The sequence below is a fragment of the Meleagris gallopavo genome, chromosome 4 (assembly GCF_905368555.1).
Source record: "Meleagris gallopavo chromosome 4, MGAL_WU_HG_1.1, whole genome shotgun sequence".
Classification (NCBI taxonomy): Eukaryota; Metazoa; Chordata; class Aves; order Galliformes; family Phasianidae; genus Meleagris; species Meleagris gallopavo.
Genome location: NC_139407.1, coordinates 68,060,790 through 68,343,231, shown reverse-complemented (window position 1 = coordinate 68,343,231; position 282,442 = coordinate 68,060,790). Strand labels below are relative to the sequence as shown.

At 48.3% G+C, this 282,442-nt stretch overlaps 11 protein-coding genes and 1 long non-coding RNA gene across 20 annotated transcripts; 9 read left to right on the top strand and 3 right to left on the bottom strand.

The window, feature by feature from the left end:
* Positions 1–455: 455 nt before the first annotated feature.
* On the top strand, positions 456–30,333 carry DDRGK1 (DDRGK domain containing 1). The gene is made up of 9 exons (XM_031553225.2): positions 456–613; positions 5,936–6,094; positions 12,867–12,973; positions 14,003–14,104; positions 21,607–21,729; positions 23,764–23,802; positions 26,573–26,629; positions 27,639–27,687; positions 28,974–30,333. Exons 1-9 carry the CDS (start codon positions 526–528, stop codon positions 29,144–29,146), a joined length of 897 nt encoding a protein of 298 aa, XP_031409085.2. The 5' UTR covers positions 456–525; the 3' UTR covers positions 29,147–30,333.
* Positions 30,334–32,844: 2,511 nt separating this feature from the next.
* On the top strand, positions 32,845–39,300 carry LOC116216599 (uncharacterized). Of its 2 annotated transcripts, XR_014883269.1 has the most exons (4): positions 32,845–33,678; positions 33,818–33,899; positions 34,110–34,309; positions 35,897–39,300. It is a non-coding gene; the product is annotated as an uncharacterized LOC116216599 (long non-coding RNA). The 2 variants fall into 2 exon arrangements; XR_004159710.2 differs by having other exon boundaries at positions 32,853–33,899.
* Positions 39,301–54,953: 15,653 nt separating this feature from the next.
* Positions 54,954–96,769, top strand: LZTS3 (leucine zipper tumor suppressor family member 3). 4 transcript variants are annotated; one of them, XM_085223747.1, is made up of 4 exons: positions 54,954–55,160; positions 82,954–83,442; positions 85,099–85,860; positions 88,596–96,769. In XM_085223747.1, the coding sequence occupies exons 2-4, from the start codon at positions 82,993–82,995 to the stop codon at positions 89,307–89,309; spliced, it is 1,926 nt and encodes a 641-aa protein (XP_085079873.1). In that variant the 5' UTR covers positions 54,954–55,160; positions 82,954–82,992; the 3' UTR covers positions 89,310–96,769. The 4 variants fall into 4 exon arrangements, with proteins under 4 accessions (XP_085079873.1, XP_010708875.2, XP_085079872.1 ...); XM_010710573.4 differs by having other exon boundaries at positions 54,955–55,160; positions 85,030–85,860; XM_085223746.1 differs by having other exon boundaries at positions 54,955–55,196; positions 85,030–85,860.
* Positions 96,770–98,728: 1,959 nt separating this feature from the next.
* On the top strand, positions 98,729–105,337 carry FASTKD5 (FAST kinase domains 5). 2 transcript variants are annotated; one of them, XM_085223740.1, is made up of 2 exons: positions 98,729–98,829; positions 102,650–105,337. In XM_085223740.1, the coding sequence occupies exon 2, from the start codon at positions 102,688–102,690 to the stop codon at positions 105,121–105,123; it is 2,436 nt and encodes an 811-aa protein (XP_085079866.1). In that variant the 5' UTR covers positions 98,729–98,829; positions 102,650–102,687; the 3' UTR covers positions 105,124–105,337. The 2 variants fall into 2 exon arrangements, with proteins under 2 accessions (XP_085079866.1, XP_085079867.1); XM_085223741.1 differs by having other exon boundaries at positions 98,770–98,907.
* Positions 98,740–113,800, top strand: UBOX5 (U-box domain containing 5). Of its 2 annotated transcripts, none has more exons than XM_085223742.1 (5): positions 98,740–98,829; positions 107,494–107,590; positions 108,506–109,685; positions 111,602–111,754; positions 112,959–113,800. In XM_085223742.1, the coding sequence occupies exons 2-5, from the start codon at positions 107,537–107,539 to the stop codon at positions 113,165–113,167; spliced, it is 1,596 nt and encodes a 531-aa protein (XP_085079868.1). In that variant the 5' UTR covers positions 98,740–98,829; positions 107,494–107,536; the 3' UTR covers positions 113,168–113,800. The 2 variants fall into 2 exon arrangements, with proteins under 2 accessions (XP_085079868.1, XP_085079870.1); XM_085223744.1 differs by lacking the exon at positions 98,740–98,829 and adding an exon at positions 98,871–98,907.
* A 2,554-nt stretch (positions 113,801–116,354) lies between these two features.
* LOC100541145 (vasotocin-neurophysin VT) lies at positions 116,355–119,109 on the top strand. Its single transcript, XM_003206051.5, has 3 exons — positions 116,355–117,740; positions 118,094–118,295; positions 118,896–119,109. The coding sequence occupies exons 1-3, from the start codon at positions 117,621–117,623 to the stop codon at positions 119,057–119,059; spliced, it is 486 nt and encodes a 161-aa protein (XP_003206099.1). The 5' UTR covers positions 116,355–117,620; the 3' UTR covers positions 119,060–119,109.
* A 2,279-nt stretch (positions 119,110–121,388) lies between these two features.
* LOC100539603 (neurophysin 1) lies at positions 121,389–122,901 on the top strand. Its single transcript, XM_010710576.4, has 3 exons — positions 121,389–121,525; positions 122,311–122,515; positions 122,727–122,901. Exons 1-3 carry the CDS (start codon positions 121,406–121,408, stop codon positions 122,774–122,776), a joined length of 375 nt encoding a protein of 124 aa, XP_010708878.1. The 5' UTR covers positions 121,389–121,405; the 3' UTR covers positions 122,777–122,901.
* A 460-nt stretch (positions 122,902–123,361) lies between these two features.
* Positions 123,362–127,677, bottom strand: MRPS26 (mitochondrial ribosomal protein S26). Its single transcript, XM_031553226.2, has 5 exons — positions 127,623–127,677; positions 126,266–126,725; positions 125,349–125,486; positions 124,633–124,756; positions 123,362–124,269 (listed from the first exon to the last, which is right to left on the bottom strand). Exons 1-5 carry the CDS (start codon positions 127,660–127,662, stop codon positions 124,138–124,140), a joined length of 894 nt encoding a protein of 297 aa, XP_031409086.2. The 5' UTR covers positions 127,663–127,677; the 3' UTR covers positions 123,362–124,137.
* Positions 127,678–129,737: 2,060 nt separating this feature from the next.
* On the bottom strand, positions 129,738–226,129 carry PTPRA (protein tyrosine phosphatase receptor type A). Its single transcript, XM_085223739.1, has 24 exons — positions 225,806–226,129; positions 207,325–207,461; positions 183,173–183,243; positions 151,506–151,584; positions 150,741–151,109; positions 148,313–148,330; positions 145,347–145,431; positions 144,382–144,455; positions 142,551–142,687; positions 140,596–140,686; positions 140,184–140,260; positions 139,141–139,177; positions 137,767–137,864; positions 137,494–137,613; positions 136,348–136,514; positions 135,484–135,619; positions 135,024–135,173; positions 134,807–134,900; positions 134,216–134,292; positions 132,269–132,403; positions 132,014–132,139; positions 131,625–131,776; positions 131,316–131,451; positions 129,738–130,311 (listed from the first exon to the last, which is right to left on the bottom strand). The coding sequence occupies exons 3-24, from the start codon at positions 183,203–183,205 to the stop codon at positions 130,237–130,239; spliced, it is 2,466 nt and encodes an 821-aa protein (XP_085079865.1). The 5' UTR covers positions 183,206–183,243; positions 207,325–207,461; positions 225,806–226,129; the 3' UTR covers positions 129,738–130,236.
* Positions 226,130–228,447: 2,318 nt separating this feature from the next.
* MAVS (mitochondrial antiviral signaling protein) lies at positions 228,448–236,573 on the top strand. The gene is made up of 7 exons (XM_085223734.1): positions 228,448–228,522; positions 228,915–229,150; positions 230,038–230,212; positions 230,599–230,855; positions 231,310–231,859; positions 232,507–232,661; positions 233,288–236,573. Exons 2-7 carry the CDS (start codon positions 229,034–229,036, stop codon positions 233,954–233,956), a joined length of 1,923 nt encoding a protein of 640 aa, XP_085079860.1. The 5' UTR covers positions 228,448–228,522; positions 228,915–229,033; the 3' UTR covers positions 233,957–236,573.
* A 451-nt stretch (positions 236,574–237,024) lies between these two features.
* On the top strand, positions 237,025–246,065 carry PANK2 (pantothenate kinase 2). 2 transcript variants are annotated; one of them, XM_085223736.1, is made up of 8 exons: positions 237,025–237,361; positions 241,693–242,045; positions 242,754–242,858; positions 242,978–243,231; positions 243,965–244,141; positions 244,330–244,453; positions 245,237–245,362; positions 245,475–246,065. In XM_085223736.1, exons 1-8 carry the CDS (start codon positions 237,172–237,174, stop codon positions 245,523–245,525), a joined length of 1,380 nt encoding a protein of 459 aa, XP_085079862.1. In that variant the 5' UTR covers positions 237,025–237,171; the 3' UTR covers positions 245,526–246,065. The 2 variants fall into 2 exon arrangements, with proteins under 2 accessions (XP_085079862.1, XP_085079863.1); XM_085223737.1 differs by lacking the exon at positions 242,754–242,858 and having other exon boundaries at positions 237,026–237,361.
* Positions 246,066–246,320: 255 nt separating this feature from the next.
* On the bottom strand, positions 246,321–268,840 carry RNF24 (ring finger protein 24). 2 transcript variants are annotated; one of them, XM_085223738.1, is made up of 6 exons: positions 268,728–268,840; positions 254,874–255,023; positions 250,612–250,654; positions 248,974–249,015; positions 248,463–248,542; positions 246,321–247,597 (listed from the first exon to the last, which is right to left on the bottom strand). In XM_085223738.1, exons 2-6 carry the CDS (start codon positions 255,014–255,016, stop codon positions 247,459–247,461), a joined length of 447 nt encoding a protein of 148 aa, XP_085079864.1. In that variant the 5' UTR covers positions 255,017–255,023; positions 268,728–268,840; the 3' UTR covers positions 246,321–247,458. The 2 variants fall into 2 exon arrangements, with proteins under 2 accessions (XP_085079864.1, XP_010708884.1); XM_010710582.4 differs by lacking the exon at positions 268,728–268,840 and adding an exon at positions 264,520–265,004.
* Positions 268,841–282,442: the final 13,602 nt, after the last annotated feature.

Genomic DNA, 282,442 nt, shown 5'->3' with positions numbered 1-282,442 from the left:
TATCTTTGTGGCTCTCCTCTGGACCCTCTCCAACAGCTCTCTGTCTGATAAAGGGTAGATAGAGATAAGACAAGGGGGGAATGATTTTCAGCTCAAGGAGGGAAGGTTTAGATTGGATATCAGGGGAAAAATTCTTCACGGAGAGTGGTGAGGCGCTGGAACACCCGCCCTGAGAGGCTGTGGGTGCTCCATCCCATTGAGATGTTCAATAACCAGGTCGGATGGAGCCCTAGGCAGCCTGGACGAGTGTCAGATGTAGAGATTGGTGGCCCTGACTGTGGCAGAGGGTTAGAACTTGATGATCCTTGGGGTCGCTTCCAACCCAAGGCACGGTTAGGTTGGATCAGAGCAACGACCAACTCACACAGCCTCACTACCACGCACCCGCCCTCCGCCTGTGGCGCCTCCACCCCGCACGGGGCGGAGCGGAACGTACCAAATGCCGCCCCCCCCCCTTCCACTTCTCCGTCCCCCCTCTCATCGGGCGCTGTGGTTGCGGCGGGGCGGGCCGTGCCGGCGCTCAGGATGGACGCAGTGCTTCTTGCCGTTGTGGCCGTGTTCCTCGCCGTCCTTCTTTTCTTCGCCACCCGTTTCAGCCGCTCGGCTCCGGCAGGTGGGTTGAGGCGGTACGGTCGGGTTCGCAGCCCCGAGCTCTGGTTCTCCTCTCCGCTATGGGCGGGGGGGCATCTCTATGGTAACTGTGTGTGTGTATGGGGGGGGGAGTGAGGCCTCGCCTCGGGCCTTCCCCTGCAATAGGCACGGCTCGCCCGTTCCTCTCCCGGCCATCCCAGTGCTGAGCACGCAGCTCCGTTTGGGGATGGGATGATGCAGCATTTCCACCTCTGCATGGCTGGAGATCCCCTCAGTCCAACCCCCCCGCTTTCCTGCAGCACTTCCCTATAGCAGGGCGCACAGGGAAGCATCCAGGTGGCTGTGGATACTTCCCCACCTCCCCTTCACAGCAAGGAAGCTCTTCCTTATGCTTCTATAGAACTTCCTGGGCTCTGCTTTGTGCCCGCTGCCCCTCGTCCTGATGCTGGGAACCACTGAAAACAGCCTGGCCTCATCTGCTTGACACCCCCTCATTTCATTATCGATAAGCACTGATCAGATCCCTCCCAGCCTTCTCTTCTCCAGGTGAACACCCCCAGGGCTCTGAGCCGTTTCCCATCACAAGATGCTCCAGCTGCCTGTAGTTAGCACTCTGCTGGGCTCTCTTGAGCACTTTTCTGCCTGCCTGGAACTGTGGAGCCCAGCACTGGGGGTTGGTTTTGGCACTGGTTATTTCTCTTTCTGCTGTGGGGAGTAAGGTAGCTTTAATAGTGTTGCTTGTTTCTTCCGTGGGGAGAAAATACCTTTAGTGCAAGCACTGAGTCATAAGAGTCTATACTGATCAATTAAAAGCAGGGTCACCAACCAGCAGACCAGGCTGCCCAGAGCCACATCCAGCCTGGCCCTGAATGCCTGCAGGGATGGGGCATCCACAACCTCCTTGGGCAACCTGTTCCAGTGAATCACCACCCTCTGGGTGAAAAACTTCCTCCTAATATCCAACCTAAACCTCCCCTGTCTTACTTTAAAACCATTCCCCTTTGTCCTATCACTATCCGCTCTTTTAAACAGCTGTTCCCTCTCCTGTTTATATGTTCCCTTCAAGTACTGGAAGGCCACAGTGAGGTCTCCCCAGAGCCTTCTCCTAGCTAAACAAGCCCAGTTTCCTGAACCTTTCTTCATAGGAGAGGTGGTCAGCCCTCTGATCATCTTGATTCCTCGTTGCTTAGAGCTAATCTTCTGGGAAAATTGTGTGATTCCTGCCCCAGAGAAATGAAGCTGCTGGAGATGAATTATTTCTTGAGCTTGACTTGTGTTATAACTTACACAAATCATAAGCTGTGAGGTTGGGGAGGATTTCTCATTCTCTCCCTCTCAAGCCTATAAAATCCTAACTAAATTGAAGCCCAAACTGTTGTTTTAAATTATCTGACTCCTCAGGAAGCTTCCATGCTATTTTTGAGCAGTCTGGTTACAATTAGTTTATATTGAGAATAATGTAATTGTTTTGAAGTTGCTTCTTCAGCGTCATCTCTGTGACACTTCCTAATTGGTCTCTCCTTATTTTAGTGTCTGCTTGAAGAAAATGGACAGCCTGTTTTCTATCAGTAAAAACTCCTCTATGGAATTTCAGTGTGTGGGGATGATTTCATTCTCCTTGCACAACAGAAATTATTTTTCCCAACAACTGAGGTTACAGTGTATTTGGATTTCTGCAAGGTTAAGTCTTCAAGGGGAATTTGTTTTCCTTTGTCTTAGATAAAAAAGGAAGCTGCTGCAGTCCTGCTACTAAATGTATCCTATTGCATGGAAAGAACTTGAAACAAGGGAAACTTGACCTGAGGGACCTCCTTTCTTAGACTGTTTGAGACTTGGGGAATGATGACTCTTTATGCTCTCACTTGCGGAATTACCCTTTAACATCTTCAAAAATAGGCTGCTCATCATTTCAGGGGCCAGTGATCAGGTAACTGCTGTGACTTTGTATTTCCTGAGAAAGGTCACTTCAAGTAGCAAGGTCGTTCCAGCAAGCTCATGCCTGGGCTTGTTCTGCTGAGGGTAGAAAAAAGGCAGCCTTGCTGGGTTTGACACACATCTGGCTTATCTGTTTGGAAACAGGCTCTTGTAGGATAAGCAGCACTGTGCAGAAGTGCTTCTTCAGGAGCACCGAGTAAACTTCCACCTGTTGCATTTTGAGTCACTTTCTCATTGAATTTCACAGGATGGGTTTGCAGGAAGGTGAAGGATGCTGTAAATGCTGAGGAAAGCATAGCTGGTGCTTAAGGGTGCAGCAGGTGGAGCTCTGCTCTCCCTGCTGTCTTGAGGACTGCCTCGAAACTTGCCAGCCCAGGTGTTACACTGATGGACTTGCTTATCTGATAGAACTGAATATAATGTGCTGTCATAGGCAAAAGATTGCTTATCAGGGAAAAATGTATTTGCTCTGAGCAAGTGGAAATTTGCATAGTTTCAGAAAGGAGCAGGTTTCTACTTGGAGGTTGTAAAATTAGGTCCTAGAAAGCTGAGGTGCTGAAAGATTTCACAGTATTCATTGTAGTGATATGACACTTCACATCCAGATTAGGAAAGAGTTCTGTTTTCTGAGCAAAGTCCTGCTCTGTTTCTCTAAGAACTCTGCTAGCCTAAGTGCAGACTCGCAGCAACTGTGTGAAATAATGCAGTACCCTCTGCACTGTGCTGATGTCTCTGAAAATGCAGAGCTCTCAGTGTGGCAGCAAACCTGTCCCCTGAAATGAAGTTTTTGCTCCTTTTGGAAAGCTGAGAGCAGAGATCTTAAAGCTTAGAATAAAAGCTAAACCAAGCTTTGAAGCTGCATCCATTTTCCAGACGTCTCTTTAATTTTTTTGTTTGTATTGCCTGTTAATTGAAGGCTTTATCTAATTAATTTCTTCTGGCCTGCCATTCTGCAAACCGTCAAACAACTCCCGGATCAATTTGTCTGACCTATATAATGTTGGTCATTGAGTTTCACTTGGATGGCTCTGTATCAAGCCTAATTAGTTCTTGTGTGACTAATCTGTGCATGAACTGGCTAGCCTGGGGTGCCGCTCAGTCTGAGACCTCTGCAGCTACAGGAAAATGAACTGAGATATATCCAGATAATCACAGCAGCTGAACCACACCCTGTGCTACAGAAGGGGGTGAGAAACACCAGGGCCTGACCTGATAGAAAATCATGCTTGACCCCAAACCTGACAGTCAATCCGATTCTGAGAATATGAGTAAGGTGGTTTTTAAGTGTATTCTCTGTGCTGTTTGCAACCACCAGTCATACCCCTGCTCAGTCTGTTATTTCCAGAGCAGGGGGGAGTGAAAAGAGAAGGAGAGCACATTAAATTCCTAGATATTGGAAGGAGCAGGTGAGTCCTGAGCTGCACAGACACATCTTTGACCCCTGACAAATTGCAGGTATAGGCACGTTGCACATAGATGAGGTGATTCTTTTCTCCTCCCTCTCATGAAGGATGGATGGATATGCAAGGAATAAACATCACGTTTCCCAGCTGATTTCCAGCTGGATGCTTTTCAAAGCAAAGCTGAGGGCAGTGGGGAAGAAAGAGATGCAGTAAAGTGTATCTTTTTCTGCTAAATTACAACCTATTATGTCTAGGTGTCCTCTATTGCTTGTCTGAATACTTTGGAGATCTGAAAAGATAAGTATTGTCCTACAGCTGCCTCATGGATATGACCATTGTATAGGTCAGGTTTTGGGTTGTTTTTTTTTTACTACTTTCTGAGCCCCATTAAAAGTGATCAGCTTTGAGATACTGCCGTGTCACTCGGAGAGAACTAATCTGAGGAAACAGGATAGCTTCATTCACACGTGCTTCTCTGTGAAGGGTTAAAAATTGTCAGCTTGAAATGAATACGTGGCTCATAAATAGATTCCTCTTTCATAAAATGCAAAGCAGTCTCTGTTTCACAGGACGATAGAAACCAAAACCAAGCCTCAGAATGAATGGACGTTAGAGCTTCACAGGTGATACGCTGTGCAGAACCACCTTTGGAAAATAGTGAGGTAGACACATCGAAGCTTTCAGCTGGAGGGATGCCAAGGTTTGAATTGCAGGGTATCTCAATAATTTATGGAGAGAGATATTGCATCTGTATGAAAAGTCTTTTTGCAGACTAAGAATATTTCTGGCACTTTAGTAACGTTCTCAGTAAGTGAACTGCTATTGTGCAGTACAATGCTTCCCTCTCTGCTGAATAGCCTTCAGAATAAGCATCATCACGCTACAAATAAGCTTGAGCAAGTCCTGAAGCAGTTATCTGATTGCTACAGCCTAAGTGCTGTCATCTATTACAGCTCTGGTTTGGTTCCCAGACAGAAGGAGTGGATGAGAACAGGAGGGTGACAGCAGTGACTCAATTCAAAATGTCACGGTGTGTGTTTGTGCTCAGAGCTTCCTGGGGGTCTGCTAACAGCATTGTTGCAGCAGGCCTGAACTGCAAATAGCTTTGCTGGCCTAATACTTCCCCTGCTCACTCTGAGCTCGGTGCTGCTGCAGCTATGTTGTTATTAGCACTGAAGTTGGCTGCTTTGAAGCTAATTGAGGTATAGTGGGATGAGCTGCAAGCACACCTTTGATCGTCATGTGGATGTAGTCATAATGAATGTTATTTTCTGATGACAGATATGCTAATGGTAGTTTTATTTAGGAAGGCATTGTTTGGATCAGAGGCTGCTAGAGATTTGGCAGAGTGTAGAGAACACTTCATACTCCTGCTGGGACACCACATAATCCAGCAAAGCCCAAAAATGTGTCCTCTGTTTAAATAAATGAGGAGTTCTGTGGTTTTCTGAGACATTTTGAATACTGAGCTGTATGAGGGTCAGAGTGTTTAATACTTTGCAGGATTGAGCAAGTAACAACATACACAAATACAGGCTTCTCTTATCAACAGAATGTGCAGTTATCAACAGAATATGCAAAGCAGCTATCGAGGATAATCTGGGATTATCATCACTGTTCTGGCATTGCTGCTGTAGTTGATAACAGTGGGATCATGGAGATCACGAGGAGAAACTGGGGGGAAGGGGTTCTGAGGAGAACTTCTGAACCAAGCTCACAGTCCATTGCTTCCTCCTGTAACTGTTCCAGTTATATTGCTCCAATCTTAATTAACAGCAAGTATATGCAGAGAGTTTGGCTGTGAGTGACCTTTGAAGATGTAGACAGACTTCTGCTCTCTTTCTATGCAGATTTATTGGCAGACCTGTACTCTGAATCAATGTGGTAAAACAGAGTTGGTTGTATGTATCATGTCATTAGTACTATGCTGCTGGTTGCAAAAACTGACTGGACAACTGTAGCAAGCAAGGATAACAGCTCTCATTGGTTTTATTTCCCTTTTGCAGCTGATGAGGAGCAGCAGCAGCAGCAAGATGTGGCTGCAGCAGTCAGACCTCAGCCCTATGTTGAAGAGCGGGGCGATGGGATGCCGAGGCGCCGGAGGAACCTGGGAAACAGGATGATGGCCCAGAGGAGAGCACAACAGGCAGAGGAATGGGTGGAAGGTAATCACAGAATCACAGAATTGTAGGGGTTGGAAGGGAGCTCTAGAGATCATCGAGACCAACCCCCCTGCCAAAGCAGGTTCCCTACACCAGGTCAATGCTTGCTGCAGTTCAGCTTCCAGGCATTAAACTGGGCCTCAGCAGCAGATGCTGGGGCAAGATTGGCTCCTGAAGAAAAGTGTTCATTTTAATAGATTGGGAACCATATGCAGCTTGACTGTGTTCTGTTTGTCTTTACAACTTCTCTTCTTGCTTCATAGAAGCTGCCTTTTGTATTTCCTCTTAGACGTGCAGGTTAAATTGAGGTAAATAGAATCATCACCTTGCTCTACAGTTTTTACTGTGAATTGGTGGGAAGCATTAATTCCCTAATGTAACCTTTGCAAAATCCAGAGTTTGCTTTCTGAGAAGCCATCTGGTTGGTGATCGGGATCAAGCCCAATTAGCTGAGATCGCTGCTGATTGCAGCATTTTTTTCTGCCTGCTAGCAGATTGTTGGCAATGAGTCCATTGGTCCTGTGCAGGATCTGCAGTTAATAGCTATACTTCTTTAGTGTGGTTATAGGCAAGAAAATGGTGATAAATAACACTTTTCTATACCACGCACATCCCACTCAGTCTTCTGGTGAAACTTCACACATCTCTGTTACTCCACAAAGATGGTATCACCATGATTCTAACTGAATTCCTTTTGCTCTCAGATAGTAGGTTAAATTTTTAAGGTTTCTACTTAAGTATTAATGGAAGTGGACCTTGCTTCACTTGAGTTTGCAGAGAGAATCCAGGTATTGGCTTTGTCCTAGACTAGTGAGAAGTGGTGAGCACTCATCTGAGCGATGCCATAATTAGGGGATAATTGCACTTTCTCTTGGCTTTCTTGTCGTGCAGTTTGTAGGAAGCATTTTCCACTTATGTTGGCAGGTAAACATGCTCTCCAAGTTAATTATGTCCAACAGTTGTGCAAATGGAAAACTGACAGGCCTGAACTCTTCAACTTTGGTTCTTTCTTTCCATGTGATAACATCCTGCAAAGAAAATGAAATCGAAAAAGCTTTTTCCTTAAACTCCAGACATCAAAAGTTTTTATGCCAAAGGCTGAAAGTGAGCTGTCAAAGCAAATGACTTCTCTTATTTTGTTGCTGTGAGGCTGTGTCATTGGGCTTTATAAATAATTCTTTTGCAACCTTCTGTATATCAGATGCAAGTGTTGCAGCTCTTGCATGAAGCTTCCTTTGAAATGACATTTCTTCTATTTTTAATCTTTTTCATATTGAAGCAACTTCTTGCTCTTTCCTTCTGTTTTGTACTTCCACATATTTTTGGTTTGTTTTCCATTCATATGCTGGGATGGCTTTTCCAAGTGCCTGAGCACTGCTATGCAGCAGTAACACAGCCTTTGGAGACTGCATGTAAGCATTAATAGTATAGCTGTGGAAAGAAGCATCTGTCTCTAGTTTCCCCCCAGTTGCTTCTTCCCTTGAAGAAGGATGAATGACATGTTTTGAAACCCACTCTGTGGCCATGTGGCATAATCCTGGAAAATCCTCTAGGATTTGTCTCCTCTGGGCAGAGGCCACGTGCATTTTAGCTGTGTCACTGCTCTCCCTTTAACCTATTGAAATAGCAGGTTGTCCCAACAACCACAGCTCAGTTTTGTGTTACAAAAATGAGTTGACTCGCATGAGAAAAGTGGCCAGAATGCATGCAGAGCTGTGCAGTGCAGGACCAGTTGGGGCACTCATGGCTGAAGAGTAAAGTTATTTGGTGGTGTAGAGAGACATACTGAGAACAAACCAGTCTGGTTTCTTCAGTCTTGACTTGTAAGTGTTCTTGTTGCTTTAGAAGGCTTCTAGATATCTACAGCTGAAGAGGATTTTTTTCACTGCCAGTGTTACTGCCACAGACATAGAAATGGTGTCAGGTGGGAACTGCTGTTACCACTGAAGTACTCTGCCTGCCAGGAGCCAGTTCTGCTGACGTTAAGAAATGGGCTCAAAGCAACCCTTGCAGGCTTTGGAGTTGTGGTTAGCATGAAGGTTTTCTGTTTTCCATCTAACCTGAGTTTCAAGGGTAAAATAGTAGCCCACAATTTGTGCTGCCTGTGCTGAGCTGTCATCTTGTGCCAGTATCGAAATCTCTTACAGAGTAATGGGGGGGAGAAAGGGAGAGGCAAAAACTGTGGCATTAGGATCAGAACCTTGGTAGCCTTTAATTATTCCTTTCTAGTTGTTAGGGTTAGCTTTATTTCCTTGCATGCCCAAGTAGGGAGGAGTCATTTAATACAGACAAGGATAGTAACTGATTGAATATTCAAATCTCCACCTATTGCAAGTGGATCTAAGTCAGACTAATTTCTTCCTATAGCTTGGGTGGGGTAAGGCACCTAAATTACTAAATTACTTGCAGGTTGGTACAGACAGAAAGTAAAGAGGAAAGCAATAAATGCCTTGACTTTCCTACCAGAATTGCAGCCCACGCTGTGTATGTAGGTCCCTTATTCATGGGTTCCATGTGGGCTGCACTGCACCGTGGGGACAGAGCTGCTAGCCAGCTGCCTACGCTGGCTCGGTTTGGCTGAGTAATGATTCTCAGTGGTTAGTGGAATACTCAAAAGAGGTCATCTCCTTTGAGAAAGTCAACATCTATTAATATTTTCTGATGACCAAAGATTGCTGGGGAGATACTTCTCATGAGTTACAAAGTAATTCTCCAAATGACTGAAGCCCCTGAACTGTGTTCCTTCGATGTGACTTAGAAACAAAAGAGTTTGGCTTGTGTTGCACAACTTCAAACTAGTCGTAATGCTGCTGTCTTGCAGCCCACTGCAATGGAGACAGCTGTCATTCAAACCTGTGTGCCTCAAAGTATATCTGTACTGCATGCTTGTGGCACAGTGCATGTGCCTTTCCCAATGGAAAATGAGTCTGGAAGGATAGTTCTATGTTTGTGTGGTTAGCTTGCTCCTGATAGCCCAGTTTGATAGTAGATTTGATTGCCTCTGTTGCATCTTAATTTAAACTAAACCCAAACAGAGGTGGCTTTGTGAGGCTAGCTATGGCAAAGACAACAATTTACTGCAAGGGATGAAGGTGTAGATTTCCAATATTAATAATTGGAGCAGGAGAGGCCAAGCAGTGGAAGGAAAAGGGATGAATTGGAGTCAGGTTGTAGATTATTTGTGGCATGGAGTAATGAGAATAAGTAGTGTTAATTTCAGATCCCATTTGTTTGTTGTCAGAGGACAACGGTGGGGCATCCACAGCCTCTTTAGACAGGTTATTCCTTGCCTTTCTCAGTTGTTAGTCCAATATTCTTTGCCTTTCTCTCAGTAGTACATCTGAGAACAGATATTGGAATATGCATGCAGTGAAAGCTGTGTTAAATGTAAATGACCTCTACACAAATGATGATGATAAAGCCAAGAGCTTTTAATAATCCTGTCGTAGCTTCTAGCTTGTAAGTTAAAATATAAGGTAAAGCTAATGGTTACAACATAAATTAAATCATAGATTCCTCTCTTCTTTTGCTTGGCAAGACATTGGGGGGGTTCGGATTGCATGTTTTCCTCTACAAGTATTAATCACAACTGAGAAACAAAGCACAAAATAAATAATAAAGTCTATGTATGTTTATAATCTGTAGTAATTGCCCATGTTAAAATGCCCATTATTACTTTTTAAATCCAGCATTCAAATCTTACATGAAACAATCTTACATGAAAAGGTCTTGCAAGAATATTTGAGGGGGAGGAATAATACCTAAAATGAATTGCAGTCGTTATCTCCACTTGGTGCATAAATGCTGATGTGATCCCATGGTGTTCTTGTGAAACAGTTGGAAACAGAGCAATATTAATGCACGTAATTGGAATAATTTTAGTGCTTAATCAGTAGGAAAATCTTTTTAGTACAGTTAAATTTTGACTACTAATATCCTAACTAGTGAATCAAAAGTGACTTTTGACTTGCTACTCTTCATATAGAGCCTTAGTGATATCAAAGTATCCTCGTTGTTCTTCCTGCCCTTGAGACAAGTGCAGATGGTGTGTAGAAGAGGTAGGTGTGTGGTTTCTCAGTTATGCCATATGGCTTGGTTCAAGAAAGAGCTTGAGGTTGTTTGACTTTTGCTCAAAGGGGCTCATCTCCTTTGTCTGCTGTCCTTTTTCTGTCCATAGCGGAGGCTGATCTTGTGGCTACAGATTAATAAGCATAATGTCTCATTTGTTTCCTGGTCTGGGTACCTACCAGACTTCAAAAATAATTTAAAAAAAAAAAAAGTCATTATTATGCCACTGCAGTGCTGTGTTGCTCATGAATGCCCACACCTTTCCATATGGTGGACTGATAGCTGGTGTCATACTCAGTCTCAATAGCATGCATATGTCTGGTGTCTTCAGGATTAATGTTGTTTTGCCTGGCACCTTCCCTTCTTTTTCCTACCCTTTTTGTAAGGTGTTGTGTAAATAGTAAATCAAGCAGCAGTGTGAGCAGCCATATCTCCTGCTTGCACTCTTTTGGGGGATGGGAATAAATGAATCTCTGTTGGGTGCTCAGAGCCCTTTCCAGCCTGACCTTGATATTTCACCTTGAAGTTCATTTGCTTCACTTCCAAAACTAAAGAGGAAGCAAGACCTTCTGACATTGATGTCAAAGGTATCCGAAGTCATGATGTGGGATGTTTCAACTTGCTGTTTTTACTTACTCTGTACACTACTGTGCAAATCCCTGTCCTTACAGAGAACATCAGTATACGAATGGTTATTTAGTGGTATTGGAAGATATCTTCAAAAGGAACTGTTTAAATTTCAAGAGGTTCAAACATCTGCATGACCACTAAATGCTGTTTTGCCTCTAAAATACTAAGGGAAAGCTGAGATTCTCTGAAAGCCATATTTGTGTAAACCAGATTGTCACATCACACTTGAAGCACACCAGCAGTTATGGTGCGTGGTACAGTGGACTGTTGTCAGCTACATATGAGTATGTGAAAAGCACTTTCATGTGGCTGAAATTATAGCTTCCAGTAGCTTCTTTCTGTTGAAGAAAACAAAACAATCCGGTTTTGTGCAACATCCTCTCTGCTTTTGGTGCAGCTATTCTTGCACTGTAATAACTGATCGATTCAGCAAACTCTCATCCCAAGTGCTCATCCTCTTGTCAGCGTATTCAGGTTTATTTAGCAGATGTTAATTGCACCCAGGTTGAGTGCATTGTTAACATTTAATGCTCTGCTGAATCACGGGTTGCATCTGCATCACTGTCTCCTGGCTTTTGTTAGATGTAAGTCCATGCACTAGAAGAAGCTTGGAAGGAAGCAGGACTTAAGGGATCGCATCAGATGCTTTAAATTGAAGGAAAGCAGACACTACTGAACATAGGCATGCTTGATGCAGGACTGGAAAAATGCTTTAAAAGCTTCTGCCTGACCTCTGGTTCAGTTATCTTCAATGTAGATGAAATCTGGGAAGCACTCAGAGCTTTGAGTTGAATTGTGTTGGAGGCGGTGTTTTATGTTTGTTGTGTTTTCCCAGAAATAATTTTCTAGGGGATAATACCAGCATTAGAATCATAGAATGGCCTGGGTTGAAAATGACCACAATGATCATCTGGTTCCAACCCCCTGCTATGTGCAGGGTTTCCAACCAGCAGCCCAGGCTGCCCAGAGCCACATCCAGCCTGGCCTTGAATGCCTCCAGGGATGGGGCATCCACAGCCTCCTTGGTTAAACTGGGAGTAGTCACTGCTAATGCTGTGCTGCACACCTATTGCATTTGGACCTCCTCTTGGCCTAGGGTTAAAAATTAATACTTTTTAAGGTTCAGCAAAATTATAGAAGCAACTGTGTGTTGGGGACACTCAGATTAGACAATGTTTCTTTGAGATGGAAGAAGGGGGAACGCTTCTGATTGTATCAGTGATCAGACGCCAGTGTTTCTGAAGCCCAAACTAGCAAGCCTGCTTCATCTTAACTTCCATATCCTGAAAACAGCTAAATTGCTTGAGAGCCACCTACACAGATCTCAATTACATTTGGTTCTGTTGATGTGTCTCAGTGGCTTAACCATAGTACCATACTGTGTATTGAAATTAGTAAAACAAAAGTGTTTCAGAGGTAGGTCTGCATATGAAAGAAGTGTGAGCACTGTTCATCCACATGCTGCTTAAGCAGCAATTTCCTTGGATTCCTTTTAAAGCAATAGAAAGGAATCACTTTCTCTGGAGAGAGTTCTCTATGGGGGAATATCCTGCTGCCAGCCCTGCCAAACTAACTTTAGCAACTGCCACACTACAATCATTTCCAGGTGAGGTTTGATGGAGTGAGCTGATGACCTCTCTTTGAAGGTCTGTGTTAAGATGGAGGACTAATTTTGTTTAGGAAATAAAGTGGCCAAGTACTTGTGAAATATGTGAGGGAGGAGGAAGGAAGGAAATGGCCATCTTTAAAAGCTCTTCTTTCATATTCCACATTTACAGAGATCATCTTTATAAACAACCATTTGTCATACAACAGTGAACTATTTACGTGTGGTTTTGTTGCAATTCAACTCAGGATTTAAATATCAACTACATTTTCACCTCTGAGTTGAGTTTGTTGCCTCTTACTCCTACTTTGTGGAGGTTTTTTTTTGCCTTTTTCCATCTGTCTTGTTTGAAATACATGTGTGTATCCTTTTCATGTGCTGCTGCTTTCCTAGGAAGCAGTCATGTTTCCTGAATGGACTTCTCACATACGATTTACAACTTGTTGTTTGCCCTTTAATACAATCTTGCAGAGGAAGATGATGCTGAGGAGGTGCCAGAACCTCAGGTGACGGGGAAAATTGGAGCAAAAAAGCAGAGGAAATTAGAAGAGAAACAAGCCAGAAAAGCTCAGAGAGAGGTAAGCATTCCTGCCACGTACAAAGCTCAGAGCAAAACCTGAACAGTGATACTCAGCAAAAACTGGTGGTGACAGACACCCAGGAGAATTTTGAGGTACCTGAGGTATGCATGCAGTTCCTGCTTTACACTATGTTGGTTTGTCCTATAGAAAGGATGGCAGGTTAGCAACAAACCTGATTAGTCCTGTATAAATTTACCATCCTTTTCTCACTCGCTCCTTTGAAGCGTTTTATCATTGCTTTCCATAGTCATTCTGTTTAATTAGCTTTTTTTTTTTTTTTTGTGGAAAATGTGAGCAAAGTTGAATGATAAGCATCACTTGGTTGAGCGAGGAATCATTCTGTTTCATTTTAAAACATGCTGATTTTTATTTTCCCATGTAGACAAATAAATTTTTCGGTTAAGTTGCCTTTGCTGAAACATTCAAAACCACAAATCCATTAAAACACAACTTAAGAAACAAAAGATTTCTAAACAATACACAAAATATCTTTATTTTTACTGTTCTGGGACAATCTCCCTTTGCTGAGTTTGGTTAGAAATAGTAGGAATTTGTAGATTTGAAGAGACAAGTACAACATTCTCTTTAAGAGAGAGATCTCCCCATGTTAAAATTCATCTATTTGCTTTTAGAGAATTTTTCTCCTTTTTTTTTTTCCTTTTCTCCCTTTACCTCGGAGTAATTATGATATTCCATAATATCACTCTAATTATAAGGTACATGCACGTGCAAAGCTTGCCTTGTCTGCTTCTCAATAAGCATTTTCAAGTCAGAAGAGTAATTTTTAAACTTAGCACAATGTTAAGCATTCTGAAGGTCTGGAGAGGAGGAGGGGGGGTAGAAGTTGAATCATTATGACTTGTATTAGGTTATTATTTCTGAACATGCATACAGAAAGATAGTAAGGATCATCCCCCTTAGTCTTTACAATATGAAGGTAAAAGATGTATACTGAGAGAGTTTGAAGCCTGTTTTGCATTTCTTTTGCTGGTTGTTTAAAGGGTTTTTTTGTTGTTTGTGTTTAAGGCTGAGGAAGCAGAGCGAGAAGAACGGAGAAAACTTGAGTCAAAGAGAGAGGAGGAAAGGAGGAAAGAAGAGGAGAGAATCCGCCTTGAGGAAGAACGAGAGGTGGGATTGGTTGCATTTATAGATGGAAATTTTGAACCAAGTTTATCTTGGTGCTTTTCTGCAAGTTCTGTGATAGCAAAACTATTTGGTATTCAATGCTATTACATACATCTTTTGTTTGTTTTGTTGCTCCATTTTTATATGAATTACAGTGATACTTGGTGATTTCAACTGCAGGGCTCAGGTTTGTTTCTCCAAGTACTTGGTAGAAGTGAAAGCTCTTGCTCCAAACATCAGCACGTGTCTTAGCAGCAAGGACCAACCCACAATCGAGGCCAGGGCTAAATGAAACCTCTCCTGCAGTGGATCCAGTAGCCTCCTATTCCATAGTGACAGATTGTTTGGTCAGTTTATGTTGACAAACGTAGCTTTTAAAATTGGCCCTTAGTCTGATGGAGTCTATTTCAGTGCACGTTTATGAAGGAGTTGTACTCAACTGCAGGAGAAGTTGGCTTGATGTCTGTTACAAGTTTAGTTCTCAGAACCACAGAATGGCATAGGTTAGAAAGGATCTCTGGAGGTTGCTCAGAACCTTGTCCAGATAAGCTTCCAGTGTCTCTAGGGGTAGCAGATGGCTCAGTCGTGCTGAGCCCCAGTTCCAATAGCTGATCATTTCTCATGTTGCAACTTGTGTCTTTTGCTGACGCTCATTAGGTCTGCCTGCCTGACAGCTGTAACCAGCAGGGCAGAAAGCGAAAGACATTATCAAGCACTTCTGCAACTGTCATGTAAAATTATACTACTTTGTTCTAATTACACAAATTTACATGTGCTTTATAATTAAAGATTTTCAACCTGTAGATATGAAGGTGCACGTTAAGAGTGACCCAGAAAAACAGATTTCTATGCAACTGAAGTGTCTTTGTGAAAAACCTTTCATCAGTGGGGGTGGCAAACTGATTTCAAAGCTGCTTTGTGTGTTCCAGGAGTCAGTGCTACTGGCTAAGAACAGGAGCTTCGTGCTCTTTGGTGCTTGAGTCAGTTGTGTGGTAGCTTTGCAGCGTGCTTTGGGAGGCGAGGAGCAAGGTGTTCTGTGCAATCCTGTGTTGAGTAATTGCAGTCCCAGGGGAGTGGAGCCCCCAGTGTTCAGCATGAATTTTCCATGATGCTTAAATGTGCAAATCTGTGTTTTGTGGTGAGCTGTGTGAGATTTATTTTAATTCGTTGTAAGCACAGATTGTGCAAGCGAGGTGTTCTGCTGATAACATTCTGAAAGAAAAACAGACATTTTTCCCTTCTTCTGTTGAGGGTATGAAGTCTAATTTTGGCTAGTCAGAGCTGTTTCACAACAGCAAAACTGTCAGACCTGGCTTCCTATGGATCTCTATCTAATACTTTCCCCCTGTCCATGCACTTCAATAGCACCAGCTTCTGCCTTGCAGTTTGCTCCCCTTCTAAACATTTCTCATTTCTCTCCCTATACTTCCAGCTCAGAAAGAGGCCAGATGAACTGTGGCTGCCTTTAAAGCACCCACCTGTTGTCTGTCCTGCTGACTGGGGGACTTTTCCACCCTTCAGGTCAAAGCATGAGGGAGAACACAGATGGCATGTTTTCTTCTAGTGGTGTATTCTTTTAATAAGTGTATTGTCTGCACCCAGCTCCTTGACTTTTCAAATACTTCTTTCTTAAGATTTTAGAAATTTAATATCCTTGAAACCCTAAAGACTTGGTTGAAATGAACTAGAACAGTTCAATACTCTAAGGGAGATTAGGAGGGCACCCTGGCTGGATGCTAGCATTGCTTTGGTATCAGTTCCTTTAGACAAGGCTAAGAGAGGAGTTCAGTTCCAGACTGGCAGTCCATAAGACAGGTGGACTGCTAATCACACAGCAGCTGAGCTGGGCCAGCTTGCTCAAAGTGAGCTATAACCCAGGACAAAGTTGTTGTCCTATTGGTTACCTCCAAGTTTGTCCTGGGGCTTAGCAGTACAGCTGGCTAATCAGAATCACCTGGACACAGTTGAAGAGCTGGGTAGCAAATAAGGGTGTAATTCCACCCAGACAGAGATCTCTTCACGAAGAAAGTGCTTATTAACATATTTAACTTTTTCTTAATCATCACCTTCTTTTCAATTTAGAGCTGAATAATTTATTTTGGTTGGATGAGGGAAATCTCATTTGGTTCGATTTTGATCTTCAGTATACCTAATGAAGACGGTACTACAATGATTTCACCTTCATTTTGCAAGGCCAAATGAAAATGAGGAATGTGAATTAAGGCTTTGATTTACCTCAATTTTGTGCCTGGCAGTCCAAAGGACAGCTAGAAGCTCAAATATTACACAGATGCATAAATCTATCTTGCTATTCATATTTGCTTCAGTCATGCCTGAGCAATAGTAAGGGAAATTTCAGTTGCATGTTTTTTTGGTTGTTTTTTTTTTGTTTGTTTGTTTGTTTTCCTTGCTCTCTCTTCCAAGAAGTGCTCCCAGAATTGCACTGACTTCCATGAATGCTGAGACTGGCTCTGTGTCAAGGAGAGCTGCTTTGCAGCTTTTCAACAGCTGAGTCCTATTAAACAGCTCTGGATGATTCCTGCCCTGTTAAATGCTGTCTGAAAGCCCCTCAAATAATGGGGGAAGCCAAACAGAAGAAGATACAAAATTGTGTTGTGGATCCTGTAGAAATCATAGAATCATAGAATGGCCTGGGTTGAAAATGACCACAATGATCATCTGGTTTCAACCCCCTGCTATGTGCAGGGTCACCAACCAGCAGACCAGGCTGCCCAGAGCCACATCCAGCCTGGCCTTGAATGTCTCCAGGGATGAGGCATCCACAACCTCCTTGGGTAACCTGTTCCTGATCTTTGATAAAGTCACTGGGGCTGCAAGCCTTTCACACGCATTCCCTGCAAGTAGTTTGAGACAGGGAGACTAGTGGAAATGATGAATTCTTGAGTCACATGAAAACCCTCTTTCTTCTATAGGCAAAGATAGCTCTCTGCAGTTATTTTTGGGCAGCTCTATACTGTGATGCAGTATAAATGGGAACTCTCCCTTCCAAGGGGGATTGCAGGGGCTAAAATCTTCTGTATTCTTGAGAAAAACACCTCCCTCTTTCTGTCTAAACATATTTGTAAGCACTTATAAATAAAATGTGATTGCCCCTTGGCTCCTGTGTTGCAAACGAAATAATATATATTTTTAAATTCAAGTTTCCTTTCCAGTGTTCAGATGACCTGATTGGCTACACATGTGAGGAAGCTCCTTTATAACTGGCATTTGCTTCGGCTCTGCTTTACCCTGGGGATTTCCCTTTCACTCTTGGAGTTTTTTAGTGGTGAGATGGTTTACCAACCGACACCTTATCAATGAGAGCGAACTTCCTCTGATGTTGCAAAACAGTGCCTTCATCAAAAAGTCTTGCAGGTTGCTAGCCAGAAAGTTTTTTTTGTTGTTTTTTTTTTCACCCTGCACAGGGATTTTTGTATGTTTTAGCTCCTTAGCCTACCTCTGCTGTGCTAAGGAAACTGCATATGGTTTATGGGTTTATGCAGATGCAGGGCTCACAGTGATTCTATCTCTCTTCTATACTAAAATGCAGCGTTGATCAGGGTGTGTTGCCTGCAAATCCACAGTTTGAGCTGCTCTTGAAACATAGTTTGATGTAGTAGAGAAACTACTGATCTTCAACTGAGCGAGCTTTCAGTGGTTGTGAAATAAAAAGCCACAGTGGGAGTGGGGGCTGGCATTTGTTCACTGCTATATTAGAACAAGGTTTGTATTGCTCAAGGACAGCTGTGCCCAAAGTTTCCAAAGTCAGGAAATGTCAATTAGGCTTTCAGCTTTGCATTTCAGTACCTGAGTAAGAATGGTCTGGATCTTTAAAACTTCAGGAGTGGAGGAGTGGCTCACGGTCCCCAGGGTGTTATTGATGTTGTTGTAAACTGAGACCCTAAAGTTTTGGTTATTTGATATTTAACTGTGGAATACATGCTTTCCCAAAAGTTACTTTTAAGAAATTACAGGTTGAAAAGGTTGCAGAAGACTCATCCTGCTCAGATCTTGGTGAGATGAGAACTGGTAGGAAACACTGCGTCTTCCTAATGGTTTTATTTCTATCTGAACAGTGATGGGGAAGGAATGTCTACTCTAATTCATAATAGAATCATAGAATGGCCTGGCTTGAAAAGGCTCATCTAGTTTCAACCCCCCTGCTATGTGCATGGTCGCCAACCACCAGACCAGGCTGCTCAGAGCCACATCCAGCCTAGATTCAGTCTACTCTGTGATATTAGTTATTTGTGAAGTCCCTATTTGGTTCCTGCAGATGCTGTACTATCAGCACAGAAGCTGGATGTGATATCATAGAATGGTTATGAGGAGGATTTCTTTGGTCTGTGAACCTCAAAGTGTTTGGCATAGGAACTGCCATACTTTTCCTGCAAGCTGCAAGCAAGGAATGATTGCAAGCAGGTGGTGGTTGTAAAGAGCCTGGTCTTTGCTCTCCCTTCCTCTTGCAGTGAGATCTCTTCCACTGCACAGTGCAATAAGCTGCCTATAAATGATTTGTTTGTCAGCAGGTCGGTCCTTTATCTGATTTGGAGGAGAGATGGCAGAGCACACAACTAGCAGTTTGCTCTCTGGGAAAGCTGCTTAGGCAAAGCTCTCACAAGAGCTACTTAGTGTATAGGCCAATACCACTCAGTGTCAGTGTCACCTTAAATGGGTTACTGCATGGAAAGCCAGGAACAGTGGCTTGCTGTCTTCTGGCTAAATGGTGCTGTAAGGGTCCTCATCCTTTGTTAAAAATAGTGATGCATGGTAAACCTTCAGAGGCTGTAATCTCACAGTTACTCAGCAGCATCTCAGGGCTCCAGAAGGCTCTGTGGTTCCAAGAGTCAGGGTCTGCTTCCAGCTATGAATCTGAGAGAGTTTTCAGGTCCCTCTGGGTTTGAGCTGATGAAAGACTGGGATTTTGTGCCGTTGACACGATTAATGTTTTTGATGGCGTGGAAATAATCATTGCAATCAAGGTAAGCAATGAGCAGTGGGAAGGTACGTTCATAGGTACGGCCTGGGTTGAAAAGGACCACAATGATCATCTAGTTTCAACCTCCCTGCCATGGGCAAGGTTGCCAACCAGCAGAGCAAGCTGCCCACATCCACATTCCTCAAGCGTGGTATAGAAAGCTGTTAGAAAACAAATCTATGCTGTAACAAACCCCTGGTTTTGGTAAGGTTGAAGTGGGTGAGGAGAGCAGGGGACCTATTGCAGAGTTTAGGGGAAAAAAAAAAAAAGGCAGTTGAAGGTGAACATCAGCAGTTACCAAATTTCCATAGAGCTGGGATTTCCCCACCACCACACCCATTGCTGAAGGGAGGTGGCCCAACTATTCTCTCTCCTCTAAGCAGACGTGCATTACTACTTAACTCCACAGCAGTTAATGTGAAATGAGAATGGGGATAAGCAAAAAAAAAAAAAAAAAAAAAAAAAAAGCCTGACTGATAAAAATACAGGCTTTATAAAAATCGTGTTTGAGCTGTGTGCCCTCTGTGTGACTCGTAGGCAGCGAGTATTGGGCTTTGTTTAATTAGTAGTCCCTGGGGTGCTGAGAGTGTTTCCATGTGTGGGTTATGCATAACCCACAGGCTGTTTTTCATGGGAACCTGGCTACGTCTGACTCTGCATCTTCCATGCAGCTGCTGCATGACTTGGGCATGTGAAAGAGTGCTGGTGTGGTGGTGGAACACCAGCTGAAAATGAGTGTTAACAAACAACGTGACTTCAGCAGGGCTCCCCCCCTGCCCAGCTTCTACTGCTGTTGCTGGTTCCTTTTACTCTGAATCAGTTTGCAGCTTCCCTAAATCCTTCTTTTTCTGTAGCTTAAATTGTGGTTGAATTTAGGTGGGTGAAGCAAGGAGTGGCTGCATTTTATTTTTTTCTTCTGGGTGGTTGATGAAAAAGCATTCTGGAAATGCTTAGCTAAGTGCCCTACTCTTGTATTTCCAGGATCAAGATGAAATTTAATGTACTTCCAAGCGAAGACCAGTTGAACACTTCTGAATGATCTATGGTTGTGTTGTTCTTGGCACCTGTAACACAAGGACAGAAATTATTGCTGAGCTTTTATTAATAATCGTTACGGTGATGAATGACCTAGAAAATGGTCTCATTTTGTCTCAAGTGCTTCCTCAGATCTGCAGGATTTCTTCGTGAGATAATGGTTAAAAACAGTTTTGACTCTTCACATGCAGTAAGATCTTTCCAGCTCTGGTTTTCTCATCCTTGAATGTCACTGTGGAAAGTGCTTCTTCCTTAGGACTTGCTCAGAGTTTGGCTGAATGCACTTAAGGCTGAATACACTTTTTCTGTGATTTTAATTAAGGACAATGCTGCTGCACCTGTTTCTGGCAGCTCAGCACCTCACATGATGTCTTTACTGAAACCCATTCATATTATACTTAATGACTTGCTCCTGTCTCCCCCTGTTTTAATAGAACAAGTGTTTACTTTCGAGCCATTTAAGGAAGCAATTACCATATTAGTGCTGAAGATGTAGCATGGCAAACACGTAGGAATCAATAGAGTTGTTCTTTAGGAGATCGATTCCTGTGCTAATAGGAAAGGAAAAGGACAGAGGCTGACACTAAAATCCAAAGAACTCATGTTTCTAAGTACTAACCAATCCTTTGTGCTGTAATAGCAAGCAGAGGTTTGTGAAGTTGGAATCTCATTGTACCAGGTGCTATACAAGCATCAGTTTCTCTGCCCTACTGATGTTGGGCTTAGGGTTTTCTGGGTCAGCAATTTTTTTTATTATTGCTTTTTGGCACGTGGTTTTGAAAACCATTTCTTCCAGCAGAGGTAACTGATCCTATTCTTGTTGTGCATAACTAAGAGTGGAACTTTATGTTTGACCATTCATCAAAACCTACCAAATAAACTGCTTTTTATGTAATAATACATTTTCCCTAGGCATGAAGCAGTTGGCACAGGTCTTTACATTCAGTGTGGCCGTATTTTGCTGTATGTCACGAGTGATTTACTTGAAGCTCTTGCAGTCCAACTTACTCATGCACGCAGATGGAGACCAGTGTAATTGCAGTTCTCTTTGTATTCATTCCCATTGGACACTGGTGCATGTCAGAGCAGAATTGGGGCTGGATACAGAAATGTGGGTGTTGCATCAAAGTGCAGTTGGGGGCAGGAACTTCCTGTCGCTCGGTCTTCAGAAGAAACACATTCATGCAAATTACAAAAGCAGCTTGCTATATAAGAGTGGTTTTCTCCCCTTTGTCAGACCTGTTAAGAACCAGCCTAGGTGTCTTGTGCAGGCTTACAACACCATGTCAGGATGACTGCAATCTTAAGAGTGTCAGAGCAGCTTTTGAAATGAATGATACCATCAAGGGAGAACTCAAACGTGTTTTAGAAGCTTTTTATCTGCAGTCTGCCACAGTAGGACCAGACTGCAGATAAAGGAAACGCAACTGTACTTTAAAACTAAACCCCCTTTGGGGAGGAGCATGCTGACCACGTCATCTTTTCTCTCTAGGAAGAGGAGAAAAGGAAGGCAAAGGAAGAAGAGGAGAAGAGAGAGTATGAAGAGTACCTGAAGCTGAAGGAGAGTTTTGTAGTTGAAGAGGAAGGGGTTGAAGAATCAATGACAGAGGAAGAGGTATGTACATTAGTCTGTTGTTGTAGCTTCCTTATCACTGTTAAATTCAGATTGTCCTTACTGCATTCTGTCTCTTGTAAAATGGGCTTCAAAATGGGATCCAGACAAATGGTTTTGCTTTGAAGAGATGTCTATGTAGTATGTATTAACTTGGAGTAATTTCCTGGGGAATGTACAGTTCCTCATTCCAGACTCTCTCACTTAGTTCAGAGTGCTCAGGCAAGTGCACGTCACTGAGAATGAGTTCTGTCTTCCCTTTGTGTAAGGACTGAAATAAAACTAATTTGAGGAGGCAGATTCTCTTATACTGTCCCCAACTCTACCCTACTCTGGTCCCGTGTGGTTGCAAGACAGATGAAAGCAGGTCTAGATTTGGAGTTAGGTGGTGTGAAATCAAATGAAAAATCGAGCTGAGAGAAAGCTTGAGAAATCACAGGACGCAATCTAGGTGCTTGTGGGCTTTCCACTGGAAAACTGTTCAGTGTTGCAAATGACTACAAGTCATTGATAGGGTTTCAAACTCTGTATAATATCCTAGCATGCTCCTCCTGTGGCTGCCTCCAGGCGAGCTGCTGGGGATGGTGGTTGAAATGTGATGCTGACATAATAGCTCAGCAAACTTGAAAAGGTTCTCTTGTGGGAGGTAGAACCCTTAAATGTGTTAAATTAATTTTAATTGCTGTCAAATGTTGAAATGGCTCTGGAGTTTCAGCTGCCAAATTTGGGCTGTCCAGTGGATTTCATGATAGATACTTTTTTGGGGGGGACCGTGTAGATCTGTTCCCCTTTTTTCATCTGCTTAAGTGTCCCCATTGAATGAAATAAATTTGCACTCAGCATCACTGGGCTGAGGGGCTTGCCATTAGTCAGTATATACTGACCTTGGGTACAGATTCTCACCATGGAACCCTTTCTATTAACAGAAATTCCTTTTATTGTGCCAGGGTTAGCACCAATTGAAATTGTATGTGATGATGAGAGACTTCTAAGATGCAGAGAAGAATTAAACAAGTGCTTGCTTTTGAAAACCCATCTTATATTGTGTCTATTCTGTTAGAAGATCATATAGCTAAAACATATTCTCCACTTCAGACTCACTTGAAAGGTAGAGAGTATTTATTGACAGGCAGCTGTGGGAACACAGATGAAGAGAAATTAAATTTTCTGTATGTGGGAACAGGGAAGGGTGTTCCTCACTCAAAAAGAGCCTGGGAGGCAATTGATGATGCATGGATCTCAACACAGATATCTTTGGTAGGGGTGGGGAAGTAAAACTTTAATAGCAGGCAATTTGAAAGTCATGTTCAGGAATGATCACAGGTATGTAGTTATTTGGAGGCATCAGCCTTGCAAAAATGCCAAGCCATCCTTCTGTCTCAGGGTGGGTAATGCACTTGAGGCATTTTGGTATCCTGGTACAAGCTGACTCTGCCATGTGGTGTTGAGAGCAGCGTGCTGAAACTCCTGCTTGAAGTTAAGGGTGCAGAGTTAAGCAGTTAATTAAGGCTGATTGATTTTTTCAGGGTTGCAGAGTAACTCGACCTCCTGTTCACTTCAATGCACGTTTTTTGCACGGCCTTTGAAAACTGAGCTGTTTACATTAAAATGCTGGATTTCAGGTGCATAACTTTGAGAAGGGCTTGAGCTTCCACATGTGTTGTGCAGCTGTGTGCTGCACTTCGCCATCTGCACGAGCTGCCTCCTGAATCACTCTGTTCTTTCCCTCCATACAAAATGTCCTCAGTGAACGTACTTAATACACACAGACTCACCCAGATGTGATTGTTTCAGGGTACGTATGATTTGAAGAAGAAAAGATTCGACCATCTCCTTTCAGAAAACAAATTGTGCTTGGGTCATATTCTGGCTTAGAAAATACCTATTGGAAATTCCTAGTTGAGTTTAAATCTAGATGCCTTTTTTTCCCCCCCTTCAAAGTCTTCTCTATGCATATATATAAATTTCAGATGTAGACAGGCTAAATGCTTATACTGTGCATTATAAATTTAAAATAACAATTCTTTTCCTTTCCAGACTCGCAGCTTTCTGAAGGAATTTATCGAATACATTAAGGTAAGTTATCATTTTATTCTCCTCTTTCCATATTGTTAGAGTAAATGAAATAACTTTGAGTGATAGAAAGAAGGGAAATCTTTACTACTTCGATTTACTTAAATACTCAGCAAGTAATAAACTGAATACCTGAGGTGAAGACCACATTATTTACTTGATTGTGCATGAATATCTTAATCATTGCTGAAGTTATTTGTAGTTACAGCTTTATCTTGGCTACTGGGGGGTGAAATTGTAGCCCACAGCCTAATTCATAAGGATAGACATGTAAAACTCACCGTCAGGGCTTCTGATCAGAAATGTTGGCTGCAGTGTGGGATTTGGGACATTTGAGCTTTTTGTTTGTTGCCTAAATCACAGCTGATATTCACAGTCTCTGCATCTGTGCTCAGCATGAATGAGAAGTGCTGTACCAGCATGTGGCCTACCATGCAGGATGTGTGTGTTTGAAACACGGGCGTTGTAAAGATCAGTCAGACTTTTGTGTGATTTCTTTCTTTTGTGCCATTAACAGCACTGATGTTTTTATAGGGATGTTTAAAGAAAAAAAAAAATCACTTTTTTTGACAGGGGTTGTTTACCTTTCATGATGTTATATGCTTGGTTATCTAAATCCTGTGGCGTGTTCGTGAAGATTTCCACTTGTGACCTGGAACAACAAATGCTTCTTTAACCACTGTTGTTATATCAAAGCTGAAATGTGATTTCTTACCCTTAGCCTAAAACATACTTATGTGATTATCTTTTTGTCCTAATTAATCCCTTTTGGCCTTTATTGGAAACTGGGCTCTGTGAACGTACTGTATGTGTGTGAAAGGCTTCATTAGTAAGCACTTCTCCCACACACTTAGTGACCTTCTAATCATTTTCTTGATTCAGAATGTCAAATTCTGGACTCGTTTTGCATCTCCACCAAGAGCTTAGAGATGCACACACTTCTGGCTCTTTGGTAGCTCTCCATAAGGAATCAATTTGCTAATTGCTATCTAGTTCTGGAAAACAGGAACAGAATTCCAGTGTTACTGCAAAGCTGCACTGCAAGCATCTTTTCTGTGCTCTTCTCTGTCTTGTGTGCCACTGGGACTTGGTGATGCATCCAGTTGCCATTGGGCTGCAGTGAGGCTACATTCACTTTTGTCAAATGCTTTCAGATCATATGGGATCTCTGGAGGTAATTTGGAAATGTATGAGCTGGTAGTAGGCTGCGTATTCTTTGTTGCAGCCCAAGCAAAAATATTTCTCCATCACTGAGTCGTCAGCATAAGGCAATCAACTGGGAGCAGAAACACCACCCAAGGCAGATGAGACAGCTGAGACTAGATTGGAAAAGCAATAGGTAGCATGTTTGAAGAGCTTAAGAAAAGCCATAGAGTGAAAACAAACTATCAGGTGGCACATCTTATTTTGGAGTCATGCAGAGATTTCAATATTCTGCTTTCCATAGAAGTCAGAGAGGGTTTTCTTGGAAGAAGGGAGGACTTTACTGTGACTGTCTGCTAAGACCATCCTCTATTTCGATTGCTAACTGCACATTCCTATCTATAGACTGTCTTGAAAGCCAAGCTCTGGATTCAGGAAAATATGCTGCTCTTTATTAATGAGCATAACTTATGTCAGTGTCCCTTGAGATCTTCCACTAAAATTGGAAGGGTTTCCAAGGGCTGATACAATAGGCTCTGGTTCTGCACGTTGCCCTGGTGGCTGTGATGGACGGAACAGATTAGTCACACAATCTCAGTTCAGTGTTTAAGCACATATATAGTTGTACATTAGTCACTTTGGCTTGACGTCAGAGAAATTAAGCACAGGCTGAAGAACCAAATTCAGAAGTGCTTTGACACCTGGCTTCCTATCTAGAAATAAGAGAGAAGGTTCTGTTTGTCTTAATTCTGGGAGCTCTTGCTCCCTTTCACGCCTTGTTGGAGACAGCTGCAGAAAAAAAGAAAAAAAGTGAAGTGAAATGAATTTGGTAAAGTGTGGATGTATGTATATTGCTCTGTGAGAGTTAAGCCTGTCTTTAAAACATGAAATCTGTGGTGTTTTGCTGTGCTGGGACTTCGCAGTGTTGCTTTATTTCTGAGTGGGTGGAGGCTGGATCCCCATTCCATCCCATCCCATCCTCTGGTCTGCTACCCACAGCAGGAGCTGTATTAGAAAGCTTCCAGTGAGCTCTGTCATTGAGGGCAAACATCTTGAAGCAGAGGTGTAAAGCCTGGTTTTCTCATGTAATGACTTTGCATCCCCTCTCCCTTTAAAAGAAGATGTGACGAATCTTGGCAGTTCCCAGCTCTGAGAACTGAATTCCATGGACTGGTTTCAATTCCATGCGTTCAGTCCATGGTATTCAGTTCTCTAGCTTGGCTGCATCAAACTTCACAACTGCTAAGTCTGTGTGGCTTTGGTTTGATTTTGCTGATGAAAAAAGACTCTTCTATTGCAGCCTCTGTTTAATTCTTCAGTGTACTCTCAAGCTCAGAAACAAATGCATTTATCACTTGTAGTATGACATCCAATAATGTAAATGTGGCCATACATGTAAGGCTCTTGGGGATGTGCTCAAGGATGTTGGCTGATGTATTTGAGCCTTCACTTAAATGGGTCAGAGCATCCAGTCTTTCCACTGAGCAGGTTTAAATAATGTAAGTTCTGTGTTAAAAAAGAATCCTTTAAAAGTGCCTGCTAGGATAACTTGGAAGGACAAGTTCTGTTTTGTATGTTTTGCTAACCCTCTGATTCATCAGCTGCATGTAACTGTTGTTTGTTTCCATAGAAAACAAAGGTAATTCAGCTGGAGGATTTAGCTTCACATATGGGCTTAAGAACTCAGGTAAGTGTTACCTTTTGGGGTACAAGTACAAACAATGATTTTAAAAGGGTAAGAGAGAAAGTGGTTAATTAAGGATACTGTTTGTGTTACTGTTCTGGCATTACTTTGGTGGTGTTCAGTAGATTCAGCCCTAAAAAGTGGATATTTGTCAGAGAGCCACAGAAGATTGCTGGCTCACAGGGATGTTAGTGAAAAGGGCACAGTCTGGCTCTTGAGGGGCTGCTTGTTGGCCAATGGGTTTTGTACAGATTTTTGCAAATCTTTTAATAGAGCAATTCATGATAACTGGGAATCAAGAGCTGTACATCCAGGCTGCACTGCCCCCTGCCTCTCTCTGCTTTCCTAGAACTTAATTTGCATGCAGTGAGCCCAGTTAAAGTTGAAATCCAAGCCCTACCTTGTTTCTGCAGCCCTGTAAATGCTGGTGGGGGAGAGAGAGAGGCAGGACTGCAGAAACCAAAGTTATTGGCACACAGATACCAGTTCTAGATGCAGCAGAGCAGCGTGCTTGGAGTAACCATGGAGTTAACTCAGCAATAAATTCAACAAGCTGCTCTTTGGCTTGGTAAGGAGCTGTTTCCTCTGAAATGGAGCAGGAAAAACTAAAAAGCTCTGCAGTGTGTTGAGTGTAGCCAGATTCTTGGAGAAGTGCATCACAGTATTTCATGGAACTGGTGTGTTGCATTGGCACAGTACAGCCCTTTCCTTGGGAAAATGTGTACAGCTCCCCCTCCACGATACAGTCAGATAATTTAATAATAAAAACTCCTTGCTGGCAAGGAAGTTATTTGAACACCCCAAGCTGCAGAAGCTCACTTTGACTTTTTAAGACCAAACCATTTCTAAAAAGGGCTTACTACATCCATCTCTGTGGAACCACCGATTTCTATCCTTCACTGAAGGGTTTAACAGTGAGGATTTAAATGTAAGCAGCATCCTGTAGTTTGTCTGAGCATGCAGAATGTTTTGTACCTTCCTCTTGATCGGTTTGTATTTCCTTTTTGAACAGGATGCAATTAACAGAATCCAGGACCTGATGGCAGATGGCACTCTAACAGGTGACAGCCACAACACCTATTCTTCAGCTGGTGCAGAAAATCTCTCCTCTGTGGTAGAGAGATATCCAGTGTAATTTCCATTTTAAACTGGAGAGGACCCTTGTAGGATTTGAACAAAAGCTGTATTATTTCTGTTTTGGCAGATGTGAAACTACTGTTGAAAGCAATATGGGAGATAATTGCTTCATTTTACAGAAGTTGGGGAGTAAATGCTCCCAATGGTTCAGGGGCCAGCACAAGGCTTCAGCATGTTATTAACCCTGCTGAAGGGCCCTTGGGTTTACTAGCAGGTTACATCCTCTGAAATCTGAATTTGAAGGAATTGTTTAAGTATCCTGGGGCTTGTTTGCACACCTGTTTTAAAATTGCAGTGGCTAAAGCTAATATGGGGTGTCGTACAGTTCATAGAATATTCTGAGTTAAAAGAGACCCACAAGGATCGAGGTATGGCACACTCTGGGAGAAGCAAACATCCCAGAGCACTCCAAAACTAGGAGCTGTAGTAAGTGAAGTGCTTGTTTCTAACTATGTACCTTGCACTTGAGGTTGGAATGCAAGCAGAGACTGAGCATATAGGTAGCTCCCTGTCTGAACAAGGCTGTTTTATTGCTGGTCAGTCTTTTTCTTCCCAAGGATGAAGTAGGGGAAGGTGCCATTGCAAACATTGCTGACCTGATAGCTGTTTGCCAACTGTGACAGCTGTATCGTAATGGGTACATGTGGATACCCACTTGAATGACCTAAAAGTGATCTGAATCAAAAATGTGCACTGTGCTGGCTAAAAGATGTGCTAGTAAAGTAAGGCTCCCTGCTTTACATTTGATCCTATAAGACATTGAGAACAAAGAGGTCAGATCTCACTCTTGATGGAGCTACCAAAATGTGGAAGCTGAGCTTCATTACCTCCCAGAGGGGCTCCAGATTTCATTGCCTGGGTCCTTCTGCTTTTCGGGTCTCAGTTGGCTGTCTGACCCTGGAATATCAACACTAATGCAACATACCTGAATGCACTGCTGTGATACTCCTAACTAGCTACACACAGTGGGGGAAAAAAATGCATTACTTGCTGAACAAAATTAGTCTTACTCAGGTATTGTCAAAACTCTATTCAAAAGCTCAACAGTAGAGATGTTACCTGACTGCCAGCACATTGTTCTGCCTGCCCTAGATACGAAATGCAGCCTCAGCAGTTCAAACGCCCCTTCCAAAAAGAAGTAACTAATGTCTGTTGGGAAGTGAGAAGAGCCAAAGTGCTGACTTGAAGGTCCTTTCTTTTTCCCCTGTAGGTGTAATTGATGACAGAGGGAAGTTCATCTATATTACGCCGGAGGAGATGGCTGCCGTGGCTCAGTTTATCAAACAGAGAGGACGAGTATCCATTGCAGAGCTGGTCCAAGCAAGCAATTCCCTGATCAACCTCCAGCCTGACAACCAAGCTGTTGCTCCAACTGTGGCATGAAACTGTGGCGTGAGAAAATACAGGAGTTTAACTTTTTAATGAATAAACCACATAACGAAAAGCAAACAAGAACCCTTCCAGTCTCTGTGCAGTGTTTGGAGATAGGAGGCTTTGTTTAAGCATTAACTGCAAGAATTGATCAGAAGTTTTGCTTTTGGTTCTTTTAGGGCTGATAAAAAATTTGCACAAGATAAGCTAGTCAAGAACATGAGGCTTAAGCACTCTGATGCATTTGTACACCAGGGATATCAGTAATTGGCAGCCAGTTACTTTATCTAGGCAGGCACTCTCACGTGACTGTACCCATACTTGTTTTCAAATTCTAATCTGTATCAAATACATTCGGTTCAGACCCCATTCTGAATTTGCCAGGCTTGCTCTGCACTTGCAGAGTATAATGTTGTGGCAGTGATAAATACAGCCTGGAACAGTAGGACTTAGGGAGTAAGGCTTTTGGGTTTTGTCTTCTGCCAAGAGACGCACACACACACCTCCAGGGAAAGGCTAACTTGCTTCATGTATTGTGCAGGACAATTCTACTGATAGCAACCAGGTTGTGATGATTCATCCTGTGAAGTACGAGCTGGCTCAGTGTGTCTGGGGACCCCAAACACCCCCACTTCATGGCCTTTGTTTTTTTGATGTATTAAAAAAGTCTGGCAGTGTGAATCATGTAATTAAAGTTGCAAGTAAATGATTACTAATATCTTAATTCTAGGGGGTCAGTGTGTTTCCTGCATAAGAATATTTATTTTTAATAACCTAATTGATGCTTGCTAATTCTCTTTTCTGAATTCAACTGAATCTGTGTATCCACACAATAATTGGGGAGGACAAGGGGTTGGTTTTGTCTGCGCCAAAGTTAGAGGTAAATTGAGTAGGCTGAAAGCTGTGTTATCAGTGAGATGAGATAGCAATGAAACAATGGAAGGAAGCATATTTCCTGTCTAATCTCTGCACTGCTGCTCAGTGTTTTGCTATGCAAGAGTGCTGGGTTACAGCACAGCGCCATGCATTGGTATGAAAGATCAGCAATTCATTATTACTGGGTTGCACCATGTAGCTCAACGAGGTTACTTGATGGGAGGCTTCTAAAGTCTCTTAATTACTCAAAATTTGGTTTTGCCACGATGTTTTTTGTACTGTCCTAAACTATTTTTGCAGTAAAATAAATTCTGTTGAAAGAATTGGAGAAATGTGCATTTGTGTGTGTGTGTGTGTGTGTGTGTAGAGCCAGCCACCATAGACTTCAGTGTGCTGGTGGAGAGCTGAAGGTATCCCATTAAGCCCACTGGAATCACTCCAAAGTGCACTCAGTTTCTTTGAGTGTAACAGAAGAAATTTTGTAGCTCTTTCTTCACTAAATCTCATGTTATCTGTCACTGGGGGAGATGAGATTGGACTTCTGTGGCCCTTCAAGTACTGTGCTTATGCCTGTTGAGAGTCTGTACTTGAGTGTAGCTGTGATTCCCCAGTGGTGACTACTCTTCCATCACTGTATCTGCATGCTGGACCCTAACCCTTTCCATTTTGTTTCCAAGGTTGTGGAGTTGTGCAGAAACTGGAGCACAGGTCTTGTGATGGTCTGTGAAAGAGCCAGTGCCATTTAGCTTGACTGCATTATCTCAGGTGAATCATCAGGGTAAGATGTCACTCTGTGCCAGCAGCCAATCTGTCTTGCAATCCTTATCCACTATTTCCATTTTGTATTTTTTTTTTGGACCTAAGCGCATCATATCAGCATTCATCTCACTCTTTGTTATTTTTTTTTTATGAGCAATTTGATCTTTACTGCATGTGAATTTAGAGGCCAACCACTTGTGTGAGCCAGGGCAAAGAAATCCAGTTGATGTCAGCATGTCTGGCACCCTCTGTGCTTTCCTCTCCTTCTTTGGCATTCAGAACAAGCCCCGACCTCTGCTGTCCTGCAGGAGAACCCGAGGCTGACTCATCCAGACCATTTCTGACTCACCTGGAGCACTGATCTTGAATCCTGTTCATGTACATGGAAAATTTTATGGGGTCAAGCACAGAACCCGGCCACCGCGCTCATCTGTTTCAAGCTGGTCCTTCTGTCGTGTCTGGCCCAGTAAGCATTAAAATACCATTAACAGGAAAATTCAGGTATCCAAATAATTCATTCTCCAATTTCTTGTTACTGTTAGGAAGTGGTGGAGCATTCCCCTATTTCTTTCTGCACAAAATATTCCTCTTTTCTGTTCAACTTCAGCCATGCATTATGCAACACTTATCACCATGCTCCTCTCTGAATTAGTACAAGAGCTCCAAGGTACTCTGGTTGTACATGGAAGGAATAATAATAATTACTAGCTCATTTGAGCTTGTCCTAATTTTGCCATTCCACCTGAAGGCAAAGGCCAAAAAAAAATTAAATTCAGAACCCTGTTTTCATTTCACATGATGTGAGATCTAATCAAGGAGCTCTTCTTTTTCATGCATCTCAATGTAAGAACAGAGCAGCTGCCCACAATATAGGTTATGTGAAACAGCATAAAAATTTAAAAGCAACAAATGTCACAACTTTCTGTTTAGTTTGTTTGTGATGTGAGTTTTAGAGCCCATCAGCCTCGTGGCTTCCAGCTGTTCTCTTTAACTATGTATATCAGGAGATACTGGGGGATTTTGCCTGATCTCTTTAATTGATACTTTGTGTTGATCCTTTTAGGAAAATGCTAACTATCACAAGCTGGCAGTGAGTCACAATGCTGCAATATTCCCCTCTGCACAGAAGCAGCCATGTTCTGGGCTCTTAGATCTATTATTTTTTTAACCCCAGAAGCAAACTACTGAGCATTACTGCCAATCTTGAACGCAGGGATTCCCACCAGCAGACCAGAAGAGCTGCTATCCAGGCAAGTTTTATGCTTGAGGTACTGTAGAGACTTAATTCTTATCATCTTTTTTGAATTCTCTTAAGATAAGGGGCAAAAACTCCCCTTCCTGCCCCAACACCTTATAACCCCTGTGGATGCATCTGTATCCATAGAAGAGTCTGTGCCCCAACACTTCTCAGCCCTCCCAGTCCATATTTATCTGTGTCATCACAGATAAGCCTTCAAAAGACTTCTCACTACAAAGCAGACTCGTGTGGTGGTGAGACAGAGGAACAAACACAGATCCATGGTTGTGCTCAGGACTGCTCCTAGGATCTGGCCCAGCAACTTGAGCAGATCAACAGCCTCAAATTGCGCCAGGAGAGGTTTAAACTGGATATCAGAAGAACTTGTTCATGGAGGGGGTGGACAAGCATTGGAATGTGCTGCCCAGAGCAGTGGTGGAATCACCATCCCTGTCCTTGCAGGTAGCTAAGAGATGTGTGGACATGGCACTAACGGACATGATTTAGTGGTGGCACTCAGCAGGTCAGGTTGATGGTTGGGTTTGATGATCTTGAAGCTTGGATCTGATGGAGATTCAGGGCTCAGACCTTATTTTTGCTACATGGTTCTGCAGTGTGGGACTCAGACTTTCCCTTGGTCACCCGTGTCATGGCCTGACACTGCCTGCTCAGTGATAAATCAAGACCAGAGCTGCAGGAGGGATTGATGTCTCCTCCCAGTCACCTGGGAGGAGAACCTGGATCCAGGGCCACCACAGATGACAGATTTCTGCTTTGTCCACCAGGAAAACTTCTGCCAGCATCAAATGAAGGTCAGAGAATGTAGCAGAGAGATGGCCTCATTTCAGCCTGACAAGGGAATCTGTAGCCAGGAGCATGGGTGCATGGTGCTGGACATGGGTGCTCTGCTTCTGCTGGTACCTTTGGGCTATCTCCTGTACCAGAAGAACTAGGGAAGGTTTTGCATTACTCTTTTTTTTTTTCCTCTATCTCTTCTTGCTAATGAGATATTCCTCTGGACAATCTGAAAGCTTGTGCTCCATCTCTTTCAAGGCTAGGCTGGATGGGGTGTGGATGGTCTGATCTGGTCAGGGGCAAGCAGCCCACAGCAGGGGCTTGGGACCAAATGGGATTTAAGGTCCCTGCCGACCAAAGGTATTCTATGATCCCACTTTGCATCAGCTCTTTGAGGAAGGCAGAGTGGGAGCAGGACACTGGTGGAGATGGCAGGAAGGCTGTGAGCATAGAGAGCCTGCAGTAAGGCAACCACTGGAGAAAATCCAAGCATTTCTCATCTCTTTCCAGTGACCTGATGCAGTCAGTATATCGTGTTCCTCCATTCAGGCATTTAACATTGCCACCATGACCTTTGGCCATTGGCACGAGCCACGTGAACCCATAAGGTTGGCCTCAGAACACCAACGTTATGAGTTCACATGGTTGGGCTGAAGGCAGGCACACCCAAAGCAGGCTGCCAACGCTCAGATGGCTTTTGGAGGTTCCCAAGACCCCCACAGCCTCTCTTTCTGAGTTTCTATCCCTTTATAAGGAGTAAAGGATGAGTGGTAGCAATGCTTATGGGTTCCATCCAGGAGATGGCAGCAGCATCCCTCATACATTCCTATGGCAACGGGAGCGATGCATCCCTGGGCTGGGGGGGTTGATCATAAGGGTAGGGAAAGGCATCGCCTCCCAGCAAGTAGCCCTTCTCCCTGCTTGTCTTTGCTCTGCTCCTCGCCTGGCAGCACGGTGATGTGATGGAGGTGACAAGCAGGGTGTTTCTGCTGAATCAGTCTCTTTTCTTTTTGCAGGAGGAAAAAGCTGCTGCAGAACTTGCAAGCCGTAGCTTGGATCCCATCGTGCTGCTCACAGACAGCTGATGTGCCGAGCTCGGTAAGCAGGCTGCTTTCTCTGCTCCCTGCTTCCCTGTGAGCTGCCACCCAAACTAAGCTGCTTAGTGCGTATGGCATAATCCATCCTCCAGCTTGTGGCAGGAGCAGCGGTGGGAGCTAATTAGCGAGCACTAATAGGCATGCTAACAACATTTTGCTGCTACAGCATCGTGGCCGTTTGCCGGAGATTTGCACGCTGAATTTTTTGCAGTTAGCACCATGAAATGTTGGCTGTCACCAGGGACCTGTCCTTCAGTGGCTGGGAGCACACGCATCGGGGTGAAGCTCTGGGACCTCAGCCTGCACCAAGAGGCTGCCATGAAATTGTCTTGAGCGTAACCAAGTCACCGTGGGCACGGCCCAAAGAGTTCCTCCAGGAAGGCAAAGGAGCATTGGAAAGAGGTTCTTAAGGTTGGTTGGTCTCTTAACACTTTACGTTTGGCCGCTCAATCTGATGCTTTCTAAAGCCCTTTTCTAATGTTACTTAGCAAATTGCTCTCTGAGCTGTTTGCCAGCTCTAAGCCTGGAACTAATGAGTGACACCGGTTCCGCCCCAGCTCTTCTCTCTGGATCATTCCCTTTGGGATTGCAGCTCCAGCAAGAGGTGCTGACAGTGCTGTGATACCCCAGGACCTGATGCAGCACAACCCTATGTTTCCCTGCTGTTGAGCTGCTCTGGCTGCTGAATTGCTGTGCTTTCATGTCCCAACTATGGCCTAGCACAGCAGATACAGCCCTGTAGGAAAAAAAAAAACAGCACATCATGGGCTATGGGGATCTATAGATACCTGTCAGGTGGCTCTGGCTCTTTATAGATTTGAGTTCCTTCAGTATAAGCATTTTATTCCTTGGAGAGGAAGCATTGGGTAGGTCCCACCTTATTTCCTTTTATAATTACAAAAGGTTTTGTCAGGGGTGACTTGCCGTGGAGAAAGCTGCTCCTCAGCCCCCCGTGGGATCCAATACAAAACTGTGCCAACCTCTGCTCTGGGTGTGGGGAGATGGTGGTGATGGGTTGAGAGTCGGATTTAAATGATCTTAGCACTCTTTTCCTTAATGATTCAATGGGAGCTGGAGCCAGCTTTTCATGCTCACAGCTCTCACCTCTGAGACCTCACAACACGGTGGCCACATGGCCCAACTGACCTCATATCTCCAGGCCTGTTCCTGAGAGATGCTGCATGGCTTTGTGTTTTTGCCTTTCCTCATTCTCCCCGCTGATATTATTTGCCTGACTGGCAGAAAGGACTCATGCTGAGTTTATGCAGTCATCCCAGAGAACTGTCTCTCTCCTGCATACCAAGGCATTTTGGATAAACAGAAAGCTAGAATAAAAAGTAAACTGCTTATGTAGGCAGCAGAAAACAATATTTGCAGAACACAATGGCATCATTGTGGAACATTAAGGTTGGAATAGGCCTCTGAGATCCACGTGTCCAACCCCAACCCATCCAACTGTGTCCACTGACCACATCCCTCAGTGCCACATCCCCACAGTTCTGGAACACCTCCAGGGATGGTGACCCACTACTCCCTGGGCAGCTGTGCCAGTGCCTGATCACTTTTGGAGAAAGAATGTTGCCTAATATCAAACCTGAACATCTTCTGGCTCAACTTAAGGTCGTTACCTCCTATCCTATCACTGTTACGTGGGTGAAGAGGTGAGGAGAAGTAATAGTCCATGCTGCTGTCTGAAGCGACGTAAGAGAGAGCCTGAGTGTCTAAACTGTGACAGGCTGCATCATAGAATCATAGGTCATACGGTCGTATCACAGGTCAGCCCAGCACTCCCAAGAACACGATGCTGTTTCTGAACCCCAGGCACTGCTCCACTCTATCCCTTGTAGGCCACAGAAACAGGGCTTTGCCTCCAAGCTGTGCTCCTCAAACCTTCTGTCAGTCCCTGTGTGGACCCAGCACTGACCCTGGACGCAGCAGAATCTTGTGACCAGGGCAGTAGACCTTCACTTAAGCAAGGACTTTTTTCTTCCTCTCCAGGGCTACTGGGATCCAGATCCTTCTCTCATGTTATGCTGTGTTGAAGCCTCAAGGACAACATTTTGGCCTGGATTCAGGAAGCCTGTTAAGGATTGCAAATCAGAGAGGTTAGAGGCTGGGATGGGCGAGATGGGGAACAGCCCTGTGGGTGATGTTGCAGGAGGCTGCAGGACCTTCCCAGCAGGACAACCGCCGTGTCTGTCCAGTCCTCTATCCAGCCCCGCCGTGTCCCGAGGGCTGCAGGAGACATGAGCTCACTGCTGAGACGTGCCAAACCGAGCCCGCCGGGCGAGGCTGCTCCCAGCTCCATGCTGACATCTGCCAGAGATTTCCAGCACTGCTGTCTCGCTGCTTCTCTGCAGAGCGCAGCCCCTGTGCATCCCAACATCCTGGTCCTTCTCTGGGCCAGAGGCATCCACATCTACATCCCCATCCTCATTGCTCTTCCCATCCCAACCCACATCAGCATCCTGACACCTGAACTTGTTGCCATAGAAACCACAGGTCTGTCTGTCTGCCTGTGCCAGGGGATGATGCTCTGCTCCCCCTGCCACAGCTATTTGTAGTCCACAAGGGAAACAAGGGCAAATTGGAGGATGGTGCGTGCTGGGAGTGGATGGGAAAGTGTAGCTCTGACCGAAGTTATAGCATTTGGGACATCAGCGTGAGCTGGGAATCATTTCATGGCACGACAGAAGGCAAAATGTTCACCTGGAGAACACAATTAGCTCAGCAGGTCTTTTAGTACCATTAAGGGATTATTGTCCTGCTATTACATGCCCCATCATTGAGGGATTATTGTCTCAGTGGTCCCTTGACCTCCTGGGCATGGCTGGATGGTGCCACATCAGACCTCAAAGAAGGTGGGTGGGGTGGTGAGAGTTGTCCTCTCCTCCAGAGACCACCAGCAGCACAGGGAGGCATCTTTAGGAGGCAAACCTTCCTGTCCAGCTCGAGAAGTGGAAACCTTTCCTCATCATCCCTTCTAAACGAGGCTTTTTTGGCTGTGCTTTAATGAGAAGCTGAAACTTCATGCAGCAAACGCCTCCTCCTAACTATCTATTCTTCTTCCCATCCAAGTTGTTTCTGCATATTTTTCAGCATACACGAGGTGTTTCTCTGCCCTATTTCAAAGCAGGGGAAACTGAGGCACACAGCAGCTCTGAGATACTCCCGTGAGACCACTCCTGTGCTGAGATTCCCACACAGAGAAATCAAGTTAAATGATTGGGGATGTGACCAATTGATTTGGTGTTCAAGGCCAAAGTTGGATGGGGGGCCCTAGGAAGCCTCATCTAATGCTTGATCTAGCAGTCTGCAACCCTGCCTGCAGCATGGAGGTTGGAAGTGGACAATCCCTTCCAACACAAGCCATTCTATGATTTCCTGCCCACATGGTCCTGTGGGCACCCTAGTGACCATATATGGCCAACTCCCTGCTCTCTATCTCCTATAAAAGATGCTGGCTACTGGTTTACTTGCTGCCAGCCCTCCTGGAGCGGTGCGTTCTTCATTTCCCTTTTAGGAAGCAAGATTCCTGGACATAGGGCAGTAAAAAGAAAACATCTTTCAGCTCTTATTTATCACCTCTCTTTGTAACTGACCACTCTCCAAATAGAGGGACTACTTGCAGACTGCTTACTGGAGTGCAGCACAATGAAGCCAGAGGTGCCTTTGGCCCCTGCTGTCCTGGATGGATTTCCATGCAGATCTCCCCACCTCACTGCTATTTATGGGGTCAGCTCCAGGCAAGCAACCCAGCTGAAGTCCCGGTGCTTACTGCTCACTGGCCAAGCCAAACAGCGGGGTGATGCAATATTGCACAAACTTTCCAGCCAGGGAAATTAATCTTTGCAATAGGAAAGAAAAAGAAAAAAAAAAAGACAGCTCAGGGTGTCTGTCTTGGAGGGGATGTCTGTTAAATGGGCTCAGCACATGTTGTTCTGGCTGCTTCCGCTGAACTCTGCTGCTGGTGAGGTCAGTGTTGCTGTGGGTTTGCTCAAGTCCTGGTGCTTCTCCCTGTGCTGCTGGAGCTCAGGGAGAGCTGGGACATTGCTCTCAGCCATAGGGTTTGGTGGTGCTGTGTGGAGCCAGGGGTCGGACTCTGATCCTTGTGGGTCCCTTCTAATTTGGGATGTTCTGCAGTTGTGTGCTTCTATCATTCTATGATTCTAAGGTAGAGGTGGGATCTTCAGGTGGAAGAGTCTTTTTTGGACGATCGTGTGTGCTACAGTTTTGGGATCCACGTGAGCTCTTTTTGTACTGCAGCAATGATTCCTCAGTTTAACCTCAGTGCACGTGATGAGGATCCGCTCCCTTTTCAGCCTGGACCTGCCCTACTCTCACCCCATTTGGTGAGGCATTGGGTTCCTAGCTCTGGGTGTCTTGATGGATGGATGGGATACTGAAGAGATGTCCCTGCAAGTTGGATGGGGCCCTGGGCAACCTGATCTGGTGGCTGACAGCCCTGCTTGCAGCAGGAGGTTGGAGCTCAATGATTTTCAAGGTCCCTTCCAACCCAAGCCACTCTACAACTCCCAACCAAACCATTCTATGACTATAATTCCAACCACTCCTGATTTTGCAGCTCCGTTCAAGCCCCGCTCTGTCATCACTCTAACACGAGCTGTCACCTATCTTTAAACCTTCTTTCATCCTTCTCTGCATCTTCCCCTAAATCCTTAATGGGCCAAAAGACCACTCGTGCGTTATCAGCACTTTGGAAAACCCCGGGCAGCGCACGTGGCTGCCGGCTGACGCTTCAGTGCCTCTCTGATCCCTTACGTAACCAGTGACACTGTTTGTTTTTCCTTGCTGACTTTTTTTGTGTGTGACTCCTGCGTTCACTGCTCTTAAAGCTGCTTATAATCAGTCTAAAGCCTCAGCTTAGCCAGGCACCGCTCTGGGTCCTGAGCGACTTGCTGAGCTGCCTCCTTCGCTCCCTTGCATGAAGGTTTCTTTCCCTCTTGCTAGTTCCAGGTCCAGCATTTTTATGGCTTCTCCCCTGCACAGCAGTTCTGATTTGGGATCTGCTGCTCATAAGATGGCCCAAAGCCTCTTGAGTGGGTTGGCCGATGTCTTGCTCATCTCCTGGTGGGGCGACTGACTTATTACGTGATCTGACAGTGATAGGACAAAGGGAAATGGCTTTAAGCTAAAAGAGGAGAGATTTAGATTAGATGTTATGTAGAAATTCTTTACTCAGAAGGCGGTGAGGCTCTGGCACTGCTGATCAGATAGCTGTGGGTACTCCATCCCTGGAGGTGCTCGAGGTCTGGTTAGATGGGGCCCTGGGCAGCCCGAGCTGGTGGGAGGCAATCAGCCCACTCATCTTCATAGTGTTATTTTGATAAAGAATAACCTATGCTGTTCTTGTTTTGTACAACATTGTTCTCTAAAACCTCTGTTGCATTCCGTTTGTACATGCACACCCAACAGATGCACACATCTGCCATCAGATTTCCTGCTGAAATATCCCCAGCTAAAATCCCAGCTATTTCTCAGCCTGATTTCACTCTTGCTAAGCCAGATTAGGAGTTTATGGATCTTGCTGAAACTTCTTCACTTCACGGGATGAATTTTTATTCCTGGCAGAAGACTGCCCTGCTCTCTGTGTTGATTCTGGCGTCTGCACTGGAAAGCAAATAAAGTAAGTCAAGTCGGATATTAGGAGAAATGTCTTCCCTGAATGAGTGATATTGGAACAGGCAGCCCCAGGGCAGTGGTGGAGTCACTGTCCATGGAGGTTTTCTAGAAAAGGGCAGATGGAACTTAGGGATATGGTGGGTATGGTGGTGGTTGCTTGACGGTTGGACTTGATGATCTTAGTGGCCTTTTCCAGCCTTAATGATCCTATGAACTTCCATCAGCCCTGAGGCAAAAGCAGTGCCTGGGCTTTGCATTTTCTCCAGAAGAGCCCAACCTCTTTGTTTCAGGGGCGACACATCTGGGATCCAGCAACAGCCATTGATGGTTCTCTAGTGAGTGAGGACCAACACAGTTTATGGCAGCTGAGGTGTTCTAGCAGTGCCCTGCTGCTCCTAAATATCTCCAACAGCACTGATTGGAGCAGCCATCCAAATTTTCTTTGTTTTCTCATTGATTGGTGATAAGAACGGGCTGGTAAGCCTCTGCGCAGCCTTCAGGTGGTTCAGATTGATGCCTACACCTGGAAACACTGTGCCACAAGCAACCCAAGTCTTTCCCTATATAATTCAACAAAGCACGAGGTGAAACAAGGGAAGCTTTTTTCCCCAGACCGCTCTCACAGCGGTGGCTCCACAGGCTCATCTTGGAGGGCAGCTTTCCCCTTTGTGATGCTAAACAACTAGGAAGGAATAATCAAATTATATCCACACAATTACCTGAATGAGGGCATCAAGCATCCCATAGAGAGTTGTCCCTTGCTGCTTTGCGAAGGCCATCACATTCATTCAGGCTGGCAAAACTCCTCTCTGGGTTTCAGACAAAACCGTATGAAGACTGGTGATGCTTGGGCACAGGTTGCCCAGAGAAGTGATGGATGCCCCATCCCTGGAGACATTCAGGGCAGGCTGGAAGGGGCTCTGAGCAGCTGATGGAGCTGTGGGTGTCCCTGTTCATTGCAAGGAGTGGGACCAGATGGCCTTTAAGGGTCCCTTCCAACCGAATAATTATATGATTCTATGACTTTTGGGACATGGGATGGGGTGCTCCTTCCCCACAGTGCTATCCCGAGGAGCGCATCTCCCCAGTGCCACTGCAGCTGAACACAAATAGAGCAACAAGAAGGAAACAGATGCTTCCCTGCTGGATGAATCAGCAGCACATCTGGGCTCTGATGAGGCTGCACTGTAAGATTTTCCCCTCTATCCCATGCCGGTGGGAAGGCAGCGGGCCAGCCTCGCTGCTTGGCCGGGGAGCAGGAGGGAGAGGAAGCTGGGTTGGCTCTCCTTGCAGGGGAAATATTAAATTCTGCCACTGAAAACTAGGTCATGTCCCTTGCCCTGTTTCTTCTTGATTCGGGGGTGAGAAATCAGGTCTGTTTTCTGCAGCTGGTGTTTTCAGACCCTGCACTGAACTTGGGTATGAAGTGGGAACATAGAGGCTCCGCTTTTTCTCCTCCTGGTTTCTCGTTCACAGCACAGACCTTGGTGTCTCACAGAGCTGGGATGTATGCAGCCAAGTCAAGCTCATGGCAGATGAGCAGAGTGAGGTAGCTAACAGTGAGTCCTTCCCAAACACAAGGTTAACAGAAGAAACCAGGAGGCTGAAGCTCAGGAATAAAAGGCTATGGCTAGAGAAGGAAAGGTCTGGGGATGGAAAAGGGGAGGCTGAGAATGGGGAAATGGAGGATGGAGATGGAGAAGGAGAGGCTGACAATGAAGAAGAGGAGGCTGACAATGAAGAAGAGGAGGCTGAGGATGGAGAAATGGAGGTTGGCAATGGAGAGGGGAAGGCTGGGGATGGAGAAGGCAAGGCTGGGGATGGAGAAGGGAGACTGAGGTTGGAGGAATGGAGGACGGGGATGGAGAAGAGGAGGATGGAATGGAGAATGGATGGTGGGTGTGGATAAAAAGAGGCTGGAGATGGAGGCTGGGTCATCTTTAGCCCTCAGCTGTTGGCTACATCTCCCATAGCCCATCACCCAAATCTGCAAGCCACGTCAGCCCAAGCCTCAGGAGTCCTTCTGCCCTCCAGCACCTGAAAGGATGATCTTCACCAGCAGACACACAGGAGCATTTTCCCAGCCCTACTCCTACCCTCTCTGCTGTGCCCCACATCTTGGGGACCCCACTGGGGGCGGTGGGGTGCCGACCACCACCCCGCCGAGGGGTCAGCTCCCCAGGCAACGTTGGCTGCAGGAGGGGGAGCGTTGGCAGGGGCTGCCCTCTCCCTGCATGGCGCGGTCGAGTGTCACTCCACATCAGCATCACCCTGCACAGCAAAGGGATCGGCCACAAGCAGACACGACCGGAGGCAGGAGAGGCGGCGCGGAGAGCATCCCTTCCCCCACCACCCTGAAATTCAGACCTTTCTCAACAAGCCAGGGGAATGGCAAGCAGGGGGGAGTGAAGGAAAACATTCGCCAGCCGAAACAAAGCCTGGGGGAGTTCCTGACTTAGTAATTCCCATCCTGGGGTATGTCATTTCCTCTTGTTTCCCCTCGAAAAGAACTGGGAGATCAGCTGTAAAATCATGGGATCTTGCCCGAAGGCAGAAAGAAGCGTGTCCATCCTGTGCTACTGCAGCACAGCCGGGCTCTTCTGCCAAAAAACAGGGAGCTGGGGCAGCGTGGAGAGATGTGTCTGGAAATGGTGCTTCCTCCAGGCTGTGCAACCCGATGGTGGGTACCGCATCCTTCCTTCTGCCAAATGGCATCAGCCCAAATGGGGCCCTCTGACCTCCCCAGCAGAATGCAGCCCCATGGCAGCACACAGGCTGCCACTCGCGTCTCCCAGGGCCACCGTAACCACAGATAGTGTGGGGAAAGGAGCACCAGCAGGACCTCACACTCATCCCATTATTAATCCCTATTGCCCCCCTGCAAAACCTGGGCCTGGAGAGGACAGGAGGGTCTCTGTGGCCAGCTGCAGTTGTAAGTGCCCTCATTTTTCCGTGCACAGATGCCTTTTCCAGATTATTATCTTTGAAGTTTGGTGGCAGGCAAAGGGGACAGACCTTATGCACAGAGTGGGGAGCTTGGTGTTAGTCTCATTAACAACCACATCGAGATAAAGCAAGTAATTTTTGTTAGCCTTGTTGCAAGGAGGCCAACGTGTAGCATTCAAATTATCCAATTAGTGTAAATTCCCATTAATAATGCAATTACAGCCGTTATACTCAGGCTTCCTGCCGTCCATCCCTTCCTGCATCACTGTGCTTACCCTTCCTTCGCTGTCACAGCAAGTCACCAGCACCCCAGAATTTTAGGAATTGTCACCCTGGTGCTGGGATCACTGCTGATAACTTCACACCAGAGCTGACACTTCTTTCCAATCAGCCAGTAGACTGGGTTATGATATGATCACTTATTTCTGCTTGACCTTTGCCATCTGGCAGGGTACTTTGGGGGTGAAACCACCCTGTTGCAAAAAGCTTGGCTAAAGCTGCATGCAAGCAAGATGCCAATAGCATGACCGCATTGGCAGCACTCATCTGAGCATTGGGCAATGTGCTGGTGGGGCTGAGAGCACTAAAAGGACTCCGACTTCACAAGACCTTTGGCCTTGTCTTACTAAGCTCAATAAGGCTTCTGACCTGAGGCAATGTCCATGCCTTATTTTCTACACTATGAGGTTCCCCAGACAAGAATCACAGAATCACTGAGGCTGGAAAAGATCTCTAAGCCCAAAAGTCATTCACCATCGTGCCCACTAACCATGACCCTGGAAATGTTCAAGGAGAAGATAGATGTGGCACTGAGGAACATGGTCTAGTGGCATGCTGGGGATGGGTTGGCACTGGACTTCATGATCTCAGAGGTGTTTCCACCTTTAATGACACTTTGATTCATGCAGAGCTTTGGTGTTTAACAGTTCACGGTTGGATTAAAATATGGGTTCAGCTAGCAAAAAATCCTGGAATGTGAAACATGGTAGTGTTTTGTTACCTGCGTTCTTTTGGAGTCAAGAGGAACATAGAGGGCTCAGTCCTCTTAAGGACACTTAAGGACACAGAATCATAGAATCAGTAAGGTTGGAAAGAACCACTCAGACCATCAAGCCCAACCATCAAGCCATCACTAGCATGCCCACTAAGCAACGTCCCCCAGTACAACATTGACCCTTTTCTTGAACACCTCCAAGGATGGGGACTCCACCACCTCCCTGTTCACAAATGCTTTGTGCAGGGTGTCAGTGCCCACCTATCTTCTCACCAGCAGAGCTCAGTGTGCCCTCAGCCAGCCCTGCTGAGGTAGAGGCTACAGGTTCAGAGTATGACCAAGCAAGGATGGCTGGGGAGCAAGGGCAGAAGAGTTTGGTCCCAGAGTTGGGTTGGAGGAGGATAAAACACCATATGCAGTGAGAGCTAATGGCAAGGAGAGATTTTTTTTTTTTTTTTGAGCTTTTCAGTAGGAGGCATATGGCTGCCACTGAGCTCTCAGGCTTATTTAGGATTTAGTGCCTATTTGATCTATTTTAATCCAGATGTTCAGCTCATCACATAATGAGATCCCACCAAAGGAACAACATTAGGATGCCTCCCAGACAGCCAAGGCCTTCAAAATGCATTGAGGAAGAGGAGCAGCTCCATCAAGGCCACGCATAGCTGAGCATCACAGAGGGGGAAGGTCAGGACACTGGGCGAGACCGTAGCTTCCCCAAGGTGAGACCAACACACTGGTGCCCTGTGAGCTTTCCAAGTCCTTCTGGCATCCTACCAAAGCCATCTCAAAGGCAGAGATGCACAGACATCTTGAAGTGTTCCACCACAGTTTGGGTGTTCTTCTCTTTGGTTGCCTTTTCCAAGGGTCCAGGCAGAAGCACTGTTCTCCCTATTTTGTTGAAGGGAGTGACTAAGTCCTCCTCCTGCCTCCTGCCCACAAAGTGGGATATCTCTCTTGTCACTGGCATCAAAAACAGAACAGGACTGTGAATTGAAGAGCTCTGGGAGGGAGGGTGAGAAGCACCAGAAGCTGTGGTGCAATAAGAAAATGTCCCCATTGCTGCACACAACAGAATCCAGCCTCTCCTATCCTCAGGTTCATGCTTGGATCACGGGGCCATATTTGAGGGCTTTGATGGGCAGAGGAGATAACAGAGATGTCATGGAGATCATCTCCCCTGGTTCTGGGCTATGTGCAGATGGATCATAGAAATAGAATCATTAAGGTTGGAAAAGACCTCTAAGATCCCCAAACCCAGCCCCGACCCATCCCTTACCATGCCCCCTGACCACATCCCTCTGTGCCACAACCCCATGGTTCTTCAACTTTTCCAGGGACAGTGACTCCAACACTTCCTCCCACTGCAGCCTAGGGATGGAGAGGAGTTCAGACTGCAGTAAATTTCCTGCTCAAAGGGACCAAGTGCTAGCCAAAAAGCCTCGCTAAAAGTGATTTTCAGGAGGAATTATGATTGTTTTGGAACACTGAATTTCCCTGTCTTCCAACTTGGCTCGTATTTTGGGCTCCCAAGAAGCTGGCAAAAAGGTGTCACATCCCATCAGAGCACCTCCACAATCCCACTGTCATCACTGCAAGATTTATGTCGGGATCAGAAAGTTTATCAAGATTAAAAAGGCTTTTCCCAACCCCAGTGCTGACTGTGGCCAGGTCTGGAGCTGAAGCAAAGAGCTGATGAAGCTGTTCATTTCACAGAAGATCAGAAAGTGGTTTTTGTTGGTCCTTTACATGCAGGTCAGAGGGACTCTCACTGGGAAAGGAGAGGGAAGAAACACAACTTCAGATTTCCATTCCCCATCACTCCCCACCTACACTCTCGGACAGCACAGAAACCTTTTGTGCTCTGCAAAAACCAGATCAAGCTCACAGCTCTGCCACCAAAAGAAGACATGACACAGGCACTGAGAGATTCTTCACTGGGGAAAACCTGGGGCAGAAGTTGCCTGCACGTAGCATTAGCAATGGCCTATGGGAAGATGATGGATGCGTCCTACCTTCAACCCTCCATCCTGCCTGCCTGTCTCCTCTGCCACCTCCAGGTTTCCTTGGGAGAACAAATTGTCCTGAAACGTCCGAACTCCTTTGGGAGTGCCAGCACTTGGCATTCAGCCCTGTGTGAGCTGCAAGAATCTGGCATCTCTCCAAATCAGCCAGTGCATCTTTTATGGCCCAACCTTTATGGGGAGGTAATCAGGATAGAGAGGGGATTTCAGTGGACTTGGCATGGAGAAGATGCAAGGCTGGTGGCATCTACCCACACCTCTAAGGATCATGCATTAGGAAGTACCTCCACATTCCTCAGTTTTCCTGTTCCAGGGGTGGGAAACGCAGCACAGAACTGAACACAGTGAATTTCACTACCCATCAATTCCCCCCTGCCCACCTCCTCCTCGCGCCATAATTGAGCTCTCCATGAATCTTTCTGATCACGGGGCTCTTAAAAGCCCTACATAACTTGACATTTAATTAGAGGCATGTGAGCAGTTCTCTTGGGATACAGAACGCACAGCATGGGGCCAGGAAAGCAGTTAGCCAGGTGCCCTTGAACAAGCTGATGGGCATGGGAGGAGAATGGAAAACCCATTTACATCACACAGTGATAACATCTGGAAGCCCACTGGGTCCTGTGCCCTGCACCAAAGCTTCCCCACTGCTCCCATGCAAACAGATGTGGTTGATCCTACAGCACATCCAGGACCCCAAGAGCTATGAGCATGTTGGCCATCCATCTCCATCCATGTATCCAAACACATGGCACCCCACAACAGCCACACTCATTGGGATTCCCAAGGCTGATTTGTCTGCGTGCTCACCCACCCACAGCAAAGAGATCATAGGATCATAGAATGGTTGGGTTGGAAGGGATCTTAAAACCCATCCAGCCCCTGCCGCGGGCTGGTAGTCCCCCACCAGATCAGGATCCCCCATCCATGGCCTTGAGCACCTCCAGTTGTCCTCACTGAGCTTTTAAAAGGTGTAGGATTGGTGAGGTTATCTCATTTGGCAGAAGTGATGCTACCAGTGAGGTCCTGCTGGACCAGCCCTGGGGCTCTGCAGGAGATGCCATGTGCCTTATATCCTCAGCCTCCTTCCCCCAGCCGCCCCCAAGCATGGCACGTGCAGCTCATCAGCTAAAAGCCTGGTGTGGGCAGGCAGCCCACGGTTGCTTCTCTAAATAAACTTTCCCCTCCCTGGCTGATTCTCCATCTCCCTCTGCAGTGAGATGGATTTATTTCTTAAGTTCATATCAGGGCCTTGGTGTCTCTTGGAGCTCTCTCAGCACCAGCATGCCCTGGGCCTTTGTCAGTGAGATCATACAAGCACAGGATCTTAAAGATCCTTTGGAAAAGACCACTAAGAACACCCAGTCCAACTGCCAACTATATGGTGTATGGCCACTATATGTTGCACGTGAGATAACTCACGTACCAAGGATGTACATTGCTCTGTACCCTTACAACATGTTGTAAGGAAAGAGCCTTTCAGCACAGTGATCTCCGTGCCAGCAGCATTAAAGCAATTTACCGCCTGATCCCAGCTTGAAAATGAAATCTATCATGCTTGACCTGTTGGCCAAATCATCATTATGTGGGGAACAGGTTTTTTGTTTTGTTTTTTTTTTTTTTTTTCCCCTGCCATGTAAAAAGAAAAGAAGGAGGGAGAGGGAGAAAGGGAGAATGAGGCAGAGGGAGGAGAGATTCAGTGCTTGGGAATTCCCTGTTCTCACGTGTCCCTCACCGTGGTCACTCTGCAAAGAGCACATGGGATCTGGTGCACCAGTGAGTGCTCTATGGAAGGCACAGCTGCCAGGGATCCTGATGTCTGTCTGTCTGCCCTTTCTTGTTGTTAGCCAATCTTTGTGCCCCACAGCATCTCTTCTTGCTCCTTCATAGAATCATAAAACCTTTTGAGTTGGAAGGTCTCTCTCAGCTCCAGCTCTCTCAGCCTGTCCTCATAGAAGAGCTGTCACCCATAAACTTGCTGAGGATGCACTCAATCCCACGTCAGTGTCACTGATGAAGATGCTAAAGAGCACTGGTCCCAGTACTGACCCCTGAGGGACACCACACATCACTGATGTCCATCTGGACATTGAGCCATTGACCACCACTCTCTGGGTACAATCTTGAAACCAGTTTCTCATCCATTGAACAGCCCAATTGCTTCCTATTGCTGCACTCTAGCAGAGGCTCTGAATGTGTCTCAGGTGCCCTACATGGACCATGCTATTTTTTCCCCACCTCAGATCCATGTAGGGCTGAGTTTCTTTAAGAAAGCACAGCCCAAGAATGATCCCCTCAGCTTCCCTAGCACACATTTATTACAGTTCTTTTTGCCAAATTCACTCATTTTTGTGACTTTCTTTGCCTTCTGGCCGTGCCATCTGCCCACATACCAGCTCCAGCATCAGTGAGAGAGGGCACAGGACCAGCGCTGGGCTGGACATGAGCAGCGCTGCCCCAAACTAATTAGGCTGATGATGCTCTACCAGAAAGGGCTGGATTAAGGGCTGAGATAACTCAACCTTGCTATGAAAACATCTGCAATAGCATTTAGTGAGTTCCTATCATCTGGCTTGAGCCAAAGCTGTCCCAAGTGTTTTCCAAAGGAAGGGGACAGAGAAATACCAGCAAGAGCTTTCCCAAGAGCCCTTTGTTCAGCCAGAGTTTCTGGCACAGCTGGGGATGTCAGGAGTTATTTATGAGTTGTTTCTTTTTTAGCCTGCTGTGATCAATAGGTGTGACCCATCGCACAATCCAATACTGTATCAGCAATCATAGCAGGAGGGGAAAGATTTTCCTCCCCGTGGTTATAATGCCACGCACAGGGCTGTCTTTCAAGGAGGGGAAGAAGCAGTTATAGCTGCAGAGCAGCACTGGCATCATCCTTATCAAATCGTCATTAGAGTTGGAAAGGATCCTTAAAGGTCACCTAGTCCAACCCCCCTGCACTGAACAGGGGGAGCGTGGCATTGGGAGGAAGCAGGATGATGTCCTGGGACAGGATGTGATGCTGCTGCCCTCAATGGGAAGACAGACACGGCCATGGCATGGTCTGGGTCCTTGCACAGATGGAATTGAGAGGCTCTCTGGCTCTCATCCAGCAATGACGCCTGAAGATTTACAGCCAACAACCCTCTCAGATTGCTTTCCTTAAGTAAATACCACGAGTTATCTTCAGCACCAAGCAATGAAAGGGAAGGTCTCGTCTCCTCTCCAAGGCTAGGCTACCTTGATGCGTTGCTTCAAGAACAGCAGGTGCTGAGGTGGCCTTCTCTAGCAGGGACCTCCACCAACGTTCATCCGGGCAGCTGGGATCAAGCTCATGTGTTTTGCCCTCCATTTTTGCTGTGATTTCTGTGGTTCCTCCATCATAGTTCCCCATTCTCTCCTACTTCCAGGTCAACATTCAGGTTGTTGAAGACCTCCCAGAGCCATCGTTTTGGCAGAGACCAAAGGTGCAGCACTGACTGCTCCAGAGCCTGAAGACCTCACCATAGACCACCCATAAACACCAGGAAGGCAAAGGGCTGGCCGCAAGGAGTTGATGGGTGGCACAAAAGCTCCTTGACGCAGGGATTTGGCCATCTCTAGAAAAAAACTCCAACAATGTGTCGTCAGACTCTACAGGCACAAATACCTACAGCACATCAGAGAGCCCCAGTCACCCCATCCAATGGGAGCACTGCTGTGCACACGTGGGAAGCACAGTCATTATAAGTCATTCTTAAGGAGTTCACTTTTTATGGGTGAAAACTTTCTTTTTTGGGTATATGATTTAAGCCCCACTGGAGACTGTTTGCATTCCAAAGGTGGCTCTCACACATCCAGCTCTTCTTGAGAAACAGCAAAATTAGGAGCAGAGTTGCAACCTCCCTGCACACACAGTATCATCTTACACTCCTGCAATGACAAGGATTGCTTTTCCTCTACTGCAGAGGCAATGTGCAGGATCCCATTCCCCTGTCCCAGATGGCATCCCCAAGAGCAACGGCTCCGGATGGACATGTCACAATAAAATCTCCTTTCTATTTATACAGCGCTTATGACCTTCAGCTGTTGCTACATGATGCGAGGCGTAGCACAAACAGATTTTAAAACATCCTGGAGTTTGTTTCGGAGATGTGCATAGGTTGGATGTTGTTTCTGGGGGGTCGTTACGTGCGTCTCATCTGAACCTTGTCAGAACGCGGCTCACAGCTCAATGTTTTTCCATCCAGATCATAATTTCTGGGGTTAAACTCAGTACTTAAAAACACAGATGGGCTCAGTTTAAAGACTGGGAGAGATTCCAATTGCAAGTTGTCCAGCTGGTGAAACACCCTCACTGTTGAAAAATGGGTGAACTTGGGAATTCAGGCAGCTACAGCTCCTCGCTGCCTTTCTCTGTGCCTTTTCCCAGCTATGCTGATGAGATCTGAACCCCAGAAAAGCCTTCACAGTGCAATGTGTGCAATGTGACCCTCTCACCTTCCACCCCTCTAGCATGAGCCGGACTGAGCTCTGCCATCTCTGGCCATGAACCACATTTCTCAGGGTTTCTTTTTCAGGTTTCTTGGAGCAAGTGATGATTTTAGAGGTCTTTTCCAGCCTTAATTGGTTCTATGGGGGCTTTGTATGGCCCAGATTAGATTAGAGCAGGACCTCCTCAGCCTACCTCTCCCATGTGCTATGAGAGTTGGCATCACATAGGATCTTTTATTATTTGCCCAACTTCCCCATAACAGGATTTCAGCATTCCAGAGGCCAGGAGAAGAGAGGGACAAATGTGATCGGCCAGCATGAACTCAACCCTCCCCTTGTAATGGATCAGGGCTGATCCTCTGCAGGCTGCCTGAATCCAGAACCCTCATTTAGGCACCTTGTTTGCTTTCAGAAGAGAAAAATAACCAAATAGAATGGCTTAGATCAAGCCAAAGTCCTGCCAACTGTTAGAAGCACTCAGCTATTGATTCCTGGGGACTGTGCTTCTCCCTGGAGGCTGGAAGGAGCCCAAGGCGGTTGCCTAGGCTGCCAGCAAACTCTGGCTCTGAGAGCCGCCTTGCCTCACCAGGACCTTTCTTAATGCAATTTGAGTCTAAGGTCATTCCCTGGGGCTGCTCTCAGGCGAGCAGGCAGCGAGGGGATGGAGGATTTGCTAGCCCTGGCTAAGGATGCAGAGCTAAAAATGCAATGGTGATTTCTCCTGAAATGCAGCCATCCAAAGCTAGTATGGATCTGGGCATGAACAGTGCAGGTGTTTCTGGTACAGGTTGCTCGGGAGCACCTCAGTTTCCCACCTCAAGCAGCTGGATGTGAACGGGGGGCTGTGGCACTTGTCACCACAGATGTCAGCCTACATGAGAAAACAGCTTTTGGTCTCCACCAAGGATCTCCACTGAGTTATCCCACAGCGATGCCAACACAGAAGCTATATTTCATCTCTTTGCCTGGAATAGCCTGGGACACCTACAGTGCTTTCAGACACGTGCATGGGCAACTGAAGGGGCCTCCTATCAATACAGCATAGGGCAATGCATCAAGACACCAAGATGTGGCTGAATTACATCCAACTAGTGAAGCACTGGCATAGGTTTTCCAGAGAGGTGATGGATGCCTCTGGACCTGGAGACATTCAAGGTCAAGCTGGACCACAACTTGATCAAGCAATAGATGTCCCCACTCATTTCACAGGAGTTGGAGTAGATGACCTCTAAAAGTCCCATCCATCTCAAACCATTCTATGATTCTGCGATTCTATGATCCAGACACCACCAACAGAGTGCACTCATCCTTCTGGATGCAGATGCCAGCAAAGCCTGCTGTTATTTACTTTCATGCTGTACCAAGGTCCCCGTGCTGTTTTATTCAGTGGAAACCCAATATCTCAGTGATACCTCCCCATGGAGTGACCCAGCTCTTGGGGACAGACCCCATCCATCCTTCCCCTGTAGTGGGCGGTCTGAATACAGCACTTGTTACCCAGGTCTTGGCAATATTTAATGACTGCAAGCCTCCTACTGACTCCAGTGTGAGCCATTTCAAGGACGGCCCTGCAGTTTTGTAGCTTGTGTGCCCCTTGCAACACATTCACAAAAAAGGTCCCTGCTTGTTTTGCACCGAACGTGAACCAAAATGTGTAGAAAACTGCCAAAAGCGAGCTGTGCCTGCGGGTTGGCGTGATGGATGGCAGAGCTCAGCTGAGAGCTGTTTAATTTGGGTGAAAGACACTGTGTGGGAAGCAGCCCTGCCTGAGCTCCCAAGGTGTGTAGGAGTTGCTCCGTTTTATCTCGGCTGATTTCAGAGCATTGCTTTGGAGAAAGCAAAATGCCAGGAGCTGTGGAAGGGACGGAGATCAGGAGAAAGTCATTCTCCATTCACTTCTGTGGGAATGAGAGCAGCAGTGAGGCTTTCAATGGGAGCCTGGGAGTTTCTATGGTAGATCTCGTGTTGTACTTGAAGATGTGTGGATGTATGGAGCATTCCAGCATTTGTCCACTATCCAGGTTTCCACCCTTGGATTCTCACCTGGACAAAGACTTTTTTCACAGCAAAACTGCTCAGCAAGGGCTCTCCATCCTCTCAGTGTTGGCGGGTTAAATTTTCTTGGGTGTGGATAGGGAAGATCTCTGAAGATCCAAAGATCTCCATTTCTGTTCCTTCTCAAAATCCAACCAAGAGCTGATGCCCAGAGAGGCAGTGGATGCCCCATTCTTGGAGACACTGAAGGCCAGGCTGGACAGGGCTCTGAGTACTTGATCAAGCTGTAGGTGCCCCTATTCAGTGCAGGGGAGTTGGACTAGATGAACTCTAAATGTCCTTCTCAACTCAAACAATTCTGATTCTATGATGTCTCCAGGATCTTCTGGCATGTCCCCATGTCCCCACTTCCTTGGAGAGATCTCCTTGGTCTCAAGCACATTCAGCACACCGAGGAGCTGGAGCTGGTGATGAGACAGCCCTTGGCAGTGGTATTTCTGAGCACCCCCAAACCATCTGCTCCAGTTCCAACCCTCTTCTGGGTCCCTGTGAGGAGGAGGAGACTCCAGCTGAGAGAAAGGGACAGGCCGCCCACGAGTGCTGAGTAACCATTGCCAAATTGGATGCCAGCACACACATGCATACACACACAAAAATATTTCCACTGAGGTTGCTATGAACAATGGTCTCTTGATTATTTGCTGCCTCAAACACATATGCCTTTGGCAGTGCTCTGTGCAGAATGGGCCATTCAGAACTGACCCTCTGCTCTTGGACTGACTCATCAATTGCCCACATCCAACCCTACAGCTGCTCAGGGTGTTCCATCAGCAAAGAATGAGGTGTGATTTTTGCTCCAGGGAGCTGAAGGGCATGGAAGCAACAGTAGAGCCACGTCCTGAAGGATGGTGCTGAGAAACCATCTCTGCCTCATCAGACCCAGCAGGCTTCATTGCCTGCTTGGCAAGCTTGGACACAACTCCAAACTCCAAACTGGGTATCATAGAATCATAGAATCCTTAAGGTTGGAAACTCCACTAAGGTCATCTAGTCCAACCATCATCCCATTAAATAACCAACCATGTTCCTGACGGGGACTGATGGTGAAGGCATCTGAACCTAGGAGGTGTGAGGAGCCGAGCAAAGTCCTGCTTGATAGGGAATGTCCTTAAATCATCCCAGAGGAGGTTCAGGTTGGATATTAGGAAGGAATTCTTCTCTGAAAGAGTGGTAATACAGTGGCACAGGCTGCCATGGGAGGTGGTGGAGTCACCGTCCCCAGAGGGATTCAAGAACTGAAAAGATGTGGCACTGAGGGATGAGGTCGGTAGGCATGGTGAGGTTGGACCTGATGGTCTAAGAGGTATTTTTCAACCTTAATGATTCTATGATTCCAAATCCTTGTAGAGAAACCAGTGTTGGCCACTTCCTAAAGCAGAGAGAAGAAAAGGGAAGAGGGACTGAGGTTCCTGGAGGCAGAGATGCATTTTTCTGAGAGCTATTTGCAATATGCATGGAAGTCTTCACTCATCCTTACGCTCTCTTCCCCATTAGATCACCCATGCCTGGGGAGAGACTTCCAGAGAGTCCCTCAGATTGCAGCTATCCAAGATTCTGCACTGTCTACACATAGCTGGTACTTGCTGAAAAGAGCAGATCTGAAACCACAGTTGGCAAATTGCATCAACAAGCATATTCTCAGCGAGGCATTGTTCCAGTTTGTATATGTCTGAAAAGAACTGTTCAGGCATATGTTAAAGTTGGCACCTTCTCCCTGGGACTCGCTGCAATCTGACGGATGGAGCACGATAACCACATCGAGATGCACAAAACATTCAGAGGATGAGGGAAAACAAAGTCCACTCGAGATGCTGTCAGAGCCACGATGGTGACAAACAGCAGAGGAAGAGCGATGTCCCCCCGGACAGAGCACTCACCTTGGGCTGCTGGATGAGCCAACTTCGTCATCAAGCACTTTTGGAAAGAGATCAACAGCTGCAAAACTTGCTGCTCCAATGCTAGCCTGGGGTAATCCTTATATAGAGGCTGTCAGCCCACCCCCACCATGTGAACAAACTGTGCCCCCAAGTGCCACATCTCCATGGTTCTGGATCACCTGCAGGGATGGTGACTCCACCACCACCCTGGACAGCTGTGCCAGTGCCCCATCACTCTTTTGGAGAAGAAATTGTTCCTAATATCCAATCTGGACATCTCACTGAGCCCTGGACCCTGCAAAACCCATCCTTTTGTAACAAAAAAAAAGCGGAGTTGGGAACTGCTGATGCTCCAAACATGGGGTACAGTGAGACCTTCATTCTGCTGGATTGTCTTGGTAGAATGCTCACCCACTGGGAATATCCTAAACTGAAGATGACTGGAGAGTGCTGGGGGGAAATATTGTCCTGGGTTTGCTTTCCTTTGGGTGTCCATCAACAGTTGTACTGCAGATAGGTTGGTGGTGGAGCTGCACTGAGCATCGTCTGAGCATCCTCTGAGCATGTCCCATCACTGGATGGGGGACACCTAGGGTTGCATCTCTTCCCTGTCCACTTGGGGTACCCAGGAGTGCCCCCTTCTAGAGCGGACTTGGAGCCCATCTCACCGTGGTGCAGCTGTCTCAGTGTTTCTGGACAGAGTGAGCAGCCTGGATGTCTGGGTGACATGTGGGCACGGTGGGGATAGGTTGACAATTGGACTTGGTGATCTCAGAGGTCATTTCCCACCTCAGTGATCCTGTGATTCCTCCGTGCTGGGGCCCAGCACCGGACACAGCACTCCAGATGCAGCCCGGCGTAAGGAAGATCTGGGGGAATCAGCTCAGATCTTTGCCAAATTTCTGGGTACCGGAGACGAGCGAGGCACAGCAGGAGGCTACGAGGGGGTCCCCAGGCTGCACCCCAGCGGATTCAGAGAGGGAAGGGTTAAAGGGCCGGCGAGCAGCTCTGCCTCCATCCTTCCTCCCTCCCTCCCTCGCTGTTAGGCTGAAGCTTTGACAGGGGGTGGGGTCGGGGCCGGCCGCCGTTTTGCCGCAAGAAGGGGGGGAACGTGGCTGCGAGAGGCGTGTGTGTGTACGTGTGCGTGGGGTGACACGCGCGACGAAATGAGATGAGAGCTCTCCGACGGGGCCGGAGAGGCCCCCCAGGCTTCAGTCCTACCCCCGCCCCGCAGCTCTGCCCGGCGAGCGTCCCCGCCACCAGTAAGGCAAAGGGTGGGGAGGAACTGGGAGATACTGGTGAGAAGGCTGCGGGAGGACTGGGGGGTGCTGGGGGGAGGCGGGGGTGGGTTCCCCTTATCTCTGCCCGCATCTCCCAAAGTGGCTTTGAGATTAGAGGGGAGATGTGCAGAGAGAAGGGGGGATATCACCTCAAGCACCCACCCATAGGGAATTTGCTGGGGGGGGAGCTCTGCGATGGAAAATGTTTGGGGTTGTTTGGTTTATTAATTAATTTTTTTTGGGGGGGGGGGAGGGGAGAGGGTTGGGGGTTCTGCTTGTTTGTGCCTAAAGTCACAGCTGCTTGGAAATGACAGCACCCAAAAATAGAGTGCGAGGAGGGGAGGGGCGGTGAGGGGTGGGGGATTGCAAACGTGTTTGTACCCCCCCCAAATCCTCATCCCCTCCCCCCCCACACACACTTCCCCAGCTTCCTTCGTTTGTGAGCTTATTTTGGAGGGGAAGGGGCTGGGGTGGGATTCGGCGAAGGGGCCGAGCGATCTCCGTGTGCAGCTGCTGGGAATTATGTCATCTGCCTCGGCGCTGGGTGGCCCAGCGGTGGCAGCAGGGAGGGACGAGGGGGGAAGACTGGGGGGGTCATGGGGGGGACACGGGGCTCCCAGCTTGGGACCTCACCCGGGGGATGTGGGTATGGCTGTGCTGCTCGCTGCAGACCCCCAGGGGTGGGTGCACGCTGGCAGGGATGTGGGTGCTCCCCAACCCCATGGGCTCCATCCGTCCCCATGAGCATCCCCATGGCACAACCCCATGGCAAAGCCAGGGCAAGACCTGGGCTGTGCTGCAGTGCAGCACTGAGCCCCATCTGGGTGTGCCAACCCCTATATATCCTTCCATCCGTCAGTGGGTCCAAACCCAGGGACCCCGTGACAGCATCATGCTATGGGGAGGGGATGCTCAGAAGGATGCTGAGCTCTCAGCACGATCCCATCCTGGGGATGCCTCTGCCCCACGGGATAACCCTTGGTGCCTCCTTTAGCTCTTCTCCCAACACCCCCCAGCACATCCTTCATCTTCAAACCCATATTACACCAGCAGCAGAGCGATGCAGGCGTTAAAACAGGGGCTCGGGACCCTTGCTACGGGGTCTGGGGGCTCCTCCATCAAACGCTGGCTGCTCACCATCCCCTCTCCACAGAGGTATCCGCGCGCTGCCGTTTGTTTATGTGTGGCCCCGCTTGGATGGAGCGGCGATCCGCTGTCGCTATATATAGCATGCAATGCTGTCATCAGAGTTCAGCCCGGCTGGGGAATGGATTTGCTTGCAATGGTTTGGAAGGAGATGGAGAGCGGCGTAGGGACGGCGTGGTTCCCCTGTGTTCCACGCATGGGGATGTGGGAGGGTGGGAGGGATTTGTGTAGGGGATGAAAATCTCCCCATAGCTTTGTGGGGCATTTAAAGAGCAGCACAGGGGTGTGTGTGGCTTCACAGAGGGGATCCCCCATTCCCGAGGCGATATTTGCTGGGTCAGCAGGCTGATGTCCTAAGGAGCATCCCCCAGATCCAAAAGGAGGAGGCTGAAAAGTGCAGGAAAGCCCAAAATCCCCAGAGTCCCCAGCGTCCTCAATGTCCCTAAAGTCTGCGAAACTGCCAGCTTCCCCAACATCTCCAACGTCTCCAACATCCCATAAAGCCTCACAGTGTCCCCAGTGTCCCCAGCATTCCCAGCATTGCCAGCTTCCCCAACATCTCCAGCATCCCCAACACCACCATCTTCCTCAACATCCCCAACATCCTAAATGTCCCCAAAGTCCCCAGCACTGCTAGCTTGCCCAATGTCCCCAACATCCCCAACACTGCTGGCTTCCCCAACATCCTCAACGTCCCCAAAGCCCCCAATTCTGTCAGTTTCCCCAATATCCCCAATGTCCCCAACATCTCCAACACTGCCATCTTCCCCAACCTCCCCGATGTCCCCAAAGTCCCCAACATCCCCAGCATCCCCAACACTGCCATCTTCCCAATGTCCTCAACATCCCCAGCGTCCCCAACAACCCTAAAGTCCCCAGAGTTGCCAGCATTCCCAACATTGCCATCTTCCCCAACATCTCCAATGTCCCCAAAACTGCTGTAGCAGAAATGCTGTCACAGCTTGAAAAAGTGATTGAGCATCTGGTAGGAAGGCAAGGCCAACCCAGGGGAGCTCAGGTGCATTGCACCTGAGTGACTGGAAAGGGTGGAGCCAGGATCCACCCCTTCCCAGACCTGATTTAAGGGTTGGCAGTGGAGGCAAGGGTATCTTGCTGGAGATCCCTGCCTACCTGAGGCCTTCTGAAGGTAAGCAGGGTCTTTCCTTTATTTCTGTGGCTATTGAATTTGAGCAAATCCTCTCTTGCTACAGCCTAGGACCTTGTTGCTCTGCTGTCATTGCTGAGCTTTCCATCACGTTACCTCTGCCATCTCCCCCAATGTCCATAGCATTCCTAATGTTGCCAGCATTCTTCAACCTCTGCAGGTTCTGCAGCATCTCCACAGGGTCCAGGCCATGATTGGTGGGTGGGGAGGGCAACTCTCCATTCCCTTGCAGAAAGGCAGATGAATAGAGTGGTTTCTAAATGTACGGTGAAAATCATGGCATTATAGCTCAGTGTGGAGCAGGAATTTGGATAAATCAGGCTGCAAAAAGTTTATTGAATGGATTCCTGTCCCTTTGAGGAAGCTGACGTGTGACAAGGGTATTGCTGGAGCTATCCTAAGGCTTTTGAAACCCATAGGATTGCACCAGGGAAATCCCAGATGTGCCCAGGGCTGTCAGAGACATCCAGCAAACGAAGGGTGAAAAGAGGAAATCTTTTCTTTTTTTCTTTTTTCTTTTTTCTTTTTTTTTCCCTCTCCCTTCTCGGCAGATCTTTCCCCATTAGTCATTCTTGTCACAGGAGCTGGCAAACACAGTTATTATTATTTGAGGGATCTGAAAGTGAAATGGAGGCACATGCCTGGGAACTCTGGTGCCTCCAGGTCCCCTCAGGGCTGGGGCAATGGGACAGGATCACCTTCCCTCGTGGTCCTATGCCTCCTTAAGCAGCAAAAATATGAGTATTAAAGCAGCCGTTGGGAAGGATGTCCTTATAATCAAGTGAGGTTGAAGCCATGAGCTTGAGGGAGATAGAAGTCCCCTCACATCCCATGTGGGAGCCTCCAAGCCACTGTTTCATCTCAGGAAACCTGGGTGTTGCCCTCTCAATGTGGTCTTGTTAGTGAAACTGTGGGTTTTACTGCTTTTATTGCATGAAGTCTCTTTGTAGTGGCCACAGTTTCCACCCTTCTCATACACCTGCATTAAGCTTTGGGACAGCCCAGAGAGCTGTGACTGGTTTGGATTCTCCTTTGGCAGAAAGCATTCCATCCTCCAGCAGTAGTAGCTCAGGGATTTATTTAATGAGGTGAGCTGGACTTCTTGCTCTATGATTTTTTATTTATTTATTTTTTTCTTCAGTTGCTTTCCAACCCTTGAGCATCTCCTGCATCCTCTGCATCAGCCTGGCTGGTCCCTGCACCACTCTGCGACTGCACAGATGCAATGGGGCCAGGGAGCTCAGGAGAAAGCTGATGGTCTCATTAACACATGCACACAATCTCCCAAATATTTATCAGCTGGAGAAATACTTGGGCTCAGAAGTTGCCAAGTAACATAACAAGAGGCGCTTTTAAATAAATATATGTGCGTCTGTGGGTGACGAATTAACCAAATCCGTTGGTATGTGGCCCAAAGACATGTTTTCCTCTGGAAACACAGCACCAGGAACAATAATAATGATTTGAGCCAGGAAAAATGTGCGATAAGCAATTTCTGACTGCACGTCCACCAGCTGGGGAAAGGCAGGAGGGCATGGGGCCATGCAGGGATGCCCATGTGTGCCATAGGGGGACTGGGATGTGCAAAATAGATGTGCGGGTTGGATATCAGGGAAAACTTATCTGGCACAGCTGCCCAGTGAAGTGGTGGAGTCACCATCCCTGGAGATGTTGAAGAACCATGGAGATGTGGCACTGAGGGACGTGGTCAGTGGGCATGGTGAGGATGGGTTGGGATTGGACTTGGTGATCATAGAGGTCTTTCCCAACTTGTATGATTCTATTCTATGATGTGCATGTGAAGGTCACAGCTTTTATTAGCCCAATTGCTGGAGATGGGGAAAAATAGACCAGCGGTGGGCACAGGAGCTCATCTCCTTGTCCCTGCTTTCTAATTATATCAGCTGATCTAGTACAAGCTCTTTGTGCTCCCTATGGACCTTGCCCTAATTATATCCCCAGCATTGCCCTTCACAAGCACTTGGAGTGTTAACAAAACCATCCCACCCAAGACATAAGGATGGGAGGACTAAGCTATCCCACCACAGACATTACCCTGTCTCTCTTGCTCTTGGGATCGTAGTCCTCTGCTCCCTGTGATGCAAGGAATTGTAAGGGGACAAGGAATGGGAATATGTTTCAGGCTGCCCAGGGATGTGGTAGAGTCTGGAGTTCCAGAACCATGGAGGTGTGGTGCTGAGGGACATGGTCAGTGGCCATGGTGGGGGTGGGCTGGGGTTGGACTTAATGGTCTTAGAGGCCTTTTCCAACCTTGATGATATTCTGTGATTCAGTAGATCAGGTTGATTGTTGGATTTGGTGATACTGAAGGTCTTTTCCAACTCAAATGTCTCTATGATTCTATGTTGGTGGTCCTTCAAGGCAGACAATGCACCTTGCCTTACTGTTGTGGGATGGAAGCCAGGGAGGACTGTCCCTGCAGCAGGGACACTAAGGCAGGAGCAGACCCACCACCCATCTCTGCTTCTCCATAATGCTCTCCAGAACTTCACTTTTGATAGGCATAAGTGGTGTTTTAGGGCCAGGCTGACATGGCAGAGTGATGGTACTCAGGAGGTTGTGCAAGGAGGTGGGTACGTGGGATGTTGGGAAGGATGACTGGGGGTGACATGGCTAGTGGGCATGGTGGGGATGGGCTGACAGTTGGACTGGATGGTCTTGGAGTTTTTTTCCAACCTTAATAATTCCATGATTCTATGTTAATACCCTATTTCAGTTAATTTATGAGCCCCATGTGTTTGGGGGCAGGTGATGTCCTGCAGCTAAAGGACCACTTCTGTTTTCCAGCAGAGCCCAACCAAACTCATCTCATCCATGGCAAACACAGCACCACTGACATTCCTGAAGGACAACCAGAATTTTGTCTTCCCTCCGCGTTCTCAGTGACCTGAAGTAGCTTTTAATAATAATTTTTAAAAATATCAATAAAACAAACCACAACCCTGGGCAAACAAAGCAGGACTGCAAACACTCCTGAAGGGAATGCAGCACAGTGTTTGTACTCAGAACAAGTCTTGCAGGTCACCAAACTGTCCCCTAGCATGACCACGTGTGCCCTGTGCAGCCTTACCAGCATTGCTCCCCGGGGCTACATAGATGTGCAGGTCATTCCTCCTTGCTGGAATTTAATTGCTCCCTCTTTAATGAACTTCTCCATCAATCTGTTGATGGCTTTCCCCCTCTTCCTTAACCCTTCCAGAGGCAGTAGTGCGTTGGTGGCTTGGGGAGAGCCATTGAGTGAATGAATGAGCAGCAGAGGGGAGGATGTGGGGACCATGGCACCAGGTAGGATGGGGACAAAACCTTTTGCTGCAGTTCCCCATCCTTGGCATGGGGATGGAAGCACTGTTACACCCTGAAGGGCTTGCATGGCTCAGCCTTATAGAGACAGGCAGGGATTTGGGCCAGCATCCCTCTCCAACAAGGCAGAGCATGCAAAACATAACCCACTCCCCCCGCATGCCCCCCTGGAGCTGTGTCTCTGTTTCATGCCTGGCCTTGAGAACTCAAATCCTTTCATTTCCTTCGGACACTTATCCTTTAAAGATCTTGATCCCAGGGCACCGACACAAACACCCTTTAAATCTGTCACAGACGGCTTAGGGAAGGATTATCCCATGTCTCTGTGGGCTTTGTGCCTGCCCCTGGCTCTGGTCCCCCATGTCCCACACCCACCAGGCAGGATGGGCTGATGTGCTCAGCCTGGATGACCTCACACCGGGGATCCTTCAGTATGGTTTGTGGTGATTAGGACAAGGGGAAGTGGATTCAAACTAGAAGAGGGGATATTCAGGTTGGATAGAAGGAAAAAGTCTCTTACAATGAGGGTGGTGAGGCACTGGCACAGGTTGCATGGAGAGGTGGTGGATGGCCCATCCCTGGAGACAGGGTCAGGGTGGATGGGGTTCTGAGCACCTGATGGAGCTGTAGATAGCCCTCTTCGTTGTGGGGGAGTTGGACTAAATGCCCCTTAAAGATCCCTTCCAATTGTAAGGATTCTGTGATACAGGCTGCCCAGGGAATGGTGGAGTCACCGTTCCTGGAGGTGTTTGAGAACCACAGAGATGTGGCACTGAGGGACATGGTCAGTGGGTATAGTGGGGGTGGGTTGAGAATCTCAGTCCAACCACCCAGCTCTTCCCACTTCACTTCCAGAATGGCTTTTGGGCCCTGACAGCTTTCACAGCTTTATTCCAGTATGGCAAGCTTTCATAATAGCAGCTGACACCTAACTTCATTTGAATTGATCTTGTGTGATAATTAGCTGATTGCAGCAATTGGCGTAAATTACTGTGCTGATTGGAGGGTCTGCAGTGGACCGTGCCTTGTGCTGCAAGGAGAAGGCTTCTGCTCTGGGGCCATCTTGCAGGGACCCCTGTGACCTGCAGAGATGTTGTGAAAGGGCAATGAGAACATCCCTCCTTGGCAAAATTAGCTGTTAGGGCAAAATGCCGATGGGTTGAGTGAGGAGGGACCAGACAGCATCATTGATACCCCAAGTAGAAAGGGATCCATAAAGGATCATTGAGTCCAACTCCTGGCTCTATGCAGAACTAGCCAAAAATCAGACCACAATCAGACCTCATACAAGTATATTCCCATCTGTGAAGCTACTTGGATCATCTAATGCAGCCTGCCCTAAATGGAGCTGAATGGATCTGCTAAGATTTATTCAGCATGAGCCATCCATTTACACCTACCCATGCTTCATCCCTCCAGTCCCACATCCATTCTGCTGGGCTGAGATGCACCCCTCCAGCTCTTCTTTTCCTCTTTTCTTGAACATTGCTCTGCAATTAGCATCCTTCTCTCTGATTCCAGCAGACTAGAAATCCCAGGACTTCTTAGATAGGATTAGCACAGTCCACAGCACTCCTCACCCTGCTTCTATCGGGCCCTTGGGAGCACATTATGAGAGCTCACTGTTTAAAAATGTCTATCCCTAGGCCATGCCACTGAGTGTTTTCCTGGGATACTAATGGACTGGAAAGCACTTTGTCGCCCCTGTGCAATACGAGATCATCAGCCTGCTTTTTGCAAAGCCAGAAGAGAAATTATTGAGTGCCTCTGCCTTTTCTCCATTGTTACCAGCTATTTCTGATCGCCAGCCAAGTCCTGGGAACGCTGTTGCAGCTCAGTTGTTTTGTGTTCTTGGTTTTGCAGAATAAAAGCAGGGTTCCTTCTGGTTGTCTGTGAACATCTGAGAGAGATCTGATACGGGACTGGGAGAGGGATTCGCTGCAAATTGGATTGCAGAGTGAATGCTGTAACTTTCTCGAGGCAGAATAATGACACGTTCTGCTCTGGCAGTTCTGGCCCCCAGAATGGGGTTGTGGAACTGTTGGAGGAGATCATGAGGATGCTCAGAGGTTGGAGCACCTCTGCTATGGAGATTTACCCCCGCCAGTGGGGGGGATGCCTGGTTTTTCTGTGCTGAACATGCATGGAGTGGGCTGTTGGGCTTAAGGCAGGAGCTGGGTGAGGATGTAGGACCCAGGTGGGGAGCAGTGGGAGAAGCAGACAGGTTTCCTCACTGCAAAGTTGGACACAATGAAAATCCCTCCTTTGCCCAAAAGAGCCCCATGCCGAGAGGCATTCAGTGCTCCATTAGAATCTATTCAAAGCATTTCTTTTTTTAATGAAAGAGAGAAAGAAACTCAGAGACAAAAGGCTTTTCTGGAAGAGAGGAGGGGGAGGGAAGTGGCTTCCAAAATATCAATGATGACCCTTCCTTTAGCTGCAGCTGTGGCTGGGGGTTGGATGTCTCTGTACCAGCAGGACCTCACAGGGCAGAAGATGAGAGCACACACTTCTGCACCTCTGTGTTGGTGGGATATGGCCCCAGTGGTGAAACCGGAGAGTTTGGTGCAGATTGGGTTTAAAAATGTGAAGATGCAGGTGCTGGAGAGGAGACATCTCTTGATGGGCAGAAGGCTGAAAAAGAGCTGAGTGGGAGCGGATGGCAGCAAAGATCACGGAGCTGTCTGCATCTGCTTTATACAGGATTAAACACAACATGAAGCCTCTCTTCTGCCCCTTTTCCTGTGGCCACTGCCCCTCTGGGCAATGGACCCCATGACTGTGGGCTCTCAGGGACACGTGGTGGCTTTTGAAGGCTGTGATCCCAACTGAGGTGGCCACAGTTACAGGGATGCATCTCTAAAATCATTGCGGCAGTGTCTTTCCTAGAGTTGAAGAGGTGTTTTCAAGCCATTCCCATGGGAGGATAAGTGCTAGCATTTGGAAGAGATGGGAGAGGACTGGACAAGGAGAAGGATTGGAATGAGAGACAGCTGAAATCCAGTTTGGTGGGAACAGATATGCATGTGGCCCTGTTATCTGCTGGAGATGGGTGTAAATGATGGGTTGGACTAGATGGATGATCTCAGTGGTCTTTTTCAACCTTAATGATTCCATGATTCTCAGTACTCCATCCCACTGTGGTGAAGAAGGGCATCTTCAGGCATAGAAAACCCCACTGGTAGGGATGAACCCAAAACTGGGCTCCTACCAAAGCTCTGCAGGAGAGAGGAAGGATGCTCACCCCCTCGTAAGGATCCAAGCCCACCTAAGCTGGGATGCTGACACATCTCCTTTGGTCCCTCTTTGCCCCATCTCCTTTCCTCATGCTTGTGGTGTTGGAGCTGTCCCTCACAGAAGGGCACTCTGCAGACAGAGGGTCAGCACAGAGAGGCAATTTCCTCACAGTGACATCTCAGGAATCTGCGGTCTGTGAAGGCTGAGTCAATGTGAGCAGGAAAAGGCTGCCTATTTTTAAGACCGTTGCTATTTGGGGGTGACTGACCTCTCTTCCCTCCTCCCACATCCAGCATCTCAGCCATGCAGAGCTTGTGGTGCACCTGCCTTGCATGGGGAGGTAACTCAAAGGCACTGCTCAACAGCCATCCCCAGTGCCATACTGACATAGACAAAATTTGTCTCCTTGGAGGCAGTGCAAGCCTTGTAGCAGGTAGCAGAGGCCTTTCCCTGGGCAAATAGGTACTGTAGAATGTTGCCTGCTAGGATGAGCAGATGGAGGAGTCAAGGTGACTGGGAAGAGAGGATGAATGATCGTAGAATCATTAAGGTTGGAAGATCATCAAGTCCAATCCCAACCCATCCCCACTGACCACATCCCTCAGTGCCACATCTCCATGGTTCTGAAACACCTCCAGGGATGGTGACCCCACCGCTTCCCTGAGCAGCCTGTGTCAATGCCTGACTGCTCTATAATAGCTTCTCTAGAGTCCAGTTCCTTGACCATGCCAACCTGGCCTGGATGCCCGTGTACCTGCATGACCCACGGAGCTCTGCCCGGTGCCACAGTTTGTGTGCTGGTGAGCTGCCAGCTCCTGCATTTCTTGGCATCCTCTCCCCAGGAGTCAATACAGCTTGGCATAGCTACTTGCTGATGTGGCATCACGGGACTTGTCCAGCTGCCAGGGCTCTGGGACAGCGTCACCCTCAGAGTCAAGCCACCCCTTGTATGCCAGCCGTGGAGCATGGATGGCCTGTGGTCTACTGAGCTGCACGAGATGTGACGTTGAGCCCCAAAAAAGCTTGAAGTCAGGCAGCAAGCTGCACTGAGAATGCAATGAAGGGTGTCCAGTCATCTCTTCATATGGACCCAGCACACCCCCAGTGCTTTGTTTTGTTGTGGCACAATAGCTCCTACTCTGAAGATGTCTCTGGGAGCCACCATTCTGCACAGGATGGCACGCCAAGGTTTCCCCAATAGGGTTTGCATGGAGTCCTGTGTGCAGGATGGTCCTATCAAAAAATTCCTCTCTATTTTTCAGTTTGTAAGCCAGTGCAGCCCTCTGCCCTCTTGCCATATAGTCTGCCCTTGGTCTGGAAAAATTGGTGTTTATTTTACACTTAGCAAAATATTAGGGTTTATTAGTATTATTTTCATACCATGCACAGATGACCCTCGGGATCATGTCCATTTGGGTTTTCCCGGACCTTTTTCCACCCTTTTACCTTCCTGGAGCAGTGGGCACTCCCTTTTTCTCCTGATTTCTTCCCTTCTCTGGCTCCTGATGGCATTTGGCTACGTGCTCCTCCTTCCCACCCTAAAAAGAAGGCGGGGATCGACTCGTGTGCATCATTTGACTGTGGCTGTGGTCCTGTCTGAAGCAGTGCCCTAAAGCATGCTTGTAAACCCTCCCTGAGTGCTTTTCCAGCATGGATTCACTTAAAAACCTACAGAGGAATGATGCTGAAAATACATCTGGTGTTGTAGCAGCAGATCCCGCGGCAGCTGCTGTCAGCAGCACAGGTGAGATGAGCGGCGTGGGATTGCTGTTGTCTGCTCACAGCCCAGGCAAATAAATAAGGATGTTGTGCTGGAAGGAATTCCGCCCCAAAGATAGGAAGTGCAAGCTTTCAACACATGCCAGGCTCCTCTGGAACGTGTTTCACAAGAGCTTCCGAGCTTCCCAGCTTACCTGCAGGTCTGAAGCATCCTGCTGCCCCATGCTGAGAACCAAAGCCTCAGGAGTACTGGGAGCTGGTTGAGGGCTCAGCCCCACACAGTATTTTTCCTTTGCACATCTTGGTTCTCTCCTAGCACAAAGCACTAGGTAAAAAATAAATGGTTCAGGAGGAGGTCTGTGTATGGGGCTCTATGAAATCATCACTGTCAGGAGGAATAATCCTCATAATGTAAGAATAAGATCTCTCAAATAATCATTTAGAGGTTTCTTGCTCTTTACATTTGCCATCAAAGGGATTCAGTGAGAGTGGAGAATGCATTTTGGTGCCTGGTGTTGAGGCAGGAGCAGAGGCATCTGGGACTTGATCCTGGTGCAGCTCAAGGTGGTCACAAAGTGGTACACGGAGGAGATAGGGACAGGAGGACATCATCTGTGATGGGAACGGGACGGGACATTAGGATGGGCGTGGAAGGGGGATGGCTTCTCCATAAGGAACAGGCTGGGACTCTTCCGCTTGGAAAAGCAATGACTAAGGGGGCTAAGGTGGAGCTCTGGGTTCAGTGGGTGTTAGTCCAACAAGGCTGATGGTGAGCAGGGCTGGATGGGTACAGCACAGTCATTCCTGAAAGGAGTGCTGGGGTGGAGACAGTGCCCCAGAAGCTCAGTGTTGTGTTCTCCCAATAGCACAAGTAGTGTTGGCAGCTCGGAGTGCAGCATCCCAAGGAGTGTTTTCTTAGCAGGTTATCTATACAGCTAATTTACTCCTCTTCTTGTAAAACCATTGGAAGCATTTTCTCATGGTTGTAATCTAACACTGCTTTGGCACAAAGCGAAGCAAAAAATAAATAGGAGTGGGGTTAGACCATGAGGGCAATGCAAGCTGGCTTTTCTTCATGTAGGTACGGGAACAAAACAATGTGATGACATGCTGTGAAGTACCTCAAACACCACTGATCCACTGGTTATTTATTCAGTGATGCAGGGCTTTATGTCTCCATTAGATCTGACCCTTACGACAGCTCTGTTGAGCTTGGTAGTCCTTCTCTTCCTTCGTCCCTCATGTAGGGGGTTTGGAGCTTGATGATCCTTGAGGCCCCTTCCAACCCAAGCCTTTCTGTGATTCTCCAGATGGAAGATAGTAAAAAGGAGAAGTGGGGATAAAACCCATCCCAAGAGCCCAGGGTAGAGATGAGTTTTCTGCAGCTGATGATGGTGTTGGGAATACAACTGGCTTAGAGAAATGTGCCATCTTGCTGGAGGAGCCTCTTTGGTGTGGTTTCATAGAATCATAGAATGGCCTGGATTGAAAAGTACCACAATGATCATCTAGTTTGGACAAATCTGTTGCATTTGCAACAGAGCTGATGGTATTTCCCAGTGCTCTCAACCCATTTATTGGCGAATGGAAAGCAAGGAGGAAACCAGAACTGTAGACGAACTGTGTTTCACTGGTCCTCCTTCCTTGGCCCAAAGCTTTCAGCTGTGTCCATCATGCTGCTGGATCCAGAGAGAAGAGAATTGTCATGTGCTATTTCTGTCTCCTTTTCATCCAAATGCTGCACAAGCAAGACAAAGAGAAAGACTACATCAAACCAAGTAATTTGCAAGCCCTGTAGTGATTTCAAAGCCTCGTTTTCCTTTTGCAGAGGATCTGGAGGGAAGGGAGAAGTGTTCAAAGCCCAAATCTTGTTGTGAAGTCCAAAGCTGGGCAAGCAGAAGTGTTTGTTTAATGAGTCTGAGCAGACACTTCAGGAACCCATGAGAGCAACACCTCCCTGCAAATCAGGTCATTTTCTTAGCAAGTGAGAAATGGCTTCCCAAGGTTTGTAGCACAGGGGTAGAAATCAAAGACCATTTGAAGGATTGAAAACCAAGGCCCTGGCTTTGCCTTTCCATCCCACCTGGGTCCCCATCAGCCTAGCTGGCACTGAGGGAGGTGACTAAAATATTTTACCATCCCATTCACGAGGATGCCACTCATCACATCCCTTTCCATGGGAAGCTGGGTCAGCTGCCACATTAAACTCCAAGAACTCTCCTAGCTGGTGAAAAAGATGGAATCCACGTATCTACGTCAAGCTCTATAGTCAACGTATACAAAATAATAAACCCCCTGGCACATATCTTGTGAGGTCTAATTATAGGATATGGAAGCTAACATGATGATATTTTCTTTAGATGTGTGGTGTAGATGTAATTACTTCTCCACAGATGATGCAAGATGCCCTTATGTAATCTGATTTTATTATTATGCAGTTATGGAAATTTTCCCTCTCTGGCCCATCCATGGCTTTCTCCTCAACACCTTTTTTTTTTTTTTTCACTTTAAAATCTCTATGGATTATTCAGAAAGCAATGGGTGAATCAGTCAGGCAAGCAGTATGTAAGCAGAAGGGCAGTATGATGGAAGCTTTGCTTGCTCCAAAGGTTGCATCTCCCTGCTCCTGCTCTCCTTCATGCACAGCAAAGTCTGGGTCAAAACCTGGACTACATTATCTCAGTTTTTTGCAGCTTTAATGATTCTATATTATCCTAGGAATCTTTCTTGCTGTGTTTTTTATCAGTAGTGATAGGAAGGGGAGCAGGGAGTGGAGACAAAACCGCTGGTTTCCAGTTAGAACCATAGAATTATTAAGATTGGAAAAGACCACTGAAATCGAGTCCAACAGTTATCCCATCCCCACCATCCCCTAACCGTGCGTCCCCATATCCAACCTCTCCTGGTGCAACTTAAGGCCATTACTGGAGAGACTGGTTTCCAGTCATGGTTCAGTGCCAGTCACTGCACAGGAATTTGTGTTTAGGGCAGGGAATCCCCACATTTCTGAGTACAAAGAAGCCATCTATGGGGAAGCCAATAGCTGAGGGATGTTTGTTACACTCATGTCATTCATTAACTGTAAACTAACTCCTGCCAGAGCCCAGTGCTGTCAGGCACATCAGTCATGGATGTAGATGGTATTTCAACTCCCCCTCACCTTCAGCCAAATCCCTCTCTGTGATCTATGCCTGGATCCTCAGGGACTAGAAAGAAAGCATACACCTCAGGGCAAGCACACAGGCTTGGGGCCACTGAGATGCTTCAGGCTTCCTGCACTTCTATCAGATCCCACTGTTCCTGCTCCTGCTGAAGCCTAGAGAGGCTTTGCTGAAGATTTAACCTTTTTCCTCCCTTGTGATGCCAAAAAAGTGCCATCCATCCTCATCCGAGGGGGCTGTCTCCAATCCCTGAATCCCAACGTGGATAGAAACAGCCCTTTTAAACAGGATGCATGCTGACCTGCTCATTTCATTGGAAAGCTAGTTCTTCTGGTGGCAATTTGTTTTGCTCCAATTAATTTTTACCGGATTTGACCTCCTGATTTGGGACTATGAATGAGCCTGAGCACTCTCTAGGAGGTTTGCTTCCTTTCTTCCGGATAAGCACTCAGGGCTGGATGCTTAGACAAGCTTCTCCAGCCTAAAAATTAGCTGGGAAAGCTGCTAACCCCAACTTTCTCCAGGCGTATTGACTCCTCTTTTTGGAGACTTTGTCACCATCTCCTGATCCTGGGGTAGCTCCACCAAAGCATGAAGGAAGAGAAGGGAAAAGGGATAGCATTGCTTGCCTACACCATTTCTTCAGCTCAGAAGATGAGGACCTTGTCCAGCTTTTATATGGTTCTAGCTCCCATGAGAGAAACAGGAGCTTTCTTCCCAGGCAAAGGACTTGTGGTATGAAAGGCTGGTGAAAAGAAAACCCTCCAGTTTTCCCTCTCATTAGCTGAAGGAGGGAAGGTGACCATTTAAAGTGCATTTCTTCTTGCCTAAGAGCAGCTACGATTAGCAGGCACGAGTGGGAGTGCCATATGGCCAGGACAAGCATCACATGCTCCCCCACGCAGCTCAGACTGACCTACATAGCATGGCCAAGCCACCATGCTGGAGCATCACAGCACACACACCAGGCTTTCATCATCTGCAGCTGCAGTGATTTACAGGAAGACCTGGGCTATGCACCAGCTCCAGGCTTGCCAGCACTGCCTAAGCTTGTCTGCTCAGTGTGGAGCCAACGCAGCCCTCTCAGGAAGAGACAGCTTAAACCAGCAGGGCTGCTTTGCCAGAATAGGAAACCATCTCTCTGGACGACAGGAACCAGAGTCTTTTGGCTTGTTCTCGTTGCCTCAAGCTGAGCAAGCAGATGCTGTTATGGGTTGGAGACAGAAAGCATCCCCCTTGCAACAAATGGCACCAACCCAGCTCTGCAGTGATCAGGACCACCAGTCCTCCACGGTGACTTGGAGAGGGTCCCCTCCAATTCACACTTCTGGGGCAGTATGGAAATGCCTCAATTTATCCCATTTATTGAGCACAAACAAATTCCCTCAGCATTTTAGCTTTCAGACCGGCGCAGGGATGACATCTCAGGGGTTAGACTTAGTGATTCTTGTAGTTCCCTTCCAGCTCAGGATATTCTGTGATTCTATAGCGGGGAATATCTTCAAACAACAGCCACAGATTCAAGGGCAGCTTACATCAAGGCTTGAAGCTGCGAACACTCAATGAGAGGTAATGGCCTCAAGTTCTGCCATGGGAGGTTCTGGTTAGAACCAGCACTGGCACAGCTGCCCAGGGAGGTGGTGAGTCACCATCCCTGGGGGTGTTCCAGAACCCTGAGGATGCTCACTGGTCAGTGGGCATGGTGAGAATGGGTTGGGGTTGGACTTGGTGATCTCAGAGGTCTTTTCCATCTTTAATCATTCTGTGATCCTATAAAACCCCTCCACAAGCTGTGGCCCTGCTGTAGCTCACCCCAAGGGGTGATTTGGAGTTATAGTATGAGATTGACCTTCTGGATGTAGACTGTTGGATGCCATTCACTTACTTTGTTGGATGCTATCTGCTTACTTTCCCCATTCATTGCAGGGGCGTTGGACTAGATGACCTTTAAGTGTCCCTTCCAACTCAAATGATTCTATGATTCTACAACAAGTGGAGTTGGCTCCCAGCTGAGGGCTGGAACTGAATTTAAGCTGTAGTGATGCTGGCTGGAAAACTCTGGAGATTTACAACCCCGCTCCACAGTCAGGGCTGGGTGCCCATTTGGGAGGTTTGGGGTTTTCATCTCCTCAAGACTTTGAAAATGATTACTCCTGTAAATAAAGGAGTCTGAGGATGGCTCTAGCCTACATCAGGGTGTTTTGACTGAGCATTTCTTTAAGGAAGAAATCCCAGTGCGGGGAGCCAGGCGTCTGCTCCCATTTCCATCTCTCCCCAAGCACATCGATGCTTTCTGCCCACAAACCCCAGGGGAAAATCCCAACCCAGTGACGTTCCTTGCTGCTGACATTTTTGCTCCTGCTCTGATCGGCGCAGAAAACACTTAAGCACTTTTATAACCACAGTCCGGGGACCTCAAAGTGCTTAGAGATCTTGAACCGAAATGGCACCAGCAGGAGTGAGATCACCCCGCCAGGGAGCTGCTCAGAGCCACTGCTGCAAGAGAAAGGAAAAGGGAGACAAAGGATCCAAGGAACAAAGCGTTTGGTTTTGAGTCGAGTTTATTTTTCTTTGCCTCAAGAGGAAGAAGGCATTGAAAAGAAAAAGAGGGGGGAGGGTTGGGGGGTAAAGTGGTATTTTTTTCTTTCTGAAAACTGAATTTTATTTTATTCAAGAGAAGGAGAGGGCATTGGAAAAGAAAACAACACACACCCTATTTCATTGAAGAGGGAAAAAAAAAAGGAGAAAGAGAAAAACACCAGAACATTTCCATAGAAATAATTCTCAAACAAGAGAATTTCCCTGCAGAAGAGAAAAAATGAATAGGAGTCCCTAGGGTCCCATTTGATAGCAGTCAATCCAGGAGATTCATTGAGCGGAGAAAGGAGATCTGCTTCTTTCCTTTTGCCTTTCTTCTTCCTTTCTTTCTGTTTTTGAACAGCTACAGGTGCTCTTTTTGTTGTGGCTCCCACCCCAAATCTGCAAACCCCTCTAATTTTAACCTCTTCTGCACTGCTAGAGGCTTTGCAGCCTTATGCATGGTAGAAATCCATGCTGTTCTTGGCATGGGCATCCTTTGCAGGATGAACTTTGGGGTTTTGGTGGGTGTTCAAAGTATCTTCCCCCAGGCAGGAAGACACAGTCCATCATAGCTGGGTACGCAGGTAGGTAACTCCTAGCCCCTAACACAAGGCTGAAAGTTATCCCTGTTGATGAGCTCTGTAGAATGCTAATTAGAGTTCAAGCTGTGTTGTTAATTAGGGTGCAATCTGTGTTGATAACTGTGATCTGGTTGAATTTAAACAGCATTTAAAAGCGCATTGGCAGACTCATGGTCTGACCCATGGCAGAGAAGGGTGGTCGCTACCTGGAAACTGACCATAGCTGCCCAAAAAGGGCAGTGTAGATTCAGATAAAACCCAAAATCAAAGAGGCTTGGTGGTTATATCCTTTGGGGACTGGGAAACATGATGGTGTAGATGCAACTGGATGTGCAAGAGCCCCTGCAAGATAGAGTACTGTGAGCTGGGGGTCTCTGATGTCTGTCAGGCTGTGGAGAGGCTTTGGTGGAGGTGGTCCTGGTGGGACGGGAGGTTCAACATTCATTGTCCTTGGTTAGAAATGGGAGTTCAGGGTTCAGAAGTTTATGGCTTGTCTGAGAGTGCCGGGAGCATGGATCACGGTGGAGATCCTGGTGTTCTTCAAAGCCTCCTCCACTGTGATTTATTCATCTTCAGGGAGTGCTTAGATATAGCAAAGCTCCCAAAGAAAGAATGAGCGTAACCTCAAACAACGTCAACCTGCACAACCTCAGCAGTTCTCCCTGGGGTGGGAAGGGCTTTCTGTATTTTTCCAGTATTTCTATTTCCAAGGTGCAAGCCATGAATCCTGCTGCTGGGGGTCTTCTAGTAAAGCCCAAAGCAGCCGCTGCCTCTTGGGAATCCCCCACTTCTGAAGTCAAAGGGCAAAATTAAGAGCTTGAGGCTCTGCAGGAATTTATTTCTGCATAATTTACACCTTCTCCATGCACCCCAGCAGTGTGCGTTGCCACAGTTTAAATACACACCCATATTAGGTTATTGTTAGCATTATTGCTATTTTACCACTCTTGCAGCGATTAGTGTGTGGTGGGCTATGCTATGTTTGCAAGGCTGCAACCAGCAGCTCCTTTGATACGCAGCCATCCTGCTGACAGCAAATTCCCTTGAGCAAGTAAGTCCAAATTAATGGCAGCTTTGTGTGGCTGTATAACTACAAATAATCCCACGTGAGTGCTGGGGGCTGGTTGGCCCCCCAGGAGAAGTTTGATTGCTCTTTGGCCACAGCTGAGAGCTTTTTCTGCCTGGGCTTGAGGCCACTTTGTGCAAGTTGATTGGTTGGCAACCAAACCTGGATGCTTAGAGCATCCCACATAGAGAATTGCATATAGAACAACCCACACTGAGCATCCCACATTGAGTATCCCACTTACAGCACCTACCCCATCCGTGTGCACAGGGAAACCTCTCAAACCTTTTTGTCCAAATGGGTTGAAAGGAAGCCAGAATATGCCACAATTATGGACAGATGGGCAGTGTGACCGCTTACTGCTCGCTTCCGCGGGAGACAGCAATGGCCCCTTCCATTTCTTCTGTGCTGAAATGTGAAATGTGCAAATGGGCTGCAGGGATCATATCCCCCATAAGTAAGGGTTTTGGGTTTTGTTTTTGTTTTTTTTTTTCAATTATTGCTTTTAATTGATGTGTGGCTTTATCAGAGATTTTGGGGTTGAGGTAGGGCAGCGTTGGCACTGAGAAAACACAGCCAGAATCTGCCTCCTCCATGCTTGTCAGTGAGATGTAAAATATGAATTAACCCAAATCTTTGCATGCATTGTAAGATATAAAATATGAATTAATCCAAATCTTGAAGAGCTGAGACTGTCTCAAAGCTATTGGGCTAGAACCTCTCTCCCAGGACCAATAGTAGTGGGTCCAGCACCTGAAATGTCCCACATCCCTTTGTGCTGTGAGAACCCCCAGCACCTTTCCATGGCAGATGCGGAGATGCTGGATGGTCTCTGGGTGCCTCCCTCCTCCTCGCACTGTTGGTCTCTGGGTGCAAAGATGCAAAGAAAGAGTTAAGGCACGGCACGGGCTGGCGGAGGCCAATCAGGCAGAGCAAAGTGCGGCGGGTTGTTTACGCCAGGTAGGATTTGGGAGTTTTTCCTGGGGGTGCTGAGCAGGTGGATGATGAACAGAGAGCCCACGGCAGGACGGGGAGTGCGGGAGGACAGAGCACTGGGTCCACCAGGTAAACCCCAAAGAGCTGGGGGAGATTTTTTGGGGGGAGGGGGCTTGTTTCCTTCTCCCTCTTGCAGCAGCTTTTGGGGTCTTTGTTAGAGCTTGGAGTGGCACTGGGGTGGGACATGCTTTGTCCCCAAGCTGTGTATGGTTGGATGTAAGCTGTGGGCTGCTCCGGGGGGAAATGCTATCCCCCCCCATACATGCTCATCTTGGATCTAGCTGGCATCCACCAGCACCTTGCTCCCCTTCATTCTGTGCAGTATCCCCACATCTCAGGGTGTGGTGTACCAGTGGTGGGGGGCTCCCAGTTCAAGATGTGAGCACAACTCCCCCAGCAGCACGAGGCAGCTGCTCCACGCCCTTGAAATTCCTGCGAGTGAGTTAATTATAAATCAGAGCCGGGCCCATGGTGATGGAATCCGGCTGGCACAGGGTTGGTTCACAGCCAACCCTGGCCCAATGGGGCACCCATGGTCCTTCCCCTCTGAATTTTACTTGGATGCCCAGGAAATCCCACTGAGGTCAAGGAGTGGGGATGATCGGGGGATGCTGCAGGTGGAGGAGGGTGCCCCAAAGGCACATGTGTCCCCACTGGGGTCTTCCAAAGACAGGCTGCCCTCATTGGAAGGGAGCTTGAAAACCTCCATGGATGGAGACTACAAAACTTGTAGCAACCCCACAACACGTCTGAATGTGATCCTGGGCAAGCGGCTCCTGAGCAGAGGGTTGGACATAATGTCCCACTGATCCGTTTCAGCACAGGTTTCAGTTTGCATTGCAGTGATTTCCCTCCTGCCACTTCCTGGTGGCAGCAGAGTGTGTACCTTCAGCACAGCGACAAGCTGGGAGGAAAACTGATAGCAAAGCGGGAGGATTAGCTGGAGAAGGTGGAGCAGGCTGCACTATTCAGGCTTTGTGGAGGAAGAACAATAGGGCCTTTATTGGGTAAGGGAGGTGGTGGGGTTGGCATGCTGGGGATAAGTTAGTGTACAGTGTCCCTTAGGCATGTAGAGGTGTGGGATGGAACAAGCTGGTTCCCAAAGTGTCCCTCGGACAACTGGAAGGACAGGGAACTGAGATGTGGGACATGGGATGGGACAGGCTGGTATCCAGTGCTAACCCTTGGCTAGCTTGGGGAAAAAGGACATGACATGGGAACAGGTTGGAACTCAGAGCATCTCTTGGCCAACCAAGGGGACAGGGAACTTGGCCATGGGATGTGGGATGGGACATTTTGGAACCTAATGTCTCCCTTGGCCAGTTGTAGTGACAGGGAATTAAGGCATGGGGCATGGGATCCGATATTTGACAACCCAGCATGTCCCTTGGCTGGCTGAGGGATAAGATACTGGGACATGGGATGGGACGCACTGATATCTAGTGTGTCCCTTGGCTGGCTGGGGCACAAGGAACTGGGGCATGGGATGTGGAAGGGGATATTTTCGTACCTACTATGTCCTTTGGCTAGATGTGGGGAGAGGACATGGGACAGGCTTGTATCCAGTATGTCCTTGGCCAACTGAAGAGATAGAGAAATGTGATATGGGATGGGGCATGTTCCTTGGCCAGCTGGCAAGATGAAGAATCTGGGACATGGGGATGAGAGAGTTTGGTACCCATTGCACCCCCAGTGGTGGGACTCTTAGGACACCCAGGGCCCCTTGCAGCTGAGACCAAAGAGCATCCCATGCTGAGAATGTCCCCCACTGGGCACTGCCACCCACTCCTGACCTCAGCAGAGGGATGGATGGGGATGGAGGAAGCCACCATCTGTGGGCTCCCCCTTGGCAGCAGTGCAGCTCTCCCTGAATTGCTGCCTGGGTCTTTTCATCTCATCTCTTTTGTTTCAGGCTTATTATGTAAATAGCTGATGCGGCCCCTGTAATGAGAAAGTAGTTTCCCAGAATACAAAAGGCTGTAATTATCTCATTAGCAGGCAGAAAGGAAAAGGAAGCGTTTCTGAGCCACTTGCTTTTGTTTCCCACAGAAGCTCAAGAAAGTGCAGCCCCCAACGGTGACCTCAGTGTCCCATCTCCTGCCACCCTGACCCCATGCACAGAGAGGCACAGTGGGTCCTGATGTCTCCCACCCAGTCACATCTTGGGGGCTGATGGCTTCTAACTGAGAGCAGTAACTCCAGGACTGCTGTGGGTCCCCTATTCCCAAAAGCAGTTATTTCCCAGTAGGATTCCCAAGCTGGGATGATAGTGTAGGTATGGTGCAGATGGCAGAGATGAGTGGCCTGGAGAAAGGAGAAGGAGAGCTCCAGGTCCTTGGAATGCACAGGGAGTTCTCCTGACGTCTGGATTCTGGCAGTGGAAAAATTGTGGGAAGGAAGTCAGCAATTTGTACACTCCGCAGACAGGTTCACGTCCAGCAGGGCTGTGCTTCTGTGCCATGTTTCAGTGGTGGAAGAAAACCTGGCAGCCACCAAGTCAGGAGAGGGGAAAAGGAGTTGGGGGAGGTGCAGCAAGAATGATTTGAGGGATGGAAAGAATGCCTGGGAGTGAGCAATTGAAAAACCTCATTCTGTTTTCCTCTTCAAAGTGAGGCAATTTGAGAAGGGTGAAGGAGAAGAGGAGATGCTGACATGCTGGAGCCAGGTCAGAGCAGAGCAGAGTTGTCCCTGCTTCTTGCATCCACTCATGTGGACATGCTGTTGGCATGGTGGTAGAAATGGTGGAGTCACCATCCCTGCAGGTGTTCAGGAAACATGGAGATGTGATACTGAGGGACGTGGTTTAGTGGGCATGATGAGGATGGGTTGACAAATTGGACTAGATGAACTTAGTGGTCTTAATGATTCTATGATTGGCCTGCTTTGGGCTCAGCATGGACATAAGAAAGTAGCACTTGAACAGCAGTAACAAAGAAAACCTTGCTGGAGAAATGAAGCAAGTCCATCCAACCTCTGCAGCAACCCTCCATGCAGGACAGGAGGTGGGCTTCCATCTCATTACTGTTTCTGGGGGTGTTTCCTGGGGATGCAGGGTGTCCATACCAAGCCCAGCAGCAACCTTTGAGGTTGTGGGGCTTTTCTGAGACTCGGGCTCAAACACCAGATTGGATATTAGGAAAAAATTCTTCTCAGAAGGAGTGGTGAGGTATTAGAAAAGGCTGCCCAGGGAGGTGGTGGAATCAGCATTGCTGGAGGTGTTCAAGAAAAGGGTAGATATTGCACTAAGTGACATGACTTGGTGGCTGAAATAGATGATCTTACTGATCTTTCAAACCTTAATGATTCTATGGTCTTCCAAGGAGGTACTTGTCCAGCCTAACTGCAGCTTTTGCATTTCAGTGCTAGTTCTCCTCCAGGGCTTGTTAACCTCCAAACACAGGTGCTTTTGCTCCCTACAGTCTGCTGTCATCCCATAACTAGCCCATTAGTGATCTTCCCTTCTTCATCCATACATCTTTCTGGAAGAAGCTGATATGATCACAGCACTTTCCTTTCATCCTGTGACACTTTTCCTATCCTGCTCCATCACCCTGGACCAAAATGACTCAAGACCAGGTTGGATGGTGCATTGGGCAGCCTGATCTAGTGAAAGGCATCTGCCCATGGCAGCTGGAGCCAGATAGTTTATTAAGATCTCTTCCAACTCAAACCATTCCATTGTTCTAAGAATTGTGTTATTTTGTTCTCCAGACACCTCTCTGGCACCAGTGCCAACAAACTGGAAAACCAACAGAGCCCTAGGCACTGTGCAGGTGTAGGTCCTACAGAAACGAGTTGCTTACACCCTTCCACTAATTGCGTGCTCATTAAAACCCAAGCAAACCAACCTGATGGCTGAAGGTCGTGGGCACACCTGTTATGACGTGTGGGGGGGGGATTTTTGACCTTTGGGTGCCTTTGCAGAAGGAGGAAAGTGGGAACCACATGTGAGCATTCCAACACACTGCACTGCTCTCAGGCTGTTTGCTGTCGCCTGTCCTGCCTGTGAGCAGCATTGATTTCCCTCCCACGTGGCACAGTGCCTAGGTATGTCTCCCAAAGGCCTTTGTTACTAGAGTGTTAACAATTAACCTGCTCAGGCAGAAATGGAGCCAGGCCTTCATAATCTAGGCTTAGTTAACTATTCAGCTGCTTATCGGAGTGCAATTTTTCTTCTGCTTAACTGGAAGGCGTTTTCTAACTCGTTTGAATAAGGCAAAGTGTGAAGGCAGTGGAGCTGTAGCCCAGGAATCTATTAAAACTATGCTAAGAGGCAGCCATGAAGGACTCACCCACCACATCCAAGAGAAAGGAAATCTCACCCCAGGTTTTCTGCATTAGATGCAAAATTGTCACCGTGCACAGGTATGGCTGCTTGGGAAAAGGCTGCATAACCCTGCAGTGAGATGGAACGAGCAACTCATGAAATGTGGAGAAGGTATGGAAGGAGAAGTAACCTGCTTGGACCCATGGTCATGTGCTGTTGGGAAGATGCCTAAAAGCATCGATCCAGGCAGATGAAGAAACCCTTTTCAGCTTTTTTGAAGACGCAAATGCTTGGAAGTGGGAAATTAGATCAGGAATTGTTCTGGAAAGGTTCAGTTCTCCTCCTGCAGAAAGTTTTTTTCTTCGGTTCTGCTGTAGCCAAGGGGCTTTGGGGAGCCAGGGGCAGGGCTGAGGGGTGAGGGCTGGCTCATAGATGGCTGCAGCTGCAAAGGGCATTGGGATGGTGGGATGGAATAGGTGTGCTCTCCAGGGCCCAGTGAGGACAAGAAGGCAGCCCCGCTGCTCCCAAAGTGATTCTTGCAGATCCACTTCCACCCTACTTGCATGGCTTGGGGATCTCTTCACCACCCAACCATGCTAAGTGGGGGCTTTCCTCTCCAAAAGGGTGGTGATGCAGTGGCACAGCTGCCCAGGGAGTGGTGGGGTCACCGACCCTGGAGGTGTTCCAGAACCGTGGCTATGTGGCACTGTATGGTGGGGTGGGTTGGGGTTGGACTTGGTGATCCTAGAGGTCTTCTCCAACTTGCATGATTCTATGCTTCTCGTTCCTTCATTAACTAAAGAAAGGACTTGGGAGCGAAATGCTTCTCAAGGTTTGCTGCTTGGTTTGTGCCAAGGAGATCTGGGTTGTGCAGAGCTAACTGGGTTAAGGTAACCAACCAGTTTTCATGGGCTCCCCAGGGGCAGGTGAAAGTCAAAGCTCTTTGCAGAGAAAGAAAAAAAAATTAAAATAGCTTGGGAGGCCATGCTAGATGGGCTGTAGCCCTGCCAAAAAGCAGATGCCAGCCTGATGCACCATCTTTAATTTGCTAATGCAGTGTAAGAACAGCTGCGTCTCCAGAGAGCCAGCATAGCCCCAGTTCTGCATCAGCGTTACAGGTGCTGGAGGGCAGAGTGGGAATTTTCCAGTCCCGAGGTCCCACCATGGATGGAGCAGCAGGACAGATGTCTGCATTGTTTGCTACCTCATCTCGTCCGCCTCACGCTTTAATTAGGCTGGTTGTGTTTAATGAGGCTTCCTAGGGAGCACAGGACCGTAAATCTAATGAAATCTGGGGGTGTTGGGTTGCGGTTCATAAATGCTGTGGCTGCTGTTGCACAGTGTACTGAGGCCCTTGGGGATGAGCACAGGGTGAAAAGCTCTGCAGGACCACGAAAGAAGAAATCAGACATGGAGGCAGCGAACCCCAGCCCCAGCTCTGCTCTGGCTTGCTTCTTTCATTGGGAATTATCCATAAACCCAATTTTAGTTAGCGTTCCCATGGCACCCATCCCTTACCCCAGCCATGCTCAAAACCTGATTTCACAGTTCAGTTAAGGGGTGAGCAAGGCAAAACCTGGCTAAGAACTGGTGATGGCCAAAAGAAACAAAAATTCCCCCCCCTCCCCCCCCCCAAAAAAAATCCCTTTTTGGCAAAGAAAGCTGTACTGCTGGGGATCTGTTGGCACTTCTGGAATCCCCTTGAAAACATATTTGAAATGCTTGCCCGTATGCTCTGCTTATCAGCTCCTAAGTTTACAGTAAACATAAGCTAATAGCCAGTTTTTTGGTGGTTTTTTTCAGAATATTTTCTTGGATTCTTTCCAGTTAAAAGGGGGGAGGGGGGGGAAAAATCACGCAAAACCAGTTCCATTTACAGAGACTGCCTCTGTGACACAGCTTTGATCCCACACCATGAGACAGCAGTTGAAGCATCTGCCCTTGGGTCGCTGGGGCTGAACGGGAATGTCAGCACAATGTCTCAGTGTTGTAAGGACGTGATCCTAAGCAAAAGCCTCTTGATGTGAAAACCATTCCCTGGGATCCTTGGGGTCCCTGAGGGCTGAGAAAGGCTGTGATGAGGACCACTGATGGTGGAGCTGATAAGTCACCTTCCTCTATGGTGGCCTAGAGGTCACTGTCATCTCTCTGTCCAGACTGAAGCTCCTTCCTGAGAGAACACTTCTCTTTTCTAGCTCACACTGCTTGCTTTTGTGCTGCCTTTTCTGTTTTGTTTTGAAGAATCAGACTTTCCAATGATCTCATCCTGCCATCAGAATCACAGCATGGTTTGGGTTGGAAGGGATTTTAAAGCCCAACCAGTTCCAACCCCTGCCATGAGCAGGGCTACCTCCTACCAGACCAGGAGCCCAAAGCTCCATCCAGCCTGACTTTGAGCCACATCCATGGACAGAGCAGAGATCAGCACAAGTGTGTAAACTTAAATGTGTTCTGTTATAAATAACTGCCTCTCGTAGCAATCTCTCTGATTGCAGTGTTGGATGGAGATACTAAGAATCAATCAGGGGATCACGCAGAAAGCATCAGTGCCAGACCAGTGTTGCAGAGTGGATTTTGGATGTCCTTTCAGGATGGAGAAGGCTACACCACCAGCTGCATCCTATTATGGACAGGTGGACACATCTAGTGTGTCTCAGGTCACAGAGGCTCCTTCAGGTCCACTCAGGACTCGAGCTTGGCTTTCCCTCATCCTACCCACCTGGCACAACTTTTCCTCCCCTCCCTATTTTGGCCCAGAGGAGCTCTGCATCATCTCCCTTCAGCACCATAGTGCCAGCCCCACCATATTCAGATCACATTTCAGACAGGGCAGTTTTCTTCAAGGTCAGGGCTCTGGAGAAACAGAGGAGGCTACAAGCAGTAACCCTGAAGGAAGTCTGTAGAAATGCAATGACAAGCTGCACAGACTCATGTTTTTGGTTTTTTGGGTTTTTTTTTTGGCATGATTTTTTCCATTATTAGTACAAATTTCCCATTATCTGTATAAATACCAATATTACATTGGAGCTGAGCTCTACTGCTAAGCAAGCTCTCCAAAGAAATAAGTTCAGCTCTTCTGCTGGAGCTGGGGAAGGGCTGATTTAACAGCTCCACCTCAAAAAGAAGGAAAGCCCCACTGAAATACCCTCTGATCTTCCTTTCCTGCCAGCCCTGTCTAAGCCTCCCTATCACCAATGTTCCATCCAAAGGGCAATACTTTCTCAGTGTCTTTTTCATCCAAAGGGAAACCTTGCATCCCCCACTGCTCCTCAGTCTTGATTTAGTACCCATCCTGGCAGGATGATTCACATTGGAAATTTTGAAATTGAGAGCTTCTAAGACAAAAAGTAAAAAAGAAATAAAAATAATCATTCAGTCCATGGGGACCTAGTCAATAAGTTCAGTAAGGGTAGGTGAGATGATAAGCTAAGTCTCTACAACTGCCCATGTGCCACTGACTCTGCACCTGCAGGCTTGGTTCAGCTGTGCTCAGTGTGAATTGAAACACCTGAAGGCATCAGAGACCTCTGCATAGGCTGGTAGATAAAAGATGGGATTCCAGATAGACCAAAGCTCTTCTGGAGCAGCACTGGGAAGAGCATGCAGACCCTACAAAGCAAGTTAGAAATGAGAAGTGTACTGATTTTCACAAAATATAGAGACTGTGGGATTCATTACAATCATCCAAACTTAGCAGTGTGTTTTCTCCCTTCCCTTGCAACGTATCAGGTAACAGGATCCTGCATCAAAGGTACAGTGTAATAAGATACAGTGTCAAATTCTTCATTATCTAAAAAGGTAATCAAAAAAGGTTTGTTGTGAGCCTTTATTCCTTGAAATGGGATAAGACCCAATGCAGAGTAGATCCTGAAGGCTGGATGCAAGAGTGCACGGACAGCTTTATTTTCAGAAGGGACTTTCAAGAAGAGGCCTGAATTTTTTAGGAAGTGATAAACTGTACTCCTGTAAGACTTGTCTAGGCATCAGTAGCTCTGGACCTTGACCCCCTCAGTTGTTAGCAAGTTCAACACTAATGTAATCACCACTATTTAGGAAATTTCCCTAAAACACGGATGTTTCAGGTGTTTCCCCAAAACACAGATGCTTGTATGTCTTTGAAGTCAGGGTTGAAATCACAGGACTGGGGTTTCAGGTGGTGATAGAACTCGGGGACAGTATCCAGTCATGTGAAGGCTGGTTCCAATGGAAAAGGAATAGAAATAGGTGTTATGGGGCTGCGACCAGGTCAAAACAACCGCTATAGCCTTTATCAGCATGTTATCTGTTTCCCACGGCCTTGTTTTGGTCAGTCCAAGGCACAGACTGAGCGCTGCTCCTCCTTGGAGGGTTGAAGGTCACAGAGAGGAGGGCAGCCCCATTATCTGCTGCATGCCACGCACTGAGCTGTGACAGCACCTGCCCTTTTGCCACTCAGCCCGTGGATCTGCTCATCTCTGCATGATGCCGATCTATAAAAGGGTGTGGTGGCAAAAAGGCATCTCTTTAAAATTCCTTCACTTTTCCTCCTTCTTCCAGTGCCACTGACCTGTGCCTCCACCTCACCTCTGAGCTGCCATGGCCACGCTAGAGACGCTGCCAGTTCTTAGTGACCCAACGTACCCCAATCCAGAAAACTTCCACGGATTTGCTCCTCGGCCATCCCAAAACACATCCCGGAGCATCATGGGGAGCGTGGGGAGTGGAGTGGCCAACGACCAGGAGTTTGCCATGAAGAGCGTGGGGACCCGAACGCAGAGCAGCGGGCGGCAGATGGAGGGGTCTCGCAATGGGTTCTCCACAAGGGAGATCTCCAACCGCTACTCCGGCGAGGAGAAGACATACAAGTCAGAGAAGGTCTCCAATTCCCTCTACATCAACGGCGACCTGCGTAAGAGTGAGAAGGTGAAGATGGACATCTGTGGGAATGTGACCACCAACAACGAGAAGAACATGCCACCTCCTCCCCAGTACCGCGAGCCCAGTAACCCACCAAAGATATTGCCAATCTCCGGCAAACTAGACCAGGTGAGAACTCCTGCCTCCTGGAGCAGTGTGGTGGTTGTGGCTTGGCTCTAAAAGCACAACCCAGGCAATGGAGTAATCCTGACAAATTGTCTAGTTCTTACTATGTAGATGGTGCAATTTTATTTACAGTTAGTGCTATACTACTTTAATGGGGCTGAGCAAAGGAGAATGCTAGTTCTGGAGGAATCCAAGAGCATGGTAACAACTGTTTCACAGCTAAGCTTCCAGTTCTTTGAATTATTTAACCCACCTCAGTTCCTGTGCCTATCTCTCCTACTGACAGAAGGGAGAGCTGGAGCTGGTTCTCTTTTCAGTCAGCCCAGCATCAGTCAAATTCTTCTTTTGGGGCCATTTACAGGCCATCTTCTACAGCCCACTGCTACAGAAAGGTCTTATTTGAATGAAGCTGTGTATATCTGTTCAAAATCCTAGTGCTCCTGGTGAGGGGCAATCTGATGAGGCTTGTAAACTACCTCTGCAAACATTATTCTCTGTCCAAGCACAGTCCTCATGGCTCATATCAGCTTAGAGGATGCCTAGAGCCCAGATATTTTATGCAGCCTGCTGCTCTGCTTCAGCAGATCCTGTAATTTGTGTCCTGGGGAGGCTGCCAGCAGCAGTGTCGTTTCTGCAGCATTTGGTGGCCTTGTCTCGTGGGCCATTAACCTGATGGCTCCCATAGTCCATCTCAATCCCACGTGACAGATGCCAGATTTTTGGTCTCCAGCCTTCCCTGCTCACCAGGACTCATTTTGTTTCTTCTGCAAGGCATTTTCAAATACAAGGCTGGTTCCTGTGGGCTAATTTTCACCTGAAGCCCAACCCACAGTAGGGGAGACTCAATCCTATTTTGAGGAAAATTTTATTTCTGTAGGTGCACTCATGGGGAGAGGAATGTGCAAGACTTCAGAGGTTCTAAAATCCTCTGTAAATCCTTTGCAGCTGCAGTCCATTTTCCCTCCAGCATTGTGTCTGCTCACAGGAAACAAAAAAATTAAATCAGGAGCAGCTTCAGCATGTTACTTGCCCAGCATCACTGTGATGGGGCCATAGATCCCACCTACTCCTGCCTGGTGCATGAAGGATATGACATCCACATAGAGGAGAGCTGAATGCCCTGTGCTTCTAGAGCAGGACAGCTGCTCATCCATGGGGTTAATTCAGTTTTCAGCAGAAGGGAAATGCACCCTCCAATCTAGGTGTTCTTCAGAATGTAATCTGCCAAAATCGAAATTGTTTTGATCAGGTCTGGTAAGCAGGTGGCAGCCATTCTTTTAGCAAAGAGCAATGGTAAGAGGACCAATGGAGTATTCTGGGAGAAAATCATGCAGATCTGGGACAGGTCAAGCTCTTTTGTCACTTGGGACAAAGGAAGATGAAGTGTTAACTTAGGAGTGGCCGACTCTTCTCAGGTTTCACATGTTAAATTCCAAATGATCCAGGGTGTGTTAAGGCTGAGAAATATGGAACTAGCTAGCTGGAGAGGCCTCAGCTCCACCAGACTCAGCCTGTGTTGATGTATCTCTTGTGTGTGTCATTATCAAACGTCCTGCTGTCTTTGATGCGTGATCCTTTTTCCTTTTGCAGAGCAATGAGCCCTTAGTTAGACCCTCAGCCTTTAAACCAGTAGTTCCTAAAAACTTCCATTCCATGCAGAACCTCTGCCCGCCGCAGAGCAACGGGGTGACAGAGAACAGAAAGAGCTTGAACCACGCCAACAGCAATAGCCCATCCGCACCCAAAAGTGGACTCGACAAGAGCAGCCTTAACAGGACTACAAACCAAGTGGGAGGCCTTTCGGATTCGGGCCGTAACTCGTTAACGAGTCTGCCCACATATGGGACAGGCTACAGCCAGCACGTCGGCCCCATGAGCGCCTCGACGAGCCACATCAACCGCATCGGCACGACCTACACGGACAAGAACATCGTGGGATACAACGGGATATCTACCTCAGACAGCGGCCGGTCTTCGAGCAAGAGCACCTCTTCGTTCAACAGACTGAACCATCTCAATGAAACGATGCCTTTCCACTCTCCTTCCACCGACGACATCATCCAAGACTTGGAAGACAGGCTGTGGGAGAAAGAGCAGGAGGTCCTCCAGATGAGAAGGAACTTGGACAAAAGCGAGGCAGCCATCTTCCAAGTGTTTGAGGAGAAGCAGAAGATCTGGGAGCGGGAAATGGAGGATCTCAGGCAAAACTACGCCAACAAATTGCAGCAGGTCTCCAAAAAGGCGCAGCGGGCACAACAGGCCTTGCAGCTCCAGATATTCAAGCTGCAGCAGGAGAAAAAAAAACTCCAAGATGACATGGGGCAACTCCTCCAGCAGCGAGAGGAGCTGGAGAAGAAATTTGTGGCTTTCAAGAAGGAGCAGGCTGAGTTTCTCCCAAAGATTGAAGAGACCAAATGGGAGGTAAAAGCATTATTGTAAGAAATCTTGAATGAGGTTTTCATTGATAACCAATTTACCTCCATTGGTCCCATGAGCAGCCCAAGACAAGGGCTGTGGGTGAGTGGCCTGTAGATTACAGGAGACACTTTGGCCACCTTTCCGTGTCTGAGCTTCAAACCTACAGTTTTCAATTAAAATAAAATGACTGCAATAATTTTTTGTGTGCACGTCCTGTGCTGGTTAATAATTAGGCTTCACAGTCAGGTCACTGCAATGTGGGACATTTGAATCCAGTTTCAGTCCATAAAGATTTCTCCATACAGGTATTTGTGCCTCCCAAAATTGGGTTTAAGCCTATTTTAATTAAATTCTTCTAACACCTGTGTTTGGGCAAAGCTTGAAATGGCTTTTCAAATATTTGATTTTTGTTCTTGTTGAAGATCTAAAGCAAATGAGCTAAGGATGATACCAATAGCCAAGTCTACCTCATGCTTTCCATTGCAATGCCCTGTTTTCAGTTGCTAATAAGTTGATCTCTTTCAAAAGGCTGAAAGGCAAATTCCTCTTTCCAGGTCTTACATATTTTTCACTTCTGTTTCTATTTTTAGAACATTTTATCAAACCCCATTTGAATAGCCAGTGCTAACACAGTTTTGGTGGGTTTTTTTTTTTCAGCTTGATCATGCAAAGAATTTTAATCCTTCCATGGTCTGGCTAGAAACTTTAAATTTATTAAGGCTGCAGTGGAAAAAAAAAAAAAAAAAAGTAGCTCTAGAATCATGAAGGCCCTATTCTACTAATCCTGATGGAAAGTCAGTGGAAGTGGGATTAATTAGGGCTCTGCAACACTGTTTGGAGATATTCAGCAGAGCTTATTAGAGGCTTGCTCTAAAATCTCTGCAAGTTACACGCAGGACAAGCAAGGCTGCCTTGTCCAACATGATGCCTCCTTTGACCAGGTGCTCTGCCCAGATTTTGTGTGTCTTCCATTAAGTTAGGTCTGGAAAGATTCCTGATTTTGCACTGGTAAAACCACCAAACGGTTTTTGATTATTTACTACTCTAGTTCAGTCTGCAGCAGCTAACCCAATGATAGAGATGCAAAGAGATGGGATTCAGCTGATGGATCTTGACACCTAAAGTTTGTAGTCTATTCTCATTGACTGAGATACACTCCAGACTCCAGAGACTGTATTGCCTAAATTTCCCCAGCACGCTACTAAAGACCAAAATTTAAGTGTTTTAATCTTTTAGTTGATTCTTATCCAAGCTGTTCTTCATCATGTATTTCTCTGCCTTTTGGGAAAAGCTAGCCCACGGAGAGCACTTCCAGTAAACCCACGATTGGGATTGTGCACTTTTTTAGCTGAGCAGTAACTGTGTCACTGTAACTACAGCTAACCCAGTGTGATGTTGTTCTGCATCTGCTGCAGAGAAACACTGGGTGGATGTGAGTACTCAGATTTATGTCTTAGAGCTGCAGAAAAAGCTGGTATCTGTAGGAACTGACTGTGGGTATGTCTCCTAGCTCTTCAGCTGCTGACAATGGGCCATCCGGATTGCTAAGCTTAAAGGTTTTGCACAGTATTATGCACCAGAGTAGTCTTCTACAGCTGAGAAAAACTGAGGTTGCAATGAAGGCAGTGGAGATTTTATTTGAGGAGCATCCTTCCCAACAGGAAGGGTTCTTGCAGATGCTGATAAATGGAGAAAAGGACAAATATGTCATGTGTGACAAGAGACAGGGGGCTTCAGGAAGGCAGGACATTCATGTCTGCAGGTGGCAACCAAGTTTGTTATTAATTATGTTCATCCTCTCTGATCACTGCTAGTCCCTTGGTGCTGCTTCCCTGCCCAGATTCCTGCCAGCACAGACTTTCTCTGCAATCGTCCAGGGATAGATCTGCTAATACAAAGACATGGAAACCCCCAAGTCCACGGGAAAATAAGGGTTTGGTCATTTTTATAGATCCCTTTCAACACTTTTGTTGACATTTGCTGGATTAAGCAGAACCAGAGATGTGTCATATAATAACTGTGCCACCTACACAGCACATACACACACTGCTGCAGGGGTATTTCCACTAGGTGTTTGCATAGGACTTCTGTTCCTAACTACATGGGTGAGACTGGAGGCAGTCAGGATGAAACCTGTGCTTGATAGCCCCAGTTCAGCAAGAGTGAGCTGCATCTCTCACCTTGATCTTTAGCAGAGAGGGCTGTCACCCTTCATGCACTAACACCCAAAGGAATTAAATAGCTACCAGTCCCTGGACTGCCCCCAGTGCAGTGAACACTAAAAGCTTGTCAACTGGATTCTTTAGGAACCTTTGGGAAGGAGAGCATCATACAGCAAATAGGTAATATCCACTGTCTCTGCATCCTGTCCTACATCCTCAGTGTTTGGGGAGAGCCTGGCTGGTCTCTGGGTCTGAGATGTTTCCATCTCAGGCTTGCTCAAGGTCCAGCACCCATTGAGGTCAGCAGGATAACTCCTGCAGAGTGGAGAGAGTTTAAGGTCAGGCACCACAGGCTTGTGGTTATGTGTGGAATGTGAACGGAGGGAAACACTGGTGTCAGCTCACTGTGGACCACAGTGCTTAGCTTAGCTTTTTGGTTAACTCTGGGAACACCATCAAATCCCTGAGAGCCAAATGTCCCCACTGCTATAGAAACAACCTGTAGGTCCTGTAGGACAAGCAAAGGTGGTGCCTTCTTGCTGCCTTCCCCCTGTCTCATGAAAGCTCTCCCCACAGGTGTGCCAGAAGGCGGGTGAGATCTCCCTGCTTAAGCAGCAACTGAAGGATTCCCAAGCGGACGTCTCCCAGAAGCTGAACGAGATTGTGGGGCTGCGGACACAGCTCAAGGAAGGTAAGAACTTCCTCCGGGAGAAGGAGGAACAAATCCTCACCTTGAAGGACTCCTACAGCTCCAAGAGCGTCAACCTGGAGATCTGCGAGAGCGAGCTGCAGCGGAAGATGAGCGAGGTCCAGCTGCTGAGGGAAAAACTGAACCACTGTGAGCTGGAGGTCTCAGGACTGAAGCGGACACTTGCCAGCATGGGACCTCCGGGGCCTTTTGGTGGGGACCTGGCTGAGAAGCTGCAGGACCCGCTGGCCTGTGAAAGCGACGAAGCCAAGATGCAGCGGCAGAGCAGCGAGGACAGCGTCAACGCGCTGCGGAAGGAAGTGGAGAGGCTGCAGACGGAGCTGAAGCTGGAGCGGCAGCAACGGGAGCAGCAGGTGATGGACTTCGAGGAGGAACGGCGCACGTGGCAAGAAGAGAAGGAGAAAGTCATCAAGTACCAGAAGCAGCTGCAGCTGAACTACGTGGAGATGTACCAGAAGAACCAACTGTTGGAGCACAAGGTGAACGAGATGAACACCAAGACCACCAGCCCACCGCACACCGAGGAGAAAAAAACGTGGACTCCTTCCAGGCTGGAGCGAATAGAGTCCACTGAGATCTGAGGTGGGACCAAGACAATACCCATGATTTTTTTTATTGCTGTGCATGTACTACCTACTCAAGCCAGTGGTCTTCTGAAGGATAACACGATACCATAGGAGCGGTGTGAGGTGGCTTGCACTGAGCTCCATCACCCTTACTCTATTCTTCTGTGCTCTGTAGGTAAATAACTGTGGACGTGCGTTGTTTTTCTATCGATAATGCGACATCTCTTCGTTGTTTTTTTTTTCCTAGTACAGCTGGTGAGGGTCAATTGGCTCATTTGTAATCTGCCGTGACTGTTACTTCACTAGAGGCTGCCACCCCTCTCCTACAATTCACCCCTCTTTGGTTGGTTGTTTTGGAGGGTTGTACTTGGTTTCTTTGGTTTTCCAAGCATTTATGTGCAGCAAAACAGTGCAAATTTGGCAGGTGTGTTTTTGTTTGTTTGTTTTTTTCCAGGGCATATTTAGCCACATTGGCTAATGAAGCAAAGCTCTTGGGATCATGAGCAAACTCACTGTTTTGCATCAAGTATCTTGTCTAGACAATGGTCTTAGTGAAGTCAGTGGGAGATCGGCCACTGATTTCAGTGAAACCAGACATATCTCCATCAGATGACTCTCTCTTGCAGCCCATGGCTAGCATGGTTGCAAGAGGTTAGGACCTACTTGTGAAGCAGTGTGAGCTTGTCCTGGTAACATAAGCCAACAAGGAGTGGTTACCCAGTAGGAGCCTTGTTTGAGGCTCAACAGAGCTTGGTACATGCTGTGTTTTTGTTTTGTTATGGTTTCTGTCTTCATTTCCACTTGCCTCCTGGGTTGTGACCCAATCCTGGGAGCATAAATACCCTCCCACCTCTGCCTTGATCCCTCTGTTCTTAAATATATTCATGCTGGATACAGAAAGGAAAAAAAAAATAGATCCAAGCTAGTTCCCTTTCTCCAGAGTCCTCTGATTTCCCACAGTCAATGGAACAAGGTTTGGGGAAGCCTCCAAACTTGTGGGTTGTTTATGCAAACAGAAGCTTTAGCAATTTCCCAATAGTGGACAATTGTACTAACCCATTCCCAAAAGAGAGACAGTCTGGTGCATTCTCTCTGCCTAGGGTCTATTTACAAATGGCATCCACGCCTCACTCAGGAGCTGCAGGGAGCACATATCAGCACTACCACTAGATTGCAGTGAGGGAAGTGAGCATCAGCCTTCAGCACAACCATTTGGAATAGTGCCCATCGTGATCCCACATGGCATCATATATTCCAGGATTAGAGATAATGCAGGGCCAGCTTAAGAAAATTGTCAGCTACTAACTCTGAGTATGAGAGCATTCATAAGAAGACACAGTACTTAAGATCATACAAGTGCTTATGCCCTGGCAGAATAATAACCAAATTCTACATGTGCACTCGCTGAAAATGATTCAGGCATCAAAACACAGCATTTCACTTTAAAAAGTGGGCAAAATTCTCCCTTTCACAAACACTTTTTTTACTATGATCCGCAGCAAAGAGTAAAAAGTGCTGTAAAGTGGGATTTGCACTGGGCAGCGACCAAAGGATCAATGCAAGTAGAAATTTAGGCTCTTTTTTCCCTAAGGAGCTGCTAGAAGAACAAAGGCAGAATTTACATCTTGGGATGCCGGTATGAGGTGACTTCAGGGAGAGTTTGGCCAGATGACACCTGCACAATAAGGAAGAACCTCAGAGTGTTGAGAGGCTGAAGACCTTTCAAACAAAAGTCCAGAAGCCACTTTCCTTCCACATTCCCTTCCGTCTGAGCACTCCCCTCTCTGTCACCAGATCTGACCTTCAAGCTGAGCACACGTGGTGTTGTGGTGAGCTCCAGACTGAGCAAAGAGGCTGAGCAGAGCAGCAGGGACTCCACTGATTTCACCAACTTCCAGCCAAGGTCAACAGACAGTATTACAGGGAGGGACTGCTGGTAGATGGCAGTGATCCCTGGAGCTGTGAAAAATGGAGATGTGCAAGGAGACCAGGGTATTTCAAGACTCCAGTCCTCCAGCAAGGACCTGGCAGAAGGTTATTGGCACAGAACTGCTTCAACCTGCTGGAATCAATGGAGCAGGTCCTTGGTCCCCATGCCAGCCCTCTTCTTTGCTTTGGTGTTTCAGAGGCTGCAGCCTGAGCCAGAGGCTCCAAAGACATCCTACATATGCTGCATACACCCTTAGCAGGTAGATCCTTGGGCTTCCTCCGTTTCATACACTGAGCTTTCTAGATGGAGCAGAACACCTCACAATGTCAGGGTTGAAGATACGATGTCTTGTGTTATCTCAGCTTTCTGTGCTCTCTTTCCACATCAGATAAACCTGTATCGTCTTCCATCCCAAAGCAGCTGACGGGGCCTTGTGCTTGTGAAGGGCTTTACAATCCTTGGACAAAAGGGCAAAGCATAGAGGAATTGTAAGAAATGCAAGAAGTTTCAAGTCTCAAATGCCTGTCTCTTGATGATTGTGAGGCCACCACACAAAAAGCAAACAGTCCATCAACAGAAAGTACCCTGGCCATAAGATGGGTCCAATGATCTATTTCATTGTTGGGTCATTGTTCCTCCCAGCCCTGCTGAATTTGAGGTTGGTTTCCTTTTAACCATTGCAAGAACCAGGCTTTGAGTCATTGGCTTAAGAATACTTACAGTGATTGAATTTTGAGTATCTGATGTTGAGGAGGTGTACGTTACATTTCCCCACTGCGTTAATATCCAAGAAGAACTGGCACCAGCATCATCCTGTGGGACAACTTCTCACCAGAGCTCCTTATTAGCCCAAGGGCAGGAAAAATAGGCTCATCTGGCCTTCCCACATACCTGAATCCCCCCAGCAGCAATCAGGCAAGCCCTCCAGTGTGCCAGGCTTGCTCTGTCATCTTTTGCCCAGATGTTTAGGGTTTGTTTTTTTTTTTTTGCAATGATGAATGTGTCTTGACAGTCCCAGTGAAACCTGGAAGCAACAGAGCTGTCTGTTTGCTGCTCAGATGCCAAAATAGTGTTTTGATGACATATCCTAAGAACAGCCAAGAAGAGTCACATCTTGTCTCCCTTTGAAGTTCAGACAGGGTTGGTAAAAAGTTTCTGTCCTAGAGAGTTTGGGCTTGACCATATCCCAGGTATCCCATCCATCTTTCCTCATCCAGCAAAGCTCATCTAGAGCTGATGGGAATCCATGTGATGTACTCAGGTGTAATTCTTCAGGTTCTGGTATTGCCCTCAAAATCTTGCATGTGATTGGTGTCTTTACTGAAACAATTTATCTCTAACTTGCCTATAACTTATCTCTAACAATAAGAGCTTTGAGTCACAAGGGGCTCAAGTCAGTTGCCCACAGATGGGATTTAGAGCCACTAGAGATGGTCTGGGATACCTGATACATTGGGCAGGCCAATATTACCCAAGCCCTGTGGAAGAACCAGCCAGTGGTGGGAAGACCTGGAGAATTCCTAGTGGCATACCACCCATATGCAGGAAACTGAGGCATACTGCATGCACACAGCTGTTATATGAACAAATGCAGGGCATTGATTAACTCCAGCAAATTCCACCCATGAGGACTTAGGCTGACCAGCTCTCCTGGTGCAAGCAGAGGTGCAAGCAGCCCTTCTTACCAGTTCCTGTGAGTGAAGTTGATTTGCTCCACCATCATAGTGAGGCTGCTGTGATCCTGTTGCTACAAGGTGCCCACCCAACTGAGGTAGCACCCTTTGCACAACCAGCATTTCTCTCTCCCTGGCTGTGAATGCTGCAACCATCACGTGTTGAGCTTCACACAGTCCCACTTAGGTTCTGCCAGTGTCTCGTGGCAGCCAGCTGGAGTTCCAGCTGTCACTACTGTAATGCCACAGGGAGATCACCTCTGGGTTTCCACTCAAGATAGGAGTTGAGTCATTCTTATGCTGCTATGTTATATGGAGACAAGTGGATGTTAATAACAGCCTAGCTCTATATATGAATGATTAAATGAAGAGACAAGAAAGCTTTGTGGCTTCTATACCAGTGAATGGGTTGGAAGTAGCAGCAGATGTTGCGTTTGAGCACTGAGCATTATCTAGAGGGTGCTCAGCACCCTCTGAGCTTCTATTGGCTGCACTGGAAATGGATAAAGCTCAGCAAATCCCAGGAAAGCAATCTGCTTGGGATCAGCTCCAAGAGAGCAGCCTGGTGTCACTTTGTCCTGCCCCCATGCTTGCTTTCACCCTGAGCTAGGACTTACAATTGCCCCCAGGTTAAGGCTCAAGTCTGCCTGCCCATCTTATATCCCCAGAAAACCTCCTGCACTGGGGCTCCCAATGGTGTCCCTCCAAGCTCCATGGGAAGGACCAACCCACCCCAATCCTGTCCCTCACTGTGGCACTTTACAGCTTGCTTGAGACAGCGAGCTCTGAAAAATGTGACCAAAGATCTCTGGGAAGTGTTGGACTGTGTGCTTGGATCTGACTCCCAGTCTTCCCAGGAAGGAAGAAACTGATATGGGCTGGGAGAGAGGACAAGGTAGAAAGGATGGTACTTTTCACAGTTTTAGGGTGTCGCCAGCTGGTGATGCCAATGTCCTCCTCGGTGCCAAGCAGCTCCATGTGTCACCCAGGGTGAGCAGGGACTCAGGAGGCAGGATGGAACTGATTCCCTTTTTTTCTTGAGCAGTAAAGAGTTCATCTGTAAGGAGGCATGCCAAGCCATTACGCTTGTCTTCATAGCCACAGGTCTTCTATAGTTTAGCAGTCAAAGGCCTGTTCTGGTTCAATGTGAATGGGCCAGGAAAATGTGAGAGCTAGTGGTCTTTCTGAATGTCCCCTTGTCCCCTCCCCAGATCACCACTGAGCATCCTCAGCCCCTACCATACGCCCCTGCACCATGCTTCTGCCCCATGGCTGCGCTGAGCTCTGCTCCATTTCTGTCAGGAATAACAGCCTGCTGATGGGCAGTGGCAGCCCTCATTTCTGTCTTGGAGCTTGCTGTTACTATAACCCAATCTTCCAGTCAGAGCCTTAAGAGGCACTTTACAGAGTTACCTTTCACCAAGATCCCTCATTGAAGATCTGCTCACGATGTTGCCTGTGTCCTGCTGCCCCTCTGCATCAGCTCTCCAGACTCTCCTGCCTGATTTCAGTTCATTGGTGTAACACTGTCCCAGGAACACTTATTGCCTTTCCCAGTGTTCTCCTAGACACTTCCATTAACAAGCAGGAGCTTACACTGAGAGTGGCTTGCCCTGCCCCTCCCCCTAGAGGAGCTTTCTAGACTACTGATCCTCACATCTCCATCATTCCCATGTCAGCTACATCAGCCCTGTTTTACCTCCATGAGAGATCTTGCTTCTTGTTGAAGGACATCTCCATTGCCTTTAATCCTTTGAGATCACTGCATGGGGCTTCACACCATCACAATACTAAACCCAGCCATCTCTGAGGCTTCCCCAGTCCTTCCACCCTTTGCAAAGGCAGGGGTGTAAGGGACATAAAAGTAACCTTGATCACACAGCTCCCATGCCACCGGGTCTCCATGGGGGCAATGAGGCACTGGGATCACATCCAGCAGTTTTCAGATGTCAGCTTCCCAATCAGATGTTCCACACTGGCAGCACAACTGTCAGCAAAACAGAAATGAGCCTGTGCACTTTCAGGATAAGCCTCTTCCCAGTTTCTCTCCATGAGGGGGGATTGCATCAGATCTGGATCCTGGGACAACCTCTGGCATGTATGGTTGTGTTTTCAGGGCTCCTCTACAGATCTGTTTTCTAAGCAGAAAGTCTCTGCTTTCTGTGACAAAGCAATAGGTTTTTCTAGGGAGGTTTAAAAAGGACTCCTCCCAACTCTGATACTTGCAGGCAATCCAATGTTCTCTTGAATACCATCGTAACTCCAGTTCTGGGCTCTCCTTCAAAAAGCGATGTGAGGCCAGGTCTGGGTCCAGATAAGGAATGTGAAAAATGTATGAGCCTGGTGGTCCCCATTCCTTCAGAGAGCCCATGTCCAGCAGGCAATCAGTGTGGGTCCCTGGGATGTGTGGTCCATCCTCCTTTGGTGCCCATCCCGTGACTGTTACTGGATGCCAGCAGCCAGTCAGCTCACTGCAGATCACTGACATGCGAGCCACTGGGTCCCCAGAGGTGTCTGAACCCAAAAGTCATATTTGATGACAGCCACACACCAATGGGAAACAAGGTTTTCTCATTCCTGGGTGCCAGGCTGTCCTAGGAACTCTCTCAGAGAAGAAGATGCCCATGGTGGCACATAGGTTCCCTTCCAGTAGCTGAAGGGAGCAAACATGTCCAGGTAGAGCTCAGACACCGGTGCAAAAACGCACGGCCACCGGTGCCAAAATGCTGCACAACTGGCCAACGAGTCTATGCAGTCCTTTCCCACACAGCAGTGTCCCTGCAGAGCCCAGCCCAAGGAGGCTGGGTCTCCTCCAAGGTGTCTTTGTTTGCACTCATGTGGACCCGATAAATGCTGTGAGCTGAGAGGTGGCCCTTCAGGACTCACTCTCAGCCTTCACCTTGCACAGGGCAGTACGGTTGCGAGGGTTTCCTCATCCAAAATAGATGCGCATTCTTAGTCACCGGTTTCTGTGTCTCTTCTCCAGGAGAATAGGCCCCTAAAACCCAGCTCCCTAGTAGTGAGATGTCAGGTTGGGTGAGCCTGTGCCCCAAGCAAGCCTGTCGTCTGATCTCACCAGCAATAAAAGCCCCATGGGGGAGCAGCCAGAGCTTTCCAGGCTGTGTGTGTGTGTGTAGGATCTCTGCATCAGACCCTTTGTCCAACGTTTTGGACATGCCTGACTGTAAATTCAACCCTTGTGCTTCCCCTCCTCTGTTTGTTTCTTGAAGCCTCGATCTCTCTCTGCTCTTACTGTGAATTCAAAACCAGAAGTGTTCTGAACTCGACTCTGTTACTGTTTGTTCTGCGTTGACTGTTGCTGGTTCTCTGAACTGCGTTTAACGAGACTTTGCAAAAAAAAGAATAAAGGAAAAAAAAAAAGAGAAAAAGAAAAAGAAAAAAAATTATATATATATATCTATATATAAACTTAAAAATATTTAAAAATAATTCCATAAGGTTGGGTGTCTCTCCTGTCCACCAATCACTTCCAAACACTGTTGTCTTGACTTTGCCTCTGGTCAGTGTATTTAAAGAGAAGAGGTAGAAAAATGAAGAGATAAAATGCAGCATTCTGGGATTTTTGTACAGCGAAGGTGTATCCATTTAGAAAACTCTTGTTAAAACTATACCACATTTCACAATCTACTGCTAGTCTGTTGTATGTTTCCATGGGGTTATAAAGATGTGAAGAGCTACTGCCTTTGCGATTTTCTACAGTGAATATATATATATCTGTACAGAGGTATGTATATATATAAATATATATGAAGATCTATATGTATACGTATCTCTCACTCTCCTATCTCTATCTGACTGTGAAGGATTTTTATTGAGCAAAATAAAATGGAGAAAGGCCCCTTTTAAAAACCTGACTGTGTGGCTTGCCTGGTTGTGTTGCAAATGGGAGAAGCAGCAAGACCATGAGGGATTTTGGGAGGGACGTGGGCTGGAGAATGGTGATTGGGGGCTACCTGGAGATGGCCCCATAAGGGAAAGTCACACCAGCACAGCCAGACACCTACTTCCTTGTAGCCCGTTAGAGTGGGATGAAAGCACGGCCCAGAGGATGAGGAGGCGGCTGACATCATGGAGGAGAAGGGGATAAGTGGAGCAGAGTGGAGCAACACACGTGTCCATGTCTTTCCCTCCAAGCACATGGTCGTCTCCAATCCTGCATTCACAGAATCATTGAATCATAGGATGGTTTGGGTGGGAAAGTACCTTAAAGCTCACCCAGTCCCAACCCCTGCCGTGGGCTGGTTGCCCCACACCAGATTAGGTTGCCCAGGGCCCCATCCAACCCAGCCCTAAGCACCTCCAGGGATGGGGTGTTTCCTGGGGCACAAGGGCTGCTCAGGCTCTGCATGCATTTGAGAGCAAGCATCACAAGCTGGTGGGCAGCGCAAAGCCACGGTGGTGGAAGCGATGGTGAGACAGGAACATGTGATGGACATGGTTTAATGGGCATAGTGGTGATGTGTTGACGCTTGGACTAGATGATCTTAGTGCTCTTTTCCAACTCTGATGATTTTATGATTTGTTTTAGGTCTAACCTTGGCTCAGTCTAGATGGGGATGTTCCATAGCTGACTGAGCAGCACTTCTCGTAGACATAGTGTCTCTCACCCCTCAGCACTCAGATGGATCCAGTCCCCTACATCTGGGCAACTGATTCACTCCCAAATCAACGAAGAGGTCCAGAGGAGAGCCCCCAAGACGATCAAAGGGCTGGAGCACCTCCCCTACAAAGACAGGCTGAGAGAGCTGGGCTTGTTCAGCCTGGAGAGGGGAAGGCTGCAGGGTGACCTCATTGCAGCATTTCAGTACCTAAAGGAAGCCTACAAACAGGAGGGGAGCCAACTCTGTGAAAGGGTAGATAACTGCAGGACAAGGGAAAATGGTTTGATGTTGAGGGAGGGAAGATTTAGGTTGGATGTCAGGGGGAAATTCTTTATCATGAGAGTGGTGAGGTGCTGGAACAGCTGCCCAGAGAGGTTGTGGATGCCCTGTCCATCCCTGGAGGTGTTCAAGGCCAGGTTGGATGGGGGGGCCCTGGGCAGCCTGGTCTGGCATTAAGGAGGTTGGTGGCCCTGCATGCAGCAGTGGGATTGGAGATTCATGATCCTTGAGGTTCCTTCCAACCCTGGCCATTCTGTGATTCTGTGAATTCCTTCCACATCAAGCTCCCACGATCACATTCAAGGCTGATCCAAAGCCACTGGGATGACAGGCATTACTGAGATAGGTAAAACTGGAGTGATGTGTTCCTTCATACTGAGCTTAAACGCGAGCAGCCCATCCAACCTTGAGTCAGACCTGAGGTGGGGACACAGTGGGGATGACAAAACCCAGATGGAGATGTCAGCCATGGCCCTGCAGAGGTGCCTGAGCCAGCCCAAGCACTGTGCACTCAACATGAGCTAATTCTACCCCATTCGCATACCAAGACCCCATTCAGCCCCATCTCTTTCCACAGGTGGGTCATCGGTTGGACCTGCTGATCCTATTAGTCTTTTCCAGCGAGAGAGCTGGGGCTGCTCAGCATGGAGCAGGGGAGGGTCAGGGGGATCCTATCCACGGCCATAAATCCCTGCAGGGAGGTGCAGTGGGACGGAGCCGGGCTCAGTTCATGCGCTGACACAACCCGGAGCCCACGAGCTCCCCTCAGGGCAGCCCTGAAGAGCCCCAACATGGCGGCACCCCCCTGAGGTAGCTCAGCGTCCTTGTCACGTGCCTCTAGCAGCGCACCGCGTGACTCTGGTGCTGCGCTCCGCCGCCGCCATCTGCCGGCACCACGAGTCGCTCGCCCTGCCTTCACCCCTCCCCTCTCGGCTTCCGTACGACCGGAAGTGCGTCACTATCAGGTGGCCGGAAGTGGCGGTGGGGCTGGCGGGCGGCAGGGCCACAGCCGGCGACGGCGCCGGGCCCCGGTGAGTGCGAGCGGGCTCCGGCCTCGGCGGGGCTGTGCGAGTCTCAGCCAGGAGCGGGCTGGGGATCGGGGCGAGGCGGTGAGTGGGGCTCCGCGGCCCCAGCTGCGGCCACGGCGTCCTCAGGCCTGGAGGCGTCCGGGGTGGGCAGGGGCGTGGGGGAGCTGGTGAGCGGGCCGGGATGCAGAGGCGGAGAGAAAACCTCGCTGCTCCCTGTAAAAGGGGAATGGGGGCGAGGTGCGGCCTGGGCTGCTGGGAATCGATGGAACCCGAGGGAACGGCGTGGAGCTGCGTCAGAGGAGGGGGCAGGAGGGGATTACAGAAAGGCTCTGCCTCAGAGCATGGAACAGGCTGCACGTGGGCACGGCCCGGAGCTGGGACACGGAACCGCCCGCTGGTTTGAGTGGTGCTGTGTGGAGCCAGGGGTTATACGCAGTGATCCTTGTGGGTCCCAGCCAGCCCTGGATATTTCACGGTTGTGTTATCGCTGAACGATGCTATCCTAAGCCATTCTCATTTGAGCAGATCTGATGGGGCAAAATAGAAAGAAAGGGAGCCATAATGATTTTTTTCCTTTGCCTGGGTTGCTGGGCAGGAGGAACGCAGAATGGGATCTTGGTATCAGGGACACATATCTGTGAGCCTGGATCGCTCACAGGCTTTCCAGTGCTACAGTGAGTCTGTTTGGGTGTTTCCAAAGAATGTATTTCAGACTCAGATGCACTTATATTCCCTCTCACAGAGCTGGAACACAGAAGCATGTGGCATCTCTCCAGGAATGTTGTTGTTCTGGTGTTCAGCTCCTTGTTGGCTGGGAACTCAGCTGTAAGCATGGCACAAGCACAAACACAAAGATGTTTTCATCCCAAAAGACCTCCACAAAGAGCATTCACAGCCTGCAGGGCCCATCTCCAAGGCTTTGCAGCCTTTTTGGAGATGAGTCACTGGGAGTGAATTTTCTGGTTAGTGGCAGAGATGGAAGGGAGTTTGGACACTATTAAATGAGAAGTGCAGTGGTGGGAGAAAGAGAGGCTGATTACTGTGAGTAGCAAGAAGAGAGGAAAAATGAGCAGAGATGTAGGTTGAGTTGGAAATGCTATAGAAATATAGATCATAACAAGTTTGGGCACTTGAAGATGGGCAAAAAGCCACATGGACATGCTTCTTCCTAAGGTGCTTCAAGTATCTTGACCCATCTAGCTTCATTCCTGCTTTGTTTTCTGCATGGTCTTTTCCACGGCTGTTTTGCTGAATGTGGGACAGAAGAAGGAAAAAATATACTTACTGAATGTCTTCCTGAAGACGTCACAGAGCTTAATGCTAAGCTGTGTGGATGATATTCTTAGCTACATGCAGCGTTTGCCTTTGGTGTGCAGACGCAGCGACTTTGATTCTCTGTTTCTGAAGCAGGGCTGTCGTTGCTGAGAGGGGGTGATTTTGGTAACAGTGCAGTGCTGGGTTTTGTAGGTGGCATCACCTTTTAACAGCAAATAGAACACGTTTTAAAGAAGTGGCTGTCTTAGTACTGCTTGCCTGTCAGTGGTAGAAAACTGAATAGAAAACATGCAAAGCAGAGTTGGACAAGAAAGTAGCCAGCAGAGATGGAAATTACATTTTAATCTGACATTTATGTGCAAGAAGCTGGAGAACTTTGAAATCCAGTGCTTTCTTGCTGCTGCTGCTTACAGCACTGGGAGTGGTGTTGCTCTGGGCAGGGGTTTTAGTGGCCCAGTTCTCAGCGAGCTTCTTATTTCCCATGCTCACCAGGCAGTGGTATGGAAAGGACAGTATCTCTCCTCCTGTCACAGTGTCACTTCTCATGCCAGAAGAGAATGTTTCCATTCTTCTGCCTGGCTCTTTACACAGGCTGGTGGAGAGGATCTCAGAGAATTAAACTGAGCCACTGCTGTGTGCTAGGAGAGTAGATCCGGAGCTCTTGCCTGCCTGTCCTGCTCCTTTCTTCTCTGCAGACAGTGGTTGTGATGCTGCATATCTGGTGAGCCCTTTGCAAAGCAAATGTGTGTGTGCCCTTACCCTCAGTCTTCTTCCTCTCCCCACCGTTGTTCTTCCAGAGGCAGGGTGTTACATGCTGTGCCGTGGCATCAAGGAAAGGAGAAGCTGAGGACTCCAGGAGCTCGTCCTTGAGCACTTCCAGCCTTTCCTATGCTTTTTTTATTTCTTTTCAATTCTGTGTGGAGATGCTTGGACAAAAGCACAGCCATGTCGAGGCTACGTGGTGAGAGAACAGCCTTCAGAGAGCAGCAGGCTGCTTGTGCCTGTTCCAGAGCACAGATGTGCTTCCTGCCTATTACTGTTACTGCTTTTGCAGTAACATGGTGTAGGAGTGACAGCAGTGGCTACTGCAGGGAACCCCCAGGCAGGCAGCACTCTGCATCTGGCACTAACAAGGATCAGTCTGTTGCTTAGACTCTCCCCAGCATCTCTCCCTCTTTTCTTACCTTCCTTCTCTATTTTATTCTTTTTGGAAGGAACTGATGCTTCACCATTGTGCTGGAATAAATCACCTGATGGCTCGTGTGAGCCTTGTATTCGAAACTAAATCCAATTCATGTTCAGCCAGATCCCACTGCAGCTTCTCTCCTACTCTGCAAAAACAGTATTCGTCACACCTCTTCCTTATTGTGCTGCTGTAGGATTGGGTTTGCCTGCTCTCACAGGGCGTCTCAATCCACCTCTAACTCAAGGAGTGTCTGTGTTTGATTTATTTCCCCAGTGTTGGGGAAACAGAAGCTAATGCATATCGCTGTTGCCGTGTCTCTGCCAGGCTTTGCTTTTCCTGGTTACTTGACACCCTGTGGTTCTAGCATGTGCCCTCCATGCACTGAGATCACAAGTGATTTTAAAGGTGAAAACTCCTGCTGTGATTCATCTTTGGTGTTGGACACCCGAGATGGGATAAGGGTGTGTGAGACAGAGAGCTGACCCGGTGCTTTTTTTCAGCCTTGTCTGAATCATCGTAAACAGGCTCATTTGGCAGCTTGTGCATGCTGGCAGCACAAAGCTTAACTCCTGACAGATGTCTCATCCTCACCCTTTCTGCTGTAGACAGGAGTTGGGAAGGCACCCCCTAACACTGGGAAAGGCTTCCGTGCCTGAAGAGTGAAGCTTTTATTCCTCCAGTTCTCACCTCGTGATGCAGCATCTTGTTCTAATCTGTGTTTCTTCTTCCATGCTCTTTCCCCACGTTGTTCTGGGCCTGTTTCTCCTTCCTGCTGCAGGTTATGGGCAGCCTCCCTTCCATGAGCTGATTTCGGAGGCTCTTTGCTCACAACCTTCATGTGCTGACTCCAAGTGCTCTTGTGCAAGAGCAGAGTGGCACCACAGATACTTCCACAGCTTCTTGGGTGGTGGTCGGTGCTTCATACTGTTGACTGAAGCAGCAGAATGCTCTGTTTGAATACATGCAGCTACAGCCGTTAAAGACTTTGCTACAGGAATACGTTTTCATTGTTGAAAATGAAAGAAAAGCAGTTTGGGTCTCTTACAGAATGACAGAGAGATGACTTTTCTCCCCTGAAGTCCTACAGTCTCTGCCAGATTACTGGTAACTGCTGTGTAGCTGGTGATACCTGCCTGCCAAGCACCACATCTCCAGGTGTGTCAGGCCACCTGAGTGCTTGTCTTGAGCTGCCTTTGCATGATGTGATGCTCGATAGTGACTGCATTATGGCCTCGCAGGGAAACAGCTGCTCTCACTAGGGGAAGCACTGCCATCTCTTAACTTTCAGTAATGAGAAGGATAGGTTAGAAAGTGCTCCGTGTTAGGTGGAAGCCACTCATTCTTCGTCTGCCCTTTTTTCAGTACCTGGAAGCAATTGTGACCCCAGTAAATTGTGATCCATGGCTACGGTGTTAATACGCCGAAGATTTCCAAGGCTGAGCAGGGTGACTACATTTTTGACTACTGCCAAATGCAAGGCCGAGAGCGGAAGCAACAAAAGTAAGCAGGAGGAAGAGAACCCAGAAACATCCAACAGCAGACCCGAATCCACAGCCACGATCCACTTGCTGGATCCTTTGGACTACAGAGTATTGTATAATCCCTCTGCCTATGCCAAGAGCAGAGCAGCCTCCCAGCGCAGTGCTGCTAGGAGCTGCAGCCAGGCTCTCACTGATGATTCCACCAGCACTGGCACCTCACAGGTTCAGCATACATTCACTGCCACCTCTGCTCAAGCTTTGCCACCTGTCAGAAATGCCCTGCCAAAGCCCAAACCGCACCTCAAGCAGACCATACCAGCACGACTCACTGCAGCACAGACCGAGAAGAAGGAGGCAGAAATGGAAAAAGCAGAGATGCATGACTCCAAGGAGGACCCTCGCGTGTTCCAGCAAGGGAGGCCTGAGTACAGATCTCTCAGCTTTGATAAATTTGAGCCAATAGAGACTCTCCCTTCAGAAGAAGGTGACTCGATATTGCACAGCATACACATATCCAAGGGCAGCCACAGCCCAGGAACTGTCACAGATTATTTTTGCAAGCTGAGTCGTTTGCCAGTGGAACGACACGCAGAGTTGATGATTGACCACAGGTTTAATACACTCTGTTGCAGTACTATTGAGAATATCCAGTCATTCAGCACTTCAGAACTCATTGATATCTTAAAGGCCTGCGTTCGTTTGGTTGTTCCACCCACCCACCCTGTGCTGAACGCCTGTGAGAATGAATTCTGCCGGCGCGTGTGGGACATGAACCTGGACCAGCTGCTGCTGGTGGCAGATTGCTGGCGCTGCCTGGGGCGCAGCGTGCCTTCCTACCTGAGCATTTTATTCAGCTATGCCAACATGCATTGGAAAGAGCTCACTTTGCCCCAGTTTGTTCAGCTTGTTTATATCATCGGCGAAGGCCGCAGGTCACCCGCGGACTTGATGCAGAAGCTGGAAAGTGTGATTTTGAAGTACTTGGATTCCTGCACCTTGGAGGAGGTGGGTACTATTTGCTTAGGGCTCTTCAAATCCATCAGTGGTATCTCTGAGCACGTCATGAGAAAGATTGCAGACAGAGTCTCCCTGGAGATGGAAGATATGAGCACTTACGCTTTAGTGAACGTGCTTAAAATACTCCGCTACACTCGCATGGATCACCTGCCCCTCTTGAGGAAACTTGGGAAGGTTGTCCCTGCTCGAATTCCTACAACAAACATCCAGGGTATCATGCACATAAGTCTTAGCTGTTCATCCCTACACTACTATGATGAAGGCATTTTGACTGCTGTCGCCACGTCTTTGCCTTCCAAAGTGATTTACTGCCGCAGCAAGGATGCTGCCAAGTTCTTGTGGTCATTTGGATGCCTGGACTACGAACCTCCAAACGAAGAAGAGTTTTACTCCAGCCTGATAGAGCAGATGCTTAGAAAACGCCATGAATTTGAGAAGTTTCCAGAGCATCTCCTTACTGGCTTGCTTGGCCTGGCATTTGTCAAACGCTTCCCAGAGGAGCTGATACATTATGCTTTGAGGGATGAGTTTGTCCATAAGGTGAGAGAAAGTAAATATGAACTCAGAAAGGACCTGTTCACGCTTGGTAAGAGTGTTGAAATTGAATGCCCAGGCTACCAAGGCAGCCGTCTTTCACCTCAGCTTTATGAAGAGATGACTGAGATCGTTCTGAATTTTGCAGAGCAGGAAATCTTTGTCAGGCCTGAAATTGTGGAAGCCGTGTCTCTTCTCAAGAGCATGTTAGGTGGTCCTGAGTATGTGAAAAACCACATGATTTTGCCTCACACCAGATCAAGTGACTTGGAGGTTCATTTGGCCATGGATGGGCATCCCATCCCTTTCAACTCAAGCGACACCGTTGCAGATAAAAAGCTCACAGACACAGGAGTTAGTCTAACAGATGACCTAATGGCTCAGCTTATCAAAGGGAAATCTAACAGCCAGTCCCCTGCAGAGGTGGGGAGACAGGAGTGGAACAAAGCACTGACGCCACGTGCATCGTTTTTGGCTGGACCCGTTATCACAGACACCAGATTGCAAGTCACTACTCCATCAGGGAGCTTCCCTGGGGCCTCCCCTTCTCTTGTGCCCCTCCAGCAGCCCCAAGGGGTAAGGCTGGCCATTCAAGTGTCCAACCGTAACCACTACTGCTACTTGTCCAAGCGCCTCTTGGGGCTGCACTGCCTGAAGAGACGGCAGCTGAAGCAGCTGGGCTACGTTGTGGTGGAGCTTCCCTTCTGGGAATGGTTCCCCCTGCTCAAACGCACACGCTTGGAGAAACTGAGCTACCTCCATTACAAGGTGTTCAACCCAGTGCTGCTCAGCAAGGCTGGCTGACAGCCCGGCGTGTGCTTGCTTGGGGGCTGCTGCAGCCTCCCAGGTTACTGGTTAGAAATGATCTTTTGAGTGCTGGTGAAACTATTGTAGGTGTTTTATGTGCTGGATCTGCCTTGTCGGCTTAGATAATTCTGCTCTGTTCGTGATCATGTGTCCCGTGCTCTTTGTTGATCTGCAAATGCTGCCATGACAAATAAAACCTATCTTCATATTAGTTTTCTTCCATTATTACTTTTTTTCCTCCCTCTATTCTTAATGAAAGTCGATGGATTTGTTTGCTCTGAGTGCAGAACAGGGTCATGATCTTTAGGAAACAATTGGGATAGATGTTAGGGATTGGTCTGTTCTCCCAGGTAACCAGTGATAGAACAGGAGGTAATGACCTCAAGTTGTGTTCCAGAGGGTCAGGTTGGATATTTGGAGAAATTTCTTCCCTGAAAGAGAGATCAGGCATCGGAATGGGCTGCCTAGGGAGGTGATGGAGTCACTGCCTCAAGAAACATAAAGATGTGGCACTGAGGGACATGGTCAGTGAGCATGGTGGGCGTGGGTTGGGGTCTTTGAGTCCTTCGTAATCTTTGAGCTGTTTGTTTTGCTGGGTAATGCTGTTCTGTGGGTGTTGTGCTTTAACAGCATTCATAAATTCAGAACCTCCTTATGTCACAGCTGCCTGGACTGTCACTGACAATTGTTTCAATTGACAGAAGTAACGAAGAGCTTGGTAGAAAATGAATAACAGTTTAGGATGTAACCTCAGTTAACAGCCTTAGGCTTGGAAGGAGCTTTCCCATGTTGCTAGGTCACAATGTGACTCTGTTCCAAGGAGTGCTTTCTATCACCTGCTTGGCACCAGGCAGCTCACATGTAGGACCCTCAGGGATTTGAGATCCCCCACAAGCAGAATTTCAACGGTGACTTGTGAGATTGAGGTCGCAAAATGATGGGTTTGCAGCAAGGTAGGGGGTGAAGGTGCCTCTCTGCTCTTTGTCATTTAAAGAAGATATCACCAGGGCTTGTTACGTGCAAATACAGTGATCTGCTCTGTTGGAAGGGGATGTGGGAAAGGGCTAAACTGACAACAGGTTCAAAATGAACTTCAGAGCAGTCGCTTTGTCACGCAGCAAGTCAGCCTTACTCCCATTAGATGTGAGTGCCAAAAGTCAAAGCAGTTCAAAGGCCTATTTGAGAAAATTCCTCGCTGCCTCCCTTGTAGCAATGGGGAACACATCAGGCTCAGAAAGGCAGGAAAGTGATGCTGGAGGAGCGTTGGTTCATGCTTGCCCAGCACCTGTGTTACTGCAAATCACTGTCAGAGAAGATTCTGGGGTAGAAGAGGGGCTGATACGAGTTTGGAGTCACCTTATGGGGACTCAAGAACCACGGTGATGTGGCACTTAAGAATGTGGTACAGTGGGGATGGGTTGGAGTTGCATTTGGTGATCTTAGAGCTCCTTCCCGATGTGAATGGCTCCATGTTTATTTGAACACTGCAACTCAGCCTACAACAGGGGAATGGAAATAGGTGGTCTTTAAAGTCCCTTCCAATCCAAGCCAATCTACGCTTCCTTCTGCGATTCTGAGCTGTACCTCAGATGCTGAACTAACAGCAACACTTGAGAACCATTGAAAGGCTGTGAAGCATTAAAAGGCAGCTCGTCCTTGAAGGAAGCAGGAGGTTCCTCAGGTCACCCAAGGCAGTGATATATTAAAACTGAGGTTAATGTAAGGTTAAAGCTCCTATCTCGCAGATAATTTCATTCTTAAAAGGAGTTGGATGCAACCAATGCAAGTCACGTTCTTTCAATGAAGATGGTGCATTCACTTGAACGCTGTCAGAAGAATCATCTCAGTGTCCAGAACGCAGATAATCTCCCTTAAAGCTATTAAATGCTCCCTTGGAGCAACCAGTAGTGGTTATTAATATTAGTGTTTCATCTTTGCCTGTATCCAAGGCTCCCTGAGCCCTTGGGAGAGTCACATCTTCTTGTGGCAGCACTGGGAATGCTGGCTGCTCTTACCCTCACTGGGGCCTTGGCATGCAAGTGGTCTGCTCGACTATGGCTGCCAAACCTCCTGCAGTTAGCATTCAGATCTGATCTAAGCACCTTCTTTAAGCATAGGTAAGAGGTTTTCAGTAAAAAGAGCCATTTTCCAGCTTTTGATGTTTCTCCAGGGGTTCACGACTTACTATTTTTAACATGTTTTTCTTCCAGTTCCATCTCTCCACAGTTAACGTTGGTCTCACTTCCCAGACTCGGGTCTGAGCTGTGTTTTAGGAGCTCCTGAGCTTGTAATTCATGTGGGTGCTGTAACACAAGATCCTTTTACAGATCACTGATGCTTTTTGCCTTTTATTTCTTTTTTTTAAAGCTGAATCTGATGCTCACAAACTGAGCTCTCTCCAACTGCAAAGATGGTAATAAACGTCTGTCTCCCACAGTTCAAGCCAAGAATTCACTGCAACAAGGTAAAACTGGAAACCGTGGTGCTTTGGGGAGCACCTTGGTTTGCCCTTTCTGTGCTTTTATTAATTAACACCAACTCTGCTAGTTAGTGGTAGAACACTGTGTGGCCTTCTGTGAGCGCTTTGTTGTGGCACACAGTAATTATTGGAGGATATATGCCCTAATTTTGCAGGATCTCATAACAAGATGACGTTATGTGCTTACAGATGTGCGTGCTTTGACTCTAGATGTTCTTCCCTGCAATGTCACAGCTTTCCCTTTGCCAAGTAGACTGTGCATCAATTGTCAGTGTTTGTTGGATGGTCTCTACTCATTAATATGAGGACTGACACAGAGCTTTCTCAGTGTTGGGCAGGTTGACCCCAAGCAGGACAAGGCATTCTGCTAGCTGAGCCCAGAGGTTTTGCAGGGATCCTGGAGATGGCTGATTCAGAGTACATTTTTACAGGACACGATGAGCTGATGTAACTATTCAGTGCTGTTGAAACAGGGACTAGTTATCAGGGGGACATTCATTACTATGAGAGTGGTGAGGTGCTGGAACAGCTGCCCAGAGAGGCTGTGGATGCCCCCTCCCTGGAGGTGTTCAAGGCCAGGTTGGATGGGGCCCTGGGCAGCCTGGTCTAATATTAAATGCGGAGGTTGGTGGCCCTGCATGCAGCAGGGGGTTGGAACTTGATGATCCTTGAGGTCCCTTCCAACCCAAGCCATTCTATGATTGCAGATAGCAGAGGGTGCAGAGAAGAGTGTGTGACACCATTTGGTTGGGAGGAGGGCAGGAGTAGATCTGCAGGGATCTCCAGTCTTGTGCGTGGAACCAAAGGCACGGTTCCTCATGTCATCTTAATTGCTTGTGAAATTAGTTTACTCTTTACATTCATTCTTCAATTTAAATTTGGGTTTCTCTTGCAACGCAGATTTCTGCTGATGGTTACGAAGTGGAGAACCTGATCTCTGAAGACCTTGCCAGGAGGAATCGTGGTTTCCGCAGCGAATACTTTATCAAGCCTCCAGTCCATGTCACTATCTCTTTTCCCTTCAACATTGAGATCTGCAGGATTAATATCGATATCTCATCCGGAGGATACCAAGCCTTCTCCGGGCTCGAAGTTTACACCTCTACCTCATGCAATAAAACCTCTTGGCAGAGCCCCGAGGGTCAGTTCTCAGGTCTGGCCGGTCAGCCTGTGTCGGACAAAGATGCTTTCACACTGGTGGGCAAAGCTGTCTTAAAAAATCAAAGCAAAGTGACATTTGGCCACAGAGGCTTCAAGCCGAGGCCTCCCTTCCTTCAGATGGAAAATGTCCTCTCCTACCCCGGCGCCGTGTCTCAAGACCTTTGGAACAAAGGGCCTTCCTCACTGAGCAACGTGTCGCACTTAAAAATCTGCATCACCCACGTGGCCGGAGGTGGCCTGCCTGGCATCAAGAGGCTGGAAGTGTGGGGACAGCCTGCCAAGTCGTGCCCACAGGAGGTGATCGAGGGCATCTTTCAGGTGGCCTCGCAGTGCGTCGCCCAGGATGTTGGCAACCTCAAACCTGAGCTCTGGACACCCATGGAGAGCGACTGCGTGCCCTTCAGCACCAGTGACAGCGAGCAGCAGGCCCTCCGCAAGCTGGTGGACGTCGTCCAAGACATCCCTGAAGAGTTCCTGGACCCCATCACTCTGGAGATCATGACTTTCCCCATGCTCCTGCCCTCTGGGAAGGTGATTGACCAGAGCACCTTGGAAAAATGCAACCGGAGTGAGGCGTCTTGGGGCAGGGTGCCCAGTGATCCTTTCACTGGGGTGGCCTTCAGCCAGCACTCACAGCCCCTACCTCACCCCACTCTCAAGGCCAGGATAGATCACTTCCTCTTACAGCACAGCATTCCTGGCACCAACCTACTCGGCAGGGCTCACGCCTCCGAAATGCTCATACCTTCCTCTGTAACGTCTTCTCTGAAAAGGAAGATGGACTGTATGGATCCGAGTTCTGTGCAGCCACTTTATTTTTCTTCTACAAACTTACTTGTCACATCTACCTCAGAGAACAGTGCTAAAAAAATGAAAACTGACAGTGACTCGCATTTGATCCAGATGGACTGTTCTACAGGTACCTTGGCTCCCTAAATCACTTGTGTTTCTTGAGTGTCTTGGCAGCCCAGGGCCAGCTTTCCAAGTCAGGAGGCTCCCACACAGATTCCCCTGTCGCCTCCAAAAAGCTTTGAAGCTGTTGTATCAATGTCACAGGAGTGGGTTCATCATCTCATTCACATCCCCTCTCCTCAGCCCAACCTGCTGTCACTGGGTGATGGTTACTCCCATTCTCTCTTCTCACCTTTAGGCTTGTTGTTCTTCCTGTATTATCTGCAGTCCGTTTCACAGCCCTCTTGTTAGCTCAGGTTGCTTTGTTTCCCTTCAGGATTTCATTTCTCTTCTCCTTCTTGCTAAGAAGACAACCTTTTTCTCATAATGTGCTGGCTTGATTTGAAGATGTCTCTTTTTATCATAAATGATTTATTGGCACGTATTGGGTGCTTGAGCTTGCAAGAAAACATGCAGTATTTGGGAAAAATAAGTGCTTGGGATTGACAGGATGGGAAGACCCAATTGAGATGGGGATTGAAGTGAGGAGAAAAACAGGAATGGGGCAGCAGGCTGTGCTGATCCTGCTCCCCTTTCCCTGGTTGAAGAGCCTGGCTCCCAAGCACTTGCTTCTCTTGACTCCCTGCCAGATCGTTTGCTGGAATCCACATCTGTTTTTGCACGGCTGCCTTCTCCCTTGTTTGTGCAGGAATACCTGAAACGTGTTGGAGTTGCTGTGTGCAGCTGTTCTGTAGATATCACTTGTTTGTACAGCAACGCTTGCATCTTCCCTCTGGTATTGTCAAACACAGTTACTGCTGCAGGCAGAAGCCCCACTGGTTGCTGTCTCACATTTGTGTGAGGCTGGAGGGAGCAGCAGGGCTGTGTTGCAGGCAGTCAGGTGTGTGCAGGGTGGTCACAAGAGGGCCATCCCTCTGGGCAGGTAAGTTGAGTTTCCATAGGAAGCAGTGGTCTATAATGCACCAAACAATGGTCCACAGCTCCTGAAAGCTGCTATATCCTGCAGGTATGCAGCACTCCACTCCTCTTCCTCCCAAAACTGCTGAAGGATAATGCTTCAAGAAAGCTTAGGTGGGTATTTGACTTAAAACAAGTTCATTAAAGACTTAAAGTAATTAATTTTCATCAGTATCAGCAAGAGCAGAGACTGGAGTGTGCTTTCCTGCTCTGATCCATCATTCCATGCTGTAGGAAGAGGTGTGGATTGCTGCAGGCTGGGTCCTGGTGCTCCCAGGGAGCCATGCCTGCATGTGAACAGAGGCTCAGCCTCATGGGATAGTTCTTTGTCAGCCTTGATTGCTGCAGCGAATGTGCGGGGGTAACGCACACAGGATCCCTGTGGGAGCTGGATTTAGCAGAATTAGTGATGCAGACACCGTGCTCTTAATGCATAGTCTCAATTAACAGCAGGCCTTTGGGACTGCATCAGACAAAACACTGTCGTGCCCTTCAGGAAGGATCCAGCCCTGCACCTTTGGTTTTATCCATTGATGCAACCCTGGATTTCCAGAGCCGAGAGTAAAAAGAGTTGTGCCTCTGATTTTGTTAGCAGCCTCAGGGCTTCTGAGGAATGTTTATGAATCTTTTACCTCATTCAGACTTTGAGATATGAGGAGGTGCCTGAATGTTGGTTGGCACTAAGGGACACAGGTTAGTGGGCATGGCGGCGATGGGTCGACAGTTGGACTTCATAGGCTTTGTGGTCTTTTTGACTTTATGACATTGTTGTGTGAATCTGGAGGACTTTTCCTCTCAAGGGCTGAAAGTTGAAGCATTACATCCCCATCTTGACACCGTGATGGGGACGAAGCTTTCTCAGAAAACAAGTGGCAAAGCTTTGAGAGTTGTAACCACAGGGTTTCTGTTGCATACCAACAGCCTTTTCCCAGCACAAGCCTCTCAAATTTGTGCTTCTTGTTGCAGATCTGCTCTCTCACGAACAAAAGCTGTCTGAGAGCTTGGACACCGCCTTGAACTCGGCACTCAGCTCCATGCCATCATTCACAGCCAAGCTGATGAAGAGCCAGCAGGGCGAGGGAGGCTGCAGCACTTCATGGAACATGGGCTCCATCCTTGGTGAGCAGCAAATGGGAGAGGAGAACAGGGACCAGGTTTATAGGGAAGGTTGTGCTGCTGCTCAGCATCTTTCCATGCTTCTTTGGCCAGTGAGCCATGGCTGTTCTCAGAATCCCATCAGATTTTAATGTATGTATTCCAGCTGTTAGGCTAGACGTGTTGATCAATGGCACCATCCAAAAGGATGTCTTTGGGATTCAGAGAAGCTGTGTTGGAAGCCCTGGAGCTTTAGATGCCCCTCCACAAGGTGATGTGCTCACTGCTGGCTGCTTCTTTCCCTGGAGGAGGCTCTTGTGTCCCTGAGGCAGGGCTGGGCTGGGCAGCTCCCACTGGCTGCCTGTCTCTCTGAATAGCTTTTGATGTTTCGCAGTGGCATTAAGCCATTAAGCTTTTTACTGTCCCCTTTTAAATTGCTGCTGTTGAAGAGTTGACTGAGTAGCCCTTTATAGGCAGCATGTGACAGGAATGCAAGATGATGTCTGCAGTGTTTCACATGGGAATCAGGGATTTTGTGTCAAGTGCTGGAAAAGATGAAGGGAGGCCAATTCAGTCTCAGAAAAAAAAGTGAAAAGCTGTTTCGTCATCTGTTAAAAGCCTGATGGTGCAAAGGCTGCTGTGATCCAGCCCATACCTGAGCTCCAACCCTTCCAGAAGCCAGAGCCTTCCCTTTTTTCATCATAGAATCCTGATAGCAGCTTTTCAATATCTACATATGAGAAACAAGGAGACGGGTTCTTGAGCAGGATCTGTTGTGATAGGACATGGGGAAATGGTTTTAAACTGAAAGAGGAGAGATTTAGGTTGGATATAAGGAAAAAGATTTTTATGGTGAAGCTCTGGAGCAGGTTGCTCAGAGAGGTGATGGTTGCCCCATCTCTGGAGACTTTCAGGGCAGGCAGGATGGGGCTCTGAGCACCTGTTGGAGCTGTGGGTCTCATTACAGGAAATGGGAGTTGGATCAGATGGCCTTGAAAGGTCCCTTCCAACACAAATGTTTCTAAGATTAAGGTTGGAGAAGACCACTAAGATCATCTTGTCCAATCCTTACTCTGCCACCACCACCACGCCCACCAAACTTTATGGTAGGCTTGGAAAAAAGAGGCTGTGGTCCTGAGTTCTGGGCACCTCCAGCACTCTGTGCCCGGCTCGGGGTGGCACTTGTCACAAGTCCCTGACCACACTGCTTCTCCTCTTGGCTTCGCAGAGCACAGCAGGAGCAGCCAGACCCAGGGATGCACATCCTGCGGCAAAACCTTCTCATCTTACTTCAAAACAGAGCCCATCTACCAGCTTCCCTGCGGCCACCTCATGTGTCGCCCGTGCTTGGCTGAGAAGCAGAAGGCTCTGTCCATCCTGTGTCTGAGCTGCAAGAGGTCGGTGGCCACGCACGACATCAGGAGGGTCCACTTCTAACAACGCCTGGGGAGGAGAACAGGAGCTGCTGCTGTCCCGTGTGTCTGTGTGGGTTACGCAAGGACGATGGCCAGATGAGCATCGTGGAGAGGTCTCCTTGTGCTTACAGAGTAGTGGGGGGGGTTAGAGCATCGTGCCGGAGCAAAAAGCGATCTTGAGGATAATAAAAGCCATAGCTTCTTTAACAAGGAACATGTATTTATACAGAACTGATTTCCACCTGTCGCACCCGCCCTCTTACCACCATCCCAGTGGCTCAGTGGTTAGCATAGGTGCCTTTTGGACAGTGAGTTTAGCTTCCCTGTGACTTAAAACCATTTAAACATTTGACGAGCAGCCATTCGGCCATGGACCAGGAAATGTCCTCGTGGTTGGCAACGTGCGAACGACCCAACTTCTCCCCTCCCCGCCCCAATCCCCTCACACATCACTCATCCTTCCCCACAGCAGCAAGGCAGGAGAGGAGCAGCCAATGCTTGAGTGCTGGCAGGGATCTCATCCTGCTCACGTGGACTCATGTAGAAAAGTCATTGCATTACAGAGAACGTCCCTCTCGGTTTCTGTCGTGTGACTGGACCGGTTCCCGTCTGGCTGATAGACATTTAAGCCTTAATAAAATTATGGTTAAAGTCAGGTTCTCTCTCTGACTCGTAATTGGCCTCATTGTGTGTGTTAATGATTTCGTGTGGTGAATCTGTTGGCGGAGTGCTGAATAAATGGGCTGGAAAAAGCCACGTCGACACAAAAGGAAGAGCTGTAGCCCCGCAGCTTTCAGAGCCATTGTGGCACAGCCTTGTGAGCTCTCACCATGGGGTTTTGGGACTGAACCTCACGTATCCCGCTCTGAGGAGTTCTGTTCTTCAGAGAGCTGCTCAAAAAAAGGCCAGAAGGAAAATCACTCAGATGCATTCTGTCTGCAGCACATCCTGAATGCAGTGAGGGTGACAGCAGAGGGTTTTGTCACCTTGTCACCTGCACACACTCCCCCCACACTGCTACCACTTCATTGATAATTTCTCTCTGCAGAGCCAACATTTCTTATTGATGTTCTGTGCCACTTTCTCTGGGGTAATGAGCCTCCAGCTGAACCACCCACATGTAATACCTCTGTTCTCTTAACAGGCACTGCCGTGCTGAGCAGCCCATAAAGTTGGTGGCTTTCTGCTCTGAGCAAATAGCAGCCTCATCAAGCAATTGGAACACCACTTTGTGCCGGCGCTGAGCTGATCTTTCTCCTTGTCTGCACCAGTGGGTGTTCATCATCCATCTCCATTTGTAGCAAAATTGGAAGCCCCTTATCTTTAAATAATCAGCAATCAGATTCCTCAAAGTCATACGATTTGGAGGCCAGCAGAAATCTTGTTAGTGTGCGGTGCTGCTGGGTTTGCAGTAAGCATCCAGGAGTGATTCAGCTCGCACCTCCTCCGCCCCAAGCTCCCAGCTCCCCAGTGATGCCCAGCTGTGCAGCCACCTCCTTCCCTGTCCACACTGCTTCCAACAGAACTCGAAGCTGTGGCAGCATCCCTTCTGCCCAGGAGTTTTTCACTGAGCCTTGCTGCCAGGCAGTGTGGTTCAGGCTGACGTCTTCTTCTTGGGAACTGGAGAAGAGCCACCGGTGGCCCTCTGCCTGCACAAGCTGTTGTCCCCATCCGTCAGCTGGGCTGACGTCCCCTGCATCCCCTCCCCATTGCCACCATTAAGCCCCATCAGCCATCAGAGCGCGGTGACCGAGTGACGCTCCTCTGACGGACGTGGAGGAGCCCGGGTCACTGCTAAATTCCACGAAAAAAGGGCCAATTTGGGGAGCATCACTTTCTCCAGACAGGAGATGGACACGTTCCCTCTACTAGCGTGACTTGATAGTGACTCTGGCACAGAGCAAAGGCTTCTCAAAGTTCCCTGCAGGCAGCTAACTCTGCTGGTTAATCACCTTAAAGCAGCCTTAACCACGTCGTTAGGAGCTCAGCACTAACGAAGGGGCCTGCAGGAGTTTGAGGATGAAATGGAACGTGGCACAGCAGTGCTGGGGATGCAAAGAAAGCTGAGCTACGGGTGCCCCGTAGTGTTGAGTGGGCGTTGGGTACCACTGCCCTGCTGGATGCTCCTGATCATCTCTGCCCCATGGCCCCATTGCCTGAGCCCTCCTGATGTCCCCCCACTGTGACCCCAATGTTTTCACCCCCCAAACACTCTTTTTGTGCTCTACATCCATTCTCCCTCCCAGCTCCATCCCTCGCCGTCCTCCCCTTGATTTCAATAAGTGATTCTGCGTTGTGGCTGCGGAGCCTCTGCAACTTGGAAAACATTTTATTAACCTTCCTTGACTTTAAAGAGCATAATTACATTTTAATCTCATATTCCTGCGTTATCATTCCAGACACAGAGTCATTTGAATGCAGCTCGTTCCGACTAATGTAATTTTACGATACAGTAATGAAGAGACAGAGCATGAGCGCGAAATGCCCAATTTAGACATGACATTTTGGGCTTCTTTAAAGAAAAGTTTTCCCATCCGAGTGCTTTCACATCCTCCCCGGCCCTGCAACGCAAGCTGGTTGGGCACCCGCTGTGAGCAGCATGGAGGGCTGGGCTGGGCAACGCTAACGATGGTTACATCGTTACAGCCTTAATGATTCATCGCTGCCATTGCCCTCATCCCTGAGCTCTCAAATCCAGGACCAACGCTCCCAGAGGATGCACCCATCCCAGGCTGGGACTGGGATCGCCGACACCATAAGCATCATCCCAAGCTGTGAGCCCACCCTAACCCTTCCATGCCTCAGTTTCCTCTTTACAGCCCTATTTTTCTGAAGTTTTCTGCCCCTGTCCATCTTTAGTGAAGATGATTTCAGGGGGTGCTTAAGGGCAGGAAATCATCCCAGCAGTGGGATCACAGCATCCCCACTGCCCGTCCCCATCCCTCCCACAGCCCCTCCTCACCGCCGCTGGGACCAGGACGGCGGATGCTCATTAGGCTCCTGATTCCCCTCTGCATATTAATTTCACGTCGTCGAGGTCGCCCTCAGCTTTGCTGGAGTGGGAACATGGGACCGGCAGGAATATTCATGGCGGGGGAATGGCTGTCCCCTGAGCCGGGTTGCAGTAGGGGTCTTTGCATCACAGTGAGCTGTGGTCCAGCCCTGGTCCCAGTGCTACATCCCTCCCAGAGCTGCATCTCCAAATTAGCATCCCTTCCCAATAGCAGCATCCTCCAACCCAACATCACTTTGAAACTAACAGCCCTCAAATCAAATAAAAATCCCCGCTAAACCGGCATCCTCAAAATTAACGTCCTCCAAAACATCTCTCCCCAAATCCTCATCCTCCAAATCAGTATCCTCCCTAAACCAGCATCCCTCCTCCACCAAAACCCCTCTCCAAACCAGCATCCTCCAAAACGACACCTCTCCCCAAATCCTCCTCCTCCAGACTGTTATCCTCCCTAAAACAGTATCCTCCAAAGTAGCATCCCTTCCCAAACCAGCATCCCTCTCTAAACTGACGTCCTCCAAACCAGCATCCCTCCCCAAATCCTCATCCTCCAAATCAATATCTCCCCCAAACCATCATCTTCCAAGCCCTCATCACCCAAACTGGTATTCCTCTTCAAACTAGCATTCTCTAAACTGGTTCCCTCCTAAACCAGCATCCTCTGTATCAGCATCCCTCTCCAAAGCAGAATTCCTCCCTATACCAGTATCCTCCGAAGTAGCATCCCTTCCCAAACCAGCATCCTGCTCTAAACCAACATCCTCCAAAACAGCATCCCTCCCCAAACCTCATCCTCCAAATCAATATCTTCCCCAAACCAGCATCTTCCAAACTCTCATCGTCCAAACTGGCATTCCTTTTCAAAGCAGTATCTTTCAAACCTGCATCCCTCTCTAAAGCCATATCATCCAAAACACATCTCACCCCAAATCCTCATTCTCCAAACTGGTACCCTCCTAAATCAGCACTCTCCAAACAAGCATCCCTCCCTAAACCAGTATCCATCCAAACCACCATCCTTTCCCAAACCACCACCCCCCTAAACCGATACCCTCCAAACTCACACCCCCAAAACCCTCTCTTGCCACTCCTGCCCCCTTCAGACTCTCAGCCTTTCCCAAACTCCCACAACCTTCCCTTTGTCCACACCAGGGGTCCATGCCCCCAGATTTCCTCCTGCTCAGGGGATTTGCTGTCCCTGAGTGCTGCCGCGTGCGCTTCAGCGCTGAATCACCTCGATTACAGATTCACTTGGATGCAATTTGGGAAAGAAAACAAGGGGGAAAAAAAAAAATAAAAAAAAGACAACAGCCCGCCCTTCTTCTCCTCCTCCTCCCCCTGGGAAGGGGGGACAGCAGCATAAATAGGCACCAGCACAGCACAGTGCCAGACACACAGCGCAGCCAACGAACGGCAGGGCAGCTTTCCCCGCACGCGTGGCACCACTCTGGGCACACTCAGCATGGCAGAGCCTTCGCTGCCCCTCTCCTTCCTCTGTCTCCTGGCTTTGTCCTCTGCCTGCTACATCCAGAACTGCCCCCGGGGTGGCAAGAGGGCTTTGGGTGATACAGCCCTGCGGCAGGTATGGTGGCACGGGGGTAAATGGGGGCTGTGTGGGGTGTGGAAGGTGCCCAGCAACTGCTGGGTGTTGGAACTCGCTGGGGGTTTTTTGGCATCTGCTGGCTGGTCCCAATCAATCTTTGGGTTGGGAGACACGGCCAAGAGCTTGGTCCCGAAGTGATGGCTGAGCTGGGGATACAGGAGCATTTGTGGGGGGACAAATGGGGACTCCGAGGGTGGCATCAGGACAAGCCACTATGTCAGATGGCAAAGGTGGGGACAGACCAGGCGTCACTGTGCAATGTCCAGAAAATAGGTCTTACAGGGGGTCTCTGAGCTCAAGGATGGGCACTCAAACATGCTCTGTCTCTGCAGTGCCTGCCCTGTGGACCAGGGAACAGGGGTCGTTGCTTCGGGCCCGGGATCTGCTGCGGTGCAGAGCTGGGCTGCTACCTGGGCACAGCAGAGACACGGCGCTGCGCCGAGGAAGACTATGTGCCTTCACCCTGCCAGGCTGGTGGGCAGCCCTGCGGCTCCGGTGGGCGCTGCGCTGCCAACGGTGTCTGCTGCAGTGCTGGTAATGGGGTCTGGGGGGAGTTTTGGGGGTGAGAATGCTCGGTGGTGGGAGATGGGGAGTGGGTGGAGCTGCGGTGGTTGGGGGTGGGAAGGATTAATGGGGATTGGGGTGGCTTGTGGGTTGCAAAGGGTTGGTGAGTGCTCTGGTGCTTTCCAAAAGGATCGGCATCTCTCCCCAAAGCAGCATCCTCCAAACCAACATTCCCAAAAATCAGCATCTCCCAAATTAGCATTCACCTTCCGAACCAGCATCCTCCAAACTGAGGCTCAGAGCAGCAGCGGCAATGTCACCAGCTTGGGACAGAGATGGAGCTCAGAGCTCCCTCGCATGTCTCCACTGTGAGACATTCCCCTGCTGGGCCACAAAAAATCCCTGCTTTTTTAATGTTAATGGGAGCAATAAAGCTGGAGTTTGGGCTTCTCTGATGGGAAACAGATGATCTTTAAGGTCCCTCCACCCAACACAACTCAATCCAACTCAACCCAACCCAATTCAACCCAACTCAACTCATCTAAACCCAACCCGACTCAACCCAACCCATCCTATGATTCTATGACCTGAAACCAACTGCTCCTAACTCTGATGCTTTCTGCATTGCAGACACATGTGCCATGGATGCCGTGTGCCTGGAGGAAGGCGGTGAACAGGCAGAAGAGGCAGTGGAGAAGAATCTGACTGTGCTGGATGGCACAGCTGGGGACCTACTGCTGAGGCTGATGCACCTGGCCAACAGGCAGCAGCAGGGCAAGCAGCCTGGCCTCTGAGCAGCTGGGATATCAGCAGGACCCGTTGTAAATAGCAGATCTAATAAAGTCCTCTTGCACTGTGCTGGCTTTGTCTGAGGTGTTGGGGATACGGGGGGAGTGCTGAGCTCCAGGGTACATTGGGAGCTTGAGGATGGGCAGGATGGGGCCATGGGGGTGGGTGCTATGCCTTCATCTGAATCCCTGAACCCATTTTCCCATTTCCACTGTTTTCCACCTTGGAGGCTCGGTTCCCATTCAACAGGATTTTGCTGAGCTGGTGCCCCCTGGTGCTAAAAGGGAAAAATCTCATCCAGAGCCATGATTTGAAACCATCCATCCTCACCCCAGGATCCCACCAGCATCCATGGATTCCAACCTCCCTATCACAGCCTGCCCTCAGATTTGTGATGGGGATCTGCCTTTGATAGGAGTTACCTCTTTGCACTCTGGGGCTTTGCTGCCTTTGGGAAGTGAAGATTTGGTGTTCAGGTCCTGGCAGAGTCAACTGGGTTCTGGGGCTTACACCTCATACAGTTCACATCTCACCCCTCTGTGAGCGACTTGTGCCTTTGGCCATGTCCAACATCCTAAATGGGATAAAAAGGAAGAAAAACCATCCCAAACTTCCCAACCCTGAAAACCAAACCTGCAAGCTTTGTGTTTCTAGTTGAATCCAGCCACATGTGTTATCCTCCCTAAATGCCCCAAACCCCTCAAAGCTGCAAGCTTTGGGTTCCCAGTTGCCCCCAACCACATGTGTTATCCTCCCTAAATGCCCCAAACCCCTCAAAGCTGCAAGCTTTGGGTTCCCAGTTGCCCCCAACCACATGTGTTATCCTCCCTAAATGCCCCAAACCCCTGAGAGCTGCAAGCTTTGGGTTCCTAGTTGAACACAGTCACACATATTATCCTCCCAAAATACCCCAAACACCAAAACCCCAACCCCACAAAGCCACAAGCTTTGGGTTCCCAGTTGAACCAATCCCAGATAGTATCTTCCCAAAATACCTCAAACTCAAAAACCCAAACATCCCAAAGCCACAAGCTTTGGCTTCCCAGTTGAACCTGATCACACGTATTATCTTCCCATGGCAGCAATACTACCAACACTCACCAAACTGTTCCCACATCATTCCTACAACACCCCCAAACCCAGGGCTATTTGGGTAGATGCTGCCTAAACTTCTTACCCTTTTGGGTTCCCTGCTCCGGACTCAGTGTGGCATTTTGGGGGCTGTGTCCCCAGAAGGAGCCATGTCCCTCGTTCCCATCATCCGCCTGTCCCTCTGGGCTGGCATCTGGCTGCTTTGTGGGGACAACTGGCCTTTATAATGTCCCCACGGGGAGGTGGCACCTTGGAGTAGTGATGCTCCCATTGGCCCACGTCATCTCAACACGGTGATGAGCCCCCATCTTATCCCATTAGTATGGAGCCCCGTGCTCCAGCTGCAGCCTCAGCCCGCTCCACATGACCCCACTAAGTGGCAGACCAGACGCAGGGCAGAGGGGATGGCAGAGGTGACAGCTCCATGGCACTGGACTCTGCATTCCCCAATTAAGCAGGCACTGGGAAGGACCAGGGTCACGGTCTCCATAGACGTAAGCCGTTGTCCAGAGCGAGTGGATTTATTCAAGTCAGGAAGCCCTTAATTGCAGTAACAAAGGCAGGGAGATCCAGGCCTTGGAGGCTGGCTGTACTCATGCCACATGTGTGACTCCAGGGCAGAAGTTACAGGAGATTTGGGTTTTCAAGCATTTGGCAATGAGGTTGGGTAGTTTTGAGAAGGTGGGATGGTCTTGGGAATGCTCAGTGATGTCACCACGCTCCCAGATGGGACATGCATGCTGCTGAGCACCCCTAACACCAGGTAGAGATGGGCATGAGTGAGCAGGCACCACATATCACAACCCAAAGCTCTCCAGCTTTGGTTTTCCTCCCATCAGAAGAGATTCAAATCCCAGCCAGCACAGTTTCACTTTAGCTCACCCCATTCACCCTGCTACCAGGAGGACACATCACCAAACTCCAACCCTACCCAACCTATAGGGTTTGGCCAAGCAGGACAAGAAGTCACAAAACCACAGCCTGGCCATCCAAGGCGGTTTCATCCCAAAAAAGCACCTGCAGCCCCTATGCATCCCCCTACAGCGGTCAAAGCGAGCACTAAGAAAATCCGCACCACAGCACTGACCTCACGTCCTCGACCTCCAGTTATTAGCCGAGCCCTTTGGTGTGGAAAGCAACGCCTTGTGTTTTGAAAAGGAAATCAATGACGATGGTGCTGGCGTGTATAATTAGCAGAGAGCCCTATAAATACTGCTGCTGGCCGGGACGGGACCCAGAAGCATCCTGATCCTGCAGCCATGTCCTACAAGGCGCTCACCGTCTGCCTGCTGGGGCTCCTGGCTCTCTCCTCAGCTTGTTACATCCAGAACTGCCCCATCGGGGGCAAGCGTGCCCTGCCAGACATGGACATCAGGAAGGTAGGTCCTTGTGGGCTGGGTGGGCTGTGAGAGCACCTGCTTTCCTTCTGCAACCCCTTCTTTGGGCAGCTCTGAGCTTGCCAAACAGCAAGGTGAGGTGCGTGGATGTTATAGGAATGGGGTTTCAGAGTGGGGGGGGGATCTTAAAACAAAGCAGTTTGGGGATGGACAGCCAAAAGGGAGCTGCAAAAGTAGGCAGCCAGAAGAAGGATGCTGATGAAAACCCATTGCTTTTTCCTAATGCTGGGAAAAAAACAATTCCAATAGGGCAGTGGCACCATTTTTAAGTAGAATGTTAACTTCTGGGGGGTGAATTTGGTGCATGATTAGCCATTTGACTAAAGCCATGACCGTCATGGAATCATTCAGGTTGGAAAAGATCTCTAAGAGCACCAAGTCCAACCCTAGCACATCCCTCAGTGCCACATCTCCACAGTTCTGGAACACCTCCAGATTTGGGGATTTCAGCACTCTTTGTGCCACGTGTCAGTACCTGACACCTCTTCTGGAGAAGAATTTTTTCCAAATTTTTGTCCAATTTTTCCAAATCCAACCTGAACCTCCACTGGTGCAGTGTGAGGCCATTCCCTCTTATCCTACCACTGTTACCTGGGAGAAAAGACCAAAACCTTTTCATCACTCCTACATGAAAACAAACCCAGAGCCTTCCAGAGCAAACCACTGGGATGAGGACAGAGCTGAGAGCAAGATGAGGATACACACACTGGCAGAGGGCGGGGAGATCAAGCTCAATCCCTAACACTGTTCCTCAATGCCCTGAGCAGTGCCTGCCCTGCGGCCCCAGGAACAAAGGCCACTGCTTTGGCCCCAACATCTGCTGTGGGGAGGAGCTGGGCTGCTACCTGGGCACCTCTGAAACCCTGCGGTGCCAGGAGGAGAACTTCCTGCCAACGCCCTGTGAGTCTGGGAGGAAAGCCTGCGGTGAGGATGGGGCGAGCTGTGCAGCACCAGGAATCTGCTGCAGCAGTGGTGAGCAACGTGGGCAGACCAGGGGGGCCTCACATCCACCCCAGGGCTATGATACAGAACAGGGAGGGGGGGGGGGATGTTACTGAGGAGGGACATGTTGCTACTGCAGGGCACCAAGCTAATACCAAGTTGTTTGATGTTATTAAAACCAGCACAGGGAGGGGGCTCTGAGGGCTGCTTTGTGCTGATTTCATCTTCTTTTCCTGAGCAGAGGGCTGCGTGCTTGACTCATCTTGCAACCAAGAAATGCTGTTTGCATAGAGGGAAAAACCAGCAGGATCTGCTGTCCCATGGGCTGCACCAGCGCAGCACCCAGCACCATGACTCAGATTGAAGTGATGCTCTTAATTAGAAATAAAACTTGGAGAGAATTAAAAAAAAAAAAAGTGTGTTTTTCTCCATCCTTGCCTGGTTTAGCTCTAGGATCCTAATGAGACACGTAAAGCGGTGCTGTTCAGAAGTTCTCTGTGGTTTTCTTATTTTGTTGTGCTAAAAACCATCCTAGAATGGCTTAGGTTGGAGGAGACGTTAAAGTCCATCTAGTTCCACTGGGTGGGCAGGCTGCACTCACCAGCTCAGGCTGCCCTGGGCCTCATGCAACCCAGCTCAGAGCACCTCCACTGATGGGGCACCCACAGCTCTCTGGGAAGCATTACAGGACCTCACCACCCTCTGAATAAAGAATTTCCTCCTAATATCTAACTCACATTTCCCCTCTTTTAGTTTAAAGCCATTCCCCCTTATCCTATCACTATTGCACCTGTTTATAAACTCCCTTCAAGTACTGAAAGGCAGGGGAAGGTTTAAAGGATGAGCAGGAACAACAGGTCATTCCACCACAGCAGAAAACACCGAAACAATGATTTATTTCACCTACCAACAAAAAACACAGCATCTGTGTTTTCTACAAAACAATCCAGACCTTGTTTTCCATCAAAGGCATCCAGAGGGGCAGAAATGCAAACAGTGCTGGGGCCAGTGGCACACGAGGCCATGATGGGCTTGTGCCAGAAGCAGACGTAGTCACGGGGTTTCACAGAGGTAAGGGTGCAGAACCAGTCAGATACAATCTCCCTACAAAGTGTTACCGTGCAAGGCCCAGGTCCAACCTCACCTGTGACAGGCGTGCCTTTTTCTTGCACGTATTTAAGACCAATTGAGTGCAGAAAAACTAATCAGAAGGTCAAAGATAAAGGGAGAGCGACCAGAGATTGAGGTGCTTCAGCTGAGCGAAGGAGACAAAGGGATGAAATCTCTCTAGTGCAAAACCACTGAGGATTTGCCTTGGAGTCTGCCTTGCTCTACCTCACCTCCAAGCTGAGGGCAGCAGGGATCCAACCAGAGGAAACTGGAACTGCAGAGCACCACTCAGAACAATGGGAGCAGAACACCAGCAGCTCCTCTTCCTCCTGTCTGCCTCACTGCAAGACTGAGGCAGAGTGCTGCTCTGCACCTCAAAATAATGCCATTTCCCTCCTTTCCCCCTACCTCTGCAACAGCAGCACAGGAAGCAGGCTGTTTGTCCATCAATTCTATGGCTGATTTGTGCATTAAAAGGAAGAACCCCAGCCTCTAGACAGAGGCCAGGCCAGCACATCCCCTTCAGCCATGAGACAGAGCTGCTAGGACAGCACAGTGCGCTTGACAACGCGTCCCTCTTTGTCAATGGCGAAGTTGTAGTTGCGAGGGTTGTCCAGGCATTCCTCAATCCGAGCCTCCAGGTTCTCAGGAGTGATGAAGGTTTTTGCTTCCTCCTGCAGGAAAGGGGGAGTGTTGGCTGTTAGCACACACCTCCAGAGAAAGTCCTAAGGGTCACCGGGATCTGCCTTTGGGCACATTGGCACCACAGCAGGTTGCCAGCACCTCTGCACACACTGCTGCTGGCTGTGGGGCTCCTGCAGACGTGCCGACCTCACATCCCAGCAGTCAGTCTCAAAGACAGCACCTTAACTCCCTCACTTGTGATTATTCCTACCCCTGCTGTCTGAGCTCTCCCTTAACCTCTGTACTTTCCTCACACTCCAGGAAGGAGCTAACATTTCCCTTCCATAGCACATCAATGGGCTGCCAGAGAGTCACTCACACAGATCTGCCCAGCACCCCCCAGCTTCTCTCACCTGCAGCTGCAGGACCTCTTTCTCTTTCTCCTTCAGAAAGGCCTCCATCACTTTGGCTTTGTTCTCTGCAGCCTGCAGTTTCTGCATCTTCTGTTCTTCCTCTTCTTTCCTAATTCTTTCTTCTCTGCCATTTGGGAAAGAAAAAAAGCTTATGCTGGGTACTTATGATCTGAGTGAGACACATAAATCCCTGGAGCACAATGCCTGCAGGTCTGAGTGCAGCAGAAATGGAGGAGCAAACCAACAGGCCTCATCCCTTTAACCTCTGCCTGAGTTCATCTGCTGACTGCTTTGACTTTCTGAGTGCACTTCCAATGCTTGACCAGGGGATGGCTCCATGGGAGCAGAATAGGAGTGAAAACAGAGAAATATCTCAGGTTGAAATTCAGGAAGAACTTCCTCTCCGAAAGAGTGGCAATGCATTGGCACAACTGCCCAGGGAAGTTGTGAAATCACCGTCCTGGAGCTGCTCAAGAACCACAGAGACACGGCACTGAGGGACATGGCCAATGGGCATTGTGGGGACGAGTTGACAGACTTTATGATCTTAGTGTTGGTTTTTTTTTTTCTATGACAGTCACAGCACACCAGCGGCAAGCAGGGATGAACCACTCAGGTTTATTTTTACAAAAACATGGCCTGGTTATCTGGATGTTTTATTTACTTTTGAAGCAAAAATTGAAGCAGCAGTTTGCACTGAGGCTGCCCGCCCTCACCTGCGTGCCTGCTGCCGTGCATTCTCAGCATCATTCCAGGCCATCAGCAGACGGTGCTCCTCTGACAGTGCTGCTGAGTTCTCAGCATCCCTCTGCGCCTCATGCTTCCTCTGCACCACCTCGGACCTGAAAATGGAGCTGCCAAGGAACAGGACACTGAGCACAGCCCCACATTCAGCCCCTTGTCCCAGCGATGCTCAACATGCCACCCCTCTGCCAGCCCAATGTAACCCCTTAGCCAGTCCCCACATCACTTTCAGACCCCCCCCCCCAGTTCTCCTCTGCCCCACTGCCACTCTGGACTCCCCCAGATATCCCCTGACCCAGAATAGCCCCATACCCAATCACATTGTGTATGACAGATGCACTGTAACTCCATATCTTGGCCTAAAACAGTCCCACAGTCTCAATCCCACTCTATAGCAGTCCTATACCCTGATCCTGCCCCAAAGTCACTCCAGAATCTCCCCAGTCCTCCTCTGCCCTTAAGATACCCAATACCCACTCCCCAAATCCTCCTCCATCCAAACCATCCTGATCCCATCCTACAGCAGCCCTATAACCATTCCCTGCCCCATGCTGCACCCACGAAACCCTCCTCTACCCCACCACAGTGTCATACCCTGCACCAAAACAGTCCCATCATCCTGATCCTGCCCCACAGCAGCCCCATCGTCACCTCCCTGCCCCACAGCCACTCTGGACCACTCTCCAAATTATACCCTGCACCAAAGCAGTGCTCACACCCACTCCACGCTTTGACAACAGCCCCAGCCCCACAATCAGCCCGACTTCTGCCCCAAAACAGTCTCACAGCCGCCTCACAGAGACCTCCAAGCAGTCCCACACTCTCCACAAAACTGCTCTGCCCCATAACAGCCCCCCACCCGCCCACCCTCTCTCAGTTCCCCCGGTACCGGAGGGCGCTGAGCACCAGGCGGTGCTGCCGGTATCGCTCGGTGACCACATAGAGCTCGGCGGGGTCGACAGGAGGCGGTACTTTCAGCCGCGACGCTTTAGATTTGGCGGGGGGATCGTGCCGCGATTTGCGGCCCCGACACGGCACCAACCACGGACTCCAAGCAGGGACGACCCCGGTGACGGCAGCGGGGAAGCGCGGCCCGCAACACCTCAGCGCCGCCAACATGGCGGCCAGCAGCAGGCCGGATGTGGCGTAAACAAGGCGGGAGTCGCGGACCAATGAGAGGAGAGCGCGGAGCGAGGCACGATGGGCAATGTAGTGCGGCGCGGGGCTGCTCAATGCGGGTGGCGCAGGGCGGCCTCCAGAGGGCGCCACACTGCGGCCCGGAGGGTCGAGGGCATCGGCGGGAGCGGGCGGCACGGCGGGGTTGGACAGGGCTGGAGCGCGGCGGGGACCTGCGGGTGGGGGGTAGTCCCGAGGGTAATAACCCAGAGTGTGAGGTAAAAAACCCATGTGTGAGGTAATAATTCCATGTGTGAGGTAAAAAACCCCACGTGTGAGGTAAAAACCCTATGTGTGAGGTAAAAAACCCTGTATGTGAGGTAATAATTCCATGTGTGAGGTAAAAAAAAAACATGTGTGAGGTAACAGCCCCATATATGAGGTAAAAACCCTGTATGTGAGGTAATAATCCCATATGTGAGGTAATAAACCAAGTGTGAGTGGTTGATGATCCTGTAGAGGGGTAATCTGTGAAGTAATAGTCCCCTGTGTCAGGTAAATCCCGTGTGGAAGGGTGTGAAGTTATGAAGAGGTATCGTCCCATTTGTGTGTGGGAATAATCCCATGTGGGGGTATAATCCTGTGTGGAAGGGCGTAATCTGTGTATATAGGGGTAATTCTGGGGATGCGTAATCCCAATGTGTGTGCGGAATGGGGATTATCCCAATGGGGATTGATATGAATGGGAATAATCCCATGGGAGTGAGATAATCCCAGAAGGGGAATAACCCTGAGGAGGGGGGAAACTGGGTGTGGGTAGGCATGGGTGGGCAGGGAGGGGAAAGATGCAGGCAGGAATTATTCTGGGTTTGGGGGATAATCCCATAGGGGTGGGAGGGGAATAACTGGGGAATTTGTAACCCTGGCAGGGATAACCTGGGTTTAAGGGAGTAATCTAGAGGGGGGGAAGTAATCTAGAGGGCTGTAAATTTGGGGGTGGTTGTAGCAATAGGGGGGAATAACCCAAAGGGGAGTTAATTGGGGGGTGGTGGTTATAGCACTGAGGGGGCAATACGTGAGGACAGGGCTAGTGTTAGGGGATGATGTGGGAAAGGACGCAGGGTCCCTACCTGTGGGGCGTTGAGGTCCCTCTTGCCCCCTGGGTACCATCCGTGGGACCAGTGCTGGCCCTGCACAGTGCCTGCCAGCAGCAGCAGGGCCAGCAGCAGGCAACCACCAGGAGCCATGGCACCAAACAGGGCTGCGAGGTAATGGGAAGTAATGGAGAGGTAATAGGGGAGTGGGGGTGGTAGCCCCCCAGTGCCCAGACCTGTGCTGGGTCGGCAGGATGATGAATGGTTTTTGGGACTGGAGATGGAGGTGCCCAGGGGATGGGCATCTGTGGATGCTGCTTGGGATTGATTTGGGTCTGCAGGGATGAGTACTCCACATTTTTATCAGAAAATGGACGTGCTGCAGTGGATAAGCACCCATGACTGCTGCATTGGGTCGCAGTAAGGATGGGCACCCTAATTTCCCATCTGGGGATGAAGGTGGCAGGGAGATGAGCACCCATTGGTGCTGCTTGGTGTGGGCTCGGGTCTGCAAGGAGCTGTGCCCCAAGGTGCCTCTTAGGCTTCTTTTGGGGATTGGAGGTGCTGGAGGGAAAGGCTGGGTGCTGCGTAGGGCTAGGCTGGGTGCAGCAAAGACAAGCACCCCAGTCCTGTTTCGGGATGGAGATGTTGAAGGGAATGATCACCCATGGGTGCTGTTTGGGGCTGAATTGGGTGTAGCAAGGAGGGGTACCTCAAGGTGCCACTTGGGCTGGTTTGGGGATGGAGATCCTGGATAGGACAGGCACCCATGGGTGCTGGCTTGGGTACAGCCAGGATGGACAACACAAGGTTACATTTGGGAATGCTGATGGCAGGGGGTGTAAGCACCCCAGGGTGCTATTTGGGGCTGGGATTGGGAATGGAGGTGATGGAGGGGACGAGTACCTCCAGAGTGCTGCATGGAGCTGGCTTTGGGTGCAGCAAGGACAGGCACCATAAAGTTCCAGGGGGAGAATGGAGATGCTGCAGAGGATGAGCACCCATGGGTGCCACTTGGTGCAGCAAAGCCAAGTACCCGGGGGCTGTTAGGGCTGATTGGGATCCCACCACCCTGCTCCCCGCATCGCACTCACCTGTTGGGGTGGCGGTGGCCGGTGCTGTGTCCTGGCCAGGAGCTCGGCACCGCTATTTGTAGGGCTGGGCTCGGCACCACTCTTTGTAGGGCTGGGCTTGGCAGCGCTGACGTCGACCCCACTCCCTGGGGAGATGGCAGCCAGTGCTTGCTGAGATGGAGCCCACCCCAGAGCTTGAGGATGCTCATGGAGAGGGGGGGGAATGCAAATCTCTGTGCCTCAGTTCCCCCTCCCACAGAAGATCATAGGATGGTACAGAAGATACTGCTGGCAACCCTCGTTTTCCCTTTTCTCCTCCAGTTTTTCCAAATATGGGACTGGATGCTGCATCTCTGCCTGGCCACAGCTCTGGCTTTGTAGCAGAGAAGCAGAGTGTGGGAAGCGGATTTAGCCCGGATTATCTACAGCTGTCTGCTGTTTGCAAAGTGATGCTCCAGCAGCTCTGCACATGGCCAAAGGGCAGGGATGCTCCCCAGGCCCCAAAACACTGTTCTAAGCACCGAGGAGGGGAAAAAAAACTCATTAAAGTCACATCTGTGCAATTAATCCAATGGCTCTTGATGCCACAAAAACTGTTAAACTATGGTCACCTTTTTTTTTTTTTTTTTTTTTCCCAGCACAACAGTGCTGCACCCCTCTGCCCTCAGGTCTTTTCTTTGCCCTTAGGGCTCTTCTTGCACCCTGGCTTGCCACAAACATTAGTTGTTACATTTTTTTTTTTTCTGGGAGGGGAACTTCAAAACTCAGTTATTTTATACCTTCTGCTCTGACAACCCACATTCATTTTGTATCCCCGTTATTTCCAAATGACACCAACAGGAGGGAAAGGGACGGGCACAGGCACCCCCACATCCCACCAACAAAGGGACAGGGCTCCTTCAAGAAGCAAAAATCCTCTTCTTTCCCCCCCTCTTTTGCTTGAAATCCCAACAGATACTGCCAGGTTCAACTTTCCCTCCCATCCCAATGTGATGGCCTGACCCTGAAAGAGAATGCTTTTTCTCTCTTTTTTTTTTAACAAAAATTAGGATATTTAGATACATACACACACACAGTATAAGTTGGTTTGGTTTCTTTTCTCCTTATTTTAAAGAGCTGACTGGCAGAAAAATGTGAAACCATTTCCCTGCAGGTTTGGAAAAGCTTGTGCTTGCTTGTGGGTTATTGGTTCAGATGAGATCCAGAATTATTCCTTTCTTTTTTTTTAAAAAAAGGCTTTACTCCCTCAAGAAAAAAAAAAAAAAAAAGATTTACAAACAAAATAACAGCCTGTATCAACTCTCCAGAAGAGAGATGGTATGACAATATTAATCCAAACATCACGCTATTTAATTCCCCAATAAAACATTGGAAAAAAAAGGAGCTGACAGTATCTGCACTAACACTTTGCTACATATAAAATCTCCAGCTAATATGAAGCTTATGGTACCAACCTCTAAAACAGTTAAGATATATACACATATTTTGGGGGAGGGGTATATTAACAAACAGAATATTACAAAATATTAAAGAAGGCAACTCTTCTGTCATTTGTTTCAGGTTGTTTGTTGTATTTTTCACTTGAAGTTGGCGTAGTCTGAGAAGGCGTCGATGTATTCCTGCACCACTTTGTAGCAGAATTCGTACTGTTCCTGCAGAGCAGAGAGAGCACAGTGTTACCCCAAGGAAAGCAATGTTTCTGAAATCACTTGGTGCTTCGTGGCCTGCAACGGGGATTGAGCTGAGTTATTACTGCACACCAAAGCACTTTATCTCTCTCATAGTGCTGGGAAAAGGGTGAAGCCTGTGGAGAACGTCTTGGGATGGAGGCAGCACTGATGATGGGACAGCACTTCTGGGCACTGAGTGCTGGGCATGGATTCCCACCCATGAGCAGTTCCTAATGGAAGGCTTGTGGTGATGCCACCTTGGTTTTGCTTTACTCCCCCAAATGGGGCTGGCCAGCCCTACAGGTTGATCCCACAGAATGGCCCAGGTTGGAAGGGACCTCAAGGATCATGAATCTCCAACCCCCCTGCCACATGCAGGGCTGCCAACCTCCACATTTCATACCAGACCAGGCTGCCCAGGGCTCCATCCAACCTGGCCTTGAACACCTCCAGGGACAGGGCATCCACAGCCTCTCTGGGCAGAGCTCCCAGCCTCCTGCTCCCAGTCTCTTGCTCAGCAAATAGGAGAGACTCTGCTTCCCCTCTCCTCCCCTCTGAGGTCCCATTTTGAGAACATATTCTAAAAAACACCTGAGTATCCTTGCAACAACCCCTCTTGCAAAACCTCATTTAGTCCTGCCTGCTCCTCCTCTCCCTGCCAGGCTCACAGCCAAAGCCCTTATCACAGCCTCTCCAGGATATGGTTTCCAGGCTCCTGGAGCCCAGAATTCCAGGGACTGTAGATGAGGATGTCTCCAGGGAGGCTCCTACAGCTCATGTCAGCACTCAGAAGGAGGCTGATACAACCAGCCAGGCCAGCTCCTCTCTTCTGAACACACCATAGGAGGACGGGGAGATCCCTCCAGACCCACCTCTATCCCTTCCTCTTTCACAGAGAGAGCAAATCTTCAGCTGGGGTAGTTTACCTCAACAATTTAACAGGTTTGAGTCCCCAACTCATTCCTGCTGTGAGGTCCAGGGCTTACCAGTGTCTGCACCATATGCGGCCTCTGTAGTCTTAAACTCTTCACTGTCTGAAAGACATCGAGAATCCCTTCTGCTTTCACCCTTTCCAGGACAGTGCTCAGTGCACAGAAGGTTCCTGTTCTTCCTGCTCCGGCACTGGCAAAGAGAAATCAGAAGATGAAACCATCCATCGTTCCCAAGCTATGCCAAGCAGCCCAGGTTTGTCAGTGGTTATGTTAACTCCATGCACAAGACGCACAGTCAGACGGCAGCACTGAGATGAAACAAACCCCAAATCTCTGCAGCCTGAAGTTGCTCCCCACGCTCACCTGCAGTGCACAGTGATGGGGTGGTTGCCTGACTGCTGCTGCTGCTTCTGCACGGCCGCAATAATGTTGATCATTCCCTTCCCATCGCTGGGGATCCCAACCTCTGGCCAGCCATGGAAGTGGAACTGTCGGATCTGTCGGCTCTTGTTTTCCTGGCAGAAGAGCACAGCCAGAGCTCAGCACAGCCCAATTCATACCAATGAACCAACTTGCTGAATGCTTCGTGAAAACCCATAGGAGGTGTGTGTGCTTGGGAAGAGCCATTTGCTTGGTGTATGGCAGAGCAGGACATGGGAATGGGGAGCACAAGGAAAATGGGATAGCAGGCACAGAAATAAGGCAACCAGAAGACAAGCAGAGTTCTCCAAAGGGCAGTGGCAGACCCTTACCCTGGTGTTTGTCACCAGCAGGTCCCGCACTGTGTAGCTCTCGCATTCCTCCTCTTTTTTCAGCTCCACGTTGATGTCTCCATAGGACACAGAGCCATCAGAAGGCCAGTACTGGGCACATTTCTCCTGAGAAAAAATTGCAAGAGGAGACAGCGTGAAAATACACATTTTTTTCACTGCCTTGAAGGTGCACAGCACTGGAGGGTTTGTGGATGTGCTCTGATTTTCTTTGCTGCTGCTACAGCAAATGCTTACCTGGCCTCTCTCCTCCAGCTCTGTTAACATCACTATGGAGCAGGATTTCCACTCCCAGATCATCCTCCAGAAGTCCTCTATCGTGTGCTGCAGTGGCCCTTGGCTGGCAATATAGGAGTCCTTCTGGCGATAGCCCTGTGATTTCAAACATGGCAATGAGAGAATTGGCAGCATGAGGAGGTGAGTGCAGAGGAGAGCTGCAGGCACAACGACCACAAAAAGCCCAGCAGGTTCAATGACAGTGCAAGGAGACGCATGGAAATAAAGGATCAACTTGTTCTGGGGGGAAACAAGTTCTGTTCTGTATTCGTGGTACCTACTGGGGGCTGAGCTTTAGCACAGGTGTCATAATTACAAAACAGTACCAACTCTTTGCAAGACACAGAGCTGGAGCACCACCTTTGTCAGCAAATAATGCACTGCAGGCACTCTTAATCCTGCTTAGAAGTGCCAAGAAAAAAGGGTAAGCCAGCTTAGCAATCCTTCTCTCTCTGTGTCTTGCTCCTAGATGCCAGGCAAAGGCTGCTGTGTCCGGGCTGCTAGTCACTGCTTCCTGTGCCAGCCACTCTGCATGCTTGCCTCGAGGTCTGTGTGTGAGCTCTCCCTTCCAACTCAATCAAAAAGAGGCAAATCCAGTGGATTAGGTCTGCCTCATGCAGACTGGAGAATGCAGGCAGCAGCTCAGGTCTGCAAATGCATCGATGTGCTCTTGGATGAGTTGCCAAGTTGAGCTGAACTCGAGCACTGCTGTGTGAACAACCCCAGCCTGAGCAGAGCCACCACCTGGCTTCTCCTGCCCCACCACCAGGCAGCTGAGATGCTGTCATGGTGAGACCTTTGCTTTTGGGGAAATGCAGCTGCAGTAGGATCACATTTGGCAAAGGAAGGTTTGGTTTTCAGTACTCCTAAGACACTGGCAAAGTCTGAATTTTGTAGCAGAGCCAACCATCATGCCTAAGCTCCAAGACTTTGGCTTTTTGGAAGAAGTGAGCAAAACCAGGCTCTGTACTAAGTCAGGGTGACTCTGCTCCACAACAAGAACTGCTTCTGTTACAGAGAATGAAAACCTCCACTATTCCCCTGTGACCTCGCAGCAGACTGTGAATGCAGATGCTTCGTCATTTGGCGTTTGTCATTTAAGCAAAGTTCAGCAGAGGCAGGAAATTGAATCCTCAACAAAATTGCTTACATGACATTTAAGCCTTCTGATCTAGATGCAGAATGAGAAGGCTGCTCACATCTGCGTTTTGTCAGAAGCTGACACAGCCAGAGCACAACCAGAGCACAATGTGGGGAGCCAGCAAGTGAGATCTGGGGGAGCAGACTATTTGGAAGGTTGTATCTGGGAATATACTGGTTTTACTGGTTCAACACATAGCAGTCATCACACTTCAGGGGAAAAAACACTGCCATTAGGAAATGAAAATAGGAATTGGGCTGGAAAAGAGCAGGTTTCTTTGTTACTTAACCAGTGCTGGCATCACTGCACAAAGATAAATACTCATATGAGACGGACCCCTGAAGTCAACAGGATTACTCACAAGCAAAGGATGTGCAATCACCTATCTCCTCCTCGGAGTGAAAAAGCACTTAACCTCTCTGCCTCATTTCCTCTAGTCACCAAGACAGGTGTAATAGGATTGACCTGGTTTTCTCAAGGGTTTTGGGATCCGTGTATTGCTCCAGAACTAATCTAGAGGATGTTTTCTGACCAAATGAACGGTGCCATAAGGTAATTATTTCCATGGCTTTGTGCATCCGCTTCTCAAAGCCATCATCAAACACCAGAGCTGCGGAAGTGGGACCAGGATTTAGAGGCCCTGCTTAGGCTCCAAATCTCCTCTACCTACAGAAGAAGTGTTTCAGCACAAAACCTTCGATATGAAGAAGTGTGAGGTAAATAGTTTCCAGGGAGAGAAGATGGAAAGAAGATCAAAGAAGACTCACATCAATAAAAGAAGCATTAACGTAGTCTGTGTTTTCTTCACCTCTCTTCACTGGAATGATTACTCTGTTGAACTCATCTAAAACAGAAGCATTTTGGGAAACACTTTAAAAACATAATTATGCATGGCCTTCAGCTGGGAAGTCACCGAGACCAAGTGCTGACATGAGGGAAGGGGGGCCCTGTGTCTACAGCACCCATTTATGCAATGAGGAGACTCAGTTCTGCCTTCTGCCATGCCCTGGTTTGGGGAGACCAGGGCAGAAGGGAGGCACTGAGGACTCAAGGAGCAGGACCTGCTCAGCAGATATTCCCTTCTTCCAAAGGCAGAAAGCCTTGGGGAGGAAACCTTCTGAGAACAAAGTCATGCAGGGGCAGGGCAGAACAAAGCAAGAAAGCTCTGGAGCAGTGTTAAATCTGTCCATGAAAACCCACCTCACCCTGACTGCCCCATCTCTGCATGGTTTCCCTACCAAGGAATGGACCAGGAGGCCTCCGGAGGTCCGTTTGAACCTCAACCATTCCGTGTCCCCACTCCCACAGATGCCTCTGTCTCCATTCTTCTTTCAGCCGGACAGACAAACACAACTTACATGGAATTATCTGAAGAACCCTGTTCTTTTTCATGTTGGCTGGCAAGTTGCCTGTTCTCATCTTGTCGTTCTGAATTTTGATGGAAGTGAGCTTCTGCAGAGGAAGGAAGGAAAGTAGTGACAGCTTGCAGAGACACTAAAGGAAAAGCAAATGCATGGCAGTCCTTGCTGCCCAGCGTGTGCTGAACAAACCCACGAGCACAAGAACCAGGCTCACCTTGAACTCCTCTTCCAGCCCATTGCTGCTGGTCCCTGGCACTTTGTTGTAGATCTTCTGGAGGTGGATTTCTAACGAGGTCACCTCCAGTTCTGTATCACCGTAGAGATAGTGCTCCAGCAGTGCTTGGTATATGAACACATACTGCATCTGAAAGGGTTGCAGGGAGAAGCTGCACTCAGGGATGAGATCTGGCTGCAAACCCACTACCCAAGCACTTCCCACAGCCCCTGCAAGGAGCCTGAGACCTTATCTGCCACGTGACCTGCAGGGATTTGACACAAAGCTCAAGGACAAACTGGAGACAACAAAGTGCAGGACCTGACCAACAGCTCACTTGACACAGTGTTCCTTCCAAAATTAAGGATGCCACTCAACTTGCCCACAGGGCTGCTGCAGGTGGCTTTGCTGCAGGCTGGGAAAACACAAAACCACAGGGAGCATTCAGCAGCACACTTACATCTGTCTGTACCATCTGGCAGCGCTGAGCCCGGATCCGGCTCACGAAGCCGTAAACATCCACCTTCCTCTCGGCGTGCATCATGTCCAGCATGGCGTCGATGACGATAAAAGTGCCCGTGCGTCCCACCCCAGCACTGGAATGGTACAAGGGCAAACGATCAGGGCACAACTCCACAGCAAGCTCACTCCAGTCATAGAACCATGGAAAGGCTTGTGTTGGAAGGGATCATAGAATCATAGAATGGCCTGGGTTGAAAAGGACCACAGTGATCATCTAGTTTCAACCCCCTGCTATGTGCAGGGTTGCCAATCACTAGACCAGGATGCCCAGAGCCACATCCAGCATCCAGGGATCTTAAAGCACTCCCAGTTCCAGCCCTTGCTGTGGGCTGGTTGCCTCACATCAGCTCAGGCTGCCCAGGGCCCCATCCAACCTGGCCTTGAGCACCTCCAGAGATGGGGCACCAGCAGCTCAGGGCAGCAGTACCAGGGCCTCTGAGTAAAGAATTTCCCCCTCACATCTAACCTAAATCTCCCTCTTGTATTTTAAAACCATTCCCCACCGTCCCATCGCAGTCAGATCGTGTAAAAAGTCACACCCCATCTTTTTTTATAAGCTGCTTTTAAATACTTGAAGACCACTATCAGGTCTCCCTAACGCTTTCTCTTCCTCAGGCTGAACAAGCCCAGCTGCCTCAGCCTGTCTCCTTTGGAGAGTTGCTTTGAGCATCAGGCTCCAACAATGCAGTCCCTTCTGCACACCATCACCAAGCACTGGAGCAGAGGTTGCTGCCTTCTCCCATCCAGAAATGCTTTCCAGGCAAGCCAGGAGAGGCAGAGCATAGCTGTGGCTGAGGCTCACCTGCAGTGCACTACTATTGCTCCTGCATACTGGGGGTTACACGTCTTCACCTTCTTTAAGAACTTCAGCATCCCAATAGGGGTGAAGGGCACCCCGAAGTCAGGCCAGCTGGTGAAGTGGAACTGCGTCACCAGGCGCTGAGGCTTCTTGTTCGTGACGTCACCTACCTGCAGGGGAAATGAGTGCTCAGATCAATCACAAACACTTCAGGTTTCCTTTCTTTTCCCAAAAGCTAAGGCAGAGAGGGAGCTACAGCCCTAAGGCTCAACTGGAAGGTTTCGGAAGCACTACCATCTGGAAGCTTAAAGGGCATGGATCCAGGCTGCAGGGCCACATGAGGCTCTAAAGGCATGACATTTTTTCTGCGCACTGTCATATCCTGCATCCTATGAGTGGCCTTGAAGCTGCAAAATAGTAGAGCAGAACATCACCCAGGTGAGAGATGCCACCTGGATGGCTCCAGCCTGGCAGAATCTGTGACATTTCAATGCCAGTGTGCCCAGCTCAAAAAGAAGGCATGGCTCCTTTCAGTAATAATGATGATGATGATGCAGTATCCTTGTATTAAAAGCAGGGAAGGAACCAGGCACAAAGTGGGGTCCAGGAGAGCCTGATCTGGCTCTAGGCAGCCTTTCATCAAAGCACTCGGTCTCCCTTGCATCAGTACTTTGTTGCCTGCCTCTGAGAACATCGGGAAAACAAACAGAGTGACTAATCCTGAGCTTGGAGGATGTGACAGTGTAGCGACAGATGGGAAAATAATCAAAACCCAACGCATAAAGCGCTGGATTTTGTCTCAGCTCATGAGATGAAACTGACTTATTTGCAGGCACTAAGCGGCTGTGGGTGAGAATCACAGCATGGCTTGGGTTGGAAGGGACCCTAAGGATCATCTAGTTCCAGCCCTCCTGCTGTGGCAACAACAAGCTCTGGAGGATTATAGGACTGCATTTTAACTGGAATCAACCAGCTTCCTTTCTTCCAGTGCAACGACGCTGACAGACGCGGAGAATGGGGTCCCACGTGTTGGAGGTGAGTACATTCTTGATGGCTCTCGTTATGAACGCGGATGCTGTCATTGAGGTGAAACCCTGAGGATTGGCAGAGCAGCCAGGGGTGGGGAGGGACAGGGCAGGGCAGCAGCACCTGCTGAATGCAGAACTTGCGCACGGTGTAGTCCACCAGCACCGTCACGTCTTCCACCGAAACGCGGATGTTCCCGTATGTCCAGCAGCCCTGATCTGGCCAGTACTGAGCACACTTACACTGCAGGGACAGAGAAGGGAGACAGGTAAGCTTCAGCACCCAGCAAGCCTGGGAACAGAGTGTGGTGAGAGCTGAGACATCGTGTGGCTCAGCACAACCTCTGTGTTCAGTGAGACGATGCCCATTGGACACCCGTGGCACCCTGGTGCCTACCTCTTTCCTCTCCTTCAGGTTGGTCACCATGACAATCGTTGCTGTGTTTTGCTCCCAAATCATTCTCCAAAAGTCATTCACTGTTTCTTCCTTTGGTCCTAAGGGAAACGGATGCATCGTGGTTAGGAAGGGGCATCGACTCCACAGGCAGTGACACTAAAATCCATTGCAGTGTGTGGAGTGTAGCACTCTTTTTGCCGATAGATGTCAGCACAGGATGCTCCATGGGTGTCTGGGAACCCAGAGAACAATCATATTGCACAACAGTAGGTTTTTTTGACTTTTTTTTTTTAAGGGACTGGATACTTTTTTATTATCAGGAATTCCATTTTTAGCCCAACAAGGGGAAACCAGACAAACAGAGCATGGAAACGAACTTGCCCAAGGTCACACTGGGAAACTGTGGCTGTCACAAATAGCATGCACAAGTCCTGCCCCCGAGCCTTGTGCTTTAACCACAGGATCCTATTTCAATATGGCACAGGAATAGCTCTCACTGCCTGCCAGACAAGGAGCTGACTCACCCCAACATCCCCTGCCAAGCCCCAGCCTAAGGGTGAGCCAGGAGGAAAACGGAGCCAAAGCTTCACCCCAGCCTGGTACTGCTGATGAGATGCAGCCTTCCTTCTCCAGCCAGAGCCAAGAGAACAGGGTGGCTGCACCGAGGCACGCCAGCTGGGATCTCTGTGACAGTGGCTGGTAACAGGCAGGTGCAGCAAATCCAACTCACAAATAAAAGCTGGGATTGGAGAACACTCCCTATGATTTTTGCTAGTGTGAAAGTCCCATACCTGGGCATCTCAGTTTCAGCAGAGAAAGCTGCACACACGATGGTGATGCTCTGCATTGGGGCAGCTGAGCTCGGGAAGGCTCTGATGCTTGCGGCTAACAGTCCTGCCACCCATGTGAAGATTATTACAGCTGAGTCTCTCTCCAAGGACATAAGCCCATATTCTTAAAAGCTAAGGGTTAATATGATAATGAATCTGGATCACTGTGGTGCTTGCTCTGACATAAATGATTTCTCAACTTTATTAAGGAAATTTAATTAAGTATCTAGCTAGCTACGTTTTGAGAGATCACAGCCACCTGCAGCTGTGGCTTGGGGGGAGGATGAGGCTCTGGGGCTGGTAGGATGGAAGAAACCCTTTGACACCATCCAGCAATGGAGATTCCACAGGCCAGGCTTCTTGTTCTTCCCCAGTACATCCAGCAGGAACAAAACATTTCTGCAACAACTGTGGCCTGGCCAGATCTCCCTTCACGTTGACCAGAGACTCTGACAAGGCACTGTACTGGGGTTATTTGCAGTTTCATAGAGCAGAAGGACCCAAATCCAATAGGGCAGAGCTACTAAAATAACTGAGCATTTACCTTGTGCAGCAATGAACTTGTTTTTCTCTTGGTACCCCTATAGAGAAAAGGAGAAAAAGGAAGACAAATGAAAGGCCAGTCTTTTTCTAAGGGTCATGAAGTGCTGCACTGCCTACACTCATGTAATTTGTCAGCTGCTGGCCCAAAGCATGGATGAGGTGGTAGCTCAGTACCTTTCTGCTGGGATCATCTGAAAATCAGCATTAATCTTCAAGAGTTCAGGCTGTTGAACCCGCAGTGGGTTATACAGATTATTTCCTTATGGCTATATAGTTAGTGCTGAAGAAAGTGAAAAAAAAAACCCTTTGGGGTCTTGCTTTTCTTCATGTGCCTCCATCTCCCTCAAACTTCTTCATATTACCCTTCCCACTGTAACACTGATGTGGGCTACATTAGCAGCTCCCCTCTATGCCTTGTGGACAGAACACATCTCCCAAGAAACAGGACACTAAATTAATAAAATGCATTTTGTATTCAGATGAATGCTATAAAACTAGCATGGACAAAAGGGAGAAGTTGGACTCCATTCTCTCCCTCTCAGAAATCAATGAGTTCACTAACAAAAGCCATTGGCAAATGCACAAATCCTGCTGCCTCCTAGCAGCAGAGTAGGGCATGAAGGATATTTTAGCTGTGTTGCTTCCTTTTTTTTTTTTCCATGCCCTTCACATGTCCAGCCCTGCAAGCTGGGAAGTACCGGTGATTAATCAGCCTTAGGACTCATCAGCCATTAATCAGAAATCCTCTGTTCACCCCAGAATGGTTCCAAACCCCTTCCCAAACAGCCAGCTTGCCTTTGCAACGCTCTGAGGAGCTTTTCATGGTTTTAGAAGTGGCAAAAAAGAGAGGTGTGAAGAGATGGGACTGAGCACAGCAGGACTATGGCCAGAATTTATTAGTCCCAGTCCTCTGTCTTGTACTCCAGTTGCTGGACTGTGTTCTTTCGGCTTCTTCCAGACTAAAGTTGCACCCTATAAAGGCCACACACACAGCCAAGCCTCGCTTTTAGGGATGGCAGTCACTCAGGCAGGACAGGCACTTACATTAATGAAGGAGGCGTTAATGTAGTCAGAGTCGGGAACCCCTTCAACAGGAGTCAGGTGAACCCTGGAATGATCATCTGGAGAAAGATGACAATTCTGCATTAAAACCAAAGCCCCACAGAGCTGAGCTGAGGTTTTGGAGTGGAGCCCAGGCTTAGGGGGTTCCCAGAATACATAAGTGACTTTATGCCCTGAAATCCTTCCATGCTCAAAGCCAGGAAGATGATGGACCTTCCTTATACAGAGAAGATCTGCATTTCCCATCTGCTTCATTTTCCACATCCTCCTGGCTGCTCACAGCTCCAGGGAGTCCCTAATGTGCATCTAAGGCTCATGCAGATGCAGCAGCCCCTCTGGGTGAGCCCACCCTGGTGGTGCCCTCCCTCAGCCCCCCAGCCCCATCAATACCTACAGGGCAAAATGTTCACGTAGCGGTTCTTCTCCTTGTTCTCCTCCTTGGAAGCAGCTTCACATGTGGCCTGAATGGGACATGCTGGGAGAGCCTGTAGTGGCAGAAAATGGGGTTTTATGTGATATTTTCAGGCACAAGGAGTCCTGCACAAGGATGAATCCCTTCAGCCCACTTCCCTCACCATCACTCCTGTGCTGCTCTGTGCCCCAACCCAGCTCAGGGTGATCATTTGAACAGCCCAGGCTTTACCAGAGAGCAAATCCCTTCTCAGATGCAATATCCCAAGCCTCTGGACCTACAGACACGAGGTGGCAGCAAAGCCTCCAACACCAAACCCACCAACACAGGGTTTTGGAAACTCACAGGGAGGCTCCTGCTGACATTTCCTCCATTACCAGCGATGCTAACTGTGTAACCCGACCAAATCCTCCCTGTTCCAAAACTCCACTACCCAGCACCTGCAGTGTGGGAGGGAGCTGCACCATCCCACCCCCAGTAGGGATCTGTTGTCCTTCCAGCAGCATCAGGGACCTCCAAATAGGGGTGCTGGAATCACTTACAATGTGACCCTGTAATAGCCAGGAGGATGGCATGTGTTGCTTCCTCCAGCTGGCACGACAACATGCAACCCAGGATCCAGGATTTATAACCCAAGTGATTGCTTCCCTTGTTATTCAGCATGTGGATTTGGTTTCATGGGCTCACAGCCTCCTCTGACACGCAGGGTATCGAGTTGTGCGACAGCTGGGGGAAGTCAACTGCGTTTTCTTTTTTAATCTTGTATCATAGTCCTGATATCAGCTTAGCACACCTTGCACCTAAGGTTTTATGCATTTGCAGACAGCACCTGCAGTGCAATCAGACCAGCAGTGGATTTTCTTTAATTAATTAGGCCAATGGGGAATCCAGTTAGTTCAGTTCTAGGTAATATGCTATAACACTCCAGCCAGTATTAACTTTGTCCCCTACCTCATCACTTCTGTCTATTTCTGCACTGCCAAAATGAAACCATACCAGGTTCAGCATCACAAGAAGTCACAGAGCTCAGCAACATCAGGACGAAGTTTCAGACATCTCAGAAGAGACGATGCAGTGTTGTGGGGGTAATGACAATATCTGAATTACTGCCAAAAAACTGATCAGTGTGAAGGCCAGCTGTTGTGCTCTAAGTGGTCAATATTCAGTTTCAGAGCTAAAAGCTTATTCACATAAGTAGAGTTGTTCCAATTTCTTGTTTTGGCTGTTTGTGCATTTGACACAACACCACGACACAGCTTTACCAGCAATTCATGAAGGCAGTGTTTCTGTCATAGCCCTGAGGAGGAGGAGGAGGAGTGAAGGCTCTACCTGGGAGGAATCCAGCAGGCAGGGAAATTCTTTCAGAGCTCTTCCATCCCAAGACCTCCTGGACACAGAAGAATGTAACCCCATGGTGCTGCTTGCTAGCAAAACTGAGAGCAGCCGGGTGGGACACAGGCAAGAAGAGAGAGATACTACAGACCAGTTACAAGGGTGAAAACCTCTTTGTGTGCTTTGCAATAAATATGTAAAAATCTCCTAGTGGCTTCGCCTTTGATGTACCAGCTGTTTTGTCTCTGCTGTTCTACAAAATGAGACCAGAATTCTTCTGTTGTGTGTCATAAGCTTTACACTGATAGCATCCTGCTCGAGCTGTGCAATTTAAGGAAAAGACAGGGCTTTTCAAGTCTCTCCCCATCAACCTCTTCATCTCATCAGCCATGAAATTGCTCCATGGCTGCAGATAACCACCGTCCACCTGCAATAAACACCCATTGCTTTGCAGAGTAACAGAGGAACCTCTGTATCGGTTTGAAAGATGAACGCCACCCTGTACCAGCTTGGTTGTGTCCATTGGAATGAAATGGAGTAAAGAACCTCCTTACTCCCACCCATCCCTTGTGCTGCAGGAGAGGAGGAGAAGCAAAGATACTCACGTTGAACTCTTCTCGGAAGAGCTTGTTGTCATCTGCCATGCGGCGGTTGATCTCCTCCTCCAGCTTGTCGACGGGCAGAGGTGGGTATTTCCTGTTGGTGCTGGGGGACCTGGCGAGCAGCGGCATGCTCTGGGGCTCTGCAATGACACCCAGGGGTCAGAGTTGTCCCCAGATGCTCCTCTGTGCCCAGTACCCATCCTCACAGAGCTCCCACACTGTGGGCACGCCACGTGTAGGGACACTTGGCTGTCCCTGCTCCTGTGATTTACTCCTCCTTTGGGCTGTCCATGAAAATTTGGGGGTGTTGTGATAACTTGGGACTCTATCAGCAGCCTGGAGTTGAGCACTGCCCTGTCACAGAGCCAGGATGCTGAAATGAGGATCAAGTCATCAGTTCTGGGGGATGAACATCAGAGTCTGTAGCAACAGGACATGGGCTTTAAACTAAAACAAGGGAGATGTAGCTGAGATGTTAGGAAGAAATTCTTCACTGTGAGGGAGCTGAGGCTCTGGGACATTGCTGCCCAGAGGAACTGTGGGTGCCCCATCACTGGAGGTCCTCAGGGCCAGGTTGGATGGGGCTTTGGGCACCTGGTCAGTGAAAGGTGTCCCCTCCTGGCAGTGGGTCAGAACCATACGGGCTTTAAGGTTCCCTTCCAACCCAAACCATTTGATGATGAAGACACTGAATTCCCTCATTAACACGGGAAGTTTGGCACAATGACCATGCCACAGCTCCCAGGTGAATGCAGTAAAGGTAGCTGCTGCGTTTGGTTTCTGCTGAGCAACGCCAGCGAAGCCAAGAAAGGCCACAGGAGGGTTATATCAACACAACTGAGGGTTTATGAAGTTAACACCTTAGCTTACAGCAATATGAAACTTGGGCAGGGAAGGTTTTAGCTGCCAGGATGAAAAAACATTCCTGATTTTCAGTTAGTGCTCCCTTGTATGTGTGTGGTTAATACGGAAGAAGCTCAGAAAAAGGATCTTAACTGAGTCTGACTCAGGGAATTGTAGAATATCCTGAGTTGGAAGGGATCCATAAGGATCACTGAGGACCCTGAGACACTGAGGTTCCTCTTCAACTCTTACAGAAGACAAGCACGTTACAGCAGGCTGGCACAAGACTTTTTAATTGCACTTGTAAATGTTGTCTATCTTTCAAGGTTTTCATAAGGAAAAAACGATGTGTTCCCAGCTTTATCTCCACAATGTTAATTTGGTGCCTGCAGTCAGTGTGAAGAACTTCACAAGAGTTTTATTCAGCTGTCATCCTAATTTAAAAGGGGAACTGCCAGCAGTTCAGTTTTGGAAGTGATCACAATGTATTAAAACACTTGAGGGAAAACATTTGTTGATGGAATTAAAGTTAGGAAGAGAATTGTTGTTTTAGGTTTGTCAAAATCATGGAAAACAGTGAGAGTTCAGAACAAGAAAGTAATATAAACATAGATTAAAACAATATTATCCAGCAGTGATTCGCTAGGTGCTGTCATTGCACTGGGCTCAGTGCTGAGCTCAGGGGCTCCTGGAGCTTCTACAGAGCTCTGTTTTCTGATGATTTAATATAATTTTGTATGATTACAAATGGAAAGAAAAAAAAAAAAAACCTCAAGTAAAATAATCCATTAATAAAGGATTAATAGTCCATTCTGAAGAATGCTTGGCATGCAGTGGTTTGCAGGCACACGGCATGTTTTGCAAGGGACATGGTTTAGTAAACGTGGTGGTGATGGGCTGATGGTTGGACCTGATGATCTTGGTGGTCTTTTCCAACCTTAACGATTCTGTGGTGATTCATTTGTACCTCTGTCCCCATGTCATGCCTTACCTGCATCATCTGTCCGGCCGTTGGGCAGGCGGAAGGAGTTGGAGTGACTCCCTGCTTGCTTGTATTTCTTGAACCTAAAGAAGAAAAGGGCATTGAGAAAGTCAGGAGTTGGCCATCGAGATGCCAGGTAACCTTCTGGAATAGCAAACCCTCCTCAGCTTCACTGCTGTGAGATGGGCCCAGAGCCAAGAGACGAAGGGAATTTTTCCACCACTGCTAAGGAAATTGCTTTTTTTTTTTTTCCCTTTTAATTATTTAATCATCAAAACATTGAGTAAATTAAAATGTTTACTGCAGGTGAATAAACACTCTCTTCCAGCTGAGCAGACGTGCACTCAGGAGCTGGGTTCATTGAGGGCATCATTTGGAGCAGCCCAGATGCTTGGATTTTTAAAATGTTGTCTTAGAAAGGCTCTCATGTGCTGCAGCTCCAGCTGCTGTATCACCCTGTGTGTCCAAACAGCTGCAGCACCCACTGCCCTACATGGTTCTGCTGGGACAAACCTGCTTCCACAGTGCACAGCTTTAGTACCCACGGCTGTCCATGGGCATTGGGTCATGTCTGATATCGTGATGGGAATGAAGGAACAAAGATTTTATGGCTGGAGAGTTCTGTGTAGCTTCACCAGGTTCCTCAATCCATCAACCTGAGCCTTGGAAGGAGACCTTGCCTGTCTTATCTGCACAAGCAGGGCTTTGATTAATCCATCCTTCTCAATGTTACTGTTTCACTAACTGAACAGAGAAGGAATAGCTTTATACTGAAATGAATAAGCAACAATTATTAAATAGCACCAAATATGATTTTCATTATCCTTACAGATTTCTTTTTATAACATCGCCTGTGTCAGGCTTGCATAGCTTAGGAAACAGAACAAAAACCTCACAATAGAGAGCACCCAGTCCATCAGCCAACCATCTAATAAATCACTTGTCAAGTAAGTCAGCATGCAAGCCCTTCTTACCTTAACATGTACAGCACAATAATAATAAATACTATGACTAGGAGGGAGGACAGGGCCACCATCACGGCGATAATTGGAGTCTCATCTGCAACAAAGAAAGAAAGGTGCAGTTACCAACAGCTACCCAAAACCACCCAGTGCCATCACTTAACCATTCCTCTACAGTTCCTGCTTTTAAAGTAACCCACTTGTTCCACAGGCTTGCATTTATCGTGTCTGGTTGGACTGGATGATCTCAGTGGGCTTTTCCAACCTTAACGATTCTACGGTTTGGTGAAGATAGATACGTGACCTAAGGGAGCATGCTGAGATTAGATTAAAAGCTGTGAACACCAGTCATAGTACCCTGATCTCTTCTTAGAGCAGTCCGCTGGGAAACCTTGTGGCCTCATGGATGCAAACTTCTGCTGAGAAAGTTGTGAGAGGGGAGAAGTGGCCACACCAGGGTTTTCACAATTAGAACACAATTAGAAGTGCTCCACAATAAAAACAAAACAAAACAAAAACAGGATTAAAAGTGCCCTGTAAAGGTCCATACGTAAAGTTTCTAAATTTGTCCAAGAGCTCAGTGAGAATCCTTATATTACAATAGGTGAAAATGATGGCCTTTGTAGGACCATACGGATCCCATATTGTTTAAGATAGCCAGGATTTTTCTTCCAGCTTCATGCCCAGGCAATGTTTCCATGCTACACCCTGACTCCAATTGTGTTCAGCCCACGGCTGAGATTTGCTGCCAGTTATTTGTTACCTGCCCCTGGGGTCAGAGCAGCGGTACTTGGAGCAAGCACATCACCCAGAGGCAGCTGGAAGACAAGCCACACTAACAGATAGGAAAACAGCCCTAAAGGGCATATTTCCAGAAAAAATGTGGATAGCAGCAGAGCCAGAGAGGGGTATTTTCATTTTCCATCAGCTCACTCAATCTGGAATCAGAAGCTCTAGAAAAGTGATTCTGAACAAAAGATCTGACTTATGCACAGACCTACTGTTGCAAACAATAAAAAAAACACCTCTCCCAGGCTTTGTTCTTTCCATCTGCATCCCCCCAAACCCAGCAGCAAAAAAGAAATTCATCTGAACACATTTCTGTCTCCTGCATACTCGGTAACTGTTCCTAGCCTTCACCTCCCCTCTGCCATGGCTCATGTTGTTGAGTTTATCAAACCCTCTTGCTGTAAAGCCCTGCTTGATGCCTGCCAGGCTTCCCAGACACACTGTTGCTTGGATGAGGTGCAGGTACATGGTAAGGATGAGAGATAATGGCCTTACGTTGCATCAGGGGAAAGTCAGGTTGGATATAAGGAAACATTTCTTCTCAGAAAGGGTGATGATGCGTTGGCACGGGGAAGTGGTGGAATCACTGCCCTGGAGGTATTCATGAACCGTGGAGTTATGGTGTTGAGGGACATGGTTACGGTCATGGTGGGGATGGATTGGGGCTGGACTTGATGATCTTAGAGGTCTTCTCCAACCTTAATGATTCTATGATCCATCAAGAGCCCACAGAACCAGATTCATGACAAAGCCTCCATTTGGTTTCTTGGTGGATCTCCTTCCCAGTAGCATTTGGGAGTCAGAATAAGAAGAAGCCATAACAGACACTGCAGTTTGGGATAAGTCATTGAGCTTGGCATGAGCAGTCTCCATTTTCATTTGCAATTGGCTTTACAATAAGTGAAGCAAAGCAGTAGGTTAAAGAAGTTCCCACTGAGCTGGTCCTATCTCTATCATGGCCAAGGCAGGACAGTTCATTGGGATCTAAATTCCTGCACCACAACCTCAGTTCTGTATGATATTTCAAGGACAGCTACATAGGGCTCAAAGCAGAGATATCCTGGTCACTTCTGAATCTAAAATCCAACCAAGATACCAGAAAATCGGAAGTGAAATTTTCCTTATGGAAAATCCAGCCATCTGTTCTCATTCTGTAGGACTGGTGTGTATGTGCAAACCATATCACAGCCCCATCACATGGCACTGAAAGCATCACTCCTTGAATAAATAAAGTCTTAAATACCTGTGCAGCTTTGCTCCTAAGAAGGCAGTGCCTTTTAAAGAGCCTGCCAAGGACTCCATGGTTAGTTTCTCCCTTTCTCTCTGCAATGGATCACACCATATCACTGACAGCAGTAGCACAAGTACAGCTTACAGATGTCTTATAAGGCCAAGATCCTATGAGCTCCCTCAAGGCTAAAAAGGGATGGGGAAGGACTTGCAGACAACACAAGAGTCTGGTGTTGTCGTGAAAGACAACGATAAAGCACCAACTTCCACCTGACTTCAGGAAAAAGCAGAGTGAGTTGGAGTGCCATGCAGCGTACAAAGCTGAAACGCCATCAGGACAATGATGAAAACACAGAGAAAGCAAACAGGCTGCCCTGCTGTTGGTCTGTTGGTTCCTATGCTGCTAAAGCAATGAGTAATTGCAAATATTCTGTTAGCAATGCTGGTTCTCAGAACTCAGTCATTGAATCAGAGATGGAAAAATGAGTGTAAGTGCAATTATATTACCAGAAATGGATTTCTGCTACTTCTTGCCAACAAAATTAATGAGAATGATAAGTATTCACATCATTTGCAGAACGGGTCCTGATCAAACAGGGTAAGTCACGGTCAATAAAGACAATTCATAAGCAAAAAAGGAGAAGGACGTTTCTTGAGCAGCTGCCTGTAACCTTTTCATCCAGCCCTGCAGAAGGCAGTGCTGATACACTCAGTGAGTGCAGCAGGAACTCCTCATATCTCATAGGATATGTACAAATTGGTGCTGAATTGTTTATTTTTGAAAAGCAGGAGCCCAACTCTTATTAACATATCAATATGACTCTTCTAAAGAGCTTGATATGCTTTGTAAAAGCCATTTTGAAAGCGTGTGATAAGGAGAGCTGTCTAATAGCAGAACGCTTCTGGAAATGCCTTTACTTAGGGCTTGAATAAAGAGTAATGAAATACAAATCTCTTACCTCTTCTGTCAGAGTTACCTGCAGAAAAAGAAAACAGAGGTCTCTTAGCAACCAAGAAATACACATTTTCCTAAGTGAGGATCAAAGACTGAAATAGCAACAAATGTAGTAACTGTCACCGTCTCCTTGCAAATCTTTTTATTAAAATATCTGCTCCTGAAGCCATGATATGGAAATATATTTCAGCTTTCACTCAGTCATAAGGAAAAAGGAATAGAATGCACATTTGTAGCTTTACTGATTAGAAGGAGAAACACGAAAATTTATGACTTTACTTTCTGGTCTGTGAGCCACTGGGAGAAACATTTCCTATTTTTCTCCTTTTCCATCTCCTGAGCAGCACTTAATGCTCTGATGACTGCTTTCCAAATTTCCCATTAAGATGAGTGGAAAAGGCAGCCCTAAAGCTAATTTTGCTCTTTGACAAATTACTTGAAATAAAGCAAGAATCAGCTTCTTGGGCATTTGTTTTAGGGACTGACAGCAAGAGAGAAGCCTTGCTGATTCCATGGCCAACTCGTTGCAGTGCATAAGGAGTAACCAAGTCACAAAAACTCTCGAGGGCTTGGGGCTGAGAAGCAAGCTGGATGAGTTCAGCAGTGTTCTATGGGCTGTGAACGTCCTTCAGCCTCAATCTCAATGCCAACAGCAAAGACAACGCGATGGCAGACTCACCAGGCTGCAGTTTCCAAAAATGCCCAAAGGAAAAGGGTGCACTCAGCACACAGATGTTAAGAGGAGCTTAGATCACCCTAATTCCACATGCCTGGCGGTCACCTCAGTGATGTGCCAAGAGGGCAACGACAGCAGGGTGACCATATGGACATCTGTTCATCCAGATCCTTGAAAGATTAAAGCAGCCCAAGGTAAGGGATAAAAACTGCTAACAGAAGCATTGTTGGATCTGCTGGGAAATGCAAAATTGAGACATCCAGTGCATGGAACATTCTGATAGATGCCATCTCTCTAGGAGCTGTTGGATGTCAGGGGGAAGTTCTTTACTATGAGAGTGGTGAGGTGCTGCCCAGAGAGGCTGTGGATGCCCCGTCCATCCCTGGAGGTGTTCAAGGCCAGGCTGGATGGGGCCCTGGGCAGCCTGGGCTGCTATGAAATGTGGATGTTGGTGGCCCTGCCTGTGGCAAGGGGTTGGAGCTTCATGATCCTTGAGGTCCCTTCCAACCCTGGCCATTCTGTGATTCTGTGATACCTAGACTAAGCCTTAAATCTGTCATGACAGGGACTGCCTTCTTGTATCTGTGCTTGTGCAGTGCTAAAAAGCATGCCTCGAGCCCACAGCTGGTGCCAAAGTGCAAATAACTGCTTTGTGGAGCAGCAGTATGAACAACCCAAGCTCTGTAGCTGATCAACATCCCAAAGTCATTTATTACTACTGCTTACACAAACCTGTTGAGGACCAACTTTTTAGCCAGTACCTGGAGCCTGGGTGCCAGCCCTGTTTTGTGGTTCCAAGAAACCACAAAAGGCAATGAAATTCATCTGTGACAGAAGTGAAACAAGACTGTACAATCTGGTACACCCAACATCTTGGCAAGAAGCTGCAGCTTTCATAGAATCGCAGAATCACAAAATGGTGCAAAAAGTGTAAAAAGTCACTCTCCATCTTTTTTATAAACTCCCTTTACATTCTAAAAGGCCCCAAGGAGGTCTTCCTGAAACCTTCTCTTCCCAGGCTGCTCTCTGTAGACTGTTTTTCTCCTTTGTTTGAACTGAGGAGAGGATGAATCTTTTTGCACTTACTCACTTCACTGTATCATATTGTTACACACTGCCATGGAATTTGCCCCAAAGTGTCTTCTTGTTCCTATTTGTTCAGCAAAACAAGAGAAGATGAAGAGGCTGGATATTAGGAAACATTTCTTCTCGGAAAGAGCAGTCAGGCACTGGCACAGCTGCCCAGGGAGGTGGTGGGGTCACCATTCCTGGAGGTGGTGGTGTTCAAGGACCACGGAGATGTGGCACTGAGGGATGTGGTTATGGGCATGGTGGGGATGGAGTTGGACTTGGGGATCTTAGTGGTCTTTTCCATCCTTAATGATTCTATGATTCTATTCCATGAAACAAGACCACAATTAGAGCAGCCTGGACAAACAGAGGTGTGCCAAGTGGATTGGCCAGACTCTTTTTGGTGGTGCTCAGAGACAGGACAAGGGGCGATGGGAACAAACTGGAACCCAAGAAGTTCCATCTGAGCACGAGAAAGAACTTCTTGACTTTGACAGTGACAGAGCCCTGGCACAAGCTGCCCAGAGAGGTGATGAGCATCACTTCAAAACCTGCCTGGATGCCTTCCTGAGCATCCTGCTGTGGAGAACCTTTTTTTTGGGGTAGGCTGGAGTGCAGCAACTCTAGAGGTGCCTCCAACTCCCACAATTCTGTGATTCTGTGATTCTGTGAGCACGACACCTACCGTTGTGGGATGCAGAAGAGGTCTCTTGCGTTGTCACCGTCGCGCTGACGTTCCTCTCGGTCGTCTCCGCTTCCGTGCTGGGCAGTGCAGTGTGCGGGGCAGACGGTGTCACGCTGGGGGACAGCGAGATGGCCACAGGGGCAGAGGTGGGCACTGATGCCTCTGGAGTGGAGGCATTGAGGCTGGCAGTGGTGGCATTGGGGGAGATGCTGGTGGCTGTGGTTGTAGGTGGCTCCGACACCAGGGTAGAAGTGGTCATCGGAGAGCTAACGTTGAGGCTGCTCACTCTCGGCGTCGTCCCACCATCAGGAATTGCTGTAGGAGCTTTGGTGGGGATCCTGGTGGAGGTGGGCACTGTTGTGGGTGGCTCTGTGAGGATAACGAGCACAAAGGAGAATCCATCAGTTATTTTTCTGGAGGATTTATATGCTATAGATTTGTGCTACTGTAACTACAAGCAGAAAAACAACCAACACATCCCAAGCCTAGGAGAGAGAGCACTTTGCACACTAGGGTGATGTCAGTCTTATAAAAGCAGCTCACATACTATGATGTAGGGAAGGAATAAGAATTAGAGCCCCTGTAAGAGAGGATCAATGTTTGTCATGGGATAAACCTGCAGGTCCCATCTATGAGCACCTACAGTTTGTCACCCTTGTAGCACAACTAACAGAAGGGGTGAGTCACAAGAACAAGAACATTTCCTCCTTCCATCCTAAAGAGGATTTAGGGGCAAAAAGAGAGGAGACAATAAGCAAGGTTTACCTGTTGTGACATTGTTAGCACCTACGCTGATCAGGCCACTTCCAAGCAAAATGACAAAGAACCATAGATCCATGTTGACCTGAGAAAAAAAGCAAAAAAACACCTATTTGAACTGTTATCCCAAACTAATTCACACTGGGGATGCTGCTGTGTAGAGCTGGAAGGGACCAGTGGGCGTGTGGATGGTGTCTCTGTATGCACGTGGATGGAAGGATTTATCTGGATGTTCATACATCCCCACCTGGAAAAGGAAATCAATAGGGAGTTGATGTAGCAGTGCACACTCCAGCGTGCTATGATGAAACCTAAATGCAATACACAGCAAGGAGCCGTGATCCTAAAGGCACAAAAGAGGGGAGGCTGACTCACGTCTCCCCCCCATCTCCAGGGCACCCACATCCCCTTTTTCACATTGGACTTAAGCACATGGTGGACGTTTATAGGTTATTCTGGATTTGGGGAAGCCTAATTCAAAGCCCCAAACACCATCCTGCAAGGAATAATCCAAAGCAATCTGCAAGCTCTGCCTGTGCTGTGCACGCATTGTGCCGTGCATTTCTTCCCAGGAAGCGTCCTGAAAAATTAAATTACAGGATGATGACATCAGTAAAATTGTTTTTTTTCCCAGAACAAACCCCAACCTTTCTCCCTCAGCCCTTTTAAATGCATGCTCAAAGCTTTTACGGCGTTTATCAGTTGTTTCCTCCTTCCAAAAAGCTCCTAAGAAATGAATATGGTTATCTTCTCTGAAACAGGTACAGATCCAGAGGCAATCAAAAGCATGATGTCAGATATCATCATCCAGCCCCAAGCTTGCAAGCCCCCGAAACAGCCCTTCCAGAAAGGGCTTCATTCCTGCAATCCCACCGTCCTCTTTCATTCACCCTGTGTTGTTTGCTCTCATTGTATCGATTCAAATATGCTTCAGTTGAGACCCATCCCAAATTCTGGGCAAGGGGACAAGGCTGATGTCATGAAAGATGCAGCCCCACCAGCAGCATCCTCCCACCAGCACCACCCGCCTACATTCTTTGCCTCCCTCCTAACGAAGACATGGCAAAAATGGAAGTGATCAGTGGAGAACATTGCTGGGAGCACAGTGTTCCTTGCTGTTAGACCTCTGTCCCAGGATGCAGCTCATCCTATGCCCACACTGCACAGGGAGGAGGGGTTCTTGCTTAGCTTGGTGAAGAGAAGGCTCTGGGGAGACCTCACTGAGGCCTTCCAATACTTGAAGGAAGCTTATGAACAGGAGAGGGAATGCCTGTTTACGAGGGTGGGTAGTGATAGGACAAGGGGGAATGGTTTTAAACTGAGACAGGGGAGGTTTAGGTTGGATATTAGGAGGAATTTTTTCACTCAGAGGGTGGTGATGAACTGGAACAGGTTGCCCAAGGAGGTTGTGGATGCCCCATCCCTGGAGGCATTCAAGGCCAGGCTGGATGTGGCTCTGGTCAGCCTGGTCTGCTGGTTGATGATCCTGCATATAGCAGGGGGTTGGAACTGGATGAGCATTGTGGTCCTTCTCAACCCAGGCCATTCTATGATTCTATGATTCACATGGGTTCTGCACATCCCACAGTTCTTGGAGAAACAGATCTTATCTCTTCCAAACCCTTCTTAAGAGTTTGAATGATGCGAGCTGGCTCTTGCTGGTAAGAATCCCCATTAATGGCAATCTGTGCCATCTCCTGCTTCATGGAGGCAGACAGGGAGAGGCTGGGAGGAAAGGCTGGATATTAGGAAACATTTCTTTTCCCAGTGAGTGGTCAGGCAGTGACAAAGGCTGCACAGGGAGGTGGAAGAGTCCCCATCCCTGGAGGTGTTAATAAACCATGGAGATGTGGCACTGAGGGATGTGGTGGGGATGGGTTGGGCTTGGGCTTGGGATTGTAGAGCTCTTTTCCAATCTTAACAATTCTGTGATTCCTGGACCAGCCTGGGACTCTCGATGGAAAAACCCAGAAAAGACCAGATGGGTGATGCTCTGCTGAGTGGAGTGACATCAGCAGGGAGGTACTGCCTGCCCTTCCAGCCCCCATGGTATTACCTCTAACATCGCATGAGGGGGAAATGGCACCAAATAATTGCATTTTCCTGAGCTTTGGCCCGGTTTTATAAAGAAAGCAAATGCAGGTAGGCCTGGGTAAGCTCTAAGCCAAGAGGTGGTGGGTGCCCCATCCCCGGAGGTAATGCAGGACAGGGCTCTGAGCACTTATGGAGCTGTGGGTGTCCTCGTTCACTGCAGGGAGTGGGACCAGATGGCCTTTAAAGGTCCCTTCCAACTCAAACCATTCTATGATTTGATGATTCTAACAGTTTTTATGGCATTATGACAAGGCTGTGAATATAAAAAGCAAAAGGAGCCCAGGCAGCCCCTAGGGCATCACCAGCTCATCAAACAAAACCCCTGGAGCTGCTCCTGTTCCTGGCCATCAGCTGCTTTATCACTGTAAAAATGGATCTGGAGGAGAAAGCAAGTACAAAATCTCCATGGCAAGGCCAGCTCTGTCCCAGCCTCTGCTCTCTGCATCCTCCCAATCCCCCAGGGCAGCCCAAACAAATGCCAGCGGTTCGCCGTGCCCAGTTCCTAACATTAAAAAAAGGGCCTCCAGAGCCCTACCCCAACGCTGGAGCAACCCGAGCTTCCCTTCCCCCTCTCTGCTCCCTCCCTGCTGATTCGGAAACAGGGAGGAAATACTTGTAATGTTATCAACATAAACACAGCTCTTGGCCGGCTGCGGCATCCTGTGAGCGCTGCAGAAAAACACCCTGACGTCATGTCTCGGGCTCTGCCAAGGAGGAGCTGGGTTTGCTGGGAATGGGGAACTATCGGCGAGCAGAAGGGTTGGCTGAAGGTGCTCCCAGAAAGTCAGGAGGGGTTTGCGCCCCGGGAGCTGCTGCCACACATAGGGATTGGAGGAAGGTTGGGTTTGGGCTGTAGGATTGTGAAAACAAGATCTCGTTCAGGCGATCGGCAGCGGGGGGGGGAAAAAAAAAAAAGGCAGCAGGAGCTTTGTAATGTAACAAGTGGTGGTGGTTTGTGCTGAGCTCGGCGAAGCAGCTCCCAGTAGGGTTAGACAAGAGCAAGTGCAAAAGGAAAGGGTGGCAGAGAGCCATGAGAATAGCTCAGCTGTGCTGGAAGACAAACCTGCCGCTCCCTCGCTCCCTGTCCCCTCCTGCTGCTCCTTTCCATTGCTGGAGCAGCGGGTTTGTGCGCCGTCTGGCCTCTCCCTCCATCCCCGTGCAGCGTCTGCCATCTCACTCCATCCTTTTGCAAAGCAGAGAAAGCTGACAAAGGGGGGAGGAGAGCTCTGGGTTGGCCCGCTGGGATCAGGCTGGTCCGACTGCAGAGTGCTTTCGCAGCACTGATTCCGGTCATCCTCAACTTCTGGTTTTGCAGCAGGCTGTTACAGCAGAGTTGGCCATCGCGGGACAGGAGCTGCTGCTCGTGGTGCTGTGCTACCACGGGGTGACTAATGCCCTGCATGTGTGTCCAAAGCTGGAGTGAAGGCTTTGATGTGTCACTGAGCATTATTCCCCCACCCCACCCTCTGCTTTTCCACTCTTGAACAGAAAAGATGAATCACAACAACCATTCACCCTTAAAACACACTTCTTTCTTTTTCTTTCTTTTTTTCTTTTTCTTTCTTTCTTTCTTTCTTTCTTTCTTTCTTTTTCTTTCTTTCTTTCTTTCTTTCTTTCTTTCTTTCTTTCTTTCTTTCTTTCTTTCTTTCTTTTCTTTCTTTCTTCCTTCCTTCCTTCCTTCCTTCCTTCCTTCCTTCCTTCCTTCCTTCCTTCCTTCCTTCCTTCTCTTCCTCCCTCCTTCCTTCCTTCCTTCTTCTCTTCCTTCCTTCTCTTCTCTTCCTTCTTCTCTCTCTCCTCTCTTCTCTTCTCTTCTCTTCTCTTCTCTTCTCTTCTCTTCTCTTCTCTTCTCTTCTCTTCTCTTCTCTCTCTTCTCTTCTCTTCTCTTCTCTTCTCTTCTCTTCTCTTCTCTTCTCTTCTCTTCTCTTCTTCTTCCTTCTCTTCTCTTCTTCTTCCTTCCTTCCTTCTTCTTCCTTCCTTCCTTCCTTCCTCTCTTCTTCTTCCTTCCTTCCTTCCTTCCTTCTCTTCTCTTCCTTCCTTCCTCTCTCCTTCCTTCCTTCCTTCCTTCCTTCCTTCCTTCCTTCCTCCCTCCCTCCCTCCCTCCCTCCCTCTCCTCCCTTCCTCCCTTCCTCCCTTTTTCTCCCTTTCTTCCTTCCTTCCTTTCTTCCTCCCACCCCCTTTAAATAAACAGCCTGCTTCCCCTGGAGCAGCGGTACCAATGCTGTGAAGGATGAGCTCAGGGCTTTCCTTTCTGCATCACCCAGCACCTGCCCAACCATCCATGGATCTCCACATCCTAAATTCCCATTCTCCACTCACTACAACAGAGTGTTCTTTCAAAGCAAGACACAGCAATCTCAATGAATGTGCACGGAAGGGGTAATTAGGGACCCCAATCCCACCTGGCTTTCTGGGGTGCAGAAAGCCTTCGTGCTGTCAGTGTGATGCTAAAAGGCTCTTCTGCTGCTACAAAGTGCAAATCTCTAAGTTTCAGCCTCACCTACTGCTGCACAGCCTCACAAATGGGCTTTTTAACTCCCCAAATGAATGGCTTGTAGTGAGGGGACCAACACTGAGAGCAGCACTCGAGGTGCAGCCTCACCTGTGTCAGTACAGAACCCCTCCTGCTCCTGCTGCCTGCACTACTGCTCGTACAAAACAGGATGCCATTGGCCTTCTTGGCCACAAGAAGAGAGAACAGCAGGACAGGGGAGCCTTAGAGCTGAGAAAAGGTAAAACACGGAGAAAAATGGGAAACATGGGATGGAAGAGAGCTGTCGGAGATGGAGATGGAGGACTGGAAAGCAAAGAGCTCGTCCTTAAAGGCAGGAGTGGGGCTGCGTGATCCCAGCTCGATTCTCCAAAAACTAGAATAAAGAACTCAAATTGTACTGGACTGTGTTTATCGTTTTAAAGATCACATTTTATGGTTTCCCCTTCTTTGTTCCAGGCATCACTTGTAATAGAGAGAAAGCAATAGAAAGATGCGCTTCATCTCGCTGCTAATTGTCGAGCCGGACCAATTGCTTTTGGTTTAGGAGCCAGGATGAAGCACAGCCATTATGATGCATTTCGGAGAGCGAGCATACAGTACGTGGGGAGGGAAAACAAGAAAACACCAAAATAAAACAACCGAAGGCAAGCACTGCACGGATCTGAGCTACGCTGCAAGCTGATCGAGCGCTGGGCAGCCGCAGGCAGAGCATCCTCCTTCACACAACGGTGTTGGAGGGGATTGTTCCCATGAGAGCTTTCAGATCTCCTCCTGGAGGCTGAGCTGCCAGCTTAGCACCGCTCGGCGACGCGGCGCTTTGTGCTTACCCTGAGCGCGGCCGGGACGACGGCGAGGAGCCGGAGCGGGGAGCAGCCCCTGCCAAAGCCAAATCCCGATATACCTGCGGTGGTTCTGCACCGCTGAACGGTTCAGCCCTGTTGCCACAGTAACACTTGTGGTGTAGCCGAGATCACTGATTATGAAACTGCTAATTAGGGTGTACTCCAGTGCTCAAATGGCTCCCTGTGAGCGATGTGACAATGGCGAGCACGGTGAAGACGAACGCCACAAAGCAACACGTTGCTCGGCACTGAGATGCTGCCTGCCCAGCAAGCAGCTTTTGGGGCAGTTTTAAAGAATTTGGCTTGTTTTCCTTCTGGTTACATGCAAGACTCAGCATGAGCAGACCTTACTCTTTACATACATTTGCATTGCGTTGCATATATTATGACCTTATTTGCAAGAGGGACAGACGTAGAGATAGCCCAAGCGCGGTGCAGGGATGCATTCCCAGCCCGCAGCCTCTCACATTAGGAAGTTTGCAAACGAGGTGAACTGGAGCTGAAAACATCTCCCTCCTTCGCTGCTGTACGGGACTGCCAAAAACGCTGGAAGCACATCTTGTGCTGAAGGCTCCAAGAATCTGAGCTGAGAATCTGCAGTGCCGCTGGATGCAAGCATTTCCAGCTCAACCTACAAGTAGGTTAGCAGAGCACACAGCAAATGCAAGGAAAACGGCTCGACAGAGTTGTAAAAGTGTGACTGTCGCCTTAAAACAAAAAAGAAATGCTTGAATTTGGAGAGACGTGGTTCAGTGGCGTGGTGGTGATGGGTCAGTGGTTGGGCTTGATGTCCTCAGTGGTCTTTCCAACCTTAATGAATCTGGTGCAGCTGGAGGCGTCGTTTCTAACCCTCCAACAGACTTGTTTACAGGAATTAGGCTTTTAATGCCGTGCGCTCGTGTCTGCAGCGCACTGTAAGCCGTTCTGATGCGACCACAGAGAGAACATCTGCTTTTGTGAGCAATTAGCCAAATTACCGTCAATTAGGGGGAGCTCAGGTAAGAGCAGAGCAAGTGAATGTGCAGAAGGCAGTCCCAGGAGGAGGGACGCCCCGATGCTCCCTCTGACACGTTCCTCCTGGAAGCAAAGCTTTTCTCACGTCCTTTGGAAGCGATTTCAACTCATTTCCAACTCCTGGATCAGCACATCTGTACGCGGAGCAATTTGAGGAGAGCCTTACGGTCACAGCCTGGAATAATCTGTGTGCAGACAACGCTTGAGAAAGCCCAAATCTTCCAAATTATACAAGTAGAAGCATCACAGAGGAAGAATCTGCAGCGTGGAGCCAACAAACGTGGAAGGAGTGGGATGGGATGAAGGGAATAGAGCGGGTGCTCCAGAATGCCCAGCAATGCCTGCACTACCGGGATGCTGGAGCCGGAAGGCTCATGCAGCAGTCTTCTGCTCTTGCAAAAATATTGTCTGAAAAGGTTTGGAAAATGGTTCGTTAGAAAAAATAATGATATAGAAGCTACAGCTATAAAAACAGATCCGTCTCCCAAATATTTCCTCTCCTCAGCCCACGCTCCTGAACAACGACCAAACTCCTGTTTTGCCTCCGGTGGCTCTATTTCCACGCGGGTATTTTTCTTTCCACGTGTTCTTGTCCAGAAGGAAGCGATGCTGAAGGGTTCAGAGCCCCACCACGGTGCTGGGCACATCACAGGGTTATGCAGACAACGTGATCACACTCTGAAACAAAAAGGCAGCCAAGAAAGGCTGTTACTTTGGGATAAGTGGGGCTGATCTGAAGAGGCACTGCTCAGACAAAAGCCTCGGCGCATTTCCATGGTTACTGCCACGCATCCCCCGGAGCGGAGGATGTCCTTCTCCTGTTGCAGAAGATGCTAATAGCCAGCAGCTATGCACAGCATTTCAGCGGGTGAAGGGCAAAGAAACAATCAGATCGTGGAAGAAGAAAATGTGGGTTTCTTTTTTGTATTTTTCCTGTTTTTCAGGACAACTATTGGGCACGATGGCTTTGCGATCAGACAAAGAGTCGTCAGTCCTTGGAGATACTGAAGCAGAACCTAAAAGAAAAATGCAGTTTCTTGTCCTTAGTGACTACACAATGGCCCAATGGGGTGGTTCACTTTGAGCCACGTTCTTCATGATTCACTCTGTATTTTAATCTCCCCAACAACACGACAGCACCACTGCCTGTAAAGACTTCCATAGCAGCCTTCAAAGTTTTCAGGGCACGGTGGGGAACAGCGACCAGCAGAAAATGGGCACAATCCAAGCAAAACCATCCCACTGCTAAGAAGAGAAGGAATCCAACTCCCTCTCCAAGCAGTTGGAAGAGAAGAAGGTTACCAGGAGTAGTCAAAATGGATTCACCAAGAGGAAATCATGCTTGTCTACCCTGATAGCCTTCAATAATGTCATCAATGGCTGGATGGATGGGGGGAGAGCACTGGATGTTGTGTACCTTGACTTTGACACCAATTCCCACAACATCCTTGTTACGAAACTTGTGGAAAATGTGGAATAGATCAGTGAATGGTGAGGTGGATGGAAAACTGGATGACTGGCAGAGCTCAGAGGATGCTCATCAGCAGTGCAGAGTCTGGCTGGAGGCTGTAACAAGCAGTGTTCCCCAAGGGCTAGTGCTGGGTCAAGTCTTGTCCAACATCTTTATCAACAACCTTGATAAACGGATAGAGTACATCCAAGTTTGCTGAGGATACAAAGCTGGAAGGAGTGGCAGACACACCAGAAGGCTGTGTCACCATTCAATGAGATCTGGACAGACTGGAGAGTTGGGCAGGGAGGAACCTGGTAAGGTTCATCAAGAGCAAATGTAGAGTCTTGCACCTGAGGAGGAGTCGCCATGTGCATCAGTATAGCTTGGGGATGACCTGATGGAGAGGAGCTCTGAAGAGAAGGACCTGGGAGTCCTGGTGGACAACAGGTTGGCCATGAGTGTGCCTTGGTGGCCAAAAGGCCAGTGGCATCCTGGGGTGCATTACAAAGAGCGTGGGCAGCAGGGGAAGGGAGGTGATCCTCCCCCTCTGCTCTGTCCTGGTGAGGCCACATTTAGATACTGTGCCCAGCTCTGGGCTCCTCAGTTCCAAAAAGACAGGGATCTCCTAGGAGGAGTCCAGTGCAGGACCACCGAGATGATGAAGGGCCTGGAGCATCTCCTGTATGAGTAAAGGTTGAGTGGCCTGGGTCTGTTCAGCATGGGGAAAAGACTGAGAGGAGATCTGATAAATGTTTATAAATATTTAAAGGGAGGTGGGAGGCAAATGGAAGAGGCCAGGCTCTTCTTGGTGCTGTGTAGCGATAGGACAAGGAGCAATGGCCTAAAACTTGAACATAGGAAGTTCTGTACTGACATGTGGAAGAACTTCTTTACAGTCAGGGTGACGGAGCACTGGAACAGGCTGCCCAGAGAGGTTGGGGAGTCTCCTTCTATGGAGATACTCAAGACCTGGCTGGATGCTGACCCCTCGACCTATTATACATCACTTTAGCAAGGGGTGGGACTCAACGATCTCCTGAGATCCTTTCCAACCCTATGATCCTGTGAACGCAGATTGGGCAAGCTGGAGCTGCAATGTTTTGTGAGATTGTTTCCACCTTGACAGCCAGGCTGCGTTGTACGCTCAGTTCTGTGCAACAACTCCACGACGTTCCCTTTAGTTTTGCATGGGCAAAGTGCTCTCTGTGTTGCAGGAGCATCATGACAGGAACATCATCTCCGACCTGTTTCGCCAGGAAATCCCCAGCCCAAACCACAACCAATTGCCTTTTGTCATCAAACCCACAAGAAACCACAGAGCACGGTGTGGTTTCTACATCCTCAGTGGGGACGGCTGCACCTGTGAGGCCAGTAGAGAAATCCCCTTCACTGGTGCAGGAGAAACTGTGTCTGTGGTGTAACTACAGCTCTGTTGAATGAGTTTGTAGAGTCACAGTGATAGAGCTGGAAGGGACCCACAAGGATCACAGCTCCAATGTCCACCTCCACACAGCACCACCCCGAACACAAAGGAAAGAAATGAAACACCAGAGCAATGGGAAGGCTCCTTGAGGACACCCGAGGGAGGCCACCAGGATGGGCCCATCTTCCTCCCCTCTAGATGGAGCTCCAGGAGAAGCCTGAGGTCCCTTCCCAACACAAAGGAGAGAGGTTGAGCCTGCAACCCAATTTGCTTTGGAAAAAACTCAGGGTGAAAGCCAGCACATTGTCAGATTGGTTATTCCCTCCTCCAGCACTGCCCATCCCATCACACTCAAGACAAAACATCTCCCTCTCCTTCACTGGGGCACTTCTCAGCCCAAAATGGTGCCCCAGTGCCCGGTGCAGGGGCTGCTATTGATACCGATGGGGTGGCTGAAAGAAATGGTTTCTTTGAGATCTTCAGAGGTTTAATTTGCACCAGGATCAGAGATATTTCATTCCCCCATGGATTCACAGCATCTCTGGCCATTTTGTGTGCAAAAGCACCAGCAGAGAATTTCAGGTTTCCTTGATGACAGCAGCCTGGATGCGTATGAAAGAGAGAACAGAGAGAAGGTAATGCTGGAACTCAGCTGTTACGGCCCATTCCCTTTTGCCAGTAAACACCATCTTCCTGACCAGGCATTAAATATCACCTCGTGTCACTTCTATTTTACTGATATTCCAACAAACATGAAGAATCTACAGGAGAACTCAAACACTCTGTAGTATCAAGCAATAAAGGCAAACCCGCAGGACCCAACTCTTGTATAAAAGCATTCCCCCTGCAAACACACGATTCCAGCTGGACCATCGCAACGCTGCTCAATTTAACTCATTGAGACCTATCTGGGCTGACACAGAACTCCACCCACGTTATTTCTATTTCTATACAATGGCCACGGACAGCACCAGAGACATCCCCATCTTTGAAAGTGTCCGCTGTCTCAGCCTTTTGAAAAGGCTTTGAAAAGCAGTGCTCCCACACAAACACCCCTTCCCACCACCCCCTTGCTAGCAGCATAATACACAGAAGGCTCCTCAGTCTTGCCATTAAATGAGAGATTCCCCTAGCCAGGCGTAAAATGGTACAGGAGCTCACATAGAACAGAGCTGGCTCTCTGTGGCTGCTTGTTGCTTTGTGAACACAAGACAAACCCTGTTGATGAAGCCCAGCGTTGTATTTGTCTGCTCGATGGCAAAGCCAAACACATTCATCTCATTTTGACCTCGCAAAACGCAGCCCAACAACAACCAGGGGCAAACCTGCCTCCAATCTGAACCAAATCGAGGACGCACAACGCACTGGGTTGGTATCCTGGCTGGCAGAGTGAGTCTGGAGAGATGGGAATGGACTCACTGACGGAGGCTGCAATGATAGGAAAAGAGGTAATGGTGTTAAACTAAGAGAGGAGAGATTTACAGTAGATGTTAGGGGGAAATTCTTTACTCAGAGGGCAGTGAGGTCCTGGCACTGAAGATGTCCCATCCCTGGAGGTGCTCAGGGCCAGGCTGGATGGGGCCATGGGCTGCCTGATCCAGCTGGGAGGTGTCCCTGCCCTTGGCATGGGTTGGAACTGCATGGGCTTTAAGGTCCCTCCCAACCCTATCCATTGATGATCCTATGATTCTAAATTCCAGATTCTTTATCTCAATGCTTGGTTTGCCAAGCTATACTGCATCTCAAGCCTCCCTGTGCCCGTATGGAGCAGGTGCAGAGGAAGAGGAGTGATTATTTGAAGACGCTCTGCAAATGGTGCTACAACCAAAGGCAGGGAAGGGTACCTCAGCTGGGAGGGAGCGAAGCAAGAGATGTCATTCTGAGATATCATTTTGCACATGGATTGAAAATTGAGTCCTACACATAGTAGTGAAGCACTGGCACAGGTTGCCAGATAGGCAGTGGGTGCCCCAACCCTGCAGACACCCAAGGTCAGGCTGGATGGGGCTGTGAGCACTGATGGAGCTGTGGGTGTCCCTGTTTGTTGCAAGGAGTGGGACCAGATGGCCTTTAAGGGTCCCTTCCAACTCAAATGATTCTGTATCTTGTTGAGCATGTGCTACAGCAGAGGCAGATTTGCAGGCTTTGGTATAGGTGGTGCCACCTTTCCTCCCTCTCAAGGAATTAAGTATCATGTGAGCTGAACAAGAGAAGAATTCAGATCCAAGGTGCCCAAAGGCTGCACTGCTGCAAGCAAAGCCTCATCTCACAGCCACCACTCTGCAGGAGCTGCCAGCATGCAGCATGAGAGCTCAGGTAAGTGCTTCAAAATCAGTCCACAAGATGAAGTGAGAGCAGGCTGATGGCGAACCAGAGCAGCCATGCACTGACTGGACCGGCAGCAAAGACAGTGGGCACAGTTCAGTCCCTACAGCACACTTTGCCCTAAGTGTGATGTTGTGCTGCAGGAAGGGAGCAGCACTTGCAGTCTCCATGTGATGCTCTCAGAGGCAATTCAGGTGTTGAGTGCTCCAACGTGAGCCGGAGGAACCAGTTATAAATGGCAGATGTTTATTCAGAGTCAAGCAACGAATATCAGCAGCACCCCTGACTTGTGATCCTTGGTGGCGTGGGCTGAGATTAAAATTAATGAGTTAAAAAATAAGGCAGTCACCCATGCTGCAAGCAAACCATCCCACCTCGCATCCTCGGCGCTTCTGAGTGCTACCAGATTTGACTCCAGACAGAATTAACTCCCACCATCTCCCCACTGCTCTCTTTGGGCATGAAGGACTGCCAGCAGCCAACTCCAATGGAACCATTGGCCAGGTCACATCCCACTGCTGGTCCAGCCCTGGGGACACCAAGGGATGGCCACAGGGATCCGCAGCATCTGTGAAAGCTGTTTTAGTGCACAGAGGGAAGGAAAGTTTCGGGTGAGCCGCTTTAAGGATGCTTTAACTCCTCTCATCCCAGATTAGCCCCCAGGACCTCACCAGCAGCAAAGCCATCTCTCTTGCTAGGAAGTTGCTGTGTCTGTGTCACACCAAACATCTGTGCTTTTAAGCCCTGGATTTTCAAATTGGATCGATGTGTTTGGAGGGAGGGGAACATCCCAAACTGCTTGTTAGAAACTGCTTGGTGAAACACCAAACAGAGACGCCGTTTTTCCTTCCTCCCCGCTCCATCACCTCTCTTCTCCTCCCTCTGTGGGCAAAGTGGTTCGAGAGATTGCAGGGAAAAAATAATCGTAGACTCATTAAGGCTGGGAAAGACCTCTAAGGTCATCACATATGTAGAAACAAGGGAAATGGGAGAGCAGAAATGTGTCATGCAAACAACAGGGAGTGCTGGGTACTTTGGCGTGAGCTCACAGAAGCAGCTTGGAAGAGGAGAGCAAAACACATATGCTTTGATGAGTGCGTCCAAACACTGCTTTGGCAGATACTGCTTCTGTAATTGAAGATGTTGCAGTTCTGCGACAGGGAGTAAAGCTTGAGCCCTGTAATAGAAGAGGAATAACTTTACATAAGATAGCCCCGGAGGTCTGGGTCCGACCAGCCAACATTTCTGCATGTGATTTACTGCCGTGGATTAGAGGGCTGCACACACTGCTCCTGCAGCAGGTCCAGTTCCTGAGCACCAGGCTGAAACCAGCTGGGCCAACCTCAGTCTTCCTCCCACGTTCTCCCGTGACCTTCTTGCCAGCCCTTCCCCAAAGCTACACGAAGGAAGCTGAGAAAAGCAGCAGGGCTGCAGCAGGCAATGCGTTTTCCCAGGGAATGCCAAAATGAAGATGGAAGAAGATGCTGGAATCTCATGATGAACACAGATGTGTGCACTGAAGCATTTCCACTGCTGATCTAACAGGGTACCTTAAAGGAGACCCCGCTGTAGGAGACACAGGAGCCCTCCTGCTCTGCTCCTGGCCCCATCAGCATACACGTGCTCCATGTCATCCCTTTCAACACCCTCCCAGCCCTCTGCCAGCTCTCAGCTGCAGCAGATTTTCCCCCTGCTGAGACTTGTCCTCACTTTCACTCTGAAGATTAAATATTTCTTTGGTGGCAGCCAGGTCTAACACATCTCAGACTATTGGTAGAGAACTGACACGCATTTCAAGTCCGATCCCCCACCAAAGGGGCTCCAAACATCCCAGCATCAGGGTAATTTCACACGTCTCAGCACCTCTGTTCTCTCTCCTCATCCAGTTTCTCTACTTAGATCTCAATGTGGGGCTGCAGATGCTTGAACAAAAGCCATGGAATGAGTTGATGACGTTTAAGGTCCTCAAATCACTTTATGATCCTATAATTCCATCCTTGGAGACCTTCAAAAGCCATCTAGACGTGCTTATGGGCACCGTGACTGAGCGGGGGTTGAACCAGATGACATCCAGAGGTCACTGCCAACCTCTCCCAATGCATGAGTCTGTGATTCAACCCCCAAAACCTTCATGTTGCTTTCCTAATTTCTCAGAATGACTCTCACTGGCTCCAATGTTAAGCAGCAGAAATTAGCGCTAAGGCCAGGGTGGGACTCAAGCAACATTTCCATCTATTTTGGATCTTACCAATGAAGGTGTGGCAATGATCTTGGTACTTACAATCCAAGTAGAGCAGGTAAGTCAAATCTGCCTCACACGAAAGATGTCACACTCAGCCACAAAAACACCAACCAACTTGTCATCAAGTCAGGTCAACCTCATCAAGACGTCCCAAAGGTTGTCCCCACCCATAAGTGTATCTACTCAGAGTGATCCCTTGGTGCATCTCCACTGCTCAGGATCAGTCCTTCCTGGAGCAGACCACGGCTCTACACTCCAGCAGCTGACAGCATCTTCACGTGAGGCATTTTTTGCTTTTCTCTCACCTCTAAAGGCCTGAAACGTCACGAGAGTCATTGGTGCAGCACATCAAAGCTGGGGTTTTCCCAGCTTGGCAGGTAGGAGCTGAGCTGCACACACACAGGAGCACACAGGGCTATTTAACTGCACAAGGCTTGCAGTACCCAAGGGCTTGGTGAGGAAATCTGGCACCACTTGCTCACAGCTGGCAAGAAGTGGGTCCCTAGAGCAAAGTATTCCCCACCTCTGGTTGAGGAACTGGTTGCTTGCCCTGACGAGCTGGAATGCAGGTGATAAGCTGGGTAGGCAAGGACACCAAGGTGTCCTGAATCCCAGTCTTTGATTTCCCTGTAACATAGGTTGTACATCACTGTGTGCAGGCTGCTGCCTCAGGGAGCCAGCTACTGTTTGGAGTATGCATGAATAATGGCACTGCTGTTTTCAACCCTTGCTGTGTAGCCACCTTCCCTCTGCCAGACCATGGGAGTCAGCCATTCAGCCTCCTTCCATCCATTTCATTGAGGAAAACAGTGCAGGGATGAAAGGTGGCTCGATTTACAGGTAAGGGGCTGAGCAGGTCGAGGGGTCAGCTCCAAAATCCCTCCTGGCTCAAGCAGAATTTCCAAATGTTTTGTGCCTCCAGCCATGTAACCTGAGCATCAATGCAGAAGAGTCGGAAGAGCAGAGGAAGGAGAGGGGAAAAAAAAAAAAAGAGGTACATCTGGATTAATGAAAGCACTAAGTGACAAAACAAAGGGATGAGTTCCTCCTCTTTCTTCTAACTCATGTGACTGTGCTGGGTCATCCTCAAACAGCCCTTCATGTTTTACTGGAAAAGGAAAATTGGATTTCAATTCTTAGCCTGGAAGTCCTTTGGCTGCACAAGATGAAAGCAGTTCCACTCAGGAAGTGAAGCAACCACAACCAGGAGCTAAATCCCTGCTGATCCAGGCCCCAGAGATCCTGCAGAACAGTCTTAACAGAAGCGGCTCTTTTTCCCCTCTTTTTCCTCAGCGAGACTGCAAAATGAAAAGCATCTCTGGCATTTAGCTATCCTGTACCCACCAGCAGCATCTGTGGTTTGGGTGGAAGATCCCAAGGTTTCCAATGCAACCTTACCCTCCACACGTGTCTATCTCCTGGGTGGTTATTGGAGCAAGATCCATCTTGAGGCAGACAGAAGCACGTTATTAGTTTCTTTTTAATTGATCTTTTGTAGCGTTCTGATCCTCAGTACTCTTTGGTAGCTCAGGGAGGACAGGTCCCAGCCTGCTGCTGAGGGAGAGAAGAATGCCTTGGGATTTTGCAGCATTCCCTCGCCAATGTTCAAAGCCATCTGTCCACCTCGGGCCACACCATTCCAGCTGTTTTCAAGCAGGGCTCCTCATGTAATCACGATGGCTTCGAGTCAGTTAAAGGCAGGGCCCAGGCTATATTTACCTTGGCACCTGACTGCCAATGCTCAGCCTTCCGGAGTCCTTCTATTTCCTCCCCAAGTAACAAGTATCCGGAAGGTGGAGAGAGGAGGAATTACAGAATCACAGAATGGCCTGGGTTGAAAAGGACCACAATGATCATCTAGTTTCAACCCCCCTGCTATGTGCAGGTTGCCAACCACCAGACCAGGCTGCTCAGAGCCACATCCAGTCTGGAAATGGAATGAGGAACTCAGGTCTTTTGCCACTTGTACCCAAACCCTTCACCATGGCCAACAGCAGCAGTTTGTCACGGTGCTGGAAAACATCGAAGCTGTCAGAGAAAACTGACATCTTTCTTTTCGGATGCCAGGGTCAGAGGGATTAAACTACTTCCAAAGTTCAGATCCAAGGTCACCCACGAGTACTGGAGCTAGTAAATAGCCCCATGATTGTTTCATAATCTGTGCCAAAGGAGCCCACTGTACCGGATTCATGTTCAGAGAGCTGAAACACCTGCTGTACATTATTTCAGAAGAAATTTCTCTTGGGGGAAAAAAGAAACCACTCCTTGCTACTGCTGGAGAACACACCAACGCCGTGCTCCACAAACCCTGCCCTCCCAACACAGCATGGAAGATGTCCAACTGACCCAGTTCTCAAAATCTGGGTGCGTAAGGACAAGACCTTATTATTTCCATTGAGAAAACATAATTCATGTGAGCCAAGGTACGTTTTCGGCGTGTACAACTTACTGTCCTCTCCCAACCTATTTAGGGAAGTGCTGCAGCTCGTGTTCCCGTGGGGGGGACGGCGTTATCTGCCATGTAAAAGCCTAAAATGACATTGCTCTACAAAGAGCTGGGATAAATTGACCCCTCTAAGCAAACTGGTTGCCAAGCTTTTATCTTCTTTTCATTGTCAAGTGACGCTGAAGCGGAATAATTAGACGATATGGGGCCATGCAAGGCACCATTGGAAAGCCCTGCCTTGGCCACTCCATTGTATCTGTAATGCCCACGTTGACTATTATATATATCTACTGACTTGGAAAGCTGCTCCCAATTTCACACTCATTCAACGTAGGTGTACTTCTGTCCAATTAACGCTGGGGTGTATTAAGGCAATCAGTGGTGAATTTTGGATTGGGAAAACAAAAGGATTTCAAAAGGCCGGGGATGACTCCAGCTGGGTTTTCTCATCCTTCATCCAGTCTAGACTTAGCAGTCCCAGGACACAGATGACTTCCGTTTCTCCGCCGAGGTTCTGCCACAGCATTAAAAAAGCGCAATAAAGGGAACAATAAAGCATCGAGATGTGCCTAAAATTAGCAGTTTCCAAAACAACCTCAGTTTGTAAAACCTCAAGTACAATAAAAGCAAAGAGCAAATGGGGCAATTATTTAAGAGTTGCAGGATAAAAGGAAACCTTGTTCGAAACTGTTATCGGGAAATCTATCTGTATTGTGTTTCAGTTTTGATACTGACTGAAATAACTTTCATGAAATCACCATTGTGCTGCTAAGAATTAGCTAAATTGAAGCAACATCCCATAATCGCCCTGCCTCGCCCGAGCAATAAATGCAAGAGCAGCCCACAATTGCTTCATTATTTTCTGCCAAGTTGTAAACTCCCATGCATTTGGCAATGGTTTTCCCTTCACACACACCTTGTCTTCTCACACAGGAGAGGAGAAAAGGGATGAGATTATTTCCGTGTGATCTTCAGCTGTACTCACACTCACATTTTGGACTTCACGTAGCAATAAAGCTGTGACTCCTGGGACTGCAAGGGAATGGGTAATTTAGGAAGAAAATACCATAGCAGCATTTCTAATGATATTATTTTTAATATGGAGCAATATTTACCAGGCTGCCCAGGGAGGTGGTGAAGTCACCATCCCAGGAGGTGCTCCAGAACCATGGAGATGTGGCACTGAGGGATGTGGTTATAGGCACGGTGGATGGGTTGGAGTTGGATCTTAGAGGTCTTTTCTAACCTTAATGATTCTATGATTTCATACAACAGTAGTAGCAGAAAAATACTCCTGTTGCCAAGGAGGATTAAAGTGTCTTTTAAAATAACATTCAGGATTCATTACTGAGAAGAGGCATGCAGAAACTGGCAGGGGACTGGAGGTTATGCAGCATCCAGTTTCTGCTGTCCCTCGCAAGTGGCAGAATTCAGAAGGAATTAAAACTGTCAGGGGGCTAAAATTGCTGCAAAGGACTTTTCCTACTGAAAAGCCATCTCCTTTCCCAAGAACAAACCCATTTGGGAAGGAGATGGATCTGCTCTGTGCTGCTCACAAGCGTGGACACAAGGGAAGCCTCTGAAGTCTTGGTTAGGAGAGGACATCCCAGATAGAAATGCCCACTGTCTGGTTCGATTTCCCACCTTTGAGACAAGGGAATATGAGCCCTATAAGAGAGGATCAACTAAAGATGGATATTATAGCTCATAAGGCCTCAAAAATAGACATGCAGGCACTGGGGTAATATACTGCATACTGAAACTGGTGTTTCAAGGACAAATATAGCCATGAAGTCAGCAGCTGCAGTGCTGCCGATACTCTTCAGAGATGTAATGAATAATCTTTTTTTTTTTTTTTTTTTTTCCACTGAGGTTAAATAACAGGTTTCCTTGTACAGGTTCTCCATACGAGCCCTATGGGATTAGGTTGAAAGCTCAAACCCAGCATCCTATTGCTCAAGCACCCCACAGACCTCAACTCCCTGCAATGCTGCTTTATCCAACACTGCAACTCTCATCTTCCCTGCCTCAGGCACCAAACTAAACTTCAATCCATCTCCTTCCTAAACGCCCTCCTATCTTTTCCATCCTCCAACCTCTTGCTCTACCATCCAATATATAGCTTGGTGGCAAAGCCACTCTTTCTAGGTAAGAAATTACCCTCAGATCTCCCCATCCCTCCTTGGAAACTCACATGCAGCCAGAGATGCTCGTTTCCCTTCCCATTAGCAGAAGCAGAACCGCGCTGTAGATAACAAGGCTGGTGGTTGACCACTTGTGGTGTTCAGGCCATGATTCAGAGCTGTTAGCCTCATCATTTAGCATTACCAACAGGCTAAATCCTAGCGTGCTTCTTTTCTTGACACCAACCTGCATGGATGACCAAGACCAGAAAAGAAGGGAAATAAAAGGTCGATAGCCAGCTATGCTCTGCCCAAATTTGTGACCTTCTGGTAGCAGTGTGCTGCCCAGCAGACAGCACAAAGGGTGTTTTCTGTGGGGGAGAGCAAAGGAAAAACTATTCAAATCTCAGTGGAAGAGCACTCAGTTGCTAAGCTCCAGAGCTGACACCCTACTGACACGAGCCACTTTTGGGAGATGCTTCAACTGTGGTTTCAGAAGAGCAATCGTTGCTATGATGGTTACACCCTTCCACATCCAGAAAGAGCCCAAAGGCTAACAAATCTTTTCCAATTTAAAATACTACCGACTAACAGGATCACAGCCCAGAAACACATTAACTCTGTGACAAATGGCTGTGACCTGTGCTAGTTTTTAATCCAATCCCTAACATCAGCAGCAACAGCCCACCTCCCTCCCAGACCTCTCGGCGGAAGGAAATGAAAACCAGATGAGCTGGACAGGGAATGGATTGATTAGATCATCTCATCCTACCCATCACACAGCACAGGGCTGTTCCCTACCAGCAGCTCCCCAAATCCTCCATCCTGACTCACTCAAAGAGGTCCAAAGCAATGGAGTTTCCACCTCTTCTCTTGGGATGCTATTTCTCCCTGCAGACTAAAACATCTCGCTGCCAGGAGGCCTTTCCTACCAGATTTTCCTCTTGAAAATATCTTCATTTCAATTGGCAGTTCCCATCTCCCCCCTGCATATGTGCATTTATGAACTACACTAATTAAACAGATTAATACTAAAAAGGAATTACAATTTAGGAATAAATTAGCGTGTTTTCCTTTTATCCTCTACGAAAAAGCCCAAGATGTCAAAGGAAGTCTGAGACTCTCTGACATCTTCCGTTCTTAAATTGGTCCCACTGCTCATAATTACACCTCCCCTCTACCCATATAAGTTAATTTGCTTTCCTTTCCTTTCCCCCATTCTTTTAAAGGCAGAAGGTGACGAAGGCAGAGAAAAAAGGGGAAGGAGGAGGATCAGGGGAGAGAGAGAGGGATCATCCCAATGGACCTGTCTAGCAGCCCCAGTGCATATGGAAATGCAGGCTCCGAAGCCTTGTCTGATGAATATCCCTAATTCCATTTTAGATTGGCCTTTCTACAGCAGGCAACCGCCTCTTCACCTAAATGTGGCAGGGGGGTTGGACATTCATGATCCTTGAGGTCCCTTCCAACCCTGGCCGTTCTGTGATTCTGTAAATACACCAACTATGCATCAAGGAAGAGAAAGGCTGACTTATGGCCAAATGGCAGCCAGCAGCTTTGAAAGCGAAGGACCAAGAAGAGAAGCAGTGGGGAAAGATGAAGGTTGAATTGCCAATCCTGGGCTTATCTACACCAATGCCTTGCCATGCAAGTGTGTCTAAAGAAGGACTGTAAGGAAGGACAGACTCCTCAGCAGGGTCTGCTGTGATGGGACAAGGGGAATGCTTTCAAACTAGAATGGGGGAGATTGAGACTGGATCAAACCCTCCAACTCAAAACGATTGCACGACTCTATGAAAGCCAAAGGGAGCATTTTGGTGGGAGGGTTCAGGTGGGAGCTGCCGTGCAGAGGGATGGGTGGGAAGCTCGTGCTGCAGGAGGGCTCTCAGTTTTGCAGAGTCATTTCCCACCCTTGCACGGCATGGTCTAACATTTAAAAACACTCAGCTGACCTCAGAGTGTCCACACCTCCTGTGCCCTTTACTTTTCTGATGGCTTCTGGGAAGTGCAAGACTGTCCCAAAGAAAAGAAGAGCCAGGAATTCATGGAGAGGTGCCAAGCTTGGAATTTTGTTTAAAATACGCATTAGAAAGAGCTGTAAGAATAAATGCACGTTCTGAGTGCTCTACTGCTTCTTAATGGACCGAAATAAAGCGGTCTTGGAAATAGGAAATGCAAATTGGAGGGGAAACGTGGAGCAGAACCAGGCAGCCTGCCCTTCCTTCGCTGCACGGCTCGATTTCTTGGCTGCAAGGCACGGCGAGGAAGTGATTATAAAGCATTTATTTGCAAAATCACAGCCAATAAATCCAAGAGCAACGGAACCCTCCCTCGCACCGCTCGCTCCTTGGTGGTGGGGATGGAGGAGACATGAACCTACGGGTGGGCTGCGCAATTCTCAGGTTTTTTGGAACTGATGGTGTCCTTAAAGAGCAGCATGGGGAGAAGCCGTCCCACAGCTCTGCTGTTCCAAAGCCTAGGAGGGAAAATAAAAGCCCTAACCAGGCTTTGAGCATTGCAAGCGAGTCACAGGATCACAGAGTGGATGGGACAGTGGCCCTTAAAGACCATCCAGTTCAAACCCCCTGCTGCATCTGAAGGGATCTGAATACTCCCTCTTTGTAAAGGTGTTCTGAAAAAGGACTGGCTGTCGAGAGAGGGACTGAATAAGGGAGAGCAATAGAGAAAATAAAACAGTACAGACAAAGCGGTCCAATTCCCCTCCCCTTTCCTGCAGATAAAAACCAATAGGCTGTTCCATCACAAGCAAACCACTGAATGCAACTCGCTGCCTGGAAAATCACTGAGGTCAAAAGCACGACAGAAAAAGGAAAAGGGATTAAACAAACGGATGATATAATCTACACAGCTATAACTCAGCCCTTGGAGATATAAATAGCTGCACTGCGGGGCTCAACTTAACCACTAATTTGCAGTGCAGTCAGGAGGGGGGCAGGCACCCACCCCCACGAGCAGATTAATCTGTAATTGCTCTTTATACATTCCTGACACCTTGCTTTGAAGTGCTTAAGCTGGTACCATCTCACAGCAGGGGCTGGACCTGGGAAGGGCTGAGACGTGCCTTGCTGCTGCTTCAACCTGTGCACACCAGAGAGGAGATGGCTCTAACCTACAGGGACAGGAGATGATCAAAGCTCGGTATTCTCCAAAAAGGAAAGCAGGATGGAGGTGATGGTTCAGGTTTCACAATGTTTTTATAAGACTTTAATTGCAAATAAACGCTGATTGGGATATTCAAATGCTTCAGAGCACTTAAATCACTTCAGAGCCTTTGTAAATCCCTCTTGAAATACGAGTGAAGAACAGTGCACAGGGTGCTGATGTGACAGGAGCAGGGCCAGCAAAATCACTGATGAATGCTTTGAGTTGGAAGGGACCCTTAAAGGCCATCTGGTCCCACTCCCTGCAATGAACAGGGACACCCACAGCTCCATCAGTGCTCACAGCCCCATCCAGCCTGACTTTGGCTGTTTGCAGGGATGGAGCATCCACCACCTCTCTGTGCAACACATTCCAATGCAACACGAGCTGCTGGAGATGGTGGCTTTCAGCACAGGGCCCCAGCCAGCCTCCATCTCCCATTTCGTCCACCTTCCTTGACTCATCTTGTTCCACTTGAGGGATGCGATGGGAGATGATTGAAAAGCAGCAGTACAGGTGCCTGTCCTATCCTGGCACACATCCTCTCCTCTTCTACATTAACTTTTAGAGGAGAAGTTGCTTCACTTTCTACAGAATCAAAGAATGACAGAATATCTCAAGCTGGAAGGGGCCCACAAGGACCATCGAGTCCAACCCCTGGCTCCACACTGCACAGGGCTATAACATATCCTAGTGTTCACATTTTTAACACCTGCACTTTTGAGCCACACAACCTTGATGGCTGGGGGACTGGCTGTGTGTTCAGTGCTTTTCTAGCTGCATTCAACCACCCTTCTGTGCACAGAACCGTAAAATCATTAAGGCTGACCTCTAAGATCACCAACTCCAACCCATTTCACCATGCCCACTGACCACGTCCCTCAGTGCCACATCTCCATGGTTCTGGGGCATCTCCACTCCTTGGGCAGCCTTTGCCAGTGCCCAGTCACTCTTTCGGAGAAGAAATGTCTCCTAATATCCAACCTGTCCCCACCTGGCACAACTTGAGGCCATCACCTTTCATCCTGACTCTAGTAGGACATTCTCATGTGTCCAGCAGCTTTAGTGCTCTGCCCTTACTAATGTGAGTCCCCAGGGCATCTCAACCTCCTTAGTTCTTCATCAAACAAAAAATACTGGGTATTTTATGGCCCTCCCCCAAGATATACACAGAATGATAGAATTATTAGGGTTGGAACAGACCACCATCATCATTCAGTCCAACCGTTAAATACATATACACCTACCCAGGTAGAGCACCTCACAGGTTAACGGATAATTTAACATAAAAGTGTGGCAAAGGGGAATTCATGTCTGATACCCAGTTCTGCAGACATGTATTAAAGCCAGAGGGAGCCCTCCCTGCTGCTCCTGCTCCAAGCCAACGCCTTGCTGCATTTTCCAGAAGTCAGCTTGTTTGCTGTCTGATGGAATGGCTTCACGCTTACTTTTGCTTTCTGTTTAGCTTGCACTGAAGCTATCTTTCACTTGGGATGAGCTCTGAGTTCAGCAAGTCCCTACACCTGAAGAACTGCATTCCTCCCCAGTCTGTTAATAAAAATAGGTGCATGAACAAAATAATGATATTGTAAAGCAGACCATGAGCTTCCCCTCCCTTTAGTACTCACAATACACGCTTCCTTTCCCCATGCTCCGAAGCAGTGATGCTCAAACCACAGAATAAGGACCACGAGTGAGCCTGGGCTTCTCAGAGATGATCTGCACCACACAGCTTTAACAGCATTTCCAATTAAGCACTTGATAAGATTAATCATCATCTTCAGCCAGCTGACAGCCATTCAAAAAGCACAGCAACAGCCACTTTAAAAACAATGAAAACTCTTAAACACCTGCCTGAGGGATGAACAAAGTAGTGTCTAGCAGATATTATCTTTTTTATTAAAGGGCAAATAAAATTGAACCAGGGAAAAGATGTTTTAAAGCAGTTAATGGAGAAGAGAAAGTGGGCATCTCTCTAAAACATCTTCCCAAATGATACATTTCGGGCTGTAGTCAAAACACATAAAAGTAAAGAAATAGCTCTTAAATGGGTTTGGATGGAGCCTCTGGCTCGTGCTCAGGAAAAGGAAAGCCTTTTAAAAATGAACGCATCCGTCCCCAAAGCAAAGCAGTGTAATTGGGGAAGGAACAACCAAGAAGAGGAGGCAAAGCTGATCATCCATGGGCACCTGGCTGAAAAGCAGAGGCATCCCAGGAGTCCTGCTTTGCTTGGTGCCTGAGGACACTTGGTTGTGTCCTCGATGTCACACCTGATGGTGGGTGATGGATGAGCACAGGGGCACTGCTACAGCCCAACAGGCTGAGCCAGCAGCTGGGAAGGGGAGGTGTTATTGCTCTCTACAACTCTTGAAAGGAGGTTGGAGAGAGGTGGAGGTTGGCCTCTTCTCCCAGCTAACAGAGATAGGATGAGAGGTAACGGCCACAAGTTGTGCCAGGGGATAGGTTCTGGTTGGATATTACAGAAAGAGTGGTGATGCACTGGCACAGCTGCCCAGGGAGTGGTGGGATCACCGTCCCTGGACGTGCTCCGTAACCATGGACATGTGAAGGTGGTCAGCGAGCGTGGTGGGATGGGTTGGGGTTGGACTTCATGATCTTGGAAGTCTTTTCTAACCTTAAAAATTCTGAAAATTAATTTCCTGTGCTCGGGTCACCTGGGGAAACAAATCTTCATAATGCACACCGTGTATACGAGCTCTCATCCGGCCGAACAGGAGGCACAGCCCCATCCTGGTGGTGCTGAGCTCTTCCTACAGGTGCTGCCAGCCCATGGGCTGCCTTTCTTCAAGATCAGCAGTTTTCCAACTGTGACACATGGTGAGCTGGCCCGAAGTGCAGGGTAACACCCACGCAGCTGAAGGCAGCGATCCGTTGTAACTGTAGTTTCAGAATGTTTTTTCAACTGTAATTTCGGGCATGGTTCAGCTGTGTTTTCAAGGGGACACCTGGTCCAGACAAGGGAGGACAACCCCTGTCCTCGCTGAGGGCTTCAACTGTGCATCGCTGCCTTGATGCGAGCTGGAAAGAAAGCACTTAAGCAATGCACCCCTCCTTGCACAGGCTGTATCGTAGAAACACAGAATGGTTTGGGTTGGAAGGGACCTTGAATGGTCATCCAGTCCAACTCTTCTGCATATCACAGAATCACAGAATGGCTTGGGTTGGAAGGGACCTCAAGGATCATGAAGCTCCAACCCCTCTACCAAAAGTAGCACCACCAACCTCCACATTTAATACCAGACCAGGCTGCCCAGAGCCCCCATCCAACCTGGCCTTGAACACCTCTGGGTGTAGGGATGGAGCATCCACAGCCTCTGTGGGCACTCTGTTCCAACACCTCACCACTCTCACAGTAAAGAACTTCCCCCTGACATCCAACCTAAATCTTCTCTCCTTCAACTTCAAACCATTTCCCTTTGTCCTGCAAATGTAAGGCTCCACCATACAGAGGTCCTGAGCACCTCTCCTGACCACCCCAGCTGTATTCCTCAGCTTCAGCTCCTCAAGCCATTCGTCCTGCTATCTCATCTTAACTCCCTTTCCTGCAGCCAAGTAGGAATGGTCTGTAGCTGCAGAGACCTTCCTGCTCATTCCCACCTACATTTCAGAAGCCCAGATGGAACTTCAGCTGCCATCCCAAACACAAAGCGCATTTCCAAATGCATTTGGATACTCCTTGCTTCCCAAGCACAGCTTTATAGTATAAATTCCATCCATCATCACTCATTTCACTTTCCAGAGCTTTTTCCCTCTCTCCAGCTCTTCAAAGAGCTCCTTGACCTTGTTGCTTTGCTCATCAAAGCACACAGACCAACACCATCAAATGGCAGCACCTCACTTCCAAGCTGTGAGGTTTGCAGCCATTCAGCCAATGCTGCCACAAACGCTCCCTGCAGCAGCAAAACCCCACAGGCTGCAATATTAATTTCCCCATGTAGCATGCACACCACTGCCTCATGAAACCAGAGCCTGCACAGAAGCACCTGGATAAATAACAGAGACAGGGCGTACGCCTTGCAAATACATCGAGCTTGACAGGTATCTACGCAATGCACTCAAAATGCAAGCCTGGGAATTAAATTCACTGTCAACAAGCAGCAGTCAAGCAAAACCAAGCTTCCCTTTATCACTTTCCTCCCCCAGATTATCCTTCCTCCTTGCACCAGGAATAATTTACCTCTCCCCTTGGCTCCGCAGGTAGCAGCTGGCTTCTCTCTTGGTCTAAGGGTTATCACGTTAAGATCAAGCTCAGAGCAGTTGGCTCTCTGGGTAAGGCTGATGAAGCTTTTTGTCTCAGAACTGGAGGATTTACGCATCAAAAGCTTGTCTGCCTCTCCCCAGCTGCTGTAGCTTACCTGCTAGCAGATACTGCTTCCCATAAACCACGTCGACCCTACATCGCCACGGGTGGAACATGGCAGCACTTGCAAACACAATGCTATTCCAGAGAGTAATTATTCTAGCCTGCCTTATCCTCCAATGTACACCCACATAATACATATATGTTTATTTATTTGCCTTCAAAATGATTGGGTGTGTAAAGGGAGCAGGTCCCCAGCCAAGCAGTGCTTCCTCACCGCAAGGAGATCATGCATGCATGTGCAGCATCTGCCTAACCATGGACTGGAGATGCAAGAAGTCCCCGTGCTGCTCAACACCTTCCTGCAGCGTATGAGGTTCTGCTGTAGGGTGCAACTCTGTAATTTCTTGGTCTTTGGTTTGTGTAAGATGGGACTTCAGCCCTGTGAAAAGATAGATAACAGCAGGACAAGGGGGAATGGTTTGAAGTTGAGGGAGGGAAGATTTAGGTTGGATGTCAGGGGGAAGTTCTTTACAGAGAGGGTGGTGAGGTGCTGGAACAGCTGCCCAGAGAGGCTGTGGATGCCCCGTCCATCCCTGGAGGTTTTCAAGGCCAGGCTGGATGGGACCCTGGGCAGCCTGGGCTGGTATAAAACGTGGAGGTAGGTGGCCCTGCATGTGGCAGGGGGTTGGAGATTCATGATCCTTGAGGTCCCTTCCAACCCTGGCCATTCTATGATTCTATGAGATGTTCATAGCTATTCCCTCTACCTTCAGCATCCTCCCTATTGGTACTGTGAAAAAATTGGTCAGAGAGGTGCCCCAAACAGTCTATGAAATAACTGCACTCTTTACCAAAACCCCAAAGCAAGGCTGATGACATTTCCTTTCCTTGCATTACGTAGCAGGCACTTCTGCCACCCAGTTCACCCAAAAAGCTCTGCGAAGGCACTGATGGAAACCTCCTTTGCCACAGGTTGGCCACTGCCACTTGGGGTTTCCTGCTGAAGACCTTTCATCTGCTCTGCTGCTTTGTTTGCTTTCTGTCATCTGACAGCGGGGACCTTTTCTGCTGAATGGTGAGAATGGGGGATGGAAAGCCAACATCTGCACTGAGGATGCTCTGAACAAGCAGGAATGGCTGGTTTAAAAGAAAGGAAGCACTGCGCCGCTCCATCCTTCAGAGGCACGTCCAGCTTCCAGCAATGACTAAGGGGACTGAATGCCTTCCCCTCTGTGTTCTCACTTCCTCAACTTGTCATCTCCTCTCATTGTTCTTGCCATGATTAGATAAGCTCTGGTGGCAAGGAATGTGTGCTCACCTCTGTTACACAATATCACACAACCGGAGGAGCGCAGGTTTTGCTGATGCTAAATCAGCATTATCTGCTCAGAAAAAGATCACTTAAATCACCCAGTGCATTCTTTGCTTGATGTGAAGGAGATATTCTTTTCAAGGAGACACAGATCAACTCATTCCTTTCATGGAACCAATGCAATCAAAATAGAAATGTGTCTGAAGTCATTGACGCGAAAAAAAAAAATATTCCAGATTCAGTTGCAACTATGTTTGACTGTAATTACTGTTGCTTGACCTCAGTGCAGACATAATGTTGAGGAAACCCTCAAAACTCAGCAAGAAACACCACTGAGAAGCTGAAGACAGGATGCAGATGGCAGCTGCAACTCTACCGAAAGTTTGGGCTGTGGCTGCTGCAAAAGGGCGAGCAACCACCGACCTGGGGCTGCTTCCCGTCCCACGCAGCTCACATGTTTTCAAGATCATATTGCAAAAAGAAAATAATAAAAAAGTCACCCGTTCTCGAAATTACACAAGAGCTGTTGCATTCTGTGCACCGATCGTTGCGTGGAATTAATAACCAGAGTGAAGGCAGCACTGAGATTGGGTCTTCCTAAACACCTGCAGGAGGAAACCTGTTTGCAGAATAAACCACAAGGAGAAAAGAACTGCTATTCAGGGAGGTTGCTGTCAGCAGCAAGAGGGAGGAGGAATGTTTGTTTATAGGCAGCAGCTCCAGGTATGGCCAGCAGGTCCCAGCATGCAGCCCAGCACAGCTTCTGTAAACAGCTGTCTCATTCAAGTCCGCAGCCCAATGCTGGCAATGTGTGTTCAGTGCTGATGGTTGGGTGCTGTTGGTTTGTAACAGGCCAGAAAGTCAGCATGCATCAGCAATGTCAAATTCAGCGTGGAAGTCTGAAGGGTCGTGGAGAAGCCTGCTTGACTTAGAATCACAGAATGGTTGGGGTGGAAGGGATCTTAAAGCCCACCCAGGCCCAACCCCTGCCATTGGCTGGGTGCCCCCAGCAGATCAGGCTGCCCAGGGCTCCCTCCATCCTGCCCTTGAGCACCTCCAGGGATGGGGCATCTACAGCTTGTTTGGGCAAAAGAGCACAACCACTCTGGACTTAAGATCGCAAGCACTGGTGATCTGTGATTTCTGTTCTCAGCTTGGTCACCATCCAATGCAAATGCCACCAGGGTGAAGAGCTCTGAAAACAAAGGAAGGTCCTCCTGGCTACGTGACACATGGTGAAGGATGAGGTTGGATCCTGACCTGCCATCTCCCCTTTGCTTCTCTTGCAGTTTGCTCGCAGCTGCCAGGTAATGAAAACAATGGCACGGTGCTCCTTCCTGAGGAGTGAGGAAATGGATTTGGGGGGTTCTGGTTGAGGCAAGTTGAATCTGAGTCAGCACTGTGCCCCGGAGCCAAAGGAACCAACCGTACCCTGGGGTGCACCAGGCCCAGCACTGCCACCAGGCAAGGGAAGGGTGAGTCCCGTTCTGCTCTGTGCTGCTGGGACCTCACCTCCAGCACCAGATTTGGCACACAGCACGTGGAGATCAAACTATCACACAGCACACAAAGGAGGGCTGTGAAGACGTCCCCTAATTTCCCTTAGCTCCTGGAAATCTTCTCGGTCCCCACCAACGGCTGCAGCAAACGGTGCCTCTTCACAGCCTCCCCTGCTCGCGCTCTGACAACAAATTAAATTTCAAGTTAATAAGGGAACGCATACCAGAGGGGCGAGCCAACCACAATTACTGACTATTATCTCTCAGGAAAGATCTTTCAGTTATTGTGGGTAACGCAGGAAACATCAGCTCAGCGATCAGCGCTGCTGGTGACGGCGAGAAGAAAACCACACGCATTAAAGCTATTGTGCAAATCCACAGGGCATGGCGTCTCGGCTCCCACCTCCCAAAAGATGCTGGCAGACACGGCTGGGAGAGGCACAGGGAAAGGCATGGATGGTTTGAAGGTGGTGAGCAGCTTATGTTGGGACTCTGGAGCAGCACACTGCTCACCCGTAGCTTCTAATGAGTTGAAAAGCTGATGCCAAGACAAGCACGCCACTTGCACTATCGTTAATCACAGAATCGTGTAGATTGGAAAAGACCTTCAAGGTCACCAAGCACAACCATCAACCTGACACACTGTGCAACACTAAACCACATCCCCAGTTCCACATATGTTGCCTTCTACATACATCTGTGCTCTTCTCAAAGTGAGTGATGGGAGGCACCACCCACCAGGTTCAGCTCTCAGCCATGCAACCATGAGCTTCAACTCTTCAGCAGAGAAAGAAATTCTCTTCATCACTTTCCTCTATCAACAGCAATCTTACCATAGTATTAAATCTCCACATTTCATACCAGCCCAGGCTGCCCAGGGTCCCATTCAACCTGGCTTTGGACACCTCCAGGGATGGACGGGGCATCCACAGCCTCTCTGGGCAGCTGTTCCAGCACCTCACCACTCTCATAGTAAAGAACTTCGCCCTGACATCCAACCTAAATCTTCCCTCCTTCAACTTAAAGCCATTTCCCCTCGTCCTGCTGTTATTTACCCTTTCAAGGAGTTGACTCCCCTCCTGTTTTCAGAATTCTGAGTAAAATAAGCCAACCTCTTTACGTGAAAACCTGGTTTTAAATCACTCCAGCTTCAAGCGATTCTTTCATAGCTCTTCCTATTCCCGTGAGACATCACAATTTTAAATATTGGATAATTTGAGTCTGCAGCTCGAAGGTTTCTTCCAAACGTCAGCTTTTTCCTTTTGGAAGACAGACTGATGACACTATACCTAATATGCTTAATTAGGAATATATAGAAAGATCTCTCCAAGAGAACCGAAAATCCTTCAGATGAAATGCTCTGAGTACCAAACCAAGAGCCCATCCATAATGACTGTTTATTCCCATCTTCTATGTGTTTCAGGCCATACTGTTTCAATCAGCAGTTCCTGCCATTGATGGAGTTGTTCCTTCCAGCGATGGAGCTGAACTCCACAAGAGGTCAAACCTAATTGTCCCGGGTTCCCCCTAACTGGGGGATGTGGCTTTCTAAAAATCACGCTGGGATGAGAAGGAAAGAGGTCAGAGCATAAAATAAACACACACATCAGGATGCTGTCACACAGCCCAGTCCGCCCAGTATGGAAGCAGTTTTCCCCTTGATTTCAGCAGCTTTGTTTCAACCATCACATCTTGCTTTCCCCCAAGCACTTGGCTTTTGCTGACCATTGCACCCAGGCACCAAACCCCTCTCACGGCGCTCCGGTACTGCAGAACACAAGGGGAATGCTTTGCACAGATGTTCTTTTTGTAAGAAATAATAATTCATGCAAATCCCTGCTCCAAGCAAATTCCACAGGAGTGCATCTTATCACAAGCCAAACAAAAAGTACAGATACATCTGAGATCTATAAACGTGTATTAAAAGAATTTGTTCTTGTTACAGCTTGAATTTCCCCCTCTCCCTCCAACTCCTCTGCCAGTAAGCTACCCAGCAACACCAAACAAGCAAACCACCAATTCCACAGCACTAAAAGGAAGCTTAAACCCCAATTATGATATAAGGTAACACTGCTGTGAAAGGACTACAGATGTAACACGCTCCATATTCACCCAAAACACCTTCTTAAAACATTTACAGCCCTCATAAACACACCATCCAACCCATGACGTTGCTCTCATCAAGGCTCCCTCCAAACTTGGCTACACGTTGGGTATGGGCACATGGCAGGGGTTGGCCATGCTGGTGGGAACTTGGAGCCTGGAACCTTTTCAAGCTCATAAATTGAAATGTTTTAAGAGCTCAGGAGTGTGTAGATGGTCCTGGAGTGTATCTACAGTGCTTTCCAATTTTGCCCAATAGTTCATCACACTTAAGATCAGGGATTTTCCTCTATTTCATTCATCAAGAACGGAGTACTCCCCCACCACATCTGGAGACCGACCAGCTTTCCGCAGAAGCTCAAGATGGTGAAAATAAACTCATAAAACATATTTTTAGGGTTTCTGTGTTCGGTTGTGTTTTCTTTTTTCAAAATGGGAAGTTAGAACCTGAATTCCAACCCAACCACTGGGCTTTAGCAGAACAAAAAAATCCCTGTGCTGAGTGCTCCCAAACAGGAGTCATGCTCCTTCCAACGCTACACCAACAGAGACCTTATTATCCTTTGGGGGAGGAAGTCGGATTTTTTCCACTTAGCTGTGTTCCCAGGTAATTCTTAAATAAGATTTCCCTTCCCCCTGTGTTTAAAGGGACACTTTGCTCTAGAACAACAAACTATTGCCTTAGTGCCACTCCAAACTGCCGTCATTGTGTGCTGAGCCCTAAAATAGAACGATGACAGGTCTGCCACCAGTAAGCTCCATTTTATTTCAGGGAGACAGAGCATTCCATGATGCCAAAATTAATAACCCTTCTTCTTACCTTAATTATCGTAAGCAAATCGTCCACCTGCATGTCATTAGGAGCCCATAAAGGTTCTTCCAGAGGTGCCCCTGCAAACAAACCAGAAACGCCAAGCTTTTAATACCAGTTACAATTCAGCAAGATCTTTACACAACAAAATTACTACCGCTGCCAGCAAGGCAATTTCATTCTTTTTTATCTATATGCAGAGCAACATTTTTCATTACTGGCCGAGCTAGAGATGCATCTGGGGACAGAAGGAAAGAACCTTGAGCATGAGGCTCAGAGTATCATCATATTCAGAGTTCATCTTTTCCCACCCCAAGGAAAGAGGCACATCCATCACCATGACTTCTGGCGGCCATGTACCCATAGGTTTCCCCAAATCCAAGCGTCCCCAGACACAGATTATAGGGTCAGTGCAGCCCAAAGGATCTCTGCATCTGTTTGCTGCCCTACATCAGCTCCGACGCAGCAGCAGGCTCCTTGCAGGACCAAGCCCTCCTTTCCCCAATCCCATTCAGTGTGCTGATGCTACAAAGCACAAAATTAGAGACCTGAAGCAATTCTAAAATTGGAGTTGAATATATTTAACTAAATGAATGCCTTTTTTCTCCACCTATTGACATCTCTCAGCCTCTGAGTCCACCTGATGCCAAGGAGCCGCGGACCTCAGCACAAGTGATCTCTTTGCTGCTCCTCACCTGCCTCAAGGGTTGGCTCCATCAGACTTCAATCTGATGGGCACACAGAATGCTTTTTAACTCTACAGAAGAAAAAAAATCTGTTTTTTTTTTTTTTTTTTTGAGTGTAATAGAACCAGAACTTTCAAAGAAATGAAAGCAGGTGATCATGCTGACTTTGATTAGAGAATCACAGAATCACAGGGGTTGGAAGGGACCTCAGGAGATCACTGAGTCCCAATCCCTGCTAAAGCAGTTCCCTACAACAGGTTGCAGGGGTCAGCATCCAGCCAGGTCTTGAGTATCTCCATAGAAGGAGACTCCCCAACCTCTCTGGGCAGCCTGTTCCAGTGCTCCGTCACCCTGACTGTAAAGAAGTTCTTCCACATGTCAGTACAGAACTTCCTATGTTCAAGTTTTAGACCATTGCTCCTTGTCCTATCGCTGCACAGCACTAAGAAGAGCCTGGCCTCATCCATTTGCCTCCCACCTCCCTTTAAATATTTATAAACATTTATCAGATCTCCTCTCAGTCTTTTCCCCATGCTGAACAGACCCAGGTCACTCAACCTTTACTCATACAGGAGATGCTCCAGGCCCTTCATCATTTCAGTGGCCCTGCACTGGACTCCTCCTAGGAGATCCCTGTCTTTTTGGAACTGAGGAGCCCAGAGCTGGGCACAGTATCTAAATGTGGCCTCACCAGGACAGAGCAGAGGGGGAGGATCACCTCCCTCGCCCTGCTGCCCACGCTCTTTGTAATGCACCCCAGGATGCCACTGGCCTTTTGGCCACCAAGGCACACTGCTGGCTCATGGCCAACCTGCTGCTCACCAGGACTCCCAGGTCCTTCTCTGCAGAGCTCCTTTCCAGCAGGTAATCCCCCAGCCCATATCTATGGATGCAGTTATTCCTTCCTGGATGCAAGACTCTACACTTGCTCTTGTTAAACCACTCAGTGTGCAATGTTGCTATCGATATTTGCATAGACAGCATACTCATCTTTCAAAGATGCCATGCTCTGAGCACCCAGATTGCACTGCACATGGAATCACAGAACGGCCTGCATTGAAAAGGACCACAATGATCATCTAATTTCAATCCCCCCTGCTATGTGCAGGGTCGCCAACCACCAGACCAGGCTGCCCAGAGCCACGTCCAGCCTGGCCTTGAATGCCACAACCTCCTTGGGCAACCTCTTCCAGTGCTTTAACACCCTCTGAGTGAAAAACTTCCTCCTAATATCTAACATAAAACTCTCCTGTCTCAGTTTAAAACCATTCCCCCTTGTCCTATCACTATCCACCTCATAAACAGTAGTTCCCCCTCCTGTTTATACACTCCCTTCAAGTATTGGAAGGCCACAATGAAGTCTCCCCAGAGCCTTCTCTTCTGCAGGCTAAACAAGGCCAGTTCCCTCAACCTTTCCTCATAGGAGAGGTGCACATGTCCCTGTTCATTGCAGGGAAGTTGGACTAGATGACCTCTAAAGATCCCCTCCAACTCAAATGATTCTATGATGCAAATACAGCCTCACACGTTACTGAGGAGGGCACGAGAAGCCTGGAGATGTTGCATGGAGGGCCTCCAAATGTTAATCAAAGTCAATGCAACACATCTGAGTAGGTTTTAGAGCAGGCTGTGTGTTCAGAAGGCTGTGACTCACACAGCCTCTCCTTCTGACAGGTGACGAGCACAGCACAGACATGCACTGTCACGTACATCACAGTAGGTAGGAGCATCTTGCGTTACAAACACAAGAATATCTTGCAGCCACATTTTAGACATCAGTCACACAGCCATTGCAGAGGAAACCTCATTTTCAAAGAGCAAATGTACAACAGAACTGAGGGGAGAGGACTGGCCCATGCTTCTCCAGCCCTGGCTGCACCCAGGGTTGTATCTGGCTGCCATGTTTGGTTGCAAACAATTCAGCCGGGTAAATATCTATTCATTCTCACAGCACATCAATAGAAAGGAAGATATGTCACCCAGAGATTCCATTTTCTATAACCCAAGTTCACTTTTCCAAGACCCAGAGCATGGAGAAACCCAACACTGACCCAGCTCATGCATTAACCCAAAGGTGGTGGAGAAAGAGCTTCAGTTATGAAGGGGCAGATATAGGACAAGAAGGAATGGTTTTAGCCTAAAAGAGCAGAGATTTAGGTTGGATGTTAGGGGAAATGTTTTACTTTGAAGGTGGTGAGGCCCTGGCACAGCTGCCCAGAGAGCTGTGGGTGCCCCAACCCTGGAGGTGCTCAGGACCATGGGTGCAGCCCTGGGCAGCCTGGGCTGGTAGGTGTGCAGTGTGATTCTCACATTCTTGTATTTTGTTTAGATTTAATGAAAAATGAGTTTTACTGCTAAGAAGCAGGTGAATGGGTTGCATGCTTGCTTAAACAGATAAGTAGAAGATGAAGAGCTGTGCGCTTTCCAGCTCACCTGCAGGCTCCAAACCCTGGAGAGGGGATGGTCCAACAGAAGGTCCAATGACTGATAATGCCTGGTGTGTCAGGAGGGTTCAGCCATGCTTGTAGAATCATGGATCATTGAATACTGTGGTTGGAAGGAAGCGATGGGAACTAACACTTGCAAGCAGGGATCCAAAAGCAGAGCTTCACTCAAGTTGGCCATTTCTGTGCTGGACTATCCATATCATTAGGGAATGATTTTACTGTCTAATGTCACTTCTTTTATGAAAAGAGGAATAGAAGCTCAAGAAGAAGCCCAGTTAGAAGATGCTTTGAGACTTAGAACCACAGAATCATGAAGGTTGGAACAGAGCTCTAAGATCCTCAAATCCAAACCTAACCCATCCCACCATACCCATAACCACATCCCTCAGTGCCACATCTCCATGGTTCTGGAGCACCTCCAGGGATGGTGGTTCTACTACTCCCTGTGCCAATGCCTGACTGCTTTCAGAGAAGAAATGTCTCCTAATATCCAAACTTCAGACGACACCAGCAGGTTTGTTATTCAAGAACATTAATGCTAAATAACGTCGCATGCTGAAATGCTTAAGATTTGCTCCCCACTCATATGGGCTTGACAAAAGTGGCCTACAGTTATTGAGCTGCTCTGTCTCTTATTAAAATAATTAAAGTAGCAGTAAGCCAGGCATTAGCTGGCTAGACAGCCCAAATCCCACCGCCCGCGTAATCCACCTAAAAGCCAAGTGTTCCAAGGGAAATTAAAGCTGCCTTTAATCCATACAAATCTCAGCACAGGAATCTTTTCTTCTCCTGCCTCCTGCTGCGGGTTACTCCTGCTGCACACCCCTCTGTGCTGCTGGAGCTCTGGGGGCAACGGGACACAAAGACTGACATTGGATCTGTGGTGCAGGCAGCTTTACACCCGTGTTGAAACAGGACACAGTTCTCCCCGTGCTTGGTGTAATCATATGTATCAACACACATAAATTAGGACAATTTGAGCATAAATCAGGCAGCGTCATTATGCTGATTTAGACTTTAGGGTTGTGTTTGCAGTCTGCCAATGATCCTCTGGGAGGGAGCCATGAGTGAGCTGGAGGAAGAGGATGGCTTCCTGCTAGTCCACAAGGGGCATCTTCCCAAAGCTAACTCAAATGGTGAGGAGAAGGGGTGAGAAGACCTGTGGGGATTGTTGCCACTCTGCATTTCCTCTGTCTGAAATTCTCCTTCCTAAAGATTTCACCCTATCCCTCTTGTGATGCATGAAGCAGTGATCTATGGATGGAGGCAGGGAGAAGCTGCCAGAAAAATAAACCACCGGGGTGCAAACGCTGATGTGAATGCAAGAAAAAATAAAGAGTAAGAGACTCAAATCTTCTCTATTTCATCAAACCTACCATACAGATCCAAACCATCCTCAGCAGGATACGATCCTCTGCAGGGCTGTGGGTTCTGCTCCTCCCTGCTGGTACCAGGGGAGCTCCTGAAGCCTTTCAATTTTCATACCTAAACCAGTTACTAATTTAGCTGCCAAATGGGATCATTACGATGAAAAATCCTACCTGTGGGAATCGAGCTCTCTCACTTCAGAGGGAATTCGAGCTCCTATTCTCCAGGATCCAGCCAGGAGTATTTCCTCCGACAGACGCGCTGGCACTCTGCCTGGCTCAAAAACACACTGCAGAAGAGCACTGAGCACTAAGCTACCACTAGAAGTGCTTAAAAAAACCCCTAAAAATAATCAAGTTTGGACAAAGCATATGGTAACACTTATCACGCCGCAGGTGAGAGCAAATACAATGCTCTCTTTAGAGCACAAAGTAAAAAAAAAAAATGATGGATTTTCAGAGAACAGCAATGCTTAAATACCAACGCAGCCCAGGTGAAAGGTTGCTCAACGCCCTCAGCCTCGGTGTTGTTGCACTCTTGCATTTCTTTGCCTCTTTGATATTATAAATATCAAAAGATGTTTCTCCGGAGCACCCAGAAGCTGCACGTCTGTGGCAGGGAGGCAGGGCATACCCCCAGGACCCTGCGGGCTGCAAACAGCACAAAATCCCATGGAGGCACCTGGAGGACTGATGATCAAAGCGACCACTGCTGCTGTGTGCAGTCACAGCAAACCAAAAGCAACCCAAGGCAAAAGAAGTAGGAATAGAAATGAGGCAGCGCAGGGAAGTGAAACCGAGGGCTGCCTCGAAGGCTGGAGATACTCAAAGGATGGGGGGTCAGCATGTCAAAATTGGGGGCATCCATACATAGAATCATAGAGGCATTAAGGTTGGAAAAGGCCACTAAGATGAAGTCCAGTCATCAGTCCATCCCCACCATGCCCACTGAGTACAATTTGCTGAGTTGTGGTTTTGTTTTTCCCAGAAGCATGAATAGAAATGAGTTACTGCAAACCCATCTCTGCCTCTCTATGAAGGATCATAGAAACACATAGAGTGATTTGAGTTGGAAGGGACCCTTAAAAGTTCATCCGGTTCCACTCCCATATGGGATTCCACTGCAATGAACAGGGACACCCACAGCTCCATCAGTGCTCACAGCCCTATCCAGCCTGACCTTGGGTGTCTCCAGGGATGGGGCATCCACCACCTCTCTGGGCAACCTGTGCCAGTGCTTTACTACCCTTATTGTAAATAAAACCTTCTCCTTTTATCCAATCTAAATCTCCCCTCCTCTAGTTTGAAACCATTTCCCCTTGTCCTATCATAATAGATCTTGCTAAAGAGTTCCATAAACAGCTTCTGCAGTTGCTTCAAATGGAGCCCAACTTGGAGCATGCAGCCAGTTAATGGCACGAGCCGCTGCTCCAACTCACTGCAGCAATTCCTGTAATTCAAGCCTGGTAAACAATTGCTGCTCTGAAATGGGACAGCATCCAATTATTATCCTCTTCCTTGTTAAAATAACACAAAAAAAAAAAAAAAAGGTATATTTACTATACCTGCACATTCACTGCACTGGAAGTATCCCCACGCAGGCATGACAGCAGCAAGCACCAGCGCTCCTTGCAGCTTCGCCTGTTGATGTTTTCCCTTTCATCTGAGCAAAAAGCATGTCAAAGCTAAACAAGCAGGCAAGAGGAAAGCAAGCATCTGGCTGCCTCCCTGACAACTGAACAAGCTGGCAGCTTGCAGAAGGTAAATCTTTACTACGCTCCTAAGCGAGGCAGCTAACACTTTGCTTTGGTGCCAGCGCTCCCATACATCCTTGCTTGCATTTCCATCCTCCGTTCAGCTGTCCTTGGCTGCCCTGGGACTTCCATCCTGCAATAAAATGGTGCAGACACCGAGCCCTGACCAAACACATTAACCCAGCATGCACACACCAGCCTATGTGCAAGGGTTTTGTTGGAAGGGCTTAGCTCACTGCCACGCACCTGATAAGAGTCTGCAGCAACGACACACCCAGAGATAAAACAGAAGGGTTCCAACCTTCAAAACTCACTGACGTACCTGGAACGAGGGGTGAAAGAAAGCTGTAAAGAAAACACTCTGCCTAACAAATCGTTTCCCTTGGCAAACATCCCTGCTTTCCTTCCCTTGCCATATCTGTGTGTGCACGCAGGAATCGTTCCCTCGCATTTTCTTGGGTTGGAAGGGACCTTAGAGATCATGTAGTTCCATACCCCTGCCATGGGCAGGGCTGACAACACTACATCAGGCTGCTCACGTCTCCTGATGGGCCCACAGACCAATCTGGGTGACATTTGGCTGTCAGTAGGGTTGCACAGGAATTGTGACCCCACCTGAATGCATTTGGGGATGGCACATTACCCTTGAGCTCTGTGCTATGGGTGTGAGAGCTGATGAACGCGTCGTGCGAGGGGTTATGTGCAGTGCAGTAGCTAAGGTCCCATGTCCAGCCCAGGAAAACATTTGCAACCTTTTAATTCCTCTTCCTCTTTAGACTTCCTTAACGAATATAAATACTTACGAAGGGAAAAAAAAAAAAAAAAGAAAAAGAAAAAACAACACATGACTCAGTCATCCTCCCTACAGACCCACGCTCCAGGTTGACTGGGAGCAGCTCGAGGTGACATCAGCACAGTGAGGACATGGACTGCAATGGGGATGGTGGCACAGCTCTTGACTTTGGTACCATCCATAAGAAGTACATCTGTGCCTCTTATCCCTCCATTCCAGCCCCTCGAGCTGCACCAAGCTGTGTTTTATAGGCAGACCCATGTGATGCAGCTCTTCCAGCGGCGATTTCCTGCAGCCTCTCGCATACGAACCCGGGGCAGGGATACGGAGCAGCCCTCCAGGAAGCTGCAGCAAGAAACAAACCCCAGCCAGATTTCTAAAAATGGTTATAGCTTCAGCCAGCAATAGGATGTTCTTCATTCCTCCGCGCAGATGGATTTCTGAGCTTCAGATATAAATACGGCATTGTTGTAGATGGGATATTGTGCTTTGCTCCTCCGGGTCACAAGTTCAGAGTTGCGGCGTGTCGGCAATGCTCAAAGAGCAGTGAGTCCTTTATGGCCATCATAAACGTTCCCCAGAACCTTTTGTTGGGCAAAGGGTTCGGAGCTATAAGATTTTTCATCAGCATTAAACTGGGCTCCTCGTTGGGAAGCTTGGAACAGGTTGCCCAAGGAGGTTGTGGATGCCCCATCCCTGGAGGCATTCAAGGCCAGGCTGGATATGGCTCTGGGCAGCCTGGTCTGTTGGTTGGAGACCCTGCAGATAGCAGGGGATTGAATCTAGATGATCATTGAGGTCTTTCTGAACCCAGGCCATTCTGTGATTCTATGCAAGGAAGGCTGAAATCAGGCAGAAATCACAGCAAAGGAAGAAGGGTTTTCACTCCTGGCACTTGAACTCAACCATCTCAGTGTGTTAACGGAAGATTTTCACCTATGTGTTTGACCATCGGATTCAACTTTTAGATTTGTTGCCTAAACAAACCAATGTTAGATCCGCTGTCCAAAATTTGTGTGTAAATTCACCCACTTTTTTTTAGGCATCACCAACAAAAGGGTTTGCTTACATTTATTTATAACCACCTTGAAACAACACAACCACAAGTGTGGTAGGGGCTGCCCTATCACTATTTCCAAAGTAGTGGAGCCACCATCCCTGGAGGTGTTCAAGAACAGTGGAGATGTGGCACTGAGGGACATGGCCTGTGGGCATGGTGGGGTGGGTTGGGGTTGGACATGGTGATCTTACGAGTTCTTTTCCAACTTCAATGACTCTGTGACTCACTCTGCAGTTTTTAGGCTGGGGGACATTCAGTTGGAGCAGACACACAGACCTAATGCCACGGATATCTGTGGGATCTTCATGGACCTGAGGATCAGAAGAATTACCTCCCAAAATCTTTACATGCCTCAGGTTCAAAAGCAGCAGGCATCTCACTGCGTGGGGTAAAAAACATTACAAAGGGCCTATAGGGTTAGTGTCTGGAGACCCCAAACCAGATCCTTTGGATGAGCTGTGAGAGTTCTGCTAGAGATGCTGCTATTGGCAGGACAGCAGGACAAAACCTATGGGACTCATCACGCCAGTAGCAAGGTCCCTGCAATGCTGCACGAGGAGTCGTACCATGGGAATTCTGTAACCTTTGGATGCATGGTGTTAAGCCTGAAGATGGAAACTGGAGTCAAAAGTCATGGACAAAACCTCCCTGTGGATGGAAAATCTACGACCGAACTGCGGTGCCAGATGTTTCACGCAGCTGCAGGGCTTCACTGTAATCCATCACCATAATCCCTTGCAGCCTTAAGACGACCAAACGAAGGAGGGTTTGGTTTTGTTCAGGGGTGTCTGCTTTGTTTCATTGGTGCAGGGTCTGCAGAAGCGGCTTGCTTCTCTGGAGATCCTCTCTGTATCTTTGCACTCCTTGTTTATAAGTACAAAGTGCTGCTTTCAATGGATGGGATGTGTTGGTTTGTGGTTTTTTTTTTTAATTTAAGACCAGATATTTTCAGTTCAAATTGACTCATGTCCTTCCCTCCAAGTGAAAGGAAGGCTCCAACGAGGACTGCTTGAACCACTGCCCCCCTGGGTGCCCCATTCCTATCTTACCTGCTATGGTTTGTTCAGTCCCTGCCTATTTCAGGGGGTTGGAACTAGATAATCCTACAGGTCCCTTCCAACTCAAACCATTCTATGTTTCAATGATTCTATGACCTCAGCAGGAGCTTGTCCAGTTCACAGATACGTCCAGGCTGCCAGGACCAGCAACTGCAACAAAATCCCTATGAGCAAGCAGCCATCTCTATAAGCAAGCAGCTGTGTATTTAAGAGGTGAGAATGCATTCAACCAGCTAATTCCATAGCCTGTATATCACAAGCCCATCTGGAGGCCCTCCTGGAGATGAAAACGTGGGAGGCATGAGGGTGAAGGATTAAACTGGAACATCAACAGGTTCCCCTGATGCAGCACTGGAACAGGGCTACATGTGTTTCTTTTTTCCCCTATATCATCCTTTTTTTTTTTTTTTTCTTCCCTGCATTTATTAGGCACTAGGGAAGTGAAATTTGCTTCTGCAGATCATATGATGGATGGTCAGGCACGAGATGCTCACCAAGTCTGGACAGTGGGATGCGTCTGCAAAGGCAGGACCTTGTCCAGAGCATAGATGTGTCCAGGCTGCCAGGACCAGCAGCTGCAATAAACTCCTCACGTTCCTAAAGAAAAAAGAAATCTGTTTCCCACCTCCTTGGTGTGCTCCAAGCACAGGAAAAAGGAGATTGGGTTCCTTTTTCTGGATGCACTGCTGGCCTGTAGCATTAACAAACAAACATATATGGTTTTCCCTGATCTGCTTCTCTTCTCTTGCCATTCTTGTCCATTTGAATGAAGGCTCTACCTTCAGGAAAACAGGTTGGCAGCAGGGAAATCCTGCACACTCCTAAAGAGTTAAACCATAGCCATGGAGCCAGGCACCATTATAATTCTGGGAGAGTATATTTAAATAGCAGGGAAAGCTGAGCTCGTCCGACTGGATCATCAGACCACAAGTTCCCCCCAACACAGCTTTGATTTTCCAGTGCAACACACAAAATCCTCTTCTGCTTTCACAAAATGCGTGTGGGATCACGCTCTGTATTGCACAACATGGCTTAAGAAATGATCCCCAGTGTAGTGCAGAGCTGGAGATCGGCACAGAGGAAGGGCTGTGAATATCTCTGGCAGCAGAGGGGGATGAGGAGCATGTGCTCGCCTAGAGCAAAGCAAGGGAGTGGTAGTTGCTCTCCAGCTCTACACTCAAGGACAAAGAAATTATATGGAATCATAGAATGGCTTAAGTTGGAAGGGATCTTAAGGCTCATTCCAATTCCCTTGCTGGGGGTAGAGTTGCACAACTACTAGATAAGGCAGCAGGTCAGGCTGCCCTGGGTCCAATCAGCCTGGTGTTGAGCATCCCTGGAAATGGGGCACCCACAGCTTCTTTGGGCAGCCTGTGCCAGCACCTCACCTGACAACACTGGCAAAATGGATAAAAGCTGAGCACATCTTCCCAGCTCATCATATTACAAGGCTGGAGCTGGGTCATCAACACCGCTTTCATCATAAGCTGGGGGTGGGATGCAGGAGCTTCCATACTTGGGCTATTTTCCAGGGGGAATCAACCTGAGCACTGGGACAACAGGTGGTGGGTGTCATTCTGCCCTTTCCTATCCGCAAGGATCACTGAGTCCAAGCCCCAGCTCCAACCCAAACCCAAACCCCATAGCTGAGAGCGGTGCCCCAACAATCCCTGAGCTCCAGCAGTTTAGGATGAGCAGCCTATCCCAAGCCCAACGCTCCGTGGGGCAGAACCTTTTCTTAACCCCCATCCCTCCTCTGGATGCTCTGGGGGTGTGTAACTGCAGAACTGCCCCATAAGTGACATTAAGAGACGAGCACGAAGTGGAAGCTCTCAGTGGCACCCCATCCAGTTCCCAGCCCCAGCGATGCTTTCGGGGAGGGAAAGCTGAAAAGCAGAGCCCTGCAGACATAAGCCGTGTAGGTAACCAGTAGCAACTGTGCCTAATCCATCAGCAGGACAAAACCACCAGCCTCATTTGTACCCACGGCACGCACCGGGCCGAGTGTGGCACGGCCGCAGCACTCCCTTTCCAGTTTAAGCTTCATTCTGGAGTGGTTTCTCTTTTTGTAAGTATTTAAGTCTGCTTGGAGGAAGAAGTAGTTTCAATAGATGAGGCTGGAGTTGATTTGAGTCAAAACGAAGAGCAAATGCTCTTTCCTCAGCGTACATATTCAGTATGCAAAGTGAATGTATTATAGTTTGCCATATCCATAATATTGGAGAAATTACCAAGAAATCAGCTGCTCTAATGTTGATGTTCTCGACTTTTTTTTGTAATAAATTACCAGAAAGAACAGAAAAATACTCCAAGTCATGTTGGAAAGCAAAGAATAAAAGCAGCAATTCTGTCCCCTATTCAGGGCACAGCACCAAGAAATGCCTCACTGACAGAGGATGCTGGCATCACAGCAGCAGCACTGTATCACTGTTATGAGCATCAACAGGAATGCATGGCAAGATTGGAAGCAAGGAAGTCTTAGAAAAATGTATTTCCTATTCTCCCCTCGTCTAACCAGCCCGTTGTCTTCACACAGAGGGCTGTCAGATTGATGAAGTGTGATTTCCCTGTGGTGAATCCATGCTGACTACTCTTGATCACCCTCTTTTCCCCCACATACTTAGAGATGGCCTCCAGCATGAGCTGTTCCATCACCAGGGATGGAGGTGAGGCCGACTGGCCTGTAGTTTCCCAGGTCTTCTGGCCCTTTTTTGAAGACCAAGGTGACACTGGCTTTCTTCCAGTCCTCAGGTACCTCTCCTGTACTCCATAACCCTTCCAAGATGATGGAGTGACCCAGCAATAGTGTTCACCAGCTCCCATTGGTGCCCGTGGATTGGTGGATGCCACGTTTCCCTAAATGACCTCCAATCTGATCCCCCTTGACTAAAGAAACTACTTCTCTTTCCATACTTTCTGGCCTAGGAGACCAGGGATTCCTGAAGGCTGGCCTTGGCAGTGAAAAATGAAGGTGGCATTCAGTGTCTCTGCCTTCTCTGTGCCCTCTGTCCCCAGGGTTCCTGCCCCATTCAGAAATAAGAGACACCCAAACTATGGAGAGAAACCTTATCAACACTAGTTTGGTGAAGGAGGAAAACAAGTTGCCCAGAAAAGTTGTACAACCTCCATCCTTGGAGGTTTTCAATGGATGAAGTCCTGAGCAACACAATCCTGCCCTAACGAGGTTGGTTAGAGACCTCCAAAGGTGCCCACTAACCAGCTTACCTGTTCTAGAGTCAAAGACTACGGAGATCATCTAGTCCAACCATCCACCCACAACCACCAAGGCTGCTGCCCAGTGATCCTACCTTTCCAAGCATCCAGTGATCAGTTAAAGCTTATGCCATAAAGCCAGCCTGTGATGGTATAAACACACAAAAAATTGGTTCCATAATCTCAGAAACATCCCAGCACCATCCAGATCACGACATGAAGTCCCTTCCTTTTGACTTCACCCTTTTTCTTTACTATGAAAGTGGTGAGGTGCTGGAACAAGCTGTCTAGAGAGGCTGTGGATGCCTCATCCCTGGAGGTGCTCAAAGCCAGGTTGGATGGGGCACAATCTGGTCTGGTATTAAATGTGGAGGTTGTTGGACCTGCCTGCAGCAGGGGGATCGGAGCTTGATGATCCTTGAGGTCTCTCCCAACCCAAGCCATTCTGTGATTCTATGATTCTCGCATTCCCCTCCACGAAACATCACTCTTGCAGTGCTGTCAATGCAAACAAGCTGCTGCCCCTCAGGCAAAGCCGGCGGAGATTGCAAAAAAAAAAAAAGAAAAGAAAAGAAAAAAAAATCCTCTTGATTATTTATGTCGCTCTTTGAACAACACCAGCTATTGTCAGAAAGCTGTTTGCAGTGTTTTAAAGCCCTGAATGTCACATTGAGAGTCTGGTCGTGTCAGTAGGAAAGCCTGCTGCTGCCACGTCCCAGCACAAAACGTTTTATTGAAGGCACCCCAAGCTCAGCAACACCGAGCCGGGCAGAACCGAAAAGGAAGCTGGTGGGTGTGACAGCCACATTTTATATAACAGTACTGAAAGAAGCAGAAAAGGGTTGAGTTTTTGTGGGTTTTTTTTAATTCTTATTTTGGTGTAGTGGGGAAAAAAACAAGGCTCGGGGTGAGATTAGAAAGCTTTGGCTCGCTTTGGGAGGAATTTGGGAGTGCTTAGGGGCGATGGAGCCCTTCCCAGCAGGACTCGGTGTGGACATGGCTTTGTCAGAGTGCTGTCGAGAAAACAGGGCTGGCCCTGCCACCAAGCAGCTGCTTCCTGCTGTACTACAAGGGAAGCAGGGCTCTGTGACTGTGCAAACAAAGCAAACCTGCAGCTCCCACCATTCCTCTCCAGGATCAGGAGCTCAGGAGTGCCACCCGACCACTGCAAACCCCAAAGAGGAAAGAACCAGGCTCTTTTCCGGGGTGTGTAACATTACGAAGCAAAACTGGACGGGCTGCAATCTTCCTGAGTGCTCCTTTGCTGCACCCCGAGTGCTGCGTTTCAGGTTACTTCACCTGCTGTACCTGCAGGAATTGCTTTCAAAAGTGCATTTATTTCTATCGCTTCCACTAACACCTGGCTCCTGCATCAAGCCTTTCATCTGCAGGTCTTCAAACCGTCCTGCAAAGAAAGCAAGTTGTCACTTCCTTCCCCCTCCCACGCCCCCGTGCACCGACGAGGAAGTTATAAGCCAAGTGAAACAATAAATATCACCCAACAAAAAGGGGAATGCAACCAGCAATAGAAAGGATGGTGCTCCCATAGAATCACAAAATGGCCCGGGTTGAAAAGGACCACAGTGATCATCTGGTTCCAACCCCCCTGCTACGTGCAGGGTTACCAGAACAGGCTGCCCAAAGCCACATCCAGCCTGGCCTTGAATGCCTCCAGGGATGGGGCATCCACAGCCTCCCATACGACTCCAACCTGTAGTGCCTGTAGAATCCATCCTTTCACTGCTCAGGAAGCAGCTTCTCATTGCTGCACATGCACCAACGCTCCTCCCAGTGTTGATATCCCCACCTCTTCCATCTCAGGGCTCTGCTTCCCATAAGCAAACAGGCAGGCATTAATCCTGCATGCATCACCTCATCTCCCCGATAACACCCCGTTAACCATCCCTCACATGGGAACCTCGGGGCATTTTAAGCCCTATCATCTCATCTCCTCTGCAATCTCAATTCACTGTGAAAATATTTGGTGAAACCTATTAAGGGATTTCTTGATAGAGGAGCATAGATTCTACCATTATTTCTTCCCACGCAATTCTCCCTATCTGATTAAAAAAAAGGCAATGGCAAAGTTTGTTTAAATATAACCCAGTGCTGCTCCCATTATCTTTGAGGTCCGCACGGGTTTTTTTCCAGCAGTACCATCACGCTGTTGCATAAATCAACTTGATTTATTTTTCACTCCTATTTTATGAGCAAAGGCTTTTACTATTCCTTTCGATGCATCACGGTGATTAAGTACCTTCCTACCGGAAAGCCAGTGCTGCCAAGAGACCTGCAGCTTCCAGTCCTGAAGTCTTTCACTAAACACAGCACTGAACCCTTTAAACATCAGAGGATGAGGACATCTAAGGGCATCAGAAGCACCGACGGCTTCACAGAGTTGTAGAATCATAGAATCACAGAATGGTTGGGTTGGAAGGGACCTTGAAGCCCATACAGTTCCAACCACTGCCTGGGCTGGTTGCCACCCACCAGCTCAGGCTGCTCCATGAATAAGGCAGAAGAGTTTTAAGGCAGCTCCAAGTGACAGCAACATAGAAAACATAAGGAAACCCAAGCAATGCTTTTCCTAATAAAAATATTATTAAGCTCCTATAATAATGGCCTAGCGAGAACTTGGTTTTCTCCCACTAAACCCTCTCCCATTTCCACTGCGGTTAATGTTGGCACGCATTACTTTTGCACAAACTCTAGGAAAGCAGTTGCAGTACTATATTCTTAAAGTTGAATAAAATATTCTTGACAAACTCCACTTTTCCCACTGTTTGCAGCCCAAGCACTGTGTCCACGGTCCCCGTAAGGGCTGGCACCTCGACACCGCATCCTGAAATCATTGCCAAGCCAACACTGCTGCTTAAAGTCATCAGAACAAGAGTTCTACGAAATAAAACTTTTTGGGAAAGCAGCAGGTTGCACCTTCTTTAGACACTCAATAACCTTACAGAACCACCCATGTAATGCTCTGCTCCCTGCCCTGGTGAGAGACTGATCAATGGCAATGTGAAAGCTCGCTCTCTGAATCTGTTCAGAGTATTTTGTCACTAAAATATCAACCTGGATTTGTACCACAATTTTCTCTCCATTTCAAAAATGAACATATAATCACAGAATTGTTAAGGCTGAAGAAGGCCTCAAAGATCCCCATATCCAAGCCCAACCCATCCCACCATGCCCACTGACCATGTCCCTCAGTGCCACATCTCCACAGTTCTTAACACCTCCAGAGATGGTGACCCCAGTATTTTCTTGGGCAGTCAGTGCCAGTAACCAACCACTCTTTCTGAGACCAAATCTACCAGATTTGGTTAAGTAAAGCAGAAAAATTGTGACACAGGCATGGGAATTCCAATGTAGGGATTTTAAAGTTGCATTAGAACAACTAAACAAGAAGTCTTGTTTTGTGTGCATTTGGTGATCCCATCACCAGGTACCATATTAGGTGAAGAGTGGATACCTTTGGCTTTGGATGCACTATGCCTACTTTAGTTGCAGCTCTGGGAAGGATAACCCAAAGTTCAGCTCTTGTAGGTTAAATTTAAGATGTAAAAACTAAAATAAAATAGGAAGAGGATTTATAGGGTTAAAAAAAAAAATAGGTACAATTTTAAAATACTCATTGCAACACAGACTTGTTGGAAAAGTGCAGCAGAATCATTGAATCACTAAGGTTGGAAGAGACCTACAAGATCATCCAGTCCAACTGTCCACCTATCACCAATAGTTCTCACTAAGCTATATCCCTCAAGACAATGTCTAAACATTCCTTGGATCAATCTCAACAAAGGCATAAAACTCATTATTATCCTTGGGCTTGCATCGCCTCCACCTCTCATGTGCCCATTTGAGCAACTATTTCAACCCAGCTCTCTCATGAAAAGAATTGACTGCACCAAACGCCAAGGCAAGGAGAAAGAATGAATTAAAAATCCAAATAAAGCTTTTTTGCTTTTTTTTTTTTTGTTTGTTTGTTTTTCCGTACCATGTAATTGCAAATGACAAACATATCTGTGGTTTACAGAGGAGGCAATAAATTAAAACAAGTCACAAATCAGACCAAAAAAAGATACTTAAGTCATTCAAACCACCACTCCAGGATGGCTTTGGCCCCATGGGATGCATCTCGGTTTTGTGAAAGGCTTGGAGCTCTGAACTGAGGAAGCACAAAATGAAGAGCTCTCTTAGAAGTTGTTTCTTTCATAACTCAGCCAACTCTCTGGTGCTCCGTGAGCGCAGCCATTCACACCCTTTGGTTTGGTTGCAGGAAAAGCAAATGGCCTTCAGCAAAGAAGTCTTTCATTTGTGGACACAACGTAAAAAAAAACAAAGTTTGACCATCTGCAAAATGGCTGCGTGTGTTTCTTTTGCAACCGGCCAAAGAAGATGGCTGCAAAATTGCCGTTGATAGAAAATCAAGCTGATTGGTCCTCAGTATGATTTTAACTTTAAATTAGTACAAAAATACGTAATTCAACTCATTAGGAAGCTGAGGACAACAGTAGCCCCACATCAGAGGAGAGTTTCTCTGAACCAGTCTATCATAAATAGCTCCTGTGCCTCAGCAAAAATTCAGCTGGGTTGAAGCCCATCCAGATGGATGCCTCTTGAAGCGCAGGGCTCGGTTTCACAGCAGCTCCATCTATTAAGACCCAGAGGACTTCCCAGCATGGTTCAAGCAGGAGAACACTGCAGAGCTCATGTGCAGGATCTTTTCAGTGGGCAAATCCAGGATCGAGGCGATTTCTGCTGCCATCTCCCCACATCACATGACAGATGTGACAGCAGGACAATAGCATGAATAATTTTTGTTACTCAATCGCTGCTGAAGGAAAGCATTTGGAGTCTAAATTAGGAACACGAAAACGATTAACATTAGCATTAACCTCAGCTCCACCCTAATTGCACTACATAAAAGCAGACGTAACAATTACAAAGATAACATTGTGTGTCATAAATATCGCACACAGGAATACAGCAGTCACAGCATTCGTTTCCTGACCCGGGAAAGCTGCTATAATTGTAGAACCTTGTGCTCACAGAGGACTCAGGTTTGGCAGCTGGTTGCCAACAGGCATTGGTTGCTGTGATTTCCCACCACGTTCTTCCAACTCTTCGTGTTCCCAACCAACGCCGCGTCAACGCGTGGCTCTGAGTTCTGCACGATGCGGTTCAGCAGGAATTTCGTGTTCTGGCTGGAAACAAACTAAGCTCATCCCAAGCTAGATGCGGAGATGCGAAGCAATTGAAGCAGAATTTGTGTTTGTAGATGCACCGCTAAGGGTATCTAAACTGAAACCATTGGCCGCCCTACTCCACTCAGACAGAAACTCAGGAGTCCATCTTGGCTCCATGTCATTCAGCTGTCAGACCACACAAGGCTGAGGTTTGCTGTCCTTAACCCTGCCTCCTGGGGCTGGTGGTGATTAATACAAAGCCACAGAAGCCACCACACCCCCTCGGATGGGAGCTCTGTCTCATTGACAGTCATCCTCGCAAGCAAAATTCTCCCAAGTAATCTCTTTTTAAGCCTCCCAGATGACAAATATGAAAAGTGTAAATGGTTCCTCCCTCCCAGAGAGCCCCTAGTGATGCAAAGAAATAAAAACAAAAATAAAAGCCAGCGTATTTCTCAAGTCCTGCCTTTAGAAAAGAGCCTTTCCTCCCAGTGAAGCCTCCTCCAGTCAGACAGTAATGCCAGCTTCCAGCTCTAAATGCTTTTCATCCAAGTATGGAGAAGGTTAAAAGCAACACGTTCACTCAGTTTGACATTTTCCAATTAAAGTTAAGGGATGACAGTGACTCCCATGAGCAGCACTGGAGAAGGGAGGAGTTCTCCAATGTGGAAATGCCAATATTTTTGGATACTCCCAATTGCTACTGTATAAGCTGTTAGAATCTCTCTTATCCCAGGGGCAAACTACTGCCTTGGGTCTCTTCTCAGTTTCATCTTCACTTTCTACCCAGCAAGAACAATCAGTTCCACATCATCACTCCTCTTTCCTTCCTTAAGCTCTTTTATGAATTATACACAGGATTTTATTTTCTGGGCCATTTCTGTGGAGCTCCTCTGGTTGTGTTTTTTCTCCTGAACCAGGATTCCCTCTGGAGGATCCGCTGCTGGCAACTCTCCTTCTGCTGCAATGCAGCTTGCTTGCAAGCCTCCCAGAAGGGTTCCAAGGGTGAAGCTGAACGCTGCCTACTCCCTAGCAGCACTGCACTTGACGATAAATACCTCCCTCATTAGCATGCTGAGCTTCATTAGTTCTGCTGCTTACCACCTAAAAGCATTCAAGTAGTGCTGAATTTCCAATTTCACAGCTTGCAGCGTGGTGCATTAGATACTTGAAGGTCTCCAGCCGTGGGGCACTGACAGCATTTACAGCGTTTTAAGTTTGCGAGCTGCTGGCTGTAAATCTGCTAATGTCTGTAAAAGAGGCAGCATGTGCTTCTGAGTGAGCAAAGAAGCCATCCATACATTCCCTAAGAGTTTAAGGCAGCAGAGGGGCAAAATGATTGCCCAGCATCACTCACACGGTGTTGGTGACTTCGTGACCTCACGTGGGAAGTCGGTGTCATCCTAAAGACGTGGATTACCCAGCAGCAGGGAAGAAGTCACTCTACGCTACAGAACACCATCAAGCCTGGGAAGTGCTCTGATCTCTCCATTCAACCTCCCTGCTTCTCAATTTTCGCAGCACTTGCAAAACTGGAAGACTTTGATCTTCTCTGAATGTGGCTGCGATTGCTTGATGGTTCATAAGGTTCTTTGGGACAGAAGGGTAAATGCAGGCTGTCTTCTCTTACCACTGTTGGATCCTCAGGAAACTAAGCTTAACAAACATAACTTTACTCACTCTTAGGAGAAAATAATGAATAACAAGCAATATGTGGAGCTTTTCAGCACTGATGATGCATGCACTTGTACTCAAAGGGCAGTTCAAGTAGAAAGGTGTTGGGGACAGCAAACGGCTCAAAGGAGGGCTTGTAGTTGGTTTTCTCAATGCATATACAGCCTTATGGCTTTACAGGCATTTCGTGGATTAATCAAACAGAATAATTATCTCATGGTGAAGCGCTGATCTGGAATTAAAGAGATTAGTGTTTGGGTCTCAGCTCTAGAAGTTCTCACCCCTAGGGAAGTCATATCAGCTCCTGCATCTCGCCTTTCCACAAAACCTCCTTGGCATGACTTACTGTAGAACTTGAGTGAAGATGCCAGAGGGAAAGACCATTCCAAAGACCTTTTTTATCCCCTTTATATCTGCTATGAGGCACTGACTTGGTCTAGTCATGATTCTTTGAAGGAAGACCTTCCATCTTAACGGATATAAAACAAGCTTGTGTTATCCTTTAAATGATATCTACTGGTGAAGTACGATTTCCACAAATGCATCAGAGGATCATAGCATCATCTGAGTTGGAAGAGACCTATAAAGGTCATCCAGTCCAAGTCAAAGATGTGCAGAGCAATTTCAGCACAGTAACACATTTGATAGCACTATTATAATGTGTCTGTAGGCACAAAAGGTTGATCAGAAAAAAATCTGAAGCCAGTTCTTGGCCTAAGATCACTCTAACACAGAAGGGCATGGCAAGAAAACCTGTCCCATACAGGTTTTCATGCTGTGGTCTCTCTGATTTTGGGTCCTTACACATGGCTGTTCTTTTTGTTTCCTCAGCTCCCATCACAAAATCCACTTCACTTAACCATCACAATGGACTGATTTGTAATTTGGTTAATCCACACTGGTTTACCCATAAACTCCAAGTGTCTTACATCCGGCCTTTGTCAGCTTGGGTGTTTACCTATTCTTCTATAAAGAAAAGGGACATCCAAGACTTCTCAGAATTGCCTTCTTTGCTTCTGAGAAGCTCATTCAGCATGCAAAGTTGGACTGGCAACCTCATCATTGTCCCAAACCCAAAACGCGGGCCAGATTTTGGTGAGGATGAAAAGAAAGGGAAAAGAGTGTGGGTAGAAGAAAAAGTTCAGTCGTGTTTCAGAATGGTTGTTTTTTGCTTTTGAATCTAAAGCCAAAACTTCTATTGAATTCAAATTTGTGCTGCGCAGTTTGAAGAACATTCCTCCACCATGACAGGATACATCCAGCACGGGACACGAAGAAGCATTTGCTTTGTGTTTTGATGGTAACATCTGTGTCATCCAAAACACAAAAGCTGTCATCATCTGACCTCAACAATAGGTGACAGCCACAGCCACCAAGCCTTCCTCCCACACCCAGCACCAAATTGCACTGGGAGGGCTGCAAGGAGAAACCTCACTGGGAGGACGCAAATCCCACAAGGTTTCAACCCAGCATTTTTCCACCAATCTCCAACTGCCTTGAAAACATAATTAACATCACTTGTCTTTTGATTTTATCTCCATTTTCTCTGGTTGTAGGCTATCTGGGAGAGCACTGGGTACATACATGTGGGTATGCACACCAGCACGTGCAGCTACTTGCCTGCAGTTACCAGCTTCCGAGTGCAGCTGCTTTTCTCAGGGCCTCCTTGGAAAACACAGTGCAGTAAAGAACCTTAGGGAAATCTTCCTTCTTAACCCCATGCAGTCACTGATAAAAAGATTTTTGCTCCCATTGTATCTTGCTGATACAGATGAGCTCAAATCAATGGAGCATTCAAGCTCAGTTAGGCTCAGCACTCCCTGGTGTATTCTGACAAACTGCTCTCGTGGGGATTCCAGAGGTGATAAAATGGCCCTTGGAGTAAGGGAGAGATTTTTCTTCCTTTCTGAACATAAATGTTAAAGTTTTCTGAAAAACTGAATGATAATACTCCAAGAAAGTGATGGACATCCATACAAAAAAAGAGACCATGACAAGGCTCAAGGCTAACTGCCACTCCAGGCTATGTCCACAGTTGTCTCTTCTCCATGTACTTTTCTGAAATCACCCCCGTTTGCTGTGGGATTTACCAGAAATAAGACATTTTCTATGTAAAGGTAGGACTTGTATCACAAGAGGTGCAAACAGGCAGGTGAGCTGCACGACTACGCAGAAGAGGGTGCAGACACGGAAGAAAAACATCAGTTTTAAGAAAAATGATGACCCCATAGGATAAGTTAAGCACTGATCTGAATCAGAAAACCAGAACATATGTTGCCAAAGGGTTAGAGAATTCCATCCAAGAGAAAAAAAAACAAGATGTCTCAGTCTTAAAGAACTTCCCTTTTCAGTGGAAAATTGCTTGCTAAGAACTTGGACAGAAGTTTCTGAGCCAGCCCAGGTGGGGGTTCACCTACATGTCCAAGCCAGAAAGGCCAAGAACAAAGCATCCAAACATGTCACCCTGCCAAAACCTCCGTGGTTTATCATCTCGAGTTCAACTTGAGACCTCCAACTCTGCTAAACATGGAAGAGTTTCCAAGAAAGCTCTGTTGGCAATGATCCTCAAATGCAGCTCCCGACCTGCAGCTCAGTTTCTTCGTGGATTCTGAAGGAATCGTCCTTTCTGCTAGCCTAACGCTGAAATACCACAGTGCTTTTGAACAATGTGCTACATTTCTCTAAACATGACTATTTGTGGAAGCCTGGCTGCTGAAGGACTCGGCACCAAGCTGAGCCCAGCTGTGCCCCAGAAAGCACTGGGCTTCCTGGCCAGCTCTGTGCAGCACCCACAGTGCTTCCTTCCTACCCTGCTGGGATCAGAGAAGTCATTCTTTAGAAAAAAAGCTGTGCAAACCCAGGAGTGGCTGGGTTAAACTTTTGTGTCCAGGATAGAATGGGGCAGGCACCAAACCCTGGGGATCCAGCAGGACTGAGTTTCACCCCTCAACAACGCCCTGCAATGGGATGCTGCAGCTCAAGACAGGAGGTACTGATGGATATTAAAAAAACAGAATAGTGTTCAAAGAATCACTAAGGTTGGAAAAGACCTCTAAGATCACCAAGTCCAACCCCAGTCCATCCCCACCGTGCCCACTGACCACATCTCTCAGTGCCACATCTCCACAGTTCTGCAACACGTCCAGGGACGGTGACTCCACCACCACTCCCTGGACAGCTGTGCCAGTGCCTGACCACTCTTTAGGAGAAGAAACAATTCCTAATGTCCAGCCTGACACTTCCCTGGCGTAACTTGAGGCTATTACCTCTCATCCTATCACTAGTTATCTGAGAGTGTTGTTTTCGTAACCATGAGACCACTGAATCTCTACACAGAGGAGCTGTCCAACCTGAGAGCCTTAAGACACTTGGGATCCCAAAGCTTCCAGTGAGAAAAACCAGTGAGGTTTTAAACTTTGAAACTTTCTTACCTGCACACTGCAAATGCAAACTCCCTAGGTTTGCCACTGCTATACCCTATGGTAAATCTGACCAGGAATATATGAGTGACGTTGCTAAAAAAGTAGCCTGTGACAAGCAAATGTGACCAGAGAAAACAATGCCCAAGAAGACTAGAGATACATCTACAGGATTCCCTTCTGTATTCTTCTTGCAGTAGTTTTCCACTATAACATCCAAAACGGAATGCTTTGTAATCTGAATCAAGGTGCTGTGTGGTGAAACACTAAAAAATAACCCATAAAACGGTGCTATAACACTGCCAGGTGGCAATGGCTATTTCACAGCCACAGAGTGAAAAGCCACTCAGCCCAATGCTCCTCTCCAATAGTCCACAAGAGTCAAAAAGCCCACCAGCATCTGTGTGACACAGTAACAGCATCCACTGCTGTGCTTGGTCTAACCGCTCACAGTACCTGCAACAGCAGAATGAGCCCAGTGGAAGCCAAGCAGAACAGAAAATACACGTAGTAAAACACAGTATGAAATTCATTTGAGTACATATGCACACACACACACACACACTAATAGACCTGGAACACATTGCTAAGCATCCCAGATTCAAAGAGAAGCATTTAGTCACCCATGAAAGCAACAACTCACTTCAGTTTGGAACAGAGGTTATCACACCAGGTTTGCAAAAGAATTCAAAGAATTTCTGCATGAAACCATAAATTGGTCAAGTTTGTGAAGCTTGCTGTGTCAACAGGAACCTACGTGAAAGTTTTAAGGAAATACCAAACCACATACACAAACTTCATCTCTAGACAGTGTGAATCTGCATACATAAAAGCCACAGCAACAAAAAATGCTTTGGAAAAGCCCTGTTTATAAGAATCTCCTGATTTCAAACACACATCTGAATTTGCTATACAATCCTAGAAGAACTTCAATCACAAGAACTGCCCACAACCTCCCTGCTGGATGCTGGTTTTTAACTCACTATCATGCTGAGTAATGTTGCTTCTTATTTCATGACCTTCCTTCTTACTCCATGACCCTCCTTTCATCAAAAAGGCTCTGTTCTTTTTTCCTCTCTTCCTCCTTAACAAACTTATTCACACCAGAATTATGCAACATCTGTGCCCAGGTAATTTCAACCTAATGTTGGTTAGTACGACCAAGAAAAAAAAAATAGCCTTATGAAAAGCCCTTTTCAAAATAGAGCAAATATTAACATCCAACTCTGTACAACTTGCAACGTGAACTAAAAGTTCCAAAAATGATAGATTCATTCAAGGAAAAGTAAAATACTAGACTCATGAAGGTTTGCATCAAATCAAAGCCTTAGAAAGCTTAGCTCATCATGAGCAAACTTGGGGAAAACAGAGTGGCTGCTGCAAGGCTGTGAGGTGTGAATACATGAGACTGCTGCAAACTCTGCACCTTCAAAGGCTGGTGTTGTGCTATAGCAGCCCCAGCTTTCACATTCAAAGCACCAGGATCACGTTCACACTGTACCTTAACAGGGACGTTCATCCAACTGTTCACCTCCTCAGTGCAATGGCCAAAGCTCTTCTGTTTGGTATCTAATCAGGACGACGATGGGTAGTACACAATCAATCCTTATTAAGGCTGATGATTATCCTCGATGCGCCCTGGAAGAGAGAAACACCTGGTTACTGGCTTGTGCCAAGCTAAGTGAGCCAGCTCTCACAGATCAGCCACTTGAAGCAAATCATTTTTTTTTTAATTGCCCCCAAAGGTTTCAACTTCATTGTGAATGATGGGGGCTGTCTCATACAACAGATCCTGAACGTATAAGAAATATCGAAGTCTGCCTATGGTCTCCAGCTGCATATTCCAATGGAAGGTGACTTCTAGATTGTCTCTGTCTGCTGGCATCCTAGTACAGATTCCATGGCAATCATGAGTAAGGAAACCTTTTGTGTGCATTACTTGGAATAAGAAGTGAAATAACTATCAGCTGCATTAAAAATGCTCACAAATTTAAGGAAAAAAAGAGGAAAAGGCTCAAACCCACTGGCCAATCTGAAGCTTTTGTATTTATATACTCTCTACTTGAAGGAGTGTAATCAACCTCAAGTCTGTGAAGTACCATGATTGTATTTGAATGATGTTGCACCTCAAGTGTAGATAACGAAGCCTGGATTTTAAGAAAACTTTAGTTCTGATGTAGTTCAACTTTTGAGCTTTGTCAGCTATGAGATCTTACTATCTAAAATTGTAGCTGTGTTTATAATGTATACTCATTATTTAAATTTATTTGCAGCCTTCCAGTATTAATGGCAGCTTATAATCAGGAGGGAGACCAACTTTTTATGCCAGTAGATAGTGATAGGACAAGGAGGAACGATTTTAAACTACAAAAGGCAGATTTGGATTAGATGTTAGGAGGAAATGTTTTACTTTGAAGGTGGTGAGGCCCTAGCTCTGCTGCCCAGAAAAGCTGTGGGTGTCCCATTAAGCCATTCTATGGTTCCATGACTTTATGAAATAAATCCATGGACTCCTAGCACTACATACAAGAGGTAACGACCTTGCATTGTACCAGAGGAGGTTCAGGTTGGATATTAGGAAACATTTCTTCTCACAAAGAGCAGTCAGGCACTGACACAGCTGCCCAGGGAGTGATGGGGTCACCATCCCTGTGGGTATTCCAGAGCCATGGAGATGTGGCACTGAGGGACATGGTTGGTGGGTATGGTGGGGTGGGTTGGGCTTGGTGATCTTACACGACCGTATCTTTCAATCTTAATAATTCTATGATTATATTAAGTACATCTGGAGGTACACCATACTGCAGAAGCCAGGTAGAGTAAGAAGAGCTGAAGACCATTTGGGGTGTAGCCCAGTGTTATCCACTCAATTAATAAACCAGGAGCTTAACAAATGAAAAATTAGTCCTGAAGTGCTCTGTTTTACGGACAGAACAAAGAACATACATTGCCTGACCTAACGCTGAAGAAATCTCCAGCCATATCAGATTTTGCATCCCAAACTACTCCACTTAATCCTAAACACAACTTCGTTTTAGCTTCTCTAAACAAGGTAAGGTTTGGGAGCAGCACTGGGACCTTCTACTGGGCCAGGCAGCTCCTGGGGGAAAAGGAGAGCAACCTTTGAAATACCTGAGCTCTTCTGGAGGGCTGGCACAAAGGAAGGTGCCTTCTGGACATTTCTCTTCCAGTGTGTTTATAGTGAGCACCTTGGCATCCATGCTTCACATCTCTAATGGTGGACCTGAAATAGGCTGTGCAATGCAATATGCATTGGATTCATGAGATTGTGAGTAGTGTGGTCACTGTGATTCTCAGGTAGTAACACAGTGGTACTCTCTGCTGGCACAGCCTCATCTCAAGCACTGTGCGCAGGTTGGGCATCACAATATATAGGCAACAAACTATTAAAGAGCATCCAATGGAGGGCTGTGGAGATGGAGAAGGGTGAGAGGTGATCTACAATCTAAGGGAGCAGGTGAGTGGCTTTTCTGGAGCTGTGAGTATGTCAGCAAGGAGGAATGAAAACAAAAACGATTCCACTGAGCTGGTGGAAGAGACAAGTGAATTATTCCCTTGGCAACGAGTTTAATGGGACCCAGCTATTTTCTCAGCCATTCAGTTCTACACACGTTCAGTTTCTGTGTGTTGCTCTTCCCAGTTTTAGATTTCATTTTCAACCAGAGCTCACCACACTTCCCACACATCTCAACACCAAACCACACAAGGCCGGGTTGGTCTGAGATAGCTAAAACACCTCTGCTGCTTTTATATTGATTTCATTTTTGTACAGTGATTTAAAATGAGAGGAGAAAAAGAGTAACTTTGGGACTGCAAAGAGCGACGGTGCGATTAGAAGGATCAGTCGTGTCTGCAGAGTCTTATTACAAGTAATTTATATGCAGGCAAAAAAATATTCCCTATTTTCCTAGGAAAATGCCAAATTCCGTAGTGATTTACAAGCTTTGCAAATCTCATTGACTTCAGAGGGAGAGCCTGCAGTACAAATCACTGGACTGCAGCCTCCCAGCAATGTGGAGTAATCCCCTCGTATTTCACCTTCCACAAATCCTATCTCCAAACAGGTTCTATCACTAAGACCCCTTGTGCCCAGCCCCAGCCACGCAGCATACAGCCAACTTACCAGACCTCAGCTCCCCTATAACACAGAATTGCAGTTGGCATTTGCTCTGGGATGGGGCCAAGTGGTCATTTACAACAATAGGGGAAATATTATACATAGAGAACATAGAGAGAAAAGTATCATTGATTTGAGTATGGGGGAAAAATACCCACATCCTTCCTGAGGTTCTACACGAGACCAGAAAACTGAAGCTTTTTAGAGTGGCTTATTTAAAACAGCTATGGAAAAAGGATCAATGCTTGAGCAATTTAAACATGGCAGATAAACTGTTCCCTCAGACCCGAACTGGAAGGGTTTTCCCCCAGTTATAGCTGTGGTCCATTAACCCATATTCCCTCCCCACACAAGCCTTAGCTGTTTCACAGACTCTCACGGCTCCAATGTTCTATTTTAAATGGGCAATTTTGACACATTAAAGCTAAGCAGTTACACTTTTATTACCCTATTATACAGCACTGTGACAGATTTCCCTAAAGAGCTGATGGTAAATCACAGCCCAATTACGGGCGGGTAAACTAATGAGAACAAGAGAGAAATACATGGGGAAAAGCCACGATGACTTCACGGCGAGACCTCACCCATGACACAGGGCTTTGTGGGGCAGCATCCAGCGTTCAATGAGCCATGAGTTTTCACTATCCTTCTGGACAAGGTTTGATTTTTCAGCCTCTACAGCCCAGAAGTTGCCCCAAACCCATCCTCTGATATAATTGAGGGCATCTGATATAGTTGGTTGAAAGCCTTCCACCAATGTCACCTTGCTCAGATGATGGATGTGATCAGTTTCCCAGTTCAGCTCAGTCAAAGTGGGCTCGGGATAACCCCAATAAATGCACAAGGGAAGGGTTATGAAAGCAGATGCTCAAGGCCAATGGAAAGGAACTCATTGGAAGGTCCAGCACTGGGGCACCGTGCTCCTCTCCCCTCCATTTGTATTAACAAAGCCAGGAACGTGTTACAGAGGAGGCTTTAAAACCCCCAGAGCTGCCAAAAACATCAAATTAGAGCACAGAGTTCATAATAAATTCACCTAAGTGAACCACAGTATTGTTCAGTTGCTTTTCCGGGTGAAACCAAAATGATGAAAGTAAAGGTCTACCAACAATTACACCCAAAACACTTCCTGCCCTTGCACAAATCTCTATTTTGTTTGGGTTTCAGTGGTAGGTGGGCACACAGATCACGACTTGTGAGAGATAGATTACTGCTGCTAAAGTGGAGGGCTCTGTCCCTCCTTCCACTCTTAACAAAAAGCACTAAAAATGCCATTCTGAAAGAGCTTTGCTTAAAAATCATCCCAGCATTCGCAGTAGCAGGTAGAAATTTAAAAAAAAAAGTTAATTCAAAGCAGCAAGAGAGCAATTATCTGGCCATTTCTTGTTTGTACACCACCGTATCCAACAACAAGCTGTGATCACGAGGTGCTCTGTGATTCAAATTTAGCTGGATTTATGCAGCTACTCATCTCCCTGCAGAAGGTTCAACCCATCGCCGTATCCTTCAGGGAAACCTGAATCTCCCTGTGTCACAGAGCTACTGAGGTTGGAAAAGGCCTCTATGATCACCCAGTCCAACCCCAACCCACCCCACACATGCCCACTGACCACGTCCATCTGTGCAACATCTCCATGGGTCTGGAACACCTCCAGGGATGGTGGTTTCATCACTCCTTGGTCATTGCACATCTTTTGGAAAAGAGATTTTTCCTCATATCCAAGCTGACTCTCCCGTGGGACAACTTGAGGCCATCCCCTGTCATCACAGTTAACTGGAAGAAGAGACCGACCCCACCATCATGAATGGATTACTCATGGTCACAAGTTGGAAGTAAAATTAACCTCTGAAGGCCAGCGTGTCCCAGGTGAGCAGGTCAGATCCAACTCACTCCTCTGCACAGAGGCTTGGAACCTGCTGGCTTCTCTACTTCCATCACCATGATAATTATTTTAATTTGCAGCTTCCTGATTTTGGCAGAGAAAGTCTTAAGAGCCCAAACAAGAACAATTAAATGCAAGAATGAAACGAAATAAGGCGCCAAAAAGGGCTGATGTCTGCTCCTCTACCCTTAAGTAGGATGAAAGATTAAAAGCTCAGCTTACAAACTCCCAAGCAAACCTACAGAGGAAGGCACCATCAGAAAAGAGATCTCAAAAGCCAACTACATGTGCAGCTAAGCTCTGCTAGAGCCCCAGGATGCTGCCCTGCTCTCCCCGTGAGCTGGGAGAAGCGATGGCTCAGCCAACCTGTCCAATGCCACAATGCTTAACAGCCAACCATGCAAGTTTCTACATCACAGCATACACAAGATTAATGCACCCATCCAGGAAGGAATCCTGGAGATGCTCCTCTTTCTCAGGACTCCTGACAGGTTTCATTTTAGATATTCCCCGGCTCTTGTTATTGCCTGGCACCTTGTTTGCTCATGCTCTGCCTAAGCTGCCAACCACAAATTAAACACTTCAGTTAAAACTAGACACACGATGCTCATCTTGCACCTTTAATACTTAGTCACTAGAAACCCAACATCTGTTTTGCTTTGAGGCTTTCAACAGTGACTCAATGTTATCTACAGTTTTGGACTGCTGAAGATAAGCGTTCCAGAGGCTTTTCCCTCCCCCTAGCAACAGGGCTGCTTGCTTTCAGATGCAAGAATCAACCTCAAACACATGTTAGAGGCAAAGTTACTCAAGTCTGAAACAAGTTGAAGAGAAAGCATCCGACTCAGTTTTTTTCAGCTGAGGATGAAGCTTGTAAATTGGCTTACAGAGCTCCTGCTCTGTTTACAGTAATCACAATAAATGTGCTGCAATTAAAGTGACTCTGAGCATGAGCCCCCCAGCCTGCAGGCAGTCCCAGAGGGTTAGCTGTGACTTAATCTTTGCTGCCTTCAGGCTCGGCAGATAATGAAGCACCACGCATCTCTACCAGCAGCAAAGCATCTGAGGTGGATGCAGAGCTCTAGAGAAAAAAAAAAAAAAAAAAAGACACAGCAGCAGGAAATGTCCCCACACCCAGGGACCCAATTAACTCACCGATGGAAGCCAACCACATCCTATTAACAAGGGAGACGCTGTGCAGGCACAAAGGCATGCACACCTGGGGAAAGGACTTCAAGGGGAACATACATTAGAGGTCTGTGCAAGGGAAGAGTCTGGATGCAGCCATCCCTTGTCCTGCTGGAAGGGATCTGTGCAGCATCACAGCCAGCTGCCACACCGACCACAGACAGCCACTTCCCACCCATTTGTCAAGGGCTAACGAGCAGAATCCCCTCTAACCAGCAGGCTGGGAAACAAATCATAGATTCATTAAGGTTGGGAAAGATCTCTAAGATCATCAAGTGCAATCATCAGCCCATCACCACCATGCCCATTAAACCACGTCCCCAAAGCGTGGGTCTGAAACGTGCTTCCCTCAGCCAGCGTTGGCTTTGTGAGGTTTCAGCAGCTCCCATATTAGATGTGGTCACGTCACACTCAAAGGGTTTGATGATCCATGTCACCTTCTGCAGGCAGATAAGTGGCACTGCCATTTAGGATACCAACCTGTGAACACCTCTGGGTGATGGAAATTCGAAAGGCAGCATTGAATCCCCAGCTCCCAGCTGTTCCATATTCAGCTCCTAAAAACTAGCATGCACCCGATGCTGTCAGAATGCTCATAACAGACCAGATCTAAGACCCATCAATTCATTTTCAGTACTAGAGGGCTAAACATAATGTAGGGCCACCGAGGTTCTGCAGGGTCTGGAGCAGCTCTGCTGCAGGGAGGCTCAGGGGGATCTCATCCATGGCCACAAATCCTGGCATGGAGGTACAAGGGGATGAAGTTGGGCTCTGCTCAGTGCTGCCTAGGGCCATGCCTATAGGTACTGGGCACAGCCTGGAGCCATCCAAATAAGATTCTAACATGCAAAACATCCTACAGCAACTTGCACAGCTCACCCCCACTGCATGGAGGTGATGGCGTTTAGGGAAAGATGCTACAGAGACAGCACCAGCAGCTCAAGTCTGACGATGCCTGCAACTCAGAGCTCCCCTGAGTTCTCACCCTGGGTTCCAGTGTTCCTACACACTGATACAAACAAGCACTGCCATACAAATCTTCCAGACTCAAACTCTGCTCCTCATTAGGACTCGGCGGGCAAAGAAGCAGAAGAACTGGTTTGAAAAGAGAAGAGGAAAGAAAATACAGATGACTCTTGATAACATGTCTAATTAATAAAGCACAAACTCGACAGGCTGGTTTAGTCTGTGCATCCCATCTGCTTTGACTTCAGTCACGATGTTTCCCATATCCACAAGCACCCTTTTCCATACAGATATTCTTGCATGCTGACAAGCTGACGGAGTGCCTTCAGCACCCGGGCACATATGTTCCCCTATGGCATCACCACAGAACCCTTATGTTCTTATAGGAAGAAGGGATGAACAACTGAAGATACCACTGTCCTGTGTGCAAAGGATGGTCCCCCAAAGCCTACAAACAAAATATTTCTATCTGAGTTTGCCGTAACTCTTCACAGCCAGCTGCTCTCCAGGGCCCTAGATAAGTGCTTATCTTCCTACAGGGCCATAACCTCATAAATGCTGACATTATTTACTCTGTCGCGCTTTAAGTGACTTTGCAATCAACTCAAATGAAGTGCTGGAGTAAAGGATGATTTATAATGATTTATTTGTGGAGTAGCTGTACCTCCCTATGGTCAGCACTTAGAGTTACAACTCCCAAAGATCAGCTTTAGACAAGGGCTTCATCCTTGTGTCTTCCTGGTGCTCCTCCTAGAAATGAATGGCAGAGAAGAGACAAAGCACAGAGTCCCACCAGCACGAAGCACCCAGGCACTCCCACAAACACATGCCCTATGATTTTATGATTCTGTGCCCTAAAAGTCTCAACAAAAAGGAACAGATGAGTAACAAAACCGAGGAAGCAGGAAACCCCACTGAGGCACAGATCGGTGGAGGAGGCAAGACAAGATGTGAGATGGAGAACACCAAGCATCAGCAGCAACACAATTAAGCTGCTCTGCAACTTGAAAGGAAATGGAAAAGAGGTCAGGAGGAGGTGCAGTCAGCTTAACATCACGATTACAGCAAGTGTGCTGAGATCCAGGCGTGCCATGAGAAACACATAAATCAGTTCAGTAAATGGCAAGTTCTGTATCAAAGCACCATCCATGCTCCCCTGAAAAATGGCAAGAGCAAAAAGATTGCTGTGTCCCATTACCACTCGTTGAGAGGTTTTACATCTATAAGTTCTGAGATTTAGAATCATAGAATGGCTTGGGTTGGAAGGGACCTCAAGGATCACCAAGCTCCAATCCCCGACGTAGCACTTGGGGTGAAGAGCATAGGGAACAGAAAACTTGCCTCTCAAACCTGGACAGCCTAGCAGAGCACTTTTCCTTCTTTCTCCATAGTTTTGCAAGCTGGAAACACCCACTTCATAACAAGCATTAGGAAAGAAGTGAGGGCAATTTCTATGGTCACTCACAGGCCTCCAGAACAAGAGGAAACCATTGACCAAGTGTTGCTGATAGGCCTGATGTGCTCACAGACAGGCTGAGTCATTTATCCCAGTTAAAAACCCAAATACCAATACAACTCAGCCTGCTCGAGATGGCAGCTCTTTGGTTTTTCTCAGGCCAGGAAGATGCAGGGTTTTATTGCTATGGGTGAATTTAATGAAAGCAAATCTTTCAGCAACCTTAAAGGCTCAAGAGGCAGAGAGAATACAGTCAATGCCAGATAAGCTTCTACTGTATGACAATGCACACAGGCATAAGAGAAGTTTAACTAGAACTGGGTGACTACTCTGAGCTGGTACAGGGGGGAACCAGGGCAGCAGCCAGTGCTTTGGAATAGGCACAGAAACAAGTTTCCACGGGAGCTTGTTTCTTTAAAGACAGATCTATTAGATCATCCTGTCCCCTAGAGTATGTTGTTTCCTAATGTTCTGCCCAGACCAATTTCAAATGTCAAAAGTAATGTGAGTTTTTTTTGCTTTTTTTCTGGGGGGGGGGGGTTTGCTTTTTAACTACCTTTCCTCCCCGCAGAGCCTGTCAAGGATGAGAATTTTAAGCTCTGTTCTGTCTTTCACATTAAAAATGCAATTATCAGGGCAGCCTGATTGCAGCATCTCCTGTCACACAGATTCTGCTGCAGGAGGCTGGAAGAACAGCTTGCTTTTCAAATGGAGTTAGAAAAATTAATACAAGTCTTTCAGAGCTCAGCGTTCACACGCCAATAAAATGCAGGAAAGGCATGTGCAGCCTCTAGGGAAAAGCATCCCTTACAGAAAGCCATCCATGTGGTCTTAAAAAGCACATGATGCAAGGCCCTTGAGAAGTACTTACCCTGAAATGCTCACTACTTTTAAAACAGACTTCTTCCTCTTGCTTTTCAATCTTCTCATCCAGTTAGCGAAGCAAAATCTTACCTACATTAAGGAGATTTTTAGACTCACATCTCCTCTGGATGCAAGAGATGTTCGACTGAGGAAGGTCATGGAACAGAAGACTGAAGTTAAAGTAGCTTCGACTCCTCTTCCTGGATACAAAGGCTGCAAGCATCTTGCAAGATTTAGCTCTTGGATAACCCTACGTGCAAATTACCACTACAAGCTGGAAACATCTGGATCTAAATAGTTAAACAAGATAGCATTGTTGGGTCACATCTGGTTTCCACATTTTCTACCAAAGGACAGAAAGGGCACCCATCAGGGTCACATGTTTTGCTGCAGCTCACTCAGAGCCCCTTCACACTGGATATCCCAAAAACCAAAGGATACCAGCAGGACTGCTCCCTTCCCCAGCTCCCCATGCCCACCCTGTGCCAGACATGGTCCAACACGTACAGGATGGATGGAACAATAAAGCAATCTTTCCAAACCAAGAATGCCTCAATCTTACTCCATCTCACCTTTGCCACGTGACAGCTTATCAGCTCTTCACACACCTTAATTTCCTCTTGACGGTGGGGAAATAGCACTGAGAATTAACTACTGAAGCAGTGATGGTGTGCCTGAACTCCACCAAGCCCCCTCCCCATTTTAAAAGAGGAGAACACCTGACTATGATGAGACAGGGCTTGACCCTCAGTTATTAAGCAGAAAGTACAAATATTAAGCACAAATATCAGTGGTGAAATAGGCTCAGCTGGTGGCAAGAGGAGGTCACAGCACAGGAGTGAATCACTGAAATCAGCCACTTCTGGCCTTCAAGGATGACAAGGTTTAGCATCTTATTATTAATAATGAATCCTCCACAGTATGTTGTCTGCTAGGAAAAAAAAGGAGAAGCGTTGCTTTTTCAGCTGCCCATTATATAAATGGAACTGAATGAGCCCCACTTCAGAATAAGTAAATCTCTTTCATATCAAGCATTAGGCAGCTCGAGTGGGAAGCAGCAGCGTTGTTAGGCATCAGACATCTTCTCCAAGGAAGAGATGTGAGGCTTAGTGTGTTTCAAAAGCCAGCACTCCAGCAACCAGAGAAGCACAAATTCATTTTTAATTTTGCATCCTTCCCTCCCCAGACAGCAAGCAGACTGGTCTGATCCAGCAGGAATACTCACTCCAGCCCCATCTTGGGCACAAAAGCAAATAAGGGATCAGTAAATGGGAGCACAATGGGAAGGGCAGGAGAGTTCATGGAAGAGAGCTCAAAAAAGGGAATAGTAAGGATTTTCAGCTCCTCTGTTTGAAGCCAGGGAAGACTTGACAACTAGGCACCTTTGCACTTGAAGGTGCTAAAAAACAACGCTGCTCAGAGGAAAACTACAAGTAGAAGAATGAAGTGAGCAAGTGCTCAACACAAGTGTGATTTTTGTGAACACAATTTATGGAATAGGTACTCGTAAGGAAAGGAGAACGGGCAAAGAAAGGGCCAGATGGGTACTGCCAAACTTTCTGCCTGTAGATACCTCATTACAAGACCTTCTTTTGGCTCTTGGCCATGGACACATGCTCAAGAACTCAATGGAGAGGCAGGATCCAAGAACAGCTCAGAGCTGGGAGGTAAAAATGGATGAAAATGGATCCACAGCATCTTCAGTGGTCCCGTTTGCAGACCTGGAGTTCAAGACAGAGTGAGGAGGAAAGGTTTGGCAGCTGGAGCAAAGACGGAAGGAAAACAAGGAATATCTAAGCTAGGCCCAAATTAGGATAGACCAAAACTGTGCTCAGGAATGCATTCAAGTGGCTCTTTTCTTTTCTCCCATACCATTACTTTCCAATGCACCAGGCCTCTCCCTTCTGCCAAATGCTTCTACTGTTGGGATCAGCACAGAGATGGAGTTTGGTGTCATGTCCAACACAGAAACAACTTTTAGAACACTCAAAGGGAGAATGCAGTTCAGATAGTTCAAACTCTTCATAGGCTTTGGAGCATTTAATCCAGTGTACTGCTTTCTTCAAAGCAATACTAGGTCCCAGCTATCAGCAATGAGAAAATTGATTCCAAAGTAACACCCAACACCAAAGTCTGATGGGGTCATTTGTAACCTCACACGAAATGACCACAGATAAACTGAGGCTGCAGGGTAAGCGTGACAACAGGCTGAAGAACATCAAAGAGCTCCAAAAGGTCCCCAAAAGACTCATTGGACAGGTACTTGAAAAACCATTTTATTTTGGACAAAAGGAATTGATGGGACAGCACTTAGAATGCAGAGACACGAGCTGGAAGTCCAAGCTCAAGAGATGAGCTTGTGTCGCAGTCTGAGGAATGCAACCTGTTCCAGTGCTTCACCACCCTTATCTAAAAAACTTTTTTTCCTGTATTCAATCTAAATCTCCCCTCTTTTAGTCTGAAACCGTGCCCCCATCCTCCATCTCACACAAAGCAATTGCCCAGCCTGTTTCTCTGGAATCACACAAGTTCTGGCATGCTGTCAGTACTACCCGCATCCCAAGGACAGCAGCCAGTCCATGGGATCAAAGGATAGGGGAAAAAATCTCTTAACGTCGTCAACGGCCAAAAAGCATCTTCCTGGGAGGGAGGATTTGTGATTCTGCAGCTTCTTGTCGTTGGATATGCTGGAGAAGGGAGATAAAGAGGCAAGAATGCTCCAGTCCTGTTATTTCAGCAGTTCCCATTCCTTCAGCAGTTTGGACAGTTCATAGAATCATAGAATGGCCTGGGTTGAAAAGGACCACAATGATCATTTAGTTTCAACCCCCTTGCTATGTGCAGGGTCTGCAGGGACAGCTTCAGTGAGGGTGGCAATAGAGGCTGAAGTGACATGGGCAGCGTCACCTGTAGGATAGGATCAGGCACAGCCACCACTGGCATGGCACAGTTACCCTGAGAAGATCTTTCTGTTGGATGCAAATGGGGAAAAGACCTCCACGTATCAATTAAAGCTGGTTCTTGGGTAATGTCCACGTTTGTCATTAATTACCTGCAGTTCTGACGCTGCATTGCCCTAATGAAGCAGCAGAGCAAGAAAAATTCAATATAGAATATAAAGAGGTCATCTCAGTGGTCCAGCAATACATCTCCAATGCAAGAGGATGGCATTTTGGCAGACAAGATTTCAGCAACCAGCTCCATTAAATCTCTGTTCTACATCGTGTTCCTTGACCTGCTGGGCTGCAATAAGTTTCCAGTACACACAGCACAGAATCCTCATGTCAGCAATTGCTGGGAGAGCTGCACTGCAAAGCACGTTAACGAAGCAACTTGAAAAAATGATTTTAAGGATTCTGTCCCAAACTGAATGAAACTATCAAAAGGTGAGAGCCCAACTGTTCCAATCAACACAAAAACATACCTCCAAAAGTTAAACCAATGGAAAAACAAACAGGAATACACAGATCCTTGTAGAAAGATGTTGGAAGACTGAGAGGAGCAAAATCAGAATGTAGGAAAACTATACACAAAACCTCAAAGTAAAACAATGCTGATTGTGAAAACAGTCTTCCCATTTCTCCCCTACAGAACCTTAGAAAATAATTTAACCTCAGAAACCAAAGCTCGCCAACTGTTTTCCAGCTACCAGTGCCTAAGAACAAGCCCCCACCACTGAGCCAGGGCTTCCCAACCTGCCATCTGAATGAAAATGCAAATTCTACACGGCGACCGGGATTAAAAACATCTCTCTGTCTGTAACTAAATAGGTTTAAAGTCCCCTCAAGAGAAAAATCTTGAGGATTATCCGTGCTTTCTAATTTATTATTCATTCCCAACTCATTTCTATTCATCTCGCACTCATCATTCAGGCTCGGTGTTTGTGGTGTTAGCACCTTCTAGGAGGTGGGTGTGAAGTTGCAGCAGGGACATCACTTGGCCACGTCACTCCTTACTCCACCTTCTCCACGGATAGGGCTGAGTAAACTGAAAACCTTCCCCACCTCTCCTTGGGTCACATCATCAGTTATCACAATATTGCTTATCAGAAAGCCCACAAGGACAAGATTGCTGTTTCAGAGGGTGAGCTAAGAGATGCCCGGCTGCCTGCAAGCCATTGCTGTGATTAATAGCAGGACTTCAGGCTGGTGTAATGCACATCGAGGCCAGGAACAGATTTCCTGGCTGCAGAAAGCTCTCTAACATGAACTATGACGTAATTTACTAACACAAATTAGTAATAACACCCCTCAGCCAGCTGCAATTTGTGAATGAAGTGTTTGAAATTCCCAGAATACAAATCAAGACACTGACTCTGAACAGCAAGGTCTCAAGCAAGGGATGGACCCCACACAAACACAGAGAGAAAGGAGGATCCCTCTGCAAGCACTGTGAGGCTCATCACACAGCCCCAGCACGGAACTGCAGCTGTTATCAGTGTTCCCAAGGGCAGCAATATCCCAAAAAGCCCCAAAGCTACCCACGCTCCTTCCAGCCCATCCCATACACATCACCACTGATCGCTGATCTTCCCACGAAGGTAAAGACAAGAATGTGTGCATACACCAGGCTGCATGCTGCAAAGGAAGAAGAAAAACTGGGTGCTGGGGATGCTTGATACAAGCCTAGGGAACCCTCTCTACGTTACCTGTAGTCAGGAGACCCCAATTTCTTGCACAAGCACTCAGTGAGGGTGAGCATATGGGCAAACCCCAGAGACCTCTGACCTCTTGCAGCTGAACCACGTGCCCCAGGAACCTCAGCTGGCCCCAGGGCAAGGTCACTGCTGGTGGGGTGGAGACCAGACTGAGCTAAACCCTTGGGCTTGAGATCATCCCGACGATCCTGACTCTGAGAGGTTGTTTCGAAACAGCAGGCGTGATATGGGAAGGCAGCCACCGAAAAGAGGAGGCACTCTCAGCTGCAGCACAACCCAGTGCTGATTGATTCACTGCTCATACCTGAACCGAGGCTTCCTGTCACCTATTACTTCATGTGGATACACAGAGCCCACAAGCTTGAACACGTCAAACTCTCCTTTTCAGACCGGTGTGCTGCCACAGTTCTTCAGCACCTTTCCAATCTGGCCTCTAAGGTAAATCACTAAGAGGGTGTTAAGAGTGGCAAATGTTTCAGACCCCCAAGTTATAGACACGGGTCTTAACGTTCCTCAGTACCCATTCAAACTAAAAGAGGGAGGTTTAAATTAGTTGTTAGGGGGAAATATTTCACTCAGTGTGCAGTGAGGCCCTGGTATTGCTGCCCAGAGAGCTGTGGGTGCCCCATTCCTGGAGATGCCCAAGGCTATGGACCTCATGGGGGACAACCAGCCCATAGCAGGGGTTGGACGGGCTTTAAAGTCCCTTCCAACCCAACCATACTGTGATTCTGTGATCTGAGTTGCAGCACATCCCATGGCTGATGGGGTTCTCAGGCATCTCCCATTCCAACTAGGGATGCAGGATGAGGCTCTGTACTCACTACCTGCAGTGGCAACAATGCACCTACCAGCACAGGGTGCTATTATTCATCTTGTGCTTCACGGGTCAACGCAGTGGAAGCCAGGAAGGATGCCTGCACCTCCCCTTTGTCAAACACAGGCGAATTTCAGGGGAAGGAATTTGGCAAGCAAATGAAAAGAGATCAGGGCTGTCTAACCAGAAGACACAGGAACGTGGTTCTCCCTCCCAAATATGCCCTCAGCTCCACCTCCCGCTCCCTCCCACCTGCAGTGTCTGCCTTTGGTCTTGCATGCAGGATTTAATTTTGCTTTAGAGTTGCAGGAGATGGCGTGGTACAACCTGACTCATGCAGGAGGCAGAGGTTACATTCTCGTCAACGCTTCTGAAGCTGCAGAACACTTGTGTCCCATCTTGGGCCCAAATTAACATTAATTACTGCACACAAAATGGAGCTGCTTCAACAGGAGGAAATTAGGACAACAAATTATCCCGGAATAGAGAGGACTTGATGCTTAAGGAAGCAGGCTGTCTGTACGCAGAATAAAAAGGGCATTTCAGCCAGACAGGGTGGGAACAAACTGACCCCACCACCATTTTTAGCAGGTGGTCAACCTCAATGTTTGTTACAGTAGCCACCAGGGCTTCCTACACTGAAACCCAACCCACACACGATAGTTTCGAGTACTGCTACCAAAACTGCAGCCACAGTAAACACAGAGGTCTCCTATGTGTAACCAGGGCAGAAGCAGAGCTGATGACCACTGATCACAGCTTTGGATCAGGGCAGGGATCACAGGCCATCCTCGCCACGTGGGTTTCTGCGATCACACTGGTTGCTGCCACAGCTCCAAAGCCACAAATGCAGCTCATTCATTCACAGCCAGCTCTCATTGCTCAACATAAACACAGACTGTGCTGCAGCGAAACCAGCACGCTGCTCAGCACACACCAACGAGCAGGCATGCATCCAGAAACAGGCAGAGATTTGGAGTTGCCCACGCTGAGCTTAGCACCATCAGCACCGCCGTGATTGCTCTGACACGTGGCCACATTCACAAGCGGGCTGCACAGTCACAACAACCTCACGTAGTGCTACAGGAGTGGGGCAGAGCAGCTGGGAAGATGTATGGAAGAAAAGGATCTGTTGGTGCTGATGCTGAGCATGATGAGCCAGCAGTGTGCTCAGAAGGCTGATGGCATCCTGGCTTGAACAAGAGGTAATGGCTTCAAGTTGCACCATGGGAGGTGCAGACTGGATATTTCTGCTCCTAAAGAGTGGTGATGCAGTGGCACAGCTGCCCAGGAAGGTGGTGGGGAAGTGGAGATGTTCAAGAACCACAGAGATGTGACATAGTGGGCATGGTGGGGATGGGTTGGGACTGATGATTTTAGAGGTGTTTTCTGACCTTAATGATTCCGTGCTTCTGCAGCAAACCAGAGAGGCAGTCCCAATGCAGCTGGGCTACAAAGCACCAAAAAAAAAAAAACAAAAAAAAAAAACCAAAAAAACAAAAAAAAAAACAACTGAGACGGGAGGTTTAGGTTAGATATTAGGAGGAAGTTTTTCACACAGAGGGTGGTGATGCACTGGAACAGGTTGTTCAAGGAGGTTGTGGATGCCCCATCCCTGCAGGCATTCAAGGCCAGGCTGGATGTGGCTCTGGGCAGCCTGGTCTGCTGGTTGGTGACCCTGCACACAGCAGGGGGGTTGAAACCAGATGATCATTGTGGTCCTTTTCAACCCAGGTCATTCTATGATTCTATGAAAGAAGCTGCCCAGGGAACAGTAAGGATGTGCAACCTCAAGAGTGATGGCTGAAAAGATGTGTAACATGGCACATGCTGTGTCTGAGAAAAGGGTTTCCAGTGGTTTTATGGGTTTATGGAAAAGACTTGGAAAGAAAGCCATTCTCTGTCAGAGAAATAGAAAGCACAGCTGGTTCAGACCAGGCGCTTGCAATACCTGGGAGCAGCTGTTCCTGAGAAAGATGCAAGAAATCACTCCAGACAGCCAAAGAACCGTTTACTTATCAGGAAATCTCTTCCTAATCCCTGCATAAAGTGATTAAACACAATGGCACATACCCCATATATTAAATATTAATCCTTTCTAATGTTCTGGTTATCCAGCTCAGGTATGGAATGCTCACAGCATGCAATCCCTTTTCCATCCCTAACCACATAAATCCAACACACAAACCCCAGTGCAAGGCAGCAGAAATATTTTGTGACCCAATTAGAGAACAAGGCTGGTATCTGGTGATACTCCCCGAGCCTCGCAGTGAAATAGGATGGCCCCAAAAACAGCCTAGCAGCAGGGAAGGAGTTAAGAGCAGAAAGATGAATCAGCCCCCTGCCATAAACAGAGACATTTCCTACCTCTTAGCTCTAGTGCTTCTTCCTGTCCGCAGGCTTCCGAGATGCTTGTGTACCTGGTCACATTCAAATGATTTCCACCGCAACAGGAAAGAGAGGCATTTGGTTTATTTTAAGAGGAAAACCCGATTTGTGAATGAGACCAGAAAATGGCCATAAAGGCCAACCTCCCTTCCATCCAGCACCAACACAGAGGTGTCAGCCAGGAGCGGGTGCATCTGCTTTACTGTCTGCGGCTCTGCCGAAGCATACGGGCACTGCGTTCTGGCCAGAAAGCATGAACAAAGTGTTACCATGGGGAGAAAAATAGAAAAATAGAGGTATTCTGCCCAGCACTGCATTGAATTGTAGCGATTCCATAGTGACTCTGTGGGGTTTCAAACCTATCTGGGAGACGAGCAGCATACAAAACCCTGCAGCTCCCACACTCGCTGCACAGCCATCGCCCAGCACTTTGCATGCAAAGCAAAGTGGCTGACATGGCTCAGTCCATGCACACCGTCCTGCTGACCTGGGATCCCCCTCCTGCTGAAAAGCTCAGCCCCCAAAACCCCCCAGCAAAGAGGGTCTGAGAGGAACAGACAGCGGAGACACGGAGAGAAGGATTTCAGAACGCTCTTCCATGAGGATGTTAACATTGGACGTGACCCAACGGCACGGAGCTGCACAAAGCATCAGTTATGTGAGGGTGACATTTCAGAAAAGCAGAGCCATGTATCCTATTAGCTCGAAAACAATACAGCCAGATCAATGCCAGGACAGCAGTGTCCCTGGAAACATCTCTTTTCTCTAACTAACACCGAGCAGAAACTCTGGAACACCCCCCCCAAAGCCCCTCCAGGATATCCCCACCCCAAAGGACAGAGCACAGCAACGCCCATTTCTTTTCCAGCCAGTCCAGAAAGCAAATCTCCAAACCTTTTCAAGGCACAGAGAGAGCTTCCCACCAGCCACGGGCACAGAGGGGATGAGTAATATTTGAGCTGCACAGAGAAATGCTCTGCAAACGCCCCGAGTAAATTCCTGAGGCTCTCAGAACCCCATCCCTCCTCCTTACGAAATGGCCCAGCTGGAACCTCGCAGCTCTCTCATTTTTCCTCATACAGCCCTCACACAGGGCTGGGATGCCTCAGGATCTTAACGAGGAGACATTTAGCAAGAGGAAAAGATATTAATGATAATAATTAAAAAGCCCGCCTTCCTTCTTGTCGTGTTCTTCATCCTCGATGGCGTGGGAGAGGAGAGACGAGCAAAGGTTGGCCGGGAGGAGAGCAGCACAGCGTGGTCATGAAGGTTGGGATGGAGCTTTGCCATCATCGGACCCAACCAACGTCTGACCCTTTTCTCCAGCACCTCCAGGGACGCTCACTGCTTCCCTGGCCGATCCATTCCAACGCACCACAGCTCTTTCAGAGGAGAAACGAGGAGAAACGATCCCCGCAACCCAACCAACTCCCAAATGCCCAACTTAAGGCCGTCTCCTCTCGACTTATCGCTACAGACCCCTCAAAAAAAAAAAAAGTTTGGGGGCTTCCTTTAAGCGAACCCAGGAGCCCGAAACGATGAGGCCGAGCTCCAGCGCACGGAAAGAAGGAAAAAGGATCCATTCGTGGAACCCCCCCCCCGCCGCCGCTGCTGCTGCTGCTCACCTGCAGGCGCGGGGCCGGGCCCGCTGCTCTCTCCCTCTCTCCCCGCCTCTCTCGCCGCCGCCCAACGGCTCCGCTGCGAGGCCGCGACGGCCGGGAGCATGGACGGAGGGAAGGGACGCGGCCGCAGGAGGTTTGGGGGGGGCCCGGCGCTGTCCAACGCCGCCTCTCAGCGCCCCGCCGCGGGGCTGCCAGCCATCAGCGGCGCCCCCGCTGCCGCCCGCCCGCTCCCGCTCCCGCCGCCGCCGCCGCCGCCATGGTGCGGCTCCATGCAGGGCGCGCACCGCTGACAGAGGCGGGGCGGGACGGAACGAGGGGCGGGGATAATGGGGGCGGGGCAAAGATGAAGTGGGCGGGGCTAATGGGCCGGTCCGATGGGTGGGAGCAATAGGCTGGACAGACGGGCAGGACCAATGGGCGGGACCAGTGGGAGGGACCAGTGGGCGGGACCAATGGGTGGGACCAATGGGATGGATTAGTGGGCGGGGCTATGGCCGGTAGTGGGCGAGGCGAGAGTTTGGCAGGCGGTCCTGCAGTGCTGTGGTTCTTTCCAGACAGGTTACATGTGCTGAGAGCACGGCTTGCAGCGAGCTCAGCTGGGGATGGGGCTCCTGCTCACACCGAAAGCTGGAGAAAGGATGAGAATGCATAATTCGTATGATAGAATCACAGAATGGTTTGAGTTGGAAGGGACCCTTGCAGGCCATCTGGTCCCACTCCCTGCACTGAACAGGGACACCCACAGCTGCATCTGTGCTCACAGCCCCATCCTGCTTTACTCTGGGTGTCTGCAGGGCTGAGGCACCCAACACCTCTCTAGGAAACCTTCCCTGTGCTTCGCTACCCTTAGTGCAAAAAGCCATTTTTCTTATATCCAGTCTAAATTCCCCTCTTTTAAATAGAAACCATTTCCCCATGTCCTACCACAACAGACCCTTCATTCTCATAGCCCCCTTTAAATATAGAATGTTCCCCCCAGCTTAGCACATAAATCCCCAATCCAGGGCACCTGGAAGCTCATGACGATGCATACAGCAGCACTATGGGGATTGCTGAGTGGGTGCAACAGAAGTCACCACCTGAGCTTGGTGCCAATCTCACAAACTGCTTATGGGGCAGAGAAATATTTTCTGCTGAGCTTTTACCTTTATTTCAACACAAAATGACATCAACCTGACCAAACCAGGATGTGCTGTGCTCTGCTTATTCCATCAGCATTCTCCTGCTGTTTGAAACTCGGATTTGAGCTTGGGTCTTTGAGGGCTCAGTTCTCCTCCAGTACCCCATCCTCATGGCACGGGGATATTAAAGAATCACAGGAGTTGGAAGGGACCTCTGGTTATCCAGCCTCTTGCTAAAGCAGCTTCCCTATATCAGGTAACACACGAAAGCTTCCAGGTGGATTTAGGAATATCCCCAGAGAGGGAGAATCCACCTCTCATGTTCGTATTCACATCACGCTGCTGCCATCTGCCGGCTTCTGCCTAGGGATGTGAACTGCTCTCCTTGTTCAAAGTCACGGCTTTTGGAGAATTTTGATTTGTTGTTGTTGTTGTTGTTGTTGTTCACGCAGTGGAAGGAAGGGATGCCATTCAGAGGGACCTCAACAGGCTTAAATGGTGGGCCCAGGTGAACCTAATGAGGTTCAACACAGCAAAGTACAAGGTTTGGCACTTGGGCCAGAGAAATCCCAGGCATTTATACAGACAGGAAGGAGCGGTTCTTGAGAGCAGCCCTGCAGAGAAGGACCTGGGGGTCCTGATGGATGAAAAGCTTAACACGAGCCAGCAGTGTGCTCTTGCAGCTCGGAAAGCAAATGGGATCCTGGGCTCCGTCAGAAGAGGGGGTGGCCAGCAGGGACAGGGAGATGATTGTCCCCCTGTACTCTGCTCTTGTGAGGCCCCATCTGGTACATATCCAGGTACAGCCTGGGGCTCCCAATACAAGAAAAACAGAGAGCTGTTGAGAGGGTCCAGGGGAGGACCACAAAGATGATCAGAGGGCTGGAGAAGACAGTTGAAGACAGGCTGAGGGAGCTGGGCTTGTTCAGCCTGGAGAAGGCTGCGGGGTGACCTCAGTGCAGCCTTCAGTACCTAAAGGGAGCCTACAGACAGGAGGGGAATCAACTCTTTGAAAGGGTAGATAACTGCAGGACAAGGGGAAATGGTTTGAAGTCGAAGGAGGGAAGATTTAGGTTGGATGTCAGGGGGAAGTTCTTTACAGAGAGTGGTGAGGTGCTGGAACAGCTGCCCAGAGAGGCTGTGGATGCCCCGTCCATCCCTGGAGGTGTTAAAGGCCAGGTTGTTTGGGGCCCTGGGCAGCCTGGGCTGGTATGAAATGTGGAGGTTGGTGGCCCTGCATGTGGCAGGGGGTTGGAGCTTCATGATCCTTGAGGTCCCTCCAACCTGGGCTATTCTATGATACGATTCTATGACGTGATTCTGCGATTTGTGGTGGCAAAGAACGATTCGGGGCGTCAGGAATTTATACCTGATGACAACACAGCACTACGAACATTAAATTTGTCCAGAGCTCGGGGCGCTCCAAGCCACAGCAGGGCCCAAAGGCCCGGGCCAGGCCTGTCCCTCCTCCCAGGGCTCCGCCTATCACCATCCTTCCGTCGGGGACGGACGGGCGCCGTGACCAATGAGAAGCGTGCACGAGGGTGGTGGGCGGGGCTCGGCGTGACCCGAAACGGGCGGAGGTGGCGGCGGACGCAGGTGGGGACGGGACGGGATAAGGGCAAGGATAACGACGGGGATCGGGAGAAGGACGTGGACCGGGGCTGGGATCCGGGCTGGGAGGGCCGATTTCTCTTTTCCTTCGTGTCCGTGGGATTTTGGAAGCTGCCTCCTCGGGGCCAGGCGCTGCACCCGCTTTCTCTTCCTCTTTCCGTTGGATTTGAGAAAGTTTCAATGTTATTGAGGGGGGGGAAAAAAGAAGCGTTTTCAAGACAAAAAAAATCACCCGAGCGCAGCCGGCTGTGCAAACACAGGGACGTGGGTCCATGAAGGAAAAACGAAGTTCTGCTAGGAGTTAAACCTTAACCCTGCCCATTTATCCATATTTTATGCATATTTCATGTGAGATTTCCCCTGTGCTCTTTCCCCAGCCCGACGATTGCCCTTCCTGCTGCTGACAGCCCAGCTTGCTAAGAGAAGAGGCAAACAGCAGCTCTGCTCCTCAGCTCCGCTCACCTTCAGTCCGTGTCCCTGCAGGCACTGAGCCAGGATGGGTTTTGCTGAGGACAAAGTGTACAATCACATCCTGAGGAACATGAGCAGGTTCTGTGACATCCACGTGGCGTCGCTGGTCGATTCCCTGAGCTGCCTTACCGATGCTGACAGGGTAATTCTTGGTTGCTCTGAGTGCTGCTGGGCTGCGTGGGCACTCTGTCCAACGTATGGATAGCGTGGGTTGGTGTATAGCTGCTTTACGTGTGCCCAGAGTGGCGAGGGAGGGAATTGTCCCCTCTGCTTTGCTGTCTGAGCCCCCATCTGTCGCGCTGCGTTCAGTTCTCAGCCCCCCAGCACAAAGATATGGAGTTGCTGGAGTGAGTCAGGATGGGGTCATGAGGATGCTCAGAGGTTGCAGCAACTCAGAGGGTGGTGAGGCACTGGAACAGGTTGCCCAAGGAGGTTGTGGATGCCCCATCTCTGCAGGCATTCAAGGCCAGGCTGGATGTGGCTCTGGGCAGCCTGATCTGCTGGTTGGTGACCCTGCACATAGCAGGGGGTTGGAAGTGGATGATCTTTGTGGTCCTTTTCAACCTAGGCCATTCTGTAGTTCTGTGATTCTATGAATTCTGCTATGGAGACAGGTAGAGAGCTGGGAGTGCTCAGCTTGCAGAAGGGAAGGCTACAGGGAGACCTTACTGCAGCCTTCTAGGACATAAAGGGGCCTACAGGAAGGCTGGGGAGGAACTCTTTATCAGGGAGCGTGGAGATAAGATAAAGAGTGACAGCTTTAAACTAGAAGAGATTTCGATTAGATATTAGGAAGAAATTCTTCACTATGAACGTGGTGAGGCCCTGTCATAGTCTGCCCAGAGAAGCTGTGGGTGCCTCATCCCTGGAGGTGGAAGTGCTCAAGACTGGCCTGGATGAAGCTTTGAGCAGCTTTGTCTAGTGGAAAATGTCCCTGCCCTTGGCAGCAATTGCAACTGATTGATCTTTAGGTTCCCTTACAACTCAAGCCATTCTGTGATTCTGTATCTCTCAATGTGTTTTGTTCAGGATGAGCTTCACACCCGGCAGGAGATGCGGGGGATCCGTGCCACCGTGTACAAATTTTACCAGCACCTGAAGTGCCGAAAGGGCTGGGTGATGGATCTGATCAATGCACTGCACCAGAACAATGCAGGGCACCTGGCTGAGGAGCTGCAGCAGGTTTATGACCGCTACCAAGCCTGTAAGTGGCCTCACCACCCCTCGGTCCCCCCCAGCATGCTTGGGTGCTTGTTTCTCTCAGTGTCCAGCTCCTGTTCTCGGTGGGGAGTCTGTATACAACAACTGTATCTCGTGCAAGAGTCCATGGGTTTCTGTGACTGTCCCCAAGGGTATGCGTTGCCCCTGTGACATGCCCAGGGATGGGAGAATGTCTGCAAGGTTCCTTGAAAGCTGCTTGGGCTGACAGTGGCTTGTGTGTCTTGTTATCCTTGTCTTAAGGGGAGATGGAAAAATGAATTAAGAGGCACTGCGGGCTTGGCCGCTATGGGGATGGAGTGTGGGCATGAAAAGGGCTGCCTTGGGCCCATGCTCATCTTCTGTCTCCTTGGTTTTCCTGGGCTGCTTCAGCTCCTCCAGGTGCCTTGGCTCCTCCAAGTGCTTCAGCTCCTGCTGCCTGGCCTGCTGTTTCCTCTGACGGTGCCCTGAAGCCATTCTCAGGGCCAAGCTCTGCTGCAGAAGCCCCAAAGGCTGAGCCACCACGCTCCAACCCATCTGCTGGTGGCCGTCCACCTCTCTCACCTGCTGCTGCCACCACCGCGACCTCAGCTGTGAGCTCGGATGTTTCCAGCACAGAGCTGGATGCCAGGGCACCGGTACAGGAATCGGTGAGCAGAGCACACGGGGCTGCAAAGATCCCTTTTGGACTGGAGGGTTGGTGTTTTGGATGCCACAAGTAGGCTCTTGTTGCTGACCTCTGCTGTGTGTTCGTTGCACCTGGCAGCTTCACGCATGAGGAGAAGCAGAGGGCACCTTGTTTGCTGTTTCCACACAGAGCTCTTGCAGCTGCTGCTGCTGAGGGGCAGCCAACTGTTCTCTTATAGCATTTATACAAGGCTGTAACTACTCCCCTCCATGCATGTGAGTGCTGCCTTACAGCCTCTCCATATTCTCTGACACATGAAGTCCACTGCTTTTGTGACCTGTTCAGTGGGTGCAACTCATCTTCAGGCTCACATGGGTCACCAGGTTTGGTTTTGAGACACCCTAGTGGCCTCATGTGCCCTCATCCTAGCTGAAGTGGGGCTGCATGGTGATTTAACGTAGCTCATTTTCTTCCAGCGCCCAGAAAGAAAGAGTCCCCAACCACCGCTGATGACGAGCACGGTCTGTGATGGCAAAGAGAAACCTGTCCCATACCCCACTAAAGAGCATCAAGAGGCAGTGGAGACCCCTGGGGCATCCAGCACAGTTTTACCATCTGTGTCCCCTGAGCAGGGCCAGGAGTGGCTGAGCCACCGGCATCCAGTGTGTGTGGACAATGGGCGTTTTGGGAACGCAAACCACCTTCAACGTGGCGTGCCAAACTTGGATCGGGGCTCTCTTCCACCAAAGGATTTGAGTGCTGCTTCTGGCCCTGAGCAAACCAGGAATGAGCCCCAAGAAGACGTCTACATCTCCAGTGAGTTGCCTATGAGGTTGGTGGAGACCACTGGCGGTGGGGGACTGCAGCCCCCAGACTCTCTGAGGACACAGGAGGAACGAGCTGTGCACAGTTTCAAGCACGACGGGCCCCCGAGCAGCTTTGTGGATGTGCGCAACCCCTTGCTTATACAACAGCAGTTTGATGTAGAGCAGAAGCAGATTGAGAGAGAGCGTGAAGGAGGTGGAGGTGAGTTTCCTTCCTTTGTAGTCTGTAGGTTCAGACAGCAGGGCTGGAGGTGCTGCTTTGCAGTCACTTGAGGTGCTGATAATGGCTGTTATCTCCTGTCTCTTAGGAGATCCCATTTACCTCCTCTAAGAAGACAGGGAAGCTGGTTTGTGCAGACATCCACCTTGGCTGCTTTTTTTCCCCTAGTTTTCTCTCCAGATGCTGTTCCTCACCTTATATACTTGACAGACGTGCTTGCTTTGTTTCTGATGTAAAACTTCATAGCTGTATGTCCATGCCCTCCTGTTTCAGCAGGCTGGGAACACCCCAGTCTCAAAGAGAGAGGAACAGGCTGGCAGTGCTGGGGTGCAGGCTGGACTGATGCTGTCTGCTTTACCTGCACCTGCTGCTGGGAAAGCTCAGCTGCCCTGAGCTTCTCTGTGGTTCCGGTCCCTTGCCCACGTGCTCTGTGCTGAAGCTGAGCACAGACTGCAGTTTCCATTCTGTGCAAATTAACACACATATGTGATGAGGGAAAAGGATGAAAACCCATAAATGCAGGTAAGAACCTGCCCTGAAAGTGGATGTATCCTACTGCAGCATCCCTTGGGAAGAGGCTCACCTTGAGTTCTCCTGGTTAATGCAGTGTGCTTTGTTTTCTCCTTCAGATGTTTGGAAGGAAACAACCACCTCAGTCTCAACCTCTGCACCCAGAGATATTTCCCCATTCTCTGACACCTCCTTGAAGCCTCCTGTACGAGAGAGAATGCTGCCTGGGGAGGAAGCAGCCAGCAGCACCCCCTCCATACCAGAGAAGGAGCAAGTAGGTGACCTTTCAGTTATTGGTTGCATTTCCTTCAGGTCCTTGCAAAGTCCCCCTGGCAAGGATGGTTTTTGCTGCAGTATAAGATTTTCAGCTGGTGGGGGGGGGGGGGGGTTTCTTTGCTGTGTTCCTCTTTCTGTCCTGTTGTATTTCAGAGCATGCCTGGGAGAGCTGCTTTGGCTGGTGGGTGTTGCAATAAATATTTAGATCAGATTGTGATCCCAGTGGAGTCCTGACACCAAACTCACCTGGGGTGAGTTCTGGGATGTCCCCAAATGATTTTGTGGGGCTGAGGGCTCAAGCAGAGCCCTCAGGTATATGGGGAAAGAACTGGCTCTGTCAGTCCAGGTGCCCATCTCCACCCCAATCATCTCTGCCCCTGTTTGTCTCCCCTTTCTCCTTCCATCTCTCACAAATCCTAGCGGTTCCCCAGAGCCTCAGCACCTTCCTGCCCCTTTTGCTTTCCCTGTCCTTGTTGTTTCATGGCTCAGCCACACTGTTGGTAGCTGGAGAAAATGATAGAGTGCTGAAGTGTGCTAATTTTGTGATGTGAGCGCCTGAGACTGGCTGAATGGGTGCTCCCCACAGCACCCAGCTGAGACTGCCCCTCTCTTTGTCTTCCAAAGGTGCTCTCTGCCTCAGTGGCCTCCCTCTCAGGTATGAATGCTGCAGGAAGCTTTGAAGGTGCAGCTGGGAGGACCCCCTCACGAGTGAGCTCTGCTGCCAGCGTCTGGGCATCTCATAATAATGAGGAGGAAGATGTGGAGCTCAGCAAGCCAGGTGCCCTCCAATCTGTAGTAGGAGAGAGCCCAAAAGCAGCTGCCAGATACCTGGGCAGCTCCAGTTCCAACACGTCCAGTCACCTTGGCTTGAGCAGCGACCCGCTCATGGTGAGCACAGACAGCTTGAGCCCTGGAGAAGCACAGTCCAGAGCCAACTCAGGGCACTGGTCTGCAACTCCAGCGGTTCACGCGGACCCTGGGGGAGAAAAGGCAGCTGGAGCGAGCCCTTATCCACCTCTGAGCTGGGCCAGCCCTTCTGTGGGCACTCACGAGGTCCATGTGGAACATCACCTCAGTGCCCTGCTGGCAGCAGGCAATGATGTCCGAGATGGAGCAGTCCCCTTTGAAGACTCTCCTGATTCAAACAAGGGAAGTAATGCTGCAACCAGTTCATCTCAGGCTGAAGTCCTCACATCAGGGGACAGCTATGGGCCGTCCCTGCTGTACATCCTCCCAGCTGTTGGCATCGCATTGATTTCAGTGTTTCTGGTGTACACACGATTGCAGAAATAGCAGTAGAGAGAAGATGAGATGCCACAGCTACCAAAGGGAGATTCCTCTTCGTAGCAGGAAGTTGGCCAGCATGTTTGAAGCCGGAAGAACAGTTAGAGGGACTGTAGGGGCTTTGTTAAATCTCTTCCCAGAAAGTTTCCTGGAAGAGGCCTTGGTTGTGTGATGCTGTTGGGTTTTGGTCTGATTCCCAACCACCTTCCTGTCTGTGCTGCCTTCTTTTTCATCCACAGTGAGGGTGTCTCTCAGGGGGTGATCCCTCGAGGCCAAAATTAGAGCCTTCCTGGCCATTCTCACCTTTGCATTTGGATCTGGATGGCCCCTCTCCTGCCAAGAAATGTTCCTGTGATGAGGACGTGCCAGGATGGACTGTGTGCAAGCTGTCCCCTCTCCCAGGAGCCCTCATCCTGCTTCAGTGCTTTCCTTCGGAGTATCGTGCCCTGCACCGATGGATCAGGAATGGCACAGGATCCAGGACTTCTTCACACAGCACTGACACCCCTGGGGATGAAGCAGTGGAGCCAGGAGGAGTTGTGTATACCCTTGTGCAGTGTTCTCATGGATCAATCTCACTTCTCCTTTCCCCCAGACAGGGGGAGAAAAGATTTAAGCATATACATTCAGAGGACAATTTCATGCAATACCAGCATGAGCCAGACTTGCTCTCACCTGGGATTGCCATGTGCCTTTTGATCTACAGGCTGTATTTAGTGAGCCTGGCTAGGAGGGTGGATGTAATTCTCACATTTCCCAGTACCTGGTGCAGTGAGATGAGAAACTTTTGTCGAGGTTGGGACATAAATAGGGTCAGCTCTGTGTGATGCAGGGAGGCCATACATCTGGTGGTCCAGATGCTCTGGGTTATCTTGAGGATTCTGTTTAAAATTTCAGTCCATAATTTCCCAACTGCTCCCAGGGATCACCTTGGGAGTTTGAGGGGATTTGGCCGCAACACTTCCAGATAAGAGAAAATCCCAAACCCAAATAAGCATCCCTTGGTTCCCTCAGCCCAGGACAGCTTTTAGGGACAGCAGCGATCCTACTCAGTTGCTGTTTGCCTACATATCCAGCTCCAGGCAGACTTGAACCATCCCAAGCTGTGCTGCCTGTTTCCTTTGTTGCTATGGCTGTGGGTTGTTCACCATCACTCACCTACTCCCTCCCAAAAGGACAGAGGCACAAAAGTAAGCAAGTGGGTTATTTTAGTTAGAGATATTTTTTTTTTTAAGCTCTAAATGCACCAGCATGGACTTTTAGGTTGCCCTGCAATCCTGCGATCTGCAGGAAATGAAAGCCATGGCAGGAGGCAGAGCTGAGCAAAAAGTATGGAGATCTGGAGACAGATTTGCACAGCAGAAGGCTTATATCATGGATATAATGGCTTAATCTGACTAACTGGCCAGAGTGCTATGGGCTTTAAACCACTGCAGCGGCTGAGCTGCAATCCTGATCCAGAAAGCTGCTGCTTTCCTTGATTTGGTAATTTCTTCTTCTTGGATCCCTGCTGTTCAGCACAGTTTCCCAAAACCTGTCCCTACTGCTGAGCTCCCTGGGATTGGCTGCAGGGTATGGCTGTTGTGCCCAGAGCTCAGCATGGACCATTCATGGTGCAGAGGGTCAGTGAGCCCAGTGTTGGGACAAAGGGCTGCTCCTCTTCCAGGTCTGCTCCAGGAGCACTTCTCTGTTGGCTCTGTGTCCAGAATTGAGGTGTCCTGAGGCTTTTCTAGATGGAATAGTATCCTTGGGGTGCTGGATGTGAGCTGCTCTGACCACAGTATTTGCATGAGTTGGGTTCATACAGATTCCAAAGGAAATGCGTTTTGGAAGGCACCTCTCCACCTCTTTTCAGTCCCATATCCCCAGGTTGTTGAGCCACGTGCTGGTTTTCCCAGAGCTCTGCCTTATTTTTGGTTGATTGCCTTAGCACCCCATTAGCCTGGAGGAGTCGTAACACAGAGCCTCTTCTGACTTGGGTAAATGGTCTCCAAATTACAAATGGTTGTGTCACAGCACAGCAGGCTGGGGGACTTCTGCTTCGGTTTGGTAGGGCTGACAGCTGCTAGCACTTTTCCCTTTGCCCCAAAATGCACAAAGTGCCTCCCTTATAAATGGACAAGGGCAATAAATACATGCAAGAGTGAGGTGGTTGAATTGGCTCTGACAGGACCCAAGAATGAACTCGAGATGTTCACTTCTTGCTCAGTGCCCAACATTTTATCCATCCGTGGATGAGAGAGGGCGTTTTAAATGCACTTTCTATCCTCTTCTCAGAGATGGGACACGGGCTGTTCTCGCCATGAGAAAGAGGGGGCATACATCTTCTCCTGCTGCTTTCTGTGCCGTTTTTGAGGGTGTTTGGTGATCTCAAGCCAGCAGCATCCATACCAAGGCTCTCTTCTCTGTCTGCAGATTTCTTCATGTATTTTCCCAGTGCTTTTTAGCTCATACTCCCTATGAAAACACACCTGATTTATTAACACATAAAGCATTTGTTTTTCTTGGTGTTTGCTGTGAAGTGCCTCTATTTTCCTAGCTGTCATGTAGCACTTTAAAGACAGGAATCAGCAAAAAGGATACTTATGATGGAAGATGTAATAAAACTGTTTGCCACTCTACGAAACTTTTGAGGGTGCTGTGTTTGTAACCTGAGGGCAATCTCATGTTTCAAAGCCTCTGTGTGGCACAGTGACTGTCAGGCATTTATCTCTTTGGTCTCGAATTCATGCCCGACTGTCCCCTGGCAGTGAGGGGATGCGCAAGGCCTCCCCTCAGCACCCATCTGCGTTGCCATGGTTACTCGGCCTGCCAATCAGCCTGCATCCTCCATAAGACACCTCACGTCATTGGCTAACTGCCGTGTCGCTCTTTCCCGCTGGACGCCATAGGCCAACGCACCGCATGCCGCCCCACCCCTCTCGGCCTCCTTAATCCCCGCCCTGTTCCGAGCTCCAGCATCCTATTGGACAGCTGGACTTATCAATAACACTGTAGGCAGGCTCTCTGTCCGATCCTTGCTTTTCATTGACCATACCGCCCGTCGGTCCGTTCGGCAAAGGACTCTGATTGGACGCCGCCTTAGGAGCTTCTCCCGCCCACTTCCCGAGGGCCGGGGGCGCCGCTCGGCGCAGGCGCGCTGCGGGCGGTGGCTGCGGCGGTGGCCGTTGAGGAGCGCGGCGCGGTGCGGCGCGGGTGGCCCATGGGGCCGGGCCGTGCGGCGGATGGAGCCGCGGCGCAACGGCGGCGGCGCGGATGAGAAACCCCGGAGGCGGGAAGCGGAAGCAGGGAACCCGCGGCGATGGAGCGGCGGCGGGACTGGCGCTGGAAGCGCGGCGGCGGGACTGGAGCCGTGCGAGGGGGGCGGCGCAGCCTGCGGCCTTCGGCGAGACTCGGTCCGCAAGAACCGCCCGCGTGAGTGAGGCGGAGGGGGCGCGGGGGCGGGGCCTGGAGATGGGGCGTGGCCTAAAGGGGGCGTGGCCGAGGGAGTGAGACGAAGGTCGACAGCAGGAAGGGGGCGGGGCTTGAAGAAGGAGGGCGGGGTTATCGTTAATGAGATGCGTGTGGGCGTGGCTACAGCAGGGGGCGGGGCCAGGTGGCTCCTGCCTAGAGATGGTTTGTGAAATGACCTTGGGGATGGAGCATCACTTCTTGTTTTCCTGATCTCTTCCTGTGAAACAAAAGACTGCATCCGAAAACAGAAAGAAGAATTGCTATCAAAAGATATAACCATTCCTATCAGAAGTCTTCCTTGAGATGTTCTGTTTCCAGCTCATTGGGGCTGTACTCCCTTTCATTCATTCCCAGACTGTGGGAGTCATCCTGCACTTAGGAAATGGTTGTTCATGTGAAGTAATTAAGGTAATCATGGGGTTTTCTGCATGCTGAAGGGCCAATAGGATGGGAGAGGAGTTCCACAGAGGGATGCAAGGACCGTAGTGACGGTGATAATTTCTGTCATTCCGATGTGGCAAAGTTATACTGTAAGAATATGACAACTAAAGGTACCAGTTGTAGCTGCAGGGCTGTTAATTAGAGATACACTCATTAATAGGTGGCAGGCAGCTTTTGGGGAGTGAATTATCCTTTTCTACTTCACCCTTGGGAAGTTTTAAGGGTATTTCCATCTGTGTTGAGGTTCAGATTTCTTGCATAAATAACCTTTAAAGGCCCCTTCCAACTCTAAGGACTCTATGAAATGCAGTGGGGGTGATTTTAGGACAAGATGATGGTTTTTGACAGAACATTTGGAAGGTCAGCGTGGTATGATTTGAGATCACAGTGTCATCAGTGCAGCTCTATCTGAGATATCCTCTATCAGAGATAAAATTGGAGCAATGCAATGGGTGTTGAGCTGTGTGCCTTCCTGCACCCCAGCCTCACTTTTGAAGAAGCTAAAGGCCTTCAACCCATCAGGCAGCTCAGCACTGCACAGCCTCTCCAGTTTTTAGTTCCACTTGACACCATAAGGTATGAAATGTCACTTTGGCCAGTTAAGGTCAGCTGTCCTTGGTCTGTCCCTTCCCAGCTCTTTATGCTCCCCCAGCCCTTCACAGCAGGGCAACACGAAGAGCTGAAACGTTCTTGGCTCTGCAGCACCGCTCAGCCAAAGCTGAAACATCGCTGAGTTATCAGCTTTGTTTTCCTCCCAAAGCCAAAGCACACCATCACATCAGCCACTATGAAGAAAATTAACTGTGTCCCAGCTGAAACCAAGACAGCCTGACTGGACTAGAAGCACCGCAGATGAATAAAGAGGATGTTCACATTGAGTTTACTCAAACATAGCTGCAGTACAGCTGTACCCAGTGGCTTTCTGCAGGCAGGGCGAAGTGCCAGGCATGAAGCTTGTGATACCCAGATAGTAATGAGCAGTGGAACGTATTTTTTTTTTCTGTAAAGAGTCTTCTTTCTGATGAGAGAAATAAGTCAGCAATTTGGTTCAGTAGCCTTCTCCCATCCCACGTCTGCCTTTGCTCCCCTCTCTGCTCCTGCCTGAAAGCATGTTTTCCTTGGAAGAGGTGGCTTTAGATGGTTTTCCTGAAAAACAAGTTATATTTCTCTTTTCTGCAGGCTGCTAGTTCTTTGGAAATAATAATAACAAGCAGCTTGTTTTGGTGCTTCTGGCAGGCACCATCCATAGTGCTTTGTTATTTGACAAAAGGAGAGGGGAAAGACGTTGCACGAAATGTATTTGCGTTGTAGGAAGTGTGTGAGTTCCAAAGCGAAGCCCATACCTAAACCATCAGCAGCTGCTTTGCAATACAAAACAAGCTTTGACATATATTTTTTTAAATACCTTTTTTCTGTTTTGGAATTGTGTATGAGCTGTGAATTCCCAGCAGAGCTTATTTTTAGAGATCTGAGGAGGGGGAGACTTAGTGTCACTTTGTATTTAATGCCGGTGAATGTTTCTTTATTGATTTCTTTTCCAGCTGTTAAATTTCCATAGCCCCGTTACAATATAATGCTGAGTATTTTAGAGCGAGCCTAGCAGTGTTGTCATACACTCAGCTAAACCATCAGTCTTCATTGCTCTGCAGGCAAATCTCTTTAGCTTCCAGAATAATTGGCTCTTAACTGAAGGATCAACCTGCAACACCACTTATCAGATGGAGAAAATCCACCCTGGGGGTCTGTAATTGTACCACCTCGTTCATCTTGACACAGCTCTCCAAATTTGAACCCAGCAGAAGGAAAGAAATCTGTTGAGTTTTGTTGTTATTATTATTTATAACCCATCCAGACTTATAAAGCAATTTGTATGGCAGGGGCATTCTTGGTTTTCTTGTCCCCAAGAGCTTACAGGGCAGGGAGGGCGGCAGCATTGGGACTTGAATGGGCTTTAAGGTCCCTTCCAACCCAACCATTCCATGGTTCTATGATTGCAGCTCCTTGCTTGCATTCCTGCTACTTTCCACATGGAATAGCATTGTGTTTTATTTGTTTTTTCACCTTTGCAGTGGTGCTCATGGCTGTCAGTGCCCAAAGGGTCCTGGTGCCCCCCAGCCCTATGTGTGCTGTGCTGCAGCTCTCAGAAGGGCCTTTGGGGGCTCACAAGGGAGAGAGCTCTGTGTGATAAATGGTGGAAAAATCAGCATTTTAAGACAGATCTCAATAGCAGATGGTGATGGCTTTCATCCAAGAGAGCTTCCTCCCTTTGAAGGCATGGATTTTTCTAGCTCTCGGATAGGGAATGGCTGTGGCTGCCTTGCATTCTCATGTTGGCTGATTTCCTGTAAGAAAAAGCACAATTCTCCATACCTGGAAATAATTTTCTCTATTGTGCACCACGCTCCTTTCAAAAAAAATCGAACAGAGAAGTTTTGACCATGATCTTGGTTATTTGGATGTTTGTTTGCATAGGTAAACTAAAGAGTTGTTTTCTTTCGAGCTTTCACGTTCCTCAGATTCTTAACTTGTGCTTGGGATGTGCATAATGAGAGATCCCATCCTTGGAGGTGTTTGGGAAGCGTTGGGATGTGGCACTGACCTGGTCAGTGGGGACGGGTTGGGATTCTTAGAGCTCTTTTCCAACCTTCACGATTCTATGATCCATAATGAAGAATCAGAATAATGAAGGTTGGAAAAGAGCTTTAAGATCATCAAGTCCAACCTCAACCCATTCCCACCACGCCCACTAATCCATCTCACTGAAGTTAATTACCTGCATAAGGTGTCTGTAGAGCTGTCTGTGATGGTTCTCTCGAGCCTGGAAGACAAAGGATTGGAATGGGATGGTCATTAAGATCCCTTCTAACCCAAACCATTCCACGATTCAGAACCTTGAGGCAGTAAGGAGAGAGGAAAGCAGCAGAAATGTTAGTGCACAAGTCCTTGGGTTGCTCTCTGTTGGCCAGCCACGCAGATTGCTCCTTCTCTCATTCATCAGCTGTTCTTTTTATCTCTGTTCTTGTTTCAGGTGAATGCATCAGAAACAGAGGGTGGTTGGGGTTTGGACGTGCTTCTTAAAACAGACCTCACTCCTCCTTTTGTCTTTTGGTGATGGCTGGGGGTGGCCTCTGTGTAAATCCATATAAATAATTCGATGCTTGAAAGAGAGCTTGGGGAGCTGTTGGCTGCAGCAGCTGCTGGGAAGGGGGGGATGCTCTCTGAGTCCACCCACCAGGGAGAGGGTGTACTGTACTTCTGGCAGCAGGGCAATATATTGGGTTTATAAGCCACACCATGTGGCTGCATTTTGCCCTAGAGTATCTCGTTAGCTCCAGCCTATCCTTTAGCTCATTAATAGCAATATTAATCCGTTCCAGCTCTCAGCTCTAATCGCAGATTCCATCTGATCGGGGTTTTCTCTTGATCTTTTCCAAGAAGCTCATTATCTCATACAGCTGTAAATGTTGCTGGGCCTGACACTAATGCATATTTTGTACCGTGGGGGAATTTGCCTAATAAAATAATCCAATTAGACATTTGTTTTTGTCTCTCTGGGGCATCTTAGACTACTTGCCTACCTCAGTGCTATATGTTGTAATTAGTTACCGTTTGTGCATCGCTTTGATGTCGGAGCACCAGTATTATCCTTGGCTCTGGCTTTCTAAAAAGCAATAGCTGGGGATTCAGATTGCTGTAGGGATACTGCAAGACCTGGGATGTGTCTGCCTTCACGGTGCTCCGTGGGGTTGTAAGGATTTGGAGTGGAGGCAGTGTGTGCAGTTACTTTTGCTGATGGTCTGATGGCACCGTGCTCTGTTTCACTGTCTTTTTTTTTTCCCTTTTCTTATCAGTCTTCCCTTGGTTTGGCCTGGATATCGGTGGGACCTTGGTCAAACTTGTCTATTTTGAACCAAAGGACATCACTGCCGAAGAGGAGGACGAAGAAGTAGAAAACCTCAAAAACATCCGCAAGTACCTGACATCAAACGTGGCCTACGGATCCACAGGCATTCGGGATGTGCACCTTGAACTAAAGGACCTTACCCTGTGTGGACGTAAAGGCAATCTGCACTTTATACGCTTTCCTACCCATGACATGCCTGCTTTTATTCAAATGGGAAGCGAAAAGCACTTCTCGAGCCTCCATACTACCTTATGTGCCACGGGAGGTGGAGCGTACAAATTTGAGCAGGACTTTCTCACAGTAGGCATTTTTGGCTTGTATACAATTAGGATTTGGCAGCGAAACTTTAAGCTTAAAGCTAGAAATGCTTGCAACCTTTCTCTGCAGCCTCTCAGCTTTTCTAAGCCTTAGCTTAGACTGGAATTAAACTCAGCTCAGGAAGCAGTGTGTGGAGTCACGTTCACATCTCTGTGTTCTTAGGCTGTGTTCTTTCCTGAAAGCTCATGCAACATTTCTGTAACTCTAAAATTGCTCCCTGCCCTCCACACCATGTGCTCTTACAGGGCTTTGTATCACCACTCTGATTACACTCAGCTCAGTGTTCTGTCTTCCTCATTTCTGTGTGTTCCCATGCTTAATTTTCACTCTTTGTTTTGCTCCCATAGCTTCGTTTCTAGCACGCATTGTGCTGCTGATGGAGGTTCAGGCAAATAAGGTGGTGAATTACCTGGAAGGGGTTAGCAGTTGGAGTTTGACATCATCACGTGGCTCCATTATCATCAGTTAGATTCTTGTTTATGGGTGAAGTATGTGTCTGCTAAATATTTAAACAAGGCTTGAAAAATGTACCAAATAAAGAGGCTTTTTAGGCACTCTCCAGGCAGTGACATAAGGGAAGAACAATCTTGATTTCTCCTGCTTTGCTTTTTTTTCTTTTTTTTTTTTTGGGGGGGGGGGGGAAGTCAAACACTTAAGCTTTGTTTAAATTTCCTTTGCTTTTTTTGCCAGTCCCTCCAAGTCCCAATGGGATTGGATTCTCCTGGCTTCCACCAATGGCTCAAGTTGTTTATTGCCCTCCACTTCAGGGCCAGGACAGTCAGCAGTCCTCAGGGGGTGATCTGCACTTCTCTCTCTGTCCCCATAGGGAGGAATGGAGATAGCTGGATTTAGCTGGCAGTGAGCATCAATGCTCCCATCCCTAACTACTTGAATATTCTTTTTTTCCCTGCCAGATGGGTGACCTTCAGCTTCGTAAGCTAGATGAGCTCGACTGCCTTATTAAAGGAGTTCTGTACATCGATTCTGTTGGGTTCAATGGCCATTCAGAGTGCTACTATTTTGAACACCCAACCGACACCGAACGGTGTCAGAAGCTCCCGTTCAACTTGGAGAATCCATACCCTCTCCTTTTGGTGAACATTGGCTCAGGGGTCAGCATTTTGGCTGTGTACTCAAAGGAAAACTACAGATGGGTGACGGGCACCAGGTGAGTGCTGCAGCAGGCTGCATTCACTTTGGATTTTGTTTCAGCCTGCAGTATGTTTCTGCATTGTGCTTTTGGGAGCAAGTTGCATCGAAAGTGCTGAGTTGAATGTCACACTGCAGCTTTTACTGCAGTCCCTCATCTCTGCCAACAAAGATTCCTCCTGGAAATTTGAATTTCATGTTTCAGCCTCCTTAGTGCAACAGGCATCTTTAGAAGCTGCTTTCTCAGCTATCCTGCTGCAGGAATTAACTGGGTGTATCAGAGACCCCTTATCTTGGTATTTACCCAAATATTGACAACGTTTAGCTCCAGTCAGTTCAGCAGATGTGCTGGGACAATCTTAGCTCCCCAGACAGCTTCTGAACGTTAAGGAATGTTTGGATTTTGTGTTGAGGAATATGGTTTAGTGAGAACTATTGGTGATAGGTGGATGGTTGAACGGATGATCTTGTAGGTCTTTTCCAACCTTGGTGTTTCTGTGATTCTGTGGACAGCTGCATTGAAAATGTTACTGTTGTTGCCCATTGAAGCCAAAGAGCTTTGTGGCTGTAAGCTTCCCTGAATTTCATGAAAGTGAGCATTGCTAAAACCCCTTGGCACAGGTCTTACTCCTATTAAACATTGTTAATGGTGCGTTTACACAATAAAGTGAGCAGCACATCGTGTTTCCCAAAGCTTTGAATAACTGCCTCTGTACCCCAGTGAACAACTTTCCTTCTGCTTTCCATCGCAGTCTCGGAGGGGGAACCTTCTTTGGGCTCTGCTGCCTTCTCACGGGTTGCTCCACCTTTGAAGAGGCCATGGAGATGGCATCCCATGGGGACAGCACCAAAGTGGACAAGTTGGTGCGGGACATCTATGGAGGAGACTACGAGCGGTTCGGGCTGCCAGGCTGGGCCGTAGCATCCAGGTAATGGTGGTCACTGCTGGGTTGTTCTCAGCACAGGTTGTGCAGCAACGAAAAACCAAACGTGCATGTCTTAAGACTACTAATTCTTTCACACTAGCCCTGTATCATTTGAGTTAACTCAGCAAATCCCATTTTTTTTCTGGAATTTTGATGCAAGTAGACCTTTAATCCTAAAACTTTCTAAACAGTTTTGGAAACATGATGAGCAAGGAGAAGAGGGAGTCTGTCAGCAAAGAGGACCTGGCCAAGGCCACCTTGATAACCATCACCAACAACATCGGCTCCATTGCACGGATGTGTGCACTCAATGAGGTATGGGGGAAACCCATTTTGTCGTTTCCCCTCTGAAACCTCACTTCTGTACTGCTGTTCTGCAGTCTCTCTTTCCCTGCATGCTTTTCTGTGGGTGCGTGTTCATTCTTGTCTTTTTGGATCTTCACTGCGTTGTAATCTGCCCTTTTTTGGATTCATCAGTGAATTTTGTTCTTGCTTGTCTGTGTGCTTTGAGCCAGATCACTGTGAACTCAGTTACTCCCAATGAATTTGGGGCTGGCTCTTGGTAGGTTCTCTTTGGCTGCGTTTTCTTGTGTATTTACTACTCAAGTTGGGATGGAGGGGTAGAGATGGGAGACCTTTCCTATGTTCTTTTCACCACTTGCTTTTGTTCTCTTGGTCAAGCAGCACCACTTTTCTGGACCTGACTGTATCTCTGTGCTTTCAGCTTCTTTACAGTGCTGCCTTGTTGCGTTCATGTCAAGCAGCATTGTACAGGGCTATGAAAGAACAGAGGCATGCTCTTGAGTTTGAGCCTCTTCTTATGGTGTGAGCTGACAGAAGGAAGCATACTCCACTCTTCTTGTTGGCCAACACTCAGTACTTCTTGCTATTTACTTGTAAAACTATGTAAGCACCATATCAGCAGTGCCCACAGAACATCTCAGTGGAAAACATACTTGAACGGCTACAGATGGCCTTTTAGAGAGCACTACAAAGTGTAATTCCTTTTCTTCTCACCCTCAGGTGGTGTTTCCATTGTTGCAAGCAGAACAGTGGAATCCAGCTTTAACTTTCCCATCTTTTTCTTCACACTTGCAGAACATCAACCGAGTTGTCTTTGTCGGCAATTTCCTCCGGATCAACACCATCTCCATGAGGCTTCTGGCCTATGCTTTGGACTACTGGTCGAAGGGACAGCTGAAAGCACTGTTCTTGGAACATGAGGTGAAATTCCACTTCACATTTCTCTTGTCAAACCTATCAGTTCCTGTTATTCTTTCCCTGTGTCACTCGCGTGCCCACCTTTGAGCTGCTAACAGATCTGTTTGCTCCTCAGGGTTACTTTGGTGCTGTTGGTGCTCTGCTGGAGCTCCTGGACTCAGCCTGATCCATCCAGATTCCATACGTTGGAGCAATGAAGTCACAGTGCCCACATGAAGCTTTAAAGCACTTTCATCAACGTCTCTGAGTGCTGTATGTCTGTCTGGTTCCCATATTATAGGTGTCGGCTGCAAGGTTCCATGTTCTGCAGATGAAAGATTCTCATTCTCTACAAATTGTCTGCGGAGGGGTGAGAACTGTAGCACAGTAACACCATAAGGACCATTCTTGTCCCCTCCAGACCACACAGTGCTCTGCTGGACATAGTCATGCTATCAGCAGGGCTGCACATAACGATACCAAAGAGTTTACTGTTTCTTTCAGTCATATATTTGGGATTTTTTCTGTAATGCTTCATTCGGTGCTTATAAACTACTTTGGGAGGCAAAGCTGCATTTCCCATATACAGCAGTTGTTCTTTCTTCTGTTTCCTCCCTGCACACAGCCTGAATAGGCTGTGCAGTTTGCAACCTCTGAGGATGCTCTGCTCTCAGGACATGGATTTGGAAGTAGCACACTGCTTCCTCAATAAACGATCAGAACAACAGAGATGCTGATAATGGATAATATTTACAACAGGAAAAACTGAGTGCGTACCATTCGTAAACTCCTTGCTTGGTTCTCTCCTTTGCTGTGCCTCTCCTTTGGGTCTGAAATGATACATTCAGATGTGCCCTTTCCTAGATGAGATCCTGAAGCTGTGCTGGGAGATGCAGGCCATGCAGACACAGCACAGAACGAGGTATTGGGGATGGGATCCTTTCCCCATAGCCACGGTCCCCCCCTTCAAACACACCCCGCATCCAAAACCTGCCTTTATTTACATTTCAAGTCAAATCACATGCAAACCACTTCTCTCCTCCTTTGCTTTTTTTTTTTTTTCCTTAAGAATAGTGTGATTAGCAAAACAAGACGCGTTAGAATCTTGAAATAGCAATTAAATATACAAAAATAGAGCTTACAAAAAAAAAAAGCCCCAAAAATAACCAAAAAAAAACCCAAAAACCTCCTCCCTCCCCCCCCCCCAAAAAAAAAAACAGCGAACGTTTTTAAAAAAATATTCTGCTGCAGAATTTGTAGTGTACAAACACGTCTATGAGGCTCCACGCTCCATAAACAGGCTTGGGAGGTGCAGGGTATGTACAGGAGGGACCCCCCCCCAGAGCCCACCCAGCCCCACTGTGGGGTAACACTGGAACCCCCCCCATAAAGAGCTGCAGGGTTGAGGGGGGAACGATGCCTGGAAAAGGGCTGAATTTGCCCCGTGGGGTGAAAGGAGAGGAGGGGGTGGTGCAGCCCCCAGCAGCTTTGGCACTCGGGGAGGGTTGGGGGGGGACTTTGGGTGGTGCTGAGCCATCCGTGCTTGGAAACCCAAAGAGCCAGGCTCAACGTGAACCCAAAGGGCAGGGTTTGCCCCCACCTTGCTGTGATACCGAGGTGGTTGCACCAATGGGAGATGCTCTTACCCATGGCGGGGATGAAGGAAGCCCTGAGGTAGCCCGTGGCACTGAGCAGGAGGGGGAGCCACCCCAAAAAGCACCCGGCCCCAAACCCTGGGAGGAGAAACTGCAATCCTCAGTAGGGATCACAATCAGGGGTGAAAATTCCCCCTTTGGATGGCACTGACCCCACAGCACCGTGCAGGATGGACACCGGCTCTCCTGGGTGATGCTCAGAGGGGGATGAGTGCATTCAGGCACGGCTCCATCCCAAGGCATTATGCTGAGGCTTCCCGACAGTCACTGAGCTCCATGTTCCCGGTGAGGAAAACCCCATTCCGAGGCCAAGCACCATTTTGGGGCGTGGGGATGCTACTTCCCTAAAGTGCTCTCAGCTCTCCATCCTCCTGTCCCCAGCTTGGCTCCTTGCTGGTGCCGTAGTGCTTTGGTCGTCTCCAGGTACCCCCCAGCAGCCCCGGGGCAGTCCGTGCTGGTGCAGAGCTATACGATGTTCTCTGCTCCAGGTAGAGGACCCTGGGGAGGGCCTGGATCCTGCTTGCTGTGCAGCTGTGCCAGCTGCAGCACGGGCATGTTGCAGAGCGGACACACCTTGCGCACCTCCAGCCATTTGATGAGGCACCTGGGGGGGGGAAAAAAGCACAGACACGGGGGTGAGGGGGGTCATAAGGACCCCAAATCAGCACCCGCAGCCTCTTCTGGCACAGCCACATGCCAGGTCTGGTCCATTTCCAACCCTCTCTGCAGTGTTGTTAATGGTACGTTCTTAATTCATCATTTAAGTACCTTTATATGTAAAATATATACATAAATATATAATGTAGAACAACTATATGACGGAAATCAGGAGTATAATCGCTTATAATAACACATAACCTACTTGAGCAGGAGGGTTGGATTGGATGATCTCCAGAAGTCCACTCTGACCCCCATGGTTCTGTGATATTTTATATATTTGCTACATATTTGATGGTTTTTGAGGTCTTTCCCAGCCTAAGGATCCTACAACTCAATGAATCATAAATCACAGAATGGCGTGGGCTGAAAAGGATCACAATGGTCATCTAGTTTCAATCCCCCTGTTACGTGCAAGGTCTCCAACCACCAGACCAGGCTACCCAGAGCCACATCCAACCTTATAAAACACAAATAAATAAATACACAGAACCCAGCTCACTGCTTTTGTTGCTCCAAATGCTCCAAGGTATCCGATAATGGGATTTTCCATCTGGAGCACTGCACTCAGTGCTGGGGCTGCCCAATTCCAGGCAGACAGAGAACTGCTGGGAGAGCCCAGCAGGAGGCCACAGATACAACGGGGAACCAAAGCATCTCCCTTATGAGGAAATGCTGAGAGCCCTGGGGCTGTTCACCAAGGGAACAGAACGCTGAGAAGGAATCTTAGCAATGGGGGATCTCCTGAGGTCCCTTCTGACCCTCCCATTCTGTGATGCTGTAAATAACAGCTCCGGGCCTGCTGCACTCACTTTCTGTGGAAGGCATGTTTGCACGGGCAGATCCCCAGCTCGTCCTTGGGCTTGAACTCCTCCAAGCAAACGGCACAAATCTGAAAGCAAGTCACACAAAGTCAGAGGTTCTGCAAGCCAAATATACACAGATTGGCAAAACCGAGGCAACGCTCCCCAAAAATCTCTCTCTCATCCCATTGCTTTTGGTCATGGAAAAAAAGAAAAAAGGGCCTTTTGCCTCGTGGGTTGGCTTGGCAGTGTGACAGAGGGTGGCTTAGCACAGCTCTGTGCAGTCCTGGGTTGTGAGCCTCGGGGTGGTAAGTCCTGCAGCTCCAGAGGTCATTAATCAGAGATAAAAAGAAGTTTAAAGCTCAATTTGGGCTTAATCTGCCCTCTAATTGCTGGGGCAACTTCCCAGAGCCCAAAGTTTCCTTTGCAGAGCAAAATCCCATCACTTTGCTCGAGGGTTGTGCAGTGAGGACCACGCAAGGTCTGGATCCCATGAATCCCCCCCAGGAAGCAAACTCACCTCGTGTAGGTTCAACTCCTTCACCTTCTCCTTGAGTATTACCTGCAAGGCAGAGATGGGGTCAGGATGCTGCTTTTAACACGCGTTTCCAGCATCTCAGATCTCCACAAATCACGTTTTGCAACCCATTTCTATTACATTTTCCTTTTTCACTGCACTGATTGTAATGAAAATCCTCTGCTTTCAGTCCCAGCCTCTCCCCAGCTATGTGCAGTGCAAAGCTCCATACACAGATCTGGGTATAGGGTGAGGTCTTCTATAGCACAGCAACAGCAGAAAGAGAATAAAAGTAGCCTAAATTCTAAAAGCATACCAAAACATGACTTATGCTGGATATTATCAGCAACGATTGTCATTGTAAATATACAACCATGAGCACCCTGGTGCTGTAACAGCTGTGATCCCATTTAACATCCCAGAGGAGCCAGAAACCACCTACAGATGGTCCTCAACCCAGTGCATGGACAGGATGAGCACAAAACTGACCAAAAAAAGCACAAAAGAAACAAACAAATTGATCAGAGGATACAACCCAGGAGGTCTCCTCTTGCACTCAGACCTCCTGGGCTGGCACAGGGGAATGAGCTGTGGTGTACAGCTTCACTTCCATCCCTTCCCCAGGATGGTGCTCCACACTGTAACACCATATACAACACCATATCAACCCAACCCCATCTCAAGTAGGTTTCCTGCTTGAATGCTGGAGGTAGAAAAATGACACAAACCCTGGGGAAAACAGGATGCATCAGTGGGAACCTGTGTTTATTTTCACCTCTGTGTGGGTGGCTGCACACAAGAGCTGGAGATGTGCTGCCCAGGAGAGCTGTGGCTGCTCCGACAGCTGTGATGCTGTTACTGTTCACAAAAGCCACAAAAGGTTTGGAAAGCCCTGAGGTCTCAGGGGGTTCCAAGATGGAAAATGTCCCCACTGTATGGGGATCCTTCAGCCATGCTCCAGGGACTTAAATCTTAGACTGTTTTAAAATACATGTATTTCTATTATTTTGTTTTCCTGCTGAGCCCTCCTATTGCCTCTGGGCTCACCCTGGGTAGCATCCAACTGATGGCATCAAGACCTGCCCCTGAAGGGCCAACACCTGAAGGCAACCACAGGATGCTTGTGGGGTGCCCAGCTGTCAGGAAAACCCCAAATCAGAGCATCAGCAGCATGATGTGTGGGGAGTGAGGAGCACAGGGATGTGGTGCAGCGGTGGCACTCAGCAGGTGGGCTGGACTCGGTGACCCTGAAGATCTCTTTCAAACCAGGTGAGTTGGTTCCATTAACAGCTTCTCTTCCAAGGAAGAGAACCTCCCAATGGGATTGAAAGCACAACCTAAAGGTGTTAACACCAAGGAACTTGCAGCCTTTACGTGGATTTGGTTGTCAGCCCATCTAGAAGTGAGAGGGGAGAAGGGAGAAGGAAGAAGAAGGAGGAAGAAGTGAGAAAAAAGAATGGAGAAGAAGGGAAGAGAAGAAGGGAAGAGAAGAGAGAAGGGAAGAGAGAAGGGAAGAGAGAAGGGAAGAGAGAAGGGAAGGGAGATGAAGGAGAAGGAAGAAGAAGGAGAAGGGAGAAGAAGGAGAAGGGAGAAGAAGGGAGGAGAAGGAAGGAGAAGGAAGAAGACTGTTCATCACCTCACCTGTTTGTAGGCGTAAAGCTCTTTGTGTGCTTGATGTCTGAGCCTGGAATTAAAACAGAGAGAAAAGTGAAAATGAGGATCACCACAACAACCCAACACCCCATTCCATTTCCCTCCCTTCCCTATGGAATAATTTCTTTCTTTCCTGAAATGATGCACTCATTTCAAGAGTCTGGGCTGGGACTCTGTACATGGCTGGAAACATGACATCTCCATCCAGCTGTCAGCACAGAACCTCTCACAATTTCCCTTTTCTGAACTCCACGATTTTCCATGCAAACATCAAGTTGTAAAGATGATGTAAAAATATATATCTCCATCCCATTAGCATGAAAAGATCCCTCAAGAACAATGGTGGAATTAAAAACACAACCAAAAAAAATGCACTTTAATGCAGCAGAGGTTGGTTAGGGATGCAGTAAGGCAGCTCTGGAGCCCGGGTTTGGAGCTCAGACACCTTCTCTGAAGATGCTTCTCAGAGATAGAGATAGGGTGACCTAAAAGCCAAGGGTAAATCCCACTGTGGGAAGGATGGGCCTGGTAGCAATGTGCAAAGAGTGGAGCAAGTGGAATGGAACCAGCTCCGTTCACAAGGAGCCCTGAGTCTGGGAAACTGCTTATGGAAGACAGATAGGAAAAGGAAAATTTGCTGCTGGAGACAGCCTACAAGAGGGTAAAGCAGCTCAGTGCTGCCAAATGAGTGCGGGTGCTATGTGGGAAGGTTTGCATGGGATAACTTTGCTTAAAAACCTCCTGAGAACAGCATGAGCACAGTCAAGCATGCAAGGTGCGTGGAGAAGGGAGAGCTCTGGGGGAGGCATCCACACGCTGAGCACGTGGCTTTGGCTGGGCCCAGAGAGAGGATCCTGGGCCAGATGGGTCCATCCCACTCAACACAACTGCTGTAATGTGAGCCCCCAGGTCGTGGTGAGCATCCGCCCCGTGCCAGGAGCTTTGACCCTGCAGGAATTCCAGCCACTGCTGCTACCCACACATCTGCCACAAGTACATGGCAACAGATCAAAATACAGAGGAAATCATAGAATCGTAGAATCATTTGAGTTGGAAGAGATCTTTAAAGGCCATCTGGTCCCACTGCCTGCAATGAACGGGGACACCCACAGCTCCATCAGGTGCTCAGAGCCCCGTTCTGCCTGACCTGAATGTCCCTAGGGATGGGGCACCCACTGCCTCTCAGAGCAACCTGTGCCAGCTCCTCAGCACCCTCACTGCAAAAAAGGGTTTCCTTAAATCCAGTCTAAACCTCCCTTCTTTTAGTTTGAAACCATTTCCCCAACTCCTATCACAACAGACCCTGCTAAAGAGTCCATCCCTTTCATAGAATAATGAAGGCTGGAAAAGAGCTCTAAGATCCCCAAGCCCAACCCATCTCCACCATGTCCCCAAGTGCAACATCTCCACAGATCTGGAATACCTCCAGGGATGGTGACTCCACCACCTCCCTGGGCAGCTGTGCCAATACCTCAGCCTGGTCTGGTGGTTGGAGACCCTGCACATAGCAGGGGGTTGAACCTAGATGATCATTTTCAACCCCAGCCATTCTATGATTCTATGACTCACTGCTCTTCAGGAGACAAAAGAAGACTTGTGTTCCAGACCCCCTGGCAGCTCTGCTGCCTTTCTCTGGACACAATCCAGAACCTCAATGTCCTTCTTGTAGAGAGGGACCCAATACTGAATGCAGCACTGGAGGTGCAGCCTCGCCAGCACTCGGTCTTGCTGAAGCCCATCCAGTTGACCTCAGCCCACAGATCCCAGCCTATACCTTCTTGCAGCCTATACCTTCTTGCAGCCTTATCCTCTGAAAGCAGCAGCAGAGAGCAGACACAGACAGCCCTAGCAAAGTTTCATTTCCTTTTCCCTATTTCTCGTCTGAAGGCGGCTGCCAGGGGGGAGGGATGCATGCTGTGCAGCAGAGCTCTGCAGCAATCCTCCTTTCCTTTCTTTTGGCTGGAGCCCACACCCAGCCCCGCTCCGAGCCAGCCCCATTAAATTCCTACCATCTCAAATCCCACGAGCTCTGCTTGCTGTTAGCCCAGCTCTCGCAGATGTGCGAGTTGCAGACCAGGAGGAAGAGAATGCACTGTGTGCACTCAATGCTCTGCTTCTCTGTGAGGACGTGGTCGACTCACTATTAAATTAACACCTCACCTTTTGCAGCCTCCAGCTGTGACCCCATGTTAAAGCCATGCAGAAGGGGTCAGGAATGCGTGCGGTAATCCAGGAGGCTTTAGCAGCTGGTTCAGGAGGGGGAGAAATCCAACATGAGTTCAATATCTTGCTTTGTATATCCAATCCTCCTATGGAATCCTGCAGAGCTCTGGGTATTTGCTTGCTATGCAGCCAGGCTCCAGCAGTGCTCCGCCATTCACCATCACAGCAGTGGAGCACTGAGGTTGACCCATCCGAAAGCAATCCCTTGGGGTGCTCTGTGCATAGTCCTTACCCACTGCCCACCTACAAGCTGACCCTCAAGCTTTAAACCTCACCCAAGCTGAGACGTGGGAGCTCAGCTCTGTGGCAAATCCAAAGGAGGTGGTGAGTGCTGCAGGGGCACAACAGCACAGCCCAAATCCAGGGCACGAGGCTGCTTTGGGTACGCAGGGTCCTCGTTTGGCACTGGACTGCCAACCCCAGAGTTGGTGCTGCTGGTTTGATTCACCGACTTGCAACAGTTAAGGGCTATAAAGGGATCATGAGGTGATCTAATCCAGCCTCCTGTCTATCATGGGTCGTTAAACAGCACTTCGTTACTTCTGGGAGTGGGAGCCAAGACGCCTCTTCCAGAAGGGCACTCTGTCTTCGTTTAAAGACAGCAAGAGAAAGAACTCACCACTTCTCTCGCTGGCTTCTCCCTGTGGTTACTCACCCTCTCTCTTTACAACACGCCTCCAACTTCTAAATTTAAAAATTTTCTGGCTTGATCTCCCAGACATTACTACTTGTTGTTTCTTCTTCGGGGCAGAACACACCCAACAAAACCCAGTGCCCAGGAAAACACTCTAGAAGTCCAAACACCTCTTAGTTCTGCAGGGAAGCCACATAGATTCCGCTCTACTTGGGGAAAACACAGCCTTCAGCCTTCTGAGCACCATTTGCAAATCACCAAATTTGCCTCAATTCCCAATCTTCCCCCACCTGCCTTCCATTTTCCCTCCAGCAAAAGGAATTTCGCTTCTCAATTAGTGGCCCAACTCCCTCCCCAGCAGCCTGTAAAATAATTAAAGCATGCCCCAAATTGGAACAACCATCTCCCTTCCTGCTCCCCGTCGCTCAGGTCAACAAATCACCCCTGCATCATTTATCTCCAAACGGCTTTGTTCAATGAGCAATTTGTGTACAGTAACGAACGGAGCAGGTATTAAACATTTCTTAAGTGCACAGTACATAAGTTATTCATTAAAGAGGGAGACGTGTTGAAACACTAAGCAGAAAGCAGGAGCCATAAAACACTGCTTTTGAGTCTTTTGGAGAAGGCCACCTGGGTAACCACACTTCATGCCCATGTAAGAGTTCCCATAAATATTTATCTGATGTTTTTACAGTGGATAACGTGACTGCCTGTGGAATTGTTCACTCTGAGATGCAATGGATGGCGCTGCTCTGAATCTGAACGCTGTGATGCAGAGTGCTGAGCGCATTCTTTGCTTAGAATGGGAAATAAAAACGATCTCGTGGGTCACATCAAGCTGTCACCACACAAGAGGATGGAGCTCCCTGCAGAAAGGTGACGCCGTCACTTCCTGAACAATGCATCGATTTCTCCCAGTGTGGGTGAGTATTTCCATAGAATTACAGAATCCAAGATCCCCAAGTCCAACCCCAACCCATCCCTACTGTGCCCACTGTCTCTCAGAGTGCCACATCTCCATGGTTCCTGAGCACATCCACGGATGGTGACTCCACCATCCTCCAGGACAGCCCACTCCACTGTCTTACCACTCTTCTGGAGAGAAAATATTTCTTAACATCCAACCTGAACCTCTCCAGCTGCAACTTCAGTCCACCACCTCTCATCCTACTTCTGCACCCAGACTGATCCTACCACACACGTTTCCTGAGGGCTGCAAGAGCAGCCTAAGTCCAAAGGATGGAACTCAATGATCTTTAAGGTCCCTTCCAACCTAAGCCATTTTGATTCAATGCTGGATAACAGGAACAATTTGTGCACAGAGCACTTTGTGGGATGTCCTCACCTGAAGGAGGTCACCTCCTGCAGAAAGCCAGGGCAGCTCTCTTACCTGATCAAGTAGCAACAGAACAGTAAACTGAGGATGAAGACGAAGATGGCCGTGCCAAAAACCACGATATATATGTTGAGAGGCAGGTTCTGGAACCCGATGTTCGGCATCCTGAAACTGTAATGCTGGAAATCTGAGCTCATGGGTAGGCTGCGAGGAAAGGGAGAAAACAGAAGGACGTGAGGCTCTGTCTGCAGGGTCAGCAGCATGGGAGGTCCTTGGGAAAGTTCTCCTTCCCCTCCCCTCTAGCGGCTTCCAAGGCCAATCCCTCACTTTGCAGAAATTCCCCTGCAGAGTATGCACACCAATGAGTGCCCCCCAGCATCAGCACAAGCTCCATTCCTGCTCCTGTAGGATGATGGATTGGAGGCATATTCAGCACACCCCAAATGTCCCTTTTTCAATCAAATTCATTCTGGAGCCAGGTGTAAGAGCAGCCCAATGACTTTGCATTGCTGTCAAATCTTCAGCATGGAGCCCTTCACCCTTGAATATCCACAAACATCTCTGGCCAGACACAAAGTTCCCCACCCGCAGCTTCAAGGAGGAAGTCACAAACCCTATCTGGCTTTCCTTTCATCAGTTACTGCCCACGGGAGGTGGGCAGTGCCAGCTTCACAACACACAGGGAAACCACCTGCAGCCTGTTTTGCAGATTAAATGCCCTGAGGAACAACAAAATTCCCCCAAAGCAGGGAGTTTTCAGCTGTGCGTGGACTGTACAGCTCCGGATTTTGGGGAGGAAGCGAGGATGGGGCAAAAGCATGGGATCTGGGTAAGGATATCCTGAGGAATGAGAGCTGAAAAGCAGATCTGAGCTGCAGGTTGCTGGAGTCATCACAGAATCAAAGAATGACCTGGGTTGAAAAGGATCATAATGATCATCTAGTTTCAACCCACTTGGCGCAGGCAGGGTCACCAACCACCAGACCAGGCTGCCCAGAGCCACATCCAGCCTGGATGGATGGCCTGAATTCATCATAGAATCATATGAGTTGGAAGGGACCTTTAAAGGACTCCCAGAAGGGATGAATTCAGCATTCAGAAGAAAGGGGAACTCTGAGAAATTACCCATACCATCGAGTGCTGCTGGCACAGCTCCACAGCAAAGCAGCACCTATATATACAGAGTTTAACCCCAACTCAACTCAACTCAACTCAACCAAGGCCCTACAAAAGTCCCTGCAACAGGAGCTCCATCCTACTACTGGCACAACTCAACTCAACCAAGTTGATCAACATGGATGGATCCCATCTCCATCACCAGAATGCTCAGGAGACTCTGCAGGTGTGGCACTTGCCTTGAAGAACTGAGTTGTTTCTGTAGGGTGGGAGAATTAAGGGAATTAAAAGAGGATGCAAACACCACTGGAAGCAACTCTTCTACTCCAGCTACTGCTCTGGAATCCACTGTGGTCAGTGATTTCACGTAGGCAAAGTGTGTTCTTATGACGACTGTAAATCATCTATGAGAATACAGGCTGGGAGAATAAGCAGGATGGTTTACTGAAGGTTGAAGGAAGACAAGCAGCTGAAGATGGTGCTACTGGGACACTGCACTGAGCCCTATCCACAAAACAATTCAATACTGAGCCAAGCACTCAAACCAAGCAGAGATCTCTGAGAAGAAACAGTGCAACCAACCAGCACAGGACTGATTCTTTTCCTTTTAAACTCCTTGTAACACTCTTCCTAATCAGACTAAGGGCTACTGGCAATGCTGACGGTGAACTGAGAACAAAGTAGTGCTGTTTGGGCCCTTGCATTTAGGGCAGTGAATCTCATCCAGACCCTGAACTTCCATGGCTTTGCCCAGCTGCTCCAAATAGAAATAGAAACAGAACCATAGAATTACAGAATCATTGAGGTTGGAAAAGGACTCTAAGATCCCGAAGTCCAACTCCAACCCACCCACACCATGACCACTGACCATGTCTCTCAGTGCCACATCTCCACGGTTCTGGAACACCTCCAGGGACAGTGACTTCACCACCTCTCTGGGCAGCTGTGCCAATGCATCACCACTAATATCCAACCTGAACCTTCCCTGGCACAACACGAAGCCAACACCTCTCATCACTGTTACCCAGGAGAAGAGGTCGACCCCCCCCTTTACCACAACCTCCTTTCAGGGTCTTGTACAGAGCCGTAAGATCTCCCTGGAGCCTTCTCCTCTCCAGACTGACCCATCCCAGTTCCCTTGGCCATCCTTCATAAGACTTGAGATCCAGACCCTTCACAGCTCTGTTACCCTTCTCTGGACAAGCTCCAGGGCCTCAGCTGACCCAAAGCCATAGGAAAACAAGAGAGACTTTCAAAGATCTCTACAATGAGAGCTTCATCTTTTTAGTGCTATCAGTATTTTGCCCCAAAGAGATGTCCTCAAAGTGGCCATCATCTCCTACAGGGGCTCATTCTGCTTTGGACAGTCCCCAGGCACATAAGGAACATGCAACAGGTTCATCCTTTACATTGGTCCTGCGACGTTACTGCAAAAAATACTGAGGTTAGAGGCTAAAAAATCCTGTACAGGGATCCAGGAAACTGTTAACTTTAAAAGGACTGAAATCGGATGATTTTAAGGAGCCAAGCTTTTGGTTTTCTTTTTGTTTGTTTTTTTTTTTTCCTGGGAGCGTGGTAGGGGAGGAACTGTATTTTAATCTGCTCCAGCTTTACAAGAGCGCAGCCAAAAGAAATAAAAAGTGCCGCAGGGAAGGACGGCTGCTTTCTGAGGCAAAACCAAAGCCTTCATGCTGTGTTCTCCCAACCGAGGTCCCCAACACCCACGCTGGGGCACAACAGGACCTGGAAAATGCCCCTGGGCTGGGTCAGCCCCACTTCGGTGGGTAGGAAGATGCTGGATGCTCCTGGCTTGAAATATTGACCTGCACATAGATAAACCTGGGGAATAGAGTGAAACAACACCAAATCAGGGATGCCCTATGAGAGAACCAAGGGTGGGCTGGACAAAATAATAATCACAGAAACATAGAAACACTGGATAAGACCACAAAGATCATCAAGGACAACCATCAACCAATCAAAACCATAAAACCACATAATGCCAATAAAGTAGCCAGGATGAAACCAAAGGAGGGAAAAACAGATTTTCCCATGAAGATGTTTGTTGAAAGACGTGATGGCTTACAAAATTAAAGGGATTTCAGCGTCCTTGTGATAGGGATGAGACTTCCCTGTGGGGAGGGATCCTGTCTGGAGTAGGAAATTCCCAAATTCTCAGCAGGAGATGCTGGTCTGTACACGTTAATTAAAACCCCAGTGATGGTTAATGCCAGGTGAACAAGCAGGGAAGTCAGGAAACGAAGCTCCAGCAGCATTCACTTTGCTCTGATTACAAGCCAAGCAGTTAAAGGCAAACCCAAATAAGCCACGCAGCCAAATTAATCCCTATTATAATAACAGCAAGCACTTAATGCGCTGAATAAGCACAGCCAGCCTCTTACATGCAGCTTTCATCAGAAGATCTCAAAGCGATGAGCAAGGCTGGCAATTATCTTCCTGCTCTGAGGAACTGCAGCAAGCGGGGACCAGACCTGCACTGAGCTGCTGGGAGATGTTTTTTTGTTGTTTTTTTTTTAATTATCGTTATTAATTTGTACCACTGCATAAATGGGCCATGCGAGCACTGAGCATTGTATTAAGTCTAGCCCAGGTGGAGGGCTGGTTTTGGGGTTAACAGCACATCTGGTTGGCTGGGTAACAGGCACATCTCCTGTTCCGAAGGCATTGCACAAATCCACAAAACGTTTCACACTGGTTGACCCAAAAGCTCGGCTGTTAACTTGGGTGGAAGTTAAAATGAATGCAAAACATTCTCGAGGTTGGTGTCAGCTGTGGAGCAGGGTGTTCTTCCATGCGATAAATCCACAACATAAATGTTATTCATTGTGTGTGCCTAGTGGGATGACTTCCAGACTTTCCCCTTTCTGGGCACTTTGACACCAGCAAGGAAACAGCGACGTGCAGCCAGCAGGCTGGAGGGAAGCTCTCGTCCACATCATAGCCCTGGTTGGAACAAGATGATCTTTGATGCCCCTTAGAATCATTAAGGCTGGAAAAGACCACCTAGTCCAACCACCAAGCCATCGCCACCACTACAACAGAGTCATGAAGGTTGGAAAAGAGCACAAAGATCCCCCAGCCCAACCCATCCCACCATGCCCACTGACCACATCCCTCAGTGCCACATCCCCATGCTCTTGAACACCTCCAGGGACGGTGACTTCACCAATCTCTGGGCAGCTGTGCTTGACCACTCTTTCAGAGAAGCTTTCCAACCTGAAACAGCAGCAATGCTTGCCCAGGAGGATGCTGCCCTATGTGGGATTGCAGCTGGGTCACCAACGCCATAAAACCTCTTGTCAGATGGAACAAAAGCTGCTCATTTTCCCCATTTTGGCTGCATGCTGGTCGTTGGTGCATGCACAAGCAAGAAATCCAACTGGACTCCCAGCAGGAGCCGTTCCGGACCTTTGATCCCCATTCCCCTCCCTTCAAGAGAGAATTTGATGCTTTTTGAACAGGAATCAAAATTCCCTGGCTTTGCTCCTCAGTTAGACGATGCTGAGCACTGAGATTTAACCCTCTCAGTGTGGAAATACAGTGAAGAGATCAGCAAGCAAAAAGGCCTAAAAGTCTTCAAACAAATAATAAATGGAAGAAAAAAACCAAGGCAGCTTCACCAGCAGTGCTGTGCTATTTGGTGAGTTTCTGGGATGCTTTTTCGGTTGGTTGAGCAGCCATTGTGACCTTCAAAGCACACCTTTAGATGGGAGAAGGTTTTCAGTGCCGTTGGTGCAGAAAGATGCAGAAAATAGGTCAGCAGAATCTCCCATCGCTGAGGTTACATCAGCTCCATGCTGTTGCTGAGGCAGATCTCGCAAATTCCAGGAAAAAAAAAAAAAAAATGGTAAAATAAATAATAATAACAAAACAAACACTGTTGCTTTTTTATCCAGGCTAACCCAGCGTGTGCTGCTTGGGCTGCCCTTGGATGACGGCAGCAGGAAGGAGAAAAGCAGCCAGCTATTGGGCTGCTCTGGCATTGTTTTGCTGGAATTTCCAGGCAATGCAGTGAGTTTTGGTAAAGCCACAGGAAGTTCGTCAAGTGGCCACAGGATCTGTGTGTCCGGAGCTCTGCATCTGGGAAACCGACTCTGGATGCTGGATGCATACAGACTGTCCAAATACGGTTCAATTGCAGCTCAGTGATGAGATAATGCTTGAGGAATTTTCTCCCTTTGGCTCTGTGGGTTTTTTTTCCCCCATTTACCTGGCACGTGGCTCTGTCCCAGATGCAATGTCACGACCTGCTGAGCTCAAGACGCGGTGGGAAAGGATGTGCTGTGCCTCCTTCTGGCAGCATCCCTTGTGGTACTCACCCTGGAACCATGCCCCATCCCGTGTTCAGGTGCTAATTTCCTGATTTACTGGGTTTTCCCCAATTACTGAGCTTTTTGGAAGCTCTGCCAGCCCAAACCCAGCGTTGAAACACATGGATAATGGAACTAGATGATGGCTGAGGTCCTCTCCAACCAAAGCCATTCAGGGAGTTCAGACATGATGATCATTGAGGTTCCTTCCTACACAAGCCATACTACGATTCTATGGATTGTAAATTACATCTGGATGGCAAGAGCAGAGGGATGCAGATAACAGATGCTCCAAAGACATCCTAACTAGCAAAACAATCTGGCTTTGATTGCGACAACCTCACCATGCTAAACAAAAGCAAATCACTTTCTGCAAAGCAAAAAAGCAACCAGCTTTCTCCATTCTTTAACACTGACAAGCAGATGGATTCTATAACCTCCTGAAATCCTTTCACCCCTGCTTCCTAAGCTCCTTTAATGGGAAAAAAGAAGAAAAAAAAAAGCCTTTATGTTACTGCCTGCTGCTCTCTTCAAGCCCAGAACCTGGATTTTGGCCCTCAAGAATGCTGTCAGTGGATCCATTCTCTTAATTTTCACAAAAATATAAGAAAGTAATAAATAATATAATAAGTATTATAAGAAGTAATATAAGCAATGAAAGAAGAACAAGCAGCTTGATGCAAAAAGCTGAAAACCAAAGCCAAATCACCAACAAACCCTAAGGAACAGCAACTCCAAAAGCCTCAATATTTCTGTGAAGGCTGGATGTTAAGATGCTGACAGCACCAAAAACCCTTTGGGAAAACCCAAATAACCCAAACCTCAGCCTGCTGGGAACATATACCGTCACCATGTCACCATCATCTGGTATTTTTCCTATTATCTACAGAAAAAAAAGGAGTTGTGCAGTTGGCCTGCCCTTCCTCTGGTTTAACAAAACTACTGGGTTTTAGGGAAATTTTTCACCATTCATTTCTGCTCTGCTAATGGATTCTGCAAAGCATTTGGGGGCACTGAAAATCCCCGTATACTGTCCTCCTGTTCTGCATATTTCTCTGAGAGAGTGGTCAGGCGCTGGAATGGGCTGCCCAAGGAGGTGGTAGAATCTGGAGGTGTTCAAGAAATGTTAGACGTTGCACTGAGGGGCACGGTTTAGTGGGGAATATTGAAGGTAGGTGGATGGTTGGACTGGTTGATCTCAGGGGTCTTTTCCAACCTTGGTGACTATAGTGAGATGGAGAACACCAAGAGGCCACAGGTTTTGATAGCCAGGAGGTGACAGACAAGCACTTTGAGCATCGTCTGCCCAAACTTATCATTTAACCCAAAGAAATACCCTTATACACGGTTTCCTCCTCAATTAACCCTCGATTAGTACAAACAAATGTTAAGGCCCTGCTGTTGACACAGAACTTGTTAAAAAAAAAAAAAGACAAAACCACCACAAAGGCTTGAGAGAACGCTGCTTAGCATTTGGGTTGGTTTTAGAATCATTAAGGTTGAAAAAGAGCTCTAAGATCCCCAAGTTCAGCCTTAACCCATCCCACCATGCCCACTGACCATGTCCCCACGTGCCAAATCTCCATGATTCTTGACCACGTCAAGGGATGGTAACCCCACCACTCCCTGGGCAGCTGTGCCAATGCCCGACCACTCTTCCTACAAAGAAATTTTTCCCAACATCCATCCTGAGCCTCCCCAGGGACAACTTCAGGCCATTATCTCTTGTTTTGCAGTAGGTTGAACAAAGCCTGCTAACTTATTTTCCACCCCCCCCCCCAAGGCTGCCAAGACAAGGACAGCAGCGAGGCTCCCTGCCATGCAACACAGCCGTCAGAGCTCCACGCATTCCTGGACTCTGAATCAACTCCTAGAAGGCATAATATACCACTGATGCTAACGAGCTGCCTTAGTGACGAGTACAGGGCTGCATCAAGTGTCTTCTTAAAGGTCAGGGGAGCACATGATGCCCAGGAGCCCTTGCTTATGCTTTTACTACGAGTTAAAGATAATTTGAGTTGGTCTAAGTATTAAATTGCAGACTTGCATGGCCAGCACATCCTTTAAAACCAAACGGTGAGGCCCCAGATGTTCACAACGCCACTCTTAACGTTACTATGGCTCTCTCAGCCCACTCTCCGCCTTCCCCAGCTTAGCAAAATGTAAAGCTGCATTTGCAAAATGCTCGTTTTTGGCCAAAAAGGCCCACGATGAGATGATGAGGATGGGGTTACGCGGCCGTGCCATCGGCATTCTGCAGGGGAAGGAGCTCTTTCTCCACGCTGCGGGGCCGCTGCATTAAGTCACATCTGAATTCACGGGATGAAGGCTGCTGAAATGTCACTGCGGCGGCTCCTGGCACAGTTCAATGAGAGCACCATGGCCTCGTTAGGGCAGTGGAAGCGATGAGTTTGCCTTTGTAGGGATTTAAAAGCTCTGGGCGGCAGCCAGGCATTCCCAGATCACAGCTGCTGTGGGTTGAGGAAAGAGCTACGCGAGGAAACCCTGCAAACGTAGGCAGCGCAACAGCGTTGGAGCAAAACCTCCATTGTGCATCACGAAAGAAGCTGTAGATTGCATGCTGACGAAGGCATGGGTTGTAATAAGTGCATGATGCAGAGTTTCCACATCCTATCCTTCATTCATGACGTAGCCACGTTCTCCATGGGTCCTGAACTCTTTGTGATAACCAACAGAGGATCAGCAACACTACTCCTAAGAAGTTTTGCCAATTTCCTTCAAGGAAACCCTCCAGCCCCGCTCAATGCCTACCTGCACAAAGGCTGCAAACCATCCGCAGTTGAGTGACTTAACGCAGTGCGATGCCGACGTGCTAAAAAAAACCCCGACACTGCACAAAAATCCATGGGGATCACGGGCGAGGATTAAAGATATACTTTTCAATGCTTTGGTTTGTGAAAAATCGCATAATTTGGTTCGGCTTTTTAAAGTGCAAAGCCCCCCATCTCTCTTAGTAGCGGTACGGCAATGACCCAATGCTGCACAGAAAGGAAGGGAAAAAAAAATAAAGCAAAAATGGCTCAAGCTAATCCTCCCATTTTATAAGACACTAATCCGCTGATCTCATTGAGAGGGATTAGAATTACCCCCTCGCCAGCGGATTTAAGAAGTTTCCAACCAGATGTCAACAAAAGCAGAGCACAGCCCGCGCTGAAAGCCCTTTGGATGAGGGGAAGGGGCATTTGCAGTACATCCACGGGGCTGGAACCCATCTGGGGGATGCTGTACCAGTGTCCCATCTGCTTTGGGGTGGACTTTTGAGGGGTTGTGTAAATTCAGCCTCTGCTGTTCTTTGAGGTGTGAGCTTTGGGCTGATCTGGCTGGAAATTACAGAATCACAGAACCGTAGGGGTTGGAAGGATCTCAGGATCATCCAGTCCAACCCCACTGGTAAAGCCAGTTCCCTGCAGCGATACTCCAAAAAAGAAAAAGAAAAAAAAAGTGGGGAAAGAGTGGGAGCACAGATTCACACCAGCACTATGGGTTTGCACGCACAGGTACAAGATACAAAACATCCAAATTTCCGTCCAAAAGAAGAAAGCTAACCCATTCCATCCACAATTTCAGCCCGGACCACCCTCTCTTTTATGCCAGCTGCCGGGCACGCACCGGCGCAGATCAGGGCCGGCTTTTGTTCCTCTCCGTGTGTACATGCTCAGCTGAGCTCACAAAAGGGAAACAAAAGAAAAACTAAAAACGCAGCTGCCTTCATAACCAATCTGCCAGGATACTGCCCCGGGGGAAGCCCAGCCCAGCTGAGGGCTTTCTGCAGAACAATGGCAAAAGCGCATCTTTAAAGGCAGGCAGAAATATTTGCTCGTTTGCAAAACGGCTCTGAGCAGAGAGGAGCTGAATGTGATCCCGACCCAGCGCCGCGATATTGTTTCAAGCAGGAGGAGCCATTCCAGTGACAGGATGCACTGAATGGCTGGATATTCAATGGTTGCATTTTCAGGTTGGACATAAGCAAACATTTCTTCTCCAAGAGAGTGGTAATGCATTGGAACAGGCGCCTTGTCCTGGTGGTCACTGTCCCTGGAGGTGCTCAAGAACAGTGGAGATGTGGCACTGAGGGCCATGGTCAGTGGGCATGGTGGGGTGGGGTGGGTTGGACTTGCGGACTTTAGTAATCATTTCCAGCCTTAATGACTCTATGATTAATGCACCAACCAGGATGAACCAGGGTTCCCCAAACCCCATCGGATGGGATATTTGCATACCCACCCTCTTACCTTTTGCCTTCCATTCTGCCAGATAGGTCAAAATCCACCTCCCTGCTCCGCTCCAGCCCCACAGTTGTTTGTTGTTGGTTTCTTTTTTTCCCCAAAAAATGCTCTTCCCAGCCAGGGAGCTGTGAAACACTCCGCTATTTCCAAGCAGCCGGAGCACCAGTGTTGGGAAATGGCAAAAATAAACTCAAGGCTGATCTCCTGGCCGACAGCTTTCAGTTTCTCTCTCGCTGCTTGGGAACTGGCGTGGTTTCCTGCCGGGTGCTTTGTGAGTTAAAAGCAGCCTGATCCCTGCAGCCTGATCCTCCACGGTAATAAAAACCAGACGGAGCAGGGCTTGGCTGCTTCCCACATTCGCAGAGCAGAAGGAGAGAGCATGGAAACAAACGAGCCCTTTGCTCCGGTCTCGTCCTGCTCACAAAAGCAGTGATGCAGGGAGCACGAAAGCTGCAAAACAAACCATGTGTGCTCCTTGTGCTTTGACAGCGAACTTTAAGCCGGATGAGCAAGGTGTCAGCTGCAGCACTGAGACATCCAAGGCCACTTTATGAATCATTCAGGTCAGAAAAGAGCACAAAGATCCCCAAGCCCAGCCCCACCCACCCCACCACGTCCATTCATCATGTCCCCCCAGTGCCACATCCCCATGGTTCTGGAACAACTCCAGGGAAGGTGACCCCTCTACACCCTGAACAGCCTGTTCCAATGCATTACCACTCTTGGAAAAGTTTTTTCTAGTATCCAACCTACCCTCCCCAGCACAACATGAGGTCATTACCTCTCGCTATCCGGGTGTGCATCCAGGTTTGGGGCACACTGAGGTCTGGGTACGTTCACCGGTATCATAACCCTGTGTTGATCCAACCTCATGAAGCACTGAGGTTCAACCACTTGCAGATATCAGTAAATTAATGAGGGCTTAAGGATACGCAAGCCTGGGTTACTTGCAGGTGTGATGGAGAGGAAAAAGCAGCTCTGAGCACCAGAACAATGCAACTCCAGTCCCACTGAGCACCTGGGTACCACACATCCCTGGATGCGGAGAAGACACTTAGCACTCCCACTTTTCAGGTTAAAAAACGAATTTTTAGCATGGCTGTCAGGCACAACAATGGGCAACAACCATACACCAGTGCTGCTGCTTTCTGTCATAGAATCACAGAATGGTTTGAGTTGGAAGGGACCCTTAAAAGCCATCTGGTGCCACTCCCTTGCAACAAACACGGACATCCACAGCTCCATCAGCTGCTCAGAGCCCATCCTTGCTGAGTTTTCCCCGCATCACCTCCAGCCTTGAGTTTCCCAACCCAAAGCACGCCAGGTCACTCCCCAGGCAAAGTCTGTGCCACAGCACAGGGACATCGGAAGCAAAGGAAGGTTATCACACATCAACAAACGATGACTTCTCGATGAGCCATTGCAGGAAACAAAAATAAACAGAACCCCCGTGCTCTGATACACCCGAGTGCAAGGGGAATTCCCCAAAACCCTGCCCTCTGTGCTCTGACGCATGCTTTCCATGGGAACCACAGAGGAGCCAAGAGCAAAAGCTTTGCGTTGAGGTCACATCAATGCTGGGATGGCCGCAGGATGCCCACTGGGTGCACCCATGGAATGGGGCCATGTGGATCTTTGAGGTAGCAGGCGAAGGGCAGGGTCGGAGAGGAGGTTGCTTTGCTGCAGCAATGCCTTCTGCTGTCCCATTGCAGATGTTCTTTGAGCAACTCCACCGAGGTCCTTTGGTGCAGGGAGTGGGATGGGCCGCACAGTGCATCCTCTCTACTACAGCTGCCGTGGGGTTGGCTTGGACTCGCTGATCCCAAAGGTCTTATCCAACCGAAACGATTCCATGAAGAGGTGCAGAGAGGGGGATCCACAAGCACAGAAGCCCTCAGGATGGCTGGGAATTTTGATCCATCATTGCTAAAAGCCCTGGGACTGGATGAGTTTAAGTTCCCTTCCAACCCAATCCATTTGGTGATATGGTTCTATGAAGATGCATCAGGCACACACCACGGCAATGTCAGCACTGCCCTCCCCCCTCTAAATACACCAATTACTGCATTTTGAGTTCCTTCCACTTTGCCCTCAAGCACTCCATTTGCTGGGAGCTATGGCCCTGAGTTATCTGAGGCCAAAAGTTTGTTGTCTTTCCAGGCTCCAGGCCAAATTTGTTTAATTTTTGCTACAGATGGCATTGTACTGCAGAGGCATCAGCTGGAGCCTTTGTGAGCACAGCAACAGAGGCCATCGCCCCACTAACCCAGCACTGCTCGAGGCTGCTCTGTTTACACCCATCATAAAAAAATAAAAGCACTGCTATGAACTCAGGCTGCAGTTTCACTATTAAACCGAATGTATGAATGGGAGGGGGGGGTGGATACCTTGGAGAAACATAAGAAAAAGTACTAGTGGGCATGGTGGTGATGGGTCAACAGTTGGACTTGGTGATCTTAGAGGTCTCCTCCAACCTTAATTGTGGGATAGTGGGCATGGTGGTAAAGAGTCAGCAGTTGGACTCTATGATCTTAGTGGTATTTTCCAATCCTAATGATTTTATGATTCTAATAGAGATTTCAATACTGAATCCAATATTGAAGAAGTATTAAAAACTTGCATTTTACTGTCCTGCAAAAAAAAGCCCACGAATGAGCCTCAGTCCCATTGCGAGCATATCATGCAAAACCTTACATTATTTCACCCCGCATCCCACAAAATGTGTCCCAACACCTGGAAGCCAGAGTACACCTCCTACAAGATTTATAGGATGAAATAAAGGGGGGAGATGAGGAGAGGCAAACAGCCCTGTCCGCGTCCCTGCTCGCGTGCTGCTGAACACGTTGTGCAGGCAGGAAGCTCCAGATCAAAGGCGGGGAGCGTGCCAGAGCTGTATGTAATGCACAGCTCCTGCCAAAGGTAGGGGGGGGGAATGGGAAAAAAAGAACAACAAACCCCATATGCACAATGGGGAATGGCTCACGGGTCCAGCTGTGCTTTGTTAGAGGGATAGCAAAACCCCACTACGCACAGTGCAAAGGGTTTTGGGAATGGGAGATGCGTTCCTCCCCAAACAAAGAGGATCAGAAAAAGTGCAAAAAAGAAAAAAGAAAAAAAAAAAAAAAGAAAACACCGAAAAACCCACCCTAAGAGGTGCATTTTTCCCCTGCAGCTCACAGTCCTATGGGACCCACATGCAGCTGGTGCCAAAAGCAGCAAACTCAGTACGTGCCTGCATGGCAGGAACGCCCACCCCGCTGTACCGCTTCCATCCCTAAACCTCATTTTTTCTTAATTTTTCCCTTTATCTGTTTGTTGTTGGTTTTTTTTTTTTAGCCCAAGCAGCCCACACTACATTGCCGTGGCACACTGCCTCGGGGCTTGGAGGTGGGGATCCCCTTTTTGGGGTGTAGGGAGAAAACACAGGGTGGGGAACAGTCTCCTGTCCCTTTGTGCCACACTTTGAGGGTTGTGGGGTGCGTGCCATGCTTAATCCCACCCTTAATGCAGGACAAGGCTGTCCCCAGTGGGCATGGGGTGGGGGTGTCCTCGCTGCCTTCAAGTGGAGAGCTTCATAGGGGTGCTGTCACCCCACAGAGGACAGCACTTGGAGGGTGCATAGAAGGGGAATGCAAAGGAGGGAGGGCAGCAGCAGCCCTATAGGGCAGCACACAGGGATGGGATTTCGCACCATTGGGGTGCTGGAAGGGACTGCCCTATAGGAGAGTGCACAGGGAGGGAGTCCTGCACTGCAGAGGTGCTGGAGGGGCCCCTGACCCATAGGGGATTGCTCAGGGAGAGGGTCCAGCCCTAGAGGAGTGCTGGAAGCGGCTGCCCCACAGGGGACAGCATAAAGAGGAGGCTACCCTATAGGGCAGTGCATAGGAAGGGGGTCCTGCCCCATAGAGGACTGCATGGGGAGGGTGCCCTGAACCACAGGGATGCTGGAGGGGAAGCCCTGCCCCATGGGGATGCAGGAGGGCAGGGTCCTGCCCTATAGGGGTGCTGGAAGGAGATCCCTGCCCCATAGGGGTGCTGGAAGGACATCCCTGCCCCACAGAGCGGTGCCAGGGGATGGGGGATCCCCGCCCTACGGGAGAGAGCGCGCCCCATAGAGAAACACAAAGAAAAGAACAGCACAAAAGAGGACTCCGTACCCCCCGCGGGGTGCCCAAAAAGACGCAGCCCTCAGCCCCATCCCGGCCCGCACTCACCGCCTCGCCCCGAGCCCGGCCGCCGCTCTGCCGCTGGCGGGGAGGGACCCGGATGGAGCCCCGCCCCCGCCTGACCCCGCCCGCCCGCCAGTGGGCACGGCCACCGCGTTTCCGAGTGCGCATGCGCGGCGCGCCCGGGGGTGGTGCGGAGTGACGTCATAAGGGGGGGTGCAGCTGGGGGACGTTGGGGACGTAATGGAGGCTTGGGGGACAATGGGGATTTTATTGGGATCTTGGTGGTGATCGGGGTGTTGGAGCCGTGATGGGGATGCAGTGACAATGGGGACATTGGAAGCAGTAGGGGTGTGGGTATGTAGGAGCTGGGGGTGTGAATGGGGACAAGGAGAGGATTATGGGGATGTTGGGGGTATAATGGGGACAGAGTGACACTGGGGACATAATTGGGACGTTGGAGACGATGGGGACGTGGAGAATAATGGGGCAGGGGTGACAGTGGGGACATGGGGACAGTGGGGATGAGAGGGGGACAAGGGGTATGGAGAGTTAATGTGGGCAATAGGGATAGGGGGACCATGGGGATGGGGGCTGTGGGAGCATGAGATGCTAGGGGACAGGGTGGCACTGGGGTTGGGATGGCACTGGGGGTAGAAGTGGCGTGAGGACAGGAGGTGACACTCCTGGTGGCAGGCAGAGGTGGGGTTGGTGAAGTGGGAACAGGTGGTGGCATTGGAGACTGGTGAGTGTGGTGACGAAGAAGACGATGTGGGGTTGGCAGGAGGTGTCAGAGCCTCCTGAGGTGTGGTTGGATGCTCCATGACCTCACCTCCCTCCTGGGTGAGATGGGTTGCTCAACGTGAAACTCTGACCGTAATGCCCAACTGTGGGCATCACGCCTCACTCAGCCCCAACTCCTCCTGAGCCACAGAATGGCCATCAGTGGCACTGGGTTGTGTCAGGTTGGGGGTTAGGGAATGGTTCTGCCTCAAAAGATGGTGGGCATGGAACAGGCTGCCCAGGCCAGTGGGCACAGCCTGAGTTGTGATGCAAAGAGCTGACTTTTGGAATTTGAAGTCCTATTCCTGCTGTGGGAATCATCACCTCGAATAGAGGGGTGTGCCCAAACCTGCTGGCAGTGCCTGTGGCTGTTGCTTGTGCTCCAGGTAAGGAGCCTGCCAAGCCTTGGCCCTGCAGGGGTGGGATCAATTTGGGAAGCAAATGCAGCTGGAGATCAGGTTCTGCCATTCCTCCCTTGGAAAAGCTTGGAACCGTGCACGCAGTGTGTCCTCAGCACATCCTGGGAGAAAAGTCTGCTTTTTTTGGCATTTCAGGACTGCGGCTGGGTCCGGAGCAGCCCTATGGCCATCATGGATCTCCTCTTGAAGGCCAGCAAGGCTTCTGCCTCTTTTCATCAGCTCCTATTTGTACATCTTCCACCCTCAGTTTTCCCTTTGGCTGACAGTGCTTGTCGGACAGCAGCACCCTAAAACAGGATGTCTGAGGGAGCAAGGATGCATGTCCAAGCTCTGATTCATTACTTCAATTGAGAGAAAGCCACAGCATTCACTTTCTCCAGCTATTCACACTGCTCTTTATTAATGGGAAGATCCAGTTTTTCCTTCGCAATGGGGGAAGGCAACTGAAATCCAGCAGGCTTGCGTGCCCAGACCTTATGATGGAGAGATGGGGTGATAAGGGAGGGTGGGTCTGCCTCCTGGAAAGGTGGAAAACCTGTTGTCCTTCCAGGAGAAGTGGGTTGACAAGCTGAGAATGGGACCCAATTTTGTCCCATTTGTGAAATTCTCCTGCTCCTATGGTTTGTCTCATAGGATCACAACAGGGCTGTGGGACAGGGCCAAGCTCTTTGCTGCTAGCAGGTGGTGACATTGTTGGATTTGCTGTGGTTAAGCTTGCATCCACCCATGCAACCCACGCTGGATGAACAGAAGACATCAGCTCTGGTGGGAAGATTTTAGTTCAACCTTCCGTCCTTGTGGTTGATTCACCTTTGGGCATGGAGGAGGAGGCTATTTCCCTTGGGCTTTTTCCCAAACTGTAGTTCTGGGTGAGGTCTACACTGCTGAAATCTCAGCCCCTCTGTCACTGATGTGGTGTGGGCTCACCTCAGCCAGCAGAAATGGGCTTTGGTCGTCTTGGTGTGTGACAGTGGTAGAAGGAACATAAAAACAGCCAATCTGTCCCTGTACCTTGTCTCTGCCCAGTCATAGGGACACGTAGCAGCCATTTGGTGCCTCCTTGGTTCCTCTTCTCCCTCCTTTCCCCTGAGGTCTGTAGGGTAGCTTTGCTGTCTGAACCGAGAGGCAGTGTGGACAGCAAAGATGAGGTGTTTAGGGAGTTCCCACCCCATCTCCACCTCTGGGGTGGGATGCAGAAGACCTCCAGAAGGTTCTTCTTGGGAAGATCCTCTCTGAGGAAGTATGGCTCAGTGCTTCTTCCTCTGACCTCTTCTCCACTCCCTCTGTGGCATCAGCAGGACTTTGTTTCCTCCCTCCTCCTTATGGTCGGGTGCGTTCAACCAAGAGCTTTGACTCACAAATTGCTTTGTGAGTCAGGGACAAGGCTGCTTTCGCAGGGTTTGCCCACGGCTGACCCACCTCCACGCATCCATCCACACAATTTATGCATCGGGTCCAGCCCAACGAGCGGAGCAGGTCCTGCTCATGGGTGGCAACCCAAGCCCCGAGGCTCTTCCTCCCCTTCAGCACGCTGTGGTACTCAGCAGTGGTACAGTGTGCTGCCAGTTCCAATAGGAAAGGGGAATTTGAGTGATCACCATTCGCCTCCACGCTGGGAAATATCATGGAATGGTTGAATCACTGAATCATTTAGGATGGAAGAGATCATCATGTCCAACCCGTTGATCCATGTACCCATGTCTGTCAGTGCCACATCTCCACGTTTCTTAGAATCATCACAGAATCACCGAAGTTGGAAAGACCACTAAGATCATCAAGTGCAGTCATCAGCCCATGCCCACAACCACTCTAGATCGTGTCACTCAGTGCAAATCTCTCCTTGATCACCTCTAGGGATGGTGACTACACCATTCCCAGGGCAGCCAGCCTGTTCCAATGCATCAGCACTACTTTTGGAGGAGAACATTCTCCTTAACATCCAACCTGAACCTCCCCTGGTGCAACGTGGGGTCATTGCCTCTTGTAATCTGCATGATCTGGCAGGACAGAGAGATGTCTGCCAAGGGCATTTTCCCACCACTGATGTCAGGAAAACATTTCAAGTGTCTTCTTTCAGAGCAGGGAATGCTTGCTCCTGGGATGCAGGCAGTTTCCCGAGCTGTGCTTGGGAATTCCCTTGACTCAACAAGATCCTTGCATACCCTGTGAAAGCTTTCTGCCTTCCCTCTGCTGATGGGGAGCAGCCACCACGGGGACCAGATGAGTGGTGAGACCTGGACACCCTTTGGTGCACCATGCCTTGTCCCCAGCCTTGTCCCAGCTCTTAAAATCCACTGAAAATTGGCAGTTCAGGCAGCACACCCAGAGGCACGCAAGGTGGTAAGAGATCCTTCTGGCCCCCAGCCACCACTGGTCTCTTCCAGCATCCGGATACTGATGGGGACTGCAAGGAGCTTCTGGGGAGGAATGCAAGGCGAGGGCCAAGCCAGGGAAATGCTTTCCACATTATATTCATGCAGCTTCCGGCAATTTGCTGCTTCGGGACTTCCTGAGCCAGAGGCTGTATGCATATCTTTCTGTTTGGACTCGTATGTTTCTACACGAGGCTGCGATGCGAAACATCTGGAGAACATCAGCCGTACAGAGGCAGGAATGCTCCAAACTAGGAACGGGGCCAAGCAGCCCTGTGCAGACCCAGACAGTCCCACTGCTTCCCCCAAAACCTCTGCTGAGGTTTTAGCAATGGGTGCATCACATCCAGGAGCATGAAGGATCTGCCACCCCATCCACCTCATCAGCATCCCCCTGAGACTCAGGAATTTAAGCATTTTTTAGGGATGGGAAATGGTTTCAAATTAAAAGAGAGGAGATTTAGATTGGATATAGGGAAAATTTTTTAAAGATAAGGGAAGTGAGAGAGGTGGCTACTACCTCTCTCCCAGGAAGCATTCAGGACAGGCTGGATGGGGCTTTGAGCACCTGATGGAGCTGTGGGTGTCCCTGTTCATTGCAGGGGAGCTGGGCTTTTAAAGATCCCTTCCAACTCAAATGATTCTGTAACTGTGATTCTATGACTATGATCTGTGAGGAGCCAGCTGGGTGCTCGTTCAATGGGCAGTGCCAATGAATCATAGAATGGCCTGGGTTGAAAAGGACCACAATGATCATCGAGTTGCAACCCCCTTGCTATGTGCAGGGTCACCAACCACCAAACAAGGCTGCCCAGAGCCACATCCAGCCTGGCCTTGAGTGCCTCCAGGGACAGGGCATCCACAACCTCCCTGGGCAAATGGTGGATGTGCAGAGCCATCCAACAACCCTGGGATGAGCAGAGTGGTTTTGATCCCTTTAGTCAGCTTGAGGACATCACAGCATTGCTCTCCACCAGACACACACACACACACACACACAAAAATATATATATATATATAAAATATGAAAAGAATAAAAGGGAAAAAGGAAGGAGAATAAATCCCTGTGAGCCTCTGCAAGAAATGTCATCTCCAGCCCCGTTCTCATGGCTACCAGTGGCCCTCAGCCAGAGGGTGCATGCCTGAAAAATTTGGCAGAGTAGCCATCAAACGTCTGCTCTCCTTGATTAGAGACAGATGCTGCTCTGTGAAATTGCCTTTAAGTTGGGAGGGAGGAAAGTCCCCACCCTTCATGCTGAATGCATATTACCTGCTGCAAGTACAGGCAAGGCGGTGACTGCTGATAGCATCATGCTCTGACAGACCGTAGCATGGGTAAACACCTCGGAGCGCTGCACCACCAGCTTCCCATCCAGCAGGTTGAGCCTGGTCTGGGGAGAAGGAAACAGAACAGATGGCACTGACTGATCCATCTGCGGCAGAAGGAACTCAAAATCTTCCCTATTCCTTCTTCTTACGCTGCTCCTTCAGGTTTGCAAATCAGCTCGGCTTCTTGTGGGTGGTTGGTCTTGGTGGTTTTTTTCCATAACTTTGTGGTTTTGTGAGATTTTGCTCATGTTTTGGTCCAGGGTGCTGTAGGTGCCCTATCTCTGCAGGTGTTCAAGGCCCAGCTGGATAGGGCCCTGGGCAGCCTGGTCTGGTGAGGAGCAACCAGCCCACGGCAGGGGTTGGGGCTGGATGATAGAATCACAGAATCATTAAGATTGGAAGAGAGCTCTAAGATCCCCAGATCCACCCCCAGCCCACCCCCACCATGCCCACGGACCATGTCCCCAAGTACCACATCTCCACAGTACTTGAACACATCCAAGTGGTGACTCCACCACCTCCCTGGGCAGCCTGTCCCAGTGCATCACCACTTTTTTGGAGAAGAAATTTTTCCTAATATCCAACCTGTCCCTCCCATGGCACAACTTGAGGTCGCTTCCTCCCATTCTATCACTGGTTACCTGGGAGATCTTTAAGGTCCCTTCCAACCCAAGCCATTCTGTGGTTCTGGAGGATAAGGAGATGTGGTCACTGCCCGGAGCATTGTCCAGCTCCAGCTGCTCCCCTGCCTGGTATGCTCAGAACAAGCTGGGTCAAGACTCCTGCCCATGGAAAACCTCTGGGTTTTCCTCTTGCTGAGCCTCCACTTTGGATCTAGGCACTAAAGCACCACAAAGATGTGATGTTGCACTGGCAGTAGCACTGTGAGGTGGTTGCCACACCACGTGAGCCCAGCTTCCTTGTTGGTTCTATAATCAGAGAATTATTTAGGTTGGAAAAGACCCTTGAATTCACCAAGTAAAACCATCCCCTAACACTGCAAGTCTACCACTAAACTATGCCCCTTAGTGCCACATCCACAGGTCTCAAGGGACCTTGACTCAACCACTTCCCTGGGCAGCCCATTCCAATGTCTCACCACCCTTTCCATGAAAAAGTTCTTCCTAATGTCCCATCTAAGCCACCTCTAGCACAACTTGAAACTATTTCCTTGTATTCCTTATATCTCAATGGGAGTTTGCAGCTCCCAGCACCATCACCACCCACTGCACCCAAGCATAACCCCTCTGGATAAACAAGAGGACTGGAAGAGCTAGGACACAGCAACTGGAGTTGGTTTGGGACATAGGGGAACTCAGCATGTCCAGCCCTGTGATGTCTCTGCCTGTCATCTTGCTGACTGGGGATATGAGGCTCTGTTGTGTCTTCTCTTCCTGGGTGGTGCTGTGTTGATGTGATGCTCAGTTCTGCCCTGGCCATGTTTATTTACAGGCCTCACAACATCCTGGAAATCAACTGATCCCCTTGTGAAAGATGGGGAAACTGAGGCACGGCCCACCAAGATGACCTGTTCTCCCTCAAGACATCTGGCTTTCTGATTCTGTGTGGGCACTGGCAGAAGCTGTGCCACGCCACCCTTGGGAATAGAAGGGGAAAAGATCAGCTACTCCTTTTACACCCATAGGAAAGATGTAGAAGAGCATCTCATGGAGAACAGAGAGCAGAAGGATGTGAAAAATATATTGCATTTCCCAAAAGACTTGAATACTCATGGGCAGAGCCTTGGCTGGAGCTGGAGAGGAACAGGGCTGGGAGAGCTGCAGCCTGACACAAAGCTGTCCCGAGGCACTGGGGGAGGCAGTCTGGTTGAATTGACCCCCCCAGAAAAATGAAAGGGAGGTGTTCTCAGACTTCAAGGAGACCCATAGCACCCTTCTGCCCATGGGCTTCCCTGTAGGCTAGCGCTTCATCAGCTGAGCATCTTTGGGATGATTCCTAATTGAAAGAGGCACCTGTCCCCATTCGTGTTACCAAAGCCCCATTTTACACACGGGTGAGAAGCACTTGCTCTGAGCAATGCTTCATCCACCTCCTGGCCAGGTGCCTTTTCCATGAAACCAGAGTGATCGCATCCAGTTGGCGAACCTGGAGGGAGCTTTGAGTCAGATAGACTTGGCTCTAGCTCTGAAACTTCAGCCTGGTCCCTTGTGAAAACCTACTCTTCTTGCTGGAAGGAATGCACTGGATGGAGCTCAGGTCTCATCGTGTCTTTTTATAACTCTGGGTGGAGAAAGCTGAGCCACGGCATGAATTCTGTGGGGTCTGTATGCTTGGTGACACCGTTTATATGAGGGTGACAGGTTGAGGTCCCCATCTGAAGGCACCACAAGGTGGGTCATCTGCTCTATAGCACTCTGCTGTCACCTGCACTTTGTTTTCAAGCTACACAACCTCTTCCCCAGAGCCAGCAGATCCTCCAGCCCTCCAGTGCCAGGTAGTGAGTGTGGAGATGGCAGCTGGGGGATCTGTTTCCACCTCTGCCCTTGGCACAGTGGGAAGCTCTGACTATCCCCAGGTGTTATGTAACCTCATGACATAAAGCAACTTATGTCAGCGGCTTTAATTAGCACTGGAAAGGTATTTCAGGGATGCTCCAGGCAGATACTGTGCCAGCAGATATCCCTCTCCAATGGCCATTCGAACTGGCCAAAGTGCCATGTGCCCAGCTTGTTTTCAGGGTGTGTGGGGGACACTGGGACCTTTATTGCTTTTATTTTCTTAATTCCTTGGTGTTATGGGCATCTAATCGCAGGGAGCTGCAGTCCTGGGCTGGACTTAGCTCTCATACCCAACAGTAGGATGGAGAAAGGATCCAACAGGACCCACCTGAAGATCTGCAGATGTCCAGGGCAGGATAATCCCATGCATCTGGGCACCCAGTTCTATAGAGCAGCTCCTGGGACCAACATGAGACCGCGTTCCATTTGGGGTTCCCCAATCCAAGAGGGACCTGGATGCACTGGGGTCAGCCCAGCATGGCACCATGTTGGGACATGGCTCAGTGTGGCTGGATTGGAACACACTGCCCAGGAAGTCACCACTTGAACACTGGAAGTGTGCAAGGAATGTGAAGATGTGGCACTGAGGGACATGGTCAGTGTGCATGGTAGGGATGCGTTGGGGTTGGGCTAGGGGATCTTAGAGGTCCTTTCCAACGTTAATGATTCTATGATTCTATGATCACCCGCTTGCAGCGTGTTGTGGCCATGCCCACCCACAAATATTGTGCATTTAGCCACAAATTTGGTCGTTCTTAGCCACAGTCTTATTTTGGAAGAACAGCTGAGCTATTCAATATAGGTTGTTTCATTTCTATGCTTCCTCATGAGGAGGAACACATCTTTGAGCTGTACCTCAGACAGCACATCTGGGGAACAGTTGGACTCTCCCTCTTGCATTCTTCACTCCTAGGCATGGGAATGGCGTCCCATCATTGGGTCCCTGTGCACCCCAGCATACTCCGTGGGCTCCATCACTGCATGGGAATCTCAGAGTAACCCAGTAGAGCATTTTTAGTGGTCTCAGAGCCACATGCCATTGAGATCTGCTCTACAGCCTATATTCCAAATCTGGATCTCGGGGATTTCCAGAATGAAGCGGGTGACCTGGGACACTGCCATCCTCTAGTGGCTGTATCCAGAAGCACAGCAGCTCTCCCTCCTTGCCAACAACTCTCTGCAATGCTACTAGAGGGCTTTAGAAACCTGCATTTAAACCTGATGGTGATCATAGAACCACACAACACACCGAGCTGGAAGGGACTCATAAGGACCATCTTGTCCAACTGATGCTTTGCTGAAGTCCTTATTGATAGAACCTGCTACCTAGGAGCTGTGTATTGCTGGGGAGGACAGAAAATCTTTTGTTCTCTCTTTCCAGCGGAAGAAATCATATTTTTGTAGCTGCTCTAGGGACAAGGTGCTTTTAGTTTTTGAGGAGTGTGCAGCTAGGCTGGAGGTCCTGCAGTAAGGATGAATGAGGGATGGATGAGCAGTGGGTGCGGTTAGCATTTCCCAAAGCACGGGGAGCTGGTTTACAGGGGAGCTGGAGGAGAGGTGATGGGAAGTAAAAGGGGTTAATTTCAGCATCTGTGTTTGGATTGAAGTATTGTGCTTGTAAGACTCCAGGTTGTATTTCAGGGATGGTGGAAAGACACCCCACTGCCTCTGTTGCCATTTACCCCGAGAAACCATCTGGAGGGCTGCAAGCCACCATCTGGACTGTACATCAGTCCCATTCTCCTGCTAGAGGAGCAGGCGATGGATTTAGCCAGTCTGTTGGCAGGAGTGATGGACTGGTGACCAGTGAGGCCTGAAGTCTAGCTTGGCTTAAGGCAAAGCTAGGATTTTACCAAGTCTCCCAAATCCACCAGAGTGCTGGGTCCTTCCTATGGCTCGTGCCAGGATGAAGGGAGAACATGATAGGAAGCATCTCTGTGTGGATCTTATGTCTGGAGAGAGCAGAGGAGTGCATTACAAGAGAACCCTGGCTTGGGAAGCCTGGTGGGGACGCGTCATGGGATTCATGACATGGTTGGCACAGGATATTTACTTTGAACCCAGACAGCCTCATTCCTCAGCCTTCCTTCCTCTCCCAGATGTGATTCCTTCTCAGTGCAGGATTTCCTGCAGTGATGGATGTGGTCCATCTCAGCTACAACCGACATGGTGAAATGGGAATTGAGGAAAAATAAAAGGGGTGGGGACTTAACATGTATCACTGCATCTTCTGGCCCCTTGGTGGAAGATGCATGTTCTCGGGTCTGCTTTTGGGATGCTGACCCTGCTTTTCTATCACTCTCCTGCTCAACAAAGCTTGGAAATGTCACCCGATTTTTGAAGCTTGGTGCAAAACTTGGAATGTGGCTTGAAAAAGGAGTGGCAATTCTGTCTCTTTGCACTAGAAACTGCTTTTCATTGCATGGCATCTTGCACAACGCAATCCCGTTCAGTGAAAGGATCACTCAGGAACCAAATAAAATCAATTAATAGAAAGACTATTAAAAGAAACTAACTAAGAACGATACACTGGGGATGCAGGATGTTGGCTGCTGAATGGGATCTCAGGGGCTTTTCCTTGCAGCCTTGGCTTGTGTGTGCACATTTTCACAAGCATATGGCACAGATGCATCTTCAGACAAGAAAAGCATCTGGTCCCACTGGCTGCCCAGAGAAGGCAGCTGAAAAGATAGGACATAATCATTCAGAATAAAGGAAACAGACTAGATAAATAAATAAATAAATAAATAAAGCCCAAACAAGACACTGACAATCCAAAAATTCTTGAGCCAATGCCCCTGAGGTCTGAATGATTTGGTCTGCTAATCCCAAATGGGATGTAAATATTCTTGGCCCAAGCAGATTTTCAGATTGTTCACAGCTTTTGCTGTATCTGCAGTTCTGATGTTTTGTGGTTACAATGGAAATCTGCTACCCTCCAGCTGTCTTTCACTGGATTACAGTTTCTGGATGTATTTCTCACCGGAGCACCAACTTCCAGAGTTCTGCAATTACATTTCCATGTATCTGAGCTGCCTGGAAGTCCCAGGTCAGTCTGTGCAATTTGGGACTGCATCCCAACAATGCTTTTGGTGGTCTTTTGGGTCATGAGCCTGCATTTCCCAGGGCAAATAGAACTGCTTTATAGAAAGTTACACATGTAGAGCTTGCTTTGTGCAGTGTTGAACTCTCTTTTCATAGAATCCCACCCTGGCTAAAGCTGTAGGCCCCCCCAGGCCCCGCTGTCCCAGCCCTGTCCCATCAGGGACACACAGAGCAGGGTGCCCCACATCCTGGCAGATATTGGAGGTTCTCAGGGAAGAGGCCCCACAGTCTCTCTGGTCCCTGTGTTGTGAAGAACATCCTGCTTTTTGCCCTTTGCAAGTAATGGGTTTCTTTTCCTTTTATGACTTTATTTCATCCATCCATCCATCCATCCCCTTATTTATCCATCCATCCATCCATCCATCCATCCATCCATCCATCCATCCATTCATCCATCCATCCCCTTATCCATCCATCCATCCATCCATCCATCCATCCATCCATCCATCCATCCATCCATCCCCTTATTCATTCATCCATCCATCCATCCATCCATCCATCCATCCATCCATCCATCCATCCATCCATAACTCTCTCCATTACAGCAGGCCCCAGGACAGCTATGTTTCAATGTCTGTAAGAGAAAAAGGGTATCTACCACTAGTGTGCTCCTTGTTTCCTATTATAAAACTTTGCCTTTAATTACTTAATTTAATAACTCTGTCAGACTCTTTTTTTTTTTTTTTTTTCAGGCTGGCTGCCTTTTTTTTTTTTGAAAGTTTCAGCTAAAATTGTTCAGCGTTCTGCAAGAATGAGATTAAGAGAAAATAAATATTTTGCTCTCGTTGGGTGGGGAGGGAAGATTCCAGCTGTTTTCTGAAAACAACTTGTGTCTTGTGCATCAGAGGGGCTGAAAGCCAGGGGACTGGGAATCAGTCCTTGCATTCATCATGCAGCAGTGTTTGCCAAGGTTAAGGTTCTGTCCTTGAGCAGATCTCCTCACTGGCTGGTAACAAACTCCTCTGTTGGCCACGTGCCCATTGCAACTTTGGGGCTTTTCCTTTCTGCGGTGCTTGGTCAGGAAAAAGAGTGACAGGATCACATGTAGCTGCCTTGAAGTTCTTTATGTCTTCCTTTTCAGTCCCAGAGAAGTTTCTAAAATATGTATTTTATGGACCTAGTTCTCCCTCCATCCATAGGCATCCAATAGAGGCAACGTGGCCAGAGCTGTCATTGAGGAACCTGCCAGCTCTTTTGCTTCACCACACTCGTCTCTTTGCATGATGGCAAGGGTTGGATGGGAACACTGCTGGACCTTCTGATCTGTCACAGGACACGTCATGTGGGACTTCTACGGTGACCCTGAATGGTTGCCCCTATGTCCTCCAGCAAGAGGAACTTGTTCTCAGTGGTGGGGCACGCAGCTGTGCAAATAATAACCCAGTGTGGTGTTCAGCAGCTCATACTGCAAAATCAAAGGGAATTTTGGGCTGAGTCAAACGAGGCAAATAAACAGAAGAACCTCCTCCACTGAAAACAGAGACTGAAAAAAATAAAATAAAATGAAATTTGACCCGAAACAAAAGAGTTGTTTTGTTTTTATTTCTAGCCTTAACTTTTGTTTTGATTTAGTACTGCTGGTGTGAATAAGCTGTGACAGATGTTGAATTTTCCGAAGAAAAAAACAACTGAAAAACAACCCACACTTTTGTGTATATTTTTTCATCTGGTCAGATGACTTGCCAAATTGGTGCATTCTTCTGACCACTTCAATCCACATCTTTTGGTGGAAAAGGCCATCTGATCCATGTCTGCTTGCTGTAAGGCACAATGGCTCATGTGGGACACTTGTGCAAGCACTGACCCATAGAGCTGTTTGAGTTCAAAGTCTCCAGATGCTGTTCTGTGAAGGTGTGAACGTCCCTTTGGTCCTCTCTCAGATCCCATAGCTCCTTGCAGGTGGTGCCTGGAGCTTCACCATGGTCCAGGAGTCCCCATTGGGCAGCTGTAGCCCACTCCATCTTCTTGCTTCAGTCCTCCCCGTGAAGTGACACATATCTCAGGGACTGAAATGGATCTCCCCCTCCTCTTCAGATGGCCTTAATGAAAGAGGGCATGAGAGAAGATTGAGAAACAGGCCTACTGTTTTGCAAAGACATTTCTCTGTTGCAGAATGATAAATACACCTGGGTAGTCTTGTTAATTTATAATGAAGCCTGGAAAAACCCATCATCTTTTCAGTTTTGCATCTACTTGGCAAAGAGAGTTTTCTCCTGAAGTCTTGGCCATGGCACTTGGCTTCATGTTAATTAGGACTGGGTTTTCATTTGACAAGAAGAGCAAAATCTTTGACTTAACTCAGTCTTGGCTGAGGTGTTCTTGGTTCTTGTTTTTTGGGTATGAAAGTTCTTCAAGTTCACTTACTCTTTGCCCATCTGTCCTTTCTCAATTACTCTTTTCAGAGCATCTTGTGCAAGCCAATTCATAAAGCTTCATAACATGTAGACGTTAAGCTGCTTCTACCCTGACCACCGAGAGGCAACCCCTCTGTTGAGGAGCATCTGACCACGTAGTGCCCTGCATCATCACACTGTATTTTGCCTGCTGCACAACTCTTAGAAACTGCAGCAAGATCTGCAGGAGGTAACTGTGCTTTGGAAATGTACCAGGGGTTCACTGTTAAAGGCATGGCCCTCACCTAAATTGCTGGAAGGTCACTGAAAACGGGTGTCTAGGGCACATTGCCTGCAGGGAAAGGCTGAAGGGGTTGAAGGATAGCTACAAAGACCGTGACTCAACCAGACACCCTCCTTTCTCCAATGGGCTCTCCACCAGGATGGACCCAACCGCAAACTTTGCTGGGCCCTCCGGCACTCTGATGAAATTCAGATGCAGATGTGGGCGTCTGTCTGTCTGCCTGTCTGTCTGTCTGCCTGATTTTCTATCTCTCAGCTTCATCAATATGATACACAGGTAGAAATGTGCTGTTAACTCATGACATCTGCAGGCAGGCCTGAGCACTTTCTTTGGACCGCATCCAGGTGACAAATCTCCTGCCTGCTGAGCTCCTGCTCAGGAATTTGTGCCTTTCAGCTCTTTCCATCACGTCACACCACTGTTTTTTTGGCCAGGAGAGGGGAGGCAAAGTTGCTTTCTCCTGCTGTTTCCTAATCCAGCAGAAAGGGCAGAACAAATTGACACTTTCTTGTCCTGGGTGGCTTCCCCAGATCTGTACAAATTGAGTTGTTTGCATTTAAAATACAACATGCTAATATTGAGGGAGGAAAACCCAACAC

Bases quoted from the DNA above. Each gene is read 5' to 3' on its own strand.
- DDRGK1 (XM_031553225.2), top strand. From the start codon at position 526: ATGGACGCAGTGCTTCTTGCCGTTGTGGCCGTGTTCCTCGCCGTCCTT. The intron at 6,095-12,866 runs GTAATCACAGAA...ACAATCTTGCAG, and splicing joins GGCAGAGGAATGGGTGGAAG to AGGAAGATGATGCTGAGGAG. The intron at 26,630-27,638 runs GTAAGTGTTACC...CTTTTTGAACAG, and splicing joins ATATGGGCTTAAGAACTCAG to GATGCAATTAACAGAATCCA.
- LZTS3 (XM_010710573.4), top strand. From the start codon at position 82,993: ATGGCCACGCTAGAGACGCTGCCAGTTCTTAGTGACCCAACGTACCCC. The intron at 83,443-85,029 runs GTGAGAACTCCT...TTCCTTTTGCAG, and splicing joins TCTCCGGCAAACTAGACCAG to AGCAATGAGCCCTTAGTTAG. The intron at 85,861-88,595 runs GTAAAAGCATTA...CTCTCCCCACAG, and splicing joins TTGAAGAGACCAAATGGGAG to GTGTGCCAGAAGGCGGGTGA.
- FASTKD5 (XM_085223740.1), top strand. From the start codon at position 102,688: ATGGCTACGGTGTTAATACGCCGAAGATTTCCAAGGCTGAGCAGGGTG.
- UBOX5 (XM_085223742.1), top strand. From the start codon at position 107,537: ATGGTAATAAACGTCTGTCTCCCACAGTTCAAGCCAAGAATTCACTGC. The intron at 107,591-108,505 runs GTAAAACTGGAA...CTTGCAACGCAG, and splicing joins CAAGAATTCACTGCAACAAG to ATTTCTGCTGATGGTTACGA. The intron at 109,686-111,601 runs GTACCTTGGCTC...TTCTTGTTGCAG, and splicing joins CCAGATGGACTGTTCTACAG to ATCTGCTCTCTCACGAACAA.
- LOC100541145 (XM_003206051.5), top strand. From the start codon at position 117,621: ATGGCAGAGCCTTCGCTGCCCCTCTCCTTCCTCTGTCTCCTGGCTTTG. The intron at 117,741-118,093 runs GTATGGTGGCAC...CTGTCTCTGCAG, and splicing joins GTGATACAGCCCTGCGGCAG to TGCCTGCCCTGTGGACCAGG. The intron at 118,296-118,895 runs GTAATGGGGTCT...TCTGCATTGCAG, and splicing joins CGGTGTCTGCTGCAGTGCTG to ACACATGTGCCATGGATGCC.
- LOC100539603 (XM_010710576.4), top strand. From the start codon at position 121,406: ATGTCCTACAAGGCGCTCACCGTCTGCCTGCTGGGGCTCCTGGCTCTC. The intron at 121,526-122,310 runs GTAGGTCCTTGT...TGCCCTGAGCAG, and splicing joins CAGACATGGACATCAGGAAG to TGCCTGCCCTGCGGCCCCAG. The intron at 122,516-122,726 runs GTGAGCAACGTG...TTTCCTGAGCAG, and splicing joins AGGAATCTGCTGCAGCAGTG to AGGGCTGCGTGCTTGACTCA.
- MRPS26 (XM_031553226.2), bottom strand. From the start codon at position 127,662: ATGGTACCCAGGGGGCAAGAGGGACCTCAACGCCCCACAG. The intron at 125,487-126,265 runs GTACCGGGGGAA...GTTCCTTGGCAG, and splicing joins CTGGTGCTCAGCGCCCTCCG to CTCCATTTTCAGGTCCGAGG. The intron at 124,757-125,348 runs GTGAGGGCGGGC...CCCAAATGGCAG, and splicing joins GCACGGCAGCAGGCACGCAG to AGAAGAAAGAATTAGGAAAG.
- PTPRA (XM_085223739.1), bottom strand. From the start codon at position 183,205: ATGCAGGTGGACGATTTGCTTACGATAATTAAG. The intron at 134,901-135,023 runs GTGAGCCTGGTT...CTTCCTCTGCAG, and splicing joins GGCTGGAAGAGGAGTTCAAG to AAGCTCACTTCCATCAAAAT. The intron at 130,312-131,315 runs GTAAGCCCTGGA...TCTGCTCTGCAG, and splicing joins CGCATATGGTGCAGACACTG to GAACAGTACGAATTCTGCTA.
- MAVS (XM_085223734.1), top strand. From the start codon at position 229,034: ATGGGTTTTGCTGAGGACAAAGTGTACAATCACATCCTGAGGAACATG. The intron at 230,213-230,598 runs GTAAGTGGCCTC...GGGCTGCTTCAG, and splicing joins TTATGACCGCTACCAAGCCT to CTCCTCCAGGTGCCTTGGCT. The intron at 231,860-232,506 runs GTGAGTTTCCTT...TTTCTCCTTCAG, and splicing joins AGAGCGTGAAGGAGGTGGAG to ATGTTTGGAAGGAAACAACC.
- PANK2 (XM_085223736.1), top strand. From the start codon at position 237,172: ATGGAGCCGCGGCGCAACGGCGGCGGCGCGGATGAGAAACCCCGGAGG. The intron at 243,232-243,964 runs GTGAGTGCTGCA...TTTCCATCGCAG, and splicing joins AGATGGGTGACGGGCACCAG to TCTCGGAGGGGGAACCTTCT. The intron at 245,363-245,474 runs GTGAAATTCCAC...TTTGCTCCTCAG, and splicing joins CACTGTTCTTGGAACATGAG to GGTTACTTTGGTGCTGTTGG.
- RNF24 (XM_010710582.4), bottom strand. The intron at 250,655-254,873 runs GTAAGAGAGCTG...TTTTAATTCCAG, and splicing joins TTCTGTTGCTACTTGATCAG to GCTCAGACATCAAGCACACA. The intron at 248,543-248,973 runs GTGAGTTTGCTT...ACTTGCTTTCAG, and splicing joins AGGAGTTGAACCTACACGAG to ATTTGTGCCGTTTGCTTGGA.